Raw genomic sequence first — 282,475 nt, 5'->3', positions numbered from 1 at the left:
CCAGGAGGCGAACGTAGCAGTGAGCTGAGATTGCACCACAGCACTCCAGCCTGGGTAACACAGTGAGACCCCACCTCAAAAAAATAAAATAAAATGTGTTGAGGCTGCCTATTGTGAGCCCAGGCAACTGGTCTGGCTAGAGTTGGGGTGCTGATTGAGGCATGGGGTACCTTTTGGTTTATTCACTTCCCAATCATGACAGAGCAACCCCCATATCCAGGCACTGTGTTACACACTAGGATGCATGCAGAAAGCTTCATAATCTAGAACGGTCTTGGTTGGGTCAGGAGATCCTCCACCCACTGCCATTTGCCATTTCCTCCACCCACTGCTAGGGAGCTAAGCCATCTGCTTATATTTAGAGGATGAAGCAGAGGAGGCTCAGCTTGCCATTCTAGCAGCCAAGGTCTGAGCCAAGCGCCTAGCGTCCACGCCCAGCTTAGTCTACAAGGGCCAACCACTAAAGTGTGAGTTGGACAGAAAGTAGGGAGCAGGCAGGGAGAACTGTCTTCATCCAGCTTCCTAGAAGATGAGAGGAAGCAGGTAGGGACCGTGGAAGGAGCAGCAGAAGACAAGAGTGAAAACCCCACTCAGAAGCAACTCCTGAGGCCGCGGGTGGTGGCGCACACCTGTAATCTTAACTACTTGGAGGGCTGAAGGCAGGGGGATCACTTGAGGTCAGAAGTTTGAGACCCCATCTCTACAAAAAAAAGGACTTGAAGATAGCCTCATGGGAGACTTTGCTGGGAGCTGGGATGGTCGCAGGAAGTGGGACCCCCACAATAGCCTGGAGCCTCCTTGTCTGGAGGCCTCTCGGTTATTACCCCCTAGGAAAGCCTACAGAGGCAAGAGGAGGTCCGAATCATCCCGGGAGTCTAGTGCCTAGGTCTAGGCTCCTGTTCCCCCACTTCAGTTCTGCTTTGACCGCCTCATTGGCAAGGCCTTCCTGAAGAGGAGGGGCAGAGCCGTTCTTCCTAATGGAGTCCTCCTTGGCCTTGGCATCTTCTGCAGCTAACTCAAATGATCCTGAAACTCTTCAGTGAAGGAGAGAGGATGGCGTGGAGGTGAGCAAGGGGCAGGATAAGCTTTCCAGATGAGGAAGTACCAGTGACACCTAAGAGAGATGCCCAGGTTACTGCATCTTGGCTCTAACTTCAGTCTTTCTTGCCATAGATCTCTGTCCTTTGTGGAGCTCGAGTCTGTCTCATCCTTGCTAATATCGCCCCCACCCACCCATCCAGCTCCCTGGAACAGTGTTCTGTGTCATTCCTCCCTGTAGCCCCTTTCCTCTTTGCCCTAGTGGGCCCGGAACCCAGTCCTCCCTGCCTCCCCCTGACCAGGACCCTCTCTCCGTGGCCCCCAGCTCCTGTCTCCTCCATCAATCAGCCTCGCTCTCACCTTTCCATCATGTTAGCTTCGGTTGATTTAACCAGAAAACAACCCCCAGAATTTAATTCCATGGCCCTCCATTCCCATCTCGATCAGCTCATGGTTGGGAGGGGCTGTGTAATGAGGAGGGTGGAGGGTAGGGGGAAACTTGGTATCTCAGAGTCAGGGGAAAAAAAAAAAAGAAAATCATATTGATTCTCCCAATGACATCCATCAATCTTCTCCCCAATGGTGAGTGGGGAGATTGGACACAGGGCCGACAGGCTCCAGGGTCACTTGATCCCCAGGACTTTAACGACAGAGGCCCTGGTCTTCAGTATCCTCCCTCCTCCAGTTTCCCTGGAAAAGCCTCTCCTGAGGTCAGTTACCCATGTCCTCTGTCCCCTCCCAGGACATTCTGGATTCCTACCCCTTCTCTTGTTTCTAGTATTTCCTTAGCAGGCTATCTGATGCCCCTGTCGTCACTTTCTCCTGCCTGGTTTATCCCTTAGTTGGAAGTTCTTTCTGCTGTCTAACTTCAAGTCATATTAATTTTTTAAAAAAAGGAAAAATCATTTTCTACAACGCTAAGAGGAAAGAGACATAATTACTGCTTTAAAATCCTTAGGGAAAAGAGATTAGGTAAATGATTAGTATCATTTTCCTGGAGACTACGAAAAAAAGTTACAAATTGCAAAGATCCAGCACTACCATGGTGAGCAAAGCATGGCCTGGGGCTCAGAGGAGAAAACGAGGAGTGAGATGATGTTAAGAATCAGAGGTTGGGAAAGGGGTTTCTTCTGCAGGTCTGGACTCCATCTCCACAGAAAGCTGCATAAAAGAAGAGCTGACAAAGTAGAAAGGGTGGACAGCAGAAGGCCTTCCCAATAGGTCAGCGTCCCTTTTCCTGGCATTAAAGAAGGGGTAGCCCTCTCCCTAGTCTCCCTGTGGGTCAAATGTTTTAGGTCTGATCTTCCCCAGAGGCAGGCTCTGGATGCAAAGGACCCAGCGAGAGATACTCCCTCCCACCTCACCCCCAAAGGGGTGGGGGTGCAAGAGAGGGGGCTCAAGGCCGTGGTGTTGCTGGCCCCCAAAGGGTTAATGCTATTGTCTGAAAACCACATCGGCTCCCCTGGGAGCTTGGAGATCCCGCTCTCATTTTAAGTAACCCTAACGCGTGTGATAAGCGAGGGGTCGTTGCTGGGCGAGGAGAGCGCCAGAGGGAGCCAGTCGGAGGAGCACGGGGACCTGGCTGCTGCTCCGAGGTAAGGGACTCCGATGGCAGGTCTGCAGCTGGCGCCAGCCGGCAGGGACGAGCCCTTCTCTGTCCCCCACCACCTCAATGGTGGAGCCGATCATGGGGCAATTAGGAAGGGGAGACATAAGGAGAGCTAGGCGCCGGGTGGAGAGGGGAACCCAAGGGTCACACTGAAGCTGCGTGGAAGGTGGCAGGGCTCTTCCATCCAGGTATGGGACAGCCGCAGAGCCAGGTGTTGGGCACTTAGGCCAGAGAGAACCCTGGCACCTGCAGAAGGACATCATAATGACAGCAGGTCCAGCCTGCCAATAGGCTCTCCTCCCCCGAGATGGGGCACAGCTGGGATCAGCTATTGGCAGATACAGCTCTTGGGATGAATGGATCAAGTTGGATCCTGGGGCTGACCGAATGCTGGTCTCAGCTATCTCCCTGCCCCAGGGTTCTGTGCCTCAGGGAGCTCTCTGCTGTCATCCCTGTGGCTGAGGTTGAAGACCAGTGGGTGAGGATTGACAATCAGCTGGTGGCTACTACTGGACAGAGGGAGGCAGGTGAGGGTGTGGACCTCACAGCATGGGGACGGGAAGGAGCAGGGGTGGGCAGAGGGCCACCAGGATTGTGCTCCCACCTGATCCGGGCTGGAGTGTTCTGAATTGAAACCTCTGATGGGATGAGAGGATTCTGCCCCACTCACCTACCTCCCTCCCTTCCTCAGACTCTTGGGATCCTTCTCAAGGAACTAGAAGAGCCTAAAGTCTGAGAACGTGGGTCTCCTGCTTATCACGAGAGCCCCTGTGATGGTGAGGGCAGATCCAGGCTTGTGAGGCTGGAGAGACACGGAGATGATGCTCCCATGGCAGAGAGAAGTCCTGCTCGTCTCCCCAACTCCTTCCCATTGGAGACAAGAGAAGAGCTGGGGAGAGTGGCACCGCTGTCTCTCCACCTCTGAGCCCCATTCTGGTCCTGCCCAAGGGCAGTGGGGCTCCAGTGGGCGCAGGGACCAGGGTGCATGGATGCAGCCTTCAATGAGGCTTGGGGCTTAGTGGAAGTTGAAGGTTCTTCTTAAGACTGGGGTTGGAGTTGAGGCTGGAAGTGGACATGAGGGTTGAGGGTTGGGGATTGAGTCAGAAGGTGTCAGAGGCCCCCAGCTGGGGAGAATGTCCTCAGATGCCTGCTTCTCACTCTGCTGTCCTGGTCCCAGTTACTCAGCCCCATGCCGGCCCTGCCAGCTCATCCAGCTCAGCTGTTTGCTCGGAGCTTTCACTTCCTCTCCCTCTGGACTGCTCCTCTGCCACGTCATCGCCTGCTGGAGGGGATTTCTTGTCTCTGTGTTGGGGGTACAAAGGGAAGGATCGGGGGTGTCCAGGCAGGGGGCTCCCCCAGGCACAGCTGATGGGAATGAGGTTGCCACTAGGGGAAGGTCAAGGGGCGCAGGGGGGATCTGAGGAGGAAGTAAGGGAGTGGGGAGGTGGTGCTGTAAGGGCAGGGCAGGGAAGCTGGGAGGCCTGTGGTCAGTTTCCTTCTCCAAAGCATGGATGAGAGATGGGGGGCAGGAGAGCAAAGACAGACAAGGAAACAGAAAGTAACAAGAGGAGACAGTGACAGAGACAGCAAAACAGAGAGCACCAGGCTGGGAAAGAAGTGGTGAGACAGGCAACACTCCAGAGGAGGGAAATGGGCATTCCAAGGGGCAGGATAGGTAGGGCGACAAAGAGAGAGGCCATAGGATCGGCAGACACAGGAAGTAAGGGCAGAAATGAAGAGACCAAGAGAAACTGGCAGAGGAGAGGACAAGGGAGAAGAGAGAAAAGAGTGGGAAAATATATGGCAAAATCAATAATGGTGGGGAAAAAAGGCCAAGAGAAGGTTGCTGGGTGGGAAGTGGAAAGAAGGAAAAAGAATTAAAGTGGGAGGGAAGAGGAGAGAACAATGAAGGAGCAAATGAGGTGAAGAAAGATAAACGGGTCAAACAGAGAGACGCGGAGACCGGCAGGTGCCTGACAGGCAGAGGGATGGGTGCGGAGCTGCAAGCTGGTCTCCAGACACCCTCGTCCCTTCCCCCAGCCCTTGGGTCCCAGAAGGTGTGTGAGGGGATGACCTTCCCCCTGACCTTCAGCTGCCCATCGTGACAGGCCTAGGGGGCAGGGCATTGGAGTGTCTGGGTTTGGATTTCTGCTCCATGGAGTTACACAAACCTTTTAAATCCCACGGCCCCCAGGGACCGAAAAGACAAGAGTTGGAGGCGTCTGCAAGGGGCAGGGGGACTAAGAGGAGGGGCTGGGCAGAGATCTGAGGCTGTATGAGGGGACTGGGCAGTGACAGCAGTCGAGAGGGAGCCTGGAGGGGGGATTGAGGACTGAGGAAAGAGAAGGAGAAGCAGGATTGCTGCTGGACCCCACTCAGGGAGCCTCTCCCAGCTGCGGAGATAGAAGGAAGAGCTGAGGCTGCAGGAGGGAGACAGGGTTCGTCTGGCTGATTCCCAGCACCCAGCATCAAAAAGGGGTCCTCTCTATTGCCTGGGCAGGGAGAGACAAGATGCCCTTGGGGTCACTGCCAGCATATCCCTTGGTCAGGGGAGAAGGAAAGAGAGGTTAAGGGGACATGAAGGAAGGGCATCTAGCCCTCTCCTTCCCCCAAATTCCCCAAGGAAAAAGGCGACTAGCTTTGACGCTCCCAGGCCCCCAGCCCCTCTTGCTCTCCTACCTAAGCAGCTTTAACTAATAGCATTAAAGCAGGTCTCAGAACTAACCACTCTCCACTTGGGGCTGAGATCAAGAGGAGAGACCAGAAGCTTCTAATCAGATTGGGGATTTGGTGTAGGGGTGGAGGATGCGGTTTGTTCAGGGCTAACAAGCACAAAATACCCCCTGGAGGTCACCAACGCAGTGTCTCCAAGGGGTTTCTCCCTGCACTGTCACCCATCTAAGCTGGTTTCTCCACTCTGATCTTTCCATCCCCTAGGCCATATTCTGGACCTCACCTGTGTCCACAGCTTCTGATTTCTGCATCACTCTTTCTCTGTCTGATACTCTCTGATTCACTCTATTTCTCGCAGACTCACATGGCCCATCTCTTTCCGCTGCCTTTGTATTTACACACAGTCCCATTTTCCCATTGAATCAATCAAGCAGTCACTGAAAACACTTGGTTTGTCCAATCAATCTGATTGTGCAGTCAATCCACTTCAGCACCTTAAAAGGCCCCAACAACAAAGGGACTTTTGATGCAACTTTCCGATTTGTATACATGCAGCATTGGTCTTGAACACTCCGACTTCTTTTCTTTTTTTTTAAAGATTGTGTAGGTTCTTGTCTTTCTCATCCTTTCTATATTGCTCTCTGCCCATCTGGCTGGCTGTTCTCTGGCTTTCTGGGGACTCTGTGGATAATTTTTCTAGCAAAGAGCCCACATGGAGGGTTTAGACTAGAAGTGCTTCCTTCAGTGCCCAGGGCCTCCCATCAGCCTCACCTCTCTGCTCTGAAGTTTCATCCTCAACTTTTCTGCCCTGATTGACTGATTACAGCTTGGAGCCTGAAGTCAGACAGACCTGTTCCCATCCAGCTCCACCACTTGGCCAGGATCTTATGCAAGTCTCTTAATCTTCTTGAGCCTCAGTTTCCTTAGCATACAAAACAGGTAATGCCCATCTCAAAGGGTTATTGTGAAGAGTCAATGAAGTAACATAGGAAAACATGTTAAACCCAAGACTGGGAGCATGATAGGGGCTCAATTCACATTAACTGAAATCTTCAAAAGGCGACCTGTGATTTGGACATTTCCCCTGGCTCCAAGCCCTAGCTTAAGGCTTACTCTCTATTGTTATCTTCAGCATCTGTATTGCTTTTATTAAGTAATGACCTAAAACCTACATGTGTTGTAATGAACATTTACATTGGCCAAGGGGGTTAATCATATTATTAGTAATCAGAATGATGGTGGTGATGACAATACTAATTGCTTGCTGCTACAACCCTTCAAGAAACACATAGTGCTTAAGAGAAGCCACTTTGATCATTCGAGTTTGGGTTATGATCCTTTTTGATTTATGGTTTTCAATACTCATGGGGGCTCTTGCGGAATCAGGGGCTGTGCAGAACCCATGGTTAGAGCTTCCCCAAGCTTTGTGTGTCTAGCCCACAGCACAAGAGGGGAGGAGTGGGAGAGTGGAAGATAGGGGCGGGGTGGGGACAGAATGGGACTACCTCCCCCAGCCTTGAGAGCATCACCACCAGAGCGCGAATTAAAGTGAAGCACATGGAGTTAAGGTTAAGTGCCAAGAACAGCTCTTGGACATGAAGGCAGAACTGAGACCTGGTGTTTTCTGAGTGTTCCCCAGTCAGCTCAGAGGCTCATGTAGAAAAGGAAGGATGAGGCTGGGCGCGGTGGCTCACGCTTGTAATCCCAGCACTTTGGGAGGCCGAGGCGGGCGGATCACGAGGTCAGGAGATCGAGACCAAGGTGAAACCCCGTCTCTACTAAAAATACAAAAAATTAGCCGGGCGTGGTGATGGGCGCCTGTAGTCCCAGCTACTCGGAGAGGCTGAGGCAGGAGAATGGCGTGAACCCGGGAGGCGGAGCTTGCAGTGAGCCGAGATCGCGCCACTGCACTCCAGCCTGGGTGACAGAGCGGGACTCCGTCTCAAAAAAAAAAAAAAAAAAAAAAAAAAAAAGAAAAGGAAGGATGGAGGGAAGGCATTTGGCAGGACTTGTCAGCAGCAAGGATTTCCACACCCAGAACTGGCAAGCTCCTCGGAGACTTAAGGATCCACCAGGGACTCTCACAGACATGGGACAGGCTGGGGAAGAGGCTGCTGGCATCAGGAAGCTTGGAGACTTGACCTTGCCTACTCATGCCACTTTGGTTTTGTATTTTGAGTTTTTTTTCTTTTGGGGGGGTACGGCAGGGGGTGTTGGGAGCCTACCTAGATGGCCGAACGTTATAAATCTTGACTCAAGGTCTTGCTTTCCCCTCTTTGATTTAAGAGCTGTGTGGCCTTAGGGAAGTTATGCAACCCCTCTGCTACCTCCTGTGAGGTTTCAGTATATGTCTATTTCAATCCCTTAATGTAGTGCAGAGCACACTGAGTGTCTGGTCAGTGGTGGGGTTTATCATTCTCTTCTTGCCAGATCCTAAATCTACCCTAAGGTTTCACACCCTTCAGACCAGAAAACACCATCAGACTCAGCAGGTGCCAGGGCGAGCCATAGGAAATTCTATCAGCTTCCTCCAGAGAACAGTCGTGCCTTGGAATCTCTCAAAACTCACCTCTGCACACTGCCCCATTTCCCAGCCCACTTTCCTAAGGTGAAGCAGAAGAGATCCTAATCAGATTGAGGTTCGACCGAGAAGGAATTTCCAAGTAGACAGGGAAGGAAAGCAAGTTGGAAGAGGAGTGGGGTCATCTGCTTCAGGCAAGGAAAGGAGAGAAGACTCCAGAATGTCAGCTGCCAGTTTAGAGACAGAGGGATGAGTAGGATAACTTATTCATGCAGATTCCAGGTGAGCTTGGATCTAGTCACTGCCCTATTCACCTTAATTTCCAGAGACACTCTCAGCTCAGGCCAGAATGTGTGCCTCCAATCTCCCACCCCTAACTGCCTGTCTGTCAGTTTACATCGCTGGCACTGAGCATTCCCTGGGAAAGGGAGAGCGAGAGACCAGATGATTTGGTGCCAGGAGTGGGAGGTGCCAGGATTCTTACAACCCGAAGTGTCTAGGGTTCCCTGAATTTCTGACATCCGCAGCCTCTTTTTGCTGCATCCCATGGGTTCTGTGGGTTCTCACTGCTCAAAGTATGGTCTGCAGACCGGCAGCAGCAGCATCACCTAGGAGCTTGTTAGAAGCGCAGAGTCTTGGTTGGGTGTGGTGGCTCATGCCTGTAATCCCAGCACTTTGGGAGGCCAAGGCAGGCGGATCACTTAAGGTCAGGAGTTTGAGACCAGCCTGGCCAACATGATGAAACCCCATCTCTACTAAAAATACAAAAATTAGCCAGGCGTGGTGACGGGTGACTGTAGTCCTAGCTACTTGGGAAGCTGAGGTTGGAGAATTGCTTGTACCTGGAGGTGCAGTGAGCTGAGATCATGCCACTGCACTCCAGCCTGCGTGACAGAGTGAGACTCTGTCTCCAAAAAAAATAGAAGTACAGAGTCTTAGGTCCCCCAAATCCCAGACTGTATTTTAAAGAGAACTTCAGATCATTCCTATTCACATTAGAGTCTGAAAAGCACCAATATATATATATTTTTTTTAAGTCTTAAGGCAACTCAGTATATGAGAAAGTGCTATGGATTAGGAGTCAGGGGGCAGGGCAGCTAACTCACCATCTGTCTTTGGTCAAGTCACTTTCCCTGTCTGAGCCTCCTCTGGAAAGTGAGGAAGCAACTCCAGACAAATCCTCACATGCCCTCCAGACCTCACAGCCTAATAAGTTCTCGCTGAGAGTACTGCACACTAACTCCATCAGAGATGGAGAGCCAGGCCCGGGTCACGTAACCCTGTTCACAGGCAGTCCTAAGCACCCAGGAACCTCCCAATGCCCTGGCCCACCAGCAGTAGGTCCCATGTGCTTCATCCCCACGGCAGCCTCTCCCATCCCTCCTCAGTCCCTTTGCATATTGTTTCATCTTCCATTAGTTATAGTGGAAACCAGCCTTTTGCACCATCCAGAAGGCTTTCTGTTCCATCCAGAAGGCTTTAGAGCTTAGACATTTTTTTCTCTTTTCCTATATCAGGCAAGTCTATCTCACTAGGGCTCATTCCATAAACTCCCCACCCTTCTCAGTGGAGAACCACAAGATTCCCAGTTCCTGTCCATGGTTCACCAATTCAACAAGTATCTATAAAGCACCTTTGAGTACGAGGTCCTGTGCTATGATGGGATCTGGGGAGCCAGCAGAGGAGAACAAGACAGCTAGGGTTCCTGATCTCGGAGTTGACACTCTGAGTGGGATACAGATGTTCAACAAAGAAGACACTATCTATAAGTCCATCACCATTCATTCATTCGATCAGCAATCATTTATTGAACACCTATTTTGTGCCAGGCCCTTGGGACTGGCAAAAAAAAGCCCATAAAAATTCCTGCTCGGCCGGGCGTGGTGGCTCACACCTGTAATCCTAGCACTTTGGGAGGTGGAGGCAGGCGGATCACCTGAGGTCAGGAGTTCCAGACCAACCTAGCCAACAGGGTGAAACCCTGTTTCTACTAAAAATACAAAAATATGCTGGGCGTGGTGGTGGGCACATGTAATCCCATCTACTCAGGAGGCTGAGGCAGAAGAATCGCTTGAACCTGGGAGGTGGAGGTTGCAGTGAGCCGAGATCTCACCACCACACTCCAGCCTGGGCGACAGAGCGAGACTCCATCTCAAAAAAACTAACAAACAAACAAAAAAACCAAATTCCTGCTCGTCTCAAATGTGAAATTGTTTGAAATACTGTAAAGGCGGCCAGGTGCAGTGACGCACACCTGTAATCCCAGCACTTTGGGAGGCCGAGGTGGGCGGATCACTAGGTCAGGAGATCGAGATCAGTGTGGCCAACATGGTGAAACCCCATCTCTACCAAAAATACAAAATAAAAAAAAATAGCTGGGCATGATGGCAGGCACCTGTAATCCCAGCTACTCGGGAGGCTGAGGCAGGAGAATTGCTTGAATCTAGGAGGCGGAGGTTGCCTTGAGCCGAGATTGCCCCATTGCACTCCAGCCTGGGCGACAGGGCGAGACTCTGTCTCCAAAAAAAAAAAGAAAAAGAAAGAAAAAAAAAAGAAATACTGTAAAGGTGCAGGTATGTGTATATGCCACCTCCTTCCCACTCAAGATTTAGAATGAGCCCATGATTAATTACATTTTCTTTTGTCTTCTCTTGGGAAAAACTCCAATCCTGTTAAGCCCTAAGAAGAGATCTCATTCTCTGTCTAAATCCCTCAGCAGGGGCAGGATATAGGACACTTTGCACTTCTCTCCATCTATATAAGTAGCTCAGCCGGAAGCCCTGAGTCCGAGTCAGCCCTGGGCAGTGGGGAGGTCCCCAGAGGAGGCTGGGCCCTGTCTGGGTATGGGGAAGCTTGCTGCCTCTGGTTCCCTTTTCTCCCCTTCACTGGCAACCTCTTGTCCCTTCCCTTTTCTCTCTTTCTTTCCTGACCCTCTCCCTTCCTTCCTTTTTTCCCTCCGTTTTTCCTTCCTCTTTCACTGTCCTCCCCTCTGCCTCCTTCCTTCCCTTCCTCTTAAGTGGTGACCATTTCCCCAAGGCCCAGACACAGCCCACCTCGCCGGAGTGGACCATGCACTGCAGCTGCTTGGCTGAGGGCATCCTAGCCACCCCCAGCAACTGGATCTCAGGTGAGCCTCTTGGCCAGGTCTACCCCCTGCTCCAACGGTGGCCTAGGGCAGGGCCTCCAGAGCCCTCACTCTCCCCTCTCCACCCAGGCTTGGCCTTCCCTGACTGGGCCTACAAAGCCGAGTCGTCCCCAGGCTCCCGGCAGATCCAGCTGTGGCACTTCATCCTGGAGCTGCTGCAGAAGGAAGAGTTCCGCCATGTCATTGCCTGGCAGCAGGGAGAATACGGGGAATTTGTCATCAAGGATCCAGATGAGGTGGCCCGCCTCTGGGGCCGCAGGAAATGCAAACCACAGATGAATTATGACAAGCTGAGCCGGGCCCTCAGGTGAGAGGAGGCCGCTGACATGGTCAAAGATGGGAGAGTTCAAGGAAAAGAGCCGTCGTTCTGGCACCCCTGCTGATTCCCACCCCTCCAAGGCTTGGGAAGTGTCCTGGCCTGTGGTGAGCTGCCTAGTGGTTCTCGGGGAACAGCTTAGGGTCAGCCCAGCTAGGGAGGAGAATGTGACTGGGTCCCTGACTCTATTCTCTGACCACTGGGCCAACTCTATTCTCAACTTCGAATTCTCCAGATATTACTACAGTAAGAGGATCCTGCATAAGACCAAAGGCAAAAGGTTCACATACAAGTTCAACTTCAGCAAGCTCATCGTAGTCAACTATCCTTTGTGGGAAGTGCGGGCGCCGCCATCCCCCCACTTGCTGCTGGGGTCCCCTGCCCTGTGTCGGCCAGCGCTGGTGCCCATGGGTGTGCAGAGTGAGGTAAGAGCAGAGGTGACCCCTGTCTCAGGGCTCCACCAGGTCCTGCCCCTCTGCCCAGGAGGCTCCCCACCCTCCTCTTTGCCTCTGGGGCCCATCAGCCTCCAGTTTTCTTCTCGTCCTGCATCCAAGACCCCGAGTGCCCCAGAGGCAGGGGTATTAACAATCCAGGTGGCACAGGACCCACCTGTGAGAAAGGGTGGCTCCTTCTGTGCTAGGCGCCACTCCTTTAGGGATGGATCAGAGGGAAGGGCCCAGGACAGCTGAGACTGTAGGCAGCCGCGGCAGTGGGCTTTTAACAATCGGTATGAGAGGCTAGGCATCGTGGCTCATGCCTGTAATCCCAGCACTTTGGGAGGACAAGGTGGACGGATCATTTGAGGTCAGGAGTTCGAGACCAGGCTGGACAAAGTGGCAAAACCCCATCTCACTAAAAATATAAAAGTAGCTGGGCATGGTGGCACATGTCTGTAATCCCAGCTACTAGGGAGGCTGAGGCAGGAGAATCACTTGAACCCAGGAGGCAGAGGTTGCAGTGAGCCAAGATGGCGCCACTGCACTCCAGCCTGGGTGACAGAGCAAGACTCCAACTCAAAAAAAAAAAAAAATCGGTATGAGAGTATTTCATTGTTTTAGCAACTGGCTGACGGTACCAGAGTGTACTGGAGGATACATGCCAAGGAGAGCCCATCACACCTCACACCTACTTCTCACCCCTCAGCTCCTGCACAGCCTGCTGTTCACCCATCAGGCCATGGTGGAGCAGCTGGCGGGACAGCAGACCCCCCCAGGGCCACCAGAGGCCTCTGGGGATACGAAGGGGAGCAGCGGCAGCGTCCACCGTGAGTGCTCAAGGCTGGGAGGGCCCAGGGGATCTTAGCCAGAGGAGGGAGGGCCCTCCCGGCTGAGTACGTGGCTGAGGGGGCATGAGATAAGGGATACTATGTAACTCATTCATTCATTCGACCAACATTTATTGAACACCAGCTATTTACTGGGTGTGGGGGTTCAGAGATGAAAGGCTCAAGAGGCTCAGAACCTAGTGGGGAGCAGAGATGGGATTACTGCTGGCGACTGCTGCTGGCATTCAGGTAAGCACTAGATGCTGTACATTCAGGCCCAGAGAAGGAGCTGGGGCTTCCCAGAGGACACAACACTGGGGCAGGTGAAGGAGGTGTAAAAAGATGCCTAAGCAGAGGGAATAGCATTTATTTATTCTTTTTTTTTTTTTTTTTTTTGAGACAGAGTCTCACTGTTGCCCAGGCTGGAGCACAGTGGCAGGATCTCAGCTCACTTCAGCCTCTGCCTCCCGGGTCAAGTGACTCTCATGCCTCAGCCTCCCGAGCAGCTGGGACTACAAGCATGTAGCACCATGCCTGGCTAATTTTTGCAATTTTAGTAGAGATGGGGTTTCGCCATGTTGGCCAGGCTGGTCTCGAACTCCTGCCCTCAGGTAATCTGACCGCCTCAGCCTCCCAAAGTGCTGGGATTACAGGTGTGAGCCACCACACCGTCAGAAATAGCATTTATAAAGCAAAAAGCTGTGAACAAGTGTAGCAAATCTGGAGAACTGCTGGTAGGTTGCTGTTGGAGAGCAAGTCTTGTGATGGAGTGGGAACAAGCAGGATGGATGAGAGACGCGGCTGGCAAGGCAAACAGGTGTCAGGCCACAGAGGCCTCACAAGCCACGCTAAGGGAGCAGGACTTTCTCCTGTGGGCAGGAGGGACTGGGAGGGAGATCCATGGTCAGACTTTCATTTTATTTTATTATTTTATTTTATTATTTTATTTATTTTATTTTATTTATTTTCTTTTATTTTTTTTTATTTTTTATTTTTTGAGACGGAGTTTCGCTCAGGCTAGAATGCAATGGCACAATCTTGGCTCACTGCAACCTCCGTCTCCCGGGTTCAAGCGATTATCCTGCCTCAGCCTCCCAAGTAGCTGGGATTACAGGCATGCGCCACCACCCTGGCTAATTTTGTATTTTTAGTAGAGACCGGGTTTCTCTATGTTGGTCAGGCTGGTCTTGAACTCCTGACCTCAGGTGGGTGATCCATCCGCCTTGGCCTCCCAAAGTGCTGGGATTACAGGCATGAGCCACTGCGCCCAGCCAGACTTTCATTTTATAAAGATGACTGTGTGTGTGTAGAGTTTGGAGGAGGCATAAGACTGGAGTTGGGAGGCTTTTGAAGATAATCGAGGCAGGAGATGATGGGGCGGTAACCAAGACAAGGACCATGGGATGAAGAAGGAGGCTCAGCTGGAGAGAGATTGGGAAGATAGAGTTCATTCACTCATTCACTCACTCATTCATTTCTTCTTTCAACAGATGCTTAATGACCTCCTGTTTAATGTGCCAGGCACTGTCCTAGGGGCTGGGGAGCCAATGTGAGCAACACTGCCTTTATAGGACTTATAGGCAAGGCGGGTGCAGATACTCAACTAATGATCGATAAGTGATTATAACTGTGCTAACTGCTGCAAAGGAAAAGTGCAGGGTGCCGAGGGCATCAGGGAAGACTTCCTTGACAAAGTGACACTTGAGATGACACCCAAATTGTACATGAGTATCAGCTTAGCTCAGACGGAGTAGGGAGGGCATGGCAAGCGAGAGAACAGTGTGTGCAATGGCCCTGGGACAGAGGGACTGGGAGAAGGCCAGTGCAGAAGCACATGGCCATTGAGTGGGAGGAGAAGGTGGAAATGTAGGCAGACATCAGCTCTTACAGAGGCTGGGAGCTGGGAACTGACAATATCAGATTTTCTGTGAAAAAGATCACAGAGACACTCGGCCAAACCAAGGCTCTTGTGCAGAGGTCAAAGAATTGCCCCTCCACTCCAGCCAATTTCATGGAAGAAGGATCCATGGCCTTCACCCCACCCCTGAGCTGCTGGGGGCCCAAGCTCTGCACCCCTGGGAGTGCAGCTGAGTCCATGGGTGTGGGGTGCTCCAGAGCCTGCTGGGACTCGCTGGGCCTGGTCTGGCAGCCTGGAGCTAAATAGCACCTGAACAGCCCTCCCTGTTTCTCCACCACCACCCACCCCTTCCCAGCTCTGGGAATGCCTTGGGCAGAGAGCTTCTCTCTTTGGGAAACTATAAGGGAAAGAAAAAAGTGTTCCCTCTCCAGGTGGATAGTGTTAAAAAAAAAAAAAAGAAAAGAAAGAAAGAAAAAAGTGTTCCCTCCCAGGCCCCATTTGGAGTGGGCTATTTTGCACCTCCCTCCCCTCTGCAGGCAAACACACATGCCCTGCCTATGCTTGGGCCCTAAGGGATGCTAAGCACGTGTAGGTCACCAGAAGATTGGAAGCAGCCACATGCCCCACTTCTAGATTGAGATTCCAGAAGCCTGTGCCAGCCCCTCACCTCCACCCTCACTCAGAGCATTTGGTGCCAAGAAAGGAAGCTGCTTCTGGGAGTGCCAGGTCTATTGAGCCGGAGGCAGGGAGCTGCAGGGCCAGTGCCGGGAAAGGTTGGGAACCAGTGGGAGAATGAGAGGAGGACTCTTAGAAATAAAAATATCTCTTCCACATGCCCTCAGGAGCCCTGAGGGACACAGCCTTCCTGTGCAACAGCAGTCTCCACCTCATCTAAGGACCCAAGGAAAAGAACAATGACCCAGAGACACGGTGCTCTGACAGGGGCCTCCACACTTGTTCTCCTAGAGGCTCACTGTCACTGTTTTCTCCCTACATAGATCTGACTTCAGAAATATTCTTCTTATCAAATACATTGGACATATTAAGTAATAACTAATTTGTTTTTCCAGGTTTGTTTTTTTTTTTTTTTTTTTTTTGAGATGGAGTTTCACTTTTGTTGCCCAGGCTGGAGTGCAATGGCATGATCTTGGCTCACTGCAACCTCTGCCTCCCGGATTCAAGCGATTCTCCTGTCTCAGCCTCTCAAGTAGCTGGGATTACAGGTGCACGCCACCACGCCCGGCTAATTTTTGTATTTTTAGTGGAGACGGGGTTTCATCATATTGGTCAGGCTGGTCTCGAACTCCTGACCTCAGGTGATCCACTCACCTCGGCCTCCCAAAGTGCTGGGATTACAGGCGTGAGCCACCGCACCCGGCCTGTTTTTCCGGTTTTATTCACTATAGCCCAACCAATGTGACTAGGTTGGGTTGATGCTTATTCTTTTAGTTAAATGATGTGGTCTTGCTAAGAAAAATGTGGAATTGCAGTTAGGCTTTTTGAAATACAGAAAGTGATGTGAAGTTCTAGAGTCATCTCCAAGGCCCCCAGCTGGGAGGCCCTATTGTAGGGCCCTGGCAGGGTTGGAGAGGGAAAGAGGCAGGATTAGAAGCAGCAGGAAGAAGGAAGCCTTTTTGGAGGTGGAAAGTTATGGACCAGAGTGAGACAGAGAAGAAGGAGGCTGGGGCTCCCCATACCTGCCCTGGGCCTCCCGTCACGCACTCTGCAGGGCCCCTTCTTACCCATGACACAGCTTAATCTAAGCTAGGAGAGGGGATTTTATGGATGAAGAAACAGAGCACTGCAAATTTAAATGACAAGGCCAAGGCCACACAACCAGTTCTTTGCCCGGCTAGACTGGAGGCCCTTGCTGCAGGGGCAGGGAGTGAAGAATGGATCCATTGAGATATAGCAGAGAATATCCTTCCCTTATTCACTGGACACATTTTTCTTGAGCACTGATTACGTCCAGACTGGGTAGATTCGAGGGAAAATAAAACAAATACAGCTCCTGCCCCCAAAGAGTTGGGCTCACAGACATTAAATAAAAAGCACACAAATGACCACATGACCCTAACTCAGCCGAGTGCCCTTGGAGGAGAGGTTCATGGAGGGATGAGAGCAGGCAGCAGGCACTCTTGCCTAGGCTAGGAGTCTCAGAAGGCTTCTCCAAAGAGTGGTATTTATGATGAGGCCTAAAGAAAAGCAGAAGAGGGGCTGTGCGTGTTGGCTCATGCTTGTAATCCCAGCACTTTGGGACGCCAAGGCAGGTGGATCACCTGAGGTCAGGAGTTCGAGACCAGCCTGACCAATATGGTGAAATCCTGTCTCTACTAAAAAATACAAAAATTATCTGGACATGGTGGCATGCACATGTAGTCTCAGCTACTCGGGAGGCTGAGACACGAAAATTGCTTGAACCCGGGAGGCGGAGATTGCAGTGAGCCAAGATCATGCCACTGCACTCCAGCCTGGGCGACAGAGCAAGACTCTGTCTAAAAAAAAAAGAAAGAAAGAAAGAAAAAAGAAAGAAAAGCATGAAAGGAAGGGCAAGCCTGGCAACATGGCGAGACTCCATCTATACAAAAAACACAAAAATTAGCTGGGCATGGTGGTACGTGCCTGTAGTCCCAGCTACTCAGCAAGCTGAGGTGGGAGGATCATTTGAACCCAGGAGGGGTTCAAGCCTACACTGCAGCCTGGGTGACAGAGAGAGACTCTCTCTCAAAAAAATAAGACAGAAAGAAAAGGAAGGGCAGTGGGGCGAGGAAGACAGACCTCCAAGCAAGAAATAAGAAGGCCTGGGAAATGGGAGGAGCAAGGGGCATCTGCGAGAGGTTGGGCTCCCTTGACCCTTTCTCTCTTTCTTTCTCTAGGACTTGGCTCTGCCCCAGGCCCCTGTCGGCTGGGCCCTTGCTGCCATTTGGGGAGCGTCCAAGGCGAGCTGCCTGGTGTTGCCTCCTTCACCCCTCCCCTCCCGCCCCCTCTGCCCTCCAACTGGACCTGCCTCTCGGGGCCCTTCTTGCCTCCTCTCCCGCCAGAGCAGCAGCTCCCAGGGGCTTTTAAGCCAGACATCCTGCTCCCAGGACCTAGGAGCCTCCCAGGGGCCTGGCGTTTTCCAGGGCTTCCTCTCTTGGCAGAGCTGGGACAGGGTGCGGGTGAGAGGCTTCAGCTCTTGTCCCTCAGGCCCGAGGGGCTGGAAGTAAAGCCTGCTCCCAAGATGGGGGCAAAGGGATGCCTGGATCCCAGGGAGGGCTTCTGCCCAGAGACCCGCAGACTCAAAACTGGGGAGGAAAGCCTTACCTCCCCCAATCTGGAGAACCTCAAAGCAGTGTGGCCCTTGGATCCTCCTTAACTAGAGAGGAAGATGGGAAGCTGGGGAGGAGTCCTCCAAAGTCCATCTCTCCTCTTCCCCACTGCCTCTGGGTTAGCCCCTTCCCCTGGCTGGACATGGGCTGAAATTGCCAGATTCGAAGGGGTGGAGTTGGACCCAAGGTGGGGAGCATTGCAGGGAAGGTGTGAATGTGGAAATGGGAAAAACCAAGACAGGGTGGCCCTCCTCTTTCACCATATTGATAATCAGGCTAAGAAGACATTCCTAATCTCAACTTTTCTTCAGGGAGATGAGAATAAAGTTTCCATAATTTCCATCCTACCCACATAAGGGGGAAAATTAAGGGTCTAGCCTGGGGAGAGGACAGGGGTGGTTGTGTTCCCTGAGTCTTCTCTGGGGCCCATCTCCCCATTCCGGGCTAAGGTCTCCAGCCCCTTTCTCATCCCTCCATGCAACTTCTCTCCCATCCCTCTGATTTCTGAGACCCTGGAAAACCCTGTCCCATGCAGGCACTTCCTCCTCTCTCCATTTCCCCAGGACCCAGGCAGGTGGGGTAGGGAGACACTGGCCTTCTCTGCTCTGTAATACTCCACTGTGACCATGAATAAAATGCCCTTGCAAAGTGTCCTCTGGTTGACCCCCCCCCCAACCCCGCAGTGGACCCCCATCCTCCCACTGTGCTCCTCCTGCGTTCTGGTCTGGTGTGATGGGAAAGGGCCCAAGCAGGAGTTTGGAGGAGGACCTGAGGCCTGGAGTGGAGCTACACATCCCACCAGCCAGTCTCTTCCCTCCTGCCAGCATCTCCTCTCAGAGAGAAAGGCTGGAAGGAAGCCAGGGCATGAGGAGCTTCCTGGGCACAGTGGGAAACCCGCCTCAAAGGAGGAACTTCAGACTACAGCAGGGGTCACCTTGGAGCAGAAGTGTTGGGTGAGGAGGAGGGCGCTGTCAGGGGCCCCTTTTCCTCTACACTCCAGGCCCTAAGAGTGCCAAGCAGAGCAGCAGTGAGGCATCAGGTGCTTGGGAAGTAGGGGACATGTGACAGAGAGGGTCTTTTGCCCAAACAAGGACATGCCAACAGAGAGGGGTGCCCCAGGAGCCATGACTGTCGATCCCATCACCCTACTGTCTCTAGGCTGCCAATTACAAGCCTAGGATTTGTCCCCACTCCCTTTCTATGACATGGAGCATGGACTTGTGTGGCACAGAGGGCCCCTTTACTCAATGTTTGCCCCTGTTCCTCAGTCCCAGGAGTAGGTGCATCCCTCTCAGGGACACCCTGAGCACATGCTTCTGCAGCCTCTCAGCCCTTTTAGTGGCATATGCATGGCCACAGGGCCACACATGGAACTGGGAAAGGAGAGACCCAGAGGGGGGCAGGATAAGCCCTCGCTCCTCAGGAAGGTGGTGATGGACACAGCACACAGGTCCTGGGTTTCCAAGCTGGATCTAGGCCAGGAAAAAGGATCTATGAGAGTTCTTCATCTCAGTCTCCCTCCTTCATGCCAGATGCCAAGAAAGTGGGGACCACAGAGTTTCTCTCCCGAGAGTTCCCAGCGCTACAATGAAAACTGCTTCTCACTTGCCCCCAAAGCCACAGGCCCATCCCTGGCCCTGCAGGAAGGACGAGCCCCCAGGGGCTTTCCCATCACCTGCCCAGTTTTGGGAGACAAAGAGCTAGTGTTGTCTGCTCCAGCATAAGGAACTGGATGGTTTTGTCATGGGGTTTGGGCCCTGTTCAGAGAGACCAGCCCCTGGGACAGAATTGTTCTCCTTCATGGGGACCCTCACATGCCCCTCTGCCTGACCCCACCCCTCTTCAGTGCTTTGTGGTGTCTGTGACCCTCACGTCTCAGGCAATGGGAAATGCCTTGAGGTCACTCTTCTAAAATTTCTCTTTGGAGTAGGTGAACCTGGGAGACTAAAAGCTCAGCCCCAGAGGACTTACATTTCCAGGTGTTGCACTCTGAGTTTAGGCAATAGATTCGAGTGGAGCAGACTTTTTCAACCTTGGCACTGTTGATATTTTCGGCTGCATAATTCTTTGTGGTGAGCGGCTGTCCTGTGCATTCCTGGGCGTTTAGCAGCATCTGGTGCCCCTACTCAGTAGATTCCAGGAGCAACTTCCCCCACCCGGTTAGGACAACCAAACTGTCTCCAGACATTGGTAAATGTCTCCTGGGGAGAGGGGAGAAACTGCTCCCAGTGGAGAACCACTTAAGTAGAGAAAGCCTTCAGCAAATCCAGATGTTCTGGCAAAAATGGGAACCAGGTTCCTCGGACTCAGAAGACTGTTGGTCTCCACAAGGCAAGAGTGCCCTCTGGTGGCCAGAGTCAGTACCGGCGGTCCAGAGGAGCTCAGAGCCCCGGCATAGGCTGGGTGCAGAGCCCACAGCCGACTCTGAGGTGAAGGGGTGATGCCCACCTTGGAATCCTCTGAGAGGAGGAAGAGAGTTGCAGAATAAAAACATTTTATGAGAACCTTCCCATTTCAAACCCCCTTAGCAAATCATGGACTATCCACCAAAGGCGTACAGGTCCAACGTAGCAACACACTCTGCAGCCTGTTTGTTTCTGGTGCAACCAGGTGACATCACATCCTCTGGCCATCTGTGACTGTGACTGTCAGCCTCATCTGGGGATAGAATGCTGTGGATGCTCAGCCTTCTTCCAGGACAGTGGACACCGGGCCGAGACACAGCAGAGTCAACTCACCTGCCAGCCCTGCTCCTGGGCACTCGGCTCCACTGTACCAAAGGCATGTGCAGACACACACCTGGGCCTCGGGAGTTTCAGGGAGTCAGACTCCCAGGTTGCACTGTTAGGAATCAGAAGGGACCTTTGAGAGCATCAAGTTCAAGTCCCATAACTTCACAGGCCCAGGGAGAAAAAGGTACTTGTTCAAAACCAAACGAGAGAAGAATCAAATGTAGAACATACATTTCCTAATTATCACTTAATGTTCTTTCCATTTCACCATGACCACTCAATTAGAGAATCGAAAATCCCTTAGAAATGAGTGTATATGTTAAGAGAAAAGTTTTAAAATTTATTCCTGAGTGATTTATTATTTATTTATTTTGAGACACCATCTCACTTTGTCTCGCAGGTTGGAGTACAGTGGCATGATCTCAGCTCACTGCAACCTCCACCTCCTGGGTTCAAGTGATTCTACTGCCTCAACCTCCCGAGTAGCTAGGATTACAGGGGCGGGCCACCATGCCAGGCTAATTTTTGTATTTTTACAAATACAAAATTTGTCTCAAACTCCTGACCTCAGGTGATCTGCCCACCTTGGCCTCCCAAAGTGCTGGGATTACAGGCATGAGCCACTGCACCCAGCCCTGTGTTTTTGTTTTTGTTTTTTTTCTGAGATGGAATATTGTTCTGTTGTCCAGGCTGGAGTTCAGTGGTGCAATCTTGGCTCATTGCAACCACTGCCTCCTGGGTTCAAGGAATTCTCCTGCCTTGCTTTCCTAATTTTTGTGTTTTTAGTAGAGAGGGGGTTTCACCATGTTGGCCAGGCTGGTCTCGAACTTCTGACCTCATGATCCACCCTCCTCGGCCTCCCAAAGTGATAGGCATGAGCCACTGCATCCGGTCCCTGTGTGATTTTTACCATGACCATAGTAGTAAGCATTTTCCTTTTTGTGTGCATTGTGGCACTTGATTACATATCATCTTGTGTTGTCCTCTAATTGTCTCATGTGCATGAATATTGTGTCCCCATAAAGCTGGTGTTCTCGGGGTAGTGCAGCACACTTGTTAGATGGAAGGTGGTTGGTCACTAGAACACTTAATTAGCATGTGGAAGAGGTCTTGGAGGTTTTGTTTGTTTGTTTGTTTTGAGATAGAGTCTCGCTCTGTTGCCCAGGGCCTGGGCTGGAGTTGCAGTGATCTCGGTTCACTGCAACCTCCGCCTCCAGGTTCAAGCAATTCTCCTGGCAGCCTCCTGAATAGTTGAGATTATAGGCACCCACCACCATGCCCAGCTAAGTTTTGTATTTTTAGTAGAGACAGGTTTTTGCCTTATTGGCAAAGCTGGTCTCAAACTCCTGGCCTCAAGTGATTAGTCCCCTGGGCCTCCCAAAGTGCTGGGATTACAGGCGTGAGCCACTGTGCCCGGCCCGCCTTGGAGATTTAAAAACAAAAACAAAAGCAAAGTATTTGCTGTCCTGAGTTGTTGGTGAGAGTGAGGACAATCCCTGTCCTCCCCCTTTCATCCCCTAATGAAGACCCTGACCCAGGGGGAAGAAAAAAATTCAAGCCCAATATACATATTTTATATATAAGATTTCAGTGCTCCACATCTTGTCCCACGGGAAAGTCCTCAGGGGCCATAACATGCATGGAGCTGTTGTCTGCTATAACAATGCCTTCTTCTGGAATACCTCGTGAAGGACCTGCCTGAGGCAATCCTGATTTGCCCAAATAGACATGGCTAATACTATACATGCTGCTCCATAACACAATATTTCATGGATGTCTTCCCAATTAAATACATAAAAATAAACAGTCATGCATTGCTTAATGACAGGGATACATTCTGAAAAAAATGCATTGTTAGGCAATTTTGTCTTTGAACAAACATCATAGGGTATATTTACACAAACCTAGATGGTACAGGCTGCCACACACCTAGGCTGCACATGGCCTATTGCTCCTAGGCTACAAACCTTACAGCATGTTACTGTGCTAAATACCATAGGCAGTTGTAATACAATGATAAGTACTGGGTATCTAAACACAGAAAAGATACAGTAAAAATACAGCACAAGAGGTAGAAAATGGTACACCTGTAGAGCACACTTTGCCATGAATGGAGCTTGGAGGACTGGCAGTTGCTCTGGATAGGTCGGTGAGTGAGTGTTGAATCAATGTGAAGCCTGAAGGTATTACTGTACACTACTGTGGACTGTATAAACACTATACACTTAGGCTACACTCAATTGATTTAAAAGATTTTTTTCTGCAATAATAAACTAACCTTAGCTTACTGTAACTTTTTTACTTTTTATTTTATTTTATTTGTTTTATTCATCTATTATTATTATTATTTTTTTTTTGGAGACAGAGTCTTGCTCTGTGGCCCAGACTGGAGTGTAGCGGCGCGATCTCGGCTCACTGCACCCTCCGCCTCCCAGGTTCAAGCGATTCCCGTGCCTCCCAAGTAGCTGGGATTATAGGAGCATGCCACCATGCCTGGCTAATTTTTTGTATTTTTAGTAGAGACAGTGTTTTGCCATGTTGACCAGGCTGTTCTTGAACTCCTGACCTCAGGTGATCTGCCTACCTTGGCCTCCCAAACTTTTTTACTTTAAAAACTTTAATTTTTTTTAACCTTTAGACTCCTGTGGTAACACTTAGTTTAAGACACAAATACACTGCACAGATGTACAAAAATATTTGTTCTTTATATCCTTATATATAAGGGTATTATCTCTGTTCTGTAAGCTTTTTTCTATTTAACAAAATTTTTTTATTTATTACTTTTTAAACTTTTTGTTAAAAGCTAAGACACAAGCGCACACATTAAGACACAAGCACATGGGCTGGGCGCAGTGGCTCACGCCTGGAATCCCAGCACTTTGGGAGGCCAAGGCAGGCGGATCACAAGGTCAAGAGATCAAGACCATCCTGGCTAACATGGTGAAACCCGTCTCTCCTAAAAAATACAAAAAATTTAGCCAGGCATGGTGGCGAGAGCCTGTAGTCCCAGCTACTCGGGAGGCTGAGGCAGAAGAACGGCGTGAACCTGGGAGGCGGAGCTTGCAGTTAGCGGAAATAGTGCCACCGCACTCCAGCCTGGGCCACAGAGCGAGACTCCGTCTCAAAAAAAAAAAAAAAGACACAAGCATGTGGCCTGAGCGGTGGCTCATGCCTATAATCCCAGCACCTTGGGAGGCCAAGGTAGGAGGATCACTTGAGCCCACAAGTTCCAAACCAGCATGGGCCACACAGGGAGACCTCTTCTCTAAAAAAATTTAAAAAAAAAAAAAAATTAACTGGGTCTGGTGGCATATGCCTGTGGTCCCAGCTACTCAGAAGGCTGAGGTTGGAGAATAGCTTGGGCCTGGGAGTCAAGGCTTCAGTAAGCTGTGATCGCTACTACACTCTAGCCTGTGTGACAGAGTGAGACTCTGTCTCAAAAAACAAAACAAACAAACAAAGATACAGGCACACACAAGTGTAGGCCTACACACAGAGTCGGGATCGTCAATGTCACTGTCTCCCACCTCCACATCTTGTCCCACAGGAAAGTCTTCAGGGGCAATAACATGCAAGGGGCTGTTCATCCGCTATGAGAACAACACCTTCCGGAAAACCTCCAGAAGGACTTGCCTGAGGCTGTTTTACAGTTAATTTTTTTGAATAAGTGGAAGGAGAACACTGAAATAATGATTTAAACGTGTAGTACAGTAAATACGTAAGCCAATAACATAGCCATTTATTATCATTATCAAGTATTATGTACTGCACACAATTGTATGTGCTATACTTTTTTTTTTTTTTTTTTTTTGAGACAGAGTCTTTCTCTGTCCCCCAGGCTGGAGTGCAGTGGCGCGATCTCGGCTCACTGCAACCTCCACCTCCTGGGTTCACGCCATTCTCCTGCCTCAGCCTCCCGAGTAGCTGGGAATACAGGCGCCCGCCAACACGCCCGGCTAATTTTTTGTGTTTTTAGTAGAGACGGGGTTTCACCGTGTTAGCCAGGATGGTCTCGATCTCCTGACCTCGTGATCCGCCCGCCTCAGCCTCCCAAAGTGCTGGGATTACAGGCTTGAGCCACCTCGCCCGGCTTGTATGTGCTATACTTTTATATGACTGGCAGTGCCATAGGTTTGTTTACACCGGCATCACCACAAACACATGAAAAATGTGGTGCACTATAACATTACAACAGCTACAATGTCACTAGGTGATAGGAATTTTTCAGCTCCATTACAATCTTATGGGACCACGTTGTTATGCGGCACATGACTGTATATACAGTTCAACAAACATTGATTAAATGCCTACTGTGGGTTTCGCCATGTTGGCCAGGCTGGTCTCCAGCTTCTGACCTCGAGTGGTCTGCCTGCCTCGGCCTCCCGAGGTGCTGGGACTGCAGACGGAGTCCCGCTCACTCGGTGCTCGGTGTTGCCCGGGCTGGAGTGCGGTGGCGTGGTCTTGGCTCGCTGCAGCCTCCGCCTCCCAGCCGCCTGCCTTGGCCTCCCAGGGTGCTGGGATTGCGGCCTCTGCCCGGCCGCCGCCCCGTCTGGGAGGTGGGGAGCGTCTCTGCCTGGCCGCCCATCGTCTGGGATGTGAGGAGCTCCTCTGCCCGGCCGCCCCGTCTGGGAGGTCTACCACGGAGGCCAGATGCAATGTAGGGGCTGGACGTGGTGGCTCACACCTGTAGTCCCAGCACTCTGGGAGGCCACGGCGGGTTGATCACTTGAGGCTAGGAGTTCGAGACCAGCCTGGCCAACATGGCGAAACATATGAAAAATACAACAGGCAAACCAACCAACCAGCCCAGCGACAACAAAACAGGTCTACCCTGGAGTCATACTCTAATTTTTCTGTTTTCCTCCCTTTCTGATCCTTTATCCCACTTGCTTTTTCTTCCTCTTCCTTTTCCTCCTTCTTTGTCAAATAGAGGATTGAGTTATTATCATTGATCCATACAAAGTCCCTCTCTCATTTATTTTCTTTAATTCCCACCCCGCATTTCTATTCCCCATCTTCGTATGTGCAACCTTCCTAATATGTTTGATATGCATCTTTTTGTTTGTATGTATTTTTAGAAAATGTTTATTGTTTTGTGTGCAAAAAAAATTAATAAAATTCCTTCTAATAAAAAAAAAATGCCTACTGTGTGCCAAACACTGCACTGCCAGGTGCTGAAAGGCAAAGTACCTGCCTTAAGACACTTTCATCTGTGCTGTGTCACACAGGTAGCCTGGCAGAAGTCAGTACGTTGCACAGAAGGCAAGCGAGCTTGCAGGTGGATGGGGGTGGGGAGGAGTAGGGGAGCAGCCAGGAGGGGCGGCTCTGCAGGAGTTGTTTAGAAATCAACATTTTTTTTTTTTTTTTTTTTTTTTCTGAGATGGAATCTCACTCTGTCACCCAGGCTGGAGTGCAGTGGCGCAATCCTGGCTCACTGCAACCTCCGCCTCCCAGGTTCAAGCGATTCCCATGCCTCAGCCTCTCAAGTAGCCGAGATTACAGGAGCCCACCACCACGCGTGGCTAATTTTTTTTCTTTGTATTTTTAGTAGAGATGGGGTTTCACCATGTTGGCCAGGCTGGTCTCAAACTCCTGACCTCAAGTGATCCACCCGCCTCCTGCCTCCCAAAGTGCTGGGATTACAGATGTGAGCCACCACGTCTGGCCCTGAAATCAATGTACTTTAAAATGCCTAAAAATAAATCTTAAAAGCCATCTGTAATTCCCAAATGGAGAAAGCCAGGTGATATGTGCTTATAAAGTTATCATAACACATATACAATTCTGTGGTCACTTTTTTCCATCTAATTATTTAATAAACACTTCACCAGTTATTTGCAGCTAATGTTGATCATCTTAACCATAGCAAATATCTAGTCGTGTTGATTCAACATATATTTAGCCACTACCCTTTTGGTGACCCTTTAGGTTGTTTCTTGTTATTTGCTTTACAGATAAAAATGGTTTTGAAACTTTTGTCTGTGGTTATAATCCTCTTTTTTTCTTTCCTTATATTAATTCCTTGAGATAAATTCTCAGGAGTGAAATTAATGGGTCAAAAATTATGACTTTTCCCAGCTACCCTGGAGGCTGAGGTGGGAGGATAGCTTGAGCCTGAAAATTGAGGCTGCAATAAGCCATGATTGCACCACTGCACTCCAGCCTGAGTGACAGAACGAGACCCCATCACACACACAAAAAAAAAATTACGACATTCTAATGGCTTTGGATACATATTGCCCAACTAGCCTCCAAAAGATTATCACAGTTTTAAAAAATCACATTTAGGCCAGGCGCAGTGACTCATGCCTATAATAGCAACACTTTGGGAGGCCAAGGTGGGAGGATCACTTGAGGCCAGTGGTTCAAGACTAGCCTGGGTAACATAGTAATACCCCATTTCTACAAAAAAATAAAATAAAATAAAATAAAAAATTAGCCAGGGGTGGTGGGGTGCGTCTGTACTCCCAGATCCTGCAGTGAGCCATGATCATGCCACTGCACTCCAGCCTGGGTGACAAAGCAAGACCCTGTTTCAAAAAATAAAAGTTACATTTATATACCATTCGTTATGAGCCATGCTGTCCTAAGTGCTTTGCATACATTAGCTCAGTAAATACTCATAACAGCTTTGCACTATTATAATCCCTTTCTTTTTTTTTTTTTAGTTTTTTTTTTTTTTGTAGGAATGGGATCTCAGAATGTTGCCCAGGCTGGTCTCAAACTCCTGGCCTCAAGAGACCCTCCTGCCCCAGCCTCCCAAAGTGTTGGGATTACAAGTATGAGCCAACACACTTGGCCTTTAATCTCATTTTACAGATGAGGAAATTAAGGTCTAAAGAGGTAAAATAACTTACTCAAGGCCACATTCCTGGCAAGCAGCAGAGCCAGGGTTCAGACCTAAGCAGTCTGGCTCCATGGTCTCTGCTCAAGTGCTGGCCTCTGATGCCAATAGCAAAAGACAAGTCCTCCTGGAACCTCAGCAGCTGTGGCCTTTCTCCACCTTTGGCCACTTTTACTAATAAGAGTACTGTTACGTCATTACTGTCCTCTTTGATATGTCTTCAAATAGCTGGTGAGGGCAACCGAACGTTTTTCTGCTCATTTGCTACTTATAATTTGGCCTCTCCTGTTTTAAAATTAGGAACAAGGATCACCTCACTAACACAATTTTGAAAAGATATTTTGGCCGGGCGCGGTGGCTCATGCCTGAAATCCCAGCACTTTGGGAGGCCGAGGTGGGTGGATCACGAGGTCAGGAGATCAAGACCATCCTGGCTAACACAGTGAAACCCTATCTCTACTAAAAATACAAAAAATTAGCCGGGCGCGGTGGCTCACGCCTGAAATCCCAGCACTTCGGGAGCCTGAGGCAGGTGGATCACCTGAGGTCAGGAATTTGAGACCAGGCTGACCAACATGGTGAAACCCCCTCTCTACTAAAAAATACAAAAATTAGCCAGGCGTGGTGGCACATGCCTGTAATCCCAGCTACTTGGGAGGCTGAGGCAGGAGAATGGCTTGCAACCTGGGAGGCGGAGGTTGCAGTGAGCCAAGAACGTGCCATTGCACTCCAGCCTAGGCGACAGAGCAAAACTCCGTCTCAAAAAAACAAACAAACAAAAACAAAACAAAACAAATAAAAAAAACAAAGTCTACTGTACTTCCTACAAGGGCTTCCTTTCCTTCCTCCAGTCCTTACTTCTAGTCTCAAGAATGGATTTGTTCCTGACCCAGTGATGTAACCCCTCCACCTGTACCAAACAAGAAAAGTCAAGCAGGTGTTAGCTCTTGTGCCAACTCCAGTTAATTGACTGGGACAAAACTAGGAAGCACATGGTCAAGAAGGATTCCAAGGTTGTGCTGGGGGCTTGGGAAGGAGAGTGGTGCCATGTTTTTTCCATGACTTTCATAGTACTAAATCCAGTGACCACATTTTTGTCCTTATCTTATTTCGTCCTCTGGTTGTGACATCGTGGACAGCCCTCTGTTCCATTAGCTGCCAATATCCATCCCTTCCCAGTTCTCTCTTTCCTAAGACTGTTGCTTTTCAAACTCATTTCTGGGCATTCCTCTGTATCCTCACCTTTGGGGTTCTCCAGAACACTGGTCCACAGCTCTGTGTATTTCACACATCCCTCCTAGAGAGTTTCCGTTTGGGCTTCTCTTCGTGCCTTAACTACCACCTAAATGCTGACTGCTCCTAGATCTGTATGACTAGCCCTGACCTCTGGCTCAAGCTTCAAGGTCATGGGTCCAAATGCCCACTGAGCATTTCTGCCTGGATGTCCCATAGGCATCTCAAACTTAGCATGTCCAAAATGGAGCTCTTTGTCTCAACACCTGGTGCTGCCTCCCACTCTCCTTTTCTTTCTGTTCCTTGCTTTAGTTAATGACACCACAATACATCCAATTATACCAAAGCAGGAACCAGGTGTCAGCCCATGCTGTCTTCTCTCTCACCGCCTATACCCAATAGGTTGCCAGATCCAATCAGTTTCACCTCCTAAACATTTCTCAAATCTGCTTTCTCCTGGACAACTCTACACTTAGTTTAGGTCCTATAGATAGTCTAATCTTGTCCCTTTCCAATCCATACTCCATATTGCTAGGGTGCTCTGTTTAAAATGCCAAACTGATCATGTAACTTAAAACTCTTCAATGGCTCCCCTGAAAGGAAAAATAAAAAATCTCTCTATCCCCCTAGTGATGATAATTTATATGTACTATAATGTCATTTAAATAGATATAGACATAAAACTAGGTATAAATATATATTTACGGCACATAAAACTATAAAAGTAATGGCAATTTGCCAATTAAATAGAAACAAAACTATAAAGCCAAAACATTTTAAAATAAAAACATTAATTTATTGTGACAGATGATGTTTGCTGAAACTAATTGCTGCACAAATGTGATCGTGGAATGGAGAGCTCCAGCTCAGGGTCTCTGGAGTTTGGCACGCTGTGCAATGACTCACTTCTCCCACCACTTTTCTCTATTGGAACTTCTGCTCACCCTTTGTTCATTCAGCCTGCTGGGAGGACATTTGGCCTCCTCCAGGCGCAAACGCATCATTTACATATTAAGTCCTCCTCCGTTCTTTTCTCATTAGCTGAGACAATTAAAGCAGCACTACTTGGTGCCAACTCATCACAAACACAAAGACGAATGCAGACACTGAAATCATTTGGCAATATAGGTTATAAAGTGCCACCCAGATGATCCAAACCATGATTATCTCATCTTTTTTATATTATCATTAAAAGTAAGACACAAAAGTTAACATTTTCCTAGAAAGTCCATGGACTTCAGATAAGACCTAAAGAGGCAGGCCCAAGCTCTCTACCACATGGGATCCAGGAGCTCGTCACTGGACCCCACGCACTCACAGAGACACTTCTGCAGCCACTTCCCAACACTCGCTTGATACCCTGGTGGTACCAAATCGCTTGTGCTTCTGTGCTTTGGATGCCTGCTCATCCCTCTGTCTGACAGGCCGTGCCTGCCCTCTTCTTAGGCTAACTCCTCCTTATCCTTTAGGATTTTGCTGAGAAGCTCATCTTTTTTTTTTTTTTTAGACGGAGTCTTGCTCTGTCTCCCAGGTTGGAGTGCAGTGGCGCGATCTCGGCTCACTGCAAGCTCCACCTCCCGGGTTGACACCACCCTCCTGCCTCAGCCTCCTGAGCAGCTGGGACTACAGGCACCCACCAACACGCCCAGCTAATTTTCTTTTTTTTTTGTATTTTTTTTTTTTTAGTACAGATGGGGTTTCACTGTGTTAGCCAGGATGGTCTCAATCTCCTGACCTCATGATCCACCCGCCTTTGTCTCCCAAAGTGCTGGGATTACAGGCGTGAGCCACCACACCCAGCCTACATATTTCCTGGCCCAGAAGCTCATCTTGACCCCACAGGCAAGGGTCAACTGCCTTTCCTCTGTGCCTAGCTTTATCATAGCACTGACTGCATCATGTGCAAATTACCTTGGAATGTAAGCTGCCCCGGGCAGGGACGAGGCCCTATCAAGCTCTACAGCGCTGTCTCCTAGATAGGGTCTGGCATATGGCAACATGCAACAGGGGCTGCTGAACTAAAATCCAGGCTCCATGCTGTACTGGAGAGAAACTCTCACAGTGGCTGGGCTGTAGAACTTGCTTTGATGACCGTCTATGATCTTAGGCATGTCATTTCATCACCTCGAGCCCCAGCTGCCCCATCTATGAAACAGAGATGATACAGATATACTGGTACAGGTGCAAAGTTACAAGGAAATTTGGTGCAGCATGATTTCAAAAGAAAAATATCGTAAGCACCTAAATGTCCCCCTTTGGTGTGCTGATTAAACAAATAATGGTACATCCATACAACGGAACGCTATGCACTGTCAAAAAGAAAGCAGAAGCTCATTATGTACTGATGTGGAATTACCTCTCATGTTTGTCTTAAGAGAAAAAAGTGGGAGCAGAAGAGTATATGTGAGATTTTACTATTTGTTTAAGAAGGGGGAAAATACATATATAGATTTGTGTTGACTTGATTAGGTACTAAAATGCTTGAAAAGGGCCAGGCACGGTGGCTCACGGCTGTAATCCCAGCACTTTGGGAGGCCAAGGTGGGTGGATCACTTGAGGTCAGAAGTTCGAGACCAGCCTGGCCAACATAGTGAAACCCCATCTCTACTAAAAATAAAAAAATAAAAAAAAATTAGCCAGGCGTGGTGGTGCACGCCTGTACTCTCAGCTACTTGGGAGGCTGAGGCAGGAGAATCACTTGAACCCAGGAGGCAGAGGCTGCAGTGAACCGAGATCACGCCACTGCACTCCAGCCTAGGTGACAGAGCAAGACTCCACCTCAAAAATACATACATACATACATACATACATAAAAAAATAAATAAATAAATAAAATGTTTGGAAAGATAAACAAGAACAATAGGGGTTACCTATTGGGGAGAAGAAAATGGATGGATAGAGGACAGAAGAGAGAAGTAGATTTTTCACTGCATATATTTTATACCTATGATTTTAAAACTACAATACCATATTACTTACATAAAATTTAAAAATTTTAAAGTAAATATTTCCTGCCCACCATAATTACCTCACAAGATCAAGTAGGAAGATCAAGTAAACATTGTAGGCAGGGCATGGGTGCTCACGCCTGTAATCCCAGCACTTTAGGAGGCCAAGATGGGCAGATCACTTGAGGTCAGGAGTTCAAGACCAACCTGGCCAACATGTTGAAACCCCATCTCTACTAAAAGTACAAAAATTAGCCAGGCATAGTGGCGTGTACCTGTAATTCCAGCTATTCAGGAGGCTGAGGTGGGAGAAATGCTTCAACCCGGGACGCAGAGGTTGCAGTGAGCCGAGATCATGCCATTGCACTCCAGCCTGGGCAACAAAGCAACACTGTCTGAAGAAAAAAAAATAAATATATAAATATTGTAAAAGCATGTACGTTGTTGGAAGGTGTAAGCAAGAATGACATTTTGTGGTGAAGCTACTGTGTTATACTTGTACTAATAATTATAATGACAAAGATACCTTCCTTTCTCCATCCGCATCTTTCTCCAACACACACCCTCCAGGGGAGCATCAAGCTTCACTATCATTTTACAGAATAAAGGAGATTGAAAGAAGGGAAGTGACAGCTATGTTGACACATGATCTCACACCTGCTTCTAATACAGAGAGTCCCACACATGAACCTTCCCTAAAGGGCCTTATAATAGCACCCTCTTCAACAAGAGCCTGCCTACTTCCTATCCTCCCTTTCCATGCCCCATGTCTACCTTCTCAGGGACCCCCACACAACCAGGGGTTCTGCCACAGATTCTCAAACATCTCCCTTCAATTCCACACATCATTTTCTCATTGGTCTAGTATGCACACTGGGTCTGCTGGCCTTTCCTCATCCACCTTGGCATCCTCACAGAAACCTCAAGACTGCAAAATCCAAATAGCAGCCCAAAGGCAGGCTCCACACAGAGATACCGGGTGCTGACTCTGAGAACTCGAAACAAACCCTGTCATCAGGATGACGGCCTTCTTACTTCTGTCTCTTCCTCTTTGTCAAATGTTTCCAAGAAACCAGAACTGGAGGGGACGTTTGCTTTTGGAGAGCAGCCAGGTAATGTGTGCTAACACCCCAGGGATGTCTGTAGAAAGGGTCTTCTATGTTAAGGAATTCTGCATTCGGCCCTACTCAGTTCAAGGCATGGCTGAAAAGACCCTAATGAAATGGTTAAACACATGGACTTTAATGTCACATATTTATTTATTTATTTTTATTTTTTTTTTTTATTTTTTGAGCCAGCATCTCGCTCTGTCACCCAAGCTGGAGTGCAATGGCACAATTTTGGCTCACTGCAACCTCTGCCTCCTGCAAGCAATTCTCCTGCCTCAGCCTCCCAAGTAGCTGGGATTACAGGCACCCGCCACCACACCTGGCTAATTTTTGTATTTTTATAGAGACAGGGTTTCACCATGTTGGCTAGGCTGGTCTCAAACTCCTGACCTCAGATGATCCACCTGCCTCAGCCTCCCAAAGTGCTGGGATTACAGGTGTGAACCACCATGCCCAGTCAATGTCATGCATTTATTAATTCAACAAATATTTATGGGGTGCCTAGTCAATCCTAGTCACTCTACTAGATAATGGCATGCTGGACCCTGATCTCCTAAAACAGAAATTTTTAAATCCTGATTTAAAGCATTTACCAATTACCATGGGGTAAATACTCCCACCACAGTCAATATCAGTGAATGTAGAACTGGGAAGAGATGTGTACAATCGGCCCTTGTGACCCAATACAAGCTGGCTTTGGCAAACCACTGGACAATGAACAAAATACACATAGACTCTATATTCATGAAATTAAGTATAATAACTAACATTTATTGAGTGTCTACTATATGTCAGATAATGTTGTAAGAACTTTATAGATATAAACCATTTAATCATCACAAAACCCCTGGAAGGTATTGTTATCTAACAACAAAAAACTAAACACCTAATCTCAAATTGTGATAAGTGATATGAAGCAAACAAAAAGGGTTGGGGGAGAGCACAAAATTGAAATATTTGCTGATTTTCATGGTGTAAATACTCCCACCATGACCAATTTCAAGCTACCAATGTGACTCCAATTGGTTTGCTGAATTCCACAAAATTTACCATATTGCTGTCATTAGCCAATATGAGCCAGTACAAGCCAGCTCCAGCATACTACTTGGATAGAAGAAGGAGGAGGAAGGGAGAGTGAATTTGGAATGATCACAGGTCTCTCTGGGAGATGGAATTTAAGCAGAGACATGAAAGATGACAAGGAGATAATCTTGTGCAGAACCAGGGAACACCCAGAAAGAGAGGCATGAAATGAGGTTAGAGAGAAAGGCTAGAGCCAGATCATGCAGTGTCCCTTTGACTGTGGGCAGAAGATTGAAATTTATTCCAAATGCATAGAGAGACCTGGGTTTAAATTTCAGTTCCACTGCTTACTACGTGTGTGATTATGGGAAAGTTCTTTAACTTCTTCAAGATTCAGTTTTCCTCATGGGTGAAATAGGTTAATACCTGAAATCTATTCTCACTGTGTTATCATAACTAATACATGAGACATGTATATAATGCCTGCCCAATACTGGAGCTATTATTATTACTAATCCACAATACACAATGCCCCTTCATGTGAGAAAGAGAGAACTAGGGGTAAATGTCTGACAGCCCTAGAAAATTTGCTCCATATGAGGTTGCTCTGGGATCTCAAACTCAAAGGCCTACAGGGTCAGGCATATCATACCCAATGGAACATGAAAGAGACTAAGGCAAACAGAGAACATGCTATGTTCCAAAGGGAGCAGTTATTACAAAATCCAACAGGTTGTAGTCATCTGTAACATGAACCCCATGTTGACTAGTCTTCCAATTATTGGGATTTTTATATGAAATCTCCCCATTTGCAAATGTTGACCCTAATTCCAATTTAAAACACTGTGTAGACCAAACCAAACAAGCCTACAGACCACTCATTTGTGACCCCTGCTTTCTACCTTTCAATGGGCTCTTTCTCTAACCCAAGAGGAATTGGACTAGCCAAGGAATGCCTTTGGCTGGCTCAGACTGGGGACACACAAGTGAAGTTAGGCTGTAAGAGTGACCTTCAGGATGAAAAGGGCAACTCGACTTCCAAGGCAGTGGCCAAGCAAAAGAAATGATTCCATATATCCTACAATTCCTAGATGCTCATAAGCTCAGAAATCACTTTCTGATAATATATTGGTTTCAATCCACCATCTGGTTCTTTTATGTTTCTTTATTCTTCTTTTGAATTTTTAACAAATTGTTTCATTTCTTTTTTTGTCCTCTACTAATTTAGAAATTATATACACAGTTTCTGTCTTATAATGGGTTGACCTCAAAATTACGACTTGCATTCTTAACTTGTCCAATGTTGTTGTCTAATGTCAAGTACCTTTACTGCTCCCTCCCAGACAGTATAAGAATCCTAAATATTTTCAGGTTTTAATTCTATTTTTATTTTTATTTTTTATAGAGATGGGAGTCTCGCTTTGTTGCCCAGGCTGGTCTTGAACTCCTGGGCTCAAGTGATCCTCCCACCTCAGCCTCCCAAAGTGCTGGGATTACAGGTGTGAGCCACCCTGCCTGGTTGCGAACCCTAAATATTTTAATTACACATCCCCTGCTCTCCACTGCCAAACCTCACTTTTGTGGTTTTTCCATTTTTGTCTGGCTGGAAAGATGATTCTTAGGGCCACCTTGGAAGCAATATGCTGAAAATGGAGAGTCTTTGCCTGCCCTGGCACCTGAATAAATAAGCAGGGAAGGGCTGTGTGCATGCTATGTGTTTACCCACTCTGTACTGTTAGGTGATTAAGGAATATATTTATGATGGTTAAGGCACTGATATTTGGGGATTTGCTTGTTACAATACATAACATTATCCTATTTAATATAGATATTTTCAGACGGGCACGGTGGCTCACACCTGTAATCCCAGCACTTTGGGAGGCAGAGGTGGGCAGATCACAAGGTCAGGAGATCAAGACCAGCTTGGCCAATATGGTGAAATTCCGTCTCTACTAAAAATACAAAAATTAGCTGGGTGTGGTGGTGGGCACCTGTAGTCCCAGCTACTTGGGAGGCTGAGGCAGGAGAATCACTTGAACTCGGGAGGTGGAGGTTGCAGTGAGCCGAGATCATGCCACCGCACTCCAGCCTGGGCGACAGGTCGAGACTCCATCTCAAGAAAAAAAAAAAAGAAAGTAATTTGTCCTTTTTCTCTAATCGTTTTTTAAAAAAATTTCTGTGGTTCTTTCAATATGTGTCTTTACAGATAAGGAAGAATTCTTTATTTGTAACATAACCACAATATTGTTATCATACAAAATATTAACTGTAATTCCTTAAATCACCAAATATCCCATGTACAAAATTCTAATTGTCTCACAAATGTCATTTGCTTTTTAAAAACAACGTGTTTGTTTAAACCAGTATTTATAAGGTGCACACATTATGATCAGATTATATCTTTTTAATCGTTTTATCTATAGGTTCACCCTCCATGTTGCTCACTCCTCCTCTCTCTTTCTCTGTGTGTGTGATTTTTACATGCATATGTATATGTATATACATACACACACGTATATAAAAATATAAATATAATTTTTTTCTGGCAGTTCATTTGTTAAAGAAAGCTGATTGTCTTACAGAGGCCCCATAGTCTGCATTTTGGTGATCACAGTTTAACGGTATCCTTTTAGTAAGATAACTTCATAGATAGTGTTGTGTAGAGTGCATAGTGGTCTCTCTGTGCTAATTTATGGTCAATGTCTGTATCCATTAGTTCACTGGAAGTTATATAATATTGATATCCCAGTTACATCATATATTGATTTATTAGATGGAATACACCTATAAGGATAAATTCCCCTTCATCTTTTTTTCTTTCTTTTTTTTTTTTTTTTTTTTTTTGGCAGAGCTAGCTGAGGTTTTATTTTGGACCAAAAAAAAAAAAAAGCAATTGAGTTGTTTTGCAGCTGGAGGCATGGGCAAGGGGGGTCCCAGGTAGTAAACTCCCCCGCAGGTGGGCTGAGGGCTAGGGCTGAGCCTCAGGTGGGTCTCCTGTTCCCAGTGCTACCCTGCATAGCGGCCTCCCTCCCAGGCTCTGGGGCAGCGCAGGAGGGGTAGGCTGGGAGGGGCTGCCGCAGCTATTCACTTGGGCAGGAGTCGGAGGACTCGGACACCAGCTTCCTATCACTTGTCTCGATCTTCTTCACAACCACGGCCCTCGAGGAGCTGGTGCGGCTGAAGGAGCTAGAGCCCGCACCAGAGCCAAAGCTGGATCCCAGGCCACAGCTGAGGCCGGGGCTTGTGAGGCCCCCATAGGCCGAGCTCAGACCACCTGCATAGCCGCTGGTGGTCTTCGTGTGAATACTCATGTTCTGCATCCCAGACTCCAGTCGGCTCTCCTTGCCCTCCAGCAGCTTCCTGTAGGTGGCGATCTCGATGTCCAGGGCCAGCTTGACGTTCACAGCTCCTGGTACTCACGCAGCTGCCGCAACATGTCCTGCTTGGCCCGCTGCAGGGCAGCCTCCAGCTCGGACAACTTGGCGTTGGCATACTTAATAGCCAGCTCTCCGCGCTGCTGGGCATCTGCAATGGCGGCCTCCAGGGAAGCCCTCTGGCCTTTGGGGCCCTCAACCTCAGCCTGGAGCCGGCTGCTGTTCCGGTTTATCTCGGAGATCTCAGTCTTTGTGCGCCACAGGTCATCCCCGTGCTTCCCAGCCAGGCTCTTGCAGCTCCTCATTCTTGATCTGGTACATGCTCTCAGCCTCAGCCTGGCTGCGGTTGGCGATCTCTTCGTACTGTGCCTTGACCTCAGTGATGATGCTGTCCATGTCCTGGGAGTGGCTGTTGTCCATGGACAGCACCACAGATGTGTCCGAGATCTGGGACTGCAGCTCCCGGATCTCCTCTTCATACAGCTGCCTGAGGAAGTTGATCTCTTCAGTTAGCCCTTCCAGGCGAGACTCCAGCTCGTTCATGTAAGCTTCATCCACATCCTTCTTGGTGAGGACAAATTCATTCTCCATCTCTGTACGCTTATTGATCTCATCCTCATACTTGTTCTTGAAGTCCTCCACCAGCCCCTGCATGTTGTCAAGCTCCGCCTCCAGCTTCAGCTTCTCCTGGCCCAGAGTCTCCAGCTGCCGCCTAAGGTTGTTGATGTAGCTCTGGAACTTGTTGTCCATGTTGTTCCGAGCCGTCTTCTGCTGCTGCAGGAGGCTCCACTTGGTCTCCAGCATCTTGTTCTGCTGCTCCAGGAACCGTACCTTGTCTATGAAGGAGGCAAACTTGTTGTTGAGGGTCTTGATCTGCTCCTTCTCCTGGGTGCGCACGGCCTGGATGTTGGGGTGCACCTCCAGGACAAGGGGGCTCAGCAGGCTCTGGTTGACCATGACTGCGGTGATGCCTCCCACGCCGCTGGCCCCACTATAGCCACCGCCCAGGCCACCCCGAAAGCTGCTGCTGCCCACTCGGGAGAAGCTCAAGGAGCTGATGCGGGCACTGGGCCCACTCGTGTAGGAGTGGCTGCTGAAGGCCCGGGGGCCAGAGGTGGACACCTTGTAGGACTTCTGGGTCACTCTGATGGACATGGTAGAGGCAGGAGTGGAGGCAGGCGGGCCAAACCAGGTGGAGATCCTAGAAGGAGCGGAGAAGCTGCTTCTTGGTCCCCTTCATTTTTTATTAGTTACCCAGTAGTGCAGTTTATATAGGAAAGACAGAATACATATATGATTATTTCCTTTATTTACCAGTTTTCAAAAAAATAAATAAATAAACTGGTTCCCTAGCATCCTCCAACTAACCAGTTTACTTTGCTTTATTGCCGTTGTTTTTGTCATTAGGAATTCATAGATTTGAACATATTTGTTGTTTTGATCTACACCTAAGGGTGTAGCCCTTTGAGATTCTGGTTTAAAATGGACGTGTCTTATCAGAGCCTCACCTTTGGCAGGTCTTGGGTTTTTATTTTTGTCACCTTAGCCCCACGTCATCACCAAAAATACAGCTTAGTTTGGAAGATTGGAAATGGCTCTCAGGGCAAATACAACTTTGAGTGAAGGGCATGTCTCACTAGATTTTCATCTTCTCCTAGATGTTGGCCTATTAATTCCTACCTTAATTGCTTTTTTATATTTTCTAGATATTTAATTCAGTTTTATGACTATTCTCAGTAGGATGATTGTTCTGAACTCTTTAGTCTCCATTACTATAAGAATTTACTTCCTTATGTGGTATGTATACACCATGGAGTACTACTCAGCCATAAAAAGAACAAAATAATATCTTTTACAGTAACTTGGATGGAGCTGAAGGCCACTATTCAAAATGAAGTTACTCAGAAATGGAAAATCAAATACTGCATGTTCTCACTTACAAATGGGAGCTAAGCTATGGGTACACAAGGGCATTCAGAGTGGTATCATGGACATCGGAGACTCAGAAGTGGGGGACAAGCAAAGGGTACAATGGGTACAATGTACCATACTCAGCTGACAGGTGCACTGAAATCTCAAACTTCATCACTATACAATTCACCCATGTAACCAAAACCTCTTATACCCCCCAAAAGCTATTGAAATAAAAAACAAAAACTTTAAAGAATTCACTGTCTTGAAGATGCCTTTCCTGACCCAATCCTAACTCCTCAAAATCATTTGTGAGACTCTCGATAATCTAACCTCAGTAGACCTCCTCTTCCACTGCCTTCCCATTAAACTACATGTTTGAATTCTACAAATATTTTTCTTCCCTGACACTCTTTTTATCCCAGACTTCCTAGCTTTTGCACTGGCAGATTCCTCTGCCAAGAATGCCTTAAATTCCCCAAAATAATGATTAAACCCTAACTATTTTTTAAAGACTCAACCTAATTATCACTTTTCCCATGCTCCCCAAATATTATAGTCATTCCTCCATTTTATCAATGTAAAAGGTTATGTCACAAAAGCCATGGCAGTGTTTAAGGGCTGTGATCAATGGTGTCAAGTGTCTCGAAAGAGTCCAATGGTCACCAAAATATATCCACTGGACCTGACAGAATGGCGGCCACTGGAGACTGCTGCCCGGGCAGTTCAGAGATACAGTGGGGAAGAAATCCAGACTGAAACATGCTGAAGAAAAATGAGCAGTGGAGGTAAAAATGTAGATTATTCTTTCAAGGAGCTTGGTTGTGAAGGGGCGCCAGAGGTTAGGTAGGTTTCGTGTTTTGTAAATGGAAAAGAGGCATAAATATGTCAGAGGAAAGAGACAGTAGAAAGGGAGAAGATAAAGATACAGGAGACAAAATGACAATTTATGGCACAAGTTCTCACTGAGACTTGAGGACAAAAATCAGGTGGAGAGGTTTACAGAGAACCTTAGGGGTAGGGGTGAGCTTTAAATACGAGTTATAACTTCATCTTTTTTATTTTCATAAAACAAATAAGAAGAGTTGTGGAGGGGAACACTTGAAGCAGGTGGTGAAAGTTTATAGTAGTTGCTATGGGGGAAAGGGGAGGAGTTGATACCTCTCAGAAACACACAGGATCACAGGAAATCAAGCAGAGGGAAGAGATCATGAATTTGTACTGGTATAAAATTCCATGGTTGGGCTCTTTCCCTAAGCAGCCTGAGGTAATCTGTGAAAATGGTTCGCTATTCACTTGACCCGGAGAACCCCACGAAATCATGCAAATCAAGAGGTTCCAATCTTCGTGTTCACTTTAAGAACACTCGTGAAACTGCTCAGGCCATCAAGGGTATGCATATACGAAAAGCCACGAAGTATCTGAAAGATGTCACTTTACAGAAACAGTGCGTACCATTCCGACGTTACAATGGTGGAGTTGGCAGGTGTGCACAGGCCAAGCAGTGGGGCTGGACACAAGGTCGGTGGCCCAAAAAGAGTGCTGAATTTTTGCTGCACATGCTTAAAAACGCAGAGAGTAATGCTGAACTTAAGGGTTTAGACGTAGATTCTCTGGTCATTGAGCATATCCAAGTGAACAAAGCACCTAAGATGCGCCGCCGGACCTACAGAGCTCATGGTCGGATTAACCCATACATGAGCTCTCCCTGCCACATTGAGATGATCCTTACGGAAAAGGAACAGATTGTTCCTAAACCAGAAGAGGAGGTTGCCCAGAAGAAAAAGATATCCCAGAAGAAACTGAAGAAACAAAAACTTATGGCACGGGAGTAAATTCAGCATTAAAATAAATGTAATTAAAAGGAAAAAAAAAAAAAATTCCATGGTTGGGTAACTGACTGTCCAGCAGTCCTAGCCAACACAGATACAGGGTCGGAAAAGGAGGACAGATGTACTGCTCTGGGGTTGAAGTTTATAAAGGAACAATGGGTTTGGGGGTATTAATAAGAGAAGTGATGGATCATAGATATAGACCGATAGACTGGAGAAATTGGAGGAGTGAAGGGAATGTTGATTTTAGTGAGAGAGAACAGATGCAGAGAGGGATAAGTGTTGATAGGAAAGGAAGTCATAGCCAGGGATATTGGGCTTGAAGGATCAGTTGATAACAAACTCCATGATACGGCATAAGAGTAAGTGAATGACATAGAGTAAAAGTAAAAGAAATTGAACACCAGACAAAGGACAAAAAAGCTTGAACATTGAACAGCCATTAACACTGATCCTGAAAGCCATCCAAGATGATGGCAGGATCCACAAGATATAGGAGAACTGAGTCAGGTGCCAGAATTTTAGATGTGACCAAATCCCTATATGTCAATTTTCTATATAACAAATAGGAGCAGAGGGTCATGTTGCCAGACTAAAAGAGTCTCAGAGAGGATGGAAGAATTATGGTCGTGGCTTCGGGCTTCCATATTCTTTTCTGGAAAAAAAGGCGAGATTAAATTAGGTCATCTCTGAGCAATCTTAGAGCTCTAAAATCTACAAGCTCCTATCTAGACGATGACAGCCTGGAGAGTGCTCCCCATTTTCTAGCAGGGCACTCCCTACATCTGCTGCTCACACTCTGCTGGGGTTCTGACGTGTCAATACTCAGCTTTTCAGTGACTCCTCAGCCATGCCCCTGTGTTTCCTGGGCTCATGGTCTGGCCTTCACCCTCTAAACCCCATGGACTCTGATTTATGTGCTCGTTGTCGTCTGTGCTAGCCTGGCCTACCTAGCTTGGTGTATCTACTTAGCAATAGGAAGCTCTCTTTATTCACTGTCCATCTTTTTACCCAAGCCTCAATATCCACCATTTACTCAGCTCTGCTCAGATACCTAGTTCTTGGCAGAACTCTTTCTGTTTCCTACCAACCATGATGTAGGCCTGTAGTTAACATGAATTAGGAAAGCCTTGGGCTGCCAAGGACCTCTTCCTCTCCTATCCATAAAAGCCAAGACTGACTCAGTTTGATTAGAGCTTCCCCTTCATCTAATGTCGTTTTTACATGAGTCCACTCCATTTAATTTTTCTTCCTCAATCTTCATTATTCCACCACACATACTCATTTTAGGACTTCCAATTTCAACTTCACCCTTCACTCTATCCAGCAGCACAGCTTCTTGCCTCCCACTTCTATCCCTAATGCTAACCCACTTCTCAAAAAGGCAGTCTCTCCCACTTTTGGAATCATTGTGATCTTGGTTGAGAATCTCTAATCTCTCCAGTCTGACTGCTGTGTGTTCTCCAGCTGTGAGGATTAGTGAGGCATCAGAATAGGTTGGCACACATGCTGGGCTCTCCCTGCAGCTGTTGTGCTTTTCAAAAACCACCAAGCAGGGAGCCCAGCCTGCCAGCAAAGAGCTACAGGCTATAGTGGCTCCTTGCAACTTTCCTCTGAAAACGCAGTAGGAAAGGTCACTATGTGTGCAAGTCCTTGGGCAGGACTCCGTAAAAGCCTCCTGTGAAACTCATCCAAGTACATGAAGAAGTGGTAATCAGAATATCTGGGCCCTTATCCATCCCACTTTACGTATTGCTGCTGGAATGAAGTAGTCTTTACCTTTTCCCAACTCCACCAGATAATCCTACTGGCTCCCTCCTGTCCTAAAATTAAAATAACTTAGGGCCAGGTGTGGTGGCTCGTGCCTGTAATCCCAGCACTTTGGGAGGCCGAGGCAGGCGGATCACGAGGTCAGGAGTTCGAGACCAGCCTGGCCAACATAGTGAAACCCCGTCTCTACTAAAACTACAAAAATTAGCCGGGCATGGTGGTGCCCTCCTGTATTCCCAGCTACTCGGGAGGCTGATGCAGGAGAATCGCTTGAACCTGGGAGGCAGAGGTTGCAGTGAGCCAAGATTGTGCCACTATGCTCCAGCCTAGGCGACAGAGCGAGACTCCGTCACAAAAAAAATAAACAAATAAAAATAAAAAATAAAATAATTTAAAAATTAGATGTTTTTATTATTGGACTAATATAGGTTATTGCAGAAAACCTGGAGGAAAACAAATGGAGAAGTGTAAAGAAGACTATATAAATCTCTTGTCATTCCATCACCCAGAAATAATATTGTTATTATGTTGGCATGTTGCCTAACAATCTTCTTTTTTTTTTTTTTTTTTTTTTTTTGAGACACAGTCTTGCTCGGTTGCCCAGGCTGGAGTGCAATGGTGCGATCTCGGCTTACTGCAAGCTCCGCCTCCCAGGTTCACGCCATTCTCCTGCCTCAGCCTCCCAAGTAGCTGGGACTACAGGCGTGAGCCACTGTGCCCGGCCACAGTCTTATGCATATGTGTGTGTGGTGTGTGTGGGGGTGTAAGAATATGTTTGTTTTCCTTGTTTTGTTTTACAAAATTGGCATACCTGATAATATTCCAGAATACAGTTAGGCTGTAATTCAATTATTTTATATTATCAAAAATTTTTCCAATTTTGTATTAGTATAAGTAATGATGCTGCAATAAACATCCTTGAGGAATTATTGAAGCAAAAGATATATCCACTGTAAGCCTCTTTATTCATGCTGCCAAATTGTCCCCCAAAGAGTAAAATCAGTTTCTGCTTTATTCAATGAGAGTTTCTATTTCATGGAACACTTCTTGCCCACATTAGATAGCTTTACTTTTCTAATGCTTTGCAAATTTGATACTGATTGGTAAACAACATCTTATTTGAATATGTACCCCTTATGAAAGAAGTTGCTCATTTTTTGTTTGTTTAGTGGGTTGGGTTGTTTGTTAGAGACAGAGTTTCTGTGCCAGTCTGGAGTGCAGTGGTATGGTCATGGCTATGGAGTAGCTGGACTACAGGTGTGTGCCATCACACCTGGGTAATTTTTTCATTTCTTTTGTAGAGACGGGGTCTCATTATGTTCCCAGGCTGGTCTTGAACCCCTGGGCTCAAGCAATCCTCCAGCCTTGGCCTCCCAAAGTGCTGGGATTACAAGTGTGAGCCACCACCCCCGGCCCTGTTGTACATTTTTTCCCATGCTGATTGGTCCATTCGATCTCAACAAAAATTAGCCCAGTCTCCAAACTTTATTCCACTGTGCTCATCCTCCTTTACCAACCTCATTTCTCATGACCTCCCACCAATCTGTATCCCACAATAGCCAAGCTTGTCTCATTACACAATGCTTGCACTCTTCATTTATATAAATAGCCAACTTTAATAATCACCTGCTATGTGTCAGGCATTGTACAAGCACTTTACAAGTATTAACTCATCTAGTCTTCACACCAGCTCTATAGGCAAGGTATTATTGTTATTATTAACTACTTTTAAAATGTGGATACAGGCATAGATAAATTAGTTAACGTTTCCAAGATCACACAGCTTGAATCTCAAACCCTGGAGGATCTAAGAATCAAATCCAGACAGAGGGCTCAAGAGCTGATCATTAGACTAAAAAGCCTCCCTCCTAAAAGGGTAACATGAACAGCCTTCCTCTAAAAATTTCACCAATGTGAAAATTTTTCAGATTTTAAGTATAGGAGTGGGGTTAAAGTTTGAAAATAAAGGGCAAGCAGAATTTTTCTTTTTAGCCCAGATAGAGTAGTAGGAATTGGATTGGGTTGTTTCCGTTGAAAACAACGGAAACAACTAAAAAAATAGACAAAATATATGAAACAATAGTTCTCAAGACATTGGATACCAGGAAATGAAGGACAGTGACTCCTGAGAAGTGGAAAACAAACGCAGGGAGCCCTACATTGCTCCAGCTTACTTCCTGGACAAAGTTTCCAGGCCAAGGCACAGGAAGGGGGAACTCAGGTGGAGTCCTGTGATATTCCCCGAGTTGAAGAGTCAAAGTTAGCAGTCCAGGAGGGCAAGGTGGCTGGAGTTCACAGGCCAGAGTATCAAAAAGGAAACTGCTGCATAGAGAAGACTCCAGAGATCTGCACAGGGCCGGTCTCTTTTGAGTACTCAGCTGAATTTAGATCAATGAATGTATGTGAGGAAATTTCCTCAGAGTGAGGAAAGAACTTCCTGAAAGGATTAGAAAGAATAATGCTTGGCCAGGCACAGTGGCTCACACCTGTAATCCCTGCACTTTGGGAGGCCGAGACAGGCGGATCACTTGAGGTTAGGAGTTCGAGACCAGTCTGGCCAACATGGTGAAAACTCATCTCTACTAAAAATATAAAAATTAGCCCAGCTTGGTGGTGCACATCTGTAATCCCAGCTACTCGGGAGGCTGAGGCATGAGAATTCCTTGAACCTGGGAGGTGGAGGTTGTAGTGAGCTGAGATCGTGGCATTGCACTTCAGCCTGGGCGATAGAGCAAGACTCCATCTCAAAAAAAAAAAAAAAAAAGAAAAGAAAAAGAAAAAGAAAGGGCCAGAAGCCAGAGTGAAAGATCTCTTTCTGTTCCCATCAGCCAGAGTGAAAGATCTCTTAATTCACAAGGTAAGGCAGAGTACACAGAAAGGTCTAGCCTCAATAACGAAGGGGAAAAAATCAACATTAGAATAAATATAGTCCTGGTTTCACCTAACAAAGTTTAAAAGAACAATCTGAAGGGTTCAGACTGTTTCTAAGAAACTTTACTGCATTCTATGGCAAAATTCAAGAATATATATAAGAAATCAAAAATATCTAGCACCCAACAAAGTAAAATTCACAATGGCTAGTATCCAATAAAAAATTGCCAGGCATGGACACGACAGGGATGCCCTCTCTCACCACTCGTATTCAACATAGTGTTGGAAGTTCTGGCCAGGGCAATCAGGCAAGAGAAAGAAATAAAGGGTATTCAATTAGCAAACGAAGAAGTCAAATTGTCCCTGTTTGCAGATGACATGATTGTGTATTTAGAAAACCCCATCATCTCAGCCCAAAATCTCCTCAAGCTGATAAACAACTTCAGCAAAGTCTCAGGATACAAAATCAATGTGCAAAAATCACAAACATTCCTATACACCATTAACAGACAAACAGAGAGCCAAATCATGAGTGAACTCCCATTCACAATTGCTACAAAGAGAATAAAATACATAGGAATCCAACTTACAAGGGATATAAAGGACCTCTTCAAGGAGAATTACAAACCACTGCTCAAGGAAATAAAAGACGACACAAACAAATGGAATAATATTTCATGCTCATGGATAGGAAGAATCAATATCATAAAAATGGCCATAATGCCCAAAGTAAGTTATAGATTCAATGCCATCCCCATCAAGCTACCAATGACTTTCTTCACAGAATTGGAAAAAAAACTAACATTCATATGGAACAAAAAAAGAGCCTGCATTGCCAAGACAATCCTAAGCAAAAAGAACAAAGCTGGAGGCATCACGCTACCTGACTTCAAACTATACTACAAGGCTACAGTAACCAAAACAGCACGGTACTGGTATCAAAACAGACACATAGACCAATGGAAAAGCACAGAGGTCTCAGAAATAACACCACACATCTACAACCATCTGATCTTTGACAAACCTGACAAAAACAAGAAATGGGGAAAGGATTCCCTATTTAATAAATGGTGCTGGGAAAACTGGCTAGCCATATGTAGAAAGCTGAAACTGGATCCCTTCCTTACACTTTCTACAAAAATTAATTCAAGATGGATTAAAGACTTAAATGTTAGACCTAAAACCATAAAAACACTAGAAGAAAACCTAGGCAATACCATACAGGACATAGGCATGGGCAAGGACTTGATGACTAAAATACCAAAAGCAATGTCGACAAAAGCCAAAATAGACAAATGGGATCTAATTAAACCAAAGAGCTTCTGCACGGCTTAAGAAACTACTATCAGAGTGAACAGGCAACCTACAGAATGGGAGAAAATGTTTGCAATCTACCTATCTGACAAAGGGCTAATATCCAGAATCTACAAAAAAACTCAAACAAGTTTACAAGAAAGAAAACAACCCCATCAAAAAGTGAGCAAAGGATGTGAACAGACACTTCTCAAAAGAAGACATCTATGCAGCCAACAGACATGAAAAAATGCTTATCATCACTGGTCATCAGAGAAATGCAAATGAAAACCACAATGAGATACCATCTCACACCAGCTAGAATGGCAATCATTAAAAAGTCAGGAAACAACTTTGTTGGAGAGGATGTGGAGAAATAGGAACACTTTTACACTGTTGGTGGGAGTGTAAATTAGTTCAACCATTGTGGAAGATAGTGTGGCAATTCCTCAAGGATCTAGAACTAGAATTACCATTTGACCCAGCAATCCATTACTGGGTATATACCCAAAGGATTATAAATCATGCTACTATAAAGACACACGTGCATGTATGTTTATTGTGGCACTATTCACAATAGCAAAGACTTGGAACCAACCAAATGCCCATCAATGATAGACTGGATAAAGAAAATGTGGCACATATACACCATGGAATACTATGCAGCCATAAAAAAGGATGAGCTCATGTCCTTTGCAGAGACATGGATGAAGCTGGAAACCATCATTCTCAGCAAACTGTCACAAGGGCAGAAAACAAAACACCACATGTTCTCACTCACAGGTGGGGACTGAACGATGAGATCACTTGGACACAGGGCAGGAAACATCACACACCAGGGCCTGTCATGGGGTGGGGGGCTGGGGGAGGGATAGCATTAGGAGAAATGCATAATGTAAATGATGAATTATGGGTGCAGCAAACTAACATGGCACATGTATACCTATGGATCAAACGTGCACGTTGTGCACATGTACCCTAGAACTTAAAGTATAAAAAAAAAATTCCAAAATTAAATAACGTAATCCATCACATCAGCTGGCTAACGAAGAAAAATTACACGATCATATTAATAGATGCAGAAAAAGCATTTGACAAAATCCAACATCTATTAAGGATAAAAACTCTCAGTTAGCTAGGAATAGAGAGAAATTTCCTCAATTTGAGAAAGAATATCCATGAAAAAAATATTTCCAGGCATGCAAAGGAAATTATTACCTACAATGGGGAAAAATATCAATCAATTGAAACCGATCCAGAAATGATACATGAGATAGAATTAGTACCCACAAAGAATTATTATAACTGTATTACACACATACAAGAAGCTAAAGGAAAGACTGAGCATATTAAGCATAGACATACAAAAAAATGTAAAAAGAACCTAATTGAAGTTCTTGGTATGAAAACTCTAATGTTTTAAATGAAAAATACTCTGGATATGATTAATAGCAAATTAGACGTAGCAGAAGAAAAGATTAATGGATTTATGGACTAGCAATAGTAACTATCCAAAATGAAGCATAAAGAGAAAAAAAGACTGAAAAAAAAAAAGATTCAGTGAGCTGTGAGAAACTTCAAGTATCCTATTATACAGAAATTAGTTTCCAAAGGAGGGGAATGAGATGAGGGAAACAGACAAAAATATCTGAAGAAACAACAAAAATTTACCAAATTTCATGAAAACTATAACCCACAGATCCAAGAAGCTCAATGAACCCACAAGCAAAGAAACTACATCAAGAACATCATAATCCAATTGTTTAAAACAAGAGATAAAAAGAGGATTTTGAAGGAAACTGGAGGAAAAAATACACATTACATACAGAAGAATAAAGATAGGGTATAAAGATGATTTATCATTATTTTTTAAAAATCCATGTTAGAAGATGGTGGAGCAACATCTTTAAACTATTAGAAGAAAATAAACTGTCAACTTAGACACCTTTAACTCTGCAAACATGTCCTTCAAAAATAAAGATAGGACCAGCCTGACCAACATGGTGAAACCCTGTCTCTACTAAAAAAATACAAAAAAAAATTAGCCAGGCATGTTGATGTCTGCCTGTAGTCCCAGCTACACAGCAGGCTGAGGCAGGAGAATCCTGAACCCAGGAGGCAGAGGCTGCAGTGAGCTGCAATTGCACCACTGCATTCCAGCCTGGGTGACAGGCCAAGACCCCATCTCAATAATAAATAAATAAATAAGACAAACCAGGCACGATGGCTCATGCCGGTAATCCCAGCATCTTGGGAGGCTGAAGCAGGAGGATCAGTTGAGCCCGGGAGCTCAAGACCAGCCTGGGCAATATGACGAGGCTCCATCTCTACAAAAAATAAAGACAATTAGCCAGGCATGGTGGTGCACGTCTCTAGTCTACTCAGGAAGCTAAGGTGGGAGGATCGTTTGAGCTTAGGAGATCGAGGCTACAGTGAGCCGTGATTGTGCCACTGCAGTCAGCCTGGGTGATAGAGTGAGACCCTATCTAGAAAATAAATAAATAAAATAAAAACATTTTAAGGCATACAAAAGTTGAAAGAATTTATCACCAGCAGAAACTACACAATAAGAGATGTTAAAGGAAGTATTTCAGGCAGAAAGAATGATACCAGATGAAAATCTGGATTTATACAAAAAAATGAAGAGCACCAGAAATAGTCAGTATGTGGGTAAATACAAAGATTTCTATGTTAATTATTTAAACCTCTTTAAAAGACAATTGACTGTTTAAAACAAAAATAATAACAATGTAATGTAGAATTTGCAACAAATGTAGAAGTGAAATGTATGTTAACAATAGCACAAAAGCTGAGAGGAGAGAAATAGAAGGGTACTGTTACTGGGTTATTATATTATATGCAAAGTAGTATAATATACTTGAAAGTAGTCAAGAAAAATTAATGCATACTATAATAGCACAACAAAAAGTTATAGCTAATAAGTCAGTAAGTGAGATTAAAATAAATAATTAAAAATTTAACCATATCTCTTAAGGAACTAGAAAATAAAAGAGCAAACTAAGCCCAATGTTAGCAGAAGGTAAGAAATAGTAAGAGTAGAGTGAACATAAATAAAAAAGAAAATAACAGAAAATGGAGAGAGTCCATGAAACAAAAACTTGGTTCTTTGACAAGATCAACAAATTGACAAACCTTTAGCTAGGTTGACAGAAAAAAGAAGACTCAAAATACTAAAATCAGAAATAAAAGTGAGGACATTACTACCAATTTTACAGAAGTAAAAAGGATTATAAAAGAATACTATGAACAATTATGTCAACCAATTGGAGAGCCATGCTGAAATGAACAGATTTCTGGAAACACACAAATTACCCTAACTAACTCAAAAAGAAATAGAAAATCTAAATCGACCTGTAAGTCACATGGATATCAAACCAGTCATAAAAAACCTCCTGCTATGGACTAAATTATGTCCCCCCAAATTCATATGTTGAAGCTCTAACCTCAGTGTGATGATATTTGGACATGGGGACCTTTGGGAGGTTCAGATGAGGTCATGAGGATGGGGCCCTCATGATGGGATTGTGTCCCTATTGGAAGAGATTTCAGAGAGTTTCTCTAGTTTTTTTCTCCACCAGGTAAGAATACAGTGAGAAGGTGGCTATCTGCAATCCAGGAAGAAAGTCCTCACCAGAACCCAACCATGCTGGTACCCTGATCTTGGACTTCCCAACCTCCAGAACTGTGAGAAATAAATGTCTGTTGTTTCTGTCACCCTGTCTGTAGTATTTTGTTATGGCAGCCCAAGCAGACTAACACACTTTCCAGCAAAGAAAAGCCCCAGGACCAGATAACTTCACTAATAAATTCTACCAAATATTTAAGGAGGAATTAGTATAAATTTTTCTCTAACTCTTCCCCAAAATTGAAGAGGCAGGAATACTTCCTAACTCATTCAATGAGGCCAGCATTACCCTGATACCAAAGCCAGATAGGGAAACCACAAGAAAATTACAGACCAATATCCCTTATACAGATGCAAAAATTCTCAATAAAATACTAGCAAACTGAATTCAGCAGCATATTAAAAGGATTATACACCATGACCAAGTGGGATTTATCCTCAGAATGCCAGGATGGTTCAACATACAAAGATCAATCAATGTAATATACCTCATTAATAGAAATAATTTTAAAAACCATGATCAGCTCAATTGATGCAGAAAAAGCATTTGACAAAATCTCACATCCTTTCATTATAAAAAACACTCAATAAACCAAAAATAGAAGGAAACTTTCTCAACATGATCAAGACCATACATGAAAGATCCATACTCACTGGTGAAAAACTGGAAGCTTTCCCCTAAGGTCAGGAATGAGACAGGTTCTTCCACTTTCATCACTTCTATTCAAAATAGTCCTGTAAGTTCTAACCTGAGCAATTACACACACAAAAAAAAAAAAATTAAAAAAAAAAAGCCATCCAAATTGGAAAGGAAGGAGTAAAATTATCTCTATTAGCAGACGATATGACATTATATGTAGAAAACCTTAAAGAATACATACACGGAAATAGTTAGAATGAATAAACAAATTCAGGGGAGAACTGGAGCCTGCTCCCGGAGAGATACAGCTATGTCGATCGAAATCGAATCTTCGGATGTGATCCGCCTTATCATGCAGTACTTGAAGGAGAACAGTTTACGTCGGGCATTAGCCACCTTGCAGGAGAAGGCTACTGTGTCTCTGAATACTGTGGACAGCATTGAGAGTTTTGTGGCTGACATTAACAGTGGCCATTGGGATACTGTTGTAGGCTATACAGTCTCTGAAATTGCCAGACAAAACCCTCATTGACCTCTATGAACAGGTTGTTCTGGAATTGATAGAGCTAGGTGAATTGGGTGCTGCCAGGTCACTATTGAGACAGACTGATCCCACGATCACATTAAAACAAACACAGCCAGAGCAATATATTCATCTGGAGAACCTTTCGGCCAGGTCTTACTTTGATCCTCATGAGGCATACTCAGATGGAAGTAGCAAAGAAAAGAGAAGAGCAGCAATTGCCCAGGCCTTAGCTGGTGAAGTCAGTCTGGTACCTCCATCTCGTCTCATGGCATTGCTGGGACAGGCACTGAAGTGGCAGCAGCATCAGGGATTGCTTCCTCCTGGTATGACCATAGATTTGTTTCGAGGCAAAGCAGCTGTCAAAGATGTGGAAGAAGAAAAGTTTCCTACACAACTGAGCAGGCATATTAAGTTTGGTCAGAAATCACGCGTGGAGTGTGCTCGATTTTCTCCAGATGGTCAGTATTCGGTCACTGGGTCTGTTGATGGATTCACTGAAGTATGGAACTTTACTACTGGAAAAATCAGAAAGGATCTTAAGTACCAGGCCCAGGATAGCTTTATGATGATGGATGATGCTGTCCTCTGCATGTGTTTCAGCAGAGATACAGAAATGTTAGCAACTGGGGCCCAAGATGGAAAAATCAAGGTATGGAAGATTCAGAGTAGACAATGTTTAAGGAGATATGAGAGGGCACACAGTAAGGGTGTCACCTGTCTAAGCTTTTCTAAGGATAGCAGTCAGATCCTTAGTGTTTCTTGTGACCAGACAATTAGAATTCATGGTTTAAAATCTGGGAAAACCCTGAAGGAATTTTGTGGCCATTCCTCCTTTGTTAACAAAGCAACATTTATACAAGATGGACATTATATTATTAGTGCATCCTCTGATGGCACTGTAAAGATCTGGAATATGAAGACCACAGAATGTTCAAATACCTTTAAATCCCTGGGCAGCACTGCGGGGACAGATATTACCATCAACAGTGTGATTCTACTTCCTAAAAATCCTCAGCACTTTGTGGTGTGCAACAGATCAAACACGGTGGTCATCATGAACATGCAGGGGCAGATTGTCAGAAACTTCAGTTCTGGTAAAAGAGAAGGTGGGGACTTCGTTTGCTGTGCCCTCTCTCCCTGTAGTGAATGGATCTACTGTGTAGGGGAGGGCTTTGTGCTCTACTGTTTCAGCACAGTCACTGGCAAACTAGAGAGAACTCTGACAGTGCACGAGAAGGATGTGATTGGTATTGCACATCACCCTCATCAGAACCTGATTGCTACCTACAGTGAAGACAGACTCCTAAAGCTCTGGAAACCATAATTCAACTTTTCTTTTTAAATCAGCTTGAAAGCACGTACTTAGGCCGGGCGCGGTGGCTCACGCTTGTAATCCCAGCACTTTGGGAGGCCGAGGCGGGCGGATCACGAGGTCAGGAGATCGAGACCACAGTGAAACCCCGTCTCTACTAAAAATACAAAAAATTAGCCGGGCGTGGTGGCGGGCGCCTGTAGTCCCAGCTACTCGGAGAGGCTGAGGCAGGAGAATGGCGTGAACCCGGGAGGCGGAGCTTGCAGTGAGCCGAGATTGCGCCACTGCACTCCAGCCTGGGCGACAGAGCAAGACTCCGTCTCAAAAAAAAAAAAAAAAAAAAAAAAAAAAAAGAAAGCACGTACTTAAATGAAGGCATATTCATGTAATGTGCTTTTTTTTTTTCACCAGATTTCTAAGCAAATCGATTGTCTGAATTAGTCACAAGAATAATTTTGTGAAAATTCATGTTTAAGTAGCAAGTACCCTTCCTTTTTTAAATATATTTTTAAGGTATTAGTTTATCTTCTTCTAACTGGTGCAGTCACTTAATGTTTTCATTAATCTTCTACCTGGAGAGTGAAATACTGATATTTCTAGAAAAAAATTTTACTCCTTTGATTATTTGAAATGCTGATTAAAATGTCCCTCCCATAGTAAAACTCGTAAATAAGGAACTATATCATATTCAGTAGCTGTGTTCTGTTCCATCTTTTTTTTTTTTTTTTTTTTTTTTTTTTGAGATGGAGTTTTGCTTGTTGCCCAGGCTGGAGTGCAGTGGCACAATCTTGGTTCACTGCAACCTCTGCCTCCCGGGTTCAAGCAATTCTCCTGCTTCAGCCTCCCGAGTAGCTGGGACTACAGCTGTGTGACACCACACCTGGCTAATTTTTTTTGTATTTTTAGTAGAGATGGTGTTTCACCATGTTGGCGAGGCTGGTCTCAAACTCCTGACCTCAGATGATCCACCTGCCTTGGCCTCCCAAAGGGCTGGGATCACAGGCATGAGCCACCGTGCCTGGCCCATCTTTTTTTTTTTTTTAAGATGTTAATAAACTTTATACCTTTCTGGAAAAAAAAAAATTCAGCAAAGTTGCAGGACATAAACACACAAAAATCAGTTGTATTTATACACACTAGTAGTGAAGAATTTCAAAATAAAATTAAGAAAACTATTCTATTTTTCAGAGAATCAAAAACAATAAAATACTTAGGAGTGAATTTAATCTAGGAGGTAAAAGACTTATACACTAGAAACTACAAAACATTGCTGAGGGAAATTAAGGATGACCTAGACAAATGGAATGACATCCCAGGTCTATGGGTTAGAAGACAATATTGTTAAGGTACCAACATTACCCAAGGCAATCTACAGAATCAATGCAGTCCCTATCAAAATCTCAAGGGAGTTTGTTTGTTTCAGGGTTTTTGGTGGAAATAGAAAAACTTATCATAAAATTATTTGGAATTTCAAGGGATCCCAAATAACCAAAACAATCTCAAAAAAGAACAAAGATGACTCAAACTTCTCAATTTCAAAACTTACTACAAAGCAAGAGTAGTACTGGCATATAGACATATAGACCAATAGAATAGAATAGAGATCCAATAAATAAACCCTCATATATATGCTCAATTGATGTTTGACAAGCATGTCAAGATCATTCAATTAGGAAACGGCAATCTTTTAAACAAATAGGGCTGGGAAAAATAGATATTCACACGCAAAAGAAAGAAGTTGGACAAAATCTCACAACTTTTCATGATAAAACCCTTACCTTACACCATATATAAAAATTAGATAAAATGAATCAAAAAACTAAGTTTAATAGGCAAAACTATAAAACTTGTAGAAGAAAACAGACAGGAATATCTTCATGACTTTGGATTTGGCAATGGTTTCTTACATATGACAATAAAAGCACAGGCAATGAAAGAAAAAATAGATAAATTGGGCTTAATCAAAAGTAAACACCTCAATGCATCAAATGACACTCACAAGTGAAAAGCCAACACACAGAATGGGAGGCAACATTTGAAAATCATATATCTGATGGAATTATATCCAGAATAAATAAAGAACAACTCATCAACAACAAAACAATCCAATTCAAAAATGGACAAAGTTTCTCCAGAGAAGATACACAAATGGCCAGTGAGCACATGAAAAGATATTCAACAGCCGGGCGCGGTGGCTCAAGCCTGTAATCCCAGCACTTTGGGAGGCCGAGGCGGGCAGATCACGTGGTCAGGAGACCGAGACCATCCTGGCTAACACGGTGAAACCCTGTCTCTACTAAAAATACAGAAAAATTAGCCAGGCGTGGTGGTGGACGACTGTAGTCCCAGCTACTCGGGAGGCTGAGGCAGGAGAATGGCGTGAACCTGGGAAGCGGAGCTTGCAGTGAGCCGAGATGGCGCCACTGCACTCCAGCCCGGGCGACAGAGCAAGACTTCGTCTCAACAAAAAAAAAAAAAAAAAAAAGATATTCAACACCATTTGTCATAAGGGAAGTGCAAATCAAAACTACAATGAGATACCACTTCACACTCAAAACAAGGGAAAACAAGTGTTCTTGGCAAGAATGTGGAAAAATTTGCACCCTTGTGTGTGGATAATGGGACTGTACAATGGTGCAGCCACTGTGGAAAGCAGTTTGGTAGTGTTTCAAAAAGTTAAACATAACTGGGCATGGTGGCTCCCACTTGTAATCCCAGCACATTGGGAAGCTGAGGTGAGAAGGTCACTTGAGCCTAGGAATTCGAAACCAGCCTGGGCAATATAGTGAGACCCCATCTCTACAAAAAAATTAAAAATTAGCCGAACATGGTGGCACACACCTGTAGTCCCAGCTACTTGGGAGGCTGATGTGGAAGGATTGCTTGAGCCCAGGTCAAGGCTGCAGTAGGCTAGGTAATGTCACTGCACTCCAGCCTGGGTGACAAAGTGAGACCCTGTCTCAAAAAAAAAAAGTTAAACATAGAACTACCATATAATCCACCATATAATCCAGCAATTCTCCTCCTAGGTATGCATCCAAGAGAATTGAAAACAGAGACAACCATGTACTTGCACAATAGCCAAAATGTGGAAACAACTCAAGTGCCCATCAACAGGTGAATGGATAAACAAAATGTGGAATAATTAATATATACATGGTGAAATATTATTCAGCTACACAAAGTAATGAAATTCTGATATGTGCTACAACATGGATAAAACTTGAAAATATTATGCTAAGTGAAATAAGCCAGATACAAAAGGACAAATATTATATGATTCCACTTATATGAGATGTTTAGAATTGGCAAATTCATAGCAACAGAAAGTAGATTAGAGGTACTGGGGGCTACAAGAAAGGGGAAATGGGGAATTATTGCTTAATGGGTACAGACTTTCTGTTTGGGAAAATGAAAAAAGTTCTGGAAAAAGATAGCATAATGATTACACAACATTGTGAATATGGTTAATGCCACTGAATTGCACATTTAAAAATGGTTAAAATTATAAATCTGTTTTATATATAGATACTATATATGTTATATATATAACATATATAACATATATTTTACCACAGTAAAATACACTCAATCCAAAAGAAGGAAGAAAAAAACGGAAGAAAGAACAGATGGACAAAGAGAAATATAATAGCAAAATGGTAGATTGAAACCCAAACTAAAACAATAATCATATTGATTGTAAATATACTAAACAATTAGAAGGCAGAGATTGTCAGACTGGGGGCATGGGGAAAGCAAGACATAACTATATGCTGCCTACTAAAAACCCACTGTATTAGTCCATTTTCACACTGCTATAAAGAACTACCTGAGACTAGGTAATTTATAAAGAAAAGTTTAATTGAGACGCAGTTCCTCAGGCTTAACAAAAAGCATGACTAGGTGGCCTTAGGAAACTTACAGTCATGGCAGAAAGCAAAGGGGAAGCAAGCAAGTCTTACCATGGTGGAGCAGGAGAGAGAGAGACAGCGAGGGGGGAACTGCCACACACTTTTAAACCATCAGATCTCATGAGAACTCACTCACTATCATGAGAACGGCAAGGGGGAAATCAGCCCCCAAGATTCAGTCACCTCTCACCAGGCCCCTCGGCCGACATGTGGGGATTACAATTCAAGATGTGATTTGGGTTTGGGTGGGGACACAGAGCCAAACCATATCGTCCACTTTATCAATAGTTCCCTTGCATCAGAAGAGAAAAAAGAAATAAATAAACCCACTTTAAATGTAAAGACACAAATTAGTTACAAGTAAGAGTGGAAAAAGATATACTATGCTAACTCTAATTTTAAGAAAGTTGGAGTGGGGCTGGGTGTGGTGGCTCACGCCTGTAATCCCAGCACTTTGGGAGGCTGAGGTAGGCAGATCACTTGAGGTCAGGAGTTTGAGACCAGCCTGGGCAACATGGTGAAACCTCATCTCTACTAAAAAATACAAATATTAGCCAGGTGTGGTGGTGCATGCCGGTAATCCCAGTTAGTTGGGAGGCTGAGGCAGGAGAATCGCTTGAATCTAGGAGGCAGCGGTTGCAGGGAGCCAAGATCACGCCACTGCATTCCAGCCTGGGCAACAGAGGGAGACTCCGCCTCAAAAAAATAAATGGCCAGGAGTGGTTGCTCATATCTGTAATCCCAGCACTTTGGGAGGTGAGGCAGGCGGATCACCTGAGGTCAGGAGTTTGAGACCAGCCTGGCCAACATGGTGAAACCCCGTCTCTACTGAAAATACAAAAATTAGCCAGGTGTGGTGACACATGCCTGTAATCCCAGCTACTCTGGAGGCTGAGGCAGGAGAATTGCTTGAACCTGGGAGGCAGAGGTTGCAGTGAGCTGGTATCACGCCACTGTACTCCAGCCTGGGCGACAGAGTGAGACTCCATCCCCAAAATAAATAAAAAAATAAACAAATAAATAAATAAAGTTGGAGTGGCTTTATTAATATCAGAGAGTACATTTCAGAGCAAAGAATATTATCAGGGCTAAGGAGAGTCATTTCATAATGATATAGGAGTCAATTCATGAAGAAGATGTAATAATCCTAACCATGTAGGCACCTACTAACATAGCTTAAAAATACATGCAACAAAAATAGATAGAACTGAAAGAAGAATAGACAAATCCATAATTATAGCTAAATAGCTCATTCTCTCTCTCTCTCTCTCTCTTTCTCTCTCTCTCACCCTCTAATTCATCAAACAAATAGAGAGAAAATCAGTAAGGCCATAAAGGCTTGAACACCACTACTAACCAAACTGTCCTAACTGACATTTATTAGAGCGCTCCACCCAACAGTAGAAGAATGCATGGAATATTTACCAAGTTAGACCAGATTCGGTGCCATAAAACAAGTCTCAATAAATTTAAAAGGATTCAAGTCATACAAAGTATGTTCTCTAACCACAATATAATTAACTTAGCAATTAATAACAGAAAAATATCTGGAAAAATCCCGAAATATTTAAAAACTTAGTAATTCACTTCTAAATAATCCATGAGGTCTTTTTTATCTTTCTTTTTTCTTTTCTTAAAATAGAGACAGAGTCTCGTCATGTTGGCCAGGTTGTTGTAGAACTCCTAGCCTCAAGCAATCCTCCTGCCTTGGCCTCCCAAAGTGCTAGGATTACCGATGTAAGCCACTGCACCTGGCCCATGAGTTTAAACTGAATGAAAATGAACACAGAACATAGCAAAATTTGTGGGATGTAGGTAAGACAGTACTTAGAGAGGTATTTTTAATGTAAAAGTGACTATATTAGAAAAAAACTCAAATCAATAACCTCAGCTTTAAACTAGGGGAAAAAAAGCAAAATGAAATCCGAAGTAAGCGGAAGACGGGAAAAAATAAAGACCAGTGCAGAAATTAATGAAACAGAAAAAATTAGGAAAAAAATCAGTGAAACCAAAAGGTACTTGAGAAGATCAATACAATTTATAAACCTGTAGTCAGACTAGGGAAAAAATTACAAATATCAGGAATAAAGGAAGAGATCAGATTTTATACATATTAACAACATAGTAAAGGAATATTATAAACAGCTGTATACTGAGATATTCAACAACTTAGATGAAATGGACAAATTCTTTGCAAGACTGAATCTATCAAAGCTCTCTCAAGACAAAATAGATAACACAAACAGACTTATTTCTTATATCTATTATATTCTTATATCTATTAAGAAGATTGAAATTTTAGTTAAAACTTTCCTATGCAAAGGAAACTCCAGATCCAAATGGTTTCACTGGGGTATTCTACGAAACATTTAAAGAAGGAATAATGCCAATTCCACACAAAGTCTTCTAGAACATTGAAGAAGAGATAATTCTTCCCAACTCATTCTATGAGGCCAGCATTATTCTGAAACTGGACAAAAACATTATAAGAAAAGAAAAGCAGCTCGGTATGGTGGCTCATGCCTGTAATCCCAACACTTTGGGAGGCCGAGGTTGGCAGATCACCTGAGGTCAGGAGTTCGAGACCAGACTAGCCAACATGGTGAAACCCCAACACTACTAAAAATACAAAAATTAGCCAGGCATGGTTGCATGCACCTGTAATCCCAGCTACTTGGGAGGCTGGAGCAGGAGAATCGCTTGAATCCAGGAGGCAGCGGTTGCAGTGAACTGAGATCACACCCCTGCACTCCAGCCTGGGCAACAAAAGCGAGACTCCGTCTCAAAAAAAAAAAAGGAAAGAAAAGCTACAGACTAGTATCTATCATGAGTATCATGAGCACATATGCAAAATCGTTAACAAATTTTTAGCAAATCAAATCCAACAATGTATAATAAGATTAATACATCATGACCAGGTAGAATTTATCCCAGAAATTCAAGCCTGGTTCAACACTGAAAATTCACCATATCAACAGGCTAAAGAAGAAAAACCATATAATCATGTCAAGTCAACTAACGCAGAACAAAGAATTTGATAAAATACATCTATTCTTTTTTTAGAAAAAACAAATGTTATTGTGTATATTTGAGGTTTATAACATGATGTTATGGGATACATATTGAGAGTAAAATGGTTACTATAGTGAAGGAAGTTACCATATTAATCATCTCACATACTTTTTTTGTATGACAAGAGTAGCTAAAATCTACTTATTTAACAAAATTTCTTAATATAATACAATTTCAACTATAGTCCTCATGTTGTACATTAAAACACAACTATTCTTTGAAAGCTCCCAGCACACTAGGAACAGGAGAGAACTTCCACAACCTGACAGAAAGAATCTAAGAAAAATCTAAAGATAATATCATATTTAATTGTGAAAAAACAATTGCTTTCCCCCTAAGATGAGAAACAAGGCAGGGATGTCTTATCTTAGTAGTTCTATTAACATTGCATTAGATGTTCTAGCTAGTGCAATAAGACAAGAAAAAGAAATAAAGGGAGTGCAGATTAGAAAGAAAGGAATAAAACTGTTATTATTCTCAGATAATATAACAATCTACTCAGATAATTTGATGGAATTTACAAAATACCCACTAGAACTAATAAATAGGTTTACAAGATTGCAAGATACAAGATCAATATACAAAAATAACTGTGTTTCTATGTACCAGTAGTAAGTAATCAGAAATTGAAACATGAAAAATGCCATTCAGCAATAAATAAAGGCAACAACACAGATGAATCTGCAAATAATTATGCTGAGTACAAGTCATCAAAAAAGATACATACTATATGATTTCATTTATATAAAATTCTAGAAGATGGAAGCTAATCTATAGAAACAAAAAGTATATCCGTGATTTCCTGGGGACCAGAATAGGGAAGGCTGTCCAGTGGGAAGGGTTGGGAAGAAATAATCAGAAAGAAGCAACAGTAAACTCTTCAGCATAATGTTCATTATCTTGATTGTGCTGATAGTTTCATGTGTGTGTGTGTCAAAACTTATCAAACTATACGTTTTAAATATGTGTAATTTACTGCATGTCAATAAATTTCTTTTAACTTTTAAAAGGATATTTTTCAGTTTTGTTTTTTCGTTTTGTTTTTGAGACAGGGTCTCACTGTGTCACTCAGGTGGGAGTGCAATGCCATGATCATAGCCCACTGCAGCCTTGATCTCCTGAGCTCAAGTGATCCTCCTGGCCTCAGCCTCCAGAGTAGCTGGAACTACAGGTATGGACCACCACATCCAGCTAATGTTTTTGATTTTTAGTGGAGATGAGGTCTTGCTATGTAGCCCGGGCTGGTCTCAAACTCCGGAACTCAAGCAATCCTCCTGTCTTGACCTCACAATATTTTTCAGTTTTAAAAGCAGGATTTGGGCAGTTTTTTATTATCTTCCCCTTGGTATCTCACCTTTTTTGTTTCTCACATTTGATCCCGGGAAATTTGTCTTATTTGGAAGAAAACACACACACACACACACACACACACACACACACACACCACATCCAACTTCCCAAAATATTAGCCTTCAGTCTAAAATTGGTTCTCTTTCACACATTTTTTTCTTTACAATTTATCTTGGCACCTTTTCTGTTATTCAATTTGTCTCAGCTACTTGGAGTGTGATGGGAGAGCCTGGTTTCTAAGGTAACCACAGACAGAAAGGTAGCAAGCTGGGGAAGCTGAAGGGCACACCTGGAAGGTGACCCTGAAAACAATGCAGACCTCTCACTGCGAGTAAAGGTGAGAAGCTCCTTCTCCAATAAATTCCCTGAGATCCTCAAGAGAGATGAGGGCCAAATCTCTGGGGGAAAAAACTCAAGGGACATTGAGAGGGAAGACAAAGAACTAAGAGAAAAATTGCTGGTCCACTGCCCCATGGGAAAATGAACTCTCTGGGGGGTTGAAGAGTTAAACCAATGGACTCTGCTTCTAACTCCACCCTCCCCAGTTTCTCCTCAAAAAGCTCTGCACCTCTCCCATCTTTCTGAGAAGGTTCTGCCAAATTCATCATTCTTTGGTTTTATCACTTTTCCCCCAGGGCCTGGCATGGTGCCTGTGACAAGGAAGCAGCACAGGTAATAAAAGGAAAGCCAACCACAGACCCCGGAGCCAGACTGCCTGGGTTCCAGCTCTGTGACTCTGGGCAAGTATTCTCCCTCTCTGGGCCGCTGTTTCCCCATCTGAAAATAAGGTTGATATTATAATAGTACCTACTTCAAAAGGTTGCTGAGAAAATCGAGTAGGTAATTCTTGTAGTTTGCTTGGAACAGTATTTACATAGCAAGCACTATATATGTTTTGGGTATGATTATTACCTGATATTAAAATTTTATTGGGAATTCAACAGGTTAAATGAACATAATATTCTGAGTGACAATGAAATGACATCTGTAACAGAGATTTTAGGACTGGTTGTTCTGGCTACCCAGAAGTATTCTAGAGAAATCAAAATCAGCTGATGAAAAAACCACAGAATTTTCTCACCCTTAGGAGTAAGCAATATCTTAATTAAGCCTCTCACATCATCTTCCCAATTGATCAAGGTTTAAGAGGAGTGAAAGATCGTCAATGAAACAGTGGCACTATGTCTCCAATGGTGATTTTATTTTGCCAGGTCTGTCCCTTAACAGCACCCTAGAAGGAGAATGACAGCAACCTGGAGTTCATCTCTTTAAAAGAAACACCAGTCTGGGATGCTGATGTCTGCTCACGGATGAGAAGTTGCTTCTCTAGAATTCACATCGTGAACCATTCAAGGTTTTTCATCACTGCTCTCCGTCAGCTATTCAATCAAGCATTCAGTTTCTAGAATCTCTCCGAGAAATAAAAGCTGACCATACCCATCTACCCACCTTTTTCTTTGCTTCTCACTACTTAAAGATAATCAGGTATGAATTCTAGCCTCGATCTATCAATTAATGGGATTTCATGCAAATCACCTAAAACTTCTCTGTGCCATAGTTTCCTTAACCTTAATGTAAATAGACATAACAACTAGTGCCCTACCTATTCCCCAGGATGTTGGGCAGAGAAAAGAATTCATCTATTGATAGAGTTCTGTGGGAAAAAAGTTCAAAGGACTATGTTCATTTAAGGCAGAGGTGTCTAATCTTTTGGCTTCCCTGGGCCACACTGGAAGAAGAAGAATCGTCTTGGGCCACACGTAAAATACACTAACACTAACAATAGCTAATGAGCTTTAAAAAAATCTCATAATGTTTTAAGAAAGTTTATGAATTTGTGTTGGGCTGCATTCAAAGTTGTCCTCGGCCACATGTGGCCTGCAGGCCCCAGGTTGGACAAGGTTGTTTTAAGGTATCGCTCCCTAAGATTTATCCTGATTTTCCTGCCCAGCACTCTATAGCTTACAGAGCCCAGGCTTGTTCATATTAAATCCTTACAAACTGCAGATGGCAGTTCACAAAGTTATCTGGTTCTCCGGACTCCTAGTGTAGTGTTCTTTCCATTGATCACCAGCTGCCTCCAGATTCCTACAACCCAGTCTCTCTAGGACACAATCTAATCTATTTTGTTTTTTGACCTGAGACTTGCAGTTTACTTAAATGGCCAACTAACTTCAGGGAACTCTATCTTACTAAAGCCATTCTCGTAATCTTCAAAGTGGAGTGTTCAAGGAGATGCATGAGGAAAGTATTTAAGAATGCACTCATGGCCAAGGCGGGTGGATCACGAGGTCACGAGACCATCATGGCTAACAACAGTGAAACCCCTTCTCGACTAAACATACAAAAAATTAGCCGGGCATGGTGGCGGGCGCCTGTAGTCCCAGCTACTGGAGAGGCTGAGGCAGGAGAATGGTGTGAACCCGGGGGGCAGAGCTTGCAGTGAGCCGAGATTGTGCCACTGCACTCCAGTCTCGGCGACAGAGTGAGACCCTGTCTCAAAAAAAAAAAAAAAAAAAAAAAAGAATGCACTCATAATAGTATAATAGTATTTAATTATGGCAAAAATAATTAGGTTTTACTAATACTAATGACCTGGCATTCTCACTCAGTCACTATGTCAGAAGTCATCTGTCACACACAGTATATGAGGAGGTTCCAAGAACCAGAGGTAACATCACCACTGACATTCATTTTCTTCATAATATACGTCATCCACCAGACAAAAACAAGCCTGTTAACTGCTACAAACTTTACAATTCTTTGTAATGACAGAGAATGACCACGAAAATCTTTGCTGTGCAGATTGACAATCTCCTGGGGAAAGCCTAAAATGAAATACTGAACATGGAGGAGATGCACATTTTTATTTCAGTGTTCTATGATGAGAAATGGCTGTCAAGAGTATGCTACCTAGCACTTACTTGCAAAAACAAAAACAAACAACAACAAAAACGCCGCTTAATCTGTCCCTTCAAGCTGTCCCTTCAAGGTTAAGATGACAGTCTATCTATGAGCGAGGAAGTCACTGCTTTTCTAAAGAAACACATACTTTAGGAAAAAGTATTTTGAAGATGGATGACTGGAAATGGTTCCAATATTGTGATTTTTTTAATTACCAAAAACAATGGTTTCACCTATCAAAACCCTTGCACACTTTGAAAAATTAGGAAATAGAATTTGAAAACCTATTTTTAAAAGTTAAATGAAATTTCTTAATGGCTGGAACCCATTTGTTAAGAATATAAAAATGTAACACCTTCCAATCATTCAAGAAGGATTGACTTAAGATATAAATTTACTAGTTGAATTTCAATTAGAAGTCTTTGCATTGTTGATGAATGGGATTGGAAAATAAGTATCATGATTTAATAAATGCAATCAAGGGCATACTTCTTCTGTTTGAATCTACCTATCTTTGGCAAGCATCTTTTCCAGTTATGACAGCAATTAACTTTCACCAAAAAGCATGATTTAAAAAATGTTCATTTTTAAATTTCAACCTTTTACTATTTCTACACTAGGCAATGTTGCATAAGATATGTAATAAAATATATGTAAATACTTGCTTTAAAAAATATTACATATATTAAGAAAACATTATCTTTATTATTATTATTTTGAGACGGAGTTTCGCTCTTGTCACCCAGGCTGGGGTGCAGTGGCGCAATCTCGGCTAATTGCAACCTCTGCCTCCCAGGTTCAAGCGATTCTCCTGCCTCAACCTCCGGAGTAGCTGGGATTACAGGCGCTCCCCACCATACCCAGCTAATTTTTTTTACTTTTAGTAGAGACGGGGTTTCACCATGTTGGCCAGGCTGGTCTCGAACTTCCGACTTGAGGTGATCCACTCATCTCGGTCTCCCAAAGTGCTGGGATTACAGGCGTGAGCGACCGCGCCTGGCCAAGAAAATATTATTTTAAAATGTTTGACAACCAGTGGTCTGTCACCACAGAGCAGTGTCCACATTTGAGAGCGTCATTTTTGCGGGTAGTATGAGAAAGAAAGACACAATTAAGTCAGCAACAATCTAGACTGTGCTTCAAATGCTGGGCAGATCACCTGTTTTGGGGAGTTCTGGCCTAGGGGTTGGTGGAGACAGGGTGAAGGAAGCAGGTTATTTGCCAACCTATACCTGATATACATTAAAGGGAAAGTTCCTGGTTCATAGTAGGTCTTCAATTGATGCTTATTCGTCTGTTTTTCCTCTTGCAATTTGCATATCTACCACTTCTAAACTGGTGAGGTCACTCCAGAGCTCACGAATGTGTATAGATAATTTACATATACATCTCCACCCCCTCCCAGAACAATCCAGGTAGTGTGAAAGGAAGAGAACTTATGCAAACACCCCACTGCCTGCAGAGTATTTCACAATGGCATTTACCTAGGCAAGAAGGCAAAGTCCACTCCCCAATCCTAGTGAGAGTTTCCTTTTTATTTTAATAATTTTTTAAAAAATTTTTTTATTATTATTAGTTTTTTGAGACGGAGTCTCGCTCTGTTGCCCAGACTGGAGTGCAGTGGCGCAATCTCGGCTCACTGCAAGCTCCGCCTCCCGGGTTCAAGCGATTCTCGTGCCCCAGCCTACCGAATAGCTGGGATTACAGGCACGCGCCACCACGTACGGCTAGTTTTGTATTTTTAGTCGAGACGGGGTTTCACCATGTTGGCCCAGGATGGTCTCGAACTCCTGACCTCAGGCCCTGCCTCGGCCTTAATGATTTTTAATCATAACGCTCGGGACCTTCTGACAAATGTCATGTTACTTGTAAAGATTTAGAAACTGTGATTCTATGAGAGGGGGTTATGAAAATAGAATTGCTCTGGAAAGGCTCTTCCATAGAGTTCAAAGACACTTTACACAGCCTGGTATTAAGATGCCCAAGCCAAGCCGAGAGGAAACAGCGAAGGGTCTTCCCCCTAAGTCGGTGGTATTAGAAGTGGGAAGGACCACAAAAACGGGAGGAAATAGTTAAAAGAACTGACACCACGAAGGAGGCCGCAACAAATGTTTGAAAAATAAGATCAGAAGAGAGGTGGAGAGAGGGTGAACCGTAGCTGCGGGCGCCGGGGTAATGCCGGTGGACTCAAAGAGGTAAACCTGCACCCGTGGGCAGGGGCACGGGGCGCGGGCACGGTGGCTGGGCGGGCAGGGGGTAGGAAACAAAGGTCGGCTCCCGAGCAGAAGTCAGTAAGAGGGGGAAAAGCAGCCGAGGAAAAGCGGCGAAAAGGCGGCAGGGGTGGTGGTGGCGGCGGCGGGACGGCGCGCGGTGCCTGGCGGGGTCAGGGCCGGGGTCGCCCGCGGGCCGGGCCGGGGTTCCGGCTGAGACGGGGACCCGCTAGGCCGCGCCGAGGGGCAGGGCCGGCGACTGAGGGGCCGCAGAGGGGACCGGCCGAGGAGCGACGGCAAAGGGTTGTGGGGGGCAGGGCGCGCAGAGAGGCCGGGACAGGGGCGGGCCGGTCGGCGGGAGTCGCTGCCGCGGGAACCGAGGCAGGGAAAGGCGGTCAGCTTCCCGCCCCCGCCCCCGGCCGCCGCGGCGTGAGGGGAAAGACCGGCGGGCGGCGGGCAGCGCAGCGAGGAGGAGGAGCCTGCGGCCCCGCCCCGCGGGAGCGAGGGAAGGAGAAAGGCTCGCAGGGAAGAAGGAGGGAGGGAAGGGGGGCGGCCGGCCGGGCCTGCGCCCGAGCGAGCGGCGAGCCGAGGGGGAAGGGGCCCGGAAGGAGGCGAGCGCGGCCGCGACGCCGGCAGTCGGACGCCCGCTCGTGCCGGCCTGCCGCAGCCGCCGCCACCTTCCCTGTGCGCCGAGCCTGGCGTCCCGAGCGGCCGCGAAGGCCGGAACACGGAGGTCGGGCGCGGGGCGAACGGCACCGGGAGCCGGAGGCCCGGCCGGGCGTCCTGCGCGAAGCACTGCGGGCTTCTGCCTGTGAGATTAGGCGAGGGGCCGAAAGGGAGGCAAGGAGAGGCCGAGAGGAGACAGGCGATCGGATTTTCCAGGAGGCTGGTGTGGAAGAAAAACCCACCTCGAACTCAAATCCACAATAATAATCCGAACGAATAATAAGGGAGCCGTCTTTCTGGCCGGGCGAGAGAGAGGGAGAAAGGGGAACGGGAGGAAGCGAAATCTCCGTTTCATGGAGGCTGAGGCAAGAGAAAATTTCGGAGCCTGGATGTGGAGGAGCCCAACAGCAGAACTAACTCAGGAAATTGTCTTTCAGAAAAAGGCCGAACGTAGGCTGGGTCTGAGAATCAGGCTGGGGTAGGTGGAGGAACCTGCAAGTTTAAAGGAAAAAGAAAAGGAGAGAATATTTTCAGAGATTATCTCTGGTTTGTTATCATTACTACCATCTTAAAGGTAAAAAGCATTGCATTTCAGGTGTTCTTTGATTTTTTTTTTTTTTTTTTTTTGGTGCAATTGGCTCATTTAAGAATTTCAAAACATTTAATTTAAAAGCTTTTTTTTTTTTTTTTAAGGAAGTCCATAAATTTTGGTTCCCAGGGTTGCACTGGACTTGGAAGGAGTGCTGTTGTGTACATACTATTGTATGGTTTTATTTATTTTTTTACTGTGCAAATCAGCTGGAAGATTTTTTCCGAGTGCCATTTCGGATTTATTAATCCTTTTTTTTCCTTTCCTCAAAGATATTTGCTGTTGTCATATTAAGCATTGGAGACTAGAAAATTATTTTCCCCCTTTGAGTTAGAGGGTCTCTTGCCAACAGAAGGATAGCTGAGAAAACTGGATTTAAAGGATGGTTTTATCTGTACTTTGCAGTTAACAGTGATATTTTGAAGGCACATTTTTCTGTGATTCATTTTTTTAGCCCATAGTGCTAACCTTGAAGAGATTCGTGGCTGGGTTTTTGGTTTCTGAGAAGGTCGTAGTTTTTCCTCTTTTCCTTTTTTTTTTTCTTTTTCTTTTTTTTTTTAAAGCGGGGGAGGGGAAGAGGGGCTGAGAAAGGAAATCATGTTCACTGGTAGAAGTAGAGTGGAGCATCAGTTACCAGGGTCCTGAAAGCTGGAAGAGAAAGGAGTCTATCTTCAAGTTGGGAGGCCCTCCTCTCACCTTGCTCAAAAATTGCAAGCGATTCAATCCTGATCAAGACACCAAAGCTACAGGATTCTGGAACCGTGGAGACACCGAGAAACCATGAGTGTAAGGTTACCCCAGAGTATAGACAGGTAGGTTTGCTAATAATTTGATTTTTCAACATTGACTAAAGGAAAGACTGGGAGGAGTGGTGTTGCATTTTAATAAATGATTGAAAATAAGGGTCTGGGTGGGCTATGGGAATTGATGGGCTAGGAGCATTAGTCTCTGGGGACTGTCAGCCTATGTGGTTATGTGCTCTCTGTGTGTCTATGTTAAAAACAGCTCTTGATTCAGCGTCTTTTGAATATAAGCAATAAACAGTGAAGCCAGGAGAGGGGAAGGAGGAGGATGTGTTTCCAGTGGCTTTTGACTGTTGCCAGGGTAGAGGCTGAATTTGAGTCCCCCCAACTTGCCAGCCTCAGGTGGGGGTAAGCCAGTCTTGTGAGCTCCTAGGGGTGCACTAGGGGGACTGGCTTTAGGTGTTGGAGCTGCTGGGAGAAGGGCCCTGGCAGGGGCGTGGGCCTCCACCAGGCTGGTTGGTATGGAATGGTGGGGCTTGGTGACGGGGTGGATCCCATTTCCAGAAATGAAGAGGATGTTCTTGGCCTGAATGATGGGACAGAAACATCCTTTGCACCCATGCAGGTCTGGATTTTTACCAGTAGCTGACATGGTCCCAAAATGCATAGATCACATTAGAATTTCCTCTCCTCCAAGCTTAGAGTTTAAATTGAGACCTGCCAACCGGCTGATGCTCTAGGTTTAATCTTCCAAGCTGTTCTTAATAAGCTTGACTCTGCAAAATGGGCCTTCCCTCTGCCTGGAGCCAGAAGAAATTGTTTTGGGCTCGTAGGCCTGCTGGGCAGCAGCACTGGCCCTCAGAGTCTGAGCACATGACACCCCTTCCCCCAAGAGTCTGCCCAGCCACCTCTGTCACTGGTATTGTTACTGTGTGGTTGCAATTCTTACCTCTAAATGATTGGTACAACTTTGTAAGGTGTCTGCCTTTTCCTTCCCTCCCTTACCCCTCCTCAAGCCTTCTCCCCATGAGAACCTTGCTGGGGGGCGTGTTTTGTGGGCACTGCACACATCCTAACGGGATAGATGGGTGGTTGAAGGACTGAACAAGCAAATGAAAGGACTGGGCCTGGAAAAAAATATTATTGGAGAGATAGAGAAGAATATTTGCAAAGGAGCAATTGCTCCCTCCATGCCCAGTCCACCTTCGGTTATCCATGCTAATAATAATTTCCTTTTGGCTGTGGAATGTGGCCTAAAATGCATATAATCTCTCTCTCCCAAGCACTAATCTCTGTATTGCCTCAGAGTCCCATTTAGATTAGTTCAGCAGTCCCTAGATGGGAACTGACTTGGCAGTGGAGAAGAGGAGGCAGACAGCCACAAAGGATATATGGCCAGTTCAGACCTCCCTCCTCCTTTCTGTTGGTCTCTCTGCAGTTTGACCCTTGGAAAGGGAGAACTGAGCTGTGTCAAGGTGAGGAATTGGAATGGTTTACATGGCTTCCCTTCTACCCTTTTCATCCTCTTGGAGTTTGAGAATTAGTGCATTTGCCTTTTTAAGATTTGGATGGTGAACTCTTTCTGGTAAATGCAGGGATTTGAGAAGATGGGAACCCAAGTTTTGGGGGGGTGCAAGAAGGAGGAGGCGGTGAGGGTTCCTGGATTGGTGTGAGACACTCCCGGGGGTTTGGATATCCTCATAGATAAAAAAATCTCAGGATTTGCCCAGCACATTACAGTTCCCTAAGTGCTTTCGTAGAACATATCTCGTTTGAATCTCACAGTGGTTCTGTGTGAGGTAGACAAAAGCATCAGAGGTTATTATTCACGTTTCACAGAAGGGGAAACTGAGGCTCAGAGAGGCTGCTACCTGGCCTGCCCAGTGCTATCTTGCCTGGCTAGTGGCAGAATCTGGACTCAAAGACTCAAACACAAGTCTTCTGAGTCTGAATCTGGCTCTTTCATTGCCCCATCATGTCTAACTAGGCTTCTATACTGGTCCTGTAGAATGTGTGGGGCACCGTTTTCTTCTTTCTCTTTGAGAGTAGGGTAAAGTGCCCGTCAGCAGTCACGGTCTTCCCTTCTACTTTTCTGTCTTGGGGCTCCTACCTTGGGGGTTCAGTCTTGGGGCTTATACCTGTAAGTCCTATAGTTAAAGCACTATTTTCTCCTATCAGATAGTGCAGCTTTGCAGGGTAAGGGTATTCCTCACCTCCACCCTGCCTGATTCTCCTCCCCATTAAGAGTGGTAGGACTCAGATCCCCTTCAGACATCCCCAGCTGGCTGCATTGAATCTTACTCCCTTAACTGTAGGCTTACTCAGTTGGAACTTTGGGCAACATCAGCCTCAAGACTCTATGATTTTAAATAATTTACAGTCTTAAATCACACTGAAAGGAATAAAATACTGCAGATTATGGAGTCTAATATTCTTTCAGTTTATCAGTTTGCCGTGTTGAGAGCCTAGTGTAAGGTGCTATAAGAGAGTTTTAGAAAATTAAGGTGTACAGTTCTTGCTCACAGAGAGAGCATGTAACTGGGGGACTGGGAAACATGTGAGACTCCTGAAGACCACATAAAGCAACACCAGACTGTAAGCCCCTCACAAGCAGGGACAGTTTGATTTGCCTGTATGATATCCTGTGTGCCTAGCTTAGTGTCTTGCATGAGGTGAGTACTCAAGAAATGTTTGACAAATGAATGTTAGTTAGAGTGAATGAACAGATCAGCAAGTATAAATTCTTTCATTGCAGGTTGTTTCAACATTCACGTGTTAATTTCAAATGGAGTCAAATGAGGTCAATTAGAGAAGGTTTCCTAGGTAATGTGTATTTTCTAGAAAATAAATGACATAATAAAGGACTGTGTATTTGGAAAGAGATTGTAGCTGAGAGTAAGAAAGCTTTGGTATATTTTCTCGGCAGTCTTTAATCTCCCGTAGCACCCTGTTCAAGAGTGACTCCTGGGTCCATAGAAAGCATAAAGTATTTGCAACTATTCTTTATCTTTCAGTGTTAATCAATTATTACTGAAAGATGGGCTAAAGTGTAGCTGTTCATGTCCCTTTCAGTTTTTGTCCATGAGCAACTTACTGCCCATTAATATATATTCCTTTCAAGAGTTTCTAAAAATGTGTTTGCTATTGCAAACAGAGATAATGATACTGAATTATTTTTACAGGATTGGTCATGAGTTTTGCTAAGCCATCTACATCCGTTAGCCTGGTTCCCCCATGGCAAATGTTTTTGAGATGGACAGGTGGGTTAGGGGTTTGCATCCATGAAACATCTTTCGTCTGCCCAAAGTTAGTTCATGTGAGGATCAAACCAAAGTAATTGAAGCCAAGAGTTTGTGGTTTGAGTCCTGGCTTTCCCCTTAACTATGTGACCTTGGGGAAGTCACATGCCTCCTCTGGCTTCCTCATGTAAAGCAGTAGTAGTTCATTTCTATAAAGTACAATCCAGTTCTCAAACATTTTTATATGGTGTGTCATTGAGGATTATAATGTTTATGTCATCTCTCTTTTAGGCCTATTGGAAGGAGCAAATCAAACGAGATAATGTATTTCAAATTGTTTTCTAAACTGTAAACTCTATATAAATTATAGATGGTAAATTCACAGATTTGATTTAGCTTCGTGCACAACTTTCTGAGCTAAGTAGCCCAAAACAAAATAAGGTGACTGAAATATTTATATCATTTTGAAGAATTTAAGCGGAGTGAACTGGCTTTATTGTTGTAGAAGTGCATGGGGTCAGGAGGAAGGAGTATTTTTCCAGTAGATAGGGTACTAGAAGAATGTGAGAAGAGAAGAGTTACTGAATCTCCTTCCCAGGAACTCTGATGAATGAGAGAGACTTCATCTACCTCGGCTCACCTTAAATGTCTGTTAGTGATGGGGATAGAAAGGATTTGTTCTGTGATCTCCGGCCATTCCTTGTCTTAAAAGCGTATGACTTTCCTAATTCAAAATAAATCCAGACCCAGCAACTGTTCTCTGTCAGGGGTCTCTTCGCACCTTGGCTTCTGGTCTTTATTGACCCCTGGGACCAAGAAGTCCCCAGACATTTAGCTGAGTTTCTACCTAGATTAGAAGGTTGGCCTCCCAGAATGGAGACAGGGATCCAGAGCTATGCATGGTAAGTCCCTGAAATGCTGAGTCTTTTCCAAAATGTACCCTTGTTCCCATCTAGGGGTGTGAGATGAGAGACACAATGGATTTGCAGCTGAAACATTTGGCGATTAATCACCATTATGAGAAGGAGCCGACTAAGCTTAACTTCAGATACTCAAAAACATTTCTGAAAGAGCACCCTTTTATTAATGTATTTGTTTAGCTTTTTTAATAGACAAGAAATAAGAAAAATTAAATGACAATATGAGTTCATCAAAAATAAAAAGATTTTGTGAATGGCACGTAGCTAATCCCCTAGTTAGTATAAAGGTAAAGGAGTTCTGGAAGCTCACAGCCTCTGTGGAATGGAGTTTAGAAACTAGTTTGTATAGTGTTTCTTGCTGCTTTAAAGTTCTGATAATCTGATGTTTGTGAAAAGGCATTGTTAACTGTTGAGTTCTATAAACATAAGAGAAGTTATTTTAATCTGTATTGACTGAATCTATTTCACCTCTTCATAGTGGCATTGCCTTTAAAAATTCATTTTATTGGTTTATTATTTTTTAAGCTTAACTCAAAGATATATCACGTGGCTTGGAAACTCTTTTTGCTGTGGATTGTGATGTTCCTTCTTTTGTCAATCACTGTATTGATAAAAGACCCAAGCATACACCTGCTAGTGGCATGCAAGATCACTCCGTTGCCCCATGGGTTAAACAGTACTGAAGAAGTTGCTGATCCTGGTCTCAAAAAGAAAAAAGTATAACTTCATAAAAAGTCATGTTAGATCTTTTGTGGAAGGAGGTTTGGAGTTCTGAGGAAAGGACACAGCATCTGAGTTAGTAGATGTGGATGTTGGAGCCAGCTTTGTTAGCAGCTGGGTGAATGACCTTGCAAAGGTGCTTACCTGCCCTTGACCTCAGTTTTCTTATCTGGAAAAATGAGGGAATTAGGCTAGCCAGGCTCTAAGATTTGATTGCTTTTAGCTATTACGTTCTTTGAGCCTCTGAAACCAGAATGCTTTGTGTCCTTTCAGTGGGCCAAATGGTTTTTCAGAAATCATTATCTGGCTTTCCTGAAAATCAGTGAAAATGAAAGTTTGAAAAGAACAGAGAACAACGCTGCCTGATCAAATGGGAGAGAAGATGGAAGTACAAGGACATGGAAACATGGGGAGGAACTGAGAAATCCATGGCCCCTAATAGAATTGGAATAGAATTTGGAAGGTGGTTTTGTTTTTTGTTTTTTGAGACAGGGTCTCACTGTATTGCCCAGGCTGGAGTGCAGTGGCGTGATCACGGATCACTGCAGCCTTGACCTCCCCAGGCTCAGGTGATCCTCCCACTTCAGCCTCCTGAGTAGCTGGCATTACGGGCCTGTGCCACCACACCTGGCTAATTTTTGTAGATATGAGGTTCACATGTAGCCCAGACTGGTCTCAAACTCCTAAACTCAAGTGATCTGCCTACCTCGGCCTCCCAAAGTCCTAGGATTATGGATGCGAGCCACCATGCCAGGCCTGGAAGGTGTTCTTAAGGTCTGGAAGAATACCCCAATTTATTGTACTAAAACAGTTGGACAGATTTCAGGGAAAAATCACAAAAATCTGGCAGGACTTCAAGGGATCCTCTTGCCCTTTCCTCTTGACTTCAAATAGGGTGTCTCTTAAGCTAGTAAAGACAGGTTGAGGGCTCTCCCATTTTCAGTGATCTCTGGAGGATGGTTCCATGAGTTCAACAATTAGAAATCCCTTTGGGTATGAAACTTCCTCTGCCACAATTTAAAACCATTTTATTGTCTTTCTATTGTGATCAGCATAGGCCTTAAAGTCACTAGTATCCCTCTATTACCTTTGTTGACTTCCTTAAGATTTTCCTCCTCATTTTAAAGAATAGCAAACTAAGACGTGAATGTGTGAGAAAGGGGCTTTGAAAAGTTAGAGTGAAGTAATTTCAGAGTCTTGCTTTCCAGCCCTTGCTCCTTTCTCTCCTGTATTTTGGAGCAGCCACTACAAAATGGCATGATGGGATCTGTAGTCATCAGTCACAGCCTGGCCCCAAATCAAGTAGGGAACCAATCTAGCAGCCCTCCTGGTGATTACCTGTGATCTGTGGCGCTTGATAGTTGCTTGGTTGGACTTGAAATATTTATCAGATGGCTCAGTGCAGTTCTTAGTGTTCTGAGAGCTAGTACAGGAGAACATAGAGCTTACATTCTTTTTTTTTTGAGACAGAGTCTCACTCTGTCACCCAGGCTGGAGTGCAGTGGTGTGATCTTGGCTCACTGCAACCTCCGCCTCCTGGGTTCAAGCGATTCTCTGCCTCAGCCTCCCAAGTAATTGGGATTACAGACACCTGCCACCACACCCGGCTACTTTTTGTATTTTTAGTAGAGACGGAGTTTCACCATGTTGGCCAGGCTGGTCTCGAACTCCTGACCTGAAGTAAACCACCCACTTCAGCCTCCCAAAGTGCTGGGATTATAGGCATGAGCCATCGTGCCTGGCCTCAAGCCTGAATTCTTGTTGGGAAATGTTATTAACAAAACAACACAAAATAAAAAGATGGTACATAATTGCTGAATCGTTATGTACACCAAAAGGTACATTTAGAGAAGAGCGGAAGGTTGGTGCTAATAAGAGCGGAAGGTTGGTGCTAATAAGAATAGTCAAAGGCAGAGTAGTTAGGAATTATTCAGGTCGAAGAAAGAGAAGAGGAGCATTTCAGACTAGAGGAGCAACATGAGCAAGGTTCTGTCTGGGGTGGCACCAACAGGGTGTGGTCTCCAAGTGTTAAGATTATTGTAGAGCAGAGAGAAATTAGATTGATAAGGTGGGTAGAGTAGGGAGAATGAAGGGATTCAGACTTTATGTGGTAGTAGAAAGGGAGCCGGGCAAGGTTTATGTATTATATGGTGATAAAAATAGTGTTTAAAGAGAGAATTCTGATATTAATATACAGAGCAGAAGAGACCTCGGGGTTAGGAAGCCTAGGAGTTTTTGTAGCAATCTTAGGAAAAGATAATGGGCTTCTGAATCAGAAAGGTTATGGTGGGGACAAAGAGGAGTGGCAGGATTCCCAAGACGTTTTGGTAGCAGAATTAACCAGTATTTTAAGACTGAATCAAATTTATTTATTTATTTATTCATTTATTTTGAGACAGAGTTTTGCTCTCGTTGCCCAGGCTAGAGTGCAATGGCACGATCTTGGCTCACTGCAATCCCTGCCTCCCAGGTTCAAGCAATTCTCATGCCTCAGCCTCCTGAGTAGCTGGGATTACAGGTGCCCAACCTCATGCCTGGCTAATTTTTTGTATTTTTTAGTAGAGACGGGGTTTCGCCATGTTGGCCTGGCTAGTCTCAAACTCCTGATCTCAGGTGATCTGCCTGCCTCCACCTCCCACAGTGCTGGGATTACACGTGTGAGCCACCGTGCCCTGCCCCGAATCAAATTTTATTCCCAAATTTATGAGACTGGTGGACTAGGAGAAGGGTAGTGCTATTGATAGACTAGGATCTTCAGTAGAAGTCATTTTGTCTGCCATTGATACCTAACAATTTACTGAACACAGTGGATACTTAACCTTCCTTAGACCCTTAGGTTAGGCCATTTCTACCAAATAGTTTTAGAGTTCTTCAATACAGCTTTTTAAGAGAAGCAGGAGGCTGGGTGTGGTGGCTCACACCTGTAATCCCAGCACTTTGGGAGGCCGAGGTGGGTGGATTACCTGAGGTGAGGCATTTGAGACCAGCCTGGCCAACATGGTGAAACCCTGTCTCTACTAAAGATACAAAAATTAGCCTGATGTGTTGGTGCATGCCTGTAGTCCCAGCTACTTAGGAGGCTGAAGCAGGAGAATCACTTAAACTCGGGAGACAGAGGTTGCAGGGAGCTAAGATCGCACTGCTGCACTCCAACCTGGGCGACAGAGCAAGACTCCACCTCAAAAAAACAAACAAAAAACAACAAAAAAAAGTGAGTAGTGAGTTCTGGGAGATCCCTTAGGAAGTTGGGTCATGGTTTGAGGAGATTAGCATATATTCGATGGATCCTGATTAATCAACCATATATATATATTCCCACATAGCCACCCAAACTCTGGGGCCGGAGGGCCATCTATGTGGAAACCATTCTAGTTGACTAATGTAGAGAATATAGGACTTTAAGTGAGCCCCAGCTGAGTGACTGACTAGCTATGTGATCAGGATAATTTGTACCAGCCTGACCAACATGGAGAAACCCCGTCTCTACTAAAAATACAAAATTAGCTGGGCGTGGTGGTGCATGCATGTAATCCCAGCTACTCAGGAGGCTGAGGCAGGAGAATCGCTTGAACCTGGGAGGCAGAGGTTGCGGTGAGCCGAGATTGCGCCATTGCTCTCCAGCCTGGGCAACAAGAGCGAAACTCCATCTCAAAAAAGAAAAAAGCATTTTGTGAATTCCATGGTGCCAAACATATGGTGAGTGTTGTTAGGGCATTTGGTTTGGCAGGGACCCCAGATTGTCCTAAACTCGCCTCAGCTGCCACTAGAATACCCATGCTTAAATTACCCTCAGTCCTGTGCTGATTCTCAACTAAGGACGGACAGGCATGGCTATGGGACCATAGTGAACAAACACAGGACAGTAGTTAAAAATCAGGGGCCAAAGCGCTCATCCCGAAGCAGATCATTTGCTAGAAACCCACAATATCTTTCCTTTCTAGCCCAAGCTCCCCAGCTTGGGATTCATGACTTCTTTCTTCAGTTTAGCCCACATCTCAATAATCGTAGGTCTCATTACTGTACCCTGTCACCCTGCTTCGGGTAGACCAGCCTCATTCGTGGGCCCACATCCCTCTTTGCACACCTTTATATCAGTGTTCTCTGTCTTCTCCCAACTCCATTACTCTTATTTCCTTCAAGGAAGCCTTTGCTGGTTAATATCACCAAACCCTACACCTTTATATTATTCAGCATTCCTTTTGCACATGCATACAGCAATTCAACTCTATCTTATTTGCTTGTATAAAATAATTTGTGTAAAAGTTCTGGCAAAATATCTAGCATGTGGTAGACTGTTATGTTGGTTCCTTTATATGGTTCTTGTGTTTTATCCTGTTCCTAAGGGTTCAAAAGCAGTGTCTCCTCATTGTTCTGGGTTGTCTTCTTCGGCCCAGCTTAGTTCTCTTTAGACAAGGTATACTCCATATGTGCTGTTGCCTGACTCGAACATAGCTCATTCTTGACATTGCTGATTCCTTCCATGCCTAGCCAAGGGATTTTAAGAAAGCAAGCTCTAAACACTCCTGCCAGGAACTAAGACCAAAATTCCTCTCGTTCTCATTGGGTGCTAGGTCTTTGGTACTTGGTATTTCTTACAGGGACAGAGCAGCCTTGTTGGGGTTGCCTGCCTTCAGCCTCTCAGAGTTCTGGGGATTTCCCCATTGGCGGCTTGATTTCCGGGCTGCCTTTCCCTGCAGGGGTCTGATGGGCACAAGGCCTACCCTGCCATTGTCCCGCCTGCCCCAGGCTGGCCCCATTCATTTCCCAGAGCAGGGCCTTCAGAAGCTTCCCCCCAAGAGACTGCTGCTGCAGAGAAAGGCCACTGTTGTTCTGGGGGGAGGTGGCTGGAGAGAGTGTAGTAAATAGCTATGTGAATGGGACCTTGTGTGCAGCTAGAACCACAGACCCTCTTCCCTTCAGAGCCCCAGGGAGAGGGGAAAAATACCACTAGGATTTCAGTGTCTTCACAGGAACAGGGTTTCAGGTTTGGAAACATTCATGCCATCCCTCAAATAAGAAGCTTGGTCTGTTTAACAAATCTTCACTAATCATAGTGCTAGGCATCAAGGATTCAACCAGAATACGCTTCATACCTTGCCCTTAAGGAGCTAATGGTTTTGTGGAGGGAGACAGAAGTAAGTATGATAGCACCCAAACTTACTCCTGTGATAACAGTTGAAGCACTGGGAGAGACACCTAAAGAAGGTTTCCTGAGGAAAGGACCTTTACATTGAGGCCAAAAAATAAAAGCCAGGCTGGAGAAAGGGAAAGTCTAGGCAGAGGGAACAGCAGGTACAGAAGCCTCAAGCAAGAAAGAGCATGGTGTTGTGAGAATTGCAAGTGGCTGTGATTTGTAGTGAGACCATAGAACCATTAATTAAATGAAACTGGAGAAAAGGAAAATGAGTAGGAGCCAAGGCCTGAGGACCATGTAATGCTCTTAGAGGTTTTGGACTTGATCCTGAGGGCAGTGGAAGACCATTGTGAGATTTTAAATAGAGGGTGACATGATCAGATATGCTTTTACAAAAGCAAGATCACCATGGCTACAGTGCAGACATGGGATTAAACAAGTGAAAGAGTGGAGAGAGGGAAGACGGGTTAGGAGACCTTTATAGTAACCTGGACAAGAGATGAATGTGGTCTCTGCTACGGAAGTGACTTCAGAGAGGGAGAAAAATGAGAGATCAGAGGTTACAAAGTTGATTATATGGGGGTAGGCGGAGGCATGAAGAAGAGTGTGGGGCAAGGATGATACCCTTACCCTTGTCTTGGGCTACTGCATAGTACTATTCAATAAAAAAAAAGGAACTCTAGAGGAAGAACATAAGATGGTTGAGGGAGAGAGGAGAGGGGTCAGCATCCCTTTGGACATGTTGTGTTTGAAGTGCCTGTGGGAGATCCAAGGAAAGATGTTCAGCAGACAACTGGAGCTCGGGCTGGAGGTCAGGAGGGGATAGAGAATCACATTAGCAGGTCATCAGCACCTAGATGGAGCAGCAGAAGCATAACACTGTCCAGGGGCAGGGTGTAGAGAGGGCAAAGGGCTGTGCACAGAACCCTGAGAGGCATACATTTAAAAGGGAGGTGAAGGAAGATGAGAGGCATACATTTAAAAGGGAGGTGCAGAAGAGACTGGCAGGGAGCAACAGAAGGAACCAGAGCAGTGAGGAACCTCCGAAGTGAAGGGAGGGAGTGATTAACAATGTCAAGTTCTCCTAAGAGGTCATGGACGAAAAGGACAGAGAAATGCCTAGACTTAGTAACTAGGAGGATGTTCATGGCCTCCGTGCGTGGTTTCTGGGCAGTAGCAAGGGAAGGAGCCAGTTTCTAGCGGGTCCAAGTGAGAATAGGAGGTGAGGAAATGGTGATGGACATAGTCTAGTCAATTCTTTCATGAAGTTTCATCAGAAAGGAAAAAAAAAGTCGCTCCTGGTCCTGTTAGGTAGGACTTTAATTTTTTTAAGGTAGGGATGTATTGCCCTAGGTCAAGGGTTCTCAATCTTTAGAATCCTTTAGAATCAGCTGGAGATCGTGTTAAAATACAGGTCTGTGGGCCCCACCGCAAACGTTCTGACTCAGTGTGTTTGAGCTGAGTTTGGGGCCTGAGGATCTGCATTGTTACAACTTCCCAGATGATGCTAATGCTGGCATTCTGTGCTTCCAGAGCCACCGCCTTATGACATCTCTGCTCTTTTTTTTTTTGAGACGGGAGTCTCGCTCTGTCGCCCAGGCTGGAGTGCAGTGGCGCGATCTTGGCTCACTGCAAGCTCCGCCTCCCGGGTTCATGCCATTCTCCTGCCTCAGCCTCCCAAGTAGCTGGGACTACAGGCAGCTGCCACTACGCCCGGCTAATTTTTTGTATTTTTTTAGTAGAGACAGGGTTTCACCGTGTTAGCCAGGATGGTCTCTATCTCCTGACCTCGTGATTCGCCCGCCTCAGCCTCCCAAAGTGCTGGGATTACAGGCGTGAGCCACCGCGCCCGGCGACATCTGTGCTCTTAATGAACTCTTTTTATGTTCTCAAAAGAGAACTTTTGTTCACTGTCTATTTCAAAACTTGTCAGTGGCTCTACTCTGCTGGGAATTGCTTCAGTGGCTGGTGAATACCTTGGAGCAGACTGGTCACTTTGTAAGCTTAACGTAAGCTCCCCATCTGGGAAACCTTGCTTAGTCCTTTTCTGTCTACCTTTGACATAGATGCAAATAAATCCTATCTACTGGAGATCTTTAAGGATGGTGGGCTTACAGGATTTTTTGTAATTTCAAAATTAAAGCCCAGAAGAGTCATACATAAGAGAAACATCAAAGCTTATAGTAAATGTCAAAATCAAATATATATAATTTCAATAATTCAGTTTTGGATTGAGAGAATAAATTTCCTAAAATGGTTTCTCAAACTGATCCCAGGTTCTGAATTTTCCAGTGGTAAGGATCCTTGGAATGTCATTGTTGCCTCTTAAAATGTTGTTAGAGCTCTTAACACGTGGTTGCTGCATTCAAAGTGCTTAGGGCTCCAGAACATGCTTCCACAGAGTGATTGGTTGTTCTACCCTCGCAGGAGTCCACACCACCACTATGGCTTCTATGCTCAAGGGGTGGGAGTAGGGATCCCATGCAGTTCTGGGGTTCTGTTCTAGGGCCTTTGCCACTCCCCTTGAAATTGGGTTCAGGGACCACACTACTGTGGTTTCTGAGAGCCCCCTGACCTTTAAGCCTCTTCCTCCTCTCCTGCTTTTCTTTTTGCCCTGTGCATTAGTGGGCCGTTTCTCATCATCTCCAGGTTCTCCAGACCAATGGCTCTGAGTCTGAGATGCAGGTGTGGGTCAGAGGATAGTGGTAGGTATATGACATGGCCTGGCAATTCTTGTGCCAAAGGGTTTCCTAAATAACACTTCAGGTCTTAGGATCATTTAATTAAGCGATGGGAAACCCAGAAGAAATCTTAGTTCTCTTAGCTCAGCCTAGTTCAGGGCTAATAGCTACACCTCTGGAACTCATGCCTGGAGACACATCCTTTTACTAATCCTGAGCTTGAGGCCTGGCAGGTTGAGAAAGAACTGGGCAAGATATGGGGGGAGAGACCACTCCCTTGTTAAGATCCTCCTTCCCATTTGTTGGTCTGGCCTATGGGAATTTTAAAATTCATTCAGCACATTTACTGAATACATATTAAATGTGAGGCAGCATTCCAGGCACTGGGGATACACTGGAACTTTCACTCTGTTGGAACAAGACAGACAACAAGCAAGTGTTTAAAATTATTATTATTGTAATCCATCGTATAAATGAATTTTATAAGACCTGGGTTCATAACTGCTGTGGGAGAGGCAGGAGGAAAGATGTGACAGGATTAAAGGAGGGATTAGAGTCAAGAAGAGAAGTCAGTTCTTAAAGTGGGCCAGGGCGGGGGCGGGGGGCATAATTCATGGGAAGAGGAGGGAAGCTTGAGGACCAAGATAAGAGTGCAGTGATGATGAGGCTTCTTTGTATTTCTGCACTACAAGATGTACTTGGCAAAGTGTCTTGTCCATTATCTCATTGAGGTGGTCCAGGGCAAGGATTTTCATTCCCATTTTATAGATAGGGAAGCTCGCTCAGGGAGGCTTTAGTAACTTGCTTAAGGTCCAGAAAGTAAGAAGTAATGGAGTTGGGATTTTTTAAAAAAAATTCTGTGCCTACTGAGCCCTAACCTATTGCTGTTCCTCTTTTCCTGTACCCCTGTCAAGGCTTGGTGGTAAAAATGTGTAATTCTTAAGGGAGCCAGACATCAGATTTGCCTGACAGTAGTGAAAGACAGTGAAATTTGCCTGACTAGGAAAGCGATAGGTAAATCAGGAGTCAAGTCCCCCAAGTTTTTCTGTCTCTTCCCAATATAATTTCCTTGTCCATGGCCCCTTTAGGACCTGAGGTTTGCATTCACTGTCTAAGAAGAGGATAAGTCCCTCTTCTTTGCCTCCTCATTGGTTAATGGTGGGGAGAGTGGCACACTGGGGCTGGTAATGTTTCAGTGAGGCTGGGAAAGATGCAATCTCCTCAAAAGTGGCTCAGCACTCTGCCACTTGGCAGTGCAGCATCTTTTAAGCTACTCAGGGGCCCTATCTTTGTGTACAGTATGGTGCCTGGGACTGTGTAGTGAATGGATGCTCGGTAAAGTTTTATTGAAAAATAGATACAATTTTTTTAGTTAACAGCTTTATTGAGATATACCATACCATAAAATCTACTGCTTTAGAGTGTACAGTTCAGTGATTTTTAGTATATTCGCAGAGTTGTGCAACATCATCACTGCCTAATTTTAGGACATTTTAATCACCCCCAAAGAAACCTTGGCCCATTAGCAGTCACTCCCCATTGCCCCCTTCCCCTAACCCCTGAAAACCACTAATCTACTTTTTTCTCTATGGTTTTGCCTATTCTGGACATTTCATGTAGATGTGATAATACAATATGTGGTTTGTTGTGTCTGGCTTCCTTCACTTAGCATGATATTTTAAAGATTTAACCATGTTTTAGTGTGTATAAGTACTTATTCTTTTTATGGTTGAATAATATTCCACTGTATGGATAGACTACTTTTTGTTTATCCATTTATCAGTTCATGGACATTTGGGTTGTTTCCACTTTTTGGCTATTGTGGATAATACTGCTACGAACATTTGTGTGCAGGTTTTTGTGTGGATGTACATGTTCATTTCTCTTGGGTGTATACCTAGGAGGGGAATTGCTGATCATATGGGAACTCTGGGGAACTGCCAAACTGCCTTCCAAAGTGGTTGTACAGCCGGGCGCGGTGGCTCACACCTGTAATCCCAGTGCTTTGGGAGGCCGAGGCAGGTGAATCACCTGAGGTCGGGAGTTCAAGACCAGCCTGACCAACATGGTGAAATTCCATCTCTACTAAAAATACAAAAATTAGCTGGGCATGGTGGCAGGTGCCTGTAGTCCCAGCTACTCAGGAGGCTGAGAGGCAGGAGAATTGCTTGAACTCGGGAGCTGGAGGTTGTAGTGAGCTGAGATTGCGCCATTGCACTCTAGCCTGGGCAACAGAGCAAGACTCTGTCTCAAAAACAACAACAACAACAACAAAAACCACCAAAGTGGTTGCACCATTTTACATTCCCACCAGCAATCTGTGAGGGCCCAGTTTTTTCATATCTTTCTTTTTTTTTTTTTTGAGACAGGGTCTCACTTCAGTTTCCCAGGCTGGAGTGCAATGGCACAATCTTGGCTTACTGCAGCCTTGACCTCCCCGGCTCAGGTGACCATCCCACCTTAGCCTCCTGAGTAGCCGGGACTACAAGTGCATGCCACCACGCCTGGCTAGTTTTTTGTATTTTTAGTAGAGATGGGGTTTCACCATGTTACCCAGCTGGTCTTGAACTCCTGGACTCAAGCGCTCCACCCACCGCAGCCTGCCAAAGTGCTGGGATTACAGGCATGAGCCACCGCACCCAGCCAGTTTCTCCATATCTTTACCAACACTTTCTTTTTGATTATAGCTAGGATTGTGGGCGTGAAGTGGTATCTCACGGTGGTTTGATTTGCATTTCCTTAATGCTTAAAGATGCCAAGCATCTTTTTATGTTGATTATTTGCATATTTTCTTTGGACAAATGTTTACTCAAATCCTTTGCCCATTTAAAAATTTGGGTTATTTGTGCTTTTATTGTTGAGGAATGAATAGAGTTTTAAGCTAAGTCATTTAACCTCTCTTGGCCTCAGTTTTATCAATTGTAAAGTGGGAAAGTTGGATTTGATCTCTGAGATCCATTCAAATATAATATTATTTAATCTTTGGTAATTTGGTCACTCTTTTAGGGTTCTACTTGCCACCATGTTGCAGTCCAGTCTGGTTATTAGGGGTATGACTTTTATGTTGAATCAGCCTAGGTTTCCTGTTACTTAACCTTTCTAAGCCTGTTTTTCCCTTTGGAACATGAGAAAAAAAGTATTTCTTTCATGAGGTTCCTCTGAAGATTAAATAAAAATAATGCATGTGAAGTGCTTAGCAAAATACCTGATGTAGTTAAGAATTCAATAAATGTCAGCTATTATTATTATATCATTACTTCATGTCTTATAGTCTCCAATTAACAAGCCAGCTCCCCATCTTGCTTGGATGTGACTTGCTTGTCCTGATCTTGGAGCCTTTGCACAGATCAGTATTGTTTAGTTTATCCGTTGCTCTCAAACAGGGGCTTAACATAATTCTAACCATTTGTTTTGCTCAGAATTCTGGCGGTTGGTTGGGTTGAGCCAAGCAGTTGTTTTCACGTGAGGCCTCTCATGCAGCTGTAGTCATATAGGGACGGGGCTGGGCTTCCAAAGACTTCTTCACTCTGGCACCTTTGTTGGAAGGGCTCAAACAGCTGGAGCTTGAAACAGCTAGAGCTCTTCAGGGATCTCTCTTTCTCTTTCCCACCACCCTTTCTCTGGAATCTCTAGATTATCTTTCTACATGGTGACTTCAGAGTAGCTGACTTCCTAAAAAGAAGATGAAGGCTCTCAGAGCAAGCATCGCAAGACATTTGCAGAGGTGATGTCTTGATGAGCTAGCCTTGGGAGTCTGTTAGTTGAGGCAGTCACAAAGGCCAACCCAGGATCAGGGGAGAAGACATAGACTCTACCTCCTGATGGGCAGTGGCAAGGCTATGGAAGAGCATCAGGGATGGGAACTACTGTTGCAGTTACTTTTGGAAAATTCATTTGCCACACTTATTTAACTCCTTTATTGTTAATTTTTGTCCCTCCTCTCCTTCAAATACCAGTTCAAAACTAACTTACTAGTGAGGTCTTACCTTATTAACTCTCCTTATTGTGGGTTTCTTCTTTCTCCTATAGCTCTCACCATGTAGGTCCCTTTTGATTTTTATATGACATCCAATTATCTTTTCTTGTGCCTCTGTATCTATAAATACTCCCACAGTACCCACAACCAGACCGCACTCTTTTTTTTTCTTTTTTTTGTGAGACAGGGTCTCACTCTGTCACCCAGACTGGAGTGCAGTGGCGTGATCTTGATCTTGGCTCACTGCAGCCTCGATTTCCTGGGCTCAAGTTGTCCTCCCACATCCCAAGTAGCTGGGACTACAGGCACGTGCCACCACACTGGGCTAATTTTTGTATTTTTCGTAGAGACAGGGTTTTGCCAGGTTGCTCAGGCTGGTCTCAAGTGATCCTAGGCTCAAGCGATCCTCCTGCCTCGGCCTCTGAAAGTGCTGGGATTACAGGTGTGAGCCACTGCACCCAGCCTAGACAGTACTCTTTAAGTAATGTTGACCAGCTACCTGAAAGAGTTTACTAAAAATCTCCAGTTAGGGTTTTTCCAATAACTTTAATCAGCTAGTGATCAAATGTTGACTGGTTCTCTCGGCGTTAAAAATTCTCACACTTTTTCAGACTGAACCCCAACCCTGGTCCATCCTGCACTTTAGGGAAGCCCAAGTTCTCCATCCCTTTGTTTTCTCACATGTTATCACATCTAGGCATAAAGACTGATAGACACTGATAGACAGTGGGTCAGGAGAGATCCGTAATAACAATTAGCATTTGCTCAGCACTTTACTGATTTTGGAAAGTGCTTTAACAACAGGCATTCTGAAACATAGCTGTTACAGTTATTATTCTCCTTAATAGTGAGAAAGCTGAGGCTCAGGGGAGTTGGTACGTGAAATCACATAGCATTGAACCTATGCTCTGACCCTAAATCCTGGACTTCCTCTCCTTGCTTGAAGAAGGCCTCTGGCTTGGCCCCACTGGATCTCGGAAATTGCCTTCTACCTTCTAGTCTTTGCTGAGGGTACTGAACTTTGATGAAATCTCTTCTACAGTTCTAGCCCTACCTTCTCTATTATAATCATCTGGGTGATCTGGGACTCAGAGCTTTGTTTTCCTCACATGGTCTTGCCTCTGCTGCTTTGATTATTTACCCTGGAGATTGTGTTGCTTGGGCGCCCTATGAGGTTGGTTACTTTGAAAAAATGCACTCCCATTAGGGGAAATTGTGTGTGTGTGCGCGCGTGCGTGTGTGTGAGTGTGTTCTAGGAGGATGGTCTGAGACGTAGTGCTTAATAAAATAGGAAGCACAGAATGGGCAAAAGGACAGGAAGGTAGCTAGAGAAGGTAGAGAAAAGAATCTCCCAAAGTGGTAACTTTGAAGTTCTCTTTTCTTCTGTTGAGGAGAGAACAGGCAGATGCAAAACTGATGCTGTCTCTGCCTCTGACTCTGCTGGTATCTGCCCCTGACGGCAGAATGATACTTATGTCATCAGGGACTCTTCACTGAGAATTGGCTTCATTTTATTTCCTGTCTTGATGATCAAATATTTGGTGAATATAGTTAGGGTGCTGTTGCAAGAACCAGGATATAAACCAGGCAAAGGATAAGAATCCACTTAATATAATAATCCTTGCAGTACCAAGCATTATACAGCGTTTTTATTCTTCAAAGCACTTTCTATCTATTGTTATACCTACCCTCATCACAGACTTGTAAGGAAGAGCCTGGGCATGAAGAAGGAGCCATCTCCCTCCAAGTGACTTAGTTTCCCTTTTCTCCTCTCCTTCCTTCTGCCTGGGTTCCCCTAGGACACACTTTTTCGACAGCTCTTTCCAGGTTTTGAAATTGCCCCCTTCTGATATAACTTCGCTCCTTGAGCTATCCTCCCATGAATAGAGTGCCTTCCCTCCCTGGTAGTAATTAACAGGGGAGCCCGCTCATCTGTGTGGCTGCCCAGACTGTCATCATCAATCTCACGGAGAGCCCTTTATATGAAAGCTACAAGATTAGAAAATAAATTGGCTAGGGCAGAAAGATTACCAACTCAGGCTAGGAACCTGCATGTTCAGGAAGATGTGGGGGAAGGGTGCTGAGGAGGGAAGAATGAGATAACTAGCTGGCAGCACAGATCCTCCTGGAATCCAAGGTCCTTTTTCCCTCTCTACCAGATTTATGCCCTGTCTCATTTCAGCTACCATTGTCTCAGTCAGCATCTACACCTAGTTTGTATTGTGTGCTTATTTATCTTCAACATGCATCGGGGAAGATAATGGAGACGAGTGGTACTTGCCTTTAGGGAACCTCAGGCTTGTTGGAAAGGCACCTGCAAAAGACCTAAGAACCTGGAAGCAGCAGAGTGCGTCACTTGAAAGGCAGAGTAAAGGCACCACAGCCCACAGCAGGAGTGCTTACTGTCTGTACCATCAGTTTGGTAGAGATAACAAATCTCCCCTTCTTTCTGATTTTACTTGCAAGTCTTATTTGGCAATTAATTGACTTCAGCAAGAGATGTTCATTGATCCTAAGTTGATGTGCCTGCACTGTGCTAGACAGAGGTTGTGGGGATTTAATTTATAAGAATATACTTAACATGAGGTATGTGTTCAAAAAATAGGAAAGGAATAGTCATTCCAGATGCCAGAGGAGTGACATATCTAACACACATTTTAAAAGGTTTTCCCTGGTATTGTGAATAGACAAGGGGTTCAAGAGCAAACATGAGAGAACTATTAAGCTATTACAGTAATCTAGTCAAGAGATGATGGGCATAATTATGGAGTTAAAAATCTGTTGTTTTGACTATGGCATAGATACAAACTTCTTTAACTGTGGAAAAAGATAGGTTTCCTTTTTTTTTTCCTTTCCCCCATTCATTTTATCTTTAATACGGCTTTTGGTCAGAGGTGAAAAGGAGATTATTATAAATGGACCCTCAAGTCAAGAGATAAATACATTAAAAGATATTTACATAGCATAGCAGGCTGGGCACCACCTATACCTGCACACAAGTTTTTTGAGGTTAGTGAGTTGGCTGATTTAATTGCTACTTCATCTAACCTTCATGACTTCACAATCCATAGCCATTTATTTTGTATCATAATAATCCCTTGTGTATGTGCAGCACTTGCAGTTTTATAGTTTGAGAATTTTCATATATATTCTTCTTTTATAACAGCTTTTTGAGATATAATTCATATGCCATGAGATTCACCTAAGGTCGTGCACCCATTATCACTGTCTATAATTCCAGAAATTTTCATCACCCCAAAAATAAACCTCAAGCCCATTAGCAGTCACTTCTCATTCCCCCTCCCTACAGTCCCATCAGGCAACCACTAGTCTACCTTGTCTCTATGGATTTGCCTATTTGGGACATTTCATATAAACGGAATTACACAAAATGTGGTCATTTGTATCTGGCTTCTTTCACTTAGCATGATACTTTCAAGGTTCATTGTGGTGTAACCTGTATCAATACTTCATTTTTTTATGCCGATTAATATCCTCTTATGTAGATATACCACCTTCTATTTATCTGTTCATCAGTTGATGGACACTTGTTTCTACTTTTTGGCTATTATGAATAATGCTGCTATGAACATTTGTGTATAAGTTTTATGTGGGCATATGTTTTTATTTCTCTTGGTTGTATATGTAGGAGGGGAGTTGCTGGATCATATGGTAGCTCTGTGTTTAGCATGTTAAGCAACTACCAAACTTTTCCAAAGTGGTTGTACCATTTTACATTCCCACCAGCAATCTGTGAGGGTTCTAGTTGTTATTATCTCCAGCAGTTGTTATTATCTTTTTTTTTTTTGAGACGGACTCTCGCTCTGTCGCCCAGGCTGGAGTGCAATGGCACGATCTTGGCTCACTGCAACCTCCCCCTCCCTGGTTCAAACGATTCTCCAGCCTCAGCCTACCGAGTAGCTGGTATTATAGGTGCATGCCACTGCGTCTGGCTAATTTTTGTATTTTTAGTAGAGATAGGGTTTCACCATGTTGGCCAGGCTGATCTCGAACTCCTGACCTCAGGTGATCTGCCTGCCTTGACCTCCCAAAGTGTTGAGATTACAGGTGTGAGCCACCGTGCCTGGCCTATTATCTGTCATTTTATTATAGCCGGACAGTGGTCATAAAGTAGTATCTCATGGTTTTGATTTGCACTTCCTTAATGACTAATGATGTTGAGCATCTTTTTATGTGCTTATTAGTCATTTGTATATCTTGGTTAGAGAAATATCTGTTCACGTCCTTTGCCCATTTTTTATTTAAGTTATTCGTCCCTTTATTGTTGAGTTTTAAGAGTTCTTTATAGATTCTGTATACTAGACCCTTGTCAGAGACATATGATTGGCAAATAATTTCTCTTTGGATTGTCTTTCCACTTTTATTGATGGTGTCTTTTGACACACAATACTTTAATTTTAATTATGTCTAATTTGTTTTGTTGCTGTGCTTTTGGTGTCATGTCTGATAAACCATTGCCTACCTCAAAAGTCACAAAGATTTACTCTCATGTTTCTTCTAAGCATTTCATAGTTTAACTCATATAGTCCGTGGTCCATTTTGAGTTAATTTTTATGTATGGTATGAGGTAGGGGTCCAACTTCAAACTTTTGCTTATGGATTTCTGATTGTCCCAGCCCCATTTGTTGAAAAAACTGTTCTTTCTCCATTTAATTGTCTGGGCACCTTTGTTGAAAATCAGTGGACCCATAAATGTGATGGCTTATTTCTGGTTTCTCAGTTCCATTCTATTGATCTCTGTCGTTATGCCAGTACTACACTGAAGCTTGTTAATAGGTTTTGAAATCAGAAAGTGTGAGTTCTCCAACTTTGAAATTTTTTTCAAGACTATTATGGCCATTCTGGATCACTTATATTTCCATATGAATTTTAGGATCTGCTCGTTAATTTCTATTAAAAAAATCAACAGAGATTTTGATAGGGATTGCATCAAATCTGTAGATAACTTTGTGGAGTAGTATCATCTTAACAATTTTAAACCTTCCAACCCATAAACATGGATGTCTTTCTATTTATTTAGGTCTTTACTTTTTTCAGTGATGGTTTTTAGTTTTCGTTGTACAAGTCTTGCACTTATTTTCTCAAATTTATTCCTAGATATTGTATTCTCTTTAATGCTGTTGTGAATGGAATTGTTTTTTTAATTTCATTCAGATTTTTTATTGCTAATGTATAGAAATACAGTTGAATTCTGTGTCTTGATCTTGCATCCTCCAACTTTGCTGACTTTGTTTTTATTGTAATAGGTTTTGTTGTGCATTCCCTAGATTTTCTCTATGCAAGATCATTCCATGTATAGAGATAAGTTTTTCTTCTTCCCTTCCCACGTGGATGGCCATTTCTTTTTCTTGTCTAATTTCCCTGGCTAGACTCAGCACATTGTCGAACAGAAGTAGTGAAAGTGGCCATCCTCAGTTTATTCCTGATCTTAGGGATAAAGCATTCAGTTTTTCACCATTAAGTATGATAGCTTTGGCTTTTTTATAGATGATGTTCATCAGGTAGAGGATTTCTATTTCTAGTTTGCTGAATTTTTTTATTGTAAAAGGGTGTTGGATTTTGTCAGATGCTCTTTTTACATCTATTGAGATGATCATGGTTTTGTTCTTTAATCTCTTAATATAGTGTGTTACACAAATTGAGATTCATATGTTAAACCAACCTTGCATTCCTGGGATAAATCCCACTTGATCATGGTAAAGAATCCTTTATCCATATTGCTGGATTCAATTTGCTGATATTTTGATGAGGATTTTTGCAAATAGAGTCTTATTTGATCCTTGAAACAACCCTATGTGATTAGGGTCCATATGAAGAAACTGAGGCATAAGTTGTTTGCCCATGACCACATAGTGTCAAACTGGAACAGGAATGCAAGACTTTTGAATTTAGTCTAACTTTTTTTCCACTGCTTTACTTGGCTTCTTGTTTAGCATCTATAACCCACAGTTGATTCCATTTATTTAAACTATTTCCTTTTATGAAACACCATCATTACTGTCTTGGATTGAAAACTTCCAGAGGGTGGTCTTGTTAATGCTCTTATCACATGACCACCTAATCAGGACTTAATATTGGATCCCTTTGAGGTCATAATGAAATTTACATCCTTGATGGTTATTATCTTGATTTTAAATATATCCTTGTCGTTGTCTCTTTTTTGATTCAGGAGCATTACAGGGCAAGGACATGCCTGTGATTCTGCTTTCTTTTTTGGTGTTCAGCATTTGCCATCCTCAAATACTTGATAAATACTTGATAAAGGCTTTAGGATTGGAAGGATGCATGTCTATAGTACCCACCTGAAAGCATCTAAGGACAGGTTCTGTTGGCCAAGGATCCACCTGGCCTGAAATCTCTGTGTTCTTCTCTTCAGCCTGTACTGTGTACCCCATCACATCACTCTCTTTCCCATCTTCCTACGGATAAACTGGCATGTCAGAGACTGTAATTGCTGAGAATTTACTGACAGAATCTCAACATTAAATCTTTTGCTTTCTCCAGCTTTTCTGATGTGTGCACAGGCTATTACACATTTCACATTTAGATATCCAGAAAAGCTCTTTGGGGCAACTTGGAAGAGTGGGTGGGGAGCACATGGACAGACATTTACCTGGAAGTATATAACATTTTGCTGGCTTTTGAATTCTTTTGAATTCAAATGAATGCTTTTAAATTCTCAATGCCTACATTTAATGCAATTGCTTTATCGATATCAGCATTGTAATTTATCCTTGCTGTGAACTCCTTAGCTCTTGCTCTAGTATAAAATAGGAAAAAATGACTGTTCATTTTAATGTTAGTCAAAGCCCAACGTCCCTAAAAATATATCTGCTGCAAAACAAAACCCTGTATTATATTACAAAGGCAAATGAAAGTGTGCTTTGTAAAAATTGTCTGTCTTTGCTTATTATTTGTGTTGCTTCTCGATTAATATGTGTGTTTGGAACTTGCCTATGCATTAATTGATTAAATAATCATATGTATGTATCAAACAGATAAAATGCAAGAGTGTATGTACATATTGTGATTTTCTTCCATTTTAAATTCAAAGACCATAGCCTCATTTTAGGATCTAGCAGCACTATGACCTGGACAATAAACAGAATGTCTTGGGACAGCTTTATATTACCACTAAAAAGAGCGAGTACCTGCATCTCTATAATTGAGTAAGGGAATGTTTAGTTTCTAATATGGACCCAGAATAATTTTTTTCCTAATGCTGTTTTTTCTTTTAATCACTTTATTAAGGTATATTTGATGTACAATAAATGTGCACACTTACAGTATATAATTTGATGTGTTTTGACATACATGTACATCTCTGACACCATCCCCACAATCAAGATAAAGAACATACCCATCACCTCCAAAAGTTTCCTCGTGTTCGTTTGTAATCCATCTCTCTCTTCTTTTTTTTTTTTTTTTTTTTTTTTTTTCTGAGACAGAGTCTCGCACTGTCGCCCAGGCTGGAGTGCAGTGGCGTGATCTCGGCTCACTGCAAGCTCCGTCTCCCAGGTTCACACTGTTCTGCCTCAGCCTCCTGAGTAGCTGGGACTAACCTAGCTAATTTTTTTGTATTTTTAGTAGAGACGGGGTTTCACCGTGTTAGCCAGGATGGTCTCCATCTCCTGACCTTGTGATCTGCCCGCCTCGGCCTCCCAAACTGCATCTCTCTTCTTTTCTCCCCTCTCCCTTCCCTAGGCAACTACTTGCCTCCTTTCTCTCAGAGTAGATCAGTTCACATTTTCTATAATTCTATGTAAATGTAATCATACACTATATGCTCATTTCTTGTCTTTTTTCAACCAACACAATTATTATTTTTTTTTTTGAGACAGAGTCTCGCTCTGTCGCCCAGGCTGGAGTGCAGTGGCGCAATCTCGGCTCACTGCAATCTCCGCCTCCCGGGTTCACGCCATTCTCCTGCCTCAGCCTCTCCAAGTAGCTGGGACTACAGGCGCCCGCCACCACGCCCAGCTAATTTTTTTTTTGTATTTTTAGTAGAGACGGGGTTTCACCGTGGTCTCGATCTCCTGACCTCGTGATCCGCCCGCCTCGGCCTCCCAAAGTGCTGGGATTACAAGCGTGAGCCACCGCACCCAGCCCAACCAGCACAATTATTTTGCAGTGGATCTATATTGGTGTGGCTATCAATAGTATGTTCCTTTTCATTGCTGAGTAGTATTCCATTTTATGAGTAATTTGTATTATCTGTTCACCTGTTCATGGACATCTGGGCTGCTACAAATAAAGCTGCTGTGAACATTCATGTACAGGTCTTTGTGCAGACATGTTTACATTTTTCTTCTGTAAATCCTAGAAGATGATAGATGTGTGTTTAATGTCATAAGAAATTTCCAAATTGTTTCTCAAAGTGGTTTTATAATTTCACATTCCCACTGGCAGTGTATCCTATTCCCAGTTGTTCTATATCCTGGTCAACACTTGGTAAGTTCAGTCTTTTTAATTTTAACCATGTTAGTGCATGCATAGTAACATCTTATTGTGGTTCTAATTTGCATTTCCCTGATGACTAATAATAATTTTATGTGTCAGTTTGTCATGTATATGTCTTCTTTTGTTGAAGTATTTGTTTGGGTCTTTTATCCATTTTCAGTGTCTTTTAAAACTTGTTTAAATTTGCATACAGTAAAATGCTTTGTCTTTTGAAGAACAAAAGTTCTTAATTTTGATGAAATCCAATATATAAGGTTTTTCTTTTATAGTTTGTACTCTTTGTATTTAATGAATAAATCTTTGCCAATTTCATAGCCACTAAGATTTTTCTCCTCTGTTTTCTTGTAGACACTTTATGGTTTTAGCTCTTACATTTAGATCTATGATTTATTCTTCGTTACTTTTTGTGTAGTGTGTGAGAGAAGAGTTGAGGTTAATTTATTACTGTTTTTTGCATATGAGGTCCAGTTGTTCTGGCACCATTACTTGAAAATCATATTCTTTCCTCATTGAATTGTGTTGGCATCTTTGCTGAAAATCCATTGATCATATATGTGTGGTCCAGACTCTACTGTGTTCCACTGATCTGTATCAGAAACACACTGATTTGATTATTGTTGCTTTACAATATGTTTTAAAATCAGCTAATCAAGTCTTCCAATGTTATTCTTCTGTTTCAGAATTGTTTTAGTATTCTAGGTCTTTTTCATTTCTTTTTTTTTTTTTTTTTTTTGAAACAGAGTCTCACTCTGTCGGCAGGCTGGAGTGCAGTGGCGCGATCTCGGCTCTACAACCTCCGCCTCCCAGGTTCACGCCATTCTCCTGCCTCAGCCTCCCAAGTAACTGGGACTACAGGCGCCTGACACCACGCCCAGCTAATTTTTTTTGTATTTTTAGTAGAGACAGGGTTTCACCATGTTAGCCAGGATGGTCTCGATCTCCTGACCTTGTGATCTGCCCGCCTTGACCTCCCAAAGTGCTGGGATTACAGGCATGAGCCACCGCGCCTGACTGGTCTTTTTCATTTCTATATAGATTTTCGAATCAATTTGTCAGTTTCTGTAAAAGTGCCTTCTGAGATTATGATTGAGATTGTGCAGAAACCATAGATCAGTTCACAAAGAATTGGCATTTTAACAACATTCAGTTTGTTAGTCTATAAATACCATGTATTTCTTCTTTTATTTAGGTCATTAAGTTCTCTCAGCAATGTTTTTTAGTTTTTAGTGTCAAGTCTTATACATTTCTTATAAAATTTATCCCTATTTCATATTTTTGAGGCTATTTTAACTGGTAGTATTTAAATATCAATTTTCATTTATTTTTGTTGGTATGTATAAACATACTTGATTTTTATATATAGATTTCATATCCTGAAACCTTTTTAAATTTACCTATTCTCTCATAGCTTTTTTGTTAATTCTCTAGGATTTTTGAATCAGCTTGCTTGATTCTAAATCATGTTGTCTGGAAATATGTTTTACCTCTTCATTCCAATCTGTATGTTTTATGAGTTTTGGAGAAAATCAGGATTTTAGAACTTCTTGGTAGACCTTTGGAGCAGATGTTAGATTCTCTCTTACCAGAAATTCTTTAAAAATCAAAACAAAAGAGATTATTAAATCCTCTTCTCCATTTCTTTTTTTTTTTTTTTTGAGACGGAGTCTCACTCTGTTGCCCAGGCTGGAGTGTAGTGGCACGGTCTTGGCTCACTGCAACCTCCGCCTCCTAGGTTCAAGCGATTCTCCTGCCTGAGCCTCCCAAGTTGCTGGGACTACAGGCGCGTGTCACCACGTCCGGCTAATTTTTTGTATTTTTAGTAGAGACAGGGTTTCACCATGTTAGCCAGGATGATCTCGATCTCCTGACCTCGTGATCCACCTGCCTCGGCCTCCCAAAGGGCCAGGATTACAGGCATGAGCCACTGCACCTGGCCTTCTCCATTTCTTTATTAATTCAGTGAACATTTAGTACCCACTGTATCAGACACTAGTGATTCATGGAAAAGACAGACATACAAATAATTATAATTTAACAAGTAAGTGTAATAAGTGCCATGGTAGTTATGATACAGAGTGTGCTGGGAATTTAGAGGCAGGACCATTCAGAATCTGGGCAGTGAGATGATCTTTGCAGACCCTGCTGCCCTGGAAGGGTATGACTGCCTGAGGAATACTTGGAGGTCATTGATAAGAAAGTGTTTAAACTGAGGTATCTGGGGAAGTTCCACCTCTTCCCCATCCTGACTGTCCATATTTGCTTTATTATTATGGGGAGTCTGAAAGGAATACATCTTTATCAATAGTTCTTCTTCTCCTTCCTATTTTCTTTTTTAAATCTTACATGGTATGGCAGCAGCCTTAGCTTCTAGCCTTAAATCTCACAAGTCTGGATGTGGTGGGGTGTGCCTGTAGTCCCAGCTACTTGGGGGCTGAGGTGGGAGGATCGCTTGAGCCCAGGAGGTGGAGACTGCAGTGAGCTGAGATTGTGCTACTGCACTCCCGCCTGGATGACAAAGCAAGATTCTCTCTCCAAAAAATAAATAAATAAATAATAAAAACTCTGTTATGGAAAATTTCAAACAAAAGTAGGATGAGATAAGGAACAACAGTTATCAACTCATGCCAATTTCATTTTGTCTACACTCCTACATACCCTTCATCAAATTATGAAGCAAATCACAGACATTTTATCTGTAAAGTTTTCAGTATGTATCTCTAAAAGATGAAAACGCTTAAAAATACAGTCACAATACTGTTTTCTCACACACAAAATGAACAGATGCCAAACAACCTAACAACAGAGAAAAATAATTTTAAAAACAGGAATATTAGGCTGGGCACCATGGCTCACGCCTGTAATCCCAGCACTTCAGGAGGCTGAGGCAGGTGGATCACTTGAGGCCAGGAGTTCGAGACCAGCCTAGCCAACATGGTGAAACCCTGTCTCTACTAAAAATACAAAAATTAGCTGGGTGTGGTGGCAGGTGCCTATAATCCCAGCTACTCGGGAGGCTGAGGCAGGAGAGTCGCTTAAATCTGGGAGGCGGAGGTTACAGTGAGCCAAGATCGTGCCGGACAGAGCAATACTGTCTGCAGACAGAGCAATACTGTGTCTCAAAATAAATAAATAAATAAAATAAATAAAAACAGTAATATTAGAAGTAGCTCCCTTTTGTTGCTTGCTGACCATGTGCCAGGCCTGTAATGGGTGCAATGGATGCATGGCCTCATTCAGTCCTCACAGTAGACACCTGGGGGTTTAGGTCTTGTTTGTGATTGGCTGGGTAGTCTGACTCCTGGCAAGCGTTTTTCCTACTGTTCTTCTTTTGTTGTTTCATTACGGATTAAAATCTTAGAGATATCCACACTCCTGATTTATTTTTAAGACTGCAGTAGTCATCACATCACTCTTCCAATCCCCCTATTGTGAAAAGGTGTCTCTCCCCTTCCTCAGTTGAGAATTCCCAGAGGGCAGGGACCGTAATAGCAAAGTGACTGGCACCTGGTGGAAATTCAATAAATGTTTTTGATTGGGTGAATGAGTGTATCCGGCTCCCCCGGGAGACACGCTCGTTGGGCCAGGTCGCCAAGAGTCCTATGGCTGACCTTCCATCCCGGTGCTTCCTCCTCCTTCAGTGGAAAGAGGCACCGATCCACACATGCCTCTGCTGCATGCGGTAAGGCCCTTCAGGATATTGTGACCATTAGCAGACGCACACTGCGCATTACTGAGGACCTAGAGTGTAATTATGGCAGTAGACCTTCAGGCTGCAAAGATGGATAAGACAATCCCTGCCTCAAATAGCTCAAAGACCATTAAATAGATGACCACAGTGCAAGATGAATGCAATGATGGGGATGTGCCCTGTGAGTTAGGAGCAGGATAAAGATAACCCAGCCAGGGGAGGAGAGTGGGATTGCTTGTTTGTTTGATAAATACTCATATAGTACTTATGTACCAGGCACTGTTCTAAGAACTTTGCACATGATAATTCCTTTAATCCTCATAACAGCCTGTGAGCGTCCCCATTTCATAGCTACGTATAATGAGACAGAAAGCATTAAGTACCTTACCCAAGTCACACAGCTGGTAAGTAGTAGAACTAGGATTCAGATCTAGGCAGTGTGGCCCTAGGTTCTGTCCTCTTAACCACTATATCAAGCAGTCTCTGAAATTCCTGAAGTAGAGGGGAAAATGAGAAGCACAGACATTTGTATGAAATTGTCAGGATGTATTGTTTAACTGGCTATGTGGTCAGAGAAAAGGAAGAGTCGGCCGGGCGCGGTGGCTCACGCTTGTAATCCCAGCACTTTGGGAGGCCAAGGCGGGCGGATCACGAGGTCAGGAGATCGAGACCACGGTGAAACCCCGTCTCTACTAAAAATACAAAAAATTAGCCGGGCGTGGTGGCGGGCGCCTGTAGTCCCAGCTACTCGGAGAGGCTGAGGCAGGAGAATGGCGTGAACCCGGGAGGCGGAGCTTGCAGTGAGCCGAGATTGCGTCACTGCACTCCAGCCTGGGCGACAGAGCGAGACTCCGTCTCAAAAAAAAAAAAAAAAAAAAAAAAAAGAAAAGGAAGAGTCAAGATTGATTGCCAGAGTTCCTACCTGGGGGTTGAGAGAATACAAGAGGAGGACAGAGGTGTGGTGCATGGAGATGAGTTTGTCAGTGTATTGAGTTTGAGCATCTATTGGCTGTGTTGTCCTCTAGAGAGTTCCATATGGAGCCTGAAACCTAAGAGAGATGGAGGCTGAAAACAAGAATGAGAGTCTGCATTGTTATAAAAGTTGGTTAAAAGGAGAGTAGGCACTGTCTCCTAAGAAGGAAGGGTAGGATAAAGTAGCAAGTCTGAAAGCAAGAGGAATCAACATTGTTGCATGCAGAGGGAGGTCCAGTGAGATGAGATCTGGAAAAGAAAATGCTCTGAACTTCTCAGTTGAGGGGCTGTTGGTAATCTTACTGAAAACAATCTCATCAGAGTTCTAGAGGCAGAAGCCAGATTGCAGTGGATGGAGAGGTAAGTGGGAGGTGAGAAACTGGAGACAGTCAATGTAGATGACTCTTTCGAGGAGTCTGGATGAGAAGTGGAGAAAAGAGATTGGTTGATTGGTAATAGCTAGAGGGGATTGTTGGGTCAAGGAAATATTTTTTCCTTTAAGAGAGAATTGGATCACTTTAGCCCAGGAGTTTGAGGCTGCGGTAAGCTACGATGGCACCACTACCCTCCAGCCTGGACAACACAGCAAGACCCTGTCTCAAAAAGAGGAGAGAAAAAAAAGAGAGAGAGAGAGAATTGGATAAATTTATGGGCTGAGGAGGAAGAGCCAATACAATTAGATCTTGAAGATTTAGGAGGGGCATGAGTGAGATCTGAGCTTGAACTAGAGGGAAAAGGCTAAGATGAGTGTGAGGAGCTTGTAGGTAGAGGTAGGAAATTGAAGAAGAACAGTGCTTAAAGGCTCCAGTTATTTTTATGTGGTAAGAGGCAATACAATCTAATGATAGGGAGAGGGCGGGCTTGAAATATGGAGGCCGAGGAGAGCTGTAAAGTTTTAGCGTTGTGATGGAAAAGGTATGGAAACACTAATAAAACCGTGATTGGAGGCACCAAAGGCCTGAGCAAGGCTGGAGACCTTGAATCTGCATGTTAGATCACACAGCGGTGTGATTTTTCCCTAGTTGAGTGCAGCTAACAAAGTTGAAGTAAAGCCTGAATATGGGAGCTTTGCTCCAGTGCTAGTTTGTTGGACAAATTTGATGGAAGGACTGAGGATACAAAGGAATCAGGACTGCTGCCTTAGGTGATGAGCTGTGGAATTCAGGCGAAAAGGAAGAGAGGCTGAGAGGACATTGATACCTGGGAGGAAAATACAAGGGTCTGGTGATGTCACCAGGAAGAGCAAATGTGGTGAGACTGAATGTATGAGGGGAAACTGGAGTCTGTGTTTTTGAAGGTGGAAGTATTGTGAGCAATGTCAAGATTCAAAATGTAGTTCTGGGTGTGAGTAGTAGAGGTGTGGGGATGGGAGTGAATGTCATGAAAATTAAGGGAAGAAAAGGAACTCAAAGTGGGTTGAAGGAGAGACTCCCATAAATGGAGATTTGCTATACAGAATGAAAGGTGTTGTGATAGAGGGAGGGAGAATACCAAGTAAAGTAGGGGCCAAAAAGAAGGTGTGAGCAGCCATGCTCGGGGAGAGGCAGGGAAATGCTTCACCAAGAAGCAGTAATGTTTGAGGAATTCATAGGGGCTTAAGCAATAAGCAGGAGTTTTTGCCAGGCATCCAAGGAGTAGGCATGGTGAGACATGGCTGTGCTACATACAGCAGCACAGGGAAAACCAAAACTGCCTTTGAAAGAAACCCACCCACCAGAGAAGGTTCTTGGTGTGTGTGTGTGTGAGATAGTGGGGAGTTATGAGGAGTGGGGGACAGACCAAAGTACATGATGGAAGGGAAATGGAATTCAGCCCTGCAAGTAAACCAGATTTCTATACAATAGAGCAATAGTGGCTAGAGGTCTGGCAGAGTTAGTTGTAGGCATCCAGAACTAGATAGCAGAGCAAAAGATGAGGAGTCCACCTGAATATTAGCCTGTCAACTTCATATACCTTCCCTTCCACATCACTGCCCTGTCAACGCCCCCCAGAAAGAACCCTTATCTAAAGACCTGCAGCGACTTTGCACCAGACAAGGAAGGGAAATCTGGCTTGTGCCCTATTTTATTTTTCTCCCTGAGACCTAGCTATAATGTTTCTTCATGTACATTAGACAGTAAATTTTGTTGCATGAATGGCCAAGAAATGATGAGGATGGTGGTGGTGGTGATTGCAACTAAAACTTATATAGCATCTACTGTACACCAAGCACTGTTCTAAATGTTTTTCAATACTCAACAGCAATGCTGTGAAGTAGGTTCTCTTTTTATCCAGAGTCAACATGGATGATTTAGCAAAAATGCTGAACTAATACCTAGACAGAGAAACTACTTACTTTGGATATATGGGCAACAGTTACCCATTGAGAGTAGACAGTAAGGAAAGTAGTGTCTTCTGAGAATCTCTTATGAGAGTACTAGGAAGGACGTTTTCTTCATATCTGTAAAACCAGAAAAGCATGGAAGTGGAGGGCTGGTTCTTTGTTCGTTTTGTTTGTGTGTTACTGTTTTTTTGAAATATATTGCACATATCATAAAATTCATCCATTTAAATTATATGGTTAAGTGATTTTTAGTATAGTCACAGTTATGCCATTATCACATCCTAGTTTTAGAATTTTTCAGTATCCCAAGTGGAAACCCTATGCTCTTCCCTTTCCTGCTCCCCACTCCTTCATCCCTGCCCCAGTTAGCCATTCATCTACTCTCTGTCTCTTATGAATTTGCCTATTCTGAATATTTCACATACATGGATTCATACAACATGAAGTCTTTGTAACTGGCATCTTTCACTTAAGCATAATGCTTTCACGGTTCATCCATGTTGTAGCATGTATCAGGATTTCATTCTTTTTTTAATTGCCAGTTAATACGTTATCGTGTGGATATGCCATCTTTTGTTTATCTGTTAGTCAATTGATGGACATTTGGGTAGTTTTCTACTTTTCGGCTTTTGTAAATACTGCTGCTGTGAACCTTCATGTACACGTTTTTGTGTGAACACTTTTCTTTTCTTTTTTTTTTTTTTTTTGAGACGGAGTCTTGCTCTGTCGCCCAGGCTGGAGTGCAGTGGCGCAATCTCGGCTCACGCAAGCTCCGCCTCCTGGGTTCACGCCATTCTCCTGCCTCAGCCTTTCCGTGTAGCTGGGACTACAGGCGCCCGCCACCACGCCCGGCTAATTTTTTTGTGTTTTTAGCAGAGACGGGGTTTCACCATGGTCTCGATCTCCTGACCTCGCGATCCCCCCGCCTCGGCCTCCCAAAGTGCTGGGATTACAAGCGCGAGCCACTGCGCCCGGCCCAACACTTTTCACTTCTCTTGGGTATATACCTAGGAGTGGAATTGCTGGGTCATATAGCATATGTGTGTTTAACATTTTGAAGAACTGTGAAACTATTTTCCAAAGTGGCTGCCCTATTTTACATTCCCACCAGCAATGTATAAAGCTTCTCATTTCTCCACATCCTCACCAACACTTGTTATTTTCCATTACTTTTGTTCTAGTCATCCTAGTAGATGTAAAATGGTATCTCATTGTTTTGATTTGCATTTCCTTAATAACATGATATTGAGCCTCTTCCATATGCATATAGGCCATTTGTATGTCTTCTTTGGAGAAGTATCTTTTCAGATCTTTGCCCATTTTTTAATTGTGTTGTCTTTTTATTATTGATTTGTAAGAGTTCTTTATATATTCTGGTTACAAGTCCCTTATCAGATATGTGATTTGCAAATATTTTCTCCCATTCTGTGGGCTGTCTTTTCACTTTCTTGATGGTATCCTTTGAAGCACAAAGGTTTTTTATTTTGATGAAGTCCAGTTTTTATATTTTTTTTCTTTTGTTGCTTATGCTTTTGGTGTCATATCTAGAAAACCACTGCCTAAATCAAGGTCACAAAGATCTATTCCTATGTTTTCTTCTAAGAGTTTTACAGTTAGGTCAATGATCCATTTTGAGTTAATTCTTGTATATGGTGTGAGGCAGGGGTCTAGCTTCATTCTTTTGCATGTGGATATCCAGTTGTCTTAGCACCATTTATTGAAAAGTCTATTACCTCTCCATTGAATTGTCTTGGCACTGTTGTCAAAATAAATTGACCGTAAATGTGAGAGTTTATTTCTGGATGTTCTGTTTTATTGATCTGTGTCTATCCTTATGCCAGTCCCATGCTGACTTGCTTACTGTAGTTTTCTGGTAGATTTTGAAATCAGGAAATATGAGTCCACCAACTTGATTCTTTCTCAAGATTGTTTTAGCTATTCATTTTCATATGAATTTTAGGGTCAACTTCTCAATTTCAAAAAAATTGAGATTTTAATAGGGATTTCATTTAACCTGTGGATCAATTTGTGGAATGTTACCATCTAAACTATCTTAAATCTTCCACTCTGTAAACATGGATGTCTTTTCATTTAATTGTTTTCCGTGATATTTCATAGTTTTTAGTATACAGGTCTTGCACTTATTTTGTTAAATTTATTCCTAGATATTTTATTCTTTTGCTGCTATTAATATGGGATTGTTTTCTTAATTTCATTTTTGTATTGTTCACTGCTAGTGTATAGAAATACAATTTTTCAGTCCAAGCGTGGTGGCTCATGCCTATAATCTCAACACTTTGGGAGGCTGAGATGGGAGGATCGCTTGAGGCCAGGAGTTTGAGACTGGCCTGGGCAATGTAGCAAGACCCCATCTCTACAAAAAATTTAAAAATAAAAATTAGCCAGGCTAATTATCTACTTGGGAGGCTGAGGTGGAAGATCCCTTGAGCCCAGGAGTTTGAAGCTGTAGTGAGCTATGATCACACAACTGCACTACAGCCTAGGTGACAGAGCAAGACCCTGTCTCTTAAAAAAGAAATACAATTTTTCATATGCTGATCTTATATCCTGCAACTTAGTTCTGAGTGTGGGCTCCTTAGGATTTTCTGTATGCAAGATCACATCATCTGTGAAAGGAGAGAGTTTTACTTTTTCCTTTTCCATTTGGATACCTTTTATTTCTTTTTCTTGCCTAATTGCCCTGGCCAGAACCCCCTAGTTCAACATTGAATAGAAGTGGCTAGAGCAGACATTCTTGTCTTTTTAAAATTTATTTTATTTTTTATAGAGATGGGATCTCGCTGTGTTGCCCAGGCTGGTCTCAAACTCCTGGGCTCAAGCAATCCTCCCTCCTTGGCCTCCCTAAGTTTTGAGGTTACAGGCATGAGCCATCACGCCCAGCCCAGATATTCTTGTCTTGTTGCTGACCTTAGAGGCAAGTCTTTCCCTGTTGAGTATGATGTTAGCTGTGGGGTTTCATCTGTTTTTGAGGAGAGGGTGAGATTGAATTTGATAGGTGCTCCAGGCAGCAGGTTCATGTTGAGAAGAAAGCAAGAGAGGTTCAGATTGAGATTCAGCTGATGCATATTGAATCAAGTGTGTGAGGAGAATGAGAGCCTTTTTATATTGGAATGAAGTGGCAAATAATAAGATTACAGGTCCTGGACATCTTAGTGTCTTTCAGCGTTTCCAGCTAGGTAGACCGGCTTTACCCTCCATAGAAGTTTTCCAGCTAGCTTAGACTAGCTCATGAATCTGTGTTAGTAAGGAGTCCTGTGTTTAGATCAAATTATGGTTCAGAGTCAGGTTTAGAATCCAGAAGAAATAAAAGATAAGTATTTATCCCTTGTGGGTACCCTTTAAGAGCCTAGCTCAGTACCACCAACCTTAGGATAGCTCTCCTTGATGAGTTCCGTTTTCTGATGACTATGTTTATTACTCAGTACATTCTGTGTACAGTTGGCACTTTGTGGATTTGGACTTAACTTCTCTTATTTGTACATTGCACAAACTTAAGTCTGTTTTGCCTGTGTCTCCTAACTCCTCAAGATTGTATGTTTCCCAAGGACAAGAACCATGCCTGCACCTTAATATATGCCTCAAATGTCAAAGCATTTCTCTGTACCAGTAAATAGTTGTTTACTGTTGATAAGGGTAAATGTGGTCATAAATACAAAGATCTCTGAGTCATTTGGGAAGCATATTAAGTATAAGTCCATTTTATACTGGGTAAGCAGACTTTTCATAGAGGTGGAGATCCCCTAAAAGTCATGATTTTAAGATGTGACACAGACACACTTGGGTTTTTTAAAATGTGCAGAGACATTCATACTAAACTGCCCCCTAGGATTTATTTAGTTTCATTCTTAATTATCTGCAGGTGATATACTGGGCAGTCTGACTTTTTACTTCCGGTGGACCTGATCAGCATCTCAACTAACCCCTACTCCTGAGTGCAATCTTGTAGTTCAACAATAGCTAGGAGGAAAAGCCTTTGAAAACAAATCCATGCCTTGCCTTTTGTTCCTTTCCCCACCTTGTGAAGGAATGAAGTAGGACTTAGGAGAACAGCTCCCTTTGGATCCCTCTCAAAGATGATACCATTGGCTCCCAGCTTAGAGTAAGAAGCTCTGAGAAGTTGAATGAAGGGTGAGATAGAGATGCTGAACCCATTCTTCCAGCTTCTTCTAGTGTTGTTATTTCCAGAATGGCCAACACCCCTACATTGATACATAAACACATTCCAAGGCCTTGTGTAATAGAAAGTTCACCGTCCTCCTGGAATAGGAGCCCTGGGTTCTAGTTCTCACTCTGCTACTGGGGGAAAATCCAATTAAAGGCTGGTTTAGTCAGCTTGGGTCACCATAGACTGGGTGGCTTAAACAGCAGACATTCATTTCTGGTAGTTCTGGAGGCTAGAAATCTAAGAGCAAGGTGCCAGCATGGTCACATTCTGGTGAGGGCCTTCTTCCTGGCTTGTAGACGGCCGCCTTCTCACCATGTGCTCACATAGCCTTTCGTGTGTGTGTGTGTGTGTGCGCGTGCAAGCTTCCTGATGTCTCTTCTTAGGACACCAATCCCATCATGAGAGCCCTACTCTCATGACTTAGCCTAACCCTAATTACCCTCCAAAGGCCCCATCTCCAAATGCCATCACATTGGAGGGTAGAGCTTCAACATAGGGATTTTGGGGGACACAAACATTCAGTCCATACCAAAGGCTGTAGTCCTCAGTTTCCTTGTCTGTGAAATGAGAGTGTTGAGATTCTTTCTAGCCTTTATCATTTATAATTCTGTGAGATGTAGATTTGCATTATTTTCGAGTTTGAGTTATATGAAATGTTTTCTCCTACATTTTCTTGGGCAACTGAGAACTGAATAGGGCTAGGTTTAAATAGAGTTAGGCTTATTCTTTTGTTTAATAAGCATTTTTGGAGCATCTATGGTGTTCCAGGAACTGAACTATTGTAAGCATTGGAGCTGTAACAGAGAACAAAAGAGACAAAAAAAAAAAAAAAAAAAAGCCTTTGCCTTCTTGGAGCTTACATTCTAAACAAATTAAATAAGAAAATTATTTGTTAGATATTACTATGTATTAGATAATAGTGGTTACAGAGACAGAACGGGAAGTATCAGGAATGTGGGACTGCAATTTTAGATAAGGCAGTCAGAGAGAAGATCACCTTAGGTGGTATTTGTGTCAAGAAGGGAGAGAGAATGTTTAATTCTGTGTAGCCAGATTGGAAACTGAGACCCTGCTAGGGAAAGCGCCTTAACCTGAAATCCTATGGTAGCCTGGTTCTTGCTCCCAGATGCTGACAACTCACTTCTGTGTGCACATACTCCTCCCCTTGTGCAACCCCATCATTCTGTTTTGTGGCAGACACTCTACGCTAATTAATGATTTCACAGCCCTTTTATAAATCTCAACCCAAGGACTGTAATAAGAAGTTCCATTGAACACCCCTGCTGCCAGTACTGCCTGAGTCTGGGAAGTCTGGCGGGCTTAGAATCTGTACCAATCCCTGAGACAATCTGATGTTTAAATACTGTGATGCCCTTTTCTCCCCTTTTCAATGCTTCTTACTCTCTTTTGCTGGTTTCTCTTTCCTTTTTCCACATCTTTCCATATAACCATCTATCCCCAGCCATTTTATTCTATCATTCTCTTGCTCTTCCCTTTCTTTTGTAACTTCCACATTTCCTCCTACTTCTTTGTTTTTTCGTCTCATGTCTATGTTTATTCCATCTCTAACTCTCCTGTTTTTTCTCCTCCTTTCCATCCTGTCATTCCCTTGTACCCTGAAATGTATATGGAGAACAGGTGTGACACAGGTTAGGAGTTCTGTTCATTTCCCCAGTCAGTCATGTCCTGGTACCTCTGCCACCTCCCCCTAACTGTGCTGCCTGAGCATGCAGAACCCTTGAGGGGAGAGATTCTGACACAAGTCAGTTAGAAAGGGCTACCGACCTTAGCCAGCCTGGCCCTGCAGGAGCCGCCCCTCACTAGGCCTGTGGCACGGAGCTCATGCTGCTGTTCTCAGGGTGCTTCACTGGGGCCCTTCATCCTCTGACTCAGGCTCCTGGCACATTACACTTAGTGTATTATGGGGGTGGCATCACATACCAGTCAAATCGTTAAAGGTTCAGTGTGATCCAGGGAAGGAGGTACCAGCAGATGGTGAAACTTTTCTCTGTCTCTGCCTTTCTGACCTGAACCCTATCCAAGTGTCTGGAAAGCCAGATCTGCCTGACTTCCCATGCTGTTAGCAATAACCAGAGCATTGAGTCCCAGGCCAGAGCTGTCTTCTGCACCAGAGGGCAGACAGGATCAGAGAGCAATTCTCTTCTTGTCCACAGAACCCTTTTTTTCTAAGCCCAGGAAAGAGAGAAACTAGATTCTACCCATTTCTACCCTATGATTACAGTGCTTTTGGTGGAATACATCCTAGGTCTCTCACTCCCTCTCACAGTCCCACTCTGTCTTCAAATCAGAGTCAACTTCAGGTTTGGAAGGAATCTTGGCAGTCATCTAATTAAATTGGCCCTCCAATTCTTAGCCCATATGATTGTGTGATTCCATCTTGGGTAGCTCCAGTTTCTCTTTGGCTATCTGGTCTTTTAGATTTGTGATGTGTGGGCCACGTGCAGTGGCTCATGTCTATAATCCTGGTGCTTTGGGAGTCCGAGGCAGGAGGATCCCTTGAAGGGCCAGGAAGTTCAAGACCAGCCTGGGCAGCATAACAAGACCCTGTCTCTACCAAAAAAAAAAAAAAATAGATTTGTGATGTCCTGGCTGCCATCAGTTGTCAGCTGATTTGCCACACAAGTGGATTGAACAATGCTGTGTGTAGAAACCTATATTTTATAGTGGATGTTTTATGTGTTTGTACATATACACACATGCCCATGCAAAAACATGCTTTTCATCCAACTGGCCAGCAGAGGAGAATGCAAAATTTCAAAAATGGGAGACATACTCTTTTCTTTCAAGGAGTTCACAGCTTATTTGGGGAAACCAGAGATGTAGAAGTATATTGATCTAAGAATACCTAGAAAAGAGTGTCAAAACAAGTGCCCTTTAATATAGAAATGAGGTCTCTTTAGAATGAACTCCAGGGAAAGTTCATATTTTTGGCCATGCTGAATGTGTGAAATATAACTTGAAATAAATGGTTTGAATGGGTTTGTGTTGACTTTTTCATTTTGATTTTGTCGTAAGAGACTAAGTAGCAGTACAAGAATAAATTTGTGAGGACTGAAGTTAGGAGAGGCTAAATCAAGGAAAGCTTCATGGGATTAATGCGTTTTAAGTTAGGTTTTGATGGAATTGGGTGAGTACAAGACTGTTTGGGGGCATTTCTCAGTCTGCTCTGTCAACCAGAATTCTGGGGGTTCTGAATGGCCTTGAGAAACTGCCCTGACAACCTTCAGTTCTGACCTCTGAGCCGTCGCTGTTCAAAAGACCTTTAGGATGTTGAAGTCCACTTCCTATTTGAGATGCCCCTCCATCCATCTTTTGCACTATCCAACATTAGCTTTACCTCCTGAAAGTCCCTAGAGGTCATTCCAGGGAACACAGACCCTCTGAAGGTGGTCAATGTTATGGGGGTTGGGGGGATGCAGCCAGCCCTGAGACCACTGGGAGCTATAAGGGACAGCATTTTCTTTTTAATGGTGGGTATAAGGCAGTCGTCAAACTAAGCTGAGCAAATCCACTGCCCAAGCAACGGGCAGTAACACAGGAAGGAAGAAGGGAAGTACTATACAAAGTGTGAGTGTGCTGGAGTTTGAAATAATAGGATATTTCATTTCAGATAATACATTTCAGATAATATATTTCAGATAATACATTTCAGAATAGAAGAGCAGCATATTTAGAAATGAAGGCAAGGCCTGGCATTCCTTCCTGTTAGCCAAGATTAGAAGGAGCTGTGAGAGGGGTAGATTTTCTGCAGGACCCTTCTATGATCTTGAGAGTAAGAGTTAGAGTCCTAGATTCCTTTGGCCTTCTGAATGTCATCGTTTCCACATCCTGTCTCCAGCCAAGGCTTTCTCTTTCTGGAGAGATTGAAGTTGTTGTTTCCTATTTCACAAGATTCCTTTTATTTTTACATTTGGGGGGTCTCACCCAGGGAATTCCTTCCTGATGTCATCTTTGTGGGATGTAAAGGAGGGAACAAGGGGAGGGGCCCCAAGAATGTTTCTCTTTCTGTGAAAGTTTTTTCAGCTCTTACTGCCATTCAACATTACTTGTATCCATGAGATGGCCTCTTTCCTCTCTCACACCACCCGTCTTCAGTTCCCTGGAAATGGAATGGGGGCTGGAAGAGAGAAAGGCTGGAAATTCCCATTGCATCTCTCTCGGCTATGCAGTGGTTCAGATGGGGTTTTGGTGAGGGGGGTTGGGAGAAGTAGAGAGATGGAGTCAGTCCTGGAGGGAGAGGCCAGGAGACTGCTGAGCTGATGGTATGGGCCTAATTACTCCCTGCCTTGAGCTTGCCTGTAATTGTGGTTTCTGGGAGCCAGCACGTCCTGGAAATCTGCTGGCACAGCAGGGATTTGGGGTTTCCGCCTGGGATGGAGTTGAATTTTCCACTTGGAGCAACTTGCCCAGCCCCCATTTTTGGTTGGGGAGCAGAGAGAATCCTTAAAGCTCAAAAGGAGCGATTAGGATAGTGGTAGGAATATAAGGCCTTCCTTTGGAACTGAACGAGAGGTTGTATGATCTGAAATGCTAGACGTTTTTGAAAAGTTCAGAGAGGCGGCAGATAGCAGGACCTGGTAGAGTTGTATGGTTAAAGTTAGAATGTCAACTGTGTCCCTAACCTAGGACAATTGATTTAATCTCTTTAGACATTAGTTTCTTCATCAGTGATTTGATTTGAATATCTGTCTTTTCTAACAAGGATGTCCCTTAAGTCATAGGTGGAGAAATGCTAGATGAATACAAGGGAGCAGCTTTAAGCCCCCCTTTTCCCATGGTGGTGATAATAATAATAGCTAACATATTTTAAGCACTTAACGTGTGCCCTGTGCTAAACGCTTTAATGAATTCTACCATTTAATCTCTTAACAATCCTGTGTGATAGTTACTTCTGCTACAGCTAAGGGAACGTGGGGTTAAGAGGTTAAATATGTTACGTGAGGTCATGGCCCCAGTGAGTGTCAGCATCAGGATTCTAAAGCCTGTGCATTTGGCCAGCAGACATATAAATAGTTGCCTGCGCTGCATTTTACTCGCTTGTGTCAGGAAACACTCAGAGCCAGGCTGGCTTAGTGAGGCTGGCTGTTGGATTTGGCATCAGAGAATCTGAGTTCAAGTCCTAGCTCTGGGTCTCACCAACCCTGGGACCTCAGGCAAGTCCTTTATCTTCTCTGAACCTGTTTTCCATTCGTGAAACATGTTTTCATAGTTGTTCTGAGGGTTAAGTGAGATACTATCTGGCACAACACCTGCTACTCAACAGATGCTTAGTGTATGTTAGCAGAATCTGAATTTGAATGAGGGGAATTCGAATAAGTGGCATAGTATAGACTCAAAATAAGCAGCCCCAGTCCCTACCCTCCTGAATTTGTGATCTGAGGTTTTAGAACACTGGCATAAGTTAAGGATGGATCTATGGCGAAGTCAAATAGATGGTGAGGACTCTTTCTAGACAGAGTGCAAAGCATTAGAGTAAAGGCTCTGAAGTTAAAATGCTTGGGTTCATATCCCAGCTTCATCTCACTTGCTGGATGCATGAAATCAAGCAAGTGGCTCAGCCTTTCTGTAGCCCATTTTCTTATCTGTAAAATGGCAACATTAATAGTGCCAACTCATGAGGTTGTTGTGAGGGTTAAATGTAATAAATAAGAATGGCTAATATGAATAATCAACAATCAATCAATAAGGAATTCTTAACTGAGTGCCAGGCCCTGGCCTGAGTGTTTTTTGCATGTTTTAAATAATTTAGTCCTAACATTCTCATGAAATAGAATCCTAACATTCTCATGAATTCTCTCTATTATTATCCCCATTTTATGGATGAGTAGTCTGAGGCAAGAGATTAAGTAACTTGCCTAAAGTCTCACAGCTAATAAATGTCAGGGCCAGCATTTACATCTGGGAGGGGAACTCAGGAGCCTACATTCTTGTCTCGGTGAGTGCTTTAAGAATTTGCTAGCTCTTATTATTATCATCATCATGAGTTCCCATTTATCAATCAGTCACAAGAATTGACTAAGAGTTTATGCTTAGCACTGTGTTAGTTATTGCGGGCTCTATCAACAAAGTATATGTAACAGGATTTCTGCTCGTGAGGAGTTTATCATCTGGTTGGAGTGAGATATGAACAATATGGATGAAATGATTTGATAACAAGTGCTAAATAGCATAGTATGGACTCAAAATGCAGTAGAAATGGATTTAGTTACTGAAAGGATCATTGGGTAAATTGAACTAGTTAGGAAAGTTTATTAGAGACAGTACTACTTGAATTCAACCTTAGAAAAGTGGGCTGAAGGGCAGGATTGGGCTGTTTGGAGCACTAGAGTTTGGGAGGATTTACAATTTCAAGGTTGGTCATTCAGCATTCACCAAATTTCTGTTGAGTGTATCCTATGTGCCTCACTCAATGGAGAATAAGATCCAAACTGATTGCTCAGTCACCGTTGTTTCTCTCCTGGCCAATCCAGGTTCATTTCCTGGAGATTGTGTTTTGTGGACTAGCAGTTTCCCAGTTGAAATGCTATTATTGCCCTGTTTGAGGTGGTCCATTGTTGATGTAATAAAGCCTTATTATCATGTGATTTGTGCCTGGATAGAATCATCATATGTGTCCAGGTCCTGGAAAGGAACTGCAGGGACCACTTGGTTATTCGTCTCTTCCTCTCTCCCATCATTTCACCACCCCACTTCCCAATCCCACACATGCACATGCAACCACACTTTTTGCTTAGGAGAAATATAAGGCCTAGATCTAAGACTGTAATCCAAATATTCAAACCCTTAGGATACTTTATTTAAACTGTGCTGTGTGAATTGTGAGTCAAATTAAGTGCTGTAGGACAAATGCCTACCATTTTTGTAAACCTACAGAGGGAATTATAAGCCCATATCCCAGTGCCAATAATTTTTGTCTTCCTAACACCCTTTTCACTGTTGTGCAAGCCCCTCAATATCAAAGAAATTCAGTAGGAAAGAGTGTAAGAGACAGCAACACTTGCTGGAAATGGTAGGAGCCACTGCTCTAAAAACCACTTTTCCTCCCACAGAATGGTCTGGGATCTCCCCCAGTGGAGAGGGCACCCTCCGTTTGTGTGATCTAGATCTGCAAAGTGCCTGCATAGCCAGAGCCAATGGAGCATTCTTTTGGTTTGTGGCCTGCCTATTGCACCTCCTATCAGGCAGCTACATGTTGAATTTGTTGCTTGGGGTTGTCTTTGTTATGAACACAGTGGCTAATGTTCTAGTGGTCCCAGGCCCGTTAGTCAATGTGAGGGGATGGAGTAAACAACAGAGAGATCCAGAGTGGATCCTGGGTGATGAAACTGTGGCGAGAGCTGCAGGGATCTGGCTACTGGAAAACTTGACTCTGATTTTCTCTTGGCTGGCCTTCTGTCAGCATCCTAGCCAACTATGTATATCAAGTATACTTTGTAGAGCTCAGTCTATGGGTTGAGAGACCCATTTCAGGTTGTTGGAGACTTGGTGCTAAAGAAACAAAAAAATAGAAGATGTAAGTCTCTTCTTCAGAACAGGTATTTTATTAAACAGATCACACGGTAGAATATGTGAGTTTCTTTTAAAAGCAGTACACAGGCAGGGATCTGTGATGATAGCATAAGTCAGATGCTTAAGGGCCAGGAGATGCAAAGAATAGAAGTGTCATTATTCGAGAATTCATTGAGGAAGGCTTCCTAAAGGAGGGGAGCTTCCAGACAGGTTTTAGAAGGGTAGAACAGGAATTTCCAGGGGGACCTGGAATAACCTCCCCTGCCTTCACGCCCTTCTTTCTTCTACTTCTGGCAGGGCTTCCTGAAGTCACCAGCTAAGAATGTGGAGAATATGGACTCAGCCTGTGAAGCTCTGGCCCCCCTCCCACTTCTGCCCCCCATTACAGTTGGGAGCTTAGGTTGCCATGACTCAGTTTGCATCTACCTGCAGTTACCTCAGCTGAAGAACAGCCTGCCCAAGGAAGGGGATTGCAAAGACAAGCAGACCTCATACCGTCAACTCCCATTACTTCCACAAGTTACCCATTTGATGGTTTAACCTCAGTGGTTTTAAAGTAGAACACTAACTTTCCTCTGCCACCCAGTACTTTCCTATCGACGTTGGTATGAACTCAGGGAAAGGGAGCTAATTTAAAATCCACCTTAAGAAAGTAAATTAGAAAGGTGAATCTTCTGGGCCAAGTGACACACTTTTAAAAAGCAAAATGAAGACTTCTTGGATTGGCCATTATCCTGGGTACCTGTTTTATGGTTGGTCCTTTATTTGCGCCAATAATCAAAAATCGACTCAAGTAACAACTCCGTTTATACAAGGTATAAAGTAAAGTATGCCTTCTTTGAAGAAAATCCAGTCATTTGAGAATTTATATTTAAGGTATTATCACTTTCAGGATGATTTACTTCAGAACATATTTACTTATCTTTTCAGGAAAACATTAGGTAAAACAAGATATGCCTGTAGGGCCGGGCACGGTGGATCATACCTATAATCCCAGCACTTTGGGAGGCCGAGGCAGGTGGCTCACTTGAGGTCAGGAGTTTGAGACCAGCCTGGCCAACATGGCAAAACCCCATCTTTACTAAAATTACAAAAATTAGCCTGGCATGTTGACGCATGTATAATTCCAGCTACTCAGGAGACTGAGGCACAAGAATCACTTGAACCTGGGAGGCAGAGGTTGCAGTGAGCTGAGATCACACCACTGCACTCCAGCCTGTGTGACAGAGTGTGACTCTGTCTCAAAAAAATTAAAAAAAGATACTCTTGTAGAGTGGTTTTAGGATGACAAGTAATTTAATTATCACAGTGCCCTGCAAAAAGTACAAGGCTTGGTCTTCCCATCTTACTGTTAGGAAAGCTGAGACTGAGAAGTGGTGTGGCTTGCCCAGTGCCACACAGTGGCTACGACGTGGCGAGGAGGAAACCTAATTCCACAGATGGAGGCCTTTCCCTTCGACCCTGGCAAGTCCCTGTGACAGATGCTTGTTCTTTATCTTGTAGGTTCTAGGTTCTGCTCGTCTTCTTTGCCCTTTGTTGAAAACCAGGAAACTCAAATGAAAATATACTTATTCATCTTGTGGATATCACCAATGCAGACACAGAATTGCTTCTAGATCATGGTTGATGATGGTGTCTGTTGTTTCTTTTCTAGTTGAAATGAATTTGGCTGTGGTCTGCCCTCCCTTTATTCTTTAGAGAGAATCTTTCCTTTCCAGGCTAGGGATGTAGTTCTGCCTGGGTGCAGAGACCTGATATGCTGAAGAAGAATTATAAGGGACAATGAATCAAGCAGAATTAAGAAAGGACGTAGGACGTGAGATGACCTAGCTCAGCTCCCTCGTCGTGGGGATGATACGGCCAAGGCACAGGGAGAGGAAGCTGGGACTTTGGTATCAGGCACACTTGAACTTGTGTCCTGGCTCTACTATTTAATAGCTGTATGGCCTGGGGCGACTGATGTAACTTATCTGAACCTCATTTTCCTTATCCGTAAAGGAAAATAACATTGTTATCTCACCAGGTTGTCAGGATTAAATGAATGCCTGTAACACATGCTTATTATATGTAATTTTCTTCTCCCTTTTCAAGGATATATAAAAAGATAAGGGCAGAGTGGGTCTAGAACCCAGATGTCTAGGCTGCCAGCTGTCAGTCCTGCCCTCTTGTCAGAAGGGCCTGCCCCCTCCCTCCTGCTGGGGCAGCCTCCATGGTTTCCCTTCCTGTGGCTTTGCTCTCCACCCCTGACTTCTACTTCTAATAACCAGATCTTGGATCTTCCTGAAAGTTGCTTTATGTTGTCTGGAGTTGCGCAGCTAGTAAATGGCAGAATTAGCACCAATATCTAGGTCTCCTGGCTTCCTCTTGATGTCTTGAGATGCTATTCTTTTCATTGAACATAAGTTTGATGGAGGACTCCATTACAAAAGCAAATAAATATAGGCTTAACATAATATTCGGCAGTAGATCATCTAGGAGCTCTTAGGAGATCTGTAAGATGGTTGCATCTATGTTAGATAACTCAAGACTTGATTTTGTGTTTCAAGGCAGGATGTGCTTGCTTTGGCAGTAGCTTACTAATTATGTCTGACTTAGGGTCTTACAGCAAAGAATAGCACCCATTTTTAAAGTACTGCAGAGTGCCAGCCATTGTACTAGATACTGTACTTACATTACACCAGTTCTTAAAACAGCCTGATAGGATAGGTGGCTAGTATTCCCGTTTTGTAGATGAGAAAACTGAGGTTTGCAGAAAATAGTTTGCTCTCAGTCCCACAGATGGCCAGAGGCAGAGCCAGGCGTGTTCTAACTCCGCACTTCACCACACTGCTCCTCAATGTCAATGTAAATTCCTGGGCATAGCTTGGGCATTGAGCTTTTTCTGAGAAATACGTGACAAATTAGATAAGTCAGATGTGAGCTTGTGCCAATACCCATGCTGATAGAGCCTGCAAGGCTGATGGGGTGTTGGGTTCTGAGTGGAGAAAAGGGTGCACAGCCTAGGGCAGTGCTGGATTGTTCTCTACTAAGGGATAAAGATGGTGCCCTCAGAGCCGGGCTCTGCTTCCTTTCTGGGAGACAGTTGTGCCTCTTTACTCTAGGACTCACAGTCCAGCGAACAAGGAGAGAGGTCAACAGTGTGGGAGGTGCTTTGGCAGAAATATACACCAGGTGCTGTGGGAGACAGAAGTTCCTGGAGGGATGACTCTGGGCAGGCTTCTAGTTTTCTTTGACTGTTCTGAAGGGCAAGGAGGTCTCACCACTGGAGCGAAGGTGGAAATGTGGTGCAGCTGTGGCCAAAGGAGGCCAGACCAGTGCTGTCCAATAGAAAGATAGTGCAAACCACATGTAATTTAACATTTTCTAGTAGCCATAGTAAAAAAAAAAAAAAAAGTGAAATTATTTTAATGATCTATTTCATTTAACCCAATATATTCAAAATACTCTAATATAAAAAGTTATTGAGATATTTTACTTTTTTTTTTTTACTAAAACTTTAAATCTGATGTGCATTTTATACATTGTATTTCAATTTGAACCAGCCACATTTCTGGTGCTCTTAGCCACATGTGACCTGGGGTTCCTGTTAGACAGTGCAGGGCTAGAGGGTACTCCCAGTGTCAGCTCCTAGTAACGCACTCTCAGCAGTCTGTCCCTCACCTGTGCTTTCTAGGGCATTCCACACATTGCTGTCTTTCAGGTGCACATCTGCTCTGCCGCAGCTGGTCTCTGGGCCTCCAGCCTTTCCTCCTCCAGGCCACTCTAGTCACTGCAGTCAGACTTATCTTTTTAAAGGCTAAACCTGATCCTATTACTCCTTCGAGAAAGCCTTCAACAGCTCCCCCATCTGTAAATAATCAAATGTATAATCCTTAGATACCATTTAAGGCCCTCCATAACCTGTCTTTTTCCCTCCATCATACTCCCTAGCAATGATATGTTACTTTAGTATTTGCAGAACCTTTTGACATACTTTATCCCACTTAATTCTCACAGCAGCTGTGTGAGATAGGTAGGACAGGGCAGGTGAATTATAAGGCTCAGAGAGTTTAAGAGAGGTTCCTGGCTGGGGCATGGTGTCTCACACTTGTAATCCCAACACTTTGAGAGGCTGAGGCGGGAGGATTGCTTGAGCCTAGGAGTTCAAGACCAGCCTTGGCAACAAAGGGAGACCCCATCTCTACAAAAAAAAAATTTTTTTAACTAGCCAGATACAGTGGTGCAGACCTGTAATCCCAGCTACTTGAGAGGCTGAGGCAGAAGGATCACATAAGACCAGGAATTGGAGGTTTCAGTGAACTATTATCATACCACTGCACTCCAGCCTGAGTGACAGAGCAAGACTTTGTCTCAAAAAAAAAAAGAGAGAGAGAGAGGTTCCTAAGCTCAGCCAGCTAGTAAGTGGCAGAATCAGGACGGAGACCCTTGTCTTTTTAATTTTATCTCTTGTTACACTCCCTGTTGTGAGATCCATCCCCTTTTCTCCCATATTGCATTGACAGCCTCCCCAGAGTCCCTGTGTCCTCCCTCTGCCTTCTGCTGCTGCTTCCTCCCCTAGAATGTCCTTCCACAGCATAGCTACCTGTCAGAATCCTCCCCTTCCTCCAAGGCTCTGGTTAAAGTCCACCTCCTCTCTGATTTCTTCTTTGTCCATCCCCTCCCCAAATCTACTTTGTAACTACCAACACACTTTAACATGCAGTTTCTTATTTAGTTGATGCTTCACTGTCTTATGTGCAGAATTCAATTCTAGCAATCTGGGGCACTGAAGAATTTAGGAGCTTAAATAGTTCTTACAGGGTCGCCAGTGGTACTGCCCGCCTAAGTCCATAGAGAGGCTAACACCCTTCTAGCTTATTAGTCTTTGTTAAAACTATGAAATTATTAATTTAATCCTAATTTATATGCATTGTGGAGGTCACCCAAAAATGTTTCTCTCAACTGCTGTGATAAGTATAGGCTTATTTTGATGTCTAAAGATCTGTTACCTATATCTGATTTCATCTTCCAACACATATTTATTGAATATCTACTATGTACTGTGTTCTGGAGCTGCTCTGTGCTCTAGAGAACAAGATACATGAAGTTTATCATTAAATGGGAAAAGAGCAGACATTTAAAAAAGCACCCAAACAGACCAGGCACAGTGGCACATGTCTGTAATCCCAACACATTGGGAGGCTGAGGCGGAGGATCCCTTGTGCCCAGGAGTTTGAGACCAGCCTGGGCAAGATAGTCAGAGCTCATCTCTATTTAAAAAAAAAAAAAAAAAGCTGGGCAGCTACTCAGGGAGCTTAGGTGGGAGGATTGCTTGAGCTTGAACCCAGGAAGTCGAGGCTGCAGTGAGCCGTGATTGCACCACTGCACTCCAGCCTGGGCAACAGAGTGAGACCCTATCTCAAAAAAAAAAGAAGAAGAAGAAGAAGAAGAAGAAGAAGAATAAAAGGCACCCAAACAATAGTGTAGTTACTATTGAGTTAGGCACATTACAAAGGTAAATTTCAGGGAGACTCAACACAGGAAGTGTCAGAGAGGGCCTCTCTGAGAAAGAGACACTTCAGCTGAACCCTGAGGAATGAGTGTAGGTTCCCCAGGCCAAGGTGGGAGAGAAGGCCCCTGAGGTTGAAATACAGCGAGTGAGAGGGAGGGTGACCAGATACACTGCTTGAGAATAGGCATGAGACCTCACCCAAGGACGTGCTAGCCATGTGCAGGATTTGGAACTTCATGCAAGGACAGTGGGAAACCACAGAAGGGTGTATATCCTCTAATTTCTCTCTTTAAAAGATCACTCTGTGTGTAAGAATGGGTAGGAGCTAGAGTAGACATGGGGAGGCCAGTTCTTCTAGGTGAGAGATGATGGTGTCTTAAATGAGCATGGTGGCAGAGACGGGGAGAAGAGAAGTAGGTGGATTTCAGAAATGTTAGGAGGTCATATCAGTAGGACTTGTCAATTGATTGGATTTGCAGAGAGATGTCAAAGATAATCTCAGATTTCTGGCATGAGCAAGTGCACAGCAGTGTTTTACTGAGGAGGAAACATTTGATCAGGAGCAGGGCTGGGGAGATTAATTGCAGTTTGTAGCTTTGAGGTGTCAGTGAAGGTGATTTGGTTCTCCCAATTACCCTTTGAGAAAGGTAGTATTATCCACATTTGTTATTGGGAAACTAAGGTTTGGAGAGGTTGGATGACTTGCCTAAGACTATATAGCCAAGAAAGGGCTGAGCCTGAGCTTGGGCCAGTATTTTGACTCCTAAAGCTGTGCTTTTAAAACCATACCACATGGCCTGTGTGCTGAATATTCAATGTTGAACCAAGCTAACCAACCTTCTCAACACACCAGTTCTCTGCCTCCCTTCTCCACACGCAACTGTCTGCCAAATTGTCTGCTCTGATAGTCAAACAAATCCTAAAATCTCTTCTTGTCTAAGACCTTCATGAAAGTAGAAAGGTGAGGTTTACTGGCCCTGCCCTACCTAGAATTTGAACACCCTGGGGGTATTTTTCACTCACTCATTCTAGTTCTGTTCCCCTCACACCTGACATTTTTCAAGCATAGGTCACCTACTGTACACCTGAAAAAAAAAAAAACAGCAAAAAACCACAATAAAACCATTTGCAGAGGGCTTTACACTTTCAAAGCACTTAATAAATATTATCTTTTTTGCCCTCACATTAGCCCTGGAAGAAAGAAAGGACATGTATGGTCCTTCAGCTAATATTTTTGGAGCAACCCTCACTATGCACCAGGCACTGTGCTGGAACTCGGCTGGTGATACAAGGATGAGTAAGACATGGTCCCTGTTCTCAGGGGCTTAAAGTCTAAAAGAGACGACAGACTAACAGATGATATCAGTATGTGTTCATTTTGCAGATAAGAAAGATGATAGACTGATGATAGACTCAGAAATTAAGAGACTTGTTTCAAGAGTTTCTCCAAGTTACGGTCCTCTGAATAAGGAATGGCTTGGGCTGCTTGTTGAAATAGATTCCACACCACAGACCTGCTGAATTGGATCCCTAAGGGTGGGGCCTCAGGTGATTCATATGCTGCTGGATAGCTAGGAAGTGATCCAACTGAGGAGTGAACCTTCTCTGGTGCACTGCCAGAGACCATTTGTCTATTCTCTAGTTTAAGAGATGAGGGAACTAACTGATGCTTATAGATCAGCAGTGGTTGTCTGCAAACAGCCCTCTTTCCTCATAGCCCTTACTGTAGGGATGTGCAGGCCTAGGAGGGTGTGTTTGCCAGCCTCAGACCAGAGGGAAAATTCTACCCGGAGGCAGAATCCATAGAAAGTTAGGGTGCCAGGAGCCTGCTGAAAACTCCACCCTGGGAGATAAGGGAAACCAACCAGTAAGACCAGGTCAGAGTTCAGTAAGTATGGACTTTATCTGGAGCTAAAGTCCTGGTAGGGTGGCTCTTTCCTGGTTTACTGCTCTTGTCTTTAGGGAAGGGCCCAGGAATATTACTTTGCCCCAGACTCAGGAAAACCTAGCTCAGCCTGTGTATAGTGTGCTTTTTTTATCTTTCTCTATCCATCTATCTTATGTATGTGTATTATGTATTTATATACATATATAGCATATGTGTATTATATATATCTTTAATCATGTCATATATGTATATATTGTATGTGTGTGGGCACATGTGATGTATATATGTGTATATGTCTGGAATGTGTGTGTATGTATGTAAAAGAGAAAATAAAGACCACACAAATCTACATGTGGCATATACAGGTCATATAATTTTTTATTTAGGAGCACAGACCTTGAAGTCACACCAACTTTATGCACATCTTAACTTCATTTATTTAACCTCTCTGTTCACGCACTGGAAAATGGGGATGTACTACCTGTTTCACCAGACTTTTGTGAGTATTGAATTAGATAAGGTTATATCAAGTGCTTAGCACAGCACGTGGTAGGTAGTAAGAACTTTATCATTATTACCACAGAACATGGATGTTCTAGGCCTTGTCCTCATTTACACATTTGTGATGGGGTAGGCGTAAGGGTGAGGAGACCAGGAACCTCCCATTGACAGATGGAAAGGACATGATGTTATTTGCTTATCTGTGTTTTTTTAAACACTAGAAGCCAGTCCCGTTTGGCCACCTTAAGTTCGAATTCGTATACTTTGTAGGGGTCTGAGTGAAGCAGTGGGCAGTATAAGCTGTGGGCAGTGGTGACTGGGAAAGGTAAGACATGCCTATCTGGAGAGGGCTGCCACCACTTATTTTCAGCTGATTGTCTCTGTGAGACCGTAAGCTCGAGGATGCCAGAACTTCTGACTGACCTTGCAAGAGAAGTCAGAAATCTGTATTTTATTGCTTAGCAACTAACTTTTAAAATAAATATATATATGTATGTATATATACACATTCACACACAGACACACCGCAGACCAACAAAAAGGATATGTGGGCTCTCTGGAAGGTCACGAAGCATCTCCTTGCTTTGTCGCCCACCCTGTAGGCTGGGGTGAGGAGCATGTGGATGCATAGTTAGAAGGCACCTGCTCTGTGCCTTGTGCTGCACTCGGGCATACCAAGAAGTCCACACTACAACCTCTGCCCTCCAGCAGATAGGCAGGACTGACCCACCAGGCCACAGGGAGCCTTGGAGAAGGGGAGAATGTGTGCGCCAATGCAGGCTGCATTGTAAAGAAGAGGAAGAGTTCTGCAAGTTACTCTACAGATATTGTAAGTGAAAAAAGCAAAGTGCAAAAAGGGGATGATACTACCTGTTGTGTAAGGAAGAAAGGAAAATAAGAATATGTATAGGTATTTATTTAGTTTTACAAGAGGAAACACAGGAAGAAAACCAAAAACAAATGAGTGCCTAACTCAGTAGTAACTACACTATTGTTTGGGTGCCTTTTCTTCTTCTTCTTCTTTTTTTTGAGATAGGGTCTCACTCTGTTGCCCAGGCTGGAGTGCAGTGGTGCAATCACGGCTCACTGCAGCCTCGACTTCCTGGGTTTAAGCTCAAGCCATCCTCCCACCTAAGCTCCCTGAGTAGCTGCCTAGCTTTTTTTTTTTAAATAGAGATGAGCTCTGAGTATCTTGCCCAGGCTGGTCTCAAACTCCTGGGCACAAGGGATCCTCCACCTCAGCCTCCCAATGTGTTGGGATTACAGGCATGTGCCACTGTGCCTGGTCTGTTTGGGTGCTTTTTTAAATGTCTGCTCTTTTCCCATTTAATGATAAACTTCATGTATCTTGTTCTCTAGAGCACAGAGCAGCTCTGGGGAATGGGGGGAAAGAATAGGTACACTTCTGAATATACTTTTAAAATTTCATTTTGATTTTTCAACCGTGTAAATGTTTAATATATTCAAAAAATGAAATTAGCTTGAAAAAAAGCAAACCCTAAAATTCAGTACAAATATAAAAAGAAACATAAATATGTCTCAAATTGATAACATAAAAACAGATTAAGACCGAGCACAGTGGCTCATGCCTGTAATCCCAGTGCTTTGGGAGGCCGAGGCAGGTGGATCACTTGAGCCCAGGAGTTCAAGACCAGCCTAGGCAACATGGCGAAACCCCATCTCTATAAAAAATACAAAAATTAGCCAGGCGTGGCAGTGTGTGCCTGTAATCCCAGCTACTTGGGAGGCTAAGGCAGGAGGATCACTTGAACCCAGGAGGCAGAGGTTGCAGTGAGCTGTAATTGTGCCACTGCACTCTAGTCTGGGCGATGGAGTGAAACCCTGTCTCAAAAAACTAAACAAAACAAAAAACCCAACGGATTAACCCAGAAATTTTCACACACATTACTGATGGTACTGGGATATAGTCTGAGGACAAAAAGAACTGCAAGAAAACCTTGAACTTCATAGATTTGTTGTTACTAGTGATACTGATGTAGTAACTCCAGGAACTATCTTTTCTGCATATTGAATAGAGCAGTGAGTAAATATATTGGTATTGTTTAGGAACGGGGTTCTCAGTATGAGAAAAGGAAGATAAAATGTGGAATGGGGAAGATGAAGAACCCTGTTGTGTTGAGTTCAAATTGGAGATACCAGTGTGAACTCAAAAATTTATAATAAATTTTTCTAGCTCTGTCCATTAAAAGGGCCTGGAACAAGGGACAGCTCAGCAGCAACGAGTACCTAGCAGTCAGATCTTGTTTCTAAATGCATTTCCTGCTAAAAGGAACAGGGCTCCTTGGAGAAATGTTTGATTCCAGGTCTGGCATAGGGAAAGTACAAGGTGAGCATGGAGTATCTTTTTGTGCCAGAAAGCAAGGACATGATCAAAAACAGATGGTGACATGTTAAAAGGACACAGGAGCTGGCTTTCAGAAGCTCACACTGGTCAAATTGGAACATTTTAAACTTTTTTTTTTTAAAGGGTAATAGACTATAATATATTATTACTTTTGGGGGGAAACAAGATCTGTGAGTTCATAGCACTACTCCAGAAAAGGGATGAGATGACATTCTTTATAAAAGCTTACTGGCTAATATATGTTGAAGGAATGATATAATTAGCAAATTGCCATTTTGCAGGCATCAGTGCAATAAGCGCTTTAGGCAAGAATCGCCTATGGAGAGTAAAACTATTGGATGAGAGATTGTTGGAAAACAGAGTATCTATGCAGTCTCAAAATATCATCCCACAGATTTCTCATTAATTCAAATGAGAAAATAGATTTTTACCATTGAAAAAATCTCAGGAGTACCGCTTTACCTAAGTAATCAAACCTACCATCACCAAAATGGAGCAAGCTATCCAACATCACTTATATAATGGTTTCTTAAAAATGTTTAACATGAATCTAACCATGAGGAGGCGTCAGATGAATCCAGATTGTAGGCCATTCAACAAAATTACTGGCCTAGACTCTGCAAAATGTCAGTATTATGAGAGACAAGACCAAGAAAAGTAGGGAGGGTTCTAGATTAAATTAATATGAAAGAGACAGGACGTAAGTATAATTCGAGATCTTTGATTGGCTCCTGAATTGAGGCAATTGGGGAATAGCTATAAAGAACTTAATAAGACAGTTGGGAAAATTTGAATGTGTACTGTATATTAGATGATATTGTATCAGACTCATTGGGTGTGCTGATGGCATTGTGGTTATATAGAAGAATTTCAATGCTCTTAGGGGATATAGGCTAAAATAGGGGTAAAGTGTCATGATGTCTGCAATTTTCAAGTGAGAAAAAATGCATAAACATAGATAAAGCAAATGTTACAAATGTTAGTTGCTGAATCTAAATGAAGGACATATAGATATTCACCATGCTGCTTCTTCATTGTTAATGTAGTTTGACATTTTTCAAAATAAAATGTTGGGGTAAATGAAATGTGTGCTGCAGTGGTCAGGGATTGCTTCGTGGAGTCAATGCCATTTGATCAGGACCTTGAAAAAGTAGTAGGAGATGGACAGAGATGACAAGGGATGGCAACCATCAAGTCAGAGGTGGGAATGAGTATAGCACCGCTTAGGATCCAATAGAGGTAGGTAATAGGCAAGTAATCAGATGAATTTGAAAAGACGTTTGGGTCCACAGGATGAAAGTCCTTTAGTACCAGGTTATTGGAGGCACATCTGATTGTGTAGATAATAAGGAGAGAAATGATAAGTTCATGATGAGAGGGCCTGAGGGAGTAGCATTTGAGTAAGTTAGTCTGTGGTGGTGGACTGCTGGATGGACTGGAGAGTGGAAAAGAGGTTTTTTTTCAGTAATCCAGGCATGAGGCACTAGACCTGTGGCTTCAAAGGATGAGTGTCAATGATTATGTAAAGAAAGGAGCGACTCTGGAAAATGATTATAAAAAACCTACAGGTTTCTTTGACTGGCAGTGGGGGATAACTGAGAAGTTGGGTCAGAAAATCTGTCTCAGTGGTGCCATTTAGAGTACAAATTTGGGGGGAAATTCTCCACTCTTCAGGGCCGCCTCCATACCCCCAGGTTTAGGCTGAGCAGAATCTGAGCTCTGCTGCCAAATTTTGATGAGAATGTCATCAGGAAAAGGGAGGGGCCACCATTAAAGTCTTTTCGATCTATGACAGCCTCCATTTCAGGCCAAACTACCCTCCTGTCTCCTTTCCTTGTTTCTCAGATTTTTAACCTTCCAAGGTCTTTCTCCCAAATATGTGCTCAGACTCACAACCCAGCTGACACAATAGTCTGTCCATTGATTCTGTCCACCAGGCCTGCCTTCCATAGGCATTTCTTCCTCCTTCAGTTCAGTGGTAGTTTTCTCTCCTTTAAGCTCTCAGAAAAAAAAAATTTTTTTGCATCTGTTGCAAGTATACTTACGTTGCCATCTCCTTGTCCCCCACATACCTGCCCTAGCCTCTGATTTTATTTTAGAGAAACTTTTGGTGACTGCTGAAATGGTCTTTGTCCATGCCCCTAACAGTTGTTGACAGCAGGGACATGGACCTTTTGGTTCATTTGCCTTTGATTATGTGGAATTGCCCATGCCTTAGCTCAAATGCAAACCAAATCAGGTTCTCAGGTTCAAATGCACCTTCTAGGCTTTAATATGGGCATAGGAAACCAGCTTCCTGGTGGGGTCAAGAACAAGGCAAGAAGGCCCGAGGTGTCCCAAGATAAGATGGGCTTTCTCTTTAGGTAGGAAGGAGGAGGAGTTCAAGCCCAGCGTGGATAGCCCTGTGCAGTCATAGAGAATAAAGTAGGCAGAACATGTAGGAGGAAGGAACAGTGTAGGCAGAGACAGAAGCCAGAAACCATAGCAAGTGAAAGGAGGACAGTAAAGAGCAGGGACCAAGAATAGGACTGAGCCCCTCCCTACTGTGTCAGGCACTGGGGGCACAGCAGCAAGACCCTCTCTGCTTTCATGGACCTTCCAACCTTGCCTGTACGGCTTTACAGACAAGTGAACAGCAGCATTTTCAGTTGGGTATTTGAGCTGCAGGAAGGATAGATACTGGCAGCTGTGGAAAACATCAAAGGGCACTTCGCCGGGCATCAGGCATTATACTTCCTGTTAGATGCTGTGGCGAATGGCCTAGCTGAGGCCAGATGACTGTTCTCCCAAGTACAGTGGGGAGGTTCTAAAAGGTTTTAAGCAGCAAAATGACATGGGTAAATTTGGATGTTAGAAAGCTCATGGCTATTACTAAGCTCACCTTGTGGCCAGGTGCCTCCCCTGGGTCACTCTTGGCTCTGTTGTGGTTTTTCTTTGAACCAACCATCCCTAGTGTCTTGTCTGGTTTATGTCGTGTTTTGTTTTTCTTTCTCTTTCTTCCTCCTGTCCTGCATCGCTCTCTCCTGGGCCCACGCTCTCTTCTTCCTTGATGTCCTTCTCTCTCTGATCCAAAGATCAGCCAGTAAAAAGCAGTCTCACCTGTCCAGGTAAGAGGGGTGCCATTGTGAGGGGGAACGAAGACCCCCTCCTTTGTATTTGTAAGTTACTTGTACCCTCACATGGTTTCAAACTTTAAAAGTACCAAAGAATATAATAAAAGCCTGCAGTTCCATTCCTGTGCCCCAGCCACCCAGTTTCCCTCCTCAGAGACAACTGTGTTATATGTTTGTTTTGTATTCTTCCAGAGATATTTTAGATATTTTTGGATATGTAAATAAATATTTAAACATGTATAAACACATAATTCTCTCTTTTACTCACTTTTTTAAACTGTCCAATTCTATATTTTGTTTATTTCACTCAGTAACATATCATGGAGATCATTCTCTATCATGTATAAAGAGCCTCTTCATTCTTTTTTATGACTGAGTTCTGTGTCATTATATTACTGTAATTTATTTAACCAGTCACTCATTGTGAATATTTAGATTATTTCCAGTGTTTTGCCATCACACACAGTGCTTCCATGAGTAGCCTTTCACTTAGTCATTTGCTATAAGTAGGATAGGAATTGCCCCTTTCTGAGGGGCAGCAACTATTGATTCAGGAACTTGCAACTTATACACTTTTCCAAAAAGGAGTGCCACAGCAGTTATTGAAATTTCTTCTATTCCTATGAGGGTCCTAGTTGAAGAGGAGATCAAGCAGTGAATCCTTTGGTTTGGTGATGTGTACCACTTGGAGGTTTGGGGTCTTTAGTAGTTTCTAATTAGGCAAGATGCCTCAGGCTGGCTGAGGGAATGGAGCTGAATATGGGGTTGGAATACTACCACCAAACAGACCAGATTCCTGTCCTCCCATGGTACCCAAAGGATAAATGGAATTTTCAAAGGCTTGGGCCATTCCTCTACTGTCTTTTCTAGAAAGTATGCAAGTTGCCAGTTACCCAGTGGGCTTGTACACATGCCCATTTACCCTCCTGGAGATCACTGTTATGGAGAGGTGGAACTTTGAGGGACAAAGAGATGAAGCTAAATGGGGAGCTTGTCTCTGCTGCCGCCACTACAGCCGCATGCTGTGCTCATGCAGACCTCTGTATGTGTTTGACCCACCTCGTCCTTCCCTCCAGTCTCCCCTTCCTTTGCAAATCATCGCCTAAAACTAACTGGCTGTTTGTTTTTTTCCTGTCTTTTTCTTGCATTCATTTTCTCTGCTGCTCCGTTCTGTTCCATCAGCCCCATTGCAGCCTGGTAAGACCCAACAAGCGTGTATATGTGTGCACATCCCCTTCTTGCTATTGTCTCTTTGTCGCCTAACTCCAGGAAGGGTTATTTTCCTTCACATCTTGCTGGGTATTAAAGGATCATGCTTGCCCTGCCAGCCCAGGATTCCAGATAGGTGGTGTTACCAGTGGTGTACACATGGCTAATGTCCTACCAGATTGGGTTACAGGGTGGGTAGGTTGGTCTCTCATTATCCAAGACTCAGGGCCCCTTTTGACAGAGCCTCCATCTACTACAAGGCTGATCCCTCCCTGCTGAGCTCATTGACGTGCTTTCCTTACCCCTTCTCCAGGTTAAGTAGCCTGTCTTCTCTGGGAGATTCTGCACCTGAGCGCAAGTCCCCTTCCCACCATCGCCAGCCTTCGGACACCTCTGAGACAACCGGTAACCTCCTTGGGCATTAATACACAAACACAGCCAGGCATGGTGGCACATGCCTGTATTCCCAGCTACTTGGGAGGCCAGTGGGAGGATCACTTGAGCCCAAGAGCTCTGGTCAGTAGTGTGCTATGCCAGTCAGGTGTCTGTACTAAGTTCAGCATCAATATAATGACCTCCCAGGAGCAGGGAACTACCAGGTTGCCCAAGGAGAGGTGAACTGACCCAGGTCAGAAATGGAGCAGGTCAGAACACCCATGCTTATCAGTAGTGGGATCACATCTATGAATAACCACTGTACTCCAGCCCGGGCAACATAGTGATACTCCATCTCTTTTTTTTTTTTTTTTTTTTAAAAAGCACATGGCCGGGCATGGTGGCTTATGCCTGTAATCCCAGCATTTTGGGAGGCCAAGGCAGGCAGATGACTTGAGGTCAGGAGTTTGAGACCAGCCTGGCCAACATGATGAAACCCCGTCTCTACTAAAAACACAAAAATTAGCCAGGCGTGGTGGTGCGTGCCAGTAGTCCCAGCTACTCAGGAGGCTGAGGCAGAAGAATTGCTTGAACCCAGAAGGCACAGGTTGCAGTGAGTTGAGATCGCACCACTGTACTCCAGCCTGGGTGACAGAGCAAGACTCTGTCTCAAAAGAAAACCCACATGGACACAGAGATGTACACTGATACAGACAGATCTGTATTCTCCAAATGTAAAGCAACTTAGTGTTTATGTTAAGCACATGATGTATACTAGGCATTGTGTTAATGGATTTTATATAAATTGCCTCCATACATCAACGTAGAAACTAGGTTTTATTATCTTTATTTTGCAAATGAGAGAGCTGAGGCACAGAGAGGTTAAGAAATATGTCCAAGTTCGCAAGCTTATTGGGGACTTGAAACCAGTTCTGTTTTAACTCTAGAACCCACGCTTTAATCATTGCAGGATGCAATCACACATACTCATACACATGTACAATGTCTAGTATACATTCACAGGGATAGAGACATTTGGTAGTCATAACCTCTGTTTCTTTTTGTTTTTTAATTCTGTATTTTTTTAAAGGATACATGACAGGAAGAAAACCCTTTTATTTCTGAAATAAAAGGTTTTTCTTCCTGTCATGTGTCCTTCCCTGGATTTGGCAAGAGACCACTCCTAAGTCACCCTGCATGAGTTATCCAGCTCTATAAAAAGAATCAACAAGCATTGGTATACCACTTGCTGCATTCATTGGATGTCACTTAACATGTAACTTCTAGGCTCACTTGGGCTTCAATCCTGGGAGGCTCCTTATCGGTAATATTAGTCTTCAGGAGGATGGCTAGACCTGGTCCTGCCCCTTCTTTGACCAGTCTCACCCGGACACACCAAAAGGGACAGACATGTATATGAGAGACAAGCATTTTAGCACCTCAGAGAAGGGTAGTTTCTTATTTGGAATACAAAGTAAGTTATAGATTTTGCCAACCACAAAGGGAGGCATGTCATTGCGATAGTGTTTAGACAGGAATAGTCTAGGGAATTTGGTTAGTGTGAAAAGGCTTCTTGAAGAAGAAAGGCACCGGGGCTTCCCTGGGTTAGTCTTGGCATGTGTACACTAACCTCCCAATGACACTGCGTACTCAACCTTTCTGTCCGCCTTCCAGGTCTCGTTCAACGCTGTGTCATTATCCAAAAGGACCAGCATGGCTTTGGCTTCACAGTCAGCGGGGATCGCATTGTTCTGGTGCAGTCTGTGCGGCCTGGTGAGTGCTGCATCCCTCCTGCCCACGGTGGACAGTACTTGCAAAGCCACCATGTATGTGACAGTGCCATTCTACTTTCCTGTGGGGCATAAATGAATTACTCTAGAACTGGTTCTCCATGGGTGCCTGGGGAAGCCTCTTCAATGCTAAGCCCCCAGGCAGAATTTCTAGAGATTGCACCTCATGCTTGCTTCCCTAGCTGGGAAGTGAAAAACCAGCAAAATAGCTGTCAGGTCATCATCAGGCAGATGTCTGATTGCCATCGAAGGGAGCCCCTCATACTGGGTCACAAGATTCCATGGAGGAATCAAAGGCCCCCTTTCTTCATATTTACCTCCACATTACCTGGCTAAGTGCACAGATGGTCACTTTCTACAGAGGTTTATAACCTGAGACAGGCACAATGGTCCAAATGATTACAGAGCCCATTTGCTGATACAGTTAACATTAAATAATAAATTACCAACAGATGAATGATATATGTTGGATGTGATGTCAGGGGAAATGGTGTTTGGAAAGTTTGAGTAGTTGGTGATTTGAGGCGTAGTCATTTTCCTTGTGATCATTTGGGAAGCCCTCTTAAAAGAAACAGGATTTTAGAAGTAGTTTGAAAGATGGAAATGAAAAGCAAATCAGCAGGATAGAAATTTGGTGGGAAGGACGTGAAGAGTGGGTGGGCATCATAGCCAAATCCATCAAGTTACCAATTGTGTATAGAAGGGGTGTGAACAGTCAAAACTCCAGCATATGCCAGGTAGTGGAACCATTGTTGGTGGTCCAGGCTGAGGAAGACAATCAGGCGATGGGTGGCCAGGCATGGTGGCTCACGCCTGTAATCTCAGCACTATGGGAGGCTGAGGCGGGCGGATCACGAGGTCAGGAGATTGAGACCATCCTGGCTAACATGGTGAAACCCTGTCCCTACTAAAAATACAAAGAAATTAGCCAGGCACGGTGGCAGTCACCTGTAGTCCCAGCTACTTGGGAGGCTGAGGCAGGAGAATGGCGTGAACCCAGGAGCCGGAGCTTGCAGTGAGCCGAGATCATGCCACTGCACTTCAGCCTGGGTGACTGAGCGAGACTCCGTCTCAAAAAAAAAAAAAAAAAAAAGAAAAAGAAAGGCGATGGGTGTGGGAGAGTCCTTAAAGGGTAAAGAAGTGTCCCTAAAAGTAGTGAACTTCAGTGCAGTACGTAGCACTGGGCTGGTGACATGGAGCATCCTAGGCTTGGCTTAGACAAGAGCACAAGGAAAGGATTGGGAGCAGGTTTCCTGATAGTGCAGAGCAAGAGGGAAAATATACTTGCATTGATTTTGGAGGAAGATATGGGATATGTTCACAGGAAAGATGAAAAGAGAATTTCAAATTTATGACCAAAATGAGTATGTGGATCATATAAGGATATAAATAAGTATGGCTTCTTATATTTGGGAGTAAACTTGTATCAGTGGTAGGTTTGTTTTGCATATCCTGGGGTGAAGCTCTAAAAAGATAGTTTTATTCTTTGCTTCTCTTATTTCTCAGGGTTCCTGGACTAGGGTCAGACAGAGTTAGTGGAACTGCCAGTAACTTGTACTTTTCCTCTGCTGGTCTATCTGGTACAGAAAATGTGTTTGGGATCCCCTCCAGTGAAGTCTAGGTTCAGCTCTCCTTTACCTTCTTCCTTCTCTTAGGCTGAGCAGAGTCAGACCCAGAAAAGAAAGAAGGAAAAGATGGCTTACAAGGAGAATATGAGTTCTAGAGTCTGTGTGTGTGTGAGTTGTGTGTGTGTGCATGCATGCATGTGTGCATGTGTGTGTTGGGGAGGAGAGTAAAAGAGACTTCATTTGGATTGGCATTGAAGTCACAAGAGTAACAAAGCAGCGGTTATCTTTTCCAGATACATATTAGGTTTCTTTAATTCACTGTTTCTCAAAGTATAGTCTGTGTTCTGCCTGTATTAGAATCACCTAAGCCCAAGATGATTGAAATCCTTTTTCTTGGGGCTGACCTCGGAAGCACTGAATTGCTTTCTGGCAAGAGGTCCAAGAAACACACTTTTTAAAAATTCCCACAGTGATTCTCATGCTTGCTGAAGTCTGAGAACTTCTGCTCAAGTTCCTTAACTCTGAAGAGTTTAGTTTTTTAAAAAAAAAAAAAAAAAAACACTAAGTTATTAGAAGTCACCTCACGTGTTTCATACATTCAGGCAAGATACTTCTGTTCTCTTTAACATTAGTTTCTAAATGAATGTATAAGAGGGAGTTTCAAGCTATTTGCAAGTACTCTTCCATAAATAGCACACTTTAGATGAGGGTAGTCTTGAGTCCCAGTACTGAAAAGCCAAATTGGAATGTAGTCATCACTGTATTTTTCTTTTTAGAGTAGAAACATTTAGATGGGCTTTGTGGGAGTTTTGTTTTGATCAGAGGAATGCAACTTAAAGATTTAATGATCACGTTGGGGCAAATGTACAATATGTAATTTTTATGCTTCTCATTAACTTGTTTTGGCTTTAGTGTTTTTTGTACTTCCTGGATGTAAATTAAACTAAGAATATAAGTCATTTAAAACTATCTTGTGAGGCTGGGCGAGGTGACACATGCCTATAATCCCAGCACTTTGGGAGGCCAAGCCAGGAGGATTGCCTGAGCTCAGGAGTTCCAAGACCAGCCTGGGCAATATGGTGAAACCCTGTCTGTACAAAAAATACAAAAATTAGCCGGATGTGTTGGCACATGCCTGTAGACCCAGCTACTTTGGAGGCTGAGATGGGAGGATCGCTTGAGCCCGAGAGGTCAAGGCTGCAGTGAGCCAAAATCGCACCACCGTACTCCAGCCTGGGTGACAGAGGGAGACACTGTCTCAAAACAAACAAACAAACCATATTGTGGTCAAAACCACTGTGGCCTCCAGTTGAATGACAAGTTGAAAAAGTCAAGAGCATGTTCTTTTGAGCACCTCACAGTCAGTCACCATCAGAAGCTCTTAATTTGGTCCATTTTAAAGGGAGAAACTGTGCTGAGTATGGAGGCTCACTCCTATAATCCCAGCATTTTGGGAAGCCAAGGCAGGAGGATCACTTGGGCCCAGGAGTTCAAGACCAGCCTGGGCAACATAGTGAGACCTCATCTCTACAAAACAAAATTTTTTTTTTTTTTAATTAGCCAGGCATGGTGGCGTGCATCTGTAGTCCCATAGCTACTTGGGAGGGTTGAGTTGGGAGGATCACTTGAGCCCAGAAGATCCAGTCTGTAGTGAGCTGAGATCACGCCTCTGCACTCCAGCTTGGGCTACAGGGCAAGACTCTGTCTATAAAAAAAAAAGGAGGGGAGAAACTGTAAATGGCTTAAAACAGTTTTTTTAAAAGAAATAAAACAGTTGTCTTTAATGATGTGAATACCGAGAATATCTTTATGAACCTCTCAGGACTTAGGAAACTCTTGTTTTAATCCTTTTCTCCGAATTTCTCTTAATTATTATTTTAACAATTATGTTTCATACAGTAAACTCATTTTCCCCCCGGATAATAAAAAATAACTGATTTGACCTTGGAACATATATCCAGACACATTCGAGTGAAGCACATGTGCTCTTCCCAGAGCCTGGCCCTGCCTCGCTCCTGCCTTGGCCTGGCTATCAGAAGTCTGGCATCTTATCTAGGTGAAAGGAAGAGCAGGAGATGGGACCTTATATAGTTCACTCTAGCTTAAAAGTAGTTGTGTCACTGGAGTAGAATAGGAAGTACACCCAGAATTTGAGATACTTAACACAGAGAAATAAGAGGAAATTTCAGAGGAGAGGTGATCTGACAGGGACCTTGGTGTAGCTTCAGTGGAAGAGGTTGTTGGGCTCTGCTGACCAGGCCTTCTCCTTACAGGAGGTGCAGCCATGAAGGCCGGTGTGAAAGAGGGCGACCGGATCATCAAAGTGAGTGACCCCAACACGCACTCCCACTCCCAGCAGTGGAAATAGATGTGCAGGGCACTCCTGGCCTTGGCCCATCCTGCACACTTTCATCTTGATACCAACTGCCAGGCAGCCACTGAGTTAGGAGTGGTACCATATGAGGGAGCACAGTGGTATAGCATGAGAGAGAGTGAGGAGGAGGATAACTATGTTCTACATTTTAGGCCTTTCTTGACTCTAAAGCAACGAAGCTTCTAGAACGAGTTTTTTTATTCTCATTTCACAAATGACCAAAATAAGATTAAGAGGGAGGGTTAGTAACTAGTGAAGGATCCAAGACTTTGATTCTCAGGTTGATATTCTTTCCTCCATATAATGCCAACCTGGGGTCCTTGCCCATTCTGAACTACTATAACCTGCCCTGGTCGTTCAGACCTTTCTTCGACAGAATGGTGTTCAAGACCAGCCTGGGCAACATAATGGGGTGCATTAAGGAAATCCTAGATGCAGACTTCTTAGTGCTCTGTAATGAGGAAGCACACTGGGTCAGTGGACATTCACATGTGTGTGAGGCAAATGGTTAGGAAAGTGTACACCAAAAATAAGTGAATGGATGAACAAATTAAGGAATGAAGACACAGGTCTTGTCCTTGAAAACTCATAGGCTAGCTAGAGAGACAGAACAAATAGCAGATACAAACAGAACAAATTCATAGTGTGACTTGAGTAAACAAGTGACCAGAGGAGGCTAAAGAGCATTGGAAAATGGCTTCCTAAAAACACGGCATTTTGGGCCAGGTGCAGTGGCTCACGCCTGTAATCCCAGCCCCATGGGAGGCCGAGGCGGGTGGATCAGAAGGTCAGGAGATCGAGACCATCCTGGCTAACATGGTGAAACCCCGTCTCTACTAAAAATACAAAAAATTAGCCGGGCGAGTTGACGGGCGCCTGTAGTCCCAGCTACTCAGGAGGCTGAGGCAGGAGAATGGCGTGAACCCAGGAGGTGGAGCTTGCAGTGAGTCGAGATGGGCCACTGCACTCCAGCCTGGGCGATAGAGCAAGACTCCATCTCAAAAAAAAAAAAAAACAACAACAAAAAAAAAAAAAAGTGGCATTTTGAACTTACAGAAGGATCCCCTAGCTGTTCATTACCATTACTCAATATTGTTTGTCCCTCCAACAGGTCAACGGCACCATGGTGACCAATAGCTCACACCTGGAAGTGGTAAAGCTGATCAAATGTGAGTTGGAGAGAGGTGACAACTAAAGTAGGGAAGCAGATGATCCGAGAGGGAGGAAAGGGCAGGCCTGGCATTCCAGGAGGTTTCCTTTGTAGATATGTGAGGCAGCTAAAGTCACATCTTTAATCTTAACATGGAGTGATCCACTTAAATGGCCACAATTCCCTATTATTTCAAGTGGAGACAGTACTAGGCTCTCATGAGTCATCTTCATTTTTACCCACACTCATCTTTGCCACACCTATTTAGACCATATCCTACTGAGACCAGGTCTCCCTCAAATACCTTTCAATTCCCTCTGCCATTCATGGACATTCTTCCTCATTTGTTTTCTATTTGGCAGGGAAAAGCAACAATAATCTGTTTATAGCCAGGAAGGCCCAACAATTGAGTCTGCACAAATATTCAAATAGAAACAACAAATGTTGAAGAAAGAATTGAAGAATGTGGGAAGTTTGGGGAGAGCAAAGGGCTAGAATCTGACTGCCTGGTCTGTGCCATGTGGGCAGTATGCTCGGAGGGTGACACTGGCTACTTACTTTAGTGAGATAAAGGGGGAAACGAGGCTGCTGAGGCAGCCCATGGGACGTGTTCCCAGATATTTATGAGTGGAATTCTAGTTGAGGTCTCTGCAGGAAGGAAGGGCAGGAAGTAGTACTTGCCCAAGTACTTGCCCAAGGCAGGGGTTAGAGAATGGGTGAGGCATTAAAAGTGAGGAGAACTTAATCTACAGAATAATGAGTTTAATGACAGGACAAGGGAGAACAGCCCCCTCCTATATAGCTGGACTATCTCTCCAGAACAGCACTCCTGGAGCAGGTCTCTCTCTGTTTCCCTCTAGCTGGTGCCTATGTTGCACTCACCCTCCTGGGCTCTTCACCTTCATCCGTGGGCATCTCTGGGCTCCAGCAGGACCCATCCCCAGCAGGAGCTCCCCGAATCACGTCAGTGATCCCCTCACCACCACCTCCTCCACCTCTACCACCTCCACAACGCATCACAGGACCCAAACCTCTGCAGGTAATAATCCCTCTGGCTTTCTTTCCTCACCCTAATGTCCTGTGAAAAGCTCTGCACTGGGGAGGAAAGCAAGTTAAATCCAGTGGGGCTGTGGTAAACAGAGACAAGCCAAAAGACATATGAAAGACCATTGAAAGAGTTGAACAAAAATGAAGGCTGCACAATAACAGTTGTTCCATGCCTTAGTGTCCTCCTTCCATGCAAATGCATATGAGGTTTTATCACGCAGCAACATTGTGTGTTTCCTAAATGTGTAGAAGACTCTAAGGATGCTGTCCAAAAGTGCTCCTCATCGGAGAGAGAGTGTACACTTCAGGCAGGGACAGAATGCATCTGTTCAAGACCGTTGCCAGTCAGTGTTAACCAGGGTTTGGTCTAAAGTCAAGGAGTGGGGGAAAGGCTTCCTAGAGAAAAAAGCCTGCTTTGAGGTGCAAAATACAGAGCCCACTCAGTAGAGGGAGGGACCAGAAAAGGACAAAAACAAGTAGAGGCCAGGCGCAGTGGCTCACGCCTGTAATTCCAGCACTTTTGGGAGCTAAGGTGGGAGGATCACTTGAGCTCAGGAGTTCGAGACCAACCTGGGCAACATGGCAAAACCCTGTCTCTACCAAAAATACAAAAAATTAGCCAGACATGGTGGCATGCACCTGTGGTCCCAGGCATGCACCTGTGGTCCCTCCTGAGGCAGGAGGGTTGTTTGAGCCCAGGAGGCAGAGGTTGCAGTGAGCCATGATCGTGCCAATGCACTCCAGCCTGGGTGACAGAGTGAGACCCCATCTCAAAGAAAAAATAAAACAAACAAAAAAACAAGTAGAAAGAGAACTCTAGAAGCAAGAAACACCTATGTGAAGAGTTAAAAGAGGACAAGATGCAGACAAGTATAGGGAACAGGATTTTTCAGTTGGAATGAAGACTGAGCCCACAAGTCCTGGGAGACTTTAGAGAGCAACTTGATACCAAAGGTGATTACAGCCAAATTGAGGCATAAACTCAAAATAAGATTTTGTGTTTACTGCATTCCAGCAAGGTACTGAATAAAACATACTTATGATCCAGGCTCTACTCTCATAGCTTTCCTTGCCCAAGAACCAGCAGATAGAAGAGAGCTAAGCTATTGAGTTAGTCCCTAACTCTCATATTGCCATATTTTCCATCTCTAGGATCCCGAAGTTCAAAAACATGCCACCCAGATCCTCAGGAATATGCTGAGGCAGGAAGAAAAAGAATTACAGGTAAGGTCACTGCCAAGGGTAGACTGGCCATTGCCTGAGTGAAATAATACTTTATCAGAGCAGCCTGCCAATGTACACAACTTAATTTACAGGCAATATCCTATCACAGTAAAAGCTCAAAAAATAAAACTTCTGGAACCACTGAAGAATTGTCATTGGCCAGTAGAATTTGTTAAAGCAGAATTTCACCAATAAAATGAATAAGATTCTCCATGTGTAATAGATTAGGATAGTGAATATGTACACAAAAAAAAGTCAACGGAGTTTATCTGGGACATTTCCAAGGAAGGGAAGGAAAAGAGGGAAGAAAGGGATGGGTAGGTGAGTGCTGGGCCAGACTGAAAGAGTTGGGAAGCACTTGGGTAAAGAGAGTTTTCAGGCCTAGGAAATGATGTGCACAGAGAACAGTAAGAAGATTAATTTACTGGAGTGGAATAACCAGATTCCTATTACAGCCAGCCATGTAAGTGCCACCATATATAAAACATTGTTTTAGTTTCTAGGCTATATAGAAATAAAAAAGATTAGATGGTTCTTGCCCTCAACATGTTTAAAATCTAATGGAGGAAATTCAAATTACAGTAGGAGGGAGAGTAGGAGGAACAAAGAGCTTACAATAAGAGAACAAAGAAGAGAAAAATTAATAATGGGAAATATGGGGAAGCGCTTCACAGAGAGGATAGTATTTCAGCGGGGCCTTGAAGAGTGGTACTTTAGTAGGCAAAAGAGATGAGGGAGGGAATGCCAGTGAAAAGACAGCATAGGTCAAAGGCACAAAGATATGAAAATACAAGTATTTATTTCACAAGCACTGAGTCCTTGCTATATGCTAGATACTGTGTGTGTGTTGAAGCAGTAGATGGGGGTAATGTTAGGGGTGGGTGTTGGAATGGTTACAAAGATAAACCTCTCCTTTAATGAGTTAGTGATTCCATAGGATATGGATGAATGAATGAAGATATACTATATTGTAAGTACTAACATTTATATATTGGCAAATGTCAGAGTAATCAAGACAGTATGATACTGGTTCAAGGATAGACCTGTAGATCAATGGAATAGAATTCAGATGCTAGAAATTAACCCATGCATCTCTGGTCAATTGATTTTCAACAAAGGTACCAAGACAGTTCAATGGAGAAAGAATAGTATTTTCAACAAATGGTGCTGGGACAACTGGATATCTACATACAGATAATTAATTTGGACCCTTACCTCACACAATAAACAAAATTTAACTCAAAGCGGACAAAGACTTAAATGCAAGAGCCAAAACTGTTCTTAAAAACTGTAAAACTCCTAGAAAAAATTTTAGGTAGGAGTAAATCTTCATGAACTTGGATTGGGCAGTGGTTTCTTAGATATGACACCAAAAGCATAACCCAAAAAAAAAAAAAAATGGTTAGTTGGATTTCATCAAAATTTAAAGCTTGTATATGTCAAAGGATTTTATCAAGAAAGTAAAGACAACCCATAGAAGAAATGGGGAAAAATATTTACAATTCAAGTATCTGATAAGGGTCTAATACCAGAATATATAAAGGACTCTTAAAAGCTCAACAATAAAAAGACAACCCACTTTAAAAACTTGCAAAGGATTTGAATAGATAGTCTCTAAAGAAGACAGACATACAAATGGCCATTAAGCATGGGAAGATGCCCAGCATTGTTATTCACAGGAAGATGCTAATCAAAATGACAATGACCTACCGCTTCTCACCTATTAGGATGGCTATAACCAAAATAATGGAAAATAACAAGCGTTGTGAGATGTGGAGAAATCTAAACAATACTTGTTTATGTTTTGTCTGCATATTCACTATGCTAATCTATTCCGCCATTGATGGTGGGAATGTAAAATAGTGCAAGCACTCTGGAAAACAGTTTGACAGTTCTTCCGAACATGAAACACAGCAATACTATATGACCCAGCAGTTCCACTCCCAGGTATATATCCAAGAGAATTGAGAACATAGGTTCACACAAAAACTTGTACGTGAACATTCATACCAGCATTATTAATAATAGCCAGAAAGTAGAAACAACCCAAATGTTCATCCGCTGATGAATAGATAAGCAAAATATAGTCTGTTCATACAATGGGATTTTACTCAGCCATAAAAAAGAAAGAAGTACTAATAAATGCTACAACATGGAAGAACCCTGAAAACAGTATGCCAGGTGAAAGAAGCCAGACACAAAAATCTGCAGGTCGTATTATTCCACTTACATGGAGTGTCCGAAATATGCAGATTCATGAACAGAAAGTAGATCAGTGGTTGCCAGAGGGTGAAGGAAGGGGAAATTGGGAGTGATTGCTTACAGGTACCAGCTTTCTTTTTGGAGTTATGGAAATGTGCTGGAATTAGATAGTGGGAGTGGCTGCACAACTCTGTGAATATACTAGAGACCATTGAGTTGTACACTTTAAAATCGTGATGTTTATGTCATATGAATTATAGTTCAATAGCAATTTTTAAAAAATTTTAATGCTCTTGAAGCCCAAAACAAAGCATAATTATTTATGCAATAATCAGAAGGCTTCATGAGGTGATGCTTGAGTTGGGTTCAGTCTGCTGTTAATAGAACATTGAAAATGGCAGTGGGACCAGAATTGGTGGCTCGTGCCTGTAATCCCAGCACTTTAGGAAGCCAAAGTGGGAAGATTACTTGAGCCTACAAGTTCAACACCAGCCTGGGCAGCATAGTGAGACCATGTCTCTAAAAAAATTTTAAAAACTAGCCAGACATAGTGGTGCATGCCTGCAGTCCTAGTTACTTAGGAGGCTGAGGTAGGAGGACCATTTAAGCCCAGGAGTTTGAGGCTGCAAAGCTATAATTGCACCACTGCACTCCAGCCTGAGTGACAGAGCAAGACCCTGTCTCAAAAGAAAAAGAAAAAATGCAGTGAGTCTTGTGACTGGAAGGTGTTATTGGCCATGAATACCATGAGGAGCTTGGAATTTGTTTTGAAGTCTGTGGGAATTAATCAAAGAACTTTGAGTGGGGGACTGATCACATTTTCAAACCAGTGTTCTTTGGAGAAGTGTGTTAAATGTAAGGAAACCATCGAGGGGGCTATTGCAGTAGATAAGCAATAATGACAGATTTAAGAAGAACAGCAGGAGTAAGAGCAAAAAGGAGAGGATAGCAATGGGAGACTTGTCAGAGGGCTAATCAGTAGAACTTATCCATTGGTGAAGGAGAAGAAAGAATAAAAGATGGCTCCAAGTTTGTGTGTCTGGGTAGATCAGGTGATACCAGTGACAGAGTGAGATAGAGGAGAGGAGCAGAGCTTAGGGGAAGGAAATGAAGGTCAGCTTTGGGTATACTAGTGTAACTGGGGACTGGATGACTGAAAGAGATCACCCAGAACACCAGTACAGAGAGGAGAGAGCTGAGGATGGAATTTTGGGACATAGGTGCTTCTACAGCACATGGCACCAACCTCTAATGTCACATCACTTGCTATTACATTTGATTTTTGAAAGAGTAGCCTGTGCAGTAACGGGAGGAAACTAGATTGTATATGTCGATGAGCGACTAGAAGCAAAGAAGTGCAGGGCCCTAGTTGTAGACTAATGTTTTGAAACATTCGGCTGTGGGCTGGGCATGGTGGCTCACGCCTGTAATCCCAGCACTTGGGGAGGCCAAAGTAGAGGATCACATGAGGCCAAGAGTTCAAGACCCCTGGGCAACATAGCAAGCCCCTGTGTCTATTTAAATAAATAAATAAAATCAGAAAACCACAGGCTCATATCGCTTTACAAAAAAAGAAAAAAAAATGGCTGTGAAAAGAAGGGGAAACAAATGGGGCAGTGGCTTGAAGAATCATCAGAAATGATTGAAAGAGTTTTGTTGTGGTGGTTTGTTTTTGTTTTAAATCAGGAAACTTGAACATTTTGTAGGATGGAGAGAAGGAGCCATTGGAAAAAGGAGACTTCAAAGATATGTGAACAGTGCCCAAGAAGAGCCCAAAGCAGTCAGAGGGTTTAATTTCTTGAAATATTTAGACATAGTTTTTCTTCTGAGCCAGGAAAAAAAGATGGCTGAAGATGTTTTGAAATGGAGTACAGTTGGGAAGGTTTTTACCAGATGGTATTATCTGCCAAGGCCAGGGAAGGATTGGGGTTTGATGGGCATGGAGAAGATGAAATATTAAGTATGGGGAATTTGTAAAATGGTTGTCAGGTAGTAGTGAAGCCCCAGATGAGCCTAGATAATATGTGAACCCAATGTCTTTATTTACCAACAAGCTTTATGGAGCATCTCCTTTTGTAATGAAATGTTAATAGCTGCCATGTATTCAGGTATCTGACTTTGCACTAGACATTCTGCTAAGCACTTCATATACGTAATCTCAATCCACTATTACACCCGTCCCATGAGGCGGGTATTGTCATCTCCATTTTATCAATGAGGATGTATTCAAGCTTGCCCAAGTCTATACAGCTAGTAAGTGGAGGTGCCAGAAGTCAAAGCCAGGTGTCCCTAACTGTGAAGCCCTCCTCCCCTGTGCTGTCCCCTGCTGTGTGCCCTGAGGAGTGCTAGATAAGTGGCTAGGATGGTACCTGCTCTCCAGGAGCTTCCTGAGGATGGGACTGGCAGAGACGTTGGCTGTTGTAGTCGACACTGCTTCCTCTCATTTCTTGTGGTTCCATTGTGTGTAAGTTCCCTCTTTAGCACTTTTTTTATGTTCTGTTCTGGACAGTCACTTAAATATTTCATACTTGAGTGGTAGCTGAAGAAGGCCTCATTTGGGATGTGGGACTTAAGGCAGACCTTGAAGAATGGCTCAGATTAGGACAGGCCTTTGTGTTTGTCTTCATTCTGTGGTTGTCTCCTGTGTTCTTTTTCTCATCACTTACATCTTTTTCTGATCCTAAATGATGTTGAAATACCGCGCATCCCCTTGGAGGCAGAGACCTCTTCTCTCTCCTCTTTGTTTTGGGATAACTGCCTATTCTCCCCACTGGTGAGTCATCCATTCTCTACTAACCACCCCTCTGCCTTTTCCCCTCCCCCTTCTCCTCCTCACCCATCCCTAGCGTATCTGTGAGGTCTATAGCCGGAACCCCGCCAGCCTACTGGAAGAGCAGATCGAAGGTGCCCGGCGGCGAGTCACTCAGTTACAGCTGAAGATCCAGCAGGAGACTGGTGGCTTAGTGGTGAGTGATGTAGGCACAGCTCTAGTAAGGGCACATGCAGTGAAACTGGGGGTAGAGTGAGGGAAAAAGCAAGGACAGAAGGCTTCTTGGGTTATGCCAGGACCTCAAGGCTGAACTAGTAAGTGTTTAGTATTTTACAAAGAAACCAAGGTCAGCACCAAAGAGGCTGAGCAATGTAGTGACACTTGGGATACCATAAAAAGAAAAAGCCTATTTCTTGCCCTCCAACAACATAGGCTATGGAAAGAAAGAAATACGAAATAAACAGATTGTCAGTGTTAGTCTCTGAATTATCCTTCCCTTCTGGGTAGTTCCTCATAGTGGATGTATGTATATTTCCATACTGGTTTTACCCAGTATTTCATCTGGTACCCTTTCCCACCACCTATCCTCAAGAATGAGTCTTCTCAAAGAAATACAAGTACTTTTTAAAGTCAGACTACATAAAAGACCCCCAGTCTGTTGGGATGGATCTGTATCAGCAGATAACCACACTTTATGGAAAACTCCAGAGAGTAGATGATTCTTTATCTATTCTCTTCAGGGACTTTGCTATTAGTGTCTTACTGCTCTCCATCAGGCCTTAATTCTTGGGGTAAATAAGAAGTAACTCCCAGAAACTTTAAGGTCTCCAAGAATAGCATTTGCCAAAGCCAACAGGAATTATTTAAAGATGATCTACTTTTGCTTTTAGGATATTCAGATCAAAAAAGTTTGGGAAACACAGGCAAATACATTTAAACTGCTTCATTTTCTGAAGGACTTCTCATATTACATGGTTGATAGGTAGGAGCTCAGGTTGTGGACTTAGACCATCTGGATTCAAATCCAGCATCACTTCTCATCAGCTTAAAGACTGTTGGGCAAGTTAATTAATCCATAGGAGCCTTAGCTTCCTCATTTATAAAATGGAGATCACAGTGTTGTCAGACTTAAAGCATGCCTTTGACACAGGGGCTGTACATGTTTGCTGCTGCCACTGCACTGTTGGTTGTGCTATGAGGTGATGAGTCTGAGAAACTAAGCTTGGAATCTGAAGGTCTGAGCTCCAATCCTGGCCTTAGGGTTGACCTGCTGTGTATCTTGGGCAAGTTACTTAAGATCTCTGAGCTTCTGTTTCCTCATTCATAACATGAGAGTAACATGCCTAAGCCAGAGCCATTGAAAGATTAAATGTGACATAGAAAAGTGCTTTGTAAACAGCAAAGCACTATCAACATCGCTTCCTTCACATCCCACTAGCTCAGTAAGTCTCAGGCCAATGCCTGTCCATCCTCCTCAAAGATCTTCAAAGGTAAACCTTTTATATCTTCCCTCGGTCACCTGCTTGAGTCTTTTTTTATACTTCTTGATGGTTAAGAAGTTCTTTCTTGTATCCAAATAAGGCAATAGATGCTTTGAGGTCCAGGGTGATTGGATAAAGCTAGCTTTTAGAATTTCAGTAATAGTAAAGCTCCCTTTCCACCATTAGGGATCATTGTCATCCTCAAACTGTACAAATGAAGCAGTATCTCTTCTAGCTAGGAATTTTTGAGGCAATGAAGCGGAAGAGGCCACTAATTGTAAGCAAATAAGGCACTGATTGGTGGAAGGAAACCGTAGGGGGAGAGGCTCACAGAATTTGCCCACCCTGTGGGCCTTTCTGTTGCAGGACATACTTCCACTGTATGGTGACACCAGCCAGAGACCATCAGAAGGTAAGTCCCCCATCACCCCTTTTTTCTCTGGCATATCTCTAGTCCGTGTTTCTTATCTGTTTACCCTCCCCATGGGGCAGATTCCAGGAAAGAAACATATAGTGCCTGCCCTCTGAGAAATGGAATAATGGGAGAAAGCAGTATAAATACACAGGGAAGCTGGATACAACTTAGGCAGTAGAATTGAGTGTATAGCCAATAGCTGGGATAGATAAGGGCTAGTAAGATATCAGAATGAGTATGGTCCAGACAGCAGCTTGCCTGACAGCTCCTGGCACTAAGGAATTCAGCAAATATTTGTTGTAAGAAGAAATGGGTGGTGACCAGAAGAGGGTTGGGAAGGAGTTGAGGGGCAAAACTAGTTGTGAGAGAGAGTTATGGGGTCTTATTTCAGGAGGTGACATGGCCTGTGCCCAGGTGCAGAGACAGGTGAAAGCTAGATGTGATGAGAGCAGAGGGGAGGTGTGCTGGGAAGTGTCCGAGTCTAGGGGTCATGGGATGAGAGAGCTGAAGGGAAGCTGGTGAAAGAAAAGATGGCAGCTCCCCCTTCCTGCCCTGCACACAGGTGCCCAGAATAAAGGCTCTCTTTCCCCTAGGCCACAGCTCCTTCTGTATTATAGAAACTATTTTCTTCTCAGGCCGGCTCTCTCTGGATTCCCAGGAGGGGGACAGTGGCTTGGACTCTGGGACAGAACGCTTTCCTTCCCTCAGTGAGGTGAGTCCCAGCAGGGCAAGGCTCATTCAGGATGTGCATTCGGGGTCCCTTCCCTTGCCCCAAGGTTCTGCTGCCTACCAGCTGCGCTGAGGCCTTTGTGTGCCTCTTCCATCGTTCTAGTTCCAAGGATGTAGTCACTGTGCTCTGGGTTCCAAAGCAGAAATTTCAGATGCATCCAACATGCAAGATTATCAAATCTGGCTTTCATTTTATCATGGTCAACTCTGTTATATAAAGAGTAGGGTGGAGAGGGCGGCCATGGCATTAACTGTGGCAAGCCTTTGAGAGTGAGGGAGCAGAGACGAAATAATCTAAAACAGTGACTTGACCAAAAACACATTTCCACCTGTCCAGGAATAACATCACCTTAGATTAATACAGTGAACCCAACCTATTCAGAAGTGGTAGTCTTTTTTTGCTGTGGATCTTTTTCTTCTCAAATAGCTTGTCTTTTCTGGAATGACTAAAAGAATTTCAGGTTTTGACCTCAAAGGTTATCTCTTCCAGGTGTTTCAGTTTGCACATGTAAACTATGAACTGCAATACAAAAGTAAGAATGAGTGGAAGAAGTAGTAATGAAGTTAGCAAAATATTTGTGGCCAGAGTAATTAAATATGTGAATATGTGGTTGAAAACATGTTAAAAACCTAATTTTAGATAACAATTAGAATTTTATTTTCTTACTGCCCTGTCCATGGGAAAATGATGAAATATATGTGAAAGGATCGGTATGTGGGAAAGTCACCAAGAAAGTGGAGTGGGACAGGGATCCTAAAGAATCTACAGTTGACATTATCTGGAAGGCCACAGAGTTGGTGATGAAGAGTGTGTGCTGTGAGTTGAGGCTGCCTGGGTTAAGTCCAGGATACACCTCATGACTAGCTCTCTGACTTAGCAAGCCTCATAACCTCTTAGAGTCTCATTGTGTGAAAATGGGATGAATAATAATATCTACCTCAAAGGGCTACTGTGTAAATCGAATGAGATAATATGTAATGAAGGGCTTAGTATAATGCCGGGCACAGAGCAAGTACTGCACTTCTCTCAGCTGATGTTATAAGTATGGTTATCACCACCAACACCAAATGAGCTGAGCCTTGAGGGTCTTCCAGACAAGGTTCCTTCTCACAGAATTCTTTGTTTCCCTAGTCATTGATGAATCGGAACTCAGTACTGTCAGACCCTGGGCTAGACAGTCCTCGAACCTCCCCTGTGATCATGGCCAGGGTGGCCCAGCACCACAGGCGGCAGGGCTCGGATGCAGCAGTCCCCTCAACCGGTGACCAGGTGAGTGATCTGGAGCCATCCTGCAGTTTTCCTTTTCTCAGAAGTGAGATTTGGAGGCATGGGTGTTACCAATACATGGTCTTGGATCATCAGACTAAACTCCTGCTTCAGCAACCCAAACTTGGAGACAGTCACTTACATAGAGAGCAAATAGTAAAGAAAGAGAACATGGCATAAATAGAGATACGAAAATAAGGCTAGCTCCATTTCTATGTGGAGAGTGGGTGAATGCATCTGTAGGGAGTAACAGCTAAGGAGCGGATAGCTGGTCTTTCTGTCTATACAGAATAGGAAATAGGTTTAGGCAGTGTTTCTCCAGGATACTAATTTTCACTTTCCCCATTCCTTAGCAAAATCCTTTTCTCGAACAAAATCTTATTATTTGGAACCCTAACATAGAAAAGAAAAAAAAAAAAAACTTAGCTCCCCTAGGACCTTTACTGATCAACCTCCCCCTTCCCTCAAGGGTACTTCCATGGAGCCCTAAGGTTCTGCAAAACCTTATATGAAAGGCCCTGCTCTCAAGGGTAGAGCTAGATCCAGGAGAGACTTCAGGAAGACAGGTTTTGACTTAATGCAAACAGTTTGCAAAGAAGCTGGGCTGTCTGGCAATGGAATGGACTTGAGAGCCAGAGAATTGCCTGTTGTTTTTCAGACACCGTTAACTGTGTCTAACAATGTTCAGACGTTGTTAGACATCTAAATACTCAGCGTTATACCTGTATAATGTTACTTAATATTTTTCTTTAAGCCAAGTTTAAGTTCTTTAAACTTAAATTCATCTTAAGGAAATCTGTCATTACCTTAAATTAAAACCAGCATCACGATACACTATAAATGCAGAGTAAATGTAACACTAAATGTAAGTTTAGAACCAAGTTTGTTAAATTCTACCTAGAAAGATATAGAACAGTGTAGAAGAAAGCTGCCATTTATATTAAAAAGAGGAAAAGGAGCCTCTTTATTAAGACATCTCTGGATGAATGTTTAAGAAACTGATGGTTATTGCCTCTGAGGAGGGGAATTAGGTGGCTTGAGGACGAAGTGGATGGGAGACTTTTTATTATCTTTACCCCTTTGTGTCCTTTTAATTTTAAACTACGTGATGTAACTTACTCAAAAAGTAGAGACAAAATTTAAAACAACCTGAAAAATAAACTCTAGATCAATTCTGTTGCTTGTCAAAGGCTTTAATTAAGCTTGAGGCCAATTCTGCCTTGGTTAAAGGTATTAAAGCTATGCAGGCACCAGGCTGAAATTTTTCCTGGGTTAATCAAAAGGATGGAATGAGAACTGAAAAGAAACTAACTTTCTTACAATATGAGCCAGTATTATTTAATGCCATGTCCAGATATCACCTAAAATCATTTTGACCCTCAACAAAAATCATCTCACTTAAAATCATTTTGAGTTCCACTTCCCATGCTGGAAAACACTGGTGTCAGGAGTTATACAGGTGATATTTTCAAACTGTGGGTTGTCATCTTTTGGTGAGTCATGATATCAGTATTGAAGGTCATGAGCAGCATCTGTTTTAATGAAATAGAATCTAATAGCATGGAAAAGAAAATATCAGAATTCATCACATGTAATAAAAGTATTTTGTGAAACTTCTGTTTTAATTACATATATGTGTGCTGAGTTGCAGTGAAAACATATTTATTAGAAGTCATGGTCAACAGAAAGTTCAAAAGCTACTTTCTGGAGTTCTTTTGACTCTGGGAGCCTATTAATCACTGAGTCCAGGAGGAGGTCTTCAGAAGATGGGGTCTCTAAAGTAATTTGGATAAAGGGGGAGAAATGGTACAAGAAAACAGAGCAAACGATAATCCTACTCACTGAGCTCTCTTTGGTGGTGTTGTGATTTTAGTAAACTTGTCCTCTCACCTTGGAGTTCAAGGTTCCAAGCAGCATCTTTTTTCTCTTAGAGCATTTATTCCTCTGCTGTTACTTCCCTATGTGGCTTACCTCAACTTTATATGCTTTATCTCTGTAGGCACCTGGCACATAGTAGCCACCTTCATAATGTGTAGTGAATGAATGAGTGAATGGGAGTAATCAAAATTGTCTTCTGAGTGGCATCTTAGGGGAGGATTTATCCAGGACACAGAGCTCTTAAGTTTCTTGAAGCTGAAGTTTCACAGTGTGATCTGTAGAAAAGAGGATCGTGGCCTAAGTGAACATATTTTTTTTATACATCTAGAGTTATGCAGGCATCAAAAGAAAATTCTAATCAAGAGCTGCTGTGCAAAAGAAGAATACATGTGAGCAAGCCTCTCTGAACCTGTTCTGGTTGGGCTGCCAAATTCACAAAAAATAGAATTTAAAAAAGATGACAACATATGATACTCTAGTTTTACCCATTGTATAAAATTTGGTTATTCTTACAATGTGGAGGGGAAAGGTGGGGAAAGGGATCTGACAGGTATTAAAATGCCTAGTGTACCAGCTGCTGTGCCAGATCTTTACCAAAATATCTCAAGTAATTCTCACAATCAGGAAAAAAGTTGGCCATTAGAATCTTCGTGTGGTCTAAGGGAATGTTTAAGGGTTAACCTTGTTACTGGCAGGGTCAGAACTAGAATTTAGTTCTCCTGGGCCCCAACACAGAGCTCTTTCCTATCCTAGCCTCTCTTTCATTGCCCTCTCTATACCCCTGTCCTTGTAGAACTAAAGGACCAAGTTCAGGTTGCTAAGGGGTTCAGGCGTCTATCCTGTTCTAGGAAAGGCTTTCCTTCAGGTGGCTCATAAAAGCAGGTGTGGGGTCAGTAGTGTTGGAGCCCTTGTTTTCCTTCTGAAATTTTTTCATCTTCTGAAAACTATTTATGTTGCTATTTTCAAGTGTTAAGAGCAAATAGAGTATAATTCCAGTTTCTTAATAGTAATAAATGTTAATAACAGCATAGGAAGAAAACCTATACTTTCCATAAAACTGTCAGCAGCAGGGAAATGGATGCATAAGGAACTCTCACTTTCTGTTATGTCGTTCTATAACGTTTGATCTTTTTAATAGTAAGCATATTCTACTTTTGTAATCAGAAAGAATACGTATTTCTAAAGACTTTTTTTAAAAAATCCTCCCCATAAACAAGCAAAAACTTAGTGCTTTTCAGGTTTCACCAGAGAGCTCAGTAGAGCCACAAGTGCTCACCCACCACCTCCTGGGGCTCTCAGACCCCAAGAGGTTCAGAGAGTAGGGTGTTTCAGAGAGGAGGATACTCAGGATGTGTCTGGGAAATACAAATACAGCACATCAGGCCTGATTCTGCAGCTTTGAGCACGCCAGTCAATCTGTTTGGGCCTCACTTTTTTCAATTATAAATGAGTGTTAGACTCTAGTTTCTGAGATACCCTCTGGGCCGCTCATGTTCTGTGACTCAGTCATTCTGGGCATAGAGACCATAAATATCCAGGAAAACAAAAAAGGGGTGAGGAGCATCAGAGAGGAACTGTCAGGAAAAGCCCCTTAAGAAAGTGGGTTAGGAGGGTATCATAGGTCTGTGTTAAAGTAGGCACATGTAAGCTGAGTGGGTTCCAGAAGCAGAGACCTTGTTGGGGAATCACTGGAAATGAAAAAGATCAAATTGAGTGAGAAATAGAGTTAGTAGAAAAGCTTTGAAAGCTCAAGGAACCTTTAGGAGAAAAATTTGTTCAGTGAAGCATCTGAGAAGTTTATGCAATATGAAGTCTCTCTCATCATACCTAATCCATGGCATGTCCATTAGGATTAGGTTTTTATTTAAATTAGCATAAGGGAGAAAGAAAGAAAAGCCAGACTAAGAAATTTGGATTTTAGACAGGTAATGGGGATCTACCACAGATTCTTGAGCGAGCAAGCGAAATAATGCAAATGGTGTTAGAGAAGGATCAGCTGCGGCCGGGCGCGGTGGCTCAAGCCTGTAATCCCAGCACTTTGGGAGGCCGAGGCGGGCGGATCACGAGGTCAGGAGATCGAGACCATCTTGGCTAGCACGGTGAAACCCCGTCTCTACTAAAAATACAAAAAATTAGCTGGGCGTGTTGGCGGGCGCCTGTAGTCCCAGCTACTTGGGAGGCTGAGGCAGGAGAATGGCGTGAACCCAGGAGGTGGAGGTTGTGGTGAGCCGAGATCGCGCCACTGCACTCCAGCCTGGGGGACAGAGAAAGACTCCGTCTCAAAAAAAAAAAAAAAAAAAAAAAAGTGAAAGATCAGCCGCATCTCCATTTGTTCAGAGAGGCAGAGATCTACTAGTAGGCTCTCTGATCATTATTTAGCCACCAGTGCTTACTAGGCACAGAATAACTGTTCAGTAGGACTGTGGTAGACACTAGGTATGGAGGATGTGTGTTTGGGGTAGAGGTGGCTGTTTAGTCTGTTAAGGAAAACAGAGCCCCCAACCCAGCAGTCCAGCAGGAGCTATAGGCTCTTATTTTGTTGACTGACAGTCCCACCCCAGATCTTTTGCAAACAGGAAGAGAGCATTTTCTCCTACTTCCCATCTTCATATGTCATGTGACCAGGCTGCTCTGAATCTGCCCTGCCCCACCCAGAAGCAGTTGACTTCCTGCAAGTGGAAATCATTTCATCTGTGCTCTGATTTGGGGGCGGGAATGAGATGCCAACGTTCACCAGACCCGGGTGGCTTTGTGAGTGCTGTGCTGCAACTAAACAAACTTCACTGAGGTGGTTGAATCCTCTGTCCTCTATAACCTCTCATCTCTACAACTTGACTCTCTCCCCCAGGGTGTAGATCAAAGCCCAAAGCCTTTAATTATTGGCCCAGAGGAAGACTATGACCCGGATTATTTCAACAACGAGGTAACGGTTTCCTAGTTTTCTCCTTTCATCATTTTTTTGTCATACAAGCTGCTCTTGACTAGAAGCAGTTTGACTAGCATCAGCTGTGAAGGGAACTTGAGGCAGGGAGCCTCCTGTTATGAACCCAGGACGGGGAATCACATGAGAGCTAAGCTGGAACCCGCTGTGCTGCTGTGCCCAGCCTCCCACCATGCTCATTCTTCTGCCTTCCAGAGCGACATCATATTCCAGGATCTGGAGAAACTGAAGTCTCGGCCAGCTCACCTGGGGGTTTTTCTACGTTACATCTTCTCTCAGGCGGACCCCAGTCCACTGGTAAGTCAGAAGCATCCGTCTTGATTGAGTGCCTGCTGGTACTGGTCAGAGAGGACCTCTAGCCTCTGTTTCTGCTCCCTGGCTGTTACAAGTCAGTTTCATGGGCACAGTCAGGCACTTCAAGGACAGACAAAATAGCCAAGAAGATGAAACCTATGGAGAGGCGATTTTTTACTGTATGACGCAGCTAACTAACTACATCAGCTGCCTAGGGAGGAGCAAGAGAGCAAGGCCAGGAAAACTCATTCTTGATCATTTCAGAAAAAGTTGTCTTGGAGAAGCTACTCTTCCTAGAGTTTTTTTTTTTTTTTTTTTTTTTTTTTGAGACGGAGTCTCGCACTGTCGCCCAGGCTGGAGTGCAGTGGCGTGATCTCAGCTCACTGCAAGCTCCGCCTCCCAGGTTCACGCTGTTCTCCTGCCTCAGCCTCCCGAGTAGCTGGGACTACAGGCGCCCGCCACCATGCCCGGCTAATTTTTTTGTATTTTTAGTAGAGACAGGGTTTCACCATATTAGCCAGGATGGTCTCGATCTCCTGACCTCATGATCCACCCACCTCGGCCTCCCAAAGTGCTGGGATTACAGGCGTGAGCCACCGCGCCCAGCCTCTTCCTAGAGTTTTTTTAAATGAAGGTAGATACAGACTGACTAGGGAGTTGAGAGAGTAGCCCTGCGAGAAAACTTGCAGATGGCAAGGCTTAAAGGGTCTTCTATGTGAAGGTGATGACAAGAAGGAATGTGAGGGGATGGAGACCAAAGTGCCGGGGACAGTGCTCAGAGCCAGCAGCCTTCCCAGTTTCCTCATTCTGCTCAGCTGCTTAGAAAGGAAGGGCAGATGGAGGAGAGGGGTCGCGGTTGTATTCTTCAGAATAAACTTCTCACCTGGGGCATGGGCTGCTGTTTTGTCTTTCTGGGGATACCACCAGAAGCCAGAATGAACAGCCACCCACAGGTATTCATTGAAGACCTGTGTGCAAGTCTAAGTGCCAGAAGCATTCCTGAATAAAGACAGGGCATACCACAAAGAGAAATAAAACATGAACCCTTAGGAAACAAGACGTAAACCAGCACAAGATACAAGTGAAATAGCATGTGTGGAGAGGATACAGAGTTGAGGAGTAATCAGTGTTGAAGATGTACCCGTGGGAAAGGGGGTGGGGGTTATTTTACCACAGGTTTCTGAAATAGTCTGACCCCAGCTTTCTCAACCTCAGCACTGTTTTGAACTGGAGAATTCTTTGTTGTGGTAGACTGTTCTGTGCCTTTGGGGAAATATAGCTGCATCACTGGGCTGTACCCACTAGATGCCAGTAGCACCGCACTTGCCCAGTAGTTGTGACAACTAAAAATGTCTCCAGACATGGCCAAATGTCCCCTAGGGGGCAAAACCACTGCTGGGGGAGAACCACTGATCTAACCCAGTTCTCTCTTCTCCTAGCTTTTTTACCTGTGTGCGGAAGTTTATCAGCAGACAAGCCCCAAGGATTCCCGAAGCTTGGGGAAAGACATCTGGAATATTTTCCTGGAGAAAAGTGCGGTAAGGCAGTCATAGATGGGATTGTAATTTTATCATATTCTTTGAACTACTCAGAGTCAGGGAAAATTAAGCAAAACATTCAGGCCAAACAGAGACAGGTTCTTAAAGAGAAATCTAGGCTGAGAGATGAATATTCCTGGATTCTGTTCCTAGCGCCATTCTCAAAAAGTCTCTCAGTACCTCTGTTGTTCCACATATAGAATACACATTGCCTCTCTCTGGAATGTTTGGAGGAAGAGATTGTACCAAATTCTCCCTATTCTCCCCTGATTCAATGCCCTGGTTCCCACCAACCCTCCCTGCCTTTCCCATCCCTAGGCCAAAGAAACAGAGGTCTAGAGACGTCAGATGATCTAGATCCGTGAGGCAAGAGGAGAACCCCGGTTTCCGAAGCTCAGTCTGAGTTACTATTACTGCCCAAAGGCAGGAGTCAGAGGTGGGAGGCCCCAGAGTGTCTGGGGTAGACAGCACCCGGTGCATTGGGACAGAGTTTCCAGGGATGTGTCAGGGATCCCGCTGACAAGAGCATTTTTGCCTGCAGAGGGCAATTGCCATCCCAGACTTTCTAATCTGATCAACTAGACTAATTCCAAGGTGACTTTATTCTTTTGGCAGTAAGCTAGTAGGGTTAATGAGGTTGGAGAAAATTGTTTTTTTCTTAAGAGTTTCAAGCCTGTAATCCCAGCACTTTGGGAGGCCGAGGCGGGCGGATCACGAGGTCAGGAGATCGAGACCATCCTGGCTAACACAGTGAAACCCCATCTCTACTAAAAATACAAAAAATTAGCCGGACGTGTTGGCGGGCGCCTGTAGTCCCAGCTACTCGGGAGGCTGAGGCAGGAGAATGGCATGAACCCGGGAGGCGGAGCTTGCAGTGAGCCGAGATCGCGCCATTGCACTCCCGCCTGGGAGACAGAGCAAGACTCCGTCTCAAAAAAAAAAAAAAAAAAAAAAATTTTATATTTGCCCTCTTAAATGGGTCTTGAGTAGGGAGGTTAGAGCTGCCAGTTGTTCTCTGTTTGTTGTTATGGAACCTCTCCAATATCCAGGTGTCAGGGACTTGTGTAGCCAAAGCCAGAACACCATGCTAACTGCAAGGCTGGGTGACACAAGGCTAGCTTTCCCATGGGAGTGAGTGGGAGGGAAAGTCCACCAAATAGCCTAATAAAGGCTTTTCCTTTTCCCTTGCTGCTAAGTCAGCACAGGTCCACTTTTTGGACAACATGCCATTCCATGCACTCTAGTGGCCTGGAAATAAGAGTGAAAAAAACTGCCTGTACCACCCTCAGAATATAGTACCAGCTTGCTCTGTAGCCTCAGACTCCATTTCCCAAAAACCCTGGCCTAGAATTCAGGTGTGCAGCTATAGAGTGATGAGAAGGCTGGTAGGCAGATGTAGGCGAAAAGGCAAGAAGTTCATGTGGCCAAGCCCTCCTCGCCCCTCACACTGTTCATCTCCCTGGAGTGTGCAGACCTGACCGCTTCTGCTCCACACTTCTGTTTTTCAGCCTCTGAGAGTGAAGATCCCTGAGATGTTACAGGCTGAAATTGGTAAGTTGGCTTATTGGTCGGTTAGTCTCTTCTTGGTGGCTTTCTTGTCCTGAGCTCTCAGGAGGCTCCAGAGGACAGAAGGGACATAGTCCCTGTCCTTGGGCAACCATCCTCTAATAGAAGAAAAGACCCATGGAACGATTGCTCCAGAACACTGCACAGTAGCTTACGGACAGGTGCAAATGGGACAGACCCTGCCTAGGCGCTCACTCTGCTGGGGGGAGCTTGTCATGGGAAGACATTGGACTTGGAGTTAGGAGACCTGGGTTCATGTCTGCCAGCCTTCTACATGACCTTTCTGGGCCTCCGTTGGATTATCTGTACAAAGAGGAAACAGACTTGGTCAGGGATTCCTCAGCCAGGTTGATTATCAAGAATCCCTTGGGGAACTCAAAAAATACAGAAACTAGGGCCTCGCTCCATCCTCCCTGCAGAGTTGGAATCTCCAGCATGGTTTTTCTTATTGTTTTTTTTTTGGGGGTGGGGGTGTTTTATTTTTGTTTTTATAAGTTCCCTAACTAATACTGAGAGCAACGAGTCCAGAGTGAGGACCAGGCAGGCTAGATGGTGCCCAGCTCTCTTTTCCTTCTAATTATGAGTAGAAGAATTAACGGGAGGCAGTCTAAGGTGATGTCAGCCTGAGAAGCTAATCACTGGCAGCTTTTTAGAGGACAGGAATTGGAAGCTGCATTTAGAAAGAGATGATTTGCGGGCACATGTGACCGGGAGGAGAGCCCAGGCATAGGGTGAACAGAGCTTGCTCAAAAGCAGAGTGAGAATGAAGCGCAGCTCCCAAGGACTTAGCCTAGCCTGGGTGGAGCTAGATGCAGGGACTAGAGGAGAGACACCTTTCAGTTTCTACTGGGGAGCTCAGGTTTCTTGGAATGTGAAGTGCTTGCCTTTTTTAGCCTTGTGAGCTGCTTCTGGAGCAGGAGAGGGGAACAAGCCTCTCAGAGGTCTGCACTTGGATGTCAGAGGATGGTACTTAGACATATCCGATGAGAGGGGCTTTAATATTTCTCTTAATGGAGCACAGAACATCCAGAAAATATTGTTGTCCTTGCCTTGGACTTTGGATATCAGCATTCCAGTCCTGAATTCAGGAATGACCTGAGAGGTCCAGGCCTCTTCTCCCTTTAGGCTAACAGGGCAGAAAGCCAGCCCTTCCTCCCTGTGTTATAGGGAGCTGAAATGCCTTGAGATGCTCAGCAGAAGGGCTCTCCCCCCACCCCCAGTACCCCACCTACTCTGCTTTCTGTGGTCTCCCACTACAGACTCGCGCCTGCGGAACAGCGAGGATGCCCGTGGTGTTCTCTGTGAAGCTCAAGAGGCAGCCATGCCTGAGATCCAAGAGCAGATCCACGACTACAGGTTGGCCCAGGAGCTGCCCTCCCACCGCTCTCCTCGCACCTCCACCTCTTGGCCCGGGCTCCTTCCGTCTGGGACGTGCACATATCTCTTGTTATATGTGTTTGCCTTGTTCTTTCTGGGTGTCCATCTGTTGAGTATTTGTGTATATTTCTTTCTTTTCCTGTGTTTATCTGGCTTAGAACAAAACGCACTCTAGGGCTGGGCAGCCTATATGGTGAAAATGACCTGCTGGACCTGGATGGGGACCCTCTCCGAGAGCGCCAAGTGGCTGAGAAGCAGCTGGCTGCCCTTGGAGATATTTTGTGAGTCTTTCAGCTTCCTCCCACCCCACTGAACGTCCCAAGCAGGTTGACATATTTTGTGGGTCTGTTCTTTCAACCTCTCCCCCTCTTCCACTTCTTGCCTGATTCTCCTGCCCCTGAAAGATGGGGAGTCATGCTCTCCTGCTGCATTGGTCAGGCTGAGGGCTGCAGGTATTCAAGGGTGTGGCAGAGCCTGGAGCTCCTGATAGTCATTTGGTGGTTATGACAGACCATGGGCCCCAGGAATGTGGTAAGCTTTCTGCTTTCCCCTGCTGGCCGTCTTCCTGACCTCTCTCCCTTCCTGCCTCTAAGATCTTATCTGTCACAGAGAGTGAGGCCAGTGCTGTGTGTGCCCAGTGGATAAAGTTCCCTCAGGAGGCAGCTAGAACTGACTTAGGGGAAATTGAACCATCTTTTACTAATCCACATCAGAAAATGGAACTAGTGCAACATGTTAAGGTGCTTCTGACACAGCTGCTTTTGTTAGGTTTTTCTAGCACCATTTTCGAAAGTGTCATAGGCACCTGTGATGCAAGCCCCAGTATCACAGACTTTGTGGGGACACTTCAGGCTTAGAAGCAATTTTTTTGCCCTAATACTGCTTCTCACTAAGTAGTTTTGTGACCTTGGTTAAGCCATTCCATACAAGTCAGATCCATAAGCACAGCTAGGCACTTCAATGACAGGGTAAAAATAGCAAAGAAGATGAAACCTATGCTGTCTCTGCTAATAGGCTGATATTTCAACTTGGCAAATATTTATGGAGTTCCTGCTATGTACCAAATACGTGTGCATCAAACATACTTCTCTCCTTTTCCCCCACTAACCCTCCTATCGTCTAGGAAAATCTTATCCTCCTCCTAGCCTCTAACCAGGTGACCAGCCTCTGTCTTTGCAGTCTGAGTCATCTGTTCTTTCTTCCATTCCAGGTCCAAGTATGAGGAAGACAGGAGGTAAGCAAGTCTATGATGTGTATTTGCAGCTTTCAAGGTGGAAGGAGTGGGGTTGAGCTACTATGCTTTCCATTTCTGACAATCACAGGGGAGTCCCTCGTGTTGTACAACCATGTAGGATCGTGGTTCCTGCAAGTCTAGCTCTCAGGTGTCTGTGTGACCGTAACATAGGGGTGATGAGGCCCACGCCCCTGATGCTCAGGGATCACTGCCTAGGGATGTGGGTCTGCTCCTCAGTGGGAAGACACCAAGCTGCCATCGCTCCTCACAGTCCCATACCTGGCGGCAGCTTCTCTACCCAGATGAGCCCTTTTCACATCTCCCTTCTCACGTCTTTCCCTTAAACTACCTCAAGTAGTAACAGTAATCATGGAATCAGCCTCTTAGTGACATCTGCAGAGGGGAGCTGGGGTGCAGCATAGTTCCTTTCTTGGCACATATTAGAATTTTTTTTTTTTTTTTTTGCAGCCTATATATTTATCTCATTGTTTTTCATTAGCCAAGTTTAAAATGAGTCTGCATTCCCTGAGCATACACACTAATAAGGGAGAGAAAATGGGGTTAGGAGTCTGTTTAAGAGGGAAATACAGACAGAGCTGAAGCCTTGCTGCATTGAATGCACAGAGTGGGTCATCATCCATCCAGCAAATTGTGGGTACAAGGACATTTTTAAACAGAGCTCTGGACATTTTCATTTGTGGCAATTGGAAGCCACTTGACAGCTCCTTTTCCATCTCTTTTTCTCTGTACTGGGGTGGGAGGATGGTGAAGGCAGTATACCTTGGCAGAGGCTGCTTGGCATTTCTCCTTTCCCCTGGCCTCCCCACCCCTGCACATATGCCTGAGAGTATCAGCTGCAGACCTCAGCCAGTCCTCCACATCTGCCTATGTCTTGACCAGGCAGGAAATTATTTACTTACATTTTAGGGAATTGGCATGTTCTTCCACTGACCATCATCTGCCCATGGGGAAGAGTTCTGCTTAGGGAAAGAATAAGACTTCTTCTGGGAGAAGTCTTATTCTTGGTTACCTGTGGGCTCACTGTGTGGAGAAGGTCACAGCCCAGACTTTTAGCCAGCTTCTGCCTGCTGTCCCATTTAATGATTCTAGACTTTTCTTTGAATACTTTCACCTGTAACTACCCCTTCCCCACTCCACTGGGTGATGGTGAAGAGATTGTTTGGCACAGGGAAGATAACTTGAGCTCTCTGATTCAGGACACTGTTCCTCTTTTACAGCGCCCCCATGGACTTCGCCCTCAATACCTACATGAGCCATGCTGGGATCCGTCTTCGAGAGGCACGACCTTCCAACACAGCTGAAAAGGCCCAGTCTGCTCCTGACAAGGACAAGTGGCTACCCTTCTTCCCTAAGACCAAGAAGGTGAGGGCCGGGCGTGGTGGCTCATGCCTGTAATCCTAATATTTGGAATGCCAAGGCAGGTGATTGCCTGAGCTCAGGAGTTCAAGACCAGCCTGGGCAACATGGTGAAACCCCATCTCTACTAAAATACAAAAATTAGTTCGGCATAGTGGTGCATACCTGTAACCCCAGCAACTCGGGAGGCTGAGGCACGAGTATTGCTTGAACCTGGGAATTGGAGGTTACAGTGACTGCACTCCAGCCTGGGCAACAGAGTGAGACTGTCTCAAAAAAAATAAAAAGAAGGTAACAGAGCTGTCCTGGAAAATATCTCCTCTTGGTGCAGTTCTCCGTGCTGAGGTAGGTCAGGAAAGCCATTTTGCAGGTCTCTGGCTACATCCCTGCACCTGGATGTGGAGTCAGTGAGAACCCCCAGACTAGAGCAGCTCTCAGTCCCTTCCAAACCCAGGCCAGAGACAAACGTGCTTGTTAGGGTACCAGCAAGAGTCAGCTCTCCAGTTACTTGCTGAGGGCCAGCCTTGGGGGACAATGGCAGAATTGATTAGCAGCCACGCCTGGGTATCAGGACCTCCTCCAAACACCAGTGTCTCCTGTCTCAGCAGAGCAGCAATTCCAAGAGAGAAAAGGATGCCTTGGAGGACAAGAAGCGAAACCCCATCCTCAAATACATTGGGAAGCCCAAAAGCTCTTCTCAAAGCAGTGAGTATTTGGGGAGCAACAGCCTCGGGCATTCCTTGGGCAGGGACCTCAGCCCTTTCATGTACCAGTATGTTGGCAGAGGGCCTTTCTGTGTTTCTGGAAGCCACAGGCCCAAACTCAGACCACAGCCACTTTCTCCCCTTGCCAAATCTAGTGCAGGATCTCTGAGGTTCAGGTGAATGTTTCTGAGCCAAGGAAGCCGTGCCGGTCCCGGGTCTTAGTCTAGGAACCCAGAGCAGTTCTAGCTACCAAACGACCACGTGAGAAACGTTTCCCCTCGGCAAGGATCGCCCTGTGGACAGTAAATGCCCCCTTCACCTTCATCCGAGGCTCTATAATTGGTCCCAGCACACAGGATTACAGTAGTACAGATGTGGGCGGGGCATGGTTGAGTCACTATTAAGTAGAACTAGTCAGGTTGGGGGCAAGTTTGGGACCCAGAGTTTCCCCTAATGCCATCAGTAACCCAAAACTCAACTGATCCTATCATTGATCTCTTCCCAGCGTGTGTCATTTGTCTGGAAATTGTTGCTGGCCCCTCCCAGTCAGGACCTTAAGCCCCCCAATATCAATGGGAATCTGTGAAGGGCAGCGGGGTGGGCTGGCCTCCCTTTCTGAAATTGCTGCATTGCAGGAGAGAAAGGGATTCTTCTAGATCAGCCTTGATTTTCGCCACTACCTTTTCATTTTCTGGCTTGATGTAATTTTTATTTTGATTCTTAAAACATTGATTGACTTTTCATGGTTTACTTTTGTTTTTGTTTGTTTTTCTTTTAGCATTTCATATTCCCTTGTCCCCTGTGGAAGGTAAAAGGACCATTTTATTTGGGTTTGTCTTTGCATTAGCATTGAGTTTCCATCTCCCAAATCTTGTCTTTTCTGTTTCTTTCTCATCGTCTACCATCCTGTTCCTCCTCCCTCCCTTTCTTTCTTCTCTCTGTTTCTCTTATGTGTTGCTCATTGTTGCTAAAGCTGCTGTGTGCTACAAACCCTGTGGGGGGTTGGGGAGGGCACCACCCTCATGCCAGGTGTGAGACCTTGTCTCCTAACCCAGAGTTCCAGGGGGCAGGGCCCCTTCTCCTGCAGGAACAGCTCCTTCTGGTAGTTCTGGCCAAGACTAGACTTCTGGTTCCTCTGGCAGTTTTTCCATAGCCTGAGGCCTTTTCTCTATAATTCAGTCACATCTCCAAAGATGAGGGTCCAAAACTCCAGAGTTCTATATAAATGAGGGGAACCCTCACACATTGAAGGGTCTTGCAGTGAAGCAGAAGTGCCTCAGTTTTTTTTTTTTTTTTTTTTTTTTGGAGACACAGTTTCACTCTGTCGCCCAGGCTGGAGTGCAGTGGTGTGATCTTGCCTCACTGCAAACTCCGCCTCCCAGGTTTAAGGGATTCTCATGCCTCAGCCTCCCAAGGAGTAGCTGGGACTACAGGCATGTGCCACTGCACCCAGCTAATTTTTGTATTTTTAGTAGAGACGGGGTTTCACCATATTGGCCAGGCTGGTCTCGAACCCCTGACCTCAGGTGATCTGCCCGCGTTGGCCCTCGAGAGTGCTGGGATTATAGGCATGAGCCAACGCACCCAATCAGTGCCTCAGATTTTTGTTTTCAGTTAAAATAATTAAAATGTCAGTTTTGAAGGTGATTTTTTTTTTTATGTAAAGTATGGGTCTCTAACAGTTTTTCTCTTGGGTATTTTTGTTTATATCATCTACTTAAGCCCTTCAGTATAGCACCTCCATCTCTTTTGACATTTGACTACCAGCACTGTATAACCACAGCAGTGAAAAAAGAATGACCCTAAATGTATTTTAGGGGACCTAGTATCTTCCAGAATCCGTGTATTTAAAACATTAATGTGATACACATTAACCCACAAGAAGCTTAGAGCCTACAGTGAAATGTCACAGAATTGAGCAAGTTCATTTCCTGTTAATAAGGTCCATATGCATGCAACTGATTAACACTTTCTAGATTCTACAATAAATATGTAGAGAGAGATAGAGAGATAGCAATGGGATGCAACCTGGAAACTATTCCGTTACTGCAATTTATTTTACGTAAAAGTGACAAAAATATTATCTTCCAAATTAGTTTAAAAGTTACTAAACTCCTAAACTCTATGCCATTTTAAGCAGTAAAAATAAGGAATTAATGTAAAAAAGTTGATAAAACAAGGGGAAAAAAAGAATGGCCTTGAAATCCAGTCCTCAGTTTTTTTTTGTTTTTGTTTTTGTTTTTTGAGACAGGGTTTTGCCCTGTCGCCGAGGCTGGAGTGCAGTGGTCTAGTCATAGCTTACTACAGCCTTGAACTCCTGGCTCAAACAGTCCTCCCACCTCAGCCTTCCAAGTAGCTGGGACCACAGACGTACATCACCACACCTGGCTAATTTATTTTTGTAGAGAGAGGGTCTCATTATATTGCCCAGCCTGGTCTCAAACTCCTGGGCTCAAGCGATCCTCCTCCCTTGGCCTCCAAAAATGCTGAGATTGTAAGCATGAGGCACTGTATGCCTAGCCATTTTGCTCTTTTTAAAAATGCATTTCCTTCTACCTGTTTTTCCCCGTTACTCTGGGTCATTCGGTTATACCAGATCTCAGGGCTACGCCTGTATTTTGCCACAGCTAAGGTGTAACTCTATCTAGAACATACTTGTGCATTTTCCAAGTGACCCATGGGAAAGGGAAGAGTGGACTCAGCCTGCCGGCTTTCAGTTATAGGATGTTCCCAGGCTCCCACATCATCACCCAGCCAGGGCGGCTCAGGGCTGCGGCTGCCCTGCTGACCCTGGCATCTGCATGGCTTCAAGGCCCAGATGCACATTCAGGCTGGTACAGGCAGATCTGCTCTTAATCTCCAAAGTGAGAGTGATGGTAATAGCCCCTACTCCTGTAATATGCACCCACAGCCACTTACACAGTTTTAGAAAAATATTCCCTAGCCACTTGCCTAAAGGCTGTGGAGTTGTAAACTTTGAAGACAGCAGCTAAATTTTTTTCTGTTCTCTCTGACTTAGAAGTTTTCTTATGAAAGTCAGATTTTGAGACAGATTTGTAAGTTTGTATATGTAGATATCAGAATCTCTGAAGTAGGATCAGGGCCCAGACCCTGGGCTGTTGATATTGCCTCCCCATTTCCCCTTGTCCTTTCCGCTGGTCTCAGGCAGCCAGCATTTCTAGCCCACCCCTGTTCTAATATCACTGGGCTCAGAACTGAGCTAGTTGATTTGAAGGTGAACTCCTTATCTCTCTTTCCTCCTGCTGAGAGCCACAGAACTCTGGGTCTGAGTTCTCCAGGGGCTGTAGTTGGCATTACCTGTGCCTTTTCACTCTCCTATCTGCCCTCTCTGTCTGAACAAGAACAGCTCTCTTCTGTCTTAGCTTCGAAAGGGGGCTGGAATTTGAATGCCAGTGAAGTCTCTCCTCTGTTCCTCCTAGGTCACCTCTTACGGTACTAAAGAGTCTGATTCTGTATTGATGAAGGCCAGAGAAGGGCAGAAAGGACAGGAAGGAGAGGCAGAGAAAAACAGAAATAAAGAACTCTAAAATTCATTTAAATTTGAGAAATGCCTGATGTATTTTGGCAACATGGCCAAATTACATGTAGATGTGCTTTGGTCTTCCTGGCTATTTTTTTAACCTGTATGTGGCTCTTAGGAAAAACCTAATCGTGACTTTCAAGCAGAAGCGTTATTGTAATAATGTGAGAGCCAAAAGAATGCTTATGGAAAACATACTTCCAAACCCTCTCATTTTGCACACGAGGAAAGAATAAACCCAGAAAGGTAGTGTGACTGCCCAGGGCCACACAGCATATTCATAAAAGAGCCAGGACCAGAACACATCTCCTGACTCTTGGTCCAGTGCTGTTCTCATTCACGCTTGCTCATTGCTCTGTCTTTGGGATCTGGGGAAGTCCGAGCCTGAGAAGCCATGCCTGAACAGCAAGCCTAGTGTCCTTCATTTTCTTTTTGCTTCTAGTCAAACCAGGCAATGTGAGGAACATCATTCAGCACTTTGAGAACAACCAGCAGTATGACGCCCCAGAACCTGGGACACAACGACTCTCGACCGGAAGCTTTCCCGAGGACCTGCTGGAGAGTGACAGGTAGCACTGGCTGGATGGGACTCGCCAGCTGCTCGAAGAGTGGGGCATGAGCAGGGCTGATGCTAGGGTTTAATTCCAGCTACTTTACCCCTCTCCACTAGCTTCTAAGGCTACCTCTACAGAACTTCCTCCCCGCCCCCAGTATCTTCAGGAGACACATTGTGTGCTGGTGAACAGGCCAGTGGAAGAGCAAGCAGATCCCCGACTTCCAGCCCAAGAACTACACACTTTTCAAATTCCCTTTGGATTTATCACCTGACTACTCAGTAGCCTTCCCCCAAGATTGAGCTGGGTGATATAAAGCAGCTAATCAGGAAACCCTAAGTGACAAGGATAAGGAAGACTATAGTGGGGGCAAGAGGGAGTCCTGGGGAAAAAAGACCCAGGCAGGCAAAAGAAAGTTGTTTCCTGTCTGTTTGTGAAGAAGAGAGCCAGAGATGAGGTTCTGCTGGGTACTTTAAAGACAAGTGATGTAACTATAGGCATCAGATGTCCACCTCAGCAAAGACAGGCAAAGTGGATTGATTACAAATGAACTGTTTTTCCCTTTTTAAGAAGAAAAAAGGGAATTGAGACTGGCATCTCTCATATTCTTCTTTGGTCAGGTTCTAACTAGAGTCCCCGTCTGGTATGAAAACATATTCTTGGACTTACTTGCTCTTGATTGTGGCATGACAACAGTCAAGTCATGTCTAACATTCTGTAGCTAACACCTAAAAGCCAACACCACCCTTAAAGGTGACTTAAACAGGTAGAGTAATGTGGCCTTGTGTGGGGGGAAATAATGCTTGTGTACAGTCAAGCCTCAGAGCCATTGAGCTGGAGTACAGGCAGGCATGAAAGCAAGCCAGTATGTAGCAGTGTAGATATTCAAGCCGTTTTGCGTTTGTTGTTTGTTTGTTTGTTTTGGGGATTTTTTTTAAGAGACAGGATCTTTCTCTGTCACCCAGGCTGGAGTGCAGTGGTGCAGTCATAGCTCACTGCAGCCTCAAACTCCTGGGTTCAAGAGATCCTCCCACCTCAGCCTCCTGAGTAACTAGGGATACAGGCATGCACCACTGCACCTGGCTAATTTATTTTTATTTTTATTTTTTTGAGACAGTCTCACTATGTTGCCCAGCTTCGTCTCGAACTCCCGACCACAGCAATCTTCCTGCCTCAGCCTCCCAATGTGCTAGGATTATAGGCGGGAGCCACTGCACCTGGCCTATTTTGCCTTTGAAATAACTAATTATCAAACCATAAGCCAAGCTTTCCTGCTTGAATGCAGGTTACTCCTTTCTGTTTATATGAAGCCTTTTTTCAGCTGAACACGTGTTAAAAGATTTTGCTGCTGTGAGAACTGACAGATTTACAGGAGATAAAGGTTAGGTTTGTACTGGGGGAAGGTTGAGTTCTAACATTAATGGGTAAGTTAAATACGCAAATTATGTGATTCCTGTGGTAGCACATGATGTCGTAGATATATCAAATATTTTAAGACTATAAGACATCAACATTTGTAGAAAATATTTGAGACCATTTACAAACTTGCATTCTTGGCATTGCTAGGTAAACGTGCCCTAGGACACTCACTAGGATCCTAAAGCTACTCTAAGCAGAAGCCTTTGGATTTGATGATTATCAACTCATTGGCAGTTTCAGAAGAAATAGTATTAGCAGTATGGTGGGTCAGAGATTGTTGTAGATACTCAACAGGTATAAGATGCCCCAGTTCTAGAAGGCAGTACCCTAGGAATTTGGGGGCAAAGTTAGATAATATGCCTCACTTCTTGGTGGGAGCATTACTTACTTCTGGGTGCTTGAAGGAAGGTGCTTAGCTCTGCAGCCCCAGTAACTCCACTGGGTGTTTGTTGTGGTGGTACAGTGACCCAATAGGACACTGAAAAGTGTTCCGAGTTAGTCTGGGTTGGGATTGTTCTAACACAATTCTGGAGGGTGAATTCAGTAAGGGATCAGTGGGCAGTATGTTTTCTAACCCTGCAGACAAGACCCTCAGGACCCTAGGAGATGAGCTCCATTTTGGATCATCTGGCAGTTTGGGCACGATGAATAGAGACCGAGACATTTAGCTCCTCATTGCAGCAATCTGCTGTGCTATTAAGAGCTCTGCAGACATTTCCAGGCCTCCTGTGGTCCTAGAAGCAGAGCAGGATGTAGATTACTAATAATATCAGAAAACCAGCCCAACAGGGCCACAGCATGGAGGTGGGGGGACCATCCTGGGGCAGCTAGGGGTCAGAGGTGCCATCTGTCTCAGGCTGATGCACTGCAGGACTCGACACCGCAACACCCAGTCATCAGCATCTCATCAAACCCCAGAGACACTCAGTAGCCAAGCATGGCAGGCCAAGGAGCGGGTCCTGCCTATCAGTAAAAAGGCCCCTGTAAGCACAAGCCTGTCTGCTCTTGAGACGAAATGGAATCTTAGGAACAGTACTGTTAAGATAAGAATGGAACTCATCCGCATCACAACTGGAGGGCTAAGAATCCAGCAGCAGATAGAACTTTCTGACAGGCAGTGTGGAAAATCCTAAAATGAGCTGTGAATATAGTGACTCCACTTTCCTCTTAAGACCTCTTAAAAGAGGTTTGCCTCAAGCAGAGTTAAGGTGGGAGCTGACTCATTCCAAAGCAGAGGCAATGCAGACTGGCCACCAGATGACCCCAGGGGCAGGGAGCTAGGACCTTGTGGTCCCTGATGAGGGACGATGATGTCTACCACCTTCTTGACAGGAGCATGGTGTCTCAGGCCTCTCGACACACTACAACTCTTACTCCATTAGCCCCAGATTTCATCTTCCTGTTAGGATCCCTTCCTAATAGCTCCAGAGGAGGATGACTCTGTCTATCCATCAGGCTAGGCTGGGGAGAGAGGAGGAGTTTGTAGAGCAGCAAAAATAGTCTGTCTTTGAGAAGCTTCCACTGCCATCCAGGTGCTTTGGCCATGTTCAGGAGGAGAACCTGTGGCACGGAGGCATCCTTGAGATGGAGCCGCAGGTAGGAGCTGGCCAGGATGTAAGCATGGCCCACTGACTTCCCAAGTCCCAAAGTCTTTTGTCCCTTCCTAGTTCACGCTCAGAGATTCGCCTGGGCCGCTCTGAAAGCCTCAAGGGCCGGGAAGAGATGAAACGGTCTCGAAAGGCAGAGAACGTGCCCCGCTCTCGCAGTGATGTTGACATGGATGCTGCTGCGGAGGCTACTCGCCTGCACCAGTCAGCCTCGTCCTCTGCCTCCAGCCTCTCCACCAGGTGGGCAGGGCTACAACAGCTGCACTCATGGACATCTTGGGGGTGGGGGCAAGGATAGAGGGTTGCTGAGAGTTGACATTCCCTCCACAGGTCTCTTGAGAACCCAACCCCTCCCTTCACTCCCAAAATGGGCCGCAGGTAAGTGATGGGCACGGTGGTGCCTCTGTTTGGTGTCTCTGTGTCCCATCCACACCCAGCTGCTCCTCTCACCCGCAAGGGGCTGGTTGGGTGGGTGTCTCCTCTTCTGGGCCCACTAGTTTCCCATGTGCATGAGGCAAGCAGGTCGGGCAGGAGAGGGAGGGCCAAACCCTCTGTGTGAGTTCTTCCTCCTAAGTGAAGCTGAGCTACCTGTTTTCCCCCAGGAGCATTGAGTCCCCCAGTTTGGGGTTCTGCACAGATGCCCTCCTTCCCCACCTCCTAGAGGATGATCTGGGCCAGCTTTCTGACCTGGAGCCAGAGCCAGATGCCCAAAATTGGCAGCATACAGTGGGCAAGGATGTGGTGGCTGGGCTAACCCAGCGGGAGATTGACCGGCAAGAGGTCATCAATGGTGAGAACGTGCTCCATTGCCCCTAGCTCCGCTCACACATGTGGGAATAGGTCCAGAATGCCTGAGACACAAGGGTGGGAAAGAGGTAAATAGGGTGGGGGGCCCCTGTGTGCTGGAGCAGGTCCACATTGCCTGTTGCTATAAGATTCCCCTCAGTTCTGGCCCTTGGGGTAAGAGAAAAGTTGCTGTATGATCTGAAACCAGCACTTCAGCTCCCCCCAAAATAGAGTGGTGTGGGAACCAAGGCAGGGACTCTAGATACTTGCTGATCCATTTTCTACCCTGGCTTTCTACCCTCCTTGTCACAACCACCACTCAGAGCTGTTTGTGACTGAAGCTTCCCACCTGCGCACACTCCGGGTCCTGGACCTGATCTTCTACCAGCGAATGAAGAAGGAGAACCTGATGCCCCGGGAGGAGCTGGCCCGGCTCTTCCCAAACCTGCCTGAACTCATAGAGATTCACAGTAAGGAGCCTGTGCCCCTCCAGACTCCTTTTCTGCTGCCCTTCAGCTTCCTGTTCCATTTTGGCCCCACTGCCAGGACCTCCCTGAGTAGATAACCCCCCACTAATCCCTGGTGAGAAAAAGATCTGTGGACAGCCTGAAACCAGCATTGGAGTTCACCCCGAAAGTACAATGGTTTCCAGACCCTTCCCATGGCACTGCTGTCAGAGATTCGCTTCTCTCTTGTCAGAAAGGTTCTGGCAGTTGAGCTCAGCCCCAGGCATTTCTAGTTGTTCTCTTCTTGCCCCAGATTCCTGGTGTGAAGCCATGAAGAAGCTCCGGGAGGAAGGCCCCATCATCAAAGAGATCAGTGACCTCATGCTGGCCCGGGTATGGCTCCAAACTTCTCCCTCTTGGCAAGGAGGAGACTGGGGGAGGCAGGGTCTCATTACCCAAGGCCAGGGAATTTGGCAAAGGAAGGGATAGGCAGGGGTCTGGTCCCAGGCAGGGGTTTGATGCCTGGCCCTGTGTCCATTCTGCCTCTTCAGTTTGATGGCCCTGCCCGAGAGGAACTCCAACAAGTGGCTGCACAGTTCTGTTCCTATCAGTCAATAGCCCTAGAGCTAATCAAGACCAAGCAACGCAAGGAGAGTCGATTCCAGCTCTTCATGCAGGTGCGTCCTTGGCCATGCCTTGGCCTTCCTTCATCACCATCAAGGTCACCAAGGATCTCCTGAACTTCTCTCCTTCTGGCCACATCCTCCCTCTCTACAGCAACTCCCTCTACCCTTTGGCACACGCTCCTCAAAAACACTGACTCACTCTAGACAAAGAGACTTCTGTTTGTTGAAAAGAATCCTGGATTAGCAGCAGAGGCCTGGCTCACCCACCAGCACCTGTGTGCACTGAGATGGATCTCAGTTTCCTTGTCTATAGAATGGCAGCAATATGCCTGCCCTTCTGTTTTGACCATATCCCTTTGGATTGGTGTCTCCCTGCCACCACACACCCTTCTCTACATCTTTAAGGAAGATGCTTCCACTGCCATTTCTGAGTGATCCATCTGGCATTAGGACCTGTTTGTCATGTTCACACCCATCTTGGCCCTGAGCCCATAAGCCAGCTCCCAGCCACGCTGACATCCCCTTCCTTCTGTGTCTCCTGCTGTCTAGGAGGCTGAGAGCCACCCTCAGTGTCGGCGGCTGCAGCTGAGAGACCTCATCATCTCTGAGATGCAGCGGCTCACCAAGTACCCGCTGCTGCTGGAGAGCATCATCAAGCACACAGAGGGTAGCGCTTGGGGAGGGGCTGGCATCACAGGCAGTGGGCCTTGTGCCAGACCCTAATTCTGGCACTGCTTTGTGACCTTAGCAAGTCACTGTGCCTTGTGGTCTTTGGTGTCTTCGTCCTTGTTCTGTTGTGGAGTGTTTCAGAGAAGAAAATGATTGTAAATGTCCTTTGGAAAATATAAGGTGTTTAACGGAGGAGTAGGGGCCACCATCAAAGGCCACCTGTGTGGGCCTTTGTGCAAATCCAAGGAAAGCATCTGGTGCCCAACACAGGCTGGCACTCAAGGGCACTTGGGTCCCTCTGGTTGCATGGGGCTGGATTTTATCCCCATTCATGCCCCCTGCAGTGCACAAAAGACACGGCCTATGTGGTGACACTAGAGGAGCAGGGGACCAGACTGAAAAAGAGGGTCTAGCCTCAGGTTGCCACTCTCCCTGGGATCCTGGGCATCTTTCACTACCCCCATATTTCAGACATTGGAGTCAGGACAGAGAGATGTTAGGAACCCCAATCTGATTTGAACAGGCTTTCTAGAGGCATAATTTTGGCCATTTATCACAGTCTCTGTCCCTTGCATCTGTAGAGCTGGTTGTGGTAGAGGCAGGGATTCCCAAGAGTTGTCAGCGTCTTCAAAGCAGTGGTCTGTCTGAGACCTGAAGATGCTCAGTAAAAGTTACCCTTACCACTTGGGGTCCTCATGTGAGGCAAGGGTGGCTCCACCCACGCCTGCTGGTTTGAAGCAAGCCAGCTGGCATGGATGAATTCAGGCAGATAACAGCTGGTGCCATGTTAGACTTCTCAGGCAGGAGCCCCAACCATCTCCTCTGTCCATTTTGGTAGGTGGCACCTCTGAGCATGAGAAGCTCTGCCGGGCCCGGGACCAGTGCCGGGAGATTCTCAAGTATGTGAATGAAGCGGTAAAACAAACAGAGAACCGCCACCGTTTAGAGGGCTACCAGAAACGCCTGGATGCCACCGCCCTGGAGAGGGCCAGCAACCCCCTGGCAGCAGAGTTCAAGGTAGGAGGCAGAGGCTGCAGCACAGTCAACCCCTCACACTTTGTGGGTACCCTTAGGAGCAGAACACTGGTCAGGGCTTGGAGAGTCTTAGAGGTAGGAGACAGAGACCAGATAAGGTGGCACAATGGAGCCCTAGAAGACACCCTGCTGTTGTCGCCCTGTCCCTAGATGGACAAGGCAGGCAGCCCCACCTAAGAAAGACTAGATGTTGGAACTCAGCCTGAGAGAGCAGGGGATGGGGTAGAACTGGAGGTAAGGTGGAGATCTTCTGGGAGGGAATAGAGCTGGAGGCATGGGCAGGAAAAGCAGTGTGTGGTCTTCTTGGGACTGTAGCTGGCACATGGTAGGGGCAGGTGGGAGACCCAAGTCAGAGCCATCGGTATATACCCCCACTGGCACATGGCACATGACTTCACAGTTACCTTTTTGCTTATGTTCATCCCCCACAAGAGAGTAAGGGCAAGGACTTTTTCTTATTTACCAATTCCCAGCACCTTAACACAATGTCTGGCACACAGTAGGCTCTCAAACTTGAATGAATGAATGGTGTCTCCTTAACAGAGCCTGGATCTTACGACCAGAAAAATGATCCATGAGGGACCCCTGACCTGGAGGATCAGCAAGGATAAGACCTTGGGTATGTGCCAGGGGACTGGGACTGAGCAGGAACCTGCAGTGGGTGGGCCTCCTTGGGCTCTTCTGTCTTTCCCAAGCATTGAAACATGACTGGAGGTGATAGTTCAGGACATGGGAAGGGACTAACCAGAGAGAGAAATGGGGTCACCAGACTCCCAGGGCTTCCTAGAGCCTCCAAGAGCCTGTGGCCCTGCATTGTGCTTATGAAGGATGAGTAGGCACCAGGGAACGCCTTCCCATGACCATACCCCTCCAGACCTCCACGTTCTGCTGCTAGAGGACCTCCTAGTGCTGCTGCAGAAACAGGACGAGAAGCTACTGCTGAAGTGCCACAGCAAGACCACTGTGGGCTCCTCAGACAGCAAGCAGACCTTCAGCCCCGTGCTCAAGCTCAATGCTGTGCTCATCCGCTCTGTGGCCACAGGTACCTGGGGAGATGGTCCAGGCTGGCCTGGGGCTCAGGGACCATGTCCAGCAAGTGCTGGGTGAGGCAGGGCCAGTCTGGAGCCTTTACAGGACCTACCTGTCCACCTGTGTTCCTTTCCTCCTGTCCCGACCCAGCCTAAGCAGGAGGACTGGCCCAAAGTGGGGTAGGATGAGGGTTAGGATGGGGACCAAGAGGAAGATAGACAACCTGGCACAGGGGTGGTCAGCAGTCCTCAAGCACAGTGCTGGATGGGATGTGCACACCCAGGATGGGGTAAGAGTGTCTGAGCAGGATTGGGAAGAATGGGATTAGGCAGAATGAGTAGGACAAGCCTTTCTGGTACAAGAGTGACTTGGGCAGAGCTTGGTTACAGAAGATGTTAGTACCCATGGTACAGAGCTGGGTCCAGTGGACAGGGACATTTCAATGAGAAGTGCAGTGTGTGTGAGAAAGGGCTCTGAAGCAAAATTCTCTGGATTCACTTTCTTCATCTGTAAGATAGGAGTGATACCTACCCTACCTCTTGGGGGCATCAAAAGGGATGACGGGTATGAAAAAGTTTTATAAACCCTTGGCCAGGCACTGTGGCTCACGCCTGTAATCCCAGCCCTTTGGGAGGCCGAGGCACGCAGATCACTTGAGGTCAGGAGTTCAAGACCAGCCTGGCCAACATGGTGAAACCCTATCTCTACTAAAAATACAAAAATTAGTCAGGCATGTTGGCAGGCACCTGTAATTCCAGCTACTCGGGAGGCTGAGGCAGGAGAATCGCTTGAACCCGGGAGGTGGAGGTTGCAGTGAGCCAAGATGGCGCCACTACATTCTAGCTTCGGTGACAGAGCAAGACTCCATTTCAAAAAAAAAGTTTTATAACTCCTAAGCACCATACACATATCATCCATCACTGTTATTAGAGCAGGAGAGGAATAGGGGTGGCTGTGAAAGATGACATTGGGGTCCTAGAATTTCCTGTCTCCCTTGTGTAAGTGGGTTCCAAGTGGTCCTGAAGATCCACATCTGTCTCGTGCTGCACTCTCCATCCGTGTGAAGGGTCAGGGCTTTGAATCCCACTCTGTCACCCTGGCCCAGGCTGCAGTCACACCTGCCATCCCTAGTACAGACCCTTCTACCTTCCTTTCCTCACGCAGATAAACGGGCCTTCTTCATCATCTGCACCTCCAAGCTGGGCCCACCCCAGATCTATGAGCTGGTTGCATTGACGTCATCAGACAAGAACACGTGAGAATTGATTGAGGGGTTACCCGTAACCGCGGTCCCTTTGGGACCAGGGTGGTGTGTATGAGGACGGTGGATAGCAAGGCCAGGTTTGGGCCCCAGAGCAGTCCCTGGACAGGGGATTGGGAAGGGAAGTGGGAGGTAGGACAGAAGTAGAGAAGCTGGGAGGGGTCATCACCCCTGACCTGGTCACCAGGCCTGCTTCTGGGAGAATGAGCTTCTGGCAGTCTTCCAGCTGCTGCTGCTGCTTCTTTCCTTCCTGCCCTACTCCCTTCACCATCAGGCAAATTAGATTCATGCAACCTTCTCAGGCATTTGCCTCCCACCCAGCCCATGTTCTCTGACAGCAGCTGCCAGAGGTGGCATGGTACAGTGGAAGGAGACAGGTCGAGTCAGACAGTTTCCCAACTCCAGGGTTTTCATCTGTAAAATGTGGCTAATGCTACCTGTTAGAGAATTACTTTAGAGAGAAAACGTAGAATGCTTTGCACAGAGTGTAATAGAGGGTTGGTGTCCAGGATTTGGTAGCTGCAAGTAATATAACCCCAAGGGAGCAGCCAGGGAGGACTGTACAGGGAGGTGGGCACCTCCCAGGCAGAGGGTTCTTAGGGTCTGGAGAAGGGCCTGGAAGCCCTGCTCCAGTGGGCTCAGTACGGGGTGGTGTGTGCTGCTATCTTGCTCTCACTACAGTCCTCTCTGTTCCTGCCGAGCAACAGATGGATGGAGCTCTTAGAAGAGGCTGTGCGGAATGCCACCAGGCACCCCGGAGCTGCCCCGATACCCGTCCATCCTCCACCCCCAGGTCCCCAGGAGCCAGCCCACCAGGGCCCCACACCCAGCAGGTGCAGCGCTTAGCCCTCCAGACCCCATACTCTCTCCACTCCAAACCTCCTGTTTTCTGCTGCTTCTAAGCCCTTCGCCCCCGTGGGTAGACAGCCACAACAGGGAAATGCTAGCAGGGAGCAGACAGCTCCAAGTGCTGGCAGATGGAGGAACATGTCCCCCATCCCTGCTTCCTGTCCCTGTCCGCTCCCCCACAGCCTGCCACCTGGCTGTAATAGAGCTGAGCCTGCAGAAGGTGAGGGGGGTGTAGAGCAGGGGACCAGAGAAGCTCAGCCAGCAGCCCCCCTCCTCTCTGGGTTGCCAAGCAGACCAGCCAGGTGAGGAGGCCCACACCGTCCTTCTCAGATCCTACTCCATTGCCCATTCTAACGCACGAGTCCAGAGTGGAATCTCATGACATCTCACCCTGTGTTGGTTTCCTCCCTCAGGGTAGAACTGGATGACTCAGACGTGTTCCATGGTGAACCCGAACCTGAGGAGCTGCCTGGAGGTAAGGGCCCTGAACTGTCCTGTGGGAGCCAGCCCAGGCCTTTTTCTGTAGGCACAGGTTGGGTGTGAGTATGGGGGTGATGGGAGAGTCCATCAGGGCCCGGGGTGTGAGGTTTTGATAAAGAGTAGAGAAGAAACAGGGCAGGAGGAAGAGTCTGGAAGAGGAAGGAGAGCAGACTGAAGACTTAAGAAAGGGTGAACTTGCTCACCTGACCAGAGATTCCCACCCAGCCTTTCTGGGTGATGGCATCAGCCGTGGAAGAAGACGAGCAGTCTGGCGGGATCCATGGGCCCTGCATCCTCCAGCCAGGGGTTACTGTTGGGGAGAGAGATACGTGCTGCAACTATGGGAATGGAAAACATGGGGGGCCGGGGAGCTCAAAGGGCTTAAGATGCAGTTACTGTGATGCGATTGGTAGAGGGGACAGCATTCTCATTGAGAGCTTGCATGTGAAGTAACCTGGGGTCTTGGGTTTCAGGAGAAATCTCGGGTTTCCTGGCTGGGTCCCTGTTGTTTCCCTCTGCTTAGAATGCTTTTCCTCCTAACACCACACCTCCTTCGCGTCTTTGTTCCAGTGTCCTCTTGGCCCAATCTGTTTAATACTGTAGCCAGCACTGTCCAGCCCCCAGCCCCGTGCCCTGCTGTTGTTTTCTTCTTTCCCATGGAAGTTACCGCCTTCTAACAAACTGCATAATTGGCTGAAGTGTCTTATTTTTGTATGTCCCTCCACTAGAATGTAAGCTCAACATGGGCAGGGATCTTTTTGTTTTGCTTACTGTTGTATGCCAGGAGCCTGGGACAGTGCCGGCCACAGGAAGTTCTCAGTAAACAACTGTAGAATGAATCAGTGTTCCCAGCACCTTGGCTCCAAAGCTGCTCATAGGCTCTCCCATACGTGCCCTCTCCCTTTACCTGCTTTACAATCTTCTCTCATCCCAAACAGGCACTGGGTCCCAGCAGAGGGTCCAAGGGAAGCACCCAGTCCTGCTAGAGGACCCTGAGCAGGAGGGCAATGCAGAGGAAGAGGAACTGGGTGTCCTGCCTTGCCCTTCCACATCCCTGGATGGAGAGAACAGGGGCATCAGGACAAGGAACCCCATCCACTTGGCCTTCCCAGGCCCTCTGTTCATGGAAGGGCTCGCTGACTCCGCTCTGGAAGATGGTGAGTGCTTCAAGGCCCTGCCGTCAGCCCCTCGTGCCCAGTCGCACAGCCAATGTGAACTGGCAGGCGCCTGCACCCTCCACCTTCCCGAAGGCTCTTCCTGGTGTGCTTGAGGAGAGATGGATGCAGAGACAGATGTCATTCCCCACCCAACCCCCACCAGCTAGTTGGCCAGAGCCCTCCAGCTTCACCTGTGCCTGAGGTCACCAGCTTGGGGTCGGTGGGGCAGCGCAGCGATCCTTCTGGTGTGGGGTGCAGTCCCGTGCTGGGAAGACATCACCCTGTTTCCCCTCCAGTGGAGAACCTGCGACACCTGATCCTGTGGAGCCTGCTGCCAGGTCACACCATGGAAACTCAGGCTTCCCAGGAGCCCGAGGACGACCTGACACCCACACCTTCTGTCATCAGCGTCACCTCTCACCCCTGGGACCCAGGCTCCCCAGGGCAAGCACCCCCTGGGGGTGAAGGGGACAACACCCAGCTTGCAGGGCCGGAGGGGGAACGGCCAGAGCAGGAGGACGTGGGTCTCTGTTCTCTGGAACACCTACCCCCAAGGACCAGAAATTCTGGGATATGGGAGTCTCCAGAACTGGACAGGAATCTGGCTGAAGAGGCTTCAAGCACAGAGGCAGCAGGAGGTTACAAAGTTGTGAGAAAAGGTAAAATAAATGGGAGTGTCCAGTGGGGAGACAAGCACCCTTGCTAGGTGAGATAAGTCTTCCGAACAGCTGCTTCCTTCCTTCCCTACATTCCCCCTGGGTACCGTGTGAGCAGAGACCTACACTGGGTACTGGAAGAAGGAGACAACGCCAATATCAGGCAGGCTTTGGAGTTGGACATTTGAGATTCAGAGCTTAGCTCTGCCACTTAATATCTGTGTGGCTTTAGACAAAATTCTGAATCATCTCTGAACTTCATTTTATAGCACATAAGGACATTTCTTTCTGCCTGGCACAAACCGACTACCAGTACCAGTCTCTGTTAGTGCTCCTCACTGATCTCCTGGTCCCAGGGAAAAGAGCCACTCTTCTCAGGAGCTTCAGTCTGGGAAAGACAGGGCAGGTGCATGCAGCCCCTCATGCCAGGCAACAGCACCAAGGGCAGTAGAGGTGGCAGCTGGAACTGGAAGGAGTGGAGGACAAAGCTGGGAAGACATTTGGCGAGTGAAGGGTGTGGGGAGTGAACAAGGTGGCAGGGAGGGCACCCCGGGTTGGGGAACACCATGGGCAGCCTTGAGACAAGAAAAGCCAAGACAAGCTCACAGGGAGGCCGACAGGTTTGCCCAGCTCGAGCAGTGAGCCCAGGGAGGAAGGTCCCCACCCCAGGAAGAGTGGGCTGGTCTGAGAGGGTGGCAAGAAAGGTAGAACAAAGCCTGGGGCATGCATGGGGTGGGGTTCCATGCTAGTGGGCCTGCCCTCCCCTGGGATTCCACTCTGCCTCCCTTCCAGCAGCATTTTTCATTCCGTCTGCCCAAGGGCCACCTGTCTCCTGGGTTTCTGAGAACTGACCTTCCTTCTCTGTCTCTCGGTGAATTGGTGGAAAGTTCTCTGCACCGCCTGGGATGTCATCGTGTATGATCTTGTGTTCACCTTGTTCTTCCCATTTTCTCCTTCCCCTGTCCCCACTTCCTGCCCTCTCTCCTTCCTGTTCTCTCTCCCTTCCCTTTCCTTGTCTTTTGGTCTCTCCTCTTCCTGGTGGTGGTGGTGTCGGTGCAGCTGAGGTGGCAGGCAGCAAGGTTGTCCCTGCACTACCAGAGAGTGGCCAGTCAGAGCCTGGGCCACCTGAAGTGGAAGGCGGAACAAAGGCTACGGGTAATAACTTTCTCCTTGGAGCTAAAGACAGGCCAAGACTGGAGTGTGGAACCTGTGAGGGCAGAGTCGGACCCCTGCCCATGGTCACACACACACCCACAAGCTCCCTCAGCCGCCTGGAATGGGGAGGAGGAAGATCTGGCTCTAAAGACAGGGACAGGCCCTGTGCTGTCCATCCAGCCTTAAGAAGCCACCTGTCCAGACTCCTGTTCAGAATGGCAGGGATAAACATCTGTGTGCAATTGTGAGGGGGGGCAGGGAAGCCTGGCCTGGTGCTGGGGACCCAGTGTCCTTCACCTGATACTCAAGCAGCCACTTCCCCACCTCAGCCGCCGCTCCAGTGTCACTGTGGAAATCGGCTGAAAGAGCCTGCCAGGTTCTGCGGTGGTTCTCTGTGCTTCCTGCCTGTCAGGAACCCTCCACGTCCTTCCTCCAGATCTCTCTGACACCCCTTGGTTGAGTCAAGGGACCTCCAGAGGATCATGGCATGGATGGAAGAGGGGCAGGGCAGGGCTATAGTTCATCCAGAGCTGGAGTCAGGCAGGGCAGGAGGGCTGCTGCCTGCTCCTTTCAAAAGAGCCTGAAACCAGCCCGCAATCTGTTTACTCAAGGAGGGGGAGCCACTCCAATTTCCCCAAATGAAACACTGCAGCTCTGCCACTTCTGCCTTAGTTCACTGCTCAGCGTCTCCCCTGGGTTGGGGCCAAACTGAGCAAGTGCCATCTAGAAGGTCTCAGGAGCAGGGCTTTTAAGGGGCTGGCAGACAGTGAGCAAGGCCCACATGCTCTGAGTTCATCTGCTCTGTCAGGTGGCTGGGGAATCCCACAGGAACGGGAGGATAGCTTCGACTTCTCTGTTTGCCTCCTGATCTCATTCTCTTACTGTGGGGACAGGGAACTGCTTTTATGTCAGCATGCCATCAGGACCCCTGGACTCAAGCACCGACCACTCAGGGGCACCCACGAGCCCCCCTCAACCTGACAGCCTCCCTGCAGGGCAGACAGAGCCTCAGCCTCAGCTGCAGGGAGGCAACGGTGATCCAATATGCCCCAGCCGCTCTCCCCCAAGCCTGGCCCTCAGGGATGTGGGCATGATCTTCCGTACCATTGAGCAGCTCACCCTCAAGCTCAACAGGCTCAAGGTGAGGGAAACAGGGCTTGGGTCCCTGTAGGCCTTCAGTCCATCACCCCAAAACCATTCCCCATGAGTGAGATGTGTGTCTTCGCAGGAGACCTAGATCCTGTCCTGGCCCTGGGATCTTCCCCCAGCCCACCCAGCCACCCTTAAATCACACCCCCATCCCCAAGGCCCAGCACAGATCAGAGTGTGACCCCTTCCCCAGGGGCCTTAGAAATAGAAGGACTTGAGCAGACATTCCCCCACCGACTCTTCCAGGATATGGAGCTGGCCCACAGAGAGCTGCTCAAGTCCCTGGGGGGAGAGTCATCTGGTGGCACCACGCCTGTGGGCAGTTTCCACACAGAAGCAGCTAGATGGACAGACGGCTCCCTCTCACCTCCCACTAAGGAGCCCCTGGCTTCTGACTCCAGGAACAGCCATGAACTGGGTCCCTGCCCTGAGGATGGTGAGTGAAGCCAGGTCCCTCTCGGTACCTACCGTGGAGGAGAAGTCCGCCAACTCGTGAGGACACATCACTAAGCAGTGAGAGATTGTGGTTCTGAAAGTCTGGTTTCCCCTTGAGTGAAATGAATTCATTCTCTCAGCTTCAGAGAGGGATCTTTTTAGGGAAGTCCCACGGAAGCTTCCCAGCAAAATGGGGAGCTTAGAATTGAGCCCTCTTTTTCCTTGTGCTATGGAGGTAACAAACCAGGAGGAGCCTGTTCTCACATCTAAGACCTGTTCTTTTTTTAATTTTATATATATATATATATTTATTTATTTCTATTTATTTGAGACAAGGGCTGGCCTGACTATGTTGCCCAGGCTGGTCTCAAACTCCTGGGCCCAAGTGATCCACCCACCTCAGCCTCCGAAGCAGCTGGGATTGCAGGTACACACCATGGTGCCGGCCTAAGACTCATGCTGATTAAATGGTTCAGAACCACACTGGGTGGGCCAGGGACACAGCTATGTCATAACTCAGGAAGACAAGGCACATACCTACCTGACCTAAGGGCTTTAGGGGCTGATGAAAGTGGAGTTAAGTAGACAGCCCTTTTCAAGCCCTACAGAAACTAGGGTTTCTGGAGGAGAAGGAAGGTGATGAAGGAGCTGTTCTCGTGGGCCTGAAGACTTTCTAGACAAAACGTGGAAGCGGTCACCTCAAGCTGGCCAGTTCCTCACCTTCATCCTCCTCCCACAGGCTCTGACGGCCCCCTGGAAGACAGCGCAGCAGACGCAGCCGCGTTACCAGGACCATAACCGTGCAAACCACCAAATCCTCTGCGCCCCCACTCCTCCTGCAGGGACTGGCCTGAGACCGGGGCACAGGGTAGGGGGGATCCCAACGCTCCTCCCTGTGGAGGAGGCAGTTGGGGAAACTAGGATCCAGCCAAGGCCTGGGGGGAAACCCGCATGTTGCTTGGTCTGCTCAAGTCAGAGTCAAGTTTCAGTGTCTTTTCCCTCCCTCAGCCCAACCCTCCAAGGCCTCGTGTCTCCTAAGCATGCTGACTGCATCCGAAAGGCCCCCACTCACCATGGTCTGCCCTCACCCCACATATGCGTGTACACGCGCACGCCTGTATGTGCGCTGCCCTCAGACATGTAAGTGAAAGGAGGAGGCTTCTGTGTAAATGCACTTTCTTCTTCCCCTCTTTCTCCATAAGACCCCAGGTGGAGGTGGGTGCCTCCCCTCCGCCTTTGTCACTTTGGTTTCCTATAAATATGTATGTATCGTATGTGCATCTTTGCTATTGTAAATAACTTTGACCATTTTTGTTCCTGTTCCTGAAGTGCTGGAGGCAGTTATGGAAGGAGCTCCTTAGGGAAGAGGGGGTTCACTTGTATCTCCTTAGTTAACAACCCAGCTCCAGGATCGAGCCTAAAGCAGGAGCCAGGCCTGGGTGTCCCTGTCCCTGTAAGGTCTTCTGGCTCCCCATCCCACCTGGCTCCAGAGCCTGCCCTCCACAGCTTGCTGCCGAGCTGCTCCCTCCCTCCCTGGACTTCTCATCTTCACAAGATGGGGACCCTGGGGGTTTCTTACCCCACCTATGTCCCCCCTTCCCCACCCTGTCCCTGTAGAAAACCAGTGAAGCAGGTACGGAGCTGAAGACTGGGCCCCAGGAGGTGGGGACAGGGGTCTGAATGCTGAGTCCCTGAATTCACCCAGGACCATCCAAGGGGCCACCGCAGCATTGGCCCCATCACCACGTCTTCACCCAACTCTCCCTGATGAATAGAATATACACACTGTGCTAGGTGTATATATACATATATATATATATATAAATATATATAATATATAAAATATAGATATGGAAATGACTGTTTTGCTGTTAAGATAATGTATACTCTTTTATTTTCTTCCTTTCATGGTTAAGATTTTTTTTTTAAGAAAAGTTAAATATTCTTCAATGGTGGTGTGTGTGTTTCTTGGAATCGCTGTGATAAAAGGTACGGTGTTTGTTCCCTGTAAGACTGGTTAGGATCGGATAGTGGGAACCAGAGGGAGCCCTCTCACCCCCAGACCCAGATCTTGCCTGTTCCCTCCCAGAGCTTCAGATGTGCACTCACTGAACTAGGGACTGGGCAAACTTAAGTTATACAACCCCTGTGGAGAAAACATGACAAGACACTGAACTCAGTTACACACACACACAGATATATAGATAGATACATATATATACACATATATAGATAGATATACACACACACATACACATATATATATATATGAAGGAGCAGTGGACCCAGCGTCAAGAGGTCTCATGAGCCGCCTTCAATGAGCTTAAAGACTTTAAAAGCCAAATCTAAGTGGGAGGGTTGCCTCAGGCCTGTCCAGTTCATCACTATCATCATCCATCCACATCCTCCCACAGACGCAGCCACGTCACCAAGACTGTAACCATTCACCTCTGTCTCCTGGCATTCAGTGTTGGATTAAAGTGACAAATCTTTCTCTTCCAGCCCAACCCTGACTCCTCAACCTCTCACAATCCTCAGCTGTGTCCTCATTAGGGTACAGTCTATTTGGGCATCAGAATTGATACAGGAGTCATTAGTGATGAAGGGTGGGATAAGGATATGGGCTGAAGGGGTCACCGAAGCTCTGGAGGACATGGCAAGTTTCCCTGCAGAAGCTGGGGTGACCATCATCCAGCACCTCAATGTGTTCAGTGTTGGAATTCAAAGAAATGATGGGTTTTCCCTGGAGAAGCTGGCTCCACAACCAGCTGCAGAGACAGAGCTGGGGCAGTCAGACTAGAAGAGCTCCAGGCACTCAGAGGCAGGAGACAGGCCTAGGTGCCACTGAGCCACACAAAGGGCAGGACAAGGGAATTCTAGGTAGGCAGAGGCAGTGGAATGAGGGAAGTAGGACTAGAGAATGTGGAACAGGTTGAATCTGCTCAGAAGTGAGGAAGGAAGGCTGGTCTTTGTTGATCTGCGCCTTCTGGAACACTGCTATACAGGTTACAGGTAGGCTACCCGAAGCCAGTCCTGTGCTCTGGGCACTGGCAGGTGACCTCAGTGGAGGCAGCACTGAAGGGTAAAGGTTTGGGGACCCTACTCAGCTCAGGAACCTCTAGTTTCAGATTGCTGACTTCTGCAGGCAGGTTATTAGGGTTCATGTTCAATGCTTAGCCTTTGCTATGTAGATGTTGAGCGGTTAGCACCCTCTCCAAAGTGGCCTGCCAAGCCTTTGTTCATTTTCTTAAGCTGAACCCTTACCCCTCCTCCAAAGCAGTCAAACAGCTGGGCCAGCCAGATGGGGAAGCAGAAGTGAGCGGGCATGGAGCCTGTGCTTAATTCCTCTGCTTTACCTACTCCTGCTCCCACTCTCTCCCAAGCCTGTGTATGTCAGTTACTAATCCCTATCCCAAATCTTTCTGAATGCAAACCCTGGCATAATGCATGTCCCCTAGGGAACATGGTGGGGGAATGGCTATTGCCTGAGCAAGGAAGAACCAGCGCCCAGGAGGCAGAAGGGCAATGCCCCTAGCTAACTGAGGCAAGAGGAGCTGAGATCATCCCCAGCGGAACTGTAATTCAGACCACTTTTCTGCCATTCCTGGCATGTAACATGGACAGACGCAAAATCTAAATGTTCCAAGTAGTTCTGGAAGAAAGTTTTCAGACGACCTCAAGGAAAAGTATAGCAACAGACTTTGTTATTGGTCTGAGATCTCCCCCAGGGAGGTCACCCCACACAGGGACAGGAGGTGCTTCTATAGCCCCGAGTCTTAGAGGCAGGCAGGTGGGAGGGGCTAGGGGAAGAATGCCATGGCCTCATCCTCCCTGAGTTTGGCCTTGATGGGATCCCTTGGCAACATCAGCTCCTGGATTATGGCATACGCAGGACATTGTGGGGCGAAGCGGTTTTTCTGAAAAGAAAAGGAAGGCTGACATCTGACAAGAGGAATGAAGATTAGTCCTCTGGGAGAAAAAAAAATGGTCCTGGGGCAGGGTGGGTTAGGGGCTGGGGGACATGCAGAAAAAGCAGAGTGATTAATACTGCTGATCTTCCAGCAAGAGGAATGGAGGTTATGTTGTGATTATTAAAAAGAAGCAGAGAAACTACAGACCTTCCTTGGAAATGGGGAGACAGAAGCTGCCTGCAGCAGCTGTCTAGTATGACAGCTGATAGGGGCAACCTCTGCTTCAGCAGGAGAGAGTGAAAGGGACTCACAGCCAGGGACAGCCACAGCAGCCCCACTGGACCCTTGGATGCACTCTTGGCCTTGGAGAACTGCATCTGATACTGTACTGTGGCGAGGAAGCCCTCCAGCCCCATCTCTGTGATGCGGTTCCCTGGTGGAAGGTGCAGACAGGTGGCCTCTTAGCACCACAGGCCTCACTGGCACCTGACATACCAGACATCCCCAGCAGCCCAGTTCCTCCAGCTCCCCAGTCCAGACTCACTGGCCCAGGCACACGTTTCCCTGACCTAGCCCTTCACTCAGCTCTTACTCACACACCCCCCATCTCTCTAACTCCCCTCATGACTCCAATCGCCTGTCCTCAGCCTCCTCCCAGACTCAGCACTTCCTCTGGCCCCTCAAGCCCTGTGCCAGAGATCCCTGGGGGACATGTAGCCCAAAGATGGGAGGGCCAGGTCTGCTCCATAGAGTCGGGGCAGACACCCTCAGGCAGGACAGGGCCCAGGTAGCCTCATGGCAGGAGGACACGGGAGATTGGCAGACATACGGATGAGATTGAGGTGCAAAAGGACCTTGTTCCCAGGCATGAAAACTTTCCCATCTCGGTGCTCCACAGGCTCCAGGAGAGGGTTGACCACCTCAGTAGCCTCAACAACCAGCTGCTAAAGCAGAATACTAATTGCAGCAGAGAGCAGGGGAGCTGGTCAACAGGCCATTCATTCATTCATTCATTCAACATACATGTTTTGACTGCTGGCTATAGTCCAGGCTTTGTCCCAGGTGCTGGGGATACAAAAATAAGCCCATACCCTCAAGAAGCTCCTTTGTGTAGGGGAGCCAGAAAGTGAAAGTAACGTGGTCTAGAGTGAGCACTGACAGAGGCAAGCTCAGAGCACTGTGGGAGCACGGAAAAGGAATACCTAGGCCAGGCCAGGAGGGGTCTCCTGCGAATGCACATGATATTGTCAGATGAAGATGGAAAAGGTGTTCTAGGCAAAGAAAGCAGGTGCAAAGGCTCTGGAAGCATGAAACTGTATGTCGCATTCAGGTTTTACTAAGTGTTTCCCAACACCTAGAGCAATGAGGAGAATGGATTGGAGGGAAGTAACAATGACAGCATGATGAAAAGAAATTGCAGTACTAGTGACAATCAGCAGCCTGATCAAGACAGAGGCAGAGATGAAAAATGGAAACTGAAAGGCAACCCCAATTTCTTCCTCCCTCTGAATGTCCTCTTTTGTAGGATTTTGTCTTGGGTGCCAGAGAAGACTCCTGAAAGGAGAGGGGCCCTTCCCTGCCTAGGGTGTGCAGGTAGTCTTCCAATGGAAGAGAAAAATACAGAGAGGCAGATGCTCAGGCAGCTGACAGAATGGAGTGATGAGGGATGGTAGGAGCACCAGATGCAGCCCAGGAAGATTTCCAATGCAAGCAGCAAGTTGGTCCAAGTTGAAAGGGAGCAGAGAAGATCCAGGGGCAAAAGAGAGAGGGTCTGAAGAAGGACCCATGCATAAGGTAGCGTGGGGCAGTGCCATGACCATAAAAATGCCCTGCCTTCCTCAGGAGCTGCTGAGGGGGCAAAAAAGAAGACGCTTTGTTCCTATGCAACAGTCCAAGCAAGTGATGGAGATGGTGATGAGGAACTGAGGGCCTCTGGGGAAGCAGCCTGGCTGAGTTGAGACAGCAGATCCAAAGTGTGGGCTACTAATAGACAAGGAAAAGTAGAAGGGGCTTGCTCCCGTTTTTCCCACAGAAGCTCAGGGTGACATGGGAGGGAGTTTCAGGTGAGGTTGGGACAGGAGTGGAGGACAAATTTGAAAGCAAATGGCTGCTGCCACAGCATGGGGCTGGAGACCACATTCCAGGAGGGGCTGGGGTGAGACGTCTCAGGCAAGCCTGGAATCCCAGGGGTGCGCCCCCTGCCTCCACTCTTCCTGGTAGCTTACCTCGGACTCCAGGAGGATGCTGCGCTTCTCTCTGCTCCCGATCTTGATCCCTTTTGTCCTGCTTGGCTTCTGCTCAGGGATGGTTACCTCTGGGGCCAGAAGAGGAGCCAGAATGCACAGTGCACACTTCTGATACCACCCAGGCTCCCTCCCCAGAGAAAACAGGCTGTGAGGCAAAGAGACCCCCCAACTTCGGGTTTGGGTGCAATAGAAATGGCTGGAGGGGGCTGGGCGCAGTAGCTCACACCCATAATCCCAGCACTTTGGGAGGCCGAAGCAGGGGATCACCTGAGGTCAGGAGTTCGCAACTAGCCTGGCCAACATGGTGAAGCCCCATCTCTACTAAAAATACAAAAATTAGCTGGGCATGGTGGCATGCACCTGTAATTCCAGCTACTGGGTAAGCTGAGGCAGGAGAATTGCTTGAACCCAGGAGACAGAGGTTGCAGTGAGCCAAGATCGCACCTCTGCCCTCCAGCCTGGGCAACAGAGTGAGAATCCATCAAAAAAAAGAAAGAAAGGAAAAGAAAAGAAAAGAAAGAAAGAAGAAAGAAAGAAAAAAGAAAGAGAAAGGAAGAAAGAGAAAGGAAGAAAGAGAAAGAAAGAAAGAAGAAAGAAAAAGAAAGAAAGAAGAAAGAAAAAGAAAGAAAGAAAGAAAGAAAGAAAGAAAGAAAGAAAGAAAGAAAGAAAGAAAGAGAAGAAAGTAAGAAAGAAAAGAAAGGAGAAAAGAAAAGAAAGAGAAAAGAAAAGAAAAAAAAGAAATGGCTGGAGGGGGGCCCAGCTAGGTGGATGGGTTCCTTGAAGACAGGGCCACAGAGCTCCAGCTTCAACAAAGGGGATGAGGAGAGTGGTGGGTCAGGATGTCTGGGCTGGATGCGGCTCTCCACATCATCCCGCTGTGAGAAGGAAATCAAGCCCAGAGGGACATGGCAAGATGAGCTCTAGGCAGGCACACCCAGGCCCAGAACAGCCTCCTGCACCCAGCCCGGCACTCTCCCCTCCTCCACACAGGAAGATGCGGCCCAGGGGCACCCACACTTACTCCCCTTGCCTGCCTTTGTGGTGTCTTCTTTCTTAGGGGTTCCTTGTGTGGGTGACTGCCCAGACCCTGACTTCTCATCTTTCTTGGCCAATTCCTGTGGAGAATGTGAGAAGAGAGGTGCAAGTCCCACCTCCGGAGGGGATGGGCAGTGGTGAGGGAAGGAGCCCAGGTTAGGACCCGGGGCCTTAGGGGGAACTTCAAAGGCCCATGTGACCTTCTTCCCTCCACCACCGCTGCACATGATGGAAGCCCCTCCCCTGTCCGTCCAGCACCTAGGCTCTGTCCCATTGCACACTTACCAATGATTTCTCCTTTTTCTTGCCCAGGCCCTTAGGGGTTTTCATTGTCTGCGTCTTGTCTGTCTTATCCACCAATGCACTATTGCTGATCCCTACCATCTGACTCTTCTCACGGTCCGTTTTGGAGTCCCCGTGTCGAGAAGAGGAGGGCTGTGCTCACAAATGGGAGGGAAGGGAAGAAGAAGCCAAAGCCCCTTCCTCAATGGGGGCATGAAAGGTAGCTATACCCATACTTGGAGAGCAGTCGAGCTGACAGCACCCTCCCACCCATCTCCCTGCCTAAATGCTAAAATAATTTGTATAGGACTCCTCTGGGGTGAGATGCTTCAGGGAAGAAATAGCAGAGGGACCTGGGTGGGGGTGAGATGAAGGGTGAGGCAGGGTCTCAGACTCTCATATTGAGGGGGAAAATGGCAGCTTTTATTGAGCTAAGTGTCAGGTGCTATTTTAACTGCGTTGCAGGAATTAAGTCATTAAATCATCTCGACAATCACGAAATAGGTACAACTATCCCCACTTACAGATGAGGAAACTAAGGCAAGGAGAAGTTAAGTAACACAGGCCAGGTGCAGTGGCTCACGCCTGTAATCCCAATAATTTGGGAGGCCGAGGCGGGCGGATCATTTGAGACCAGGAGTCCAAGACCAGCCTGCTCAACATACCGAAACCCCATCTCTACTAAAAAATACAAAAATTAGCTGGCCATGGTGGCACATGCCTGAAATCTCAGCTACCCAGGAGGCTGAGGCAGAAAAATCGCTTGAACCTGGGAGGCAGAGACTGCAGTGAACCGAGATCGCACCACTGCTCTCCAGCCCAGGTAACAGAGCCAGATTCCGTCTCCAAAAACAAACAAACAAACAAACAAAAAACAAGACGAAGAAGAAAGAAGAAAGGGAGGAGGAGGAGGAGGAGGAGGAGGAGGAGGAGGAGGAGGAGGAGGAGGAGAAAAAGAAGAAGAAGAAGAAAGAAGAAGAGGAAGAAGAAGAAGAAAGAAGAAGAGGAAGAAGAAGAAGAAGAAGAAGAAGAAGAAGAAGAAGAAGAAGAAGAAGAAGAAGAAGAAGAAGAAGGAGGAGGAGGAGGAGGAGGAGGAGGAGGAGGAGGAGGAGGAGGAGGAGGAGGAGGAGGAGGAGGAGGAGGAGGAGGAGAAGAAGAAAGAAAGAAAGAAAGAAGAAAGAGAAAGAAGAAAGAGAAAGAAGAAAGAAAGAAGAAAGAAAGAAAGAAAGAAAGAAGAAAGAAAGAAAGAAAGAAAGAAAGAAAGAAAGAGAAAGAAAGAAGAAAGAAAGAAAGAAAGAAAGAAAGAAAGAAAGAAAGAAAGAAAGGAGAAAGAAAGAAGAAAGAAGAAGAAGAAGTTGTTTAGTAACATGCCCAAGGTTACAAGCTGGGATATGGATGAGCCGGATTTCAGGTCCAGATGGTCTCAGTCTAGTGTCCTATCTCTGAACCAGTACACTCTACTGCGCATAGTGTGGTTCTGCAATTAGAGCCCGCCCAGCAGGGGCTTGGCAAACGTCTGTGCAGAAATCGGAGGGAAAGACAGTCACGACAGAGGGTGGAGATTAAACTGGATGGCCAGTTTGCTGAAAAGCAGCGGACTTGGGGAGTGGGCTCGAGGGTCAGAGGGGCTCTCGGCTGGTCCTGGGGCCTGGTAGCTCCTCACCGATCGCGAGCGCTCCTGCGTCCCTTTTTCCAGCAGGAGGCGTCGGCGCTCCACCACTTCGGTGTGTGTCAGCTCGAAGGCGCGCAGGACCTGAAGGAGGCGGGCGCTCAGCGGTCCGACGCCTGGGTAGTCAGGGTCGGCTCCCTCGGCCCGCCCACGCCCCGGCCCCACCTGGTCGGCACACCCACCTCAGCCAGCTTTAGGGCGCCCTTGTCCTGGATGCGATTGTGGGCCAGGGACAGCCAGAGCAGGGAACGGTTCAGCCGGAGGCCCTAAGTGGCGGGCAGGGACGCGTGAGCCGCCCAAGCCGCCCTTGCTCCCAGCAGATTCCTCCCCGCCGCGCACGCACGTCCGCAATGTAGCCTGCGCCCTCGTCCCCGATGTGGTTGAAGCCCAGGTTGAGCGAGACGAGGGTCCGGTTGCAGCTGTGCAGCGTGGACAGCGCCTGGCCCAGGAGTTGCGCCCCGCGGTCGTCGATGTTATTGTTCCGCAGAGACAAGTGCGCAATCCTGGGGCAGCCAGAGGGAGAATGTGGGTCGCTGGAAACGGTACAGGGCATCCGCCGGAATATGGGAGACTTGAAGGCTTGAGGGAGCGGTCTGGTCTGAGGATGTAGGGGCAGAAATCGAGGGCGCTTGCCGAGATGGTAGGGAGACAAGGAAGGGCGGGGAATTTTGAGACTGGCCCAGAGAAAGGGGGTGAGGGCAGGGAGTCTCACGTGCTGTCCGAGGCCATGAGCTTGTAATAGGACTGCTCCGGCAGTGGGTTCCCCTCCAGAGACACCTTCCTGAGGGCAGGGGAGATTTGAGAACCAGAAGGTACCACTGAGGCCAGGTAAGGGAAGGGAACAGAGAGGAAGTGTGCGTCTCTGGGAAGCAGCTAGGAAGTAGAGTCGAATGATTGCCCCCCCAATATAGGAAATATATGTGACAATTCCCTAGACTAAAAATTCACAGTTGTGCCCATTGTGAAGGGACTGCTCCCCAAAGTTGGTGACCCATGGTAGTGTGGCCCCTAAGGTGGCCTTCAGTGGTCCCCACCTCCTGGAACTCATGCCACTGTGTCATTCCTTCCCCTTGAGTGTGGACTTCACATTAGAAGTGACTCACTTCTGGCCAGGCACAGTGGCTCACGCCTGTAATCCCAGCACTTTTTTTTTTTTTTTTTTATACTTTAGGGTTTTAGGGTACATGTGCACAATGTGCAGGTTTGTTACATATGTATCCATGTGCCATGTTGATTTCCTGTACCCATTAACTCGTCATTTAGCATTAGGTGTATCTCCTAATGCTGTCCCTCCCCCCTCCCCCCACCCCACAACAGTCCCCGGAGCGTGATGTTCCCCTTCCTGTGTCCATGAGTTCTCATTGTTCAATTCCCACCTATGAGTGAGCACATGCGGTGTTTGGTTTTTTGTCCTTGCGATAGTTTACTGAGAATGATGTTTTCCAGTTTCATCCATGTCCCTACAAAGGACACGAACTCATCATTTTTTATGGCTGCATAGTATTCCATGGTGTATATGTGCCACATTTTCTTAATCCAGTCTATCGTTGTTGGACATTTGGGTTGGTTCCAACTCTTTGCTATTGTGAATAGTGCCGCAATAAACATACGTGTGCATGTGTCTTTATAGCAGCATGATTTATAGTCCTTTGGGTATATACCCAGTAATGGGATGGCTGGGTCAAATGGTATTTCTAGTTCTAGATCCCTGAGGAATCGCCACACTGATTTCCACAATGGTTGAACTAGTTTACAGTCCCACCAACAGTGTAAAAGTGTTCCTATTTCTCCACATCCTCTCCAGCACCTGTTGTTTCCTGATTTTTTAATGATGGCCATTCTAACTGGTGTGAGATGGTATCTCACTGTGGTTTTGACTTGCATTTCTCTGATGGCCAGTGATGAGGAGCATTTCTTCATGTGTTTTTTGGCTGCATAAATGTCTTCTTTTGAGAAGTGTCTGTTCATGTCCTCTGCCCACTTTTTGATGGGGTTGTTTGTTTTTTTCTTGTAAATTTGTTTGAGTTCATTGTAGATTCTGGATATTAGCCCTTTGTCAGATGAGTAGGTTGCAAAAATTTTCTCCCATTGTGTAGGTTGCCTGTTCACTCTGATGATAGTTTCTTTTGCTGTGCAGAAGCTCTTTAGTTTAATGAGATCCCATTTGTCGATTTTGGCTTTTGTTGCCATTGCTTTTGGTGTTTTAGACATGAAGTCCTTGCCCACGCCTATGTCCTGAATGGTATTGCCTAGGTTTTCTTGTAGGATTTTAATGGTTTTAGGTCTAACATATAAGTCTTTAATCCATCTTGAATTAATTTTTGTATAAGGTGTAAGGAAGGGATCCAGTTTCAGCTTTCTACATATGGCTAGCCAGTTTTCCCAGCACCATTTATTAAATAGGGAATCCTTTCCCCATTTCTTGTTTTTGTCAGGTTTGTCAAAGATCAGATAGTTGTAGCTATGCGGCGTCATTTCTGAGGGCTCTGTTCTGTTCCATTGATCTATGACTCTGTTGTGGTACCAGTACCATGCTGTTTTGGTTACTGTAGCCTTGTAGTATAGTTTAAAGTCAGGTAGTGTGATGCCTCCAGCTTTGTTCTTTTGGCTTAGGATTGACTTGGCGATGCGGGCTCTTTTTTGGTTCCATATGAACTTTAAAGTAGTTTTTTCCAATTCTGTGAAGAAAGTCATTGGTAGCTTGATGGGGATGGCATTGAATCTATAAATTACCTTGGGCAGTATGGCCATTTTCACGATATTGATTCTTCCAACCCATGAGCATGGAATGTTCTTCCATTTGTTTGTATCCTCTTTTATTTCATTGAGCAGTGGTTTGTAGTTCTCCTTGAAGAGGTCCTTCACATCCCTTGTAAGTTGGATTCCTAGGTATTTTATTCTCTTTGAAGCAATTGTGAATGGGAGTTCACTCATGATTTGGCTCTCTGTTTGTCTGTGATTGGTGTACAAGAATGCTTGTGATTTTTGTACATTAATTTTGTATCCTGAGACTTTGCTGAAGTTGCTAATCAGCTTAAGGAGATTTTGGGCTGAGACAATGGGGTTTTCTAGATATACAATCATGTCATCTGCAAACAGGGACAATTTGACTTCCTCTTTTCCTAATTGAATACCCTTTATTTCCTTCTCCTGCCTGATTGCTCTGGCCAGAACTTCCAGCACTATGTTGAATAGGAGCGGTGAGAGAGGGCATCCCTGTCTTGTGCCAGTTTTCAGAGGGAATGCTTCCAGTTTTTGCCCATTCAGTATGATATTTGCTGTGGGTTTGTTGTAGATAGCTCTTATTATTTTGAGATACATCCCATCAATACCTAATTTATTGAGAGTTTTTAGCATGAAGGGTTGTTGAATTTTGTCAAAGGCCTTTTCTGCATCTATTGAGATAATCATGTGGTTTTTGTCTTTGGTTCTGTTTATATGCTGGATTACATTTATTGATTTGCGTATGTTGAACCAGCCTTGCATCCCAGGGATGAAGCCCACTTGATCATGGTGGATAAGCTTTTTGATGTGCTGCTGGATTCGGTTTGCCAGTATTTTCTTGAGGATTTTTGCATCAATGTTCATCAAGGATATTGGTCTGAAATTCTCTTTTTTGGTTATGTCTCTGCCAGGTTTTGGTATCAGGACGATGCTGGCTTCGTAAAATGTGTTAGGGAGGATTCCCTCTTTTTCTATCGATTGGAATAGTTTCAGAAGGAATGGTACCAGTTCCTCCTTGTACCTCTGGTAGAATTCAATCCCAGCACTTTTTGAGGCCAAGGCGGGCAGATTGCCTGAGCTCAGGAGTTCGAGACCAGCCTGGGCAACAGGGTGAAATCCCGTCTCTACTAAAAATACAAAAAATTAGCGGGACGTGGTGGCGTGTACCTGTAATCCCAGCTACTTGGGAGGCTGAGGCAGGAGAATCACTTGAATCCAGGAGGCAGAGGTTGCAGTGAGCCAAGATTGTGCCACTGCACTCCAGTCTGGGCGACAGAGCAAGACTCTGTCTCCAAAAAAAAAAAAGAAGGGGTTGGGGGTGGGGTGGAGGGAAATAAGTGACTCACTTCTAACGAACAGAACATGGCAGAAGAGATGGGACAGCACTTCCAGGTTTAGGCTACAAAGGCGGTGGCTTCCGTCTTGAGTGCTCTCTGGCACTCTCTAGCTGGCCAGCTGCCATGTGGTAAGGACACTCAGGCAGCCTGTGGAGAGGCCCAGGCAGCCACACAAGTGAGCCTGGAGGCAGATTCTCCACCACAGTTGATCCTTGAGATAAGTGCAGCCACAGTCAGCAGCTGTACCGCAACCTCAAACCCTGAGCCAGAGCACTCAGCTAGCCCACCCCCAGGTCATCTCACAGCAGCTATGAGATCATAAATGTATGTCCTTTTAAGCCACTGAATCTTGGGGTTAATTTGTCACACAGCAAGAGATAACTACAACATGAGCCTCCACACGGCAGTGGCTTCTCTAACAGTGCTGTGAGAATGGAGGTCCTTTTCTAAGTCACAGCAAAAACTGCACTAATGGCTAGAAATGACTCTATGTAAAAATTTTCTCCCATGATTTCTTATTTTGTTCAACCTTTCAGCCTGCCTCGTCTGTCACATAAACATGATTATTCAGTTTAAATTTGTTTATGTTGCTATGACTTACTTTTACACATTATTTACAGATGAATTCATATAGTTGTTTTCTGCTAGCTAATTCCCATGATGGAAGGAAATATGTTTCATGGTGTTTTACACAGAGTGCTGGGGACCCCTAGCTGAAGAAGACACAGTCCCTGCCCTCAAGGAGCATCCATGCCATCTACAGGAGGAAGACAGGCAAGCCACTGCATGGAGGGGTACCCCCCCCCCCCCACCATGAAGCAAGAGGAGGCAGGGTGCTGTGGGAGCCTAGAGAAGGGGCGGGGCCAAATCAGCCTTGCCCCTGACACTCGCAACCACACCTGTAGTTACCCTGCCCCATGCCTTGCTCCTGCTCCTTCCCATACAAGTATGCCCTTTCCCAATTCCCTCTCTGGACTGCTCCTAGGCCTCCTTCAGCTCAGTACCACCTCCTCCAGGCAGTCTTCCAGGTCTTCCTGCCTCACATCCATAAAGTGTGGTGGCACTTCTCTCTGCCCACTCCCTCCTCCGATGAACCAGTCCTCCATCACCAGTCTCCACATTGCCCTGCAGTATTTATTCTTGTGTCCTTTTCTCTCCCTCCCTGGACTGCGAGTTCCTGGAGCATAAGAACTGTGTCTTACCAGCTCCCAGTACAGGGCCAGGGCCCCAGGCAGCCAGGAAGGAGAGCGAGAACCTCTGGGGAGGGAGTGGAGGGTAATGAAACTAATGCAGGGGAGACAGGATGAGCCTCTGAAGGTCAGGCTCTTTGGGTGCTGGTGTGGGCAGAAAAGCGGACCCGGCTTCTTGTCTAATGGAGGTATCATGATCCAACAGACATTGCCTGCTTGTGATTCCACAGGGATGCCAGCCAGACCCACAGGAGCTGGGACCTGTCACTTCCATCCCCACACTGCTCCCCTCTGACCACTCGCCCAGCCAGGCTTCCCAGGCACCGGGGCCTCCCAGTCTGCTCACCTGAGCGTGGACGAACAGAGAGGCAGGAGCTCGATGAAGGTGGACAGGGTCTTATCCGTCAGCCCCACCTTCCACAAGCTGTCGTGGGCGGGAAGTGCAGAAACACAGAGCTAGAGCGCCCCCTCCTACTGGAAAACCCTCCCCAAACCGTCCTCCCAGCGGCGCCCTTCCTCATCCCCAGCCCCCCGAACTCCCCACCGTCGCCAGGGTCTCCCATGCCCCTTGGTTCTCTCTCCCAAGCCACCAGGAGCCCCAACTCCCACTCTGGTCTCCCGCCCATCCCCTCAGTGCCTCTCACTTGATGGCTTGTAGCTGGGTGAGCGGGGGCAGACATTTAGAGAAGATACCCAAAATCCGTTCCTCAACCTTCCAACCTGCGGGCCAAGAGGAGGCAGGCGCCTCAGACCTGGGAGGCGCCAGGGGAGCGGGAGGGAGCTGGGGCGGGTGGGGGGAGCCGGGCTCACCGCGGATGTAGATTTCCTTCACCAACTTGCTGTCCTCCTGCTCCAGCTCCACCTGGATGGTGGGCCGGAAGAACACGTATTTGCTCTCCAGGCTGTTGAGGCTGCAGGACACCGACAGCCACGGATCGTCTGGAAGGCAGAGGTGAGGAGAGGGGAACAGCCACCTCCCCGGGCCCCACGCCAGGCCGGCCCACGGGTGCCCGGGTGGGATTGGAGGATACCGCCAGCGCCAGAGACGCAGGCCTGCGGGCGCTGCCTCTCCGGCCACGCGCGCCTCTGCTGGGTTGGAAAGGAAGACTGGAGACTCCCCCACCTCCCCACCGGCCTCGTCGAATCCCCCCGACTCACACACACCGCCCCGCGTCCCTCCGTTTGGCCCGGCGTGGGAAGGAAGGCTGAGGATGGACGAGGCGGCCCTGGCAGGCACCGGGGAGCTCCACTGTCACTCACCTAAGGTGGTCTTTTCCGACAAAGAGGCGGAGGGGACGAAGGGCTGGTGGGGGCGGGGCCGGTTGACAACTTTGGGGAAGTCCGTGTAGCCCCACCGCGTGCAGAGCTCTGAGAAGTCGGTCTCGAGGACACCCAAGCACTGGTACTCCTCTGCGGGGACGTGGTGGGGGGGCGTGAGAGAAGGGGCCGCGCCCACTCCCGCGTCCCCAAGCTCGCCCGCGCGGGCGGAGAGGCCCTCCTCAGATGGATATTTTTGCAGCCATTCAACTTGCAAATGCTTGGAAGAACGGACGCTGAAAACACTTGATAGGAAACGGGGAAAGCAAGAGCTCGGAGAAAGAGGACTAACGGGCGTGCGTGCACGGTAGGCAACGGGGCCCCCTCTTCTGCGTGCTGGCCTCCCCACCCCCAGGTCAAAGCCACTGCCACCCCTGCTCTCCACTCCCAGCCCGGGCTTCCGCCTTTCCCAGGTGTCCCCAGCCCAGCCTCCTCCTCACAAGTCCTCCTTCCCTGCTGGAACTGCTCAGGGTCCCTGGGAGAAAGCGCAGGCCCGATGTGAGCTCCTTTCCACTCCCACTCCTTCCCTACACATACACTCAAGAGCAGCAGAACGATACTTTTATTTAACATTTCCCCTGTCCAGTGTGTTTATGTAGCACTTCCTAGTGTCCAGTGCTGTTTGAAATGCTTTAGAAATATTAACTCATTTCTGAGTTATATTAATTCACACATGCCCACCACATCCCAACCTGAGGGCTGTGCTATGCAAACTTGAGACTCTGAGTTCAAGGGACACTTGCTCTTTCTGGCTCCCCACCATAGGCATCCCAGGAAGAAGTGGCTCCTAGAGATAGGACGGAAGTCCCTGCCAAGTGCCAGACAGCCTGGAGCTCCACAGAACAGCACGCTGGCCACAGGGGCAGGTGCTGCAGGAGCTGTGCCGAGAGGGACACCGGCAGCTCAGCAGTAGGGAGCCTGCCTGAGGGAGTGGAGGGGCTGGCAGGATGCAGAGAGGCTCGAGGGTTCATGGGGAAAGTCATGAGAGGCATGTTCCTCGTGTCCGGCCATCAGCGGGAACCCAGGCACACAGCCAAATGGGCTAAGCAGGTAAGAGAAGGCATAGGGAGGTTGCAATTACCCCCTGGTCTGGCTGGCTCCTGCACACCTCCCTGCCCTCCCAAACTTCCCTCTGCTGGGAGAGCCCCTCATGCTTCCTTGCTTCACTCATACTTCCCTTCTCAAGAACAGAGATTCTCAAGCTTTAACATCTTAAAAATCACCTGGAGAGCCTGCTAAAACAATTTCCTGGGCCCTATCCTACAGAAATTCTGATTCTGTAGCCCGGGTGAGAGCCATGATTTTGCATTTTTAGCAGCTTCCCAGATGATGCTGAAGTTGCTGGTCCAAGGACAGCACCTTGAGAAGCCCTGCTCTAAAAGAGCGCTGCCCCGTAGTACTTCATGCTGGGACGGAAATGCGCTCTCTGCACTTTAGCAGGTAGTTACCTGTCAGACAGCACAGCTCTTTTCCCCTTCCACACCCCTTTCTCATGCTCACTAATAATCTCACCTCGTAGCTTCTTAAGAAATAAAAGTCATTAGATAGGATTTCCTCTAAATCCCTACACCTTCCTATATCAGCCATCACTCTCTACTGGACACGAGCCCACATCTGCCCCTGCCACAGCACACAGTGGTGTCTGCTAAGGCCACCATGACCTCCATGTTGTCCTATCCAAGTGCCTGTGCAGGCGTCACTCCCATTCTCTCCTACCTCTCTGCTGGCTGCTCAGGCTCCCCTGCCAGCTCCTCATCCTCTACAACCTGTAAGGCTGGATCCTGACCCCTCTCCTCTTCTCTAATTATACTCCCTGCCTCCTCGAGGGGTCCCTTTCATTGCCAGGACTTAACTATGCCAGAACATCAGCAGCTCCCAAAGTCACAACTCCACCCCTAACCTCTCTTAGGTACTGCCGACCCATGTGTCCAGCTGTCCAGCTGGCATCATCCCTTGGAGCTCCTCCCTTACATGCACCTCCTTTGGCCTTTCCCATCTCCATGAATGGCACCTCCTCCCACCCAGTGCCCAGTCCAGAAGCCTGAGAATCTTTCTTGCTCTGTCGCTCACTCCCTACCCTGCCCAGTCCTTCACCAACTCTTATTACTTCTACCTCAAAAGTGTTTCTCTGAGGAGCCTAACCCAACCACCCCTCACCATTCTCACTGCCCTATCCCAACTCCCACTGTCCCCGGACTAGGCTGTTGAAATAGTCTGGTAACTCATCTCTCTGCCTCCTTCAACCCTGTATTCTATACAACAGCCATGTCGTGTGTGTGTGTGTGTGTGTGTGTGTATGTGTGTGTGTGTGTGTTTTGAATGTAACTGGCTTCATACCTGCAGGGGATTGTATACTGTCTTATCTTCCCTTCCAGAAGATCTTCTTTCTCCAGCTCTTATAATTCCTTCCCCCCATCCACCAGCACTGACAAGGAGATAGCACCTGGCTAATGCTGGACGATCAGAGCTTTTTCCCAAGTTGTTTTACTTCGATTCCAGAGACAGCAAGTTCTTGTCCCCGTGATGATGAAGCTGGCAGATTTGTATCAAGAAGTCTTCTGATACATTTCCCCTTCATGCTTAGTTTGATTGGGGTTCTATCACTTGCAACAAAAAGGGCCATAGCTCTACTTATACCATTCTACTCATTTTCTTTTCCCAGAGGATGTAAACCCCATGGGGGCAGGACCGTGTCCACCTCCTTCTCCTCCGTGACATACCTAGCCTCATGGCTGGCATTTGGAAAGTAATTGTTGAATCAATGAATGAACATCTGTAAACTCTGTTCAAAGGCACCTCCTGGCAACCCCCCTGGTGCCCTCACCCCCTGGGCCTTCCTCTCTTCTACATCTTATCACATCTTATTGGTATTTGTCACCATCCCAAACCAGATTGTGGGTTCCTTAAGATCAAGTTCAATTCAAATATCTATCAAGCCGAGATTCAGGAACTCAGCCTGGGTATGTATGAGTTCAGCCATAGCCGTGGAGCAGTGAGTAGCTAGAGGGAACCCGGGAAGACGCAGCCTGGAGGCCCGATCCCCAAACCCCGGCGCCAGCGTACCAGGGCTTTTGGGCTCCTCCTCCCCCACGGGTGGCAGAACGGTCGCCGGCTTCTCTTTGGCCGCGCGCTCTCCCTTTTTGGTCACCGCGCCAGAAGACTTCTGGGTCCCCGGACGCGGGGCCCTGGGCGAGGCCCCCGGCGCGCTCTGCTCGCTCGACATGCTGGTGTTGTCCGCAGCGTCTCCGGGACCTTCGTCGGGGCAGGAAGGTAGGACCGCACTCTACCGGGCTCACTCTGAGGGTGGCTGAATCAGGGGATCTCTGTTCCGCGTCCAGGGACCGGATCCGACCCGTCCGCGGTGGCGTCGCCTACGCGTCCCTCTCCAAGACAACCGCGCGAGGCGGGCGGGCCCGAGGGAAAGGGGCAACCGCAGAGAGCACGCGGGGCCGACAGGGGGCGCCGCAGGGCAGAGCAAGGCGAGGGGAGAGCCCGGGAGGGCGGGTGGCGGAGCCAGAGCCGGAGGGGCGGGCCAGGCCCGGCGGAGCAGGCCGGGCAAGGCCGGCCGGAGATCTCAGGAGCTGATGGGTCTCGAAGGGCCAGGGCTGGCCGAGCCTGTGCTAAGGGAGAAGGGCTAGGGTGACCCAGGACCTGAGCGGAGCCATGGCGAGGTAAACGAGTGGATCTTAGGACGGGAGCAGGGACAAGGATAGGGCGAGGGCGGGCAATCCAAAGGCATCCTGGAATTCAGCCTGGGGGAGCGGGGCAGAGCCTGGGGGAGCGGGGTAGTGGGCGGTCGGAGGACACCAGGGAGAATCCAGGTGGGGGCAGGTCCACTCTCCAGAGTCCACTCACCTGTCCAGTAAGGAGAGAGCACTTGGTGGAAGGAGTCTAGACAAACCCATCTAGTTGGTGTGGTGCTAGGTTTCTATTCTCGACCCCCATCTGTTTAGCCTCCTGGAGATCTCTGGAGACTCAGTTAATCTGCCAGCCATTTAATAAGGTGAGTCACACTCCTTACAAACCTGGGATTCAAAGTCATCACCTGACTCCTACTCTAGACCCTGATGGTTCTGCCCTGGTGGGCCCCATTTGAGTAAAAGCATACCCCCCAAATACTAAGGGTTGGGTTCCAGACCACTGCAATAAAGCTAATATGGCAATAAAGTGAGTCACACCGCTTTTGTTTTTCTCAGTGCATGTAAAATTATGTTTACACTATACTGTAGTCTGTTAAGTGTGCAATAGCATTATGTCTAGAAATGCATATACTTTTTTTTTTTTGAGACGGAGTCTCACCCTGTCGCCGAGGCTGGAGTGCAGTGGCATGATCTCAGCTTACTGCAACCTCTGCTTCCCAGGTTCAAGCGATTCTCCTGCCTCGGCCTCCTTAGCAGCTGGGATTACAGGCACACACCACCATGTCCGGCTAATTTTTGTATTTTTAGTAGAGAAGAGGTTTCACCATGTTTGCCAGGCTGGTCTTGAACTCCTGACCTCAAGTGATCCTCCTACCTCGGCCTCCCAAAGTGCTGGGATTACAGGCATGAGCCACAGTGCCAGCCCAATGCACATACCTTAATTTAAAAAATACTTTATTGCTAAAAATGTTAATATCATTTCAGCCTTTAGTGAGTCATACTGTTTTCACTAGTGCAGCGCCTTGCTTTGATGTTGATGGCTGCTGACTGATCAGGGTGGTGGTTGCTGAAGGTTGGGGTGCCCGTAGCAATTTCTTAAAATAAGACAACAGTGAAGTTTGCCACATCGATTGACTTCCTTTCACAAAAGATTTCTCAATAGCACGCAATGCTGTTTGATAGCATTTAACCCACTGTAGAACTTTTTTTCAAAATTGGAGTCAGTTCTCTCAAATCCTGCCACTGCTTTATCAACCAAGTTTATGGAATATTCTAAATCGTTTCTTGTCATTTCAACAATGCTTACAGCGTCTTCACCAAGAGTAGATTCCATCTCATGAAACTGCTTTCTTTGCTCATCCATAAGCAACTCCTCATCCATTCAACTTTTATCATGAATTGCAGCAATTCAGTTTCATCTTCAGGCTCCACTTCTAATTCTAGTTCTCTTGCTATTTCTACCACATCTGCAGTTACTTCCTCCCGCTGAAGTCCTGAACTCCTCCAAGTCATCCATGAGGGTTGGAGTCAACTTCCTCCCAACTCCTGTTAGGGTGGATATTTTGACCTCCTCCCATCATGAATCACAAATGTTCTTAATGGCCTTTAGAATGGTGAATCTTATCCAGGCTTTCAATTCAATTTGCCCAGATCCATAAGAGGAATCACTGTGTATGGCAACTCATGCTTTACAAAATGTATTTCTTAAATAATCAGACTTGAAAGTCGAAATTACTCCTCATTCCACAGGCTGCAGAATGGAAACTGTATTAGCAACCATGCAAACAACATTAATCTCCTTGTACATCTCCAGGTGCATTGTCAAGAAGCAGTAATATTTTGAAAGGAATACTTTCCTCTGAGCAGTAGATTTCAATAGTGGGCTTAAAATATTCAGTAAACCATGCTGTAAACAGATGTGCTATCATCCAGACTTTGTTCCTTTTCCAGAGCACAGGGACATAGGCAGGGTAAAATTAGCATTTTATTTATTTATTTATTTATTTATTTTGAGACAGATTCGTGCTCTGTCACCCAGGCTGGAGTGCAGTGGCACGATCTTGGCTCACTGTAACCTTCGCCTCCCAGGTTCAAGCAGTTCTCCTGCCTCAGCCCCTCCAGTAGCTGGGACTACAGGCGCACGCCACCACACCTGGCTAATTTTTTTTGTATTTTTAGTGGAGATGGGGTTTCACCATGTTGGCCAGGCTGCTTTCGAACTCCTGACCTCAAGTGATCCTCCTCAAGTGATCCCACTCAGCCTCCCAAAGTGCTGGGATTATAGGCGTGAGCCACCATTCCTGGCCTCTTTTTTTTTTTTCTTTTTAGAGACAGGATCTTGCTCTGTCACCAAGGCTGGAGTCCAATGGCATGATCATAGCTCACTACAGCTTTCTTTTTTTTTTTTTTTTTTGGAATCAGAGTCTTGCACTTTCACCCAGGCTGGAGTGCAGTGGCGCAATCTCGGCTCACTGCAAGATCCTCCTCCCGGGTTCTAGCGATTCTCCTGCCTCAGCCTCCCAAGTAGCTGGGACTACAGGCGCCCACCACCACACGCGGCTAATTTTTTGTATTTTTAGTAGAGACAGGGTTTCACCATGTTAGCCAGGATGGTCTCGATCTCCTGACCTCGTGATCCACCCTCCTTGGCCTCCCAAAGTGCTGCGATTACAGGCATAAGCCACCGCCCCTGGCTTCACTACAGCCTTCTAACTGCTGGGCTTAAGCGAAACTCCCACCTCAGCCTCCCAAGTAGCTATGACTACAGGCATGTGCCACCACACCACACTAAATAATCAACATAATTCTTAAGGGCCTGAGGATATTTGGCATGGTAAATGAGCATTGGCTTCAACTTAAAGTTACCAGCTGTATTAGCTCCTAACACCTGTCCTTTGATGCTCTGAAGCCAGACATTGACTTCTCTCTAGCTGTGAAAGTCCTAGATGGCATCTTCCTCTAATATAGGCTATTTTGTCTACATTGAAAATTTGTTATTTAGAGGAGCCACCTTCATCAATTGTCTTAGCTAGATCTTCTGGATAACTTACTGCAGCTTCTACATCAGCACTGGTTGTTTCACCTTGCACTTTTATGTTATGGAGATGGCTTCTTAGACTTCTTTCATTAAACTTCACAAACCAACCTCTGCTGGCTTCTAACCTTTTCTGTAGGTTCATCACCTCTCTCAGCCTTCATAAAACTGAAGAGAGTTAGGGTCTTGCTGTAGATTAGGCTTTGGCTTTTTTTTTTTTTTTTTTTTTGAGATGGAGTCTTGCTCTGTCGCCCAGGCCAGAGTGCAGTGGCGCAATCTCGGCTCACCGCAAGCTCTGCCTCCCAGGTTCACACCATTCTCCTGCCTCAGCCTCCCGAGTAGCTGGGGCTACAGGTGCCTGCCACTATGCCCAGCTAATTTTTTATAGCAGAGATGGGGTTTCACCATGGTCTCGATCTCCTGATCTCGTGATCCGTCCGCCTCGGCCTCCCAAAGTGCAGGGCCTTGGCTTTTAAGGAACTATTGCGGCTGATTTGATCTATCCAGACCACTAAAAGTTTCTTCATTAAGGCTGTTTAGCTTTTTTTTTTTTTTTACGGAGTCTTGCTCTATCGCCCAGGCTGGAGTGCAATGGCATGATCTCAGCTCACGGCAACCTCCACCTCCCGGGTTCAAACGATTCTCCTGCCTCAGCCTCCCGAGTAGCTGAGATTACAGGTGCGCACCACCACACCTGGCTAATTTTTTGTATTTTTAGTAGAGACAGGGTTTCACCATGTTGGCCAGGCTGGTCTCAAACTCCTGACCTCATGATCCACCTGCCTTGGCCTCCCAAAGTGCTGGGATTACAGGCGTGAGCCACCGCGCCCAACCATCTGTTTCACTTTCTTATTATTCATGTGTTCACTGGAGTAACACTTTTAATTTCCTTCTAGAACTTTTTCTTTGCATCCACAACTTGGCTATTTAGTGCAAAAGGCCTAGCTTTCAGCCTATCTTGGCTTTCAACATGCCTTCCCCACTAAGCTTAATCATTTCTAGCTTCTGATTTTAAGTGAGAGATGTGTGACTATTCCTTTCACTTCAACACTTAGAGGCCCCTGTAGGGTTATTAATTGGCCTCATTTCAATATTGTTGTGTCTCAGGGAACAGGGAGGCCCTAAGAGAGGGAAAGACTTGGGGGAACGGCTGGTTGGTGGAGCAGTCCGAACACACACAACGTTTGCTGATTAAGTTTACCGTGTTATATGGGTGCGGTTCATGGCACCCCAAAACAATTACAATAATATATAAAAGATCACTGATCACAGATCACTATAACACATATAATAACAATGAAAATGCTTGAAATATTGCAAGCAATTACCAAAATGCGAAGTAGAGACCCAAAATGAGCACATGCTATTGGAAAAATGGTGCCAACAGATTTGCTTAAAGCAGTGTTGACACAAATCTTCAATTTCTTTGCTTTGCTTTTCTTAACCTATTGCTGTCACCTGTATGTCCCAAAACCTTCAATTTCTTTAAAAATTCCGCTACCTGTGAAGTGCAATAAATCAAGGCATACCTGTATACTCTCTCCTGTTATCCTGTCTCCAGCCTCTGCATCCCCCTCAGCCTCAGCCCCTCTGCACCCCTGCCCCTGGCACCTTCCCACATCTGAGCTCTGCGTTGTTACCCTGTGGAAATGCCACCCTTTAGGGAAGTCTCCAACTTATTCAGTCTGTAACTGTCAGAGCACACAGGTGGCTCATCTATCTTAGCAGTTACTGCATGTCACTGGTACTTTAATTCAGTCAGCCACTCAGCCTTTTGGGGAGCATTTGTTGAGTGCCTACTCTGTGCCAAGGGAGAGCTAATATTGAGCATAAGCACAGGATTCTTGCCTTCAGGGAGCTTACAGTCTAGTGGGGGAGGCAGAGATTAATCAAATAATCGCATAAAGAAAAACACATTAAAGAAGTGCCTGGCACCCTGTAGGCCTTCTGCAGGTACCTGGTGAGTGAACACAGCTGCAATCAGGGCTGTGAAAGACGTATGGAGGGTGGGCGCTTCCCTGAGGAGGAGGCGTAAAGGAAAAGCAGGGGTGAACCGGTGAGTGGGGGAGGAAGGGCACTCCAGGTGTGCAAGTCCCTGTGCCAGAAAGAAGAGTGGCCTACAGGAGGACCTAGAGGGCAGTGTGACTGGCGTGCAGTGACAAGAACACAGTTCAAGGTGAGGCTGGAGAGACAGATGGGCCAGGCAAAGCAGGGCCTTTAAGGCCTTCAAAAGTTTCGATACTGGCAGAAGAGCAAAGGGGCACCTATGAAGGCTTTCAGGTAGGGAGGAACTAACCAGCCTGTATTTTGAAATTATGAGCCGTGCATTGGAAGGTTCACTGAATCAATGGAGGAGGCAAGTTAGGAGGCTATCGCTGGAGTTAATTGGGTTGGGTCCATCTCCCTACTAAATGGTAAGTGCCCTAGGACAGAACCTGTGCCTGGTACCCTTCTAAAACCCCAGAAACACACACACACACACAGAGCCCAGCCCGAGCGTGCACAGAAAAGGTACCCCACACACGTGTCTGAAATCAGAGTTACCCAGCAACTTCCAACCCACCAGTTTATGTACACAGGGCCCTGGGGGCCTTGGGAGCAGTGGGTTGGGAAAGGGAGCCAGGCATCCTGCTGATCAGCGTCTCCCATGGTAGAACCCGGGAACCAGGCTCCCATCACTTGCTCCGTTAAGTGTTGTTCACGTTCACGGCCTCCCGGTCCACTCCCTGCTCCTGGCAGGGGTACGCTAGGCTCTGTCCCCAGCCTTGAGCAGCGACAGCCAGGTGTGCCGGCCTCTGCCACACCATCCTGGCTCCTCAACGGTCCTGGCGTCGAAGTGGAGGTGATGGGGGATGCCGTACTGGAGGCAAGTCATAATGTCCAGGGATGTGGCTGTTCTTGGGTGAGTCATAGTGGCCGGGGGGTAGGCCCGGAGGCAGAGGGGGCTGGGAGCCCACAGAGTCTCGGTCTGGAAACATGAGGACAGGATAAGAGGGAGTGGCTCCTCCCACCACTCTCCCCACTCCCACCACCCCCACTGTGCTCCTCTCCTCTTCAGCCTCTTCAAGGCAAAGAGAAGGAGACGGGGCCTGGATACATACACCAGTTTACTATCAGCTGGCCGTGCGGCTCCGAGCAAAACGCTCTTAGCTCCTCAGCTGCCAGTGGAGAAAGCCACCTGAGCCCGCCCACCTCCCAAGATATGAGGAGACTTTATCACCTGCCTGGCTCCCTACTTTTCTGGGTACCAACTCCACCACTCTGATGCTGTACAACCCCACTTCAATCCGGAGCTCTGCGAAGTAGGTACACCATACTGTTCTCCAGATGAGGACACAGGCTCTGAGAGGCCACGTCGCCTCCCCATCATGCCTGATTTGAGCCCGAAGCTGACCCCAAAGGCCTCACTCGGTGCCACATCATGCCTTCTCCTCTCCCTCTGTTCCTTCTGTTTTTCTGCCTCCCTTGTCCCAGTTCTCTGCTGCTCCTGCCAGTGGGGAGGGAGATCTCACCATGGATCAGGGGGCTGGGCTGCTCGTAGGTGCCACTGTCTCTCTGTGGCTGGGGTTGCCGCCGCCTATGGCTGTCCCAGAACTGAGGAGGCTGCCTGGGGGGAGATCCTGAGGGAGGGCCTTTCATCTCCATGTAGCTGCTCTCCCGGGGGCCCCCTGGCAAGCTGGGCAGGTCCCGGATGGTGGCATAGGGGTTCTCACTGCTCAGGGAAGCCACACTGGCCCCGAGCTCCTCTTCAGAGATGAGCCCTAAGGATAGAGGAAAGAAGTCAGGCTCCATGGAGGCACTGGTTCCTTAGCCCCAGCTCAGCCACCTCCCTTGTTGCCCCTGTGCCCATACCTTTATTATAGAATGGGCCTGGGCCATTGCTGTAGCTATAGCTGTAGCTTCGGTCCAGGCGGCTGCTCCCTGAGGAGGAGGAGGCAACTGGTAATCAGCCCTCTGTCCCCTCCCCAGGCTCACACGTCCTCTAGAACTGGGGCCCACAGCCCCCGTCTCCAGACACACACACTCAAGACACAGCATCTGGGCTGCACACATCCACCCGCGCCAGAGACCCTGGCCTCCCGGCACCTACCCCTGTCCAGAGGCCCTGGAGGGGGCTCCCGGCGGTGCTTCCAGTCAGCAGGCAGGGTGGTGTGGTTATCATGCCCTTGGGCCCCACCTGGCCGCTCAGGGGTCTTCAGGCTGGCAAAGAGCAGGCCTGGAACCTAACAGGGGACAATGCAGGAGGGAAAGCAAGAGGCAAGGACAGGGATTTCCAGAGAAGTAGGTCTGTGCGCTTCCCTCCACGGTGCACTCCCTCCCCCGGCACTGACCTTGTTAGGGGGTGGGGGGTTCAGGGAGCACTGCGACAGGGTGTGGTAGCTGGGGTTGGAGTAGTAGTGACTGTAGCTCGGAGGGACATCTGCATGACAGACACAAGCACAGGGTGAGCTCAGCGATGGGCAGGAGTCCAAGAGAGCCATTTTGTCCCCGGAGATCAGTACTTTGGCCTCCCCGACCTCCCTTCCTCCCTCCTCCCCATTCCTCATCTTCCCTTTGGGTCATGCCCAGCATCCACTCTTGTGCCTATGAGCCAGCTACTCATCTGTGCCCCAGGCCCTGTGCCAGCTCACCTGGCATGACATACTCAGAGCCGTCCAGTCGCCCGCTGCTGTAAGCCACAGCCAGGTGGTGGTGCTCCTTGCCTTTTTGCCAGTGCCGATAGCCAATGAACAGTGCCACCAGGGCTACCACAAGGGACCCCAGCACTGCAATGCCAATCACTGCACCCAGCGAGTTATACGCTACTGGAGTGGTAGGCATCACAGTAAAGGGCTCCTGGATTCCTGTGTGGGATGGGGTGATCACTCAGAATGGCATCTTGGCTCTGCTGCATGGGAGAGGTGCTCAGGAGGGAAGTAGGGACTGTATGAGGGACCTAGGTCCCAGTTCCCCAGGGACAATGGGTGGGAAGGAGAGGGCAAAGAACTCACCAATCCTGCAAGGTGCACCACTGTGCCCCGGGGGACATACACAGGCCCCAGTCTCTGGGTGGCACTTTTCTCCAGGACCACACTGGCATGGCTGGGAGCAGTTAGCACCAAATGTCCCCAGAGGGCAGCCTGGGGAGACAGCCAAGGAGGCAGGCAGGCATCAGAGCGGCCAGGAAACTCTAGTCTCCTTTTTGGGTAAGGGCTAAGTTGGAGGCAGGGGCCTGGAGTTCCCCTTCTGTTGGTACCTTCTAAGCAGTGGTGTCCAGTCCAGCCTGGGGGGCAGATACAGCTCCCATCTTGGGGATGGCAGGTCCCACCATGGTGACATTGGCAGGTCTGGGCACAGTTTTCTCCCCAGTGTCCTGGAGGGCATGCTACGGGAGACAAGGGGCCTGTCTGGTGGGGCGGGTACAGCTTTTCCTGGATGAACTCTCAACCCCCAGCATCACTGAAGCCTTTAGCTCAGCTTTGGTCTCCCTGGGGACACCAAAGCTTTGAACAGTATCTGCAACCAATGACTCACAAATGATTATTTCCAGCCCCATCTCTCCCCCCAACTCCAGACCCACGTGTCCAACTACCTACTCAACATCTGCACTTGACTATCTAATAGCCACTACAAAATAATGTATTCAGTGCCACACAACCAAAGGCTTCCAAGCTACCCCGGATGGATTTTTGTTTTGTTTTTAACATAAGAGAGAAGTAAACATCTATCCTGTTTAAGGCATTATTTTTGTGTGTCTAACACTAGCAATAATCTAATAGTAGTTGTAACCAGATTCTATGGAAAAACTCTTCACCAAGATGACTTCCTTCTTTACCCCGCCTGCTGGTAAGCTGAAATCCAGCCTTCTTCATAACAGCCTGTTTCCTCTTTCCAAACTTGTTTTACTTGGCTTTTTTGGACTAATCTTTTCAATGATCTTAATATATTTTTGTGGGGGAAAGGCTCAAAAAATAAAGAAATACATGTATTTATTAATATATAAATAAAAATAAACTGAAAAATGCAAAAGAAAAAAAGGGCTGGGCACAGTGGCTCACACCTGTAATCCCAGCACTTTGGGAAGCCAAGATCACCTGAGGCGGGTGGATCACCTGAGGTCAGGAGTTCAAGACCAGCCTGGCCAATATGATGAAACCCCAGGGGTCTCTACTAAACATACAAAAATTAGCCTGCTGTGGTGGTGTGTGCCTGTAATCCCAGCTACTGGGGAGGCTGAGGCAAAAGAATTAACTAAACCAGAGGCAGAGGTTGCAGGGAGCTGAGATCATGCCACTGCACTCTAGCCTGGGCAACAAAATGAGATTCCTTCTCAAAAAAAAAGAGAGAAAGAAAGGAAGAGAGAGAGAGAGTGAGAGAAAGAAAGAAAGAAAGAAGGAAGAAAGAAAGGAGAAAGAAAGAAAGAAAGAAAGAAGAAAGAAAGAAAGAGAGAGAGAGAGAAAGAAAGAAGGAAAGAAAGAAAAAGAAAGAAAGAAATCAAGAGAAAATGTCCCAAGCTAAGCCTATGATTTCCCCTGCTCCCATAAAAATACTGTTCTTCCCAGGCTTCCCATGCAGAAGGGCAGGATTCTTTTCCCCCTGACCTGTTCACTGCTGCATCCTTAGCACCTAGAACAGTACCCAGCATGCAGGTGGTGCCCAGTAAATATTTGCTCAAGGTGGTCCCAGAGGCTTTTATACCCAGGAGCTGGCGGACAGAGACCTCCCGTCATCAGCAACCCCTCTCAGGATGCACATGTGCTCAGACACACAAGCTACCACATACGCTGGGAGCAGTCGGGGCCTGTCCAGCCAGCCAGGCAGTAGCAGGTCCCGTTCGAGGGGTGGCAGAAGGAGTGGTTAGCGCACTTGCAGGGCACACAGCGTTTGCCATAGCGGCCAGGCTGACAGGCTAGGGGAAAGGGGTACATGGTGATTGGGGGCAGAGGCCAATCCTCAATCAGCCCTTACCCCCCCGTCTCCCTCCCTCCTTCCCACTGCAGTAACTAGTCTGAAGACGGGTCAGAGGAAGAGACTGGGAGTAAGGTGGGGGGGCGGGTGGAGGGGGTGGTGCTCTGGCATCTGACACTACACTGTCCCCTGCTGGTGGCAGGTGGAGGGGGCAGTAGGGAGCCTCACATCTCTGGCAGGAGGGGCCTCGGAATCCGGGTGCACACACACAGTTGCCATTCTCGGGGAGACAGGTGCCCCCATTCTTGCAGGTGCAGGTGTTGCTACAGTTGACTCCCCATAAGCCCTCAGGGCAGGACAGGTGGCAGCGGGCACCTGTGGGAGACAGCAGTCGGGTGTACCTGGCTGGGCCCCCTTCAGTTCCAGGGGGCTCTTCTGGACACATTTCCTATGGATGCATCCCCCAATCCACAGTAGGCCTGGGGCCCCAGAATGCTCACCCATCCAGCCAGCCTGGCACTGACAGCGTCCATGAACAGGGTCACAGCCATCAGAGTGGTCACAGTCACAGCGACTGCCACAACCTTCTCCAAACTGCCCCTTCTTGGAGAAGGAGTGGGGAGCAGGTAGGCCAGTCAGCTGGGGGACGCCATGCCCTCCCCTCCCCCAGGCAGACAGGCTGTCCAGCACTCACCGGACAGGGCAGCTGGCAGTGGGCCCCATGCCACCCAGGGGTGCAGGTACAGGCTCCAGTTTGGGGGCTGCAGACTGCCTCATGGGCACACTGGCAGCTGGCATTGCAACCGAAGCCCCAGGTTCCGGGTGGGCAGGGCACAGAGCAGTTACCACGCTGCCAACCTGGAGGAGGGGCCTGGTGGGTATAGCTCCCTTCCTGAGCAAGCACAAAGTGGGAGTTGGCTGGGCCAGATTCTATGCTATGAGCTGGGGTGGGTGGGGGGTGTTCATGGCACCATACAGGAGAAAAGCTAATGAACTATTTGATGCGGAGCAGAAGGCTAACTGCCTTCCAGTGAGGTACCACCACATTCTGGGTCTGGGGTGCCTTCTGCAAAATAAAGGGGATGGCAGTAAACCCAAATGTTTACAGGGGCCCCATCAGGTAACGAAATGACTTATACAGAGGATGTGCCAGACAGTAGGGAGTAGTGGGGGCTGAAGATGGGAGACTTGTTAAACTTAATAGACAGGTAGCCAAACAAAACACAACTGTATCAGAATCCAGCCTAAAGGTTGCCAACGTGTCACTCTGGCAGATGTGAGGCCCTTCCTTCCCAGCGTGGTAATTGTGTTTCTGTATGATTGAGGGCGAGGGATGGTCACCACTGAGGTGTCTTTTGGCCTCGGCCTTTAAGGACAAGTAGGATCTTTGTGGTTGAAGAAAAGCAAAGTGGATATTCCAGGAAGAAAGTAGCCTGGATACTTTCCCTATGTCCAGCTGCTGCCCCTCCACCCTTACCCTGCAGCCGCTCCCCTGCCCTTGGCCTACCCATACTCTTGGACTCTCCCTTCTTCCCTTGGCCATCCCCCAAGTCTTCTCTCTGGGAAACTCCATCCTATTACCTTCCTTGCAGACGCACTCGCCGTCGATGGGTGAGCAGGCGATGGCATTTTCACATGAGCAGCGTGCAGAACAGTTGACACCATAGGTGTCGGGGGGACAAAGACTAGCACAGTGGGGGCCCTGAAAGAGGGCGAGCCGGTGAGAGGGGCGGCCCATTCTTTGGCCTCTCCACCTGCCTCGCTTCCTTGCAGCGGGGGGCGCGCCTCACCCTGTAACCCGGCGCGCACTGACAGAGGCCGCTGGTAGCCTGGCAGACGCCACCGTGCAGGCAGAGACAGTGCTCCTGGCACCCTGGCCCGTGCGTGTCCTGCGGGCAGCTCTCGTTGCAGTGCAGGCCCGCCCAGCCCGGCAGGCAGGAGCACTCCCCGTTCATCGGGTGGCAGCTGGGGGCAGAGGCGGGGGCGTGGCGCGGTCTGAGCTGGGCAGGGGCAGGGCAGCTTCCCCGACCCCTCCGCGTGGTCAGTGGGATTCGCACATCGCTGGAGTAAGGGGGCCACTAGGGAGGCTCCGTGCTATTCTGAAAACGGGGTTGGGGCAAGTAGCGGTACCCCAGGCCCCTCCCGGCCCCCGAGGTCCCTCCCTTTCCCCTTCTGTGACACCTGTTCCCCTTGGACATGGCCCTGGCTCTGTGGCGACTTCGGCCCGGAAGACCTCCCCATTGGCCTCCTGATCCTTTGACCACATGTCCCGCGGCCCACCTGAGGCTGTGCTCCGGGTCGCAGGTGCAGGGGGCCTGGCAGCTGAGACCGTAGAAGCCGTCGGGGCAGAGGCGATCCGTGCAGCGGTCCCCAGTGAAGCCGTGTTCGCACAGACATGCGCCGTTGGCCGGGAAGCAACGGGCGTCCGGGGCGCAGTCGCACGTCTCAGCACAGTCCTGCCCAAAGCGGCCTACCGGGCACTCCTCCCGGCACCTGGGCACCTAGCTGAGTGAGCCTGGCGGCGCCCCACCTCCTCCCTCCCATCTGCCGCCCGCCCCACGCCACTCACCGATCCCCAGTGTAACCCGGAGCGCAGCGGCACTGCCCAGTGAATCGGTCACAGAGGCCGCCGTTGTGGCAGCGACATTCCTGGGAGCAGTTGGGTCCATGAAAGCCCTCTGGGCAGGGCAGGGAGCAGATGGTGCCCTGTGGGGATGAGAGGTCAACAGGGCCCCAGGCACCCAGCCTCCTCCCCAAGGCCACAGGACCCCTTGACACCCCCATAACCACAGAGCTCACCCCCCTCACTCACACCCTCCTTAGAACCCTGCTTAGCACCACCCACAGAATTCTCCCCAGACCCACACCCCATGCCCACAGGCCCCACCCTCCGTACCATCCAGCCAGGGGGGCAGCTGCAGGAGCCCTGTGGGGTTTGGAAGACACCTCCATTTTGGCAAGGATGGGTGCTGGGGCAGAAGAAGCCAGAAGTGCCCTGGGAACAGGACACGTCACAGCTGCAGGACAGAGTGGGTGGAGTCAATGTGCAAACAAGCAATAACTGCTTCCCCTCTTGCCTCCAAGGACTGCCCCCACAACCCCCACCTCAGGACTTAGTGATTCACACTTGCTCTTTCCTGCTGGGGACTGTCGAGTCAGAAAGCAAAGGTTTCCAGGACTGGAAATGGCAGGGACACCCTGGCACCAGCAGGTGGGGGTGAGCAAAGAGCCACGGGTGGCATGTCTGCCTCTCGGGCGCCCCCACCTCCTCACCTTGGCTTGGCCTGTTCACTCTTGGGAAACATCTGTGCTACTGCAGTAGGCTCAACTCCAAGAGCGCCTCCACAAAGCGTGATCCTGATTTCCACCTAGGTCTACCTTCTCCCTCCTAGGACTCCCCAGCTCCCCCTGCACCCTGCCTTGCAACAGGGTTCTCTGGCTCCTTGTCCCAGCCTCACTTTGCAGCATGCCTTCACACACGTGCTACCTCATGTTATCTTCACAGCCACCCTTCCATGTAGACAATACTATTCACGTTTTACAGACAGGAAACAAGCCCACGAAGAGTCAATGATTTGCTCAAGGTCACTCCACTAGTGAGGAATAGGATCCACTGGGACCAGGATCTTGGCCTCCACACCATCCCCACACTTGGGGCCCTGTCTGAGTCGCCTCATTTCCCCACATAGGTCTGTGTGGCCTTGTGTCTGCGACCTTGTTAAAGTGTCGTTCCCCCCATTACATACCTGGGCCCAGTTCTCTCTGCGGGGCAGAAGCAGGCTCCAGTCTGGGGATCACAGGGTGCCCCATGGCACTGGCAGCGGAACTGGCAGGCAGGGCCATAGTAGCCAGGGGTACAGGGCTGAAGGCAGTTCGGGGGCTGCAGACCAGAAGGGCAAGAACATACCCCACTCTTGGGATCACATGAGCTGTTGTTGCCGCAGCTGCAGGGCTTGTCACACTGTGGCCCCCACATTCCTGGGGCACACTCTGTGGGATAAGGAGGTGGGAAGGGGGTCACCAGGGGTCTAGTCCATCCCCAGCTTCCCTGTCTCTGTTTCCCAGCCTCCGTCTCCCAGCCCCCACATGCCCACCCTGTCTTCCACACCTCCAGAAAAGGCAGGTGGCAGCAATGGGGCTCTGGTGGGTAATCGCCCTGGGGTCCTAAGCCCCTGTGCCCTGGTAGAGAGGGTGTACCTGAGGGTCCTGTGGCCCTGAAGGCACAAGAGGCCACTCCCTGGGGTCAGTAGCCACTCACCACTGGAACAGTCGTCACCCCGCCAGCCTGGCACACATTGGCACTGATTGGGTGCCACACAACGTCCATGGACACACTCCTGGGCACAGAGCGCTGGGACAGAGATGGGTGTGGTGAGATGTGTCCACCCCTGCCCCTACCCAGCTTTTACCCTGCAAAGCCTAACCCCACCTTCTTCCAAAACCAGGGACCTGAAGTTCTCCAAGCCCCAATTCTGCCTCTAAGAGAAAGACTGAGGGGCAGCAACTCAGGGGGAGAACTTAGCAGGATGCCAGTGTTCTCGGTTTCCCTGTTCCTTTTCGTGAAGTTGTCTGAGAACCTTGTTGGGAAAATGCTTTGGGGGAGATCCTCAGAAGGGGGATCACACTGTCCAGAGAGAGGGCAGGTGGGGGCCGGGGTTCTCTGGAGAGCAGTGTTTGCAGAGGCTCGTGATGGGCAGTGGCTGAGGGAAGCGGGAGGAAGAGGAAGACAGGCTGCAGTCACTACAGGGTGCTGGGAGGGGGGTGCAGTGGGCAGGAGAGACTGGAGAGTGACAAGTCAGAGACCAATAGCAACAGAGAGTCAGGGAGAGGAAGAGACAGAGGCAGACCCAGACACCAAGTCCTGAGACACACAGTGACAGAGAGACAGACACAGCCCAAAGACAGAACAAGAGCTCTAGGGCAGACAGCAATGCAGAGACACTGTTGAGGGACATGGAGAGACGGGGTGGGAGACACATGGGGCCGGCTGGAGAGAGGAGTGTGAAGTGGCGATGGAGAGGGAAGTGCTGATCTGCATCCTGGGGACAAGGCCAGGAAGAGGAGAGGAGGGGGGAACCCAAAAGGGCAGAGGAGTAACCCCATTCTAGCGGGGGCCGGGAGGGACTCAGAAGGGTAGGCTAAGCTCCCCCCATTCCATTACCCCACCCCACTCCCTAACCCAACCCTGGACTCACGGACACAGAACCCCCTGCTCTCATAGAAGCCATGGCAGCACTGCAGGCGCTGGCGGTGGTCCGTCTTCACCACCTGACGGTACACGGTCCGGTATACAACCCTGCGGAGGCCAGGAAGGCGGCCCTCAGCCCTCCCTGCCGTCCGCACTCACCACAGTGTGGCCAAGGGGAAGCCAGGGCAGGGGCACCACTTAACACTCTGGGCTGAGGGCGCATAGAAAGCGCATTCCCTGTTTGAGGTTGCAGTGCACTACAATCTCGCCACCGCACTCCAGCCTGGGTGACAGAGCGAGACCTTGTCTATTAAAAAAAGAAAGAGCATTCCCTTCTTGCCCTCCCCCCAACCCCACAGGCATATACTGTAACACGCATGCGTACCCTAAACACACATACACGCATTCACATATACATCCCATACACACGTACCCGACTCAGACCATGCAGAATGAATCCCTAGAAGCCAGGAGTTTCCTCTGAGTTTCTGAGAAGTGAACAGGTACAGAGGGCCAGGGGCCAGGCTGAGGCAGCGACTCAGGCAGCCCATCCACCCATGGAGGACGAGGAGCACTCACGTGGGCTGGGGGCAAGTATGGGGGCCCTCCCAGGGCCGCTCGCAGGGCTCTGAGGGGAGCAGGCTGAAGGGGCGGGAGTGGGACTCCTTGGTGGTGGTAGTGAAGCTGCAAGACAGGGAACAGGGTCAGGGCCGAGGGCAGGAGGAGGCCTGAGTGGCCACAACGGGAAAACGGCCGTGAGGGCTTGGCCACAGTGAGGAATCTGCAGCCCAACGCTGGGGCTGCTCCCCGAGCCTAGGATGGGACCCCCATCCTGTCCCACCTCTCAAGTCTGGAGGGCTTCTCTCAGAACTGGAAGGTTCCTGGGATACCCTCCATCAGAGCCCCCTTCCCACTCTGTTGCACCGGAGCCTTCCATTTTTCTCTCCCTGCCCTCCCCTCCCTGTATGGAAAGGGTGAGCGAGAACTGACTCCTGGGCCCAGCTGGCGGAGACAGGCTGAAGTATTTCCGGCTATATTCTGCCCTGGGTCTTTTCTCCCCGCCCTGTTTCCTTTGCTCCCCTGGGGCCAGCCCCTCTGCTTGCTCCACAATGAATGGCTCCCACTCTGCGCTCTGTTCCAAAGTTGACCTCCCACAAGAACTAAGGGACAGGGACAGAGAAAGGATGGTTCAGAGACTGAGACAAGGTCAGAAATGGGGCCGGAGTCAAAGGCAACCCATAGAGAGGAGTAGAGAGAGCAGAAACAGAGAAATAGGCGGGAGGGGAGAGACTGGAGAGAAGGAAGGAGGTTAAAGAAGGACCAAGAAGAGGACCCCAGTAGGGACAATAGGGACAATCAGGAGCTGGGGCTTGGTGCCCTCGAGGTGCAGCAGGGGCCCTCTCACCTTTCCCAGAAGCTGCAGGTGTTGGGGTCACTGGGGTTGAGAGTTCCAGCCAGCTGCAGGCCCACAGCCAGAAGAAGGAGGGGACACAGAGGCGGTGACATGGCAGAGGCCTGCAGCAAGACCGGCGCAGAGTGGGCAGTGGCGCTGCAGCCAGCAGCCTGGGGGACCTGTCTGCAGAGATCTGAGCCGTGGGCATGCAGAAGAGACCAGGCTGCGGCCCCGTGTCCTCTGGCCCCTTGCTCTGAGCTCCAGCTCCCCTAGACCTCACTCCTGAACTGCAGTCACTTCCGCGCCTCCGGTCTTTGCTCGTAGTTTGCTTAGACACCCTCACGTCTAATTCTTCACGTGGAGTTCTCGTCTTTCAAGATCTAGTTCAGGTGCCACCCCTTCCGTCCTCCACTTCCTGATCCTCATTGGCAGACGACCCTACTCATTCCTTCTGGGGGTCCCAGTACCATTCACCCCCACCCCACTGTTCCCAGTGCCTGTTCCCTGACCATGACCTCCAGAGGCAGGGACCCAGTGTGTTTCATCTCTGAATTCCCAGCCCCCAGCCCAGGCCCTACCCAGGGCACTTTGATATTTGTACCAAGGTGTGAGACTGGAACCAGTGAGGGGAAGTGATGAGAGACTCGGCCTTGGGCTCAGTCAGAGGAAGAACTTTCCAACAATCAGAGCGGCTCAGGAATAGAATCGGCTACCTCAGGTGCTGAGTTCCCTGCCACTGGATATATGCAGGCAGAAGCCAAAACCAGCCTGATGAAATGCTGTCAGGGGTTTCCTGCTCTATGTGGTGGGAGTGGGGCTGGGTCCAGGTGACCTCCCAACCAGTGGTGGCTGGAGCCAGCTGATACGGGCCCAGAGAGCCAATTGTACGCATCTCTTCCTAGCAACATGTTCAGTGATGTCACGTGAGTAGCTTGAAATCAGGCATGGGGGGTTATTGACACCAGAGAAACTAGCAAACACTAAAACCCAAGGTCAGTCTCCCTCCCAGGGTCAGTTGTGACACCTTAGCCAGCACACCACAACACCCAACTCTAGGTGCCATCACCTGAAGAGGTCACCAACCTGGCCTTGCATTTAAGGAAAAGCTCCTGCCTCCCTCAGACTGCCCTGTCAGCCATTTGGAAATGGGGTCCTCTCCATCCCCACCACCCCTGGCTCCCAGGACTTCAGATGACTCTGCTGCCTCAGCTCCTGAGCTCAGGAGAGGCTGAGTTACCGCAGTGCCCATCCCCGCAGCCGGCTTCAGGTTCTGCGTTCCGTGTTCCCAAAACTTGCTCTGGCTCCCTGCTCTACGCCTCCCCGAGGCGCCCACATCTGCTTATAATTTTTCTGAGACGAGAGAAAGGTCGCGGTTACTGGCCCCTTACCCCCCTGAGTATCTCTGGAATGTTACTGCCTGGCTCCACCCCACACCCCATACCCACACACTCCCAGGGTCCCCACAGCCACTCTCAGTCCCAAGAAGGGCGGCCCCTCCTTCCCTCCAGGTCTAGGCTCCTAACTTAACCCCATCTCAACCCCCCATGTTCCTCCTTCACCTTTAACCCTCCAGCAGCCAAATCTCCAGCCTTTCATCCAGGATGCTGGCCCACCTCTCCTCCCAGTGCCAGCGTCTACCCACCCCTCTAGTGCAGCCCAGCCGCATGCCCCATCCCACTTCCCGCAGGGCGAATCTCAGCCTCTAGCCTCCTCTGTGCTTCCTCCTATCCATCCTCAGTCCCCAAGTAACTCACCAGGTGGGGCCTGCCCACAGCTCAGCCCTGGGGCCTGGGGCCTGGGGCCTGGGGGCCAGGGAATGTCCTGGGGGATCCCAGCGTTCAGGATATGAAGCCTGAAAACAGGAAACAGAGCCTGGCTAGGAAGAGGGACAGCAGGGAGCGTGACGGGGGTGGCTCCATCCTCCCACCACCCTGAGCGCAGTGGGTATCATACGGGAGGGCCAGGACCAGAAGCCTCTTTCTGGCGGCTTGTCTCCAGAGCTGACACTGTGGCCCCCTCTGAAGGGGAGAGGCCGCAGTCAGGAGTGCCCTAGAGACACTCCCCAGAGTCTGTCCCAGAGCTCCACCCCCACATCACCCAGACACATTCCCACTCCCAAACGGAGTCATCCCTTCTCCCAATGTCCCCAAACCATCCCCTCCCACCCTGCCCTGCTCCAGCCATCTTCCCAGGCCCAATGCCCACTCCAGGGCTCACTCTGCCTAGCCCCAGCTAACCTTCTCTCCACCTCTCCCTCAGCCTGGTTGGCAGCCAGGCCCTGGGCAGGACCCCGAGCCCTCCATACACCTCTGCCTCGTCTCTCGGTCTCCACACGCCCCTCTTCCCAGACCCTCAGCTCTGGCCCTGGCGTGGGGCCCCTGTGCTCCGACTGCAGCTCAGTCTGTCTGAAGCCAGGCTCATCACCCTTGTGCCTGGGTGAGCCTCATCTCCTGAGACACACAAGGACTCCCCAGCCATCCCCCTGCCCTGGATCTGTTCACAGAGCCTGTGGCGTGGTGGCATGGACAAAACTTGTTGCAGGAAGGACTTGCGTTAAGGCCCAGGGAGGAAGCGCCATATAGGTTGAGCTGTTGTTGGGCCGAGAAAAGTCCTTCCTCCTATTCCCGTCAGCCCCTACCCACCCAAGTCCTGTCCCTGTCACCTCCTCCCAGCCAATTTCTAGAGGACACGGTTCACCTGGGGGGCTTTGAGATGGACTGAAGGACTGAGGAGCATGAGGAGGGGCTAACTCTCCTCCCCACCCACTTCTGGCTGGCTGGGAGGTTAGCTGGCTGGAGGGGTGGGTAGGTTCTGTTTTCCCAAAGGTCCTCAGGGTTGGGCCGGAGTGCGGAGGAGGCATCAGCTGGTCAGCCCAGGGGCTGGAAGCCAGGGTGGGGTCAGGGGAGAGCAGTGGGTGGCCCAGGGAGGGGAGAGATGGGATGGGGGTCCTGGCAGGAAGAGGAAGGGTTTGGCTTGACCATCCTCTGCCTCTGAGAAGGGAACACAGGCCAGACCAGGAGCCCAGAGCCCCAGCCTGGCCTCCAGGCTAGTTCCCATCTAAGCCTTTGTCCCTGAGGGGCAGGGCACCTGAGCCCGGCCCATGATCCCCCAACCCCTTCCAGCCACAGCAGCAATGGGCCCCAAGAGATTGCACATACCCCTCAAGGGGGTGAAATGAGACCACTCCTGGGCCCCTGCTCTGCCCTGGGGGCCCACAGTGCACTCACTGAGAGGGACCCTGGAGCACCCCTGCTGCAGGCTTGCTTCTTCTCATGCAGAGGCCCCCTCCTGTTCCCCTACTCAACCTTCACCCTCCAAGCCTCTGATTTGAGGGACTCAAACATCTTCCCTCCCAAGAGTCATAAGGTGACCCCACGTATCGTTCACTGAGCTGAGACAGGCAGGGTGTTGAGAGATTTACATGGATCATCACATTTAAAGTTTACATTAACCCCTTGTAGTAGGTGTTATGGCCCACTTCAGAGATGAGGAAGCAGGCACAGAGAGGGTAAGAAACCTGACCAGGACCACACAGCCAGGAGCGTCAGAGCTGGGATCCAAATCCCAGCTGCTGGCAGAGGACTCCCCATGATTCCATTCTTTCCCAAGCCCAGATGGGAAGCCCAGGGGCTCTGTATCTTCTTTTCAAAAGTCTCTCTTATGGAGGTGGGGGAGCTGGCAGGGGGTTGGACAGGAGAAGTGGATGGGGGTGGGGGCTGCCACAAGAACATGATCAGAAGCGTGGGAACTGAGATGTGTTTACAGTCAAGAATGAGCTGACACTTCTCTCTCCTCCACCTCGAGATGCAAATCGGCTGGGATCCTGGCCAGGCCCTGAGATCCCAGTCCCGCCTGCACAGCCCAGCATCCCTGCCCTCTCAGCCTCCAAGCCCACACAGAAGACCTGATCACCCTCCCTGGGCTTCCCCAAACTCCAGCTCAGCTGGTTCCCTCTGGTGGGGAGCCCCCCCTACCCTCACGGTGCCCCAGCTGCTCCTAGGAGAAAGGAATTGAGTGTGGGCTCTGGGGGAGCAGGGGTGGGAGGATTAGAGTTCCTGGTGGACAAGAGGATCCATTTCTATAGAAAGCAGAGAGTAAGGGTGATGGAAGTGAGACAGCAGAAGGGACTTCCCCATGGGCTCCCTTCCAGCTTCTCTGGGAAGTCATGTAGCATAGGATAACCCCTCAGCTCTGCACCCTCAACCCCTGCTCAAGTTCAAGCCTGGGTGTGAATCCCAGCCTGCAGTTCCCTCACCTAGAAAATGGGGATGAGATTAGTACTTCCTTTGTAGGGTCGCTGTGCAGACTAAATGAGTTGATCTAGATAAAGCGGTTAGACCCAGTCCCTAATATGCTCAGTTAACATTAGCTGTCTCCATGATAGCGTCCTCAGTCCCACTCCTCCTCCTGCACCCAATGTGGCCCCCATCCGCCCTCCCCTTGGCGCCTTTGGGTATTAATTCCAGGAAAAATGTTCTTGTTTTTTCTGAAGAACCCCCAGGATGATCCGGGAATGGGAATGGGACCGCAAATGCTGACAGAGAGAAAGGAAGTGGGGGCGGGAGGGGGCCAGGCTCCCCCGAGAACCTGATCCCCCAAAACGATGGGCCGCCCGCCAGGTGCATCTTCAAGCCAGACGCGGTTGACAAGGCAGAATGCCTAAATTCTGCTTCCTCCAGCCCTGGGCCTAAGCACCAACCCTAGTTCCTTGCTTGGTCCGACTGCCCCCTCCTCTCTTCTCCATCTCCCTCTTTCTCTCTCTCATCACTTCCCATCCTGGAGTACAAAGCTTCTAGTCCTATCTCTGTTACTTACAAGCTGTGTAACCTGGGTTATAATACATCACTTAAGTCCTCTGATCCTCCATCTCCTCATCTGTAAAATGGGAGTCTATCACTCCCCGCCATCCCTCAGGGCCCTGCAAAGGTTGGAACTGCTGGTTCCAGTGACCATTCTGGAACAGAACCTCAGACCTCAGACTAGAGCCTGCTCCATGGATGTGTGTTGATGCAAAAACAGAATCCTCCAAGCTCCAGGGTTTCTGCCTCTTCCTTTTTGTCTTGTTCCTTTTGTCTTGTTCTTCATCAGAAACTCTGCTATCTGCCTTTCCCCATCCCCTTCGTTCATCAGCTTCTTGGTCTCTGTCTTCCTGCCTCTCTTCTTCCGTTTCTATACTAAGGCGGTCATGTACAGTTGTACTGCACAACAGCATCCACTTTCAAGGGCAGAGTGGAAGCTGAACTCCAGCTACAATCCACTCACTAAAGCCGTGCGTCTTAGCTTGGTGCTAAGGTTGTCTTGCCCTGTATCTCTCTTGTCTTTCTGTCTGTCTCCCTGTCTCTATGTCTGTTTCTCTGTGGCCTTTTCTAACCTATCTTTGCCATGGAGACAGGATCACTTACTTCTTCCCACCCAGCAGTGAGATCCCAGTCCAAAGACTTCTCCCCTCCCTCCCCACACAGGGAGCTCCCCCAGCAGCCTGCTGCGCTCCACAGGCTACCCAGTACACCCACGTACACGCTTGCACACTGAAGCACAGAGCACTGCCTATATCCAGCCTGGCCAGGCCCTCGGCACGCCAGGCATGTCTGCCGGATGGAGAAACAGGAAGCCTGCGTGTGCGGCCAGAGTGCGCCAGAGGCTGGGCGGGAAAGGGGCAGGGGTGAGGGGCTGGACTTGTGTTCTCTGTGGCTCAGGAAACAGAAGCTAGAGGGTCCTAGGTCCGACCTGTTTACTCATCAGGAAATGGGGCAGCTGCAGGGATCCTGATTCACACATCTATCGCACCCCTCCCAGAGGCTGTCGCCAGTGCCAGTCCCAACCCTCGACGCCACCCTGGAAGGTGCTGGTGATTGTCATCCCCATTTCGTAGGCAGCACAGTGGAGCGTCTCAGGTAAAATGCCTTGCCAAGGGCTGTCTGGCTGCCAGGGGCAAGAGCAGGATTCAAATCTGCTTCAAAGGACAAAGCAGTGTGGGGATGTAAACCCTGGGTGACATAGACTAGAGAACAGTGCCCCCTCAGGCCCACCCTGCTCATTGCCACCCCGAGATTACCTTCAGAAAGTGCTCTGGCCACTGCCCCTCTCTCCCACTCTCTGTGGCTCCCTACACCCCAAGAAAGAACACCAGCCCCTACAAGGGGGTCCAGCTTCATTGCCTCTACCCCTGCGCTCCCATCACACTGGACAGCCGCTGACCCCACATGCCTCTCACCACACCGCCACTGTGGCTCAGGCCACCCCTGAAATGCCCAGGTTCTACACAGCCTCAAGGCCAGCCACTTCCAAGAAGCCCCTCAGTGGCTCCAGGCTCACGCCCTCCTCCCTGCTCTCCAGGCCTTCCTGCAGGATCTGGGCACAGTCACCACAGACCCGCATGGCCTCAAGGAGGCCGGGGTTGCTCCTCCCCCTGAATGCCCTGAGGCTGGCTCCCAGCTGGACATGCACCTGTCCCTGGAGGCTCCACTCCTCCCCAAACCCCAGCCAAAGTCCTGGCACCAGTGTACCTCCTCTGGAGGCAAGTGGAACTCACCTAGGCCAACCCAGGGGTTCACAGCCCCTGACATACTCCAAGTCTGCTGGGCTAATTAGGCTGATGGATACCCTGTGATTGCTGGTTTGTGAGTCTGGTTTCCCCACCAGGTTGGACTCCCTCAAATCTTATTCCTCTCCAAGGCTCTGTGAGCGGGCCTGGGTGCCCCCTGGGTGTTTCCTCGCAGCTCGCATCCTATGAGTCATTATGCTTTTATTAAAGTCAATCTGCCTCACTGGACTGGAGCTCCCCAGGGACAGGGCACTTCTCTGCCTTCCTCACCACTGTAACCCCAGCACTGGCCAGCACCTACACCCAGGATGCCCGGCACCCAACAGGCAATAATTAAACATTTGTGTGGAGTGGATGGACTGATACACCCTGAAATCTTTCTGACTCCAGTGCGCCTTGACTTTCCCAGGAATGGGAGAGAGGGAGAGATGCTCAGAAGCTGTGGCTTCTCCCCATACTCTAGACAGTAGAGCTGGGCCCTTGTCTCGGGGCCCTCAAGACACAATGAGGTGCGTGTTTGATGAGATGACGGAAAGTGGAATGCAGAAAGAACTTTTCAACGTTACAAAGCAAAAGGTGGCTCCAGACTTGCCCTCCTGACCTCCAGCAGGAATTCCTTGGGGCCGGCCTCCAAGTTCCTATGGGATGAGTGCACACCAGCGCCAGGCCCTGAGTCACCTGGAGGTGGAGGGGCATGCCCACACCGCCTGAGCCCTCATCCTGTGCCTCCCCCTCCAGGGCCAACACCCCCTCACTGTCCACTGCACACATCTCCTGCTACACAGAGGGACTGGGCCCCAGGTGCCACTTCATGGGGGTAGGACGGAGGGCAAAAGCGGGAGGGCATGAGCACCCACCAGCAGTGAGCGGGCTACGCCCCAGGGCCCACCCACCTGCAGGGATCCCGATTCACACATCTATCGCACCCCTCCCAGAGGCTGTCCCCAGTGCCAGTCCCAACCCTCGCCGCCACTCTGGAAGGTGCTGGTGATTGTCATCCCCATTTCATAGGCAGCACAGAGGAGGGTCTCAGGTAAAATGTCTTGCCAAGGGCTGTCTGGCTGCCAGGGGCAAGAGCAGGATTCAAATCTGCTTCAAAGCACAAAGCAGTGTGGGGAGGTAACCCCTGGGTTACCTCCCAAGTACTGGGATACTAATTACTGCGCCTCATTAAATGTGTACTGTGGCTAGATTCTGTCTTTTAGTTCTCCCAGCAAGCGTATAAAGTAAGCGCTATTATGCCTCCCATTTTATGAAGAAATATCCCAGAAAGGTTCAGTGATTTGTCCTAGGCCACACAGGCAACTGAAGCCAGAGCAGGGATTTGGGCCAGGTCTATGTCATTCCAAAGCCTGTGCTGCTTTCTTTTTGTTTTGTTTTGAGACAGGGCTTCACTGTGTGCCCAGGTTGGAATGCAGTGGCGTGATCATGGCTCACTGCAGCCTCAACCTCCGGGGCTCAAGTGATCCTCCCACCTCAGCCTCCTGAGTAGATGGGCCCACAGGCGGGCACCACCACGCCCAGCTAATTAAAAAAAAAAATTGTAGGGATGCAATCTCATTATGTTGACCAGGCTGGTCTTGAACTCCTGGCCTCCAGAGATCCTCACGCCTTGGCCTCCCAAAGTGCTGGGATTACCAGCGTGAGCCACCTCACCTGGTGTTTCCAGTGTGCTGCTTTCTAACCTCATAGTTTCTCTTTGGTCTTCTGACTTTCTCCTCCTCTCCCTCTGTCTCTGCCTCCTTTTTGTTCTATCCCTAGGTCTCTGCTCTATTTTTCTAGGCCTGCTTTTCTCCCTCCAGGCATTTTGTTGTAATGGGTCTGTGCCTCTGCTGTGTCTCTGCATCTGTCAGCCTCTGTTTCCGTATTTATATCTGTCTCTATCTCTGTCTTTGTGTTTCTCTCTCTCCTTCCCTGTCTTCTCTGCCCCTTCCTTCTGGCTTCTCCCCTGTAGGATAGAAGACAGGAGCCAACATCCTCCCCAAAGCTAGGCTGGCACCCCAGGGTCCCCCATGAGTCCTGAGAGGCCTCTTTCTCAAGGCTCCCAAGGCTCCTCAGAGGAAAGGCTTGGGGAATGCCGTGGTGGAGGCTCCACCTGGCCTCAGCCTCTTCCCCAGCAGTGTGTGTCGGGTGGGGGAAGGCACACAGCAGCCCCATGACCTTCTATCTATCTCCAGGTTTCCGACTGGTGGATGAGGCTGCCTGGAGCATGAGTTTCCTCTTCTGGGACAGTCTGATAGGAGATGTTGAGCAGGGACAGAGGGTGGAGGAACAGATGCCAATTCTCAGCTTCATCCTCCAGTGGAGAGAGAGGAAGGCAGAGAAGTGAGTCTGGCCAACCCAGCTCCTAAAGATGGCAGCCCCACCTGCAGTGGAGAACACGGTGGGTGGGCCTTCGGAGGCCTCAAGAGTGGGGGAGGCCACACAGCAGTGAGGAGACACAGGAGACAGGAGGGTTGCCCCCACACCCTGGCTTATGACTGGCTCACGAGCACACACAACAGGCCCTATACCATGAGCTGGTTTTGAGTGGGGTTCAGAGATGAGCTCCCCCCGTCTCCAACCATCCCCCTAGCACAAGGCCAGCTTAGGCCAGGGTTGAGAGCTGACACCCAGCCCAATCCTGCCCTAGCTGAGGCCTGGCTGAGCCTGGGAACCTCAGGCCAGCACAAGCTGTTCCTGTCCCCGGGGACTAGGGTCACAGCTCAGCCCCAGGAGAGGCCACTCATAACAGGCCAGAACAGCGGAGTGGAGAGCAGCCACTGGAGGCTGGAGATGGGGGTGGGGGTGAAGGGTGGCCTTGCTGGGGCCTGGGCCCTGGAGCCCCCCACACACCCATCTGGCCCTTAGCACAACTTCAGATCATCAGCCTGCCAAGTTTTCTGAGGATCCAGATGCCCGGGACCTCAAGCTGAACCCCCAGTCCTCATAACTGGCAAAGATGTGAGAGCCAGGGACCTGCAAACCTGGGTCCTTCCCCTACATCCTCCCTCAAACATTTCTGCCCGGTGGGCAGAGAGATGACACTGATAATCTGTTTATCTAGTGTCATTCAAAGCAGGAGACACGTTTTTGCTCACTTAAGCCTCACAACCCATGAGGTAGGCCCTATATTATTCTCCTTTAGAAATGAGAAACTGAGGCACAGAGGTCAGGTCTCTTGACCAAGACCACACAGACAGTAAGCTGCAGAGTGGAGGGTGGCACTTAGGCAGTCTTGGCTCCAGTGTCGATGCTCTTGTGGCTACACTTCCCTTGAAAGCCAAGGACAGCACCCAGTCTTCTCTTCCCAGCCCTGGGAGGGGGCAGGGAGCCAGGCTGCCCCTGACTCACAAAGTCCGGGGACAGGGGCTCAGGGAACAACCTCGCTAGCATTTCATCTCATTTACATGTTCATTATGGAAGGGAACCCCCAACCCATCCTCTCTGGCCCCCTCCACTGTCCCCTTCCTCTCCTTCACATCTCTGTCCATCAGTTCCTCTTTTCTACACTCCTGGGTCTGGGGCCTCAGACTCCAGTCGAGGAGGGGGACCTCAGGGACCGCACGCCCTTTCCCCGGGGCAGGGTGGTCTCCGGGGCCGCACCACCCGGGCCTCCCCTGCCGGGCACGCAGTCACTCACCTGCCTTGGGGCCCCGTCTTTCCTGCGGCTTGGGGTAGGAACCGCCGGGGTCTGCGAGGAGGAGGACTGGACAGCCAAGGACGCGGCGAGGGTCCCCTCTTCGAGCCCCAGCCTGACTGCGGGAGCGGCGGGGAGGCGGGACGCTGCTGATCGCAGGGCCGGGAGGGGCGCCGAGGGGCGGGGGGCAGGAAGGGGGTGGGAACTCGGGCCCTCGCCAAGGCAGGAAGTTTTGACAAGGAAACAGGAGCCGGGGGAGGGGAGATGCAGGCGCCCGGGAGGGAAAACTGTATTCTGGGTGGGATCACAGAGGCCGACTCTGCGCGGCCTGGGCCAGGAGCAGACGGGGATGAGAAGTGGATGAGGAGGGAGGTCAGCGCAGGCGCCCAGGGCGCCAGTCTCTCCCTAGCGTCCCCTCGTTGTGCGGCCTGGGTTACTTAATCTCTCGTGCCTCAGCTTTCCTATCTGCAAAGTGGGGTTGTGGGAAGGAATCAATGAGATCGCCTACGTCAGGCACTGTCCAGTGCTGCCCAGCAACCGTGATCTTATTAAGACCCCGCCCGGGCAACGCATCCCACTAGTCTCGGAGAGGCTGACAGGGCGAGGCCCCTCCTCTCCTCCTGCCGCCCCTAATCGCACTGCGGAAGGCCGGGCGAGGTGGCTTATGCCTGTAATCCCAGCACTTTGGAAGGCCGAGGCCGGCCGATCGTGGAGCTCAGAGTTTGGAGACCAGCCTGGCCAACATGGCGAAATCCTGTCTCTACTAAAAATACAAAAATTAGGGCCGGGCGCCATGGCTCAGGCCTGTAATCCCAGCACTTTGGGAGGCCCAGGAGGGCGGATCGTTTGAGGTCAGGAGTTCGAGACCAGCCTGGCCAACACGGTGAAACCCCGTCTCTATGAAGAGTACAAAAAAAAATTGCCGGGGGTGGTGGTGGGCGCCTGTAATCCCAGCTACTGGGGGAGGCTGAGGCAGGAGAATCGCTTGAACCCAGGAGACGAAGGTGGCAGTGAGCCGAGATCGCGCCACTGCACTCCAGCTTCCGCGACAGAGCACAACTCTGTCAAAAAAAAAAAAAGAAAAAAGAAAAAAAAACGCGCCAGGTGTGGTGGCCCGCACCTGTGGTCTCAGTTTATTGGGGAGGCTGAAGAGGGAGGATCGCTTGAGCCTAGGAGGTCGAGACTGCAGTGAGCCAAGATCCTGCCACTCCACTCCAGCCTGGGCGGCAGAGCGAGACCCTTTCTTAAAGAAAAAAAAAAAAAGAAAAGGAAAAAGTCACACCGCGGGAGGGTGTGACCCTGGAAAGCAGTCTCCGCCTCTGCCCGCCTCGCCCCCGGCCCACACCCAGCAGCGCGTAAGCAACTCCTGAGCCCACCGAGTCCGGTGCGAGCGCCACCTCGCGGCCAGCATCCGCTTCCCAGAGCCCTACAGCCCGGGGACCGGACCTGGGAGCCCTTCCCCACCTGGTATCAATGAACATTAGCTTTCGCCATGGTTAGCCCTTCAGGCGTATTGCCTCATTGAATCCTTCACTCGAGATTGGTTTCATCATTATGTCCTTTTACATATGGCGAAATAGACGTCCTGAGCGGCTTATGACACTAATTAGTGGCAGAAGCACTATTTGGTTTGGTTTTGAGACGGAGTCTTGCTCTGTCTCCCAGGCACGATCTCGGTTCACTGCAACCTCCGCCTCCCCGGTTCAAGCGATTCTCCCGCCTCAGCCTCCCGAGTAGCTGGGATTACAGACGCGCGCCAACACGTCAGGCTTTTTGTATTTTTAGTAGAGATGGGGTTTCACCATGTTGCCCAGGCTGGTCTCGACTTCCTGGGCTCAGGCGATCCGCCTGCCTCGGCCTCCCAAACTGTTGGGATTACAGACCTGAGCCACGGCGCCCCACCTAGAAGCAAGATTTGAACCGAGGTCTGTGGTGCGTCCAATTCCAGGGCTCACGCTCCACCTCCTTACACAGAGAGCCACAGAGTAAGCTTAGGTGAGGAGAGCAAAGCAGGACCATCCCTCCTGGGAGACTTTTAAAACTCAACTGTATTGAGGTATAATTGACATACAATAAAAAATGTACCTACTTAGAGCATACAATTTGGTGAGTTTTGTTTTTTAGACTTTTTAAAATTGGGGCAAAATATACATATTATGAAATGTATCATTCGAAACATTTTCAAGTGTACAGTTCAGTGGCATTAAGTACATCACATGTGTGGAACCATTGGTGTTATTCATCTCCTTTTCTGATGAAAAGGTCAGAACTTTTTCATCATCCCAAACTGCAACTCTGTACCCATTAAACAGTAACTTCCATTCCTCCTGCCCCCAGCCCCTGGTAACCACTATTCCACTTTGTCTCTATAAATTTGTCTGTTCTAGGTACCTCAAATAAGCGAAATCATGAATACTTGTACTTTTGTGTCCGGCTTATTTCACTTAGCATAACACTAGCTCGATGAGTTTTTTGTATGTGTGTGCATCTGTTTAACCACCATCCCAATTAAAAAAAAAGAAGTTTTTAAATTTCCATCTCCTCCAAAGTTTGCCTGCTCCCCTTTGCAGATGATGTCCCCAAATTCCATTCTCACTCCCCAACCCAAACCCTGTGAAATCTCTGATCTGTTAGGCCGGGCGCGGTGGCTCATGCCAGTAATCCCAGTGCTTTGGGAGGCCGAGGCAGGCGGAGGTCGGGAGTTCAAGACCAGCCTGGCCAACGTGGTGAAACCCTGTCTCTACCAAAAATACAAAAATTAGCCGGGCATGGTGGCGGGTGCCTGTAATCTCAGCTACTCAGGAGGCTGAGGCAGGAGAATCGCTTGAACCCGGGAGGTGAAGTGAGCCAAGATCGCACCATTACACTCCAGCCTGGGTGAGAGAGTGAGACTCTGTCTCAACAAAAGAAAGAAAGAAAGAAATTCCCCATGTGCTTTCTGTCACTGTAGGTTTATTTGTTCTAGAATTTCCATATAAATGGAACTGCACAATATGTGCTTGCTTTCCTTTAGCTTCTTTCACTTACCACAGAGCTTTTCAAAAGTCCTTCTCACCATGAGTAGAATTCCACTGTATGGACCAACCTTGTCTTATCCCCACCCCAGCTGATGGGTACTTGGTCTTTTCTGGTTTGGGACTACTATGAGTGAAACTACTATGGATATTCTTGTACAAGTCTCATGTGGATATATATGTTTTCATTTCTCTTGATTGCTACTTAGGAATGGGATTTCTGGGTCATAACAGTTACAAATTATTTATGTATTCTAGTTTCAGATTGTCTAAAATGTATAACAGAATACTTTTGTCTGGGAAACTTCGATGTCAGAGACAAGCAAGAGATGTTTAACTGGTGTTTTAAGGGATGAAAGGTGTGCGTGGGTGGGCGACTGGATGGTGCTGTTGGCTTTGGGGAAGAAAAGGAAGAATGAAAGGTTCAAGGCGGCTTTTTAGGACTTCAGTGTCACCAAGAGGCTCCAGCAGAGGGCAGCAGAAACCATAGGACAGCTCAAGGGCCAGCGGCCAAAGACCATGGAGTTGCAGACTATCAGAGGCCAGAGGGACCTTGAAAGTCACCTGATCCAGCACCTTCAAGGAGCAGAGTGGGAGACTGAGGCCTGAAAAGGAAGAGGTGCAGGTGCTCTTCCCTTCCTTTGCCTGGCCCACTTGTTCTCATCCTTCCACACTCAGGCATGAAATGTTTAACACACACATGTCTCTCTCCCTAGGACTCTGAGTTCTTCAAGGACTGGGGCCAGGTCAAAATCATCTTTATGCTCCCAGGGCCTGGCACGAAGTAAGTGCTCAATAAAGCACCACCTTGTGCAATGCTCTTCCAGCTCCCTGCCCCCCCAGCTCTGCCTGCTGGGCCTAGCCCTACATATAGCTAAAAGGATGGACGTCCCCTGAGGCCTGCCAGGAAGGCAGATACAGGCTCGAGGTTCTCATTCATTCAGCTGTTCAATAAGCACCATTTTGTGTCTGCCTAGTACCCAGGACACAGAGGAAATGACATTGATGATGACCATGATGATGATAATAGCAACTACTAACTTTGGGGTGGGGGATGCTGGTGTGCCAGCCTCCTACTGATTTAACTTACCTCCTCCTCCTAACTTACTCCTACGGATTACCAGGTACTATTTTAAACCTTTATTTAATAACTTATTTTAGCAATAAATAAGAGTTTTCTGCCCTCAAAGAGCTCACATGTGAATTGGGGAAAGAGTCAATTATTCATTGAATAAAGATTTATTGAGCACCTACTACATGCAGACATTGGGGCTACAGCTATGAACAAAATATATAAGATTTTCTGCCTAAATATAGAAAGTGGAAAAAAAATGAAGCTAACGTTCTGTTAGTGGTAGTGGGGAAGGGATGGTAAAGACACTAAATCAGGAAAATCATGACACATTAGATGATTAAAAGAACTATCATTTTAAAATAGAGAAATAAAACAGGGAAGAGAATAGGGAGTGCTGGGGGTGCAATTCTTGGAAAGGTGGTTACGGAAGATGTCATTGAAAAGGTAACCTCCAGGTAAAGGAGATGATGGCAGGAGCCATGGAGATTTCTGGGGGAAGAGCAAGAAACAGCAAGTACAAATGCCCCAAGGCCAGAGTGTGTGCTGTATTCAGAGAACAGCAATAGTAGCTCTCTTTGAAGCATGGAGCCAAGTGAGTGATGGGGAGCATGGTGGCAGACATTGAAGACAGAAGTGTCATGGGGGTCGAATCCTTCAGGCCCTCCTAGGCTGTGGTAAGGCGATTCGATTTTGCTTTGCATGAGATGGAAGCCATTAGAGGATTTCAAGCAGAAGAGAGACATGATCCAACTCAGATTTTAAGAGAATGATTGCTGTTTTGAGAATAGGCTGTGGGGAGCAACAGTGGAAATGGGGAGACCAGTGAAGGGGCCGCAGCACTAATCCGGGTGAGCAGCCTGGTGGCTAGGCCAGTGGAGGTGCTGAGGAGTGGGTGTGGCACATCGCAAGGGCTCACAGAGGGCAGCTGGGATCAGAGTGGGGGTGCCTCTTTCCTCTGGAGTGGGAAGGAGGTTGTGAGGAGTCCTAGGCTCCTGGAAGGGGCTGGAGAGGGCTCCCTGAGGCTGCAGCTGAGGGTGAGCAGGAGGCTGGTCTCAACTCCTGCACACTCACCCCAGCAGGCCCAATGTTGGTGCACACCGTGCATGCCACTCCATGTCTCACCCACAGTCCTGCAGGGATGCTCTAGCCAGAACACGCAGACAGGGGGAGGGAGCGGCCTCTGTGCCCACACATGGCACTGGTGGGTGGCTGGCCTGGGTACGGGCTGCAAGGAGCAGTGAGGTTGTCTCAGGGGAGTCCCACAGGGATAGCACATTCTTGCCGCTCTCCTTTCCTCTCCACCAATGCCTGGCAATGGTGCTGATGGCAGCGGTGGACCCGGCCCACTCACAGTGGCCGTGCCCATCTGACCCCCTCCCTCACCCTCCTGGGTCTTAGTGTGTGTGTGTGTGTGTGTGTGTGTGTGTGTGTGTGTGTGTGTGTGGAGGGGGTGGTCCCTAAAATACAAGCCAGGACCCCCTAGCTGCCCACCTTCCAGCCTGGCCTCCCCCTCCATCTCAGGCTCTCAGGTCCCTGCCCCTGGGTGGTCCCTGGTCTGAATCCGCCCACAGGGTCGCAATCCGCACTCTCCTCTCCCCCTCCCAGCTCTGCCTTTGGCCTGCCCACCAGCCTGCCTGGCACTCCAACTCCCATCCCTCACCACCACCCCCCACTCTAGCTGTAATCACAGCTCAGCCCAGACCTCCCCCTCCTGTGAATAATTGGGGCTGATTTAGGGGCTATCAGGGGAGAGAGGGGGGGCTAATGGAGTTCGTGGGGGGCCGCCCTGGTGATGAGGGGAAGGTTGAGAGGCAATTAGCAGGGCTGACAGCCTCAGGAATCACCTAATGTGCCTGCCCACAGGAAGGGCTGGTGAGGGGTTTGTGGGGAGGGGGCGGCTTGGACTTGGATTTGAGGAGGGATCTGCCCCTCCCTCAGCGGGAGGTTGAAGGACACAGCAGGAGGGACCTCCAGAAAAAAAAAAAAAAACGAGGGCAAGGGGTAGGAGCAAGAGGGCTGGATATGGTGGGGGCACTGGGGAGGGAGGGAGGCTGATGGGATGAGGCAGAAGCTCCTGGTCCCCCATCGCCCCCAACACACACACAGCGCCCCAGCTGAATCCTATCCCTCGCTGGGGACCAGCTCCTGATTAATACCAACATTAGCCCTGAGCACTCACCCCTCCCGGCCTCCTTGTCATTAATTACCTCCTCTCCCAGCCCAGCAGAGGGGACGCCAGCTCCTCCAGGAGAAAGAGCCAGAGCTTCTGACCCCCTCTTGGCCAGAGAAACCTCCTCTACTCCTTCCTCACTGCTTCCAAAGAAAAAGGGAGGAAGAGAGGAAGAACAGAAGTGGAAGGAAGGAAGGAAGGGAGGGAGCGAGGGAGGGAGGGAAGAAAGAAGGGAGAGGGGAGGGAGTTGTGCCTTTCGCCTTTCGGTTCCCAGACCCTGCTGCTCTCCCCTCAGGGTCTTTCTACAGTCTGAGCTCCGTCCCCAACCCTGGAGACGGTCAGCCAGGAGCTGGAAACTTCTGGCTGGAAACACCCATAGGGGGACCTCCCTGGAGGGGTTGGACAGCCAGATCCCTGAACCCTGTCCCCAGCCTACATCCCTTCTGATTTCAGATTAGGAGCACGAATTTGCACAGACCCTTGGAGAGAGCTGAGTTTACACAGACCTTCTCACAAGGACTGCCACACACAAACACAAACCCAGATACACTGGGAACAGAATTACCCTGGGTAGGAAGGGGTGACACGCTCCACTGTAAGGTGCCCTTCACCATCACACATGAAATCACCTCGAGAACAACCCATTCAAAGGAGCACTAGACAGCTGCCTGGAGAGGGCAGGGAAGGTGTTTCAGAGCATCCAAGTGCTGGAGGAGCAGGCAGGAGGGTGGGGTTGGTGGGCCAGCCTGTGTACATGAGCCTGGGGGGAGGGAGTCCTTCCTCGCTTTTGGGCGGCCCTCGTGGACCTCTCTAACTCAATTGCAAAAGCTGTCCCTGTCTTTCTCTCTCTCTCTTCCTCCCTCTCTTACTTTCTCTGTCTTTTTTTCTGTCTTTCTGTGTGTGACACACACACACACACATACACACACACACACACACTCTCTCAACCTTAAAGTAAAGTGTAGTAAACTGAAATCAAGCCCATTCCAGTCTGCTCCTTGCCCAGGGCGCCAAGCCCTGACTCCCCTCGCAGCCCTGCCTCACTCCTGCCTCCCAGGCCACTGGCCTCCCAAACTGTGTCTCTGCCTATCTTCCTTTCAGCAGACATGGGTAGCCCAGTGCCCACTCCAGGATATGGGTAAAGGGCTTTGTGAGAGTTTTCTGAGCCCCTCCCAACACCCCCGTGAGCCCCGTTATAAGACCAAGTGAGCCTGGAGACCTGGCGATCGATATTCCTCAAAGATGAAGACGCTAATAACTTTATCCCCTCTTGTCCTCCAACTCTCGCCTACATTAGCTCTGACCACAGGCCCTAGGCAGCTGGGACCTGCCGTGGGCGGGCCTGGAGCTGAGTAACCCCTTCAGATCCAGGTGGGAAGCACGAGGGTAGACTGTAGGAAGGACTTCCTGGCACTCAGGAAAGGGAGGCCACAGGGATAAGGGATACAAAGCCTTGAAGGCATGTTTCCCCCTCCAGGTCCATACTCTTGGAGACCTGTCTCAGGGTCTATGAGGATTTGTGCCCTTGGAAGCACCTTTCAGGGGTACAAAGATCCCTGTCCAATCCCTGAGGGCTGCCCAGAGGCGGTGAGCTGAGAGAGAAATTCTCACTAGGGAAAATCAGGGAGTAGGAGAAGAGTAAACGAGGGACGCGGGGCAGGGGAGGCTGGAGGCTCTTCCTGCATCAGGGCCTTCTGGATCAGCGCAGGGACCTGGAGCCCACGGGGTGTCAGAGGGAGGGAGAAGGCTCTTCCTCACTTCACACTCTCTGCAGGCTGGCAAGTCCCCTGCAGCTAGAGGGAGTGGTTGGGATCAGGGAATAAGAGCTTCTCTTCTGCAAGCACTATCCCTTCAAAACATAAACCTGCCTCACCCCCACATACCAGGGCTAGGGCCTGGGCTGGCAGGATAGAGAGGAGGAGGAAGAATAAGGAGGGAAAGAGGGAGGGGGAGAGAGTGTTTTTACATAGCAGCTACTAAGGCCAGGCTCTACAGGGAGAGCTTTCCACATGGGACTTGTTTAAACCTCATAACAATCCTGTGAGGTTATTGCTATTATTATCCTCATTTTGCAGAGGAGGAGACTAAAGTACAGAAAGGTTGAGTAACTTGCCCAATGTCACACAGCTGGTAAGTGGCACAACCAGATTCCAGAGTCTAGAGGCTTAAGCACCGGGAAACATAGCCCTTTAAGAAGAGGAAGGGGGCCCAGTTCAGTGGGCGGTGGGCTCAAGAGCCTCTCATCCCGAAAGCTGGACTAGAAGCAGGGCTCATGGAAAGCGCATGGTCTCTGAGGCTCTGCTTCTGTGGCTCTTGGGTTCTGTCCTGTATCTCAGGCTCTCTGCCTTCTTCTCTGTTCCCTGCACATGCAGGGCTGAGTCTCTGCATGGATCTGGGTTGCCTCTCCTCTCTGCCCCTCTTTGCCCACCCCCCCCCCCGTGTGGGCTCCTCCTGCAGCTCTGGCCTGTCTTGTCTGTCTTTCCTGCCTCCAGATCTCCCTCCTTCCCACCACTCCAGAGCCACTGCTGCTCAAACTTTCCATCTTAGCACGGGAGTCCGTCAGCACTGGGGTGGGAGACAGAGAGAGACAGTCTGGGAGGGTACTGTTGCTTAGAGCAATGGGGCCACCTCACTCCCCAGCATCCCAGGGGTGCCTGAGTCGCCTGGCAGTCCAGTAAGCAGCAGGCTGAAAGTCTGGATTCCTGGGTCCTGGCTCCTACCAGAAGAATCTCCCTCCCCTACCCCTGTTGGGCAGCTCGTCCAACCCTGCTTCAGGAATTTGGCAAGACAGGCTCTCTCCAGCTCGTACTTAGAAAGGCCAGGGCCTCTGTCGTCTGGAATTCTCTCTAGGTTCTATCTTTGGCCTGGGGATGCCAGGGGCCACAGGCTGGGTCACTCTCCACCAAGGCTGTCCTAGCACTCTGCCTGTCCTTTTCCTGGAAACCTGGACAGATGCTCTGCTCTCCTGTCAGGAAGCCAGCCCCTGTGGGAGCAGGGCAGGAAGGAGGCAGAGGCTCCTTAGGAAGGCTGAGAGGGTTGAGGGTGGCTTGCACCCCTTTATTCTTTAGAGACCCCATCCCAGTGCTGGAAGCCCCTGGGAAGCCCCACTGGTCTCTGCACCACTGAGTCTTTCCTTCTAGAGTAAATGCGGAGGAGCTGGCAGAGGCTTGCTTAGACGGGAGAGTTCCAGCTTCTTTCTTCAGTGCTGGGTGTTCCTGAGGTGCCCACGACCCTTTCTGAGCCTCTGTCTTTCAACCAAGACAGCCCTCTCTGAAAAGGAAGGGGCTTGGGCCAGGTTGGGGGGAATCCAAATGTCCGATCTTTACAGCTTCAGGTTGTTGTCCTGGTCCCAGCCCCCCACGAGGTCCTTGGGGCCCCATTCCATCGATCCCCCAGCAGCTATCCATCTCAGCTGGTGCTCAGCCCCTGGGGTATGTCGGGGCGGGGGCAGCTAATGGACTTGGCACAGCCAGGAGGTAATTAACAGGGAGGGGGCAAGGGCCACAGCGGGGTGGAGGGGGGCACTGTTAATGACAGCGGAATCCAACAGCTATGAGTGATTGGGGAGGGGGCTCTGTGTCTGTGTATGTGTGTGCATGTGTGTGCATGTGTCTGTGTTTGCACATGTGTGTCTAGGCTGTGTGGGGGTAGGCCAGGTTCCCTGTTGATGTGCACATCTATGTGTCCATCGGTGAAGGGGAGGGAATGGGGTGCTTTCAGGGGAGGGAAATATGGGTGCAAGCCCCCTCCTCACCAATCAAGACAAAACCCAGGTCCAGATCACCTGAAGGGATTGGAGTGCCAGGCTCCAGCTCCCGCTCCCAGATCAGTGAAAGATATTCAGTGCCTTCTCCCACGCTCTCCCGGAATCTCCCTTCCCTGTCCAAACCTTATTCCCAGAATCCTTCACCTCACCTGCCCAGCTTTTCCAGCAATACCTCTGGTTATGGTTTAAGAGCCTCTGATGTCCCCACGTCTGAGGCCTGATCACCTTGAAAATGGTTCACACGCTCTGGCATCTCCCTCGTGCTAACTGACCTCCAAACCAACTCTTTAGTGATGTCCCAATCTTGCTCAATATGGCGAACCTCAGGTCCCCTCCTGTCTCTACCCACAGAGCCTCCAAGTCTGTGTGTCCCATCCTCTCCTAGCCCCTGCAGAGAGGCTCAAAGGGCACAGGTGAGGGGGTGAGTGAGGTAGAAAGCCCCCTGGGGAGTCCATGATGTCCTCCCAGACTTCCTCTGATTGAGCCACTGCCCCACCTGTGTCTGTTTGCAGCGCTGGTCTCACCCTCTCTCTCCATGTGTGTCCGGCTATGTCTGTGTGTCTGTCTCCATCTTTCTTTCTATCTGCATGTCTCGGTCTTTATATCTCCCTCCGCAGTCTCTCTCTCTGTCGCCATGTCTGTACGTCCTGTCCCTGTCTCTCTCTGCACTGTCTCTCCCTTTGCATCCGTCCCTGGGCTCACCTGTTGGATCTGATCCCCCAAGTCTGCATCCCTCACCATGTTCCCAAGCCCTTTCCTCCCTATGGCTCCACCTGCTTTAAGTGCCCTCCCTCATGGGAGTGATGCGGCACCAGCCCCACCCATACCCAGCAAAAGAGGAAGGCCTGTGAACTTGGCCTTTAGGGACCAACCACACATACACACACACACCCCAATCCCCACATCGATCAGCCTGCAGCCCTGGGTCAGCCCTCCATTAGCACTAACCAGCCTGGACAAGAGGCAGACACACCACAGGGCTAGGCCTAGGGGTGATAAGACACAGATTGAATCATGGGGGTGGGGGTGGGGTGGGACTGGCACCCAGGGACATGAGACAGCCATGCGATTAGCCCTGAGGAGCCATGGGAAGCTTGCATTATTGCAGGAACTGGACAGGTGATTGGAAGTGATAGGGCTGAGTGTGGCGGGGAAGCTGCTCCTCCCTGGCTCTGGGTGGAATGCAAGCCTTTGGGTTAGGGAAGATGGAGACAGGGCCCAGGTGCCCTGACATGATGAGGCCCAGTCTCGGTGCTGCTGACAGAGCCTCAGACCACTCAGTTAAGGCCAGTGGTGTTCCAAGGGACAGAGGAGAGGGGAGACCTCACCTACTCCCTTGGGCAGAATGGGACAGGGAGATGGCTTTGTCCTTGGGAAATAGCCTCTTTACACAGTACCTGGCCTCCAGATGCTAATCAAAGTACCTAGAGCTAAGAAGAGTAACAGAGGGGCAGTAACAAGGGGTCCTGCCTCCACCAATCCTTAGTCCAGCTCCCTCCCTGTTCCTGCCACACACACACACACACACACACACACACACGTTTCTCTCTCATCCGCTGCTGTGTGCTTGCTCTGTCCTGGACACACCAATACAAGGAAGACACCCCATCAATGCTCCCATCCTACCAGTACATCTAACTTCCACCCCTTCCACTGTAGCACCAGCCTTCCTGAACATGAACTACAAAGATCGACAGTTAGGCTCTCAAGGTCTAGGAAGTTTGACCAGAGGCTGCCTCACCAGCAGGTGAGCCGGGTGACCATGAGAATGGGATCCAAACTATAGTCAAAGGTGAGAGTGACAGGTCCATGGAGTAGGGGTAGGCAGCTGAGGGGAACCTGAGTGGGGGAAGATCCCAGAGAGCTGTCCCCCTACCTGAATCCCAATGCCTCCCTCCTGGAACGACGTCATCCCAATAATTGGCAAGAGACACAGCCAAGGGATAATAAATATAATTGCTATGACAGGACCTTGCCTAGAGAAGCAGGAACATCCTCTACTCCCAGCCCCCCACCTGTCCCCTCCCACATGCTGAGGGTGAGTTAGATATTTTGAGATCACCCTGGGGCTGCTGGGAGCTATGGGGGATGCTGAGGGCAGGCCCCAGTATTCCGGCTAACCACTCCCAGTCCCTGGGCCGGCCCCCTAGCCCAGGACATCCAGGTAGACAGGAGGTGCCTGGGCCAGGGCTTGCAGCCGGGCATGCACATCCTTGATGCTGTGGCGTTGCTGGGGCTCCCGCTGCCAGCAGCCCCGCATGATGGCGTAGACCTCTGGTGGGCAGGCACGTGGCCGCTCCAACTCACGTCCCTGCGTGATGCAGTCGATTGCCTGGGGCCACCAGAGAGACAGAGGAGAAAGCACACTAGGCTGGGGGCAAGAGAGTGAGGCCAGTCCCAGTGCCCTCACTGAGGCTCCCAAGGCAGCTCACACTACTCATCTGGGCTTCTTAGCTGCTAATAACCCGAAAGGACACAGTCAACCCCAAGATTCATTTCTGCTCTGACACTGAGAAGTGAGAAGGATTAAGGCTCGACTCTGGGAAGCTTGGGCTGGGGTAGGATTGCTTCCAGAAAACTGGGATGAGATCCTAAGAAGACTTGCCGGGTGGGTTGAGGAAGGGGAGGGGCTAAGGTATTTATCAATCTATAAGCTTAGTGTTGGGGGCTGAAAGGAGGAGGAGAAGGGCCCTCTGACTCTCAGCTCCAGCGAGAGAAAAGAAAATAGAGCAGAATTGCAGTTAAAGGCCTTGAAAAATAGCTGGCTTTCATTTCAAAGAAGAGGGCAATCCTTACTTCTCCCTTCTGTGGATACCACTCTGTGGCACTAGCTCTCCCAAAAAGAAACTGCAGCAAGAAAGATCAAAGTTAGACTCTAGGAAGAACTGCTAAAGCAGCCAAGGAATCCAAAGGAGAAAGGGAGTGATTGGAGAAGGGGCCTGGAGCCTCTTCTCCCCTTCTTCCCCCCTCCCTATTAGAGGACTTGGGTTATAGGCGGCACTAATTCCATTTCTTCTCTCAGTGCTTGAGAAAATTAAAATCTATAACCCTCTCCCCCACCCCACCAGCCTCCGGGGAGCAGACTGCATTAGGAGGAGAAATGGAAACTGACAGCTGTGAGCCAAGCAGGGGGTGGGGGCAGCTGCTCTGGGAGACAGAACACCTGGGGCCTGCTCTGGCTGTGGCCAGCTAGCAGGGCAGGGGGACGGGGTAGGACTGTCCTTCTGACAGTCCAACCTCCAGCCGTCCTGCTGCAGTGTTGGGCCTTCTTGTGCTGGGTTCCTCTTCCCATGCTGGTCCCTTCCACTCTGATAATGCCTGCTTAGGCCTATAAAATGCAGCTAGGGATGGGGGTCTGGGCTCCTTGTACAAAGCACTTTGAGGTTCCCCCAGGGGCCACCTGGGCCTGGGCTTAGGACAATAGGTGAAGGCAAGAATAAGGGAGGAAGAGAAGAACAGGGCCGGGGTGGAGGACACAGTGTGGGCACGGAGCTGGAAAGGGAGCCCCAACAGGCTGTGGCAGAGGGGCAGAAAGGGAACCGAGTTCCCTGAAAAAGGGACCTGAAGGGGCATGGGAGGGGGAGGCCAGCAAGGGGTGACCACAGGCCGGGGCTGACCTCCGTGTTGGAGAGCTGGTACCAGGGCTGCTTGCCATAGGTGAAGATCTCCCAGAGCACCACGCCGAAGCTCCACACATCGCTCTCGGTGGTGAACTTGCGGTACAGGATGCTCTCAGGTGGCATCCAGCGAATGGGCAGCATGGTGCGGCCTCCCACCTGCCGCGGGCGGGCGCTGCGTCAATTCCAGGGGCGCCTGGGACAGCCCATCAAGGCACAGCCTGCCCCAGCCCCATCATTAAAAATAAATACACAAGCTTGGTGGTTCACGCCTGTGATCCCAGCACTTTGGGAGGCCGAGGCAGGCAATCATGAGGTCAGGAGATCGAGACCATCCTGGCCAACATGGTGAAACCCCATCTCTACTAAAAATGCAAAAATTAGCTGGGCGTGATGGCACATGCCTGTAATCCCAGCTATTCGGGAGGCTGAAGCAGGAGAATCGCTTGAACCAGGGAGTCGGAGGTTGCAGTGAGCCGAGATCATGCCACTGCACTCCAGCCTGGCAACAGAGTGAGACTCCGTCTCAAAAAAATAAATTAAATAAACAAACAAACAAACAGTAGTGGCTCTCAGGTCTAAGAGGCAAAAACCGAAGGTGCTGTTTCAGTCTGGGATAGCGAAGGAGACAGAGCCCCCTCTAGGAGCCGAGGAGGTAGGTTGAAAACCAGAGCCAGTGAATCTCAGACCCGTGCAGCCATCCTAGCAAGGGCAGGCTCTCACTGGTCTTGGGATCCAGGGTGTCTACAGTTTGGATGCAGGGGAAGGCGTTGGGGACAAAGGACTCTTACACGGTAATAGTCGGTGCTGTAGATATCCCTGCTCATGCCGAAATCACCAATCTTGACCACCAGTCCCTGGCCCACCAGACAGTTGCGTGTGGCCAGGTCCCGGTGCACAAAATGCAGACCCGCCAGGTATACCATCCCCGCAGCAACCTGGCTAGCCACGGCCAGCAGCTGCCCCAGACCCAGGGGGCCTGGAGCCACATCCTCCCCACCAGCCAGCAGCTTGGCATCAGGCCCATGGGATCTGTGAACAAGAAAAGGAGAGGGGATAGGCTGGGAGGATAGAACTCCCAGGAGCCTGAGGAAGGCGATCCCCAGCAGCCGTGTGTGATGGGAGAGGAGACTGGGGGCCTGGAAGTGGAGGATTGAGAGAACAGTAGAGACAGCTGTCTAAAGGGGTGGGATGGAGGAGCAGAACAGGTGTGCCCACCTCCAGGGCTCCCACCAGAGACAGCCCATGGTTCCCACATCCATGCCTTCCTCTCTGGCAGCTCCTTGAACTCCAGATGCCCACTGGCCCCTACATCCCTTGCCATAGGCATGTCAGACTAGCCCTTGCCAATTGGAGCTCAGTGTCTTTCCCCAAGCCTGCCCCTGCCTCAGGGAAGGGACCCTTCCCACCCAGGCAGACCCTGAAACCAGGGAGTCCTTGATTGTCCTGTCTCTCTCCCCTCTGCTCTCAGTGTCCAGCCATTCCTACGGGGTCTTCCTTCCTTTTGAAGGTGTCCAGGATGCCCGCCTTCTCCCCAGAGTGAGCACTCGGGTCAGTCCTAGACACTCATCCGTATTCCCCAATGTTCCTTCTCCTGAACCTTTGCCTGAACTGATCACTTTGCCAAGAATGCCCTTTCCTACTAGCCAATCTCCTCCTCATTTGTTTAGTTGAGGCATTTGTTAAACATTTCCAATGTGCCAAGCACCAGGGCTACAGTGCAGAGTATGATGCAGATAAGCAGGTCATGGCAGTACAGTGTGAGGGGCACCTGGCAGGCACCACAGGTGGGAACGGAAAAAGCCAGGGAAAGCTTTCTAGAGGAAGGGACACCTAAACTGAGACTCAAGTCCTGAAACCATTTGAAGGGAGCTGAGGCAGGGAGGGGTAGAGTTTGTGTGTCTGTCTCCATCTTTCTATGGAGGGAGGGAGGCCCAGTGCCCCAGGCAGAGGGAAGTGGAAGTACAAAGGCCTGGAGGGGAGAAGGAACAGATGGTCCCTCCTAGGGGAAGTCTTCCAGACTCATCTCTGAGCATTAATGATTCCCTCCATTGATTCCCCCAGTGTTCCATCCGGCAGTTAGAGCCTTGTCTCCCACAGACTGGGCCCCAGATGCTGGTATCTCCCTAGCCTGTGTCCCCAAGACCAGCACTGAGCCTATGCCATATCTGGGAGCAAAGAGATAGGCTCCTCCCTGGCCTTCTTGGGCTCCTCTGTGCCAATCCCCCTCCACACTCAACCTTGGGTCTTGCCTCGCCTCCTGCTCCACACCCTGCATGGGCTCCCTCCTGGTCCACAGGATAAGCCCAAGACTCAGGGGTCTCTCCTAGCTGAGTCCTGCAGCCTGACTGCATGAATGACCCATCACTCCCAAGGGGATGTTTGGGGACCGGATCATGACCATCAACTGGACACCCACACAGCGCTTGCTCATCCAGAACCACAGCCCCCCACTGTGCCTCTTACTGGTGAGTAAAGTGAGGTCAGAGAGGAAAGCTACTTGGCAAAGAAGGCTCAGCTCATAAGTGGCAGCTGATTCCAAACCCCGGTCTTCTCCCTGCCTTGCAAACATTGCCCCATCCTCCTGGGGGTGATCTCATCAGAGAAGGACTAGACCGAGGGAACATGTGACCATCACATCGGGGGCTGAGAGTAGGGGCTCTGCCTAGGGTCACATCAGCCCTGGGCCATTCACTACCTGTGTGCCCTTGGGCAAGTCACTGAACCTCTCTAAGCCTTATCTGTGAAACAGGCACATTTCTCGAAGTTATTAAAATTATCAGCACAAATAGATAAATATATCAGAGTTGTTCTGTCTGAAGCCAAAGGAATGAATTTTTTGTAACTTGCTTCAAGTATAAACTGCAATATATGCTTGGAGGCCATAAAAAATAAATACATATTTATATTATTGTACAAGATATATATGCACCAGCACATAGAACCATAATAAGAATGAATTGTAGAGCCAGGTGCAGTGGTGTGCACCTGTAGTCCCAGCTACCGGGGAGGCTAAGACGGGAGAATTGCTTGAGCCCAGGAATTTGAGGCTGCCGTGAGCTATTATTGCAACACCACTGCACTCCAGCCTGGGCAACAGAGCAAGACCCCATCTCTAAAACAATAACAATAATAAATACATTTAAAAAGATAAAAAAGAATAAATTATAAAGTATATAACATAGCACCTGGAACATAGAAGGTGCCTGATAAATGTTCGTTACTGTTGTTGTTATTGTCGTTATCTAAACTGCTACCCTTACAGGCCTGGCCTCTGTGTGCCACACACAAGCACATACACCCTCTGCAAAGCCCACCCACCCCAAAGTTTTAGCTCATGGCCTTTGCCATCGCAACCTCCCTGACTACTGACACTTGTCCTTTGCAAGAGTCATCCCTACATTCACACATCTGCCTCCTCTACCATCTCAGAGCTCCTTGGGGATGGGAATGTGCCTTCCTGATCTTTCTTGGTGTCTCCCCTTGGTTTGAAAGACAAGCAAGGATGTCTATAGGGAAGGGATGATGGGGCCCAGAGCCAGGGGCCAGGGGCCAGTGCTGAGGCCAGGTGCTGGTACCGGAGGAAGCGGTTGAGGTCTCCATGCCGCATATACTCAAAGACCATGAGCAGGGGGCGGCCCTCAGTGCAGACGCCGAAGAAGCGCACAATGTGCTGGTGCTGCAGCATGGTGAGCAGCTCAGCCTCACGCTGGAAGTCCTGCCGAGCACTCTCGGACACCTCCTTCAGTGCCTGGATGGAAGGGACAGGGACAGGACTGAGTGGGGGCCCAGCCCTCACTGCTGTTCATCCAGGGCAGCCCGCCCACCCCAGTATCCAGCCTCTGCATCTCCCCCCACTCTGTCCTGATGTGATGGAGCTCCTGGGGGTGGGACCCAGGCCAGCAGTACCCCCTGGGCAGGGTCTCACCTTGACAGCCACCAGCATCTTGTCCTGCTCAGGCAGGAGGTTGTGGCACTCAGCAAGGAAGACCTTCCCAAAGGCGCCCTCCCCCAGCTCCCACTTGAGCACGATGTCCCGGCGCTTGATGTGGTGAACACCTGAGGGGGCTTGCAGGGTCAGACGGTAGCCCCAATCTTGGGAGGGCTGGGGTTGTAGTAGGGACTGTCTTGGCAGGGCTGTGTGCTGCACAAGGCTGCCCAGACAAGGGACTGCATGGGGGCTAAAATTCAACCTGCACCCCTTCACCAAGCCCCATGTCATAGTGTCGGGCCGCATCTGCCTAGAGAGGACATGGTGTGGGCTACTGTGACTCTGGGTGGGGGCTGCAGCTAAGAACCAGGCTAGACTCCGCCTGAGAAGAATATGACAGGGCCTATGGCTGGAATAGGGCTGGGGAAGGGTGGGAGAAAGGGAGGGATCGTTCAGGCCTAGGGGCTTCTACACACACACACACACATACACACACACACACACACACACACACCCCTGCCCTTGACCCAGCATAGCCCCTCACAGGCATCACTGAAGTATTGTGGGTTCTCGATGATGTGGCCTTGGAGCCCAGAGCCTTTGCCCTCAGTGGGGGACAGGGAGCTGCCACCCAATGTCATGAAATGCAGGGACATGGCCAGCCCGTCCTCTGGAGCCAGCACAGCCGGGCCTAGAGAAGAGACACAGCCGCATGGAGGGGTTTGCCCACACCTTGGCCCTGCCCACCCTTGCCTGCAGGATGCCTGGTCACCCCCACCTTGTCACTTGCAGGGGAGAGACTGAGGAGCTAGGGAGCGAGACAGCAGGCAGGGGGAAGGGGGCACCACCGCCTCTCCCTGTGCTGGCTCCTGTCCCACCCCTGGCCCCATGGGCACCAAAGAACTCCCCCTCCACCCCCACAGAGCCCAGACCTCCCAGACCCACTTAGTGCTTGACTACAATCCAGCCACCAATTAGCAGCTGCCGCCTCTGAAACTACCCCAGCACCAGCCCGACACACACTCACACTCACAAGCCTCATAGCCAGGCCTTCATTTATACCCCAAACACACTCACACGCCCTAGAACTCCCGTGTGCACAGCCCCCCAGAGACAGAGTCAGGAAGAGCCAGTAGGAAACAAAGGCAGGAGGACAGACAGACAGCCTTCTGCAGCCCCGACTCACGGTTGATCCCAAACTTGTTTCTCCGTCCGCATTTGTTAAGCATAAGGAGCAGCGTAGAAAGGAAGAGGCAGGCAAAGACGGCCAGGCCCACAGCCACCGAGACCTGGTGGGGGGCAGGGGTAGTTAGATCCAGGGGCTTCTCCTGTACTCTCAGAGCCTCCTGTAGCAAGCCATTTTTTCATCCTGCATGGGAGCCCAGAGCCAGGCCTCCAGACCTGCCTCATCCTCCCCTGGGGACCCCTGCAGTGGCTGTGCGGGTGGCCATCAGAGCTCAAGCCAGATGGTAGTGATCTCCCTGCTCTGACCAGAAATGACATGCAGATGAGCCTCTACCCAGCCTCCCGGTCCCAAAGTCTGCACAAGCTTCTACTTCCTATCTCACCCCAAAAGGTGTTTCGTCCTTTTTCTCCACCGGGTCTCCAGATGTGCTGTTAGTGTCTGTAGGGACACAGGGCAGGAAGGGTGAGGCTTGGCGCACCCTGTAGCCTCCAGTAACCCCCCAACCCTTGCCCCAGCTGGCCTCTCAGGGATCAGTTCAGCTGTACCCTCTGCCCCAGCCTCAGCTCCAGAGACCAGGCAGAACCTGCCCTCCATCTTGGGCTACTCACCCACTGGCGAGAAGGAGACTGCAGCAGGAGGGAGGAGAGAAAGCAGTCAGAGGGAGGAGGAAAGCAGTCAGTCCCCTGCCTACTCTGGGACTCATTCCTTCATGGGGCGATGGGGGATGGAGGTGGGCTGCTGGGCCTCAAGGGAGAAGATGCATGTGACCCTTTTCCAGCTGGGCCATGATGCCCTGGTGCATGGCTGTCTCCTCAGCCAGCCTACAAGGATGGAATAGCTCAGGAGTTCAGGAGTCCGGGCTTGGGGAGATGGTAAGGAGGCCAGAGCAGCTGGACACCAGGACTCCAGAATCTTTTCCGTCCCGAGCTAGGCACTCCAATTTCTGGGGTCAAGGCTATAGCAGGAAGTTGGCTTTAACCCAGGAGGAGCCCAGGAGTGGGGGCAGGGTTCAGGATGGCCCTCACACCAGGGATGGGGTCCTCGGGGTTGAACTCGAAAGGGTTGTCCATGAAGGCAGCCATGATGGAGGCGGAGGCCTGGCCGAAGGGGTTGGCAGCCAGCAGCGTGTAGTTGCCGTTGTTGACGTGGGTGGGCTGATTGAGGCGCAGACACCCATGCCGCACGGTCTCATTGGCTGCCGGCTCCAGGAACTCGGTGAAGATGAAGCTGGTCTCATTGAGCACAGAGCCATTGAAGAGCCAGCGCAGAGACGGTGCCGGCTGCCCATCCACAGAGAAGGGGATGCACCAGTGGTGCATCTCCACCGCCGTATGCAGCTGCACAGTGGCCGGGACTGTGGGCCAGAAAGAGCAACAGCAGGAGGTCAGGGCGCAGCTGGAGGGAGCCTGGCACACACCCGACAAGTCCAGGGGCAAAGCGAGTAGAACCCGAAATCAAAGGGCAGGCCTGGGAGAAAAGGGTCAGCAGGCCCTAGGAAATTCACCAAGGAGAGACGTTTTGAAGAAAGTTGACAATACATTTTAAATAAATCAAGCAGCAGGCATATAAAATTTAGAGGCTTAAAGAACATAAGTGGTGGGCCATAAATAAGTCACAGCCCCACAGAAGTGGGGTATCAGCTTATGACAATTAAACATGGAGTCAGGGGGCCTAACAATCAAACCAGCCAAAAATATATACAGTTAAATTTTTAGGGAAAAGCCAGGCACAGTGACTTGCTCCTGTAATCCCAGCTACTCAGGGGGCTGAGGTGGGAGGATCGCTTGAGGCCAGGAGTTCAAGGCTGCAGTGAGTTTTGATCCCAAAGCATTCCAGCCTGGGCAACAGGCTGAGACCCCATCTCTTCAAATACACACACACACACACACACACACACACACACACACACTTTTTGAAAAAAGATATGGGTTTGAAATAGACCCAATCTGGGCTGGGCGCGGTGGTTCATGCCTGTAATCCCAACACTTTGGGAGGCCGAGGCGGGCGGATCACGAGGTCAGGATATTGAGACCATCCTGGCTAACATGGTGAAACCCCGTCTCCACTAAAAAATTAGCTGGGCGTGGTGGCGGGCACCTGTAGTCCCAGATACTCATGAGGCTGAAGCAGGAGAATGGCGTGAACCTGGGAGGCGGAGCTTGCAGTGAGCCAAGATCGCGCCACTGCACTCCAGCCTGGGTGACAGAGTGAGACTCCGTCTCCAAAAAAAAAAAAAAAAAGAAAAGAAAAGAAATAGACCCAATCTGGTAAAAGTAAAAGCCCCTCAATGATAGAAAAAAAGTGTATGTATGCATAAATAAATACATATATATAATATAGCATTCATACATAGGAATACTATTTAGCAATGAATTGCATTAGCTACATACAGCAACTCCCATTAACATGAATGAATCTTATAAATATAATGTTGAATGAAAGAGACCAGATACAAAATAATACACACAGTATGATTCCATTTATATAATGTACAAGAACAGGCAAAACTAAATGATACTGATAGGAAAGCATATTTGAGACAAATTATTTTTAAAAGCAAAGAAATGGTTATCCTGACAAAAGTCAACGCGAGATGGGAGAGTGGGATGGGATTGCGAATAGGGAGAGGTGTTGGATGGTGGGGGGGTCTTCCATGGTGCTGGTAAGAGTAATTATTGTTTAAAGTATATATATTTTTTGCACATTTCTATGTATATTTCACAATAAAAGAAGAAAACTGATGTAAAGTAGAAGATTTAAGATAATTTGCTGGGCGATCTAGAGAAATTAGGCAGCGAGCCGAAAGAGGAACTCAGGAGGAGAATTTCCTCGTTTGAAACTAGGATGCGAGGAGAAGGATCCAATGAGGGACGGGCATGAAAAAATACTTTGGAGCAGTGGGAACAGCTGGACATCTGGCGTTGAGGGCCTCAGGTAGCAAGGCTCCGGCAGGGGGCCAGAAAGAAATCCTTCTCCCTCCCTCTGGCCTTGACGAGACCCCAGGACTTCCCCTGAAGGATCAGGTTTTCATGGGAATCTGGAAACAGCTGGGAGGGAGGAGCTGTGGAGATACACATCCCACCCTTTCCTCCAGCCCCCCACCTTACATCCTCTTTTGAGGGAAGAAGAGATGAGTAGGGGGTAGATGCAGGAGCTGCCACTGAGACTCACAGGAGACGTTGACCTGAACAGTGACCTCTGCCCGGCCCACATCGTTCTCTGCCCAGCACGTCACGTTCTTCCTGTTGAGGTCACTGGTGACGTTGGCCAGGGTCAGCCCCAGGGATGGCAGACCCCCAGATTTCTAGATCAGGAAAGAGAGGGGGGAATCAGAAGGAGCTTTAGCCAGCTTGGGGCTGGGGCTGATGTCTTTGGAGAGCCCCTCTGGCTCCAGATGGAAAAGAGAGGAGGGCTGGGAGGGAAGAGAAGGGAGAGAGGGGTGGGAGAGAATGTAGCAGAGAATGGCCTTCCTCCTTGAGGTTTTTTCGTTGACTATCTCCTGGATCACATTTTTTTTTTAATTTTATGTTTTATTTTTGTAGCGACAGGGTCTTACTGTTCTGCCCAGGCTGGTCTTAAACAGGGCCTCAAGCAATCCTCCCACCTCGGCCTCCCAAAGTGCTGGGATTACAGGCGTAAGCCACTGCGCCCAGCCTGGATCACGTATTTAATTATCAGAAAAATCTAAAATATAACCAGTAGCCTCAAAATAGGCACAAAATATCCCAAACTTAAACTAAAACCAGCCATCTGAGCAGCTAAACAGATGTCACGCATCCCAAGTACCAAATTTGTACACAGCTCGTTGGAGACCCCACTAGGACCTCACTGCCTATTCATTCCTGTTTTACACACAGTCCTAACAAACTGAGTCTCAGCCCAAGGAAGATCAGAAACAAAGAGATGGTGCAAATAGCACAGCAGCAGTTAGAAACAACAGCAGCAGCATCGCCTCCTGCAGCAGATGAGGACCACGGGTGAGGTTAGACAGGCAAAGTGACTTGATTCTGAATCATCGTCAGGATTGAATCAGATCAAGTTTCTCTTCCTAGGAAACCGTGGATTTGTCATGTGTAAGTTACATGATCTTATGACAGTTCTTCATCTTGCTGAACTATGGGTTTTTTGTTTGTTTTGTAAGCTGAAGAGGTGGACAAATTACCTTCCGACATTTTAGAAAGTGATTTTCACAAAATGAAAATAATGAAGTGGTGGATAAATCTCATTTATCTGAAAACTTCATAAATGTGGAATCCTCTGACCACATGCCAGAGGAGGTATGGTTTCCCCAGGCTTCCACTAGAATATGTGAGTTCAAAGGTTGCAGTAGAGTTTCCAGCCTTTTGTGCAAGCTCTGGGTTCCAGCCACTTCGAGGGGAAGCCCCGCCCTGCCCTCTGCTTCCCTTGGCTGTCCCATCCCCTCCAATTACTGTGGGGCCAATAACTCTTCCCCTTGATCTGCTCTGCCACCCCTTATCCTCCTACCTGAGGGAGAGCAGCCTCTCTTCTCCTCCATTTAACCCATTTAGGGTGCAATTTTTTTTTAAGAGATAGGGTCTTGCTTTGTTGCCCAGGCTGGTCTCAAACTGCTGGTCTCAAGTGATTCTCCCTCCTTGGCCTCCCAAAGTGCTGGGAGTACAGGTATGGGCCACTGTGCCCAGTAGGGAGTGACTTTTGTATAGGTAGTTTCTAGAAAACACAGATGGTAGCAAACATGTAAGTCTCCCAAAGAGAAAACAAATCCTGGAATCACCCCACATAGAGAGTTGATCTAAGGTCTCTCCATGCAGGGGTATGTCCTCTGCCTGGTCCCCTTTCTTTTACTCACTCTAGGCAGCTTTGCTCTCTGGAGGGGGGAGGAACTGCTCAGTGGCTAGCAGTCCCTCCACCATGTCTGAAGCCCCCTGCTCAGCGCCCCAATGTCTCCTCCCTCAACATGGTTCCAGGGGCCTCCAGCAATTCTGGGGTGGACTCTCCCACCAAAGTGAAGGCTCCCCAACTAAACACCATGCTGTCAGCCCCCTAGGCACACATTCCTGGTCCCTGCATATCCACTCCTCCTGCCCAGACGGAGCCAGCTTTTTGGGTGGGCACAGCCCATTGTCAGCTGCTGTTGACCTCGTCAACAAGACCGACTGAGTTACCTGTGGCTACTCTCATCTGCCCATCGCCAGCCTAAGGACAAAGGGTAAGGCCTGGGAAGGTGTCCAAAGGCATGTCTGGATAACAGAGATAGAGGCCAGAGAACGCCCAGGGGCAGGCAGGACATCAGAAGGCCGTCATGTCCACCTTCTCAGCTTACAGATAAGAAAACCAAAGTGCAGGCAGATTAAGGGATTTTTCTGAAAGTCACTCCCAGAATTAATTAGTGAGAGAGCTGGAGCCAGACCTATGCCTCCCTTACTAACACGTTCATCACATGCCCAAGAGGATGCTCCTTCCAGAATCTCCAGAAAAAAGACCACGAGACCCCCAAGAACTCATCCTGGATGCAGTACAACTGATATTGTGCCTCCTCCCTGGGTCCCAGTTTCCTTATATAGAAAAGTGATCTGCTGGGCACAGTGGCTCACGCCTGTAATCCCAGCACTTTGGGAGGCCGAGGTGAGTGGATCACGAGGTCAGGAGTTTGAGACCAGCATGGCCAACATAGTGAAACCCCGTCTCTACTAAAATACAAAAATTAGCTGGGCATGGTGACGCATGCCTGTACTCCTAGCTACTCAGGATGCTGAGGCAGGAGAATCGAAGAATCGCTTGAACCCGAGAGGCGGAGGTTTCGGTGAGTCAAGATTGCGCCACTGCACTCCAGCCTGGGCAACAGAGCGAAACTCCATAAAAGAAAGGAAGGAAGGAAGGAAGGAAGGAAGGAAGGAAGGAAGGAAGGAAGGAAGGAAGGAAGGAGGGAGGGAGGGAGGGAGGGAGGGAGGGGGAGGGAGGGAGGGAAGGAAGGAAAAGGGATGTATGGGAGGGATGGTCTGCTGGGTTCCTCTCAGCTCCAACATGTAAGATTTCTGTGACCCTCTCCTTTGCAACCAACACCGTGTTCCCAGAAAGGGGTTCTAAGTCCTGGGGCTTCAAGTGTAGCCTGGGGTCCCTGCTGGGTCAGTGCCCACCCTGAGGGTGTGTGCGTGCCCTGGGCTGCCCCAGAGCATAGGCCTGAGCCCTGTGGGTCTAAACCATATCTGTCTGTCCCTCAGCCTCAGTGTGCTCCTTATTCGTTGTCTCTTTCCTCCACAGTGTGTCTCTCTTTCCCCATCTTTGTCCCCTGTGCTCTGCCTGGACCTCTTGGGGGCTGCCGGCGAAGGGCTTCTCACCATCACTGTAGCTGACTGCTCCAGCTCCGTGAGGATCCAGCCGGCCTGCTCCAGGCCCCGCCCCTCCACCTGGCACCGCAGCAGCACGTCGTCCCCCACATCCACCGAGGCATTGGACACCTGGACCTTCAGCGTAGGCACACCTGGCCACCCAGGATGCCCGAGGGCCAAGGGGTGTTAGAGCTAGGAGTGGCCCCAGAACTCTACTGCGGGGCTGCTCCTTCCCCCACCCTCCTCAATGACCCGGAGCCCAGGCAATGTCACCCCAGGCAGTTTCCCCCAGCCTTTACCAATGCCCGTTCCCCAGGCCTTTTCAGTGCTTGCTCAGTGCCCTCTCCCCCAGGCAAGTAGGTCTCTTTCCCAGCCCCCTTACACCACCTCTCTCACCCAGCACCTACCACAGCTGGCATTGTTCATATGGGCCAGGGGCCCTTGCCCATGACACTGCAGCTTCTGTTCAGGCACTCCGCCCAGTCCCTCCTCCTCCCAGCGCTGTAGCCAGCGCAGGGCACAGGAACAGTGCAGAGGGTTCCCCGATAGGACCCTGGTGGGCATGGGGGACACCAACAGAGTCAAGGAAAGGGCCTGAGGTATCACAGGGGATAAGAGGGAGCAGTTAGGTAGCAGGGAGGGCGGTCTACAGGTGAAAGGGAGGACACAGAGGCCTTTCTCTCTGACTCCAGTAACAAGATGTTATTCAAAGAAATAGGCCATTGGGAAGCCGAGGTGGGCGGATCACGAGGTCAGGAGATCGAGACCATCCTGGCTAACACGGTGAAACCCCATCTCTACTAAAAATACAAAAAATTAGCCGGGCATGGTGGCGGGCGCCTGTAGTCCCAGCTACTCAGGAGGCTGAGGCAGGAGAATGGCGTGAACCCCGGGGGGCGGAGCTTGCAGTGAGCCGAGATGAGATTGCGCCACTGCGCTCCAGCCTGGGTGACAGAGCGAGACTCCGTCTCATAAAAAAAAAAAAAAAAAGAAGGAAAGGAAAGGAAAGGAAAGGAAAGGAAAGGAAAGGAAAGGAAAGGAAAGGAAAGGAAAGGAAAGGAAAGGAAAGGAGCCAGGCGCAGTGACTCACACCTGTTATCCCGGCACTTTGGGAGGCTGAGGTGGAGGATGGCTTGAGCCCAGGAGTTCAAGATCAGCCTGGGCAACATGGCAAAACCCCAACTCTACAAAAAGAAAAAATAATGTAAAAATGAAAGAAATAGAACGCAGAAAGTGGAAGACAAGACAGCTGACGTCTGAGGGATGCATGGGGCTCCCTCACCCCAGGCTCCCCAGGATGAGAAACCAGGCAAGGGCTCTCAGCATGGTGACAAGGAGGGAAGGGCACAGCCTCCCAGAGTGATCCAGAGGCCTTAAGTGCCCACCAGGTACACTTGGACCGGGGCTGCCCCACTCACCCCAGTGCAGGGTACCCTGGGAATGTGGGCAGCTGTGCCGTGGACACACAGTGGGCCTGTGATCTGCTCAGCCAGGCCCAGCACACACACAGTCATCCAGGCCAGCTCCCCAGGGCAGTAGCCCCTTTAGCGGGTGGTCCTGCAGCTCCTACTTTGATGGGGGTTTCACTGGCATGCACATAGTCCCCAAAGAGACCCCCCAGCAGTGTCACACAGACACAGTGACCCAATGCCATCCCACAGACCCAAGTGCATGCAGGCACACACACACTTGGTGCTTTTGCCCCTGGAAGTGCCCCCACTCACAGTTCCTGTAAGGAGAGGCCCTGCACAGTTTTCCAGGAGAGAGACTCCAGAGCGTTGAAGGAGAGATTCCTGCGGGGCGTGGAGACACAGCAAGACAGACCCCTTGAGTGACCCGACCTCACTCTGACCCAGAGTGAGGGAGGGGAGGAGCCAAGAAAGAAGTTGACATCTGGCTCCCCCTCCCCAGCCTAGGCGACCAGAACCAGCCCTGGAAGGCAGTGTGTGTGGATGGTGGGGGGCGGGCAGGGGCACTTTCTGAGTCCCACTCCTTTCCCTGGGACAACAAGGGTTAACCCCACTTAACCCCCTCTCCAGACCCCAGGGAGGGGGATCTGAGGGAACAGCCGCTCCTCCCTCCCCCACTGCTTTGGCCCCAGCTGGCAAAGTGCTGAGGCCACAGCTGGGGGAAGGGCTCCATCTGTGCTCCCCTCCCTACAGAGCCCAGGACGGGGCCAGAGGAAGAGGGGGAGGGTTGAGGCTGCCACTCCCTTGCCCCTACCTGACCACAAGGAACTCAGCGCACTTCCTCAGGTCCCCTCCTCCTCCTCCTTCCGGGCCCTCCTCAGGGACTAAAAGGTCAGGCAAGAAAGGACCCACACCCTCAGCCCCCTCGTTGTACGGATGGAAAAAGTGAGAGCAGGGGCCTGGCTCCAGGCCACACAGGAAAATGATGTAGGAGCCCCAGTGCCCTGTGCCCTGTGCCAGGCTGCCGCTGCTGGGACCCTCTGCCTCTGAGGGGCCTATCCTGACCCCTCTCCTTTCCTAGCCAACCTAGAATTTGTGGCGGCTGGGTGGGAGACGTACCACCACATAGGGACCAAAGACACAACCCACTCTAGAGCCAGACAGAGCAGGTGTTAAGTTCTATCCTGCCACTTACAGCTGTGTGACCTCAGTCCAGAAACTCAACCTCTCTGATTCTCAGAATTCTCATCTATGAAATGGGGACAAGAACACTCTCTCTCTCACCAGGTTAATTGTGAAGATTCATTGACATAAGTATCGTAAAGTGTCATTGAGCACGTTTTTAATTGAAGCCCCTGTGCATAAACTGTGATATGACATCACTTTATTTTGCTTTGTTAAATTGCTGGACACAGCAGAGTTTAGAGGACCCTGCATAACTCCATGAATGTCAGCCCCACCATCCTTCCCATCTCTCTGCCTGCTCATGTTGGGGAACAGGGGAGCTGAACTCCTGCCCTCAGAAGGCCAGGGAGGGGCTGCCAGGGACTCTGATGGTCTCTCCTGCCCATCCCATGACCCTCTCTGTCCTACAGCAGGGGTCCCCAATTCCCAGGCCACAGATGGGTAATAGTGCCACTGTTCTCCAGCCTGAGCAACAGAGGGAGACCTGACTCTTAAAAAATACATTAAAGAAAAAGAGAAGGACAGCAAGGAAGAGGGGCTATAAACAGGGCAAATATGTGGTCTATTAGGAACCGGGCCGCACAGCAGGAGGTGAGCAGCGGTGAGTGGGCATTACCGCCTGAGCTCCGCCTCCTGTCACATCAATGGCAGCATTAGATTCTGTGAACTACTGCGCATGCGAGGGATCTAGGTTGTGCACCCCTTTTGAGAATCTAACTAATGCCTCATAATCTGAGGTGGAACAGTTTCATCCTGAAATCATCCTCTCCTCCCGCACCATCCGTGGTAAAATTGTCTTCCATGAAACCAGTCTCTGGTGCCAAAAAAGTTGGGGTCCGCTGCTCTACTGGAGGGATAGCTATGACTCCCAGGAATGAGGAAGGTGACAAGTGGCAGACCTAACACCCCAGCTCCCAGGATGTCCTAGGAGCCAAGTCAATGAGTCCCTGGGAAATGAAGTCCCAGCCAGAACCCAGGAGTCCTGCTCCTGCCGCTTGCTCCCTTTGCACTGGTGTGTATCTGAGCCCTGGGAAGAAAGATAGGGCAGGCACCTATGAGAAGTGTCCTTGCAGCATGGACCATGGAAGTGAGATGGCAAGGAGGACCTCTAGCTGGCAGGGGCGAGAGCATGCCATCCCTGAGGGAGATGGGAGGAAGCCCCAGGAGAATGGTGAGGTGACTTCCCTGACCAGGCTTGGGCCCTCCTCACAATCATTCCCCGGGGACAGCCAAGCCCATTAGCAGCCCAAGTCTGGGTGTCCTCCCCAACTCCCACTGCCCAGCACTGGCCGCACTCACAGGCGACTGAGCCGAGGAGTGAAATGGAAGGCATCTGGCGCCACGAAACGGAGACCACTCTTCACGATGGTGCTGGGGAGGGGTGCAGGAGGATCAGTCCCGAGGCCTCAGCTACTCTGGGCCCCTGGCCCTCCCTGCCCATCCCAGCCTTCCAGTCCCCTGTGCTGAACCCCTACCCCTCCTCAGGCCCCTCATTGTTTCCTCAACTACTCTAGACCCCTCAAAGCCCTGAGCTTCCTGACTTCTCCCAGTCCCTCAGTGTTCAGCCTCTCAGGTCCTCCCAGGCCCTTGGACGCTTGGGCCCTTCCTCGCCTTCTGGTCTCCCCCAGGCCCATGCTGAGCTCCACATCCAGAGTCCCCATTTCCCTCACAGGTTTCTCAGCTCCCCCAGGCCCCTCAGGTCACGGAGCTCCAGATGCTGCAGATGCTGCTGGTTCTCGATGTGGCTGTGGGGAGAGGGGATGGGAGTTACAGGGCTCAGGCCCACACTTGAGTTCTCATGCCCACCCACCTACTCCCTCACAATACACATGCACATGCACACACATATGCACCTGTTCAGACCTGCATACACACTTACACGGGCATGCGCACACGAATGCATACATGTGCACAGAGACGCACCTCCTCAAGTCACACATGCAGATGTTCGTGCATGAACACACAAGCGCACACACGTATGGATCCCCACACCCTCACATATATGCACAGTCTCACATACCTCTTGCACACATGCACACACCCAGGTATGCACATGCGCACACACAGAGGCATAAGCATCTGCACAGATGACGCCATGCACATGCACATGTGCCTGCAGGAACACGCTCACACATGGACACACAGAAACAAAGCTCACGTCCATCTCTCACGTGCACACACAAAAGTCCATTCTCAGATTGGTGTTCTGCTTTTATATCAGGCATCCCTGGCACACACTCATCAGTGGGAGGTTATACCGAAACACTTGCTACCATAAAAGGCCGAGGCTCATCCCTGCCACTGCCCCACCCAGCACAGATGAAGCCTGTGCTCATGCAAATGTGTGTTCCCAAACGTGCCCGCCCAAGGGCCACTGCCCGGCCTCACCTGTACTACACACACACACACACACACACACACGCAAACATCTCTGCACCCCCATAGCCTCTGGCCCCTCTTCACACCCAAGCAGCAACCCCTACTCCACCGAAACCTCCCCTACCATCTTTTCAGCAGATCAAGCAAGAGGCTTAGAGGCTATCAGTCAGGGACCCCAAGGAGGGACCCAGAAAAGAGGAGAGGAGCAAGGAGAGGAGGCAGTCAGAGTGTTGGGGAGGGGAGAAGAGGCACAGACTGGCTGACTTACACAGCGAGAGACAGAGAGAGAGAGACAGAAAGATGGAAAGGCTCAACGAGGAGGGTGGGGGCAGAAGGGCAGAAAAACAAAGAGAGAGTGAAACAGAGACACTGAAAGAGAAACTGACAGGAAGAGACTGTCAGAGAGATAGTGACAGGCAAGAAGGAAGACAGATAAGGGAAGGGAGACAGACAGATAAGGACAGGGAGCTACAGAAAGCAAGATAGACAAGAAAGAAAGAAGAATGAGTAGGCATTCGGGGCTAGGGGACAGCTGACGCCCTGGGCCCTGCCTAGCTGCTGGATCTGACGTACCAGGGAGTTCCTGAGAACTCGGCTGCCCTGCAGTGACATGTTAGTATGCCCCCCTACCCCAACAATACACATGTCAGGGGCCCCTGACTCACTGCCGGTTCTCAGAACTCTCCCCCTCTACCCTCTAACTTTCCCTAACTTATAGGAACCAGGAGCAGCCTAAGTGACCCCTCCCTTCCTCATTTCCTCCCTTCCCAGCCTTGACCCCACCAGGACAGCCAATATCAGTTCCTAAGTTTCCCTGTGGACTTAGCAGACGCCTAGAAAGTAACCTCCACTGACTCCGAGGGAGGCCAGGTCCCTAGTCTACCCACCCCCCAGCCCCTGCCCAGAGGATTTCAAGCTGTAGGGACCCAGGGAGGGGGTGAGAATGCAGTGGGCTGGCAGGGTGTGTGCGAGCTGTCAGGCCAGCGTGCTCAAAGCTGCCTCAAAGCTGCCTCATTCGTTTGGATTCATAATCAATCTGTCTATTCGAGTCCATTATCTCCTCGTTAGCTCTGCGGGTGAGGGAGGAGGGAGGGGGCTGTGCAGGCAGTTGGGGGGGGGGTGTCAGGCTGCAGCCCCACCCAGGGGGACATCTCAGCTCACCACCCTGCATGCTTCCTAGTCCCCAGCTCTGGCCTGTCCACTCTCCCTACCACTCCCATCCCTACCCTGCTGGACCCACTTGGGGCTTGGAAAGAGTTGGGAAATGCGAGCCCTGATGGGGAGAACTCAGGAGTCTGGACCCCAATCTGAAGGCCCAGGGCGATGAGAGAACTGGACTAGGACTGGCAACCTGTCTCTCATGCCCCCTCCCATCATGCAGAGACCTAGGCCCAGACCAAGACAAGGTCATCTCCTCTACTCCTGGTCTCCCTAGAGCTATTAGAGAGATATTGAGTACCTTCCCGTTAATTACCATGAGATGCCCGAGGAACTCAGTGCCAATTATTGCAAGCTGCTCAAGTAACTTCCAGACAGTGATGATCCTCACCTCGGATACCTTCCAGCCCGTCACTGCACGAGGCCAAGGTTCCTTGTCCACCCTCGAAACCCCAGGCCACAGGAGGAGGATTTTCTAGCAGTTCCTCCTCTCTTCTAGATGTCTTGCTGGCCATGATAGCCATATATAATATTCAAGTATTTTCCAGCCATCACCATGTGATGCCTGAGTACCTCCAGGCCAGTCATTACCGCATACTCCCATAGGTTTTACCAGCTGCTAAAAAGTACTTGAGTATTTTGTAACCAATTCCTGCAGAATGTCAGAGTCCTGCAGAATGCTGAAGATTCCTCCCAGCTTCGTGTACCAAAGGAAGGAGGGTCTCTCAGCAAGGGCCCTGACTCCCCGACCCAGGTAGAGAGACCAGGTTGGAGAGGGAGATGGGAGCGGGGAGAGAAAATCCAGGAGGGGGTCCCATTTCCCAGATCCAAATCAACGGTTCTAGGGGAAGGAATGGTAAAAATGGAAAGAGGAGAGCTCAACCACTCAGCTCCTCACCACCTCCCACCACGCCAGCCAGCTCAATCCCCAATTCCAGGAGAAAAGCTAGGGTTGCCTCCTCATGACAAGCAAGTGGGTGGGGGCTGGCTTGCCCCTGGAAAAGGGAAAAGGCAGTAAGGGTGTCAAACTGGGGACTTCTCTGCCGGTAACCATCCTTCTCTGTGGGACAGAGCAGGGGCTTCTGGCTGAGCTCCAGAAAGCGCCTTCTAGACGGCTAGGTTCTCTCAGACCTGGTCCACGGAGATTCCCCCCTCGATCTCCCTGAAGCCGGCGGCCCAGCTGCCCTGAACACTAGGGGACATCCAGGCACTGACCATAAAGCTTGCTAGGGCAGCGGCGGCCGCGGAGGAACGCCCGGGCACCGCCGAAGGCTGCGTGGTGCCAGCCTTCCGCCGTGCTCGCCCTGCCTGACCAGCAAACAAGCGGCGAGTCCGCGCCCTCGGGGCACGGCAATGCCTGCCTGTCCCCGCGCCCCCTCGCCCGCCGGACACTCACAGCTCAGTCAGGTTCTCTGCGCCGGGCAGATGGTGGAGGCTATCCAGGGCCCCATCCCGGGTGCATCGCAGTCCGGAGGAGCCGTGGGGGCAGCAGGCATCGGGGCAGGGTGCGGCGCCCGCAGATGCCAGTATCAGCCAAGCCAGCAGGCTGCCCGGCCCCCCGCGCCGTCCGCCTCGCAGCATCGCGGCGGCGCCCGCCTCGCTCAGGCGGGGCAGCCGTCTGTGAGCTCCCAGCTGCAGCTGCCAGGCCTCCCCCGACACGTGCGCTGGGCGCTGTTAAAGACCCAGCCGCCAGGAAAGGGCGGAGTCAGCGGCCCCCGCCCGGCCCCGCCTTGCCCCTCTTCTCCACCCCCTTCCCTCCCCTCTGACGCCCCCAGCTCTGCCCCCACCCCTGTTAGGGGCCCCCAGCGTCAGCCTTCTCCCTGAGGATCCCCCGCAGCTCCGGGAGACGCTGAGGGGCCGCAGCAGAACGCCTCGGACGTGTCTGCTGAGGCCGGAGGTGGGAAGTTGATACGTTATTTCTCTCAGCTTAAAGCAGCTGCATTTTTACATTTGGGGAGGAGGGAAGATAACTGAGTTGAGGAAAGGTTGCCGTCCAGGTCGTCCTAGCCAGCCCCAGCCTCAGCGCTCCATCCTCGCGGCGCGCGTGCCTAGGGGAGTACGCATGTCACTTGGAATAAGTTAGGTAGAACATTCTCCGAACTCTAGGAAGAAAAGGAAAAGGACTACCAAAGGATCAATCGCAGAACCTGGGGAGGAAGACACAGACGGGGCAGAGAAAGGGAAGGGGTCGCCTAATCCGGCCGAAGGGAGTCCGGAGAGCCAAGACAGCGCCGCCAAGAGAAGCCACAGGGTGGCGCGAGAAGCCTGCGCGCAAAGGCGCGAGCTCCCCGCCCGGGCTGGGTGGCCGGCGGTGCGATCTGCAGCCCCCAGTGAGCAACGCCTCGGGTCTCGGCTTCAGTCCCTGACCCCGGCCAGCCAGCGTCGGCCCCGGGACAGGATAGGGCAAGGCAGGGCAGGGCTGACATCGATCGCCTCCCTGACAAGAGCATCGATTTATTCGTGAAGAAATTAATAGATCTTCTCTTAGCTCCTCGGACGCGGGATCCGCCCACGGGTGGAGCTGAGGACCGCGCACCTTGGAGGCCGAGCACCTGGAAAGCCCCGGGATCCCCAGCACCCAGGGCAGCAGAAGGCTGGTCCCAACTCCTCCCACCGCGCGAGCCTCTGTGGCTGCACTAACCCATCCGTCTCAAGCTGGGGAGAGCGAAGGGAAGAGGGGTCTCTCTTGGCGGGGAGACAGGCAAGGCCCCAGGGAGCAGGCGAAGGACGGCCTCCTAGAGGCTCACGGTTCTCCTCTCCGCTAAGGCCCCAGCACAGATGGCCCCCCAAGTCCCCGAGACAGGGACACACAGACCGACCGAGCAGCCTGAGCTCAAGACGAGGCAGAGCCCCACACAGTGATCGCCTTCTTCATCGGGATCTTGGTCAGAACCAAGGGACTAGGCGGTGAAGGAGCCTGGCGCTAAGGGGTCTCCAAAGAGGACAAGGAGGCCTCCTGGGAGGCTGAGAGGGGCTCCCAGAGGCCAAGGGCTGTCCACGTTCTCCCGGGTCGAGGCTGCCAGAAGTTACCCCGCAGGTGTCAAGGCACCGGGAAGCAGAATCTAGACACAGCGCTCCCCAGAAGCCCGGGCCCTGGCTGCCCCTCCGGCGTGCAGCCCCACTTGGAAGAAGCCTGTGGTGGGGACAAAGGGTTGGCGGGACCCGCTGCAGCCGCAGCGGGATTTGAGGAAGCTCAGTTCTTGGCCCACCCTCCCCCCGTATTTTGGCATTATTTCCCCAACAGACCTATCCTCCCCTCAGTTGTCAGGCTAAATATTTTGGCTTGGCGGGAGGGGTGGAGAGAACGGAAAGGTCCCTGCGAACCAATCTGTTTAGGCGGGGGGCGGGGGGGCACGGGGCGGGGAGGGCGGGAGTTGGGCGCGGCCCCTGCGTGCTCGCCCTGGGAAACACCGCAGCCAGCACGGTCAGCTGGCGCTGGGGGTCCGCGCGCCCGAAGGGATCCAGGGAGACTCTCCCTGTGGAGTCCCACGCGCCCCGGGTCCCCCGCTGCCCTCCTTGGGAGCGGTCCCCAGCCTGCTGCTCCGCCCTCAGGGTTGGCTGGCCTCTCGGCCTGCCTTTTGCTCAGAACCCTGTGTCATTTTCTCCCTCTGGAGGCCCGAGACTCTCCCTGTCACTGTCTGCATCTCTGTCCCCATCTCAATCTCATGCTGAGTCTCTCTGTCTCCAGCTGCCTGTCACTGTCTTTGTGTCTCTGTGACTCTCATTTCTTTTTTTCTGTCCCCTGCTGTCTCTGTGTGGGATTCCTTGTCTCTCTGCCCTTGCCCTCCCTCTCCTATCTGAACCCTGGTCTCTCTGTCCCTTAGGGCTTATCAAACCCTTCTCCCCAGAGTCACCAGGAGGAGAGCCGGGACTGGACACAAGCCAGGGCTGGGACAATGGCAGTGCCTAGTCTGTGGCCCTGGGGAGCATGCCTGCCTGTGATCTTCCTCTCCTTGGGATTTGGCCTGGATACAGTAGAGGGTGAGTCCCCAGAACTGGCTCCCAGACCCCTACCTCCCTCCCAGCCAGCTGGGAGGCCAAACAACTGAGCTAGCAGCCACAGCACATCCACTTACTCTGCACTGGAACATGGAGGCTGGGGTTAGTGCTCAGGAGAACTGCCCAGCAGGAAAAGCAGTTAGTTCCCCCACATAAAGGTGTTTTTCCCTCAGCTCCCTCAGAGGTGAGAAGAGCTTCAAAATGGAGACGAGTAGATATCTTCCATCCCTACTAGTGAAACTGTGATCCCAGTGAAGCTTGCCTGAAAACCCAAATGAGGCCGTGAGAGTGTTAGAAGTCATCTCTAGGGCCACTGAATGGGAAGAGGCAGGGGTGGGATAGGTAGCTGAGAACCAGGCGCCATTAAGTAATGGAGGCAATGTTGCCGACAGGAAACTGAAGCTCTGAGAACTAAGGGTAAAGCTAGACTGAGTCCTGAGCTCCTGCCTCCAGGGACCTGTCCTGTGTTCCCCCTCTTAGGGCCCAATCCCTACAGGGAGGAAGGCTGGTTTTGGGGGAAGACTGCTTTTCCTCAACACCCCAGGGCCTGTGCCCCAGGCTAGATACTGCCCATCAATACGTTTTAGAGAGGAGGGGCGGGGGGACTATATAGACTAAATGACCCTCATGGAGGTGCTGGGGGCTTGGTGGAAAGAGGAAAAAGAGCTGAGGGTGGAAGCTTCAAAAAGGGAAGGATTAAGAGATATCCCCTTCTCCAGTCCCACCATTCTCCTCCAAACTGAAGCAGCTCAGGAATCCAGACTCTGTGCTTGCCCGAGGGGTCCTATGATGCCCCTCAGACTGGGGGCTCCCAGGGGCAGGGGAGTCTCCTGGGCAGGGGAGTGATGCAATGGGCTGGGTAGGAGGTCCCCTGAAGGGTGCTAGTCACAGAGCCTCTGTCTGTAAGGCATAGCACCACTCCCCCAACCACCGAACCCCCTCCTCTTCTGCACAGCAGATGCCGGCTTGGAGTGTGGTTGTCAGGACAGGAGCACGTCCTTGGAGGGGCTAGTATTTGCTCAGGGGACCCAGATGTTCTGTTCCCAGTGCAGCTCTGCACAGAGCCAGGTCCTGAGGGAAGGCAGGGGTTAAACTGTGAAGGTTTTAGATTTGTTTTGCCAAATGACTCCCATCAGGGGAGCCCTGGAGAGGCAGGGGCATGATGGGAAGTGGGCACCTGAGAGAACCCCCATCTGCCTCGCAGAGCCTGATTGGCTTTTGTCTGGAAGGGATAGAAGTGTTTTCTCATTCTCTCTCCCTCTTTTTTGTGTGTGTACCTGCGTGGGCTCAGACACACACACACACACACACACACACACACAGTTGCTGGGCAGAGCCAAGCTCAGGACCATTAATGACAACAGGGAGAAGATGTGAAGTAACCCCCAGGGAGCCAGCCTTGCCTGCCCACCTCTCTTAACAAACTATCAGGAATGGGGCCTGGATAGCATGGCATGTGGCATGTGGCATGTAGTGTTTGTGATAACACCAGAGGGCTCAGTGGGAAGGGAAGTAGAGGCTGGAGACGTTAGCAGGAGCTGAATGTCAGGCTGAAACATTCACACTTGAATCTTCTGCAGTGGGGAGCCACGGAAGGTCCTCTTGGGAGCAAGTGAGTCCAGGGAGAGAAAGGCAAGTGGGGCTTGGGCCCTAGTGAAGAAGCCAGACACACCCAGGTCCCCAAGGAAGGAGTGAACTTGGGATCCAGACATCCATTGTCCACGGTTCCTGAGTGCCCAGTGGTTCCAACCCTGGACTGGGCACAACTGGGGGAAAGCAGAGCTGACTAATAAGGGTCCCACCCTCCTTGGAGGGGGTGACAGAGATGTATACAACAATTTTGGAGCCATGCCCCCAGGTAATCTGATGTGGGCGCTGGACTAATTGTAGCTGAGCCTAAAGGGGAAGTGATTAACTCCAGGCCAGAGGGTCAGGGAAGAAAGGTCTGACCCGAGAGGCTGAAGGACCCTTCTGAGGCTGGACGCATTAGTAAGGAACGGTTTATCTACACCCTACAATGTCAGGCTGAGGAACTGAAACTTGAATCTTTAGCAATGGAATGTCCCTTCAAGAGCAATCAAATTAATTCAGGGAACAGGCATCTAACTCCCTTAAGGCTAGGAGAGACATGGGACCTATGAAGCTCAGATCACTTCTTTGCAGTCACAGAATTCACTCATTCATTCATTCATCGAATATTTATTGAGTGCCAACTTTGTGCCAGGAGCTATTGGTATAGCCACTAGGGTACAACATGAATTATACAAATATCCCTGCCCTTATGGAGCTTACGATAAACAAAATATATCTATTTCTATAAATAAATATCTATATTAATATATAAATTACATTTTAGCCAGTGTTAAAAATAAATATACGACCATGCATGATAGCTGATACCTGTAATCCCATCACTTTGGGAGGCCGAGGCAGAGGGATTACTTGAAGAGGCCAGGAGTTCAAGGATACAGCGAACTGTGATCCTGCCACTACACTCTAGCCTGGGCAACAGAGTGAGACCCTGTCTGAAAATATTATACACACGCAAACACACACACACACACACGCACATTAGTCAGTGTTAAGAATTACAGAGAAAAATAAAGCAGAAGGAGGAGTAGAGAGTGTCACAATTTTATTTTATTTATTTTATTATAATTATTTTTAGACAGGGTCTCACTCTGTCGCCCAGGCTGGAGTGCAGTGGCGTGATCACGGCTCACTGCAGCCTTGACCTTCTGGGCTCAAGCGATCCTCCCACCTCAACCTCCTGAGTAGCTGAGACTATAGGTGTGCACCACCACGCCTGGCTAATTTTTGTATTTTTTTTAGAGGTGGGGTTTCGCCATGTTGCCCAGGCTGGTCTCAAATTCCTAGGCTCAAGCAATCTTCCCACCTCGGCCTCCCAAAGTGCTGGAATTACAGATGTGAGCCACTGCACCCAGCCAGTGAAAATAGAAGTCAATTTTAAATAGGATGTTCAGGCTGGGCGTGGTGGCTCACACCTGTAATCCCAGCACTTTGGGAGGCCAAGGTGGGTGGATAAATTGAAGTCAGGAGCTGGAGACCAGCCTGGCCAACATGGTAAAACCTTGTCTCTACTAAAAATGCAAAAAATTAGCTGAGTGTGGTGGCGGGCACCTGTAATCCCAGCTACTCGGGAGGCTGAGGCAGGAGAATCACTTGAACCCGGGAGATGGAGGCTGCAGTGAGCTGAGATTGTGCCACTGCACTCTAGCCTGGGCGACCGAGTGAGACTCCATATCAAATAAATAAATAAATAAATAAAATCGGATGGTCAGAGAAGGCCTCATTGAGAAGGGGACATTTGGCCAGACTTAAGGAGGTGAGCTGGCCATGTAGAGGGAAGAGGATTCTGGCCAGAAGGAACAGAAGGACAAAGACCCCAAGGCAGAAGTTTGCTGGCTTGTTATAGTAGTAAAGCTCCTGTTATATACAAGGAAAAGCAAAGAAGTCAATGTGGCTGAAGACGATAAAGAGGATGAAATCAGAGCGGCTACAAGGGCTCAAATTGTGCAGGGCCCTGTAGGCTGTAGTAAGACCAAGAGAGATGGAAGTCATGGGGGGTTATAAGCAGAGGCGAAACATGATCCATCTGTGTTTTTAGATCACTCTGGCTGCAGAGTGGAGAATGGCCCATAGAGGGACAAGGGTGGAACTGGGGAGACAGTTTGGGAGGCTATGACTGTCAATCCAGGGGAAGATGATGGTGGAAGCTGTGAAGGTGTTGACAAGCAGTTCAGATTCTGGACATATTTTAAAGATAAACCCACAGGATGTACAAGGTGAAAAAGAAAGGTGTTAAGGGTGACTTTAGGTTGGGAGCCTGACTGCAAGAACGAAGTTGCTATTAACTAAGAAGGGGAGATGGGCTTGGGAGAGAGGGTCAGGAGTTCATTTTTGCCTGTGTGGTTCATCTGATAGAGACCCTGCAGGCTGCAGGTGAGCCCTCCGGGGCCCAGGGAGGAGGCCACCCCACACCCAGAGCAGAGCCCAGCTCTTCACTCATTGTCCTACTGCCAGTGTGGCTCCCCTCCAAAGCTGCCAGGGCTGGATGGGGAATTTGGCCTGGGCTGTACTCAATACTGCGTACCATGTATGCCCACAGTGTGCCCCAGCCTGGACATTCGCTCAGAGGTGGCAGAGCTTCGTCAGCTGGAGAACTGCAGCGTGGTGGAGGGCCACCTGCAGATCCTGCTCATGTTCACAGCCACGGGGGAGGACTTCCGCGGCCTCAGCTTCCCTCGCCTCACCCAGGTCACCGACTACCTGCTGCTCTTCCGTGTCTACGGACTGGAGAGCCTGCGCGACCTCTTCCCCAACCTAGCAGTCATCCGCGGGACGCGCCTCTTCCTAGGCTATGCACTGGTCATCTTTGAGATGCCACATCTGCGTGACGTGGCACTGCCTGCGCTTGGGGCTGTGCTGCGTGGGGCTGTGCGTGTGGAGAAGAACCAGGAGCTCTGCCACCTCTCCACCATTGATTGGGGACTGCTGCAGCCAGCACCTGGCGCCAACCACATCGTGGGCAACAAGCTGGGCGAGGAGTGTGCTGACGTGTGCCCTGGTGTGCTGGGTGCTGCTGGTGAGCCCTGTGCCAGGACCACCTTCAGCGGGCACACTGACTACAGATGCTGGACCTCCAGCCACTGCCAGAGAGGTGGGCACTGGCACAGAACATGAGTGTAGGGAAGGGAAAGAGCAGGGTCACATGGGGCTGGGTGGCCACAGGATGGTGTGGGTCAGTACTTTCAGCTGCCACTGTTTTTTAATCCTCACTCATCCTATGAGGCAGGTAAGGAAACTAAGGCTCAGAAAAGTTAAATAACCAATGTGGCATAAGACAGCTAAGGGGTAGGCCCAAGACAGCATCATGGAATAGGTGAAGGACAGGTTCAAGGTGGGCATGGGGGGAAAAGAATAGGCATGAACAGAGAGTAGGCAGCACAAGAAGCAGTGTGGGACAGTGGCTAAGTCCAAAGCCAGAGGACCTGGGTTCAAGTCTCAGCTCTACCACTTACTGGCTATGTTCACTTAGCCTCTCTGTGCCACAGTTTCCTCAGCTGTAAAATGATCACTGGGTGTCATGAGGAATGAGTTACTCTACAAAGCATCAGAGCAGGGCCTGGGTCATGGTAGCAGTTCTATGTTCCTAATCAGAGTGGCCACAGCACAGTGATCCAGGGTCAGCTGGCAATACTGTAATGGGAGGTTGAGGTTGGGGGTGAGCAGGAGAAGAAAGGAGACGATCAATGAAGAACTGAACAGGTGAGAGCAAAGATATAAGGTGGGACCTTTAGGATGATGCAAGGAGAGGAAAAAGGCAGTAGAGAAAGGGGAAAGGAGAAAAAAGAGGGATGGCTGGTGCAGGAGGAAGCAAAATGTTATAGGAAAGGAAAGGAAAACCTTTCAGAGGTGGGGAGCAGATCTGGGGTCCCCCAACCTGGGAGTCTTTTCCACTCAGCTCCTGGAAGTCAGCTCCTTTCACCTCCAGTGCCTCAGCAGCAGGGCGGGTGGGAGAGTAACAAGATCCCTGCTGTATCAGCTGCACCCCACCTCCCTGATGCCTCCCTGTTGGCTGTAAATACAGCTGCTGCGCATCCTCTCATGTACAGTGTCAACATGACCTGGCTGACCCCCACCCCACAGATCGCTCCCATAGCCAGCCAGCTGCCACTGTGCAGTTTCTAGGCGATTGGGCCTCTAGCCCCAAACCCTCCTACTACTGCTTGGAGCCACCTCCTGCCCAGGACAGGGAGCTGAGGTGGGGGCGGTATGGGCAGGAGCATGGGTAAAACGACGGATGTCAGCCCCTCCCTGCACACACTCCCAGGCCCCTGGGCCTAGCTGCTCAGGAGGGGCTGGCCCGCTCACCCTGGCACCATGCCCGGCCATGATCTGGGCACCAGGCCCAGACAGGATAGACAGGACAGCAGGCTGGAGAGCAACAACCCTGATGGACAAGCTCGCTGCTCTGTCCTGAGCTCTGACACCCCCAACTAGGCACTGTGGGAGGTGGGGAGCCACAGACAGGGCCACAGTCCTTGTCCTCAAGAATCCTATCGGAGGGGAACAGAGTCGGCAACCAGTGTCAGTGAATGGGAGGGACCTGGATGCAGATTGAGTGTCATCCCAAGAGAAACCGGGTGGGGCCAGCATTGGAAAGACAGCCAGGACTGAGGGGGCATGGCCAATGTCTAACACACCACTCTCCCCACAGTGTGCCCCTGCCCCCATGGGCTGGCTTGCACAGCGAGGGGCGAGTGCTGCCACACCGAATGCCTGGGGGGCTGCAGCCAGCCAGAAGACCCTCGTGCCTGTGTAGCTTGCCGCCACCTCTACTTCCAGGGTGCCTGCCTGTGGGCCTGCCCGCCAGGCACCTACCAGTATGAGTCCTGGCGCTGTATCACAGCTGAGCGCTGTGCCAGCCTGCACTCTGTGCCTGGCCGCACCTCCACCTTCGGCATACACCAGGGCAGTTGCCTGACCCAGTGCCCTTCTGGCTTCACCCGTAATAGCAGCAGGTGAGTGTAGGGAGGGTGGCGGGCACCCTGGGAGCAGTGAGGAGGCCTGAGGAGGCCCAAACTGGTCCAAGGCTCAGGACATCTGCTTGCTCCTGCTAGCATATTCTGCCACAAATGCGAGGGGCTGTGCCCTAAAGAGTGCAAGGTAGGCACCAAGACCATCGACTCCATCCAGGCCGCACAGGATCTTGTGGGCTGCACGCATGTGGAGGGAAGCCTCATCCTCAACCTTCGCCAGGGCTGTCAGTATCTGCTTTGGGGCCACACCCCTCCTCCTGGTCATACCCTTCCTCCCAGACACACCCCTTACAACTCAGCACGATTTTCCATCATCCTGGGTCCCAGTCCTGAGGGTCCACCTTCCCGGGGCCCCCATTCAGCCCCCTTGCCCCACAGACCCATAACCTTCCCTGCTCCTGCTCCAGCCCTGTCTTCCCATCCCTAGATAACCTGGAGCCACAGCTGCAGCACAGCCTGGGGCTGGTAGAAACCATTACTGGCTTCCTCAAAATCAAGCACTCCTTTGCCCTCGTGTCCCTGGGCTTTTTCAAGAATCTCAAACTAATCCGGGGAGACGCCATGGTGGATGGGTAAGGGTTAGGCCTCTGACCAGCTCCTTCTATTACACTCCTTCCTCCAACACTCCCAGAACAGTGGTGAAGAGAATGGGCTCTGGAACCAATTTTGCTACTCACTAGCCGTGTGACTCTGAGTAGGTTAACTTCTCTGGTCTTCAGTTTTCTCATCTGTAAAATAGGGCTAATATAACATTACTTACTTCTTAGGACTGTTTTGAATATTACTCAAGTTGTTATGTGTAAAGCACATAAAACAATGCCTGGAACACAGTATATACAATATAAATTACAGTCACATATAACTCTATAACGGTTGGCTATAATTGTCATCATCTGGTCCTGTCAGCTGCAGAGCCAGACTGCCTGGGTTTGAAACCCATTCCTATCATCTGCCAGTCAAGGCCTACCTATAATGTAGCCAGGATTTTTTAAAATAAAAAGAATGAGCCGGGCACGGTGGCTCATACCTGTAATCCCTGCACTTTGGGAGGCCGAGGCGGGTGGATCACTTGAGGTCAGGAATTCAAGACCAGCCTAGCCAACATGGTGAAACCCCCCAGCTCTACTAAAAATACAAAAAAAGTAGACGGGCATGGTGGCGCGTGCCTTTAATCCCAGCTACTTGGGAGGCTGAGGCAGGAGAATTGCTTGAACCCAGAAGGTGGAGATTACAGTGAGCCAAAATCGTGCCACTGCATTCCAGCCTAGGGCCTGAGTTACAGAGACAGACTCCATCCCAAAAAAAAAAAAAAAAAAAAAAAAGAATGTTTTAAATTACCATCCAGGCCGGGCGTGGTTGCTCCTGCCTGTAATCTCTGCACATTGGGAGGACAAGGCAGAGGGATCACCTGCCAGGTGTGGTGGTGGGCACCTGTAGTCCCAGCTACTCAGGAGGCTGAGGCAGGAGAATTGCTTGAACCTGGGAGACAGGGGTTATACTGAGCTGAGATTGTGCCACCACACTTCAGCCTGGGTGACGGAGGGAGACTCCAACTCAAAACATACATAAATAAATAACCATCCAGGCCGGATGCAGTGGCTCACGCCTGTAATCCTAGCACTTTGGCAGGCCGAGGTGGGAGGATCACTTGAACCCAGGAGTTAGAGACCAGCCTGGGCAACATGGTGAAACTCTGTCTCTATAAAAAATACAAAATTAGCCCACCATAGTGGTGCATGCCTGTAGTCTCAGCTACTCAAGAGGCTGAGGTGGGAGGATCACCTGAGCCCTGGAGGTCAAGCCGGCAGTGGGCCACAATTGTGCCACTGCACTCTGGCCTGGGTGACAGAGTGAGGAAAAAAAAAAAGTTACCATCTAGTCTAGTGGCTCTCTGTGGCTTCTCACGTCTCCAGACACATTGCATATACGCCGGGGGTGTCCACACCTCAGCAGGAGAGGAATGGCCCAGGCTGAGTACTACTCCTCCTGGTGTCTCCAAAGCCTCCAGAGTCTGGCACATAGCAGGTGCTCAGTTTAAAGAGAGTCGAGGGAAGGATGGGGGCAGGGAAGCTGCGGACCCCATTTCACTGATGAGGAAAACCAAAAGGTGGGGTGACTTGGCAGACATCATACTCCTGGGCAGTGGCACAGAGTGGGTATGCACGAATGCCCCCCGGTGTGCTGGTGTGAACTGGCCACTGAGTGCCCCCCTCCCCGGGCCCAGCAAAACCCTTCCAGGAGGAACCCATAAGCCACCCCCTTTCCCACCCCCTGCCCCCACCTCCCCACAGAGCAAGGTCCCCTGGCCTCCCCCAGGAACTACACTCTCTACGTGCTGGACAACCAGAACCTACAGCAGCTAGGGTCCTGGGTGGCCGCGGGGCTCACCATTCCCGTGGGCAAGATCTACTTCGCCTTCAACCCGCGCCTCTGCTTGGAGCACATCTACCGACTGGAGGAGGTGACAGGCACGCGAGGTCGGCAGAACAAGGCTGAGATCAACCCCCGCACCAACGGAGACCGCGCCGCCTGTGAGACCCCAACCCCAGTGCCGGTGGACACGCGGCCACACACTAGACACGCACACCTGGGGGAGGGAGAAAGCTCGAGGGGGACAGTCTGAGAAGTTCTCTTCAGAGGTCCCACTGGGAATGGGATGCCGCGGGGTCAGGGTGGGCGCTCAAGCAGCTGGCAGGCGCGGTTGATAGCAGGCCCCTCGCCCCACCCAGGTCAGACTCGCACCCTGCGCTTCGTGTACAACGTGACGGAGGCAGACCGCATCCTGCTACGCTGGGAGCGCTATGAGCCACTGGAGGCCCGCGACCTGCTCAGCTTCATCGTGTACTACAAGGAGTCGTGAGTGCCGCGGGCGGGGCCGGAGCGGGGGCGGGACTGGACGAGGCCAATTTCTTCGGGACCACAGGCAGGTGAGGGCGGAGCTCAGCGAGACTATGAAGACCCAGAAAGCCAGGACCCGCAAGTTGTACTCCCTGGTAGGGCCCAGGTCTGGCTCTCTTCCCTCACCTTCTTCATGCCTCCATGCCTCGGTTTCCCCTCACCAAGTGAAATGGAGAAGACAGGGCTTCTGAGAGCCCAGGAGAGCCATCCTGCTGGGAAAGCTTGGATCGTTAAACTTCACTTCATTATGCTAATGTTCTACACTGACCACACACTCCTGCCCCAGCAGCGGTTCGGGGAGCGCCCACTAATTTGGCCAGTTTTATGAGCAGCTCTGCCAGCATTTCATTTAAGCCTTAGGAAGGGAGGGAGCAGGGGCCGCCAGGGACCACAGCTGCTCTTTTCTTTGGAGAGAGTCAACCAACCCTAACAGTAAGGATAGTGGTTAGACCACAGGAAAGACTTCTCCAAAAACACGGTTAGGAATCAAAAGGAGATATCCTTAGAGGAGGGAAGTGGATTTCAGATGCAGGCTGGGAAGGCAGGAGTAAGAAGTTCATGCTCTCGGGCCGGGCGCGGTGGCTCACGCTTGTAATCCCAGCACTTTGGGAGGCCGAGGCGGGCGGATCACGAGGTCAGGAGATCGAGACTACGGTGAAACCCCGTCTCTACTAAAAATACAAAAAATTAGCCGGGCGTAGTGGCGGGCGCCTGTAGTCCCAGCTACTTGGAGAGGCTGAGGCAGGAGAATGGCGTGAACCCGGGAGGCGGAGCTTGCAGTGAGCCGAGATCGCGCCACTGCACTCCAGCCTGGGCGACAGAGCGAGACTCCGTCTCAAAAAAAAAAAAAAAAAAAAAAAAGAAGTTCATGCTCTCTCTCTCTCTCTGATAGATATTATAGAAGATGGAGGCCACTTGGCTTAGAAGCATTTCTTGTGAATTAAAATGGAGAGGACTTAGCTGACCACTGGCTCAGGATCTGGCTTGGGAGGAGAGAGGAAGGAAGTCAGTTGTAGGAGACCCACTTAATTGGCCAAGACTCTCCTAGGTCTCAGTGGTAGGTGAAGGTCGCTAGCATGGGTAGCTGTAGAGTTTGTTAAATACAGATACCTGGGCCTCGCCTCCCACTGATTCAGATTCAGTTAATCCTGAAAAGGGCCCAAGAATCCATATGTCTAATAAGCTCCTAGGAGATGCCAAAGCTGCTGGTTTGTGGACTGCACTCTAAGAAGCCCTGGCATGACTACAATGTGAATCTCCCCCGGCTCCCCGGCTTGTGCACTTCACAGTCTGCACAACTATACACAGCTGTCTCTGGGCTCAAAGAGCAGAGAACCTTGGGAGCCTTTCAAGAAGCTCCTCTAACATCACTGCCTTGCAGCGTGGCTGCAGCTATGTTCCCTCAGAGACACACACTGCAGATCCTGCCCAATCCTGATGCCAAACAGACCCAGACCTGCTCAGTGTGTCATGCCTCACAGGACACCTGCTCCCATGACACCCACTATGAGCCCCCACCCCCCAACCTGCTCCTGGACTATCCTGCTTATAGATCCCAACAAAGGCAGGCACTTCCAGCTGGGCCACAAGTTCCCCCACCGCCACCCAATTTGACCTCCCTCAAGTTTTGTCCCTGGCTCAACATGAATTCCATCACCCCCTTCCCAGTCCAAAGAAACAAATTATCATGAACATCAATGTGATGTTCCATTGTCTCCCATGGTCTGTTCTGCTATCTCCCATGTGGGGCCCACTGTCATCTCCCCCAGGGAGCCCTCTTCTACCCCTAAAGCCGGTGATGCTTCCCCAAGCCCTGCCCCGAAACTGATCTTCAGGCAGCCAGCACTAGTTGCCTCTGGCCCCTTAATTTCCCTGTGGCAGTGGGTCTTGACCTTTTAGGGTCATGGACATGTTTGAGAAGCTGTTGAAGCTAGGAACCCTCTCTCTAGAAAAACACACATGCACAAAACTTTGTCTATAGTTTGGGAGGCTCATAAACCTCCAAAGTCAGTTCAAGGGCCTAAGTGAAGACACCGGGAAGGGAGCAGTCTCCTGTTCCTGGTTCCAGTCAATTACACTTAGGGGGATTAGGATAACCTTATTGCTTGCTGTTTCTAGGAGAGGGGACTCTTTCACACACACCTTTTTGTTTTATTTATACAATGCAATATTTTTTCAATATTCATTGAAACTAGAACTCGATATTCCCTGCTAAGGATGAGGAGATATATCATTACAACTTTCACTGACACAGATATCACAGTCCCTCCCCTCCCCCACCCCCCCTTGCCAGGGTCTAACAGGTGGCTGGAGTCATGGCTTTGCCCTCATGCATACTGGAAGGACAATGACAGTCCTCGGGTGATTCAGAAGGGGGGGTGCCAGAACTTGAGGGTGGGGTTGAATGACCCCTCAGCTCTGGGGATGGGTGTTCAGCCCATTCCAGAATGCCACAGAGCATGTGGGTCCAGATGCTTGTGGAACCCAGAGCTGGAACCTGCTGGATGTGGAGCTGCCCCTAAGCCGCACCCAGGAGCCAGGGGTGACCCTAGCCTCCCTCAAGCCTTGGACACAGTATGCAGTGTTTGTGAGGGCCATCACACTAACCACTGAGGAGGACAGCCCCCATCAAGGAGCCCAGAGTCCCATCGTCTACCTCCGAACGCTGCCTGCAGGTAGGCATTTGGAGGGTGCAAGAATCAGTCAGACGCCTGCATCCATGAGAACAGGGGAGCACAGGCACCAGAAATAGAGAAGCCGGGACACTGAACACCCGGCCCACAGAGGCTGGGAGACCAGATGCTTGAGTCCTAGAAAGAAGGGGGAGCATTTGCCTAGGTCCTTGCGGGGCTGGGATTGGGACAGTCCAGGGTCAATAGCTGAGGGAACTGAAGGGCCTATGGCAGAGAAGGGGAGGACAGAAACAAAACACTGAGTTCTAGGAAGCCAGGGATGAGGATCACCTATTCTTCGGGAGAACAAGGCTGTTGGACCCCAGAAAGGGGGGCTCATTACTAGATAGTATTCAGTAGGAAGACCCACAACCCCTGAGTTGCATCCTTCTCGCTCTCCTAGCTCCCACGGTGCCCCAAGACGTCATCTCCACGTCCAACTCCTCCTCCCACCTCCTGGTGCGCTGGAAGCCACCGACCCAGCGCAATGGGAACCTCACCTACTACCTGGTGCTGTGGCAGCGGCTGGCAGAGGACGGCGACCTCTACCTCAATGACTACTGCCACCGCGGTGCGCAGGGACGACCCGCAGGCCGGCTGCGGGGCGGGTGGGGAAGGGGAGATGGAGGCGCAGGGCCGGGGCAGGTGGGGAGATCAGGCGCGGGTAGACCGCCTGTCTTACTAGTGTCTTCCCGCTGCGGCGCCAGGCTTGCGGCTGCCCACCAGCAACAACGATCCGCGCTTCGACCGCGAAGACGGGGATCCTGAGGCCGAGGTGGAGTCCGACTGCTGCCCTTGCCAGCACCCACCTCCTGGTCAGGTTCTGCCCCCGCTGGAGGCGCAAGAGGCCTCGTTCCAGAAGAAGTTTGAAAACTTTCTACACAACGCAATCACCATCCCCATGTGCGAAGAGCGCGCGCGGCCTGGGCGGGTCTGATGAGGGGGCCTGTGAGGGGCGGGTCTTGCGGGAGGAGTGGGGTTTGTGGGTGGGGCCTTGCTTGTGTGGGCAGGTGCCGGGTTTTGGGTGCTTTTGGAGGCGGTACGCGCTGCAGAGGGCACAGGGGTGCATCCGGACAGGCCTGATAGGGCTACTCCTGGCCTCCTCAGATCCCCTTGGAAGGTGACGTCCATCAACAAGAGCCCCCAAAGGTGAGCAGGACTAGGGCAGGTGCTGAGGGGCGTGGCTTTGGGGGCTGGGCCTTGGCTCTGACTCGCTCTCCCCAGGGACTCAGGGCGGCACCGCCGGGCAGCTGGGCCCCTCCGGCTGGGGGGCAACGGCTCGGATTTGGAGATCCAGGAGGACAAGGTGCCCCGTGAGCGAGCGGTGCTGAGAGGCCTGCGCCACTTCACGGAATACCGGATCGATATCCATGCCTGCAACCACGCGGCGCACACCGTGGGCTGCAGCGCCGCCACCTTCGTCTTTGCCCGCACCATGCCCCACAGTAGGTGACCCACACACACCTTCTACCCCCATCACCGACCCCAAGGACTCTGTGCAAAGGTTTGGGGTTTGACTTCTCGCTAACCCCAGAGCCTCGCTTTGCTTGCCCCTCTCAGTTCCCATAATCCCAAAGCTTTCCCCACCTCCCAGCTCAGCCCAGTTTAGCTTGGGTTTGAACATAAGGGTGAGATGAACCACTTTTGGCCTGGCTGCTGGATGCCCCTTCCCGCAGGAGGGGCTGATGGTATTCCAGGAAAGGTGGCCTGGGAGGCCTCCAGCAAGAACAGCGTCCTCCTGCGCTGGCTCGAGCCACCAGACCCCAACGGACTCATCCTCAAGTACGAAATCAAGTACCGCCGCTTGGGAGAGGTAGGTGCCCGTGGGACCCCCATCCCAGCCCCGTTTTGTGCCTACATCGCCTTCCCAACCAGCTGTTCTGCATTACTCTCAGGAGGCCACAGTGCTGTGTGTGTCCCGTCTTCGATATGCGAAGTTTGGGGGAGTCCACCTGGCCCTGCTGCCTCCTGGAAACTACTCTGCCAGGGTTAGGGCAACCTCACTGGCTGGCAATGGCTCTTGGACAGAGAGTGTTGCATTCTACATCCTTGGCCCAGGTATACACAGCCTCTGTCACAGACCTGTATCACCGAACAGCCCTACCTGGTCCCCAGCCCACCACAGGCCCCTCCCCCCGCATCTCTCCCCATCCTCACCTCCCAGCATGGAAAGAGAAGCATGGCCTTCCCTCTGACTTCTACATCTTTGACTCTACCCTCTGCTGCCCTCTGACTGCCAGAGGAGGAGGATGCTGGGGGACTGCATGTCCTCCTCACTGCCACCCCTGTGGGGCTCACGCTGCTCATCGTTCTTGCTGCCCTTGGTTTCTTCTACGGCAAGAAGAGGTGATGATAAGTCCCACCGGTCCCCATCCCCTTTTCTCCCTGAGCCCTCATCATAAAGTCTGTCAAAGGGAGGTAGATGAGACAGTAAAAAGACATGTCTTCCATACAGGCAGTAACTCTTCCCCTGCAGTGGCACGGAGGAAACATACCTCTCAGCTAGGGTGACCAACTCATCCCGGTTAGCCTGGGACTTTCCTGGTTTTATCAGTAAAAGTTCCACATCCTAGGAAACCCCTCAGTCCAGCCACACTGGGATTGTTGGTCACCACACTCTCACACCACCTGTCAGGTGTGAGAGTTTGTGCACCCAAGCTGAGAAATAATAAAGCTGGTCCCTTATTAGGAGGAGAAGCAGGAGGCCTGGGGATGTGTTCCAGAATGCCTGATGTCAGATCCTTCCAGGGCTGACTGCAAGGGGAAAATGGGGCTGGACCTTGATCAGCTTGGCTATAGGGACTAGCTGACAGGGCGGAAGCCCCTTTACTCCTCTGTCCTCCCTATTCCCTGTCAGATCCCAGGAATAGGGCCAAGGCCAGCTTGGAGGGTACTTAGGGATCCCCAGGACTCACCCTGACCAAGGCTGGGGGTGTGGTCAGTAACTCCCCTCCTCCTTGAAATGTCCTTCGTCCTTCTTCTGATGTTGCTCATTCCTTCCTGAGAACCCTTCCAGCCTGACCTCCTCACCTCCCATTGCAGAAACAGAACCGTGTATGCTTCTGTGAATCCGGAGTACTTCAGCGCCTCCGATAGTAGGTCTGGGAGTGGGTGGACAGGTGGTATGGGAAAGGGAGACAGGAGAGGAGCAGAGACAGATTTCCAGGAGACATTCTTGCAGAAGATAGCCTTGGGACCAGAGCCCTTCAGAAGAGGAGAAGAGAAGTTGGGGGATGAGGTGTGGCAGAGAGCAGCATCCTCACTTTGTGACCCTCCACCTCCTTGCAGTGTACGTCCCTGATGAATGGGAGGTGTCTCGGGAGCAGATCTCGATAATCCGGGAACTGGGCCAGGGCTCTTTTGGGATGGTATATGAGGGGCTGGCACGAGGACTTGAGGCTGGAGAGGAGTCCACACCTGTGGCCCTGAAGACGGTGAATGAGCTGGCCAGCCCACGGGAACGCATTGAGTTCCTCAAGGAAGCTTCTGTCATGAAAGCCTTCAAGTGTCACCATGTGGTAAGGGAGAGCCAAGGGCATTGTCGGGGTCATAATTAGTGTAAAGGTCATGTGGTAAGAAAGAAAGGGTCAGAGATGAGGTTAGGGCACCATTAAGGTCAAGATTGGGACCATGGTTAGTATCCTAATTGGGGTGAAGGTCATGGTTAGGGTTAGAGGCAAACAGGGTCATACTGGGGCCACTGTAGAGTCATGGCTAGGGCTGAGATCAGTCATGATTGGGGCTCAATATTGGGTGTCCAGATCATTATTAGAGTCCTGATTGGGCTCAAGGCCAAAGATGGACCAAGTTCATGACTGTGATGATCATCAGATATGATGAAGGTCATGGGTTAGGGTCAGGGTCATTGTTAGGTCAGGAGTCAGGTTATAGTCATGGTTGGGGTTAGGGTCAGGTTTGGTGTCTGAGTCAGACTGTGGTTATAGCAGATCAGGCTTTTGGCCAAATGGGTCAAGGGGAAGGAACTAGGGGGTCTGCTAGGCCCTTTGTCTGTCCCAGGTGCGTCTCCTGGGTGTGGTGTCTCAGGGCCAGCCAACTCTGGTCATCATGGAGTTAATGACCCGTGGGGACCTCAAGAGCCATCTTCGATCTTTGCGGCCTGAGGCAGAGGTAGGGACCAGGAAGACCCTGGGGAGTGAGAGAAGGGTTGGGCACAGTGTGGGAGGTGGGGGCCAGTTCTGGACAGGAGACCAGCCTCTGGGTTCCTTCCTCACCAGCCCCCAATCTTGGCTCTAGAACAACCCTGGGCTCCCACAGCCAGCATTGGGGGAAATGATCCAAATGGCTGGTGAGATTGCAGACGGCATGGCCTACCTTGCTGCCAACAAGTTTGTGCACCGAGATCTAGCAGCCCGCAACTGCATGGTGTCCCAGGACTTCACCGTCAAGATCGGGGGTACAGAGGGTGCCAGGCAGATGAGGGCGGCCTGAAAAGTAGAGAGACTCCCTTAAGCTAGGCATCAGGAGACCCACAGCCCTGGTCTTGACAGCCTGTGAGACCCTTGGCAAGTCACCCCCACCCTGGATCTTAGTCTCTTGTCCAAGGGCAGAGGGGTTTGGATGGGATGAGCTCCGAGGTCCATTGAGTCCCTCTTTCCAGGGTTCTTGGTGACTCTGGAGGATGAGAAGATTGGGAGAGGTATCCCAGGGGCAGGAGCTAGTGTGTGGCTCTTATGCCCCACACCTCCTCCACACTCACCCTCACTTTCCAGACTTCGGGATGACTCGGGACGTGTATGAGACAGACTATTACCGCAAGGGTGGGACGGGGCTGCTGCCTGTGCGCTGGATGGCCCCCGAGTCCCTCAAAGATGGGATCTTCACCACCCACTCGGATGTCTGGTGGGGCCGAGCTGGAACATCCAGGGATGTGGAGGCGGGATCTGGGGAGGGGCCTGGAACACCCCTATGCCTTGTAGTGCACTGAGCAGCACGAAGGGTGCTGGGCTCAGGAGCTCCTGCATGCCCTCCAGGTCCTTCGGCGTGGTACTCTGGGAGATTGCCACCCTGGCTGAACAACCCTACCAGGGCCTGTCCAACGAGCAGGTGCTGAAGTTCGTCATGGATGGCGGGGTCCTGGAGGAGCTGGAGGGCTGTCCCCTTCAGCTGTGAGTTACCTCCCCCGCCCCTTCCTCATTGCTGATCTACCTACAACCCTCCGCCACCCAACCCCATGATTCTGGCTCACCTCCTCTGATGCTTTGACATTCACTGACCCTCAGCTATGAGCGCCACCCCCCCATCGCAAACCCCCAAGACTCCCATTTAATCCCTTCTCACTCTCCCAGATATAATGGCCCATGATCCCCACTCCCACCAACTGACCCTCAGTGCAGGAGGCTGAGAGTGCGGCAGGGGCTCCCGGATGCCTCTGACCCTGCTCCCCTCACCCACCAGGCAGGAGCTGATGAGCCGCTGCTGGCAGCCAAACCCACGCCTGCGCCCGTCTTTCACACACATTCTGGACAGCATACAGGAGGAGCTGCGGCCCTCTTTCCGCCTCCTCTCCTTCTACTATAGCCCTGAGTGCCGGGGGGCCCGGGGCTCCCTGCCTCCCACCGATGTAGAGCCTGACTCCTCACCCAACCCAAGAGGGGCTTCCTCAGACTGCAGCCCTCAAAATGGGGGTCCAGGGTACTGAGGGGCACCTCATTCCCTGGCTGGCTGGCCTCCCATGGGGAGAGAGGAAGGGACCCAACCTCTGTGGCTGAGATGCCTGAATGTTCACCCCCACCCCCACTCAGGGCAAGGGGTGGCCGAGGATGGGGCAGAGAACAGGAGCAGGGAAGGCTGTAGGGGTGGGCAGAGGGGTCTCACCATAGGAGTTTCTCAGACTCTGAGTCCCTCGGGGGAAAGCAAGCAGGGTCAAAGCCGGAGGAGTAGAGATCAGGTCAAGGACATGCCCTCAGAGCAAGGGACCCCACTCAGACTAGGAAGAGGGGGCCCGCCCATCCTAGAGGCCCTGCCCCTCAGTTTGGGGTCTCCTCTGGACAGGTAGGTCCATCGACATGTTTGAAATCAGATGAGCAATCAGAAGCAAGCCTGGGGTGCTCTCCATGCATGTGTGGGAGAGTGGTGGGGGCTCCACATGACTGCCTTGCTTGCCACTGCTTTTCACCTCCTCCCCTCAGCTCCACTGACCAGGTGGCATGGGGAGAACCCAGGGGCCTGGAGAGTGGTTCCCAGCCTGCCTGCCCTCACCTCCTCCCCTCCTCTTGCCCCGCCCAGGGCTCCCCAAGCTTGGTGCTTCTTCCTCCTTTCCTCCAGGGGCATCCCTTGGAGTATAGTCACCCTTTCTCCAGTCCCTCCCCTCAATGATTAGCCCTGGATGCTTAAGGCTTTCAGAGCCTCACCTTCCTCCCTCCCCTCACCCTCACGCAGCCCTGCCCCCACCCCTGCCTCTCATGGGAAGACTGGAGAAGGCACAATAAATGCTGAGGCCTCTTTGTACCCTGGTCCCAGGCAGCCCATTATCTCTCCATCTACATGGTGTTAACACCGAATGAACTTCCTTTCTCTCTCCTCTGGGACTCGAGGTGGTGACCCTAAGGCAGAGACACGGGATAAATACACTGCTGTCAAACACCACCTCCATGAGGACCCGAGCAGCCAGGGTTGCCATGGCAGTGAGGCAGGACAATCTTGCTATTATCTCCCACTCAGGACCAGAAGTGGTTGAGCCCGGCAGGGAACCTTTGTGTCTGGCCTCCAAGCAGAACCAACCAGTCCCCGACACCTCATCTTAATTTCATCCCTTGTTATGTTTGTTATATCGGTCCACTGGGTAGGTATTTTCTGGAGTGTCATAGGACAGACTTTAAGTGGGCAGACATGGGGCAGGGGAGAGGCCCTGATGACATCACCTATTCATGCCAGATGCCCCCACCCAAGCCAGGGAACACACAGCAGAACAGGGTCTGTGTGTCTGGTACCCTGTGGTTATCCTGGGAGGTCAGAATCTCAGTGTTCGTCACTCGTGTAGAAACACCATTGAGGCATGTGGATGTTGCACAGGAGAGCCAGCTCCCAGACTTTTCTGCCGGTGCCATGAGGGCATTTGAAAGGGAAGAGTTGCAAAAGAATGACTTCAAACCTTGACGAAGGGGGTGGCAGCGGGAGGGGCTGCCCATGGCTCAGAACTCTTTAGCTTCCTGCACCCAGGGGCTTGGGGCATAGCTGCCACGCCACACACATGCCACACGCTCTGGGTCTGGCGAGATGAGCCTTTCTGTGCACCCTTGCTCACGCCCGCCAGCAGCTGTCCTGCAAACCACAGCTCCCTCACACCAGAGTGGAGTGGGCGCGAGTCTGCGTGAGGCCGTCTCTATGACAACAACTACCCTGTTATCCGCACAGGGTCAGGGTGGGCAGCAAGGACCACTTGTGTGGAGCCCCACCCCTCCCCTGCCCCGCATTGGTGACTGAAGCAACAGTGACACCTAATGGTTACCAGCAGAACCGCAGCTAAGGGAAAAAGTTGGGGAGTTTGGGCTTCCCTGCCTTCTGTTGCTGGGTCTCTGAGAGGCCTCCAGGAGGGTAGAAGGGTAGAAAGACTCCACGCAAGCCCTGGCTCTGAGACCTGCACACTCACACAGAGCACACAGGCATGGCTGCATTTGCACACGCCTGCAGGGCAGCAGTGGGGTCAACCCCTCTCCCCACTACCTATGCCCCCTAACCCTCACAGTGCCGGTCGTCTGGATGTGGAAGAGTTTAAGGAAGGGATTGGAAGTCGAAGAAAAGAGGGCTTCAGAAATATGCCGTCGGGGCTGCACCTGCAAAGATGGGCAGGTGGTGGCTGGCCCCGAAGTACTTCTGGGGAAGGACGTAGGAATGCTAGGAAATAAGCTCTATTGCTGTCCAAGTCCTAGAAAAGAAGTGGATTTAACTAGGTAGCAAGATAGATGGAGGTTGGACTTCAGGAGGGACTTCCCAACGCTACAGGGAAGCTTTGGGGAGGGAAGATATGTCTCCTATCTGAGAGACAGTTGCAGACAGACAACAGGTTGACCTGGAGAAGGAAGGATGAACACCTACCGCAGAGGCAGAACAGTAAATGCAGCGACTAAAATCCAGAAACACCCGTCTTGGTCCCCCTCCTCTTCCCCAGATTCAGACAGAACTCCAGAAAAAAAACCCTGTAGCTGGCTGGTAGAAGACAGGTGAGCATAAAAGAAGGGAATGTTTACCATCCATCCCTCAAAACTGTCCCTGTGGCCTTGTGGCAGGTCCTCCACACGAGAATGGGTGCTGGGGACTATGGATCTCATACCCTACCCCCTCTAAGCTCAGGAACAACTGATGCATCTTTGTGGGGGCTGGGAGAACAGGTTGGAGTTCTCTGGGGAGAGAGGCCCAGGGGCCTCGGGGAGGAGGTGGAAATGGTCCGAAGTCAAGTGAGCTGTGCCACTGAGCCAGGCCTCGGTGGCAGCAGGATGAGGTTCCTCTTCCTCTAGGCTCACCGTTATTCTTCCTCTAGGCTCTGGCTATGGAGCAGAGGGTAGTTCCTGGCTGTCACCAAGTAGGAAGAAGAATGGGGTACAAGGACATGAGAGCTCAGCTTCCGACACCTGCTCATACCAACGTGTTTTATCCCGCCCCATAATACCAAGCTCCAAGTCCCAGGGAGCTTGGATGGCAGAGTACCAGGTCTTAGATGTCCAGCCAAGGGACAGTCCTGGAGTAGACACTTTGGACCTTGCCCTTGGCCCAGTGTCGACACACTGTGGAAGCTCCTCCCCTGGTCCATGAGCTGTTTGGCATCTTCTCACACTTTCTGTTGAGGGTTAAGGACAAGGGGGATGTTAGTATGTGACCACCAACCCACAGCGAAGGTCTTCCAGCTTCCAGCCAGAGGCTCCCATGCACAACTCCTCAGGCCAACACCACCTGCTCCCAGGGGTAGGACTGAAGTTTTGGTCTCCTCCAAGCCCTGTGAGGTCGATTGACAAAGTACTGACACTCCCTGCCCACCCCCTTTCTTTGCACAGGAGGCAGAGAGCTTGAACCACCTGGCTCATCTCCTGGTCATCCACCATGAAATTGAGCCCCTCTGGGTTACTTGGCCAAGGGCCCACTAGTAAGTGATCACTAGGGTGGCACCATCCACTGCTGGAGAGGGTGGGGAATGTAGCATCCTCTTGAATGTGTGCCAAGTAAGGAATCCAGGTGGGCGGAGCTGGGGATGGGTTTAGAGCAGATGATATTTGGCGAGCCCCTGGACCCTGGATGCAAAGCTGAAGTGAATGGTGCTTAGGGAGCCCTGGGCACATAGTGCAGAAGGTACCTGGTGACTCCCTGGTACACAGTTGGAGCACAAGGTGCTTGGCGAGCCCCAGATGCACGGTCAGATGGGAAGGGCACTTGGTGAGATAGGAGCTGGAGATCAAGTCCTCAGCTGCAGCTGATGCCTGGCTGAGGCAAGGCTCTTTAAAGGGGCCACATGCTCAGAGTTCTGATGTCCTTGCTGTTGAAAAGTGGCCTGATGGGCCATGGGTTAAGTGTTCAGAATGGGTTGGCGAGGGGTGGGGTGACCACTGGGCGTGGATATCTGGATTTCCCTAACTCTGAAATATTTGCCCTTCTCCAAAGCCAGGAGATCTAGACCCCTGCCCAGGATCTTGGCTAATTGCATAGCTTGTCCAGCTCCAGTTTAGATATGCTCCTCATTCAGCCCTGTGAAATATGCTCCTCATTCAGTCCTGTGAAGGCAGCACATCTGAAAGGTTTGGCCTCCCCGACTTAGCAGGCCCAGAGTTGCAGGAAGAGTCCAGCCTCTCCTCACCTTCAGCACTCCCACCGTGAAAGAGGAGGGAGGAGGGAGGGGCACAAGGGAGGCACTCACAGGGTGAAGAGAGGACTGAAGTTCCAGGACCAAAAAGTGAGGCTAGTTCAGGGACAGAGGGCATTCCTTCTTGCCTCTCTCCCTACCCTCTCCTTCCACACAGAGGGAGGTAGCTGTCAAGCACCAAGGCCTCTAGATGTCAGAGGACAAGAAAGAATGGGGATGCCAGGTAGGTCATGAGGAGAGAAAGAAATAGAGCAGGGTGTGGAAGAGAGAGGCAGCGGTAGGGAGACGGGAACTCAGAAACGTCCCTATGCACAGCTGTGGAAGCTCTGAGGACACCCCGGGACTTTTTACCCAGGCCTGTCCCTTTGATGTCTGTGGGTCTGGCCCCCAACCCTCCCCACTTGTGAACAACAGGGGGACTTTCTGCCCAGTCATTTCTGGAGATGAGACAGGTCCCATCCTGAGGGCCCGCTCTGGCTCCCAGCCTCCCAGCTGTGTCACCCTGTGTCTTAAGCAGAACTGGACAGGAGGAGAGGGGCAGACAGACACGCAGGAGGAGACAGGGGAGGACAGATGAAGCAGAGAAGACAAGGGTGGCAGCCAGGAGGAAATTCTGAGACTATGAAGAGGGATTCTCAAGAAAATGAGACAAAGGGCAGAAGTTGACAGCAGGGTCAGACAAGAAGCGGAGAGGGAGAAGGGGCCTGGCCAGCAACCCTCCCTAGATGGCGGCAACTTCCGGGGCATGGGAGGCACAGATGTGAAGGAGGCAGGGGTGCCTCTTTTGGAAGCAGAATTTCCTAGGGGAGAGACCTTAATGCTGGAAGGCCAAGAGCTTAAATAAGATAATGGATGCCCAGTGCTTTGTAAGCTATAAAGCACTATACAAATTATTGTCGTTGTTATCTGGTTGTGATATCATTTACAAAGACACTGCAGAAGTACATTTAGTGACACGGAAAGATGGCCACGATGAACTGTGGAGTGAAAAAAGCAGGTTACAGATAATATAAATGATGCCATTTTTTACATTTCCATGTACAGATTCAGAAAAAGTATCTGGAAGCATAAATATGCATCTGGGTGATGAGTTGTGGATGATTTATATCTTCTTTTTGCTTATCTGTATTTTCCCTTTGTGTTTTTTAAAGAACATACATTATTCATGCAGGGAAAAACAAGCAGTTTGCTTTTAAAAGAACGAGGCTTCCTGCCCAGAGGTCTGGACTCAGGATGAGTGAACAGAGCCTTACAGGCCCCCCGCTCTGCCCCCTCGCCACCTGGGTGTGTATCGCGGGCTCTGTCGCATACATACTCTCCAAGAACATTTTTTTCCTCCATGTTTTGGGCTGGGACAAAGTCCATTTTCTTGAATTCAGGATTGGCAGCATGTTTTTGTAGCCCTACCATGTCTTCCATCCCAGGAGACATAAAACAGGTGGGAAGTAGAGAAAAGCAGACACTTCTCAGAAATTCCTAGCAACCCTAGGCTCACCCCAAGGGAGGCCAATAGCTCTCTATTTACAGGATCTTTGGGGCCATAAAGTGAGGGCACCTTCCCCTCCCAACCCTGTGGGGTCAGCCTCTGCCTGTAGTGGCTCAAACTCCCAAGTCTGGGTTCCCACACCCTTCCATTTCTCACACATTCCATGCCCATCACCTAGACGTGTCTCCTTTTTCCATTCCTTCCCTGATTCTCTGCCCACCCTTTCCTCCCAGTCTAAGTGTGGACCATCACACCCCTTGAGGCCCTCCCCAAATTCTTCCTCACTGGGCTCCCACTCTCCTTTCTTTCCCAGCCTGAAAATACAACCCCCCACCCCGCCCACTCCTGAATCTCCTCCCTCAGAGCCACTCCTCCCCACCTACCGAGAATAGTTTTTGTTCTGTTTCATTTTTTTTTGAAACAGGGTCTCTATCACCCAGGCTAGAATGCAGTCAGAATAACATTTAACATAAGTAACTCCTTATACTGGCAAAGAGTTTTCTATTTCCAAATTAGATTTTTAAAAATCTACTTTAGAGAGGGCGGCATCAATGATCTGAGAAGCAAAATGACTCGCCTAAGATCACATAGCCAGTTACTGGAGGTCCAGCCCACATCCACCACCCCACTCTGCCTCGAGGACAGAGAATACAGCTGCATTTTCCTCTCTTGGCCTTCAGTCTCTGTCTATAGTTCTAAATTGCATCTTCCCTGTCCCCAGGCTGTGGCATTTAAGCCTTCTACTTCTAGCTGCAACCTGCCTTTCCAGCATCATGATATGCCCCAGCCTAATACAAAGCCCATGTTTCAATCAGTCTAGACTCTTCCCTATCTGCCAGCTTGTACCGTGTCACCCACCACCAAGCCTGAGACTTGCATCTTCTGAGACTGGCCTTCACATCTGTCCCCGTTCCCTCCTCTGCATCCTTGGTCTCTGTGGCTTCCCCGTGATGCCCTGTCTGATCTCTATACTGCCCACAGGGCATTTAATACCTACTACCATACACAGCTATGGTGTGT

The 282,475-nt window shown here is 48.5% G+C and overlaps 9 protein-coding genes across 25 annotated transcripts; 5 read left to right on the top strand and 4 right to left on the bottom strand.

Moving 5' to 3' along the window:
• Window positions 1-10,625: 10,625 nt before the first annotated feature.
• ETV3L (ETS variant transcription factor 3 like) lies at window positions 10,626-18,385 on the top strand. The gene is made up of 5 exons (XM_063626942.1): window positions 10,626-10,968; window positions 11,056-11,293; window positions 11,538-11,727; window positions 12,446-12,566; window positions 17,301-18,385. Exons 1-5 carry the CDS (start codon window positions 10,911-10,913, stop codon window positions 17,777-17,779), a joined length of 1,086 nt encoding a protein of 361 aa, XP_063483012.1. The 5' UTR covers window positions 10,626-10,910; the 3' UTR covers window positions 17,780-18,385.
• Window positions 18,386-36,694: 18,309 nt separating this feature from the next.
• LOC134734740 (keratin, type II cytoskeletal 8-like) lies at window positions 36,695-38,189 on the bottom strand. The gene is given in 3 exon segments (XM_063628130.1): window positions 36,695-37,024; window positions 37,027-37,285; window positions 37,287-38,189. Coding segments are annotated over 3 exon segments (1,446 nt in total). The 5' UTR covers window positions 38,151-38,189; the 3' UTR covers window positions 36,695-36,701.
• Window positions 38,190-40,150: 1,961 nt separating this feature from the next.
• On the top strand, window positions 40,151-40,786 carry LOC134733936 (large ribosomal subunit protein uL22). Its single transcript, XM_063624904.1, has one exon. It carries the CDS (start codon window positions 40,187-40,189, stop codon window positions 40,739-40,741), a length of 555 nt encoding a protein of 184 aa, XP_063480974.1. The 5' UTR covers window positions 40,151-40,186; the 3' UTR covers window positions 40,742-40,786.
• A 10,452-nt stretch (window positions 40,787-51,238) lies between these two features.
• On the top strand, window positions 51,239-52,843 carry LOC134733935 (WD40 repeat-containing protein SMU1-like). Its single transcript, XM_063624903.1, is given in 2 exon segments — window positions 51,239-51,447; window positions 51,449-52,843. Coding segments are annotated over 2 exon segments (1,539 nt in total). The 5' UTR covers window positions 51,239-51,268; the 3' UTR covers window positions 52,809-52,843.
• A 13,902-nt stretch (window positions 52,844-66,745) lies between these two features.
• On the top strand, window positions 66,746-178,715 carry ARHGEF11 (Rho guanine nucleotide exchange factor 11). Of its 14 annotated transcripts, none has more exons than XR_010117601.1 (43): window positions 66,749-68,310; window positions 125,411-125,443; window positions 126,972-127,063; window positions 128,708-128,806; window positions 132,665-132,714; window positions 133,877-133,934; window positions 134,776-134,954; window positions 136,115-136,186; window positions 141,235-141,354; window positions 143,006-143,051; window positions 143,690-143,766; window positions 144,916-145,053; window positions 149,777-149,851; window positions 150,065-150,166; window positions 151,603-151,701; window positions 153,210-153,252; window positions 154,527-154,623; window positions 154,803-154,925; window positions 155,855-155,878; window positions 157,117-157,261; window positions 157,861-157,960; window positions 158,738-158,767; window positions 161,943-162,069; window positions 165,141-165,320; window positions 165,411-165,458; window positions 165,683-165,870; window positions 166,190-166,336; window positions 166,626-166,705; window positions 166,864-166,989; window positions 167,488-167,605; window positions 168,446-168,624; window positions 169,186-169,261; window positions 169,517-169,684; window positions 170,836-170,926; window positions 171,640-171,765; window positions 172,195-172,256; window positions 173,200-173,418; window positions 173,715-174,077; window positions 175,134-175,229; window positions 176,123-176,370; window positions 176,625-176,814; window positions 177,553-177,681; window positions 177,822-178,715. XR_010117601.1 is itself a non-coding variant. In XM_063626926.1 (42 exons), exons 1-42 carry the CDS (start codon window positions 68,279-68,281, stop codon window positions 177,609-177,611), a joined length of 4,725 nt encoding a protein of 1,574 aa, XP_063482996.1. In that variant the 5' UTR covers window positions 66,749-68,278; the 3' UTR covers window positions 177,612-178,715. The 14 variants fall into 14 exon arrangements, 12 of the variants coding, with proteins under 12 accessions (XP_063483004.1, XP_063482996.1, XP_063482998.1 ...); XR_010117602.1 differs by having other exon boundaries at window positions 177,553-177,953; window positions 178,431-178,715; XM_063626926.1 differs by having other exon boundaries at window positions 177,553-178,715.
• Window positions 178,716-180,489: 1,774 nt separating this feature from the next.
• LRRC71 (leucine rich repeat containing 71) lies at window positions 180,490-195,932 on the bottom strand. 2 transcript variants are annotated; one of them, XM_063624901.1, is made up of 15 exons: window positions 195,588-195,932; window positions 192,468-192,617; window positions 192,018-192,146; window positions 191,852-191,927; window positions 191,554-191,631; window positions 186,669-186,737; window positions 186,300-186,459; window positions 186,139-186,222; window positions 185,951-186,040; window positions 184,291-184,440; window positions 183,992-184,085; window positions 182,950-183,038; window positions 181,554-181,668; window positions 181,036-181,157; window positions 180,490-180,730 (listed from the first exon to the last, which is right to left on the bottom strand). In XM_063624901.1, the coding sequence occupies exons 1-15, from the start codon at window positions 195,745-195,747 to the stop codon at window positions 180,614-180,616; spliced, it is 1,683 nt and encodes a 560-aa protein (XP_063480971.1). In that variant the 5' UTR covers window positions 195,748-195,932; the 3' UTR covers window positions 180,490-180,613. The 2 variants fall into 2 exon arrangements, with proteins under 2 accessions (XP_063480971.1, XP_063480972.1); XM_063624902.1 differs by having other exon boundaries at window positions 181,554-181,665.
• A 4,450-nt stretch (window positions 195,933-200,382) lies between these two features.
• PEAR1 (platelet endothelial aggregation receptor 1) lies at window positions 200,383-222,928 on the bottom strand. 2 transcript variants are annotated; one of them, XM_063624899.1, is made up of 24 exons: window positions 222,835-222,928; window positions 214,423-214,520; window positions 212,681-212,790; window positions 211,855-211,959; window positions 211,283-211,383; window positions 210,346-210,438; window positions 209,834-210,077; window positions 208,984-209,104; window positions 208,657-208,793; window positions 208,368-208,580; window positions 207,878-208,052; window positions 207,669-207,789; window positions 206,782-206,945; window positions 206,588-206,690; window positions 206,316-206,462; window positions 205,963-206,088; window positions 204,436-204,564; window positions 204,191-204,319; window positions 203,831-204,043; window positions 203,531-203,619; window positions 203,290-203,422; window positions 203,052-203,120; window positions 202,712-202,960; window positions 200,383-202,167 (listed from the first exon to the last, which is right to left on the bottom strand). In XM_063624899.1, exons 3-24 carry the CDS (start codon window positions 212,779-212,781, stop codon window positions 202,016-202,018), a joined length of 3,114 nt encoding a protein of 1,037 aa, XP_063480969.1. In that variant the 5' UTR covers window positions 212,782-212,790; window positions 214,423-214,520; window positions 222,835-222,928; the 3' UTR covers window positions 200,383-202,015. The 2 variants fall into 2 exon arrangements, with proteins under 2 accessions (XP_063480969.1, XP_063480970.1); XM_063624900.1 differs by lacking the exons at window positions 214,423-214,520; window positions 222,835-222,928 and having other exon boundaries at window positions 200,390-202,167; window positions 212,681-213,277.
• Window positions 222,929-234,793: 11,865 nt separating this feature from the next.
• NTRK1 (neurotrophic receptor tyrosine kinase 1) lies at window positions 234,794-274,606 on the bottom strand. 2 transcript variants are annotated; one of them, XM_063626940.1, is made up of 17 exons: window positions 255,426-255,675; window positions 252,163-252,237; window positions 251,792-251,863; window positions 249,623-249,691; window positions 248,306-248,451; window positions 247,908-248,050; window positions 244,762-244,894; window positions 242,618-242,944; window positions 242,199-242,216; window positions 241,973-242,028; window positions 241,591-241,693; window positions 240,949-241,095; window positions 240,402-240,532; window positions 240,052-240,224; window positions 237,265-237,505; window positions 236,474-236,632; window positions 234,794-235,188 (listed from the first exon to the last, which is right to left on the bottom strand). In XM_063626940.1, exons 1-17 carry the CDS (start codon window positions 255,608-255,610, stop codon window positions 235,003-235,005), a joined length of 2,364 nt encoding a protein of 787 aa, XP_063483010.1. In that variant the 5' UTR covers window positions 255,611-255,675; the 3' UTR covers window positions 234,794-235,002. The 2 variants fall into 2 exon arrangements, with proteins under 2 accessions (XP_063483010.1, XP_063483011.1); XM_063626941.1 differs by lacking the exons at window positions 242,199-242,216; window positions 255,426-255,675 and adding an exon at window positions 274,494-274,606.
• INSRR (insulin receptor related receptor) lies at window positions 256,701-275,835 on the top strand. The gene is made up of 23 exons (XM_063626939.1): window positions 256,701-256,914; window positions 257,854-258,010; window positions 262,158-262,709; window positions 264,270-264,573; window positions 264,673-264,815; window positions 265,019-265,163; window positions 266,908-267,122; window positions 267,321-267,447; window positions 269,926-270,164; window positions 270,565-270,732; window positions 270,869-271,064; window positions 271,269-271,310; window positions 271,386-271,606; window positions 271,838-271,974; window positions 272,057-272,219; window positions 272,402-272,507; window positions 273,204-273,256; window positions 273,450-273,679; window positions 274,179-274,289; window positions 274,416-274,575; window positions 274,892-275,021; window positions 275,153-275,287; window positions 275,577-275,835. Exons 2-23 carry the CDS (start codon window positions 257,926-257,928, stop codon window positions 275,818-275,820), a joined length of 3,906 nt encoding a protein of 1,301 aa, XP_063483009.1. The 5' UTR covers window positions 256,701-256,914; window positions 257,854-257,925; the 3' UTR covers window positions 275,821-275,835.
• Window positions 275,836-282,475: the final 6,640 nt, after the last annotated feature.

The sequence above is a fragment of the Symphalangus syndactylus genome, chromosome 12 (assembly GCF_028878055.3).
Source record: "Symphalangus syndactylus isolate Jambi chromosome 12, NHGRI_mSymSyn1-v2.1_pri, whole genome shotgun sequence".
Taxonomy (NCBI): domain Eukaryota; kingdom Metazoa; phylum Chordata; class Mammalia; order Primates; family Hylobatidae; genus Symphalangus; species Symphalangus syndactylus.
This window is presented reverse-complemented; position numbering and strand designations above follow the sequence as displayed.

Excerpts from the sequence above, each read along its gene's own strand:
- LRRC71 (XM_063624901.1), bottom strand. The coding sequence starts at position 195,747 with ATGTCGAGCGAGCAGAGCGCGCCGGGGGCCTCGCCCAGGGCCCCGCGT. Across the intron at positions 186,738-191,553 it reads CTCTGTTCGTCCACGCTCAG|GAAGGTGTCTCTGGAGGGGA; the intron begins GTGAGCAGACTG and ends CCCTGCCCTCAG. Across the intron at positions 186,460-186,668 it reads CTCATGGCCTCGGACAGCAC|GATTGCGCACTTGTCTCTGC; the intron begins GTGAGACTCCCT and ends TGGCTGCCCCAG.
- INSRR (XM_063626939.1), top strand. The coding sequence starts at position 257,926 with ATGGCAGTGCCTAGTCTGTGGCCCTGGGGAGCATGCCTGCCTGTGATC. Across the intron at positions 275,022-275,152 it reads ACCACCCACTCGGATGTCTG|GTCCTTCGGCGTGGTACTCT; the intron begins GTGGGGCCGAGC and ends CATGCCCTCCAG. Across the intron at positions 275,288-275,576 it reads GAGGGCTGTCCCCTTCAGCT|GCAGGAGCTGATGAGCCGCT; the intron begins GTGAGTTACCTC and ends CTCACCCACCAG.
- NTRK1 (XM_063626940.1), bottom strand. The coding sequence starts at position 255,610 with ATGCTGCGAGGCGGACGGCGCGGGGGGCCGGGCAGCCTGCTGGCTTGG. Across the intron at positions 252,238-255,425 it reads GCAGAGAACCTGACTGAGCT|CCACATCGAGAACCAGCAGC; the intron begins GTGAGTGTCCGG and ends CTCTCCCCACAG. Across the intron at positions 248,452-249,622 it reads GGCCTCTCCTTACAGGAACT|GGTCCTATCGGGGAACCCTC; the intron begins GTGAGTGGGGGC and ends CATGCCCACCAG.
- LOC134733936 (XM_063624904.1), top strand. The coding sequence starts at position 40,187 with ATGGTTCGCTATTCACTTGACCCGGAGAACCCCACGAAATCATGCAAA.
- ETV3L (XM_063626942.1), top strand. The coding sequence starts at position 10,911 with ATGCACTGCAGCTGCTTGGCTGAGGGCATCCTAGCCACCCCCAGCAAC. Across the intron at positions 11,728-12,445 it reads CCATGGGTGTGCAGAGTGAG|CTCCTGCACAGCCTGCTGTT; the intron begins GTAAGAGCAGAG and ends CTCACCCCTCAG. Across the intron at positions 12,567-17,300 it reads GAGCAGCGGCAGCGTCCACC|GACTTGGCTCTGCCCCAGGC; the intron begins GTGAGTGCTCAA and ends TTCTTTCTCTAG.
- ARHGEF11 (XM_063626926.1), top strand. The coding sequence starts at position 68,279 with ATGAGTGTAAGGTTACCCCAGAGTATAGACAG. Across the intron at positions 145,054-149,776 it reads TCCCCTCAACCGGTGACCAG|GGTGTAGATCAAAGCCCAAA; the intron begins GTGAGTGATCTG and ends TCTCTCCCCCAG. Across the intron at positions 173,419-173,714 it reads TGACTCCGCTCTGGAAGATG|TGGAGAACCTGCGACACCTG; the intron begins GTGAGTGCTTCA and ends TTTCCCCTCCAG.
- PEAR1 (XM_063624899.1), bottom strand. The coding sequence starts at position 212,781 with ATGTCACCGCCTCTGTGTCCCCTCCTTCTTCTGGCTGTGGGCCTGCAG. Across the intron at positions 210,439-211,282 it reads GAGCAGGGGGTTCTGTGTCC|CGCTCTGTGCCCAGGAGTGT; the intron begins GTGAGTCCAGGG and ends TCTCTGTCCCAG. Across the intron at positions 208,053-208,367 it reads GACCCGGAGCACAGCCTCAG|CTGCCACCCGATGAACGGGG; the intron begins GTGGGCCGCGGG and ends CTCTGCCCCCAG.